The 258,523-nt window shown below is 36.7% G+C and overlaps 6 protein-coding genes across 11 annotated transcripts; 5 read left to right on the top strand and 1 right to left on the bottom strand.

Annotated features, from left to right (window-relative positions):
• Positions 1 to 20,750: 20,750 nt before the first annotated feature.
• Positions 20,751 to 60,777, top strand: plekhh1 (pleckstrin homology domain containing, family H (with MyTH4 domain) member 1). The gene is made up of 30 exons (XM_042742675.1): positions 20,751 to 21,024; positions 30,044 to 30,213; positions 37,690 to 37,752; positions 38,189 to 38,338; positions 38,419 to 38,502; positions 38,610 to 38,691; positions 38,765 to 38,908; positions 39,819 to 40,615; positions 41,192 to 41,270; positions 42,722 to 42,813; positions 42,955 to 43,102; positions 43,299 to 43,435; positions 43,963 to 44,073; positions 44,180 to 44,266; positions 45,172 to 45,330; positions 45,884 to 45,964; positions 46,134 to 46,313; positions 48,257 to 48,368; positions 48,583 to 48,695; positions 52,350 to 52,526; positions 52,623 to 52,720; positions 54,018 to 54,195; positions 55,280 to 55,435; positions 55,549 to 55,646; positions 55,758 to 55,899; positions 55,974 to 56,113; positions 57,126 to 57,255; positions 57,430 to 57,513; positions 58,859 to 59,005; positions 59,436 to 60,777. The coding sequence occupies exons 2-30, from the start codon at positions 30,070 to 30,072 to the stop codon at positions 59,616 to 59,618; spliced, it is 4,296 nt and encodes a 1,431-aa protein (XP_042598609.1). The 5' UTR covers positions 20,751 to 21,024; positions 30,044 to 30,069; the 3' UTR covers positions 59,619 to 60,777.
• Positions 60,778 to 62,821: 2,044 nt separating this feature from the next.
• On the top strand, positions 62,822 to 168,585 carry slc25a21 (solute carrier family 25 member 21). Of its 2 annotated transcripts, none has more exons than XM_042742673.1 (11): positions 62,822 to 62,970; positions 63,182 to 63,263; positions 133,240 to 133,288; positions 146,981 to 147,064; positions 155,418 to 155,484; positions 159,029 to 159,088; positions 161,238 to 161,345; positions 161,468 to 161,632; positions 164,718 to 164,899; positions 167,473 to 167,525; positions 167,741 to 168,584. In XM_042742673.1, exons 2-11 carry the CDS (start codon positions 63,197 to 63,199, stop codon positions 167,800 to 167,802), a joined length of 897 nt encoding a protein of 298 aa, XP_042598607.1. In that variant the 5' UTR covers positions 62,822 to 62,970; positions 63,182 to 63,196; the 3' UTR covers positions 167,803 to 168,584. The 2 variants fall into 2 exon arrangements, with proteins under 2 accessions (XP_042598607.1, XP_042598608.1); XM_042742674.1 differs by having other exon boundaries at positions 62,955 to 63,090; positions 167,741 to 168,585.
• A 3,047-nt stretch (positions 168,586 to 171,632) lies between these two features.
• pax9 (paired box 9) lies at positions 171,633 to 179,484 on the bottom strand. Its single transcript, XM_042742676.1, has 4 exons — positions 179,257 to 179,484; positions 178,110 to 178,742; positions 176,050 to 176,189; positions 171,633 to 172,741 (listed from the first exon to the last, which is right to left on the bottom strand). The coding sequence occupies exons 1-4, from the start codon at positions 179,258 to 179,260 to the stop codon at positions 172,487 to 172,489; spliced, it is 1,032 nt and encodes a 343-aa protein (XP_042598610.1). The 5' UTR covers positions 179,261 to 179,484; the 3' UTR covers positions 171,633 to 172,486.
• A 10,613-nt stretch (positions 179,485 to 190,097) lies between these two features.
• Positions 190,098 to 192,568, top strand: nkx2.9 (NK2 transcription factor related, locus 9 (Drosophila)). Its single transcript, XM_042743080.1, has 2 exons — positions 190,098 to 191,457; positions 191,678 to 192,568. The coding sequence occupies exons 1-2, from the start codon at positions 191,202 to 191,204 to the stop codon at positions 192,199 to 192,201; spliced, it is 780 nt and encodes a 259-aa protein (XP_042599014.1). The 5' UTR covers positions 190,098 to 191,201; the 3' UTR covers positions 192,202 to 192,568.
• A 4,316-nt stretch (positions 192,569 to 196,884) lies between these two features.
• Positions 196,885 to 200,785, top strand: LOC109108631 (thyroid transcription factor 1-like). The gene is made up of 2 exons (XM_042742677.1): positions 196,885 to 197,786; positions 198,258 to 200,785. Exons 1-2 carry the CDS (start codon positions 197,420 to 197,422, stop codon positions 198,929 to 198,931), a joined length of 1,041 nt encoding a protein of 346 aa, XP_042598611.1. The 5' UTR covers positions 196,885 to 197,419; the 3' UTR covers positions 198,932 to 200,785.
• An 11,748-nt stretch (positions 200,786 to 212,533) lies between these two features.
• On the top strand, positions 212,534 to 220,593 carry LOC109108200 (MAP3K12-binding inhibitory protein 1-like). 5 transcript variants are annotated; one of them, XM_042742679.1, is made up of 9 exons: positions 212,535 to 212,721; positions 213,222 to 213,338; positions 214,726 to 214,929; positions 215,825 to 215,921; positions 216,221 to 216,286; positions 217,281 to 217,430; positions 217,557 to 217,651; positions 220,130 to 220,168; positions 220,276 to 220,593. In XM_042742679.1, exons 1-9 carry the CDS (start codon positions 212,569 to 212,571, stop codon positions 220,381 to 220,383), a joined length of 1,029 nt encoding a protein of 342 aa, XP_042598613.1. In that variant the 5' UTR covers positions 212,535 to 212,568; the 3' UTR covers positions 220,384 to 220,593. The 5 variants fall into 5 exon arrangements, with proteins under 5 accessions (XP_042598615.1, XP_042598613.1, XP_018976918.1 ...); XM_019121372.2 differs by having other exon boundaries at positions 212,537 to 212,721; positions 217,554 to 217,651; XM_042742681.1 differs by lacking the exons at positions 220,130 to 220,168; positions 220,276 to 220,593 and adding an exon at positions 219,931 to 220,118 and having other exon boundaries at positions 212,534 to 212,721.
• Positions 220,594 to 258,523: the final 37,930 nt, after the last annotated feature.

Raw genomic sequence — 258,523 nt, forward strand, 5'->3', positions numbered from 1 at the left:
TGAAGATTTGTATATTTTGCGCAGTTGCAATGTAGAAACCTTCACTGATTATACTATAAACAACAATCATTTTTCAATTAGCATATTGTTCATCCTAAATAGTATGCAAGATTAGAACTAACTTATCTCCTACATACCATTTCAATGGATTTTTTTTAAAGTCTTCTTTGCTAATGTTGCATACAATCTAATTTATTAATGTGCAAGATTGGAATTAATGCATCCTAAGCTATATTATGTTGAAAAATTTTGCAAAGTTGTCCAGATATTCACTATATCCAGTGGATTTTCTAAGTGTGAATCCAAGTATGCTTTTAAAGCTAATGCTACCCACAAAATCTTACACAAAAGAAGAGTTTGTGAGTATTATCTTTTCAACTTCTTCAAGTGAGAGGCTGAAGTTGATACAGCAGGGGTTTTTTTATGACTAAATGGGTAAAATTAAATAATAATGCATTTTAACTGTACTGAAAAAATAACAACAAAAAACAATAGAAACCATCACAGAAGTCAACTATCAACCATTAAAACCATTAAAAAATAGTTTCCTGTAGAGTGTTTTGGGACATTTACGATTTAGTGGTTTTAACACACCACCAACAGAAGGTGATAAACTACCAGTAGAAACCCACTAGGACCGGTTTCCATTAAAACCATTACAATTCCCATTATAATCAGTAAAATCTTTACAAATTCTGTGATGGTGCCTATTGTTTTTTTTGTTTGTTTGTTTGTTTTTTTGTTTGTTTGTTTGTTTTTTCAGCAGGTAAGAAATTACTTTGGCTAAAAGCTAACACTAATGATAACATAAACAATACCTGAGGTGTTTGATGTGTCAAGACACTTACTGTATATTAGTGTGTGTCAAAAGTGTGTACATTCATCTGTGAAGTAAATATTTAATATCCAATGTACAATGTGAATTGGGATACAGCAACTATTTCAATCATCAGTCTTGAGGCTGGCTGTGAATGAAAATGAATATATGGCCATGTTCACTACACAAAAAGTCCAACACACTTGAAATTACTTCAACACACTGAAGTTATTCTGCACAGACACACTCAAGCACACCTATACACCCAGGGGAAGTGAAGCACATAAAAGGGCCAATGGTTGAATAGAAGAACATAGTGCAACACCCATTTGAACATAAACAGGGGGATCTCCTTACAGAACAGACCACATCCAGCAGCGCTGGGAAAGGTGGATGAGGTCAGGGCACTTTTCATTGGTGGAAAGGAAGGGGGAAAAAATCATTAATTACTGTAATTACAACCAAAAGCCTTTTCACTCTCTCATTCAAACAGTGAAAGAGAAAGGTGGGGTTGCTTGTCTCTAATTGAATGGAGCACACACATGCTCATGGCACACTTACACATATGCCAAAAAATACACACGCGGCATACACACATGCACAGGCATGCAGATTCATGGACAGGCATTGGCTTGTTGACACACACGACGGCAGTCTCAGATATACACATGTATACCCTAACATACACAAATACACACACCACACGCAGCGGAGAGCAGCAGAATCTCATTTTTCATCTTTTTCTCTTTCTTGAAGCCTCAGTTCCTTCATCATTATGAGCGATGTGGTTAGTGTCAGGGAGCGAGTCTGATCTATGAAGTCTGTGACTCCATGTCCTCTACTTGCTGTTTGTTTTTCTGTCTTGCTGTGTCCCCTCATGGGCTTCAACACAGCTCAGTACACATTTTTTATCAAGCCTTGATAAAGAGTCTTGTTGAGTGAATGCCGAATTCCCAAGTATGTCATTTTAAGAGAAAGTCAGATTGAAAATGTTTAATGCATTAATATACAGTAATTTCTGTGATAATATATAGGACAGTAGACTGCAAATACTCCAGCTAATGTGCTTTTAATCTTGTTTTAATTGTAATCTAAATAAAAAATTTATAAAATATGTATTTCTTAGTAGGCTATTTGTTATATTTTTATTTGTTAGTTTTTATTAAATATATTATTATAGTGTAAGTATGTTTACAGTTAAGATCATTTAAAGTTCATTGAAAGGGTACCATCACACACAAATGTTTTAAACACTGGTAATTTCATTTTATCTCTTCAGCTACAGAGTATCCCAATATCAGTAATATTATCACTTCAGGCTATACACATCAGTCAATTGCTGGCTTAATAAGATCAGCCTGACTATCAAAAAAAAAAAAAATTGATTTTATATTGAAATTTATATGATTGAAATAATTTATTTAGAATTTTATAACTTAGTATTTATAATGAATATTAAGAATTTGTTTTTTATATATATATTTATAATCTATAATTATTAACTATATTTGCATTTGTGTGCTGGGGCTTACCTGGTTTACATTTTGTAAATCTAAACGTTAAACTGTAGGGTCTGGTGCAGGTAAAATTATGGAGAACCACATGGCTTTGTCAAAGGACCTTTGATGTTCTCCTTCAGCATGCTCCCAGTAGCTGATATCATTAGGAAACCTGGCACACAAGAACACGCTTTGCATACATGATGCGGATAACTTAATTAGGTGTTTATAGCTTTAAGATTATGATGGATTGTTTGCTGGGTTATCCAAAGTAATTTTAAACAAAGCGGTTTAAAAATGCAGCAGCACTCTTACCAGACCTAGAGAGTTTGAGCACATTAGCACATGTAGTCTCAACTTCTTCTTTTTTTTTTTTAAATGATCACGTTGCTAAAATGACAAAATAGATCTTTCTAATAAGTGCTGACCAACAGAAGAAGGGTTCCCGTACTAAATCTTGGTTCCTCCAAAGTTTTCTTCCTCATTCTATCCTTATCATGTGAGGGGCTTTATTCACCATCGTCGTCCTTTCCTGGCTTGCTCGGTTGGAGCACTGTTCCTTGTAAAGCTATTTTGTGACAATTATTGTGAAAAGCGCTATAGAAAAAAAACTGAATTGGAAATCAACAAACAGAAATGCTGTCTCTGCTTTTTTCTGAAATTGTATCATAAACCTCACCAGCTTATTTAACTGTTCAATCACTCTGACAAGCCTTTATCTACTTCTTTTCATAGAAAATCACTGACAGTTAGCACCTTTTATATGTATGTTTATTTTTTATATTTGTCATACATCCTCGTTCCAAAAAAGATATGCATCAAGTTGCCTCTTCACAGTGAAGTACACATAGTGTTCTAGTTAACCTACAGAGCAGCATTCCAGTTTTTCTCTACCTGTCACTTACAACCATGGAGAACCACACAAGTTCAGAGTGCTCCACAATTATTGAAAATCCCTGTAGGCAAACATTTCATATTCTCAGCACAATGCTGCTTGTGCATGAATACATAGCCTGCATGTGAGACATGCAGCCTAACATAGATTGCAAAGCACAGCACCCTGCCACATTGTTTGCATTGGGCGGCATACACTTGAGCCTATATTTCACTCTAAGCCGACCATGAAACTCTAAAGATGCTAATTTTGCCCTTTGCTAATGGAACACCTAATCCTGAGTGCACATGGTTATGTGCTTTCTAAACGGATTCCCCTGGGCCTGGGTTTGTTTCACAAGATACCTGGTGGTTAGATAGGAAGACTGTGTATCACTGTCAAATCATTCAGTCTGTTGTTGAGTTGTGGTTAGACTTACAAGAGTGTTGAAAGTAAGCTCATTACAAGCTGGATGTTGGTGGGCTAATCAACTGTCATGGAGCGCAGATGTCACCTGCTGGACATAACAAGAACTGCAGGCTTAAATTCCACATTTACTTTCTCCTTTTCACCATTTTATTGATGGGGTTAAAGAGGACACAGGAAACAATAGGAAGATAAAGATGGGACACACTTCATCAACATTGTTACCCTGCATTTGCATAATAAAGGATTCATTGTTCATAACATGTTTTGACTTTAAAATGTTCCCTGATTTGGATTTGGCATTGAAACCTGAGTATATGGGTCAGGTCACTGTTGTTATTTAAAGGTCTTTGTATTATAAGCTGTGTGAATACATTAGTAATGTATTTTTACTATTTATGTTCACAGTTGTTGGCTTTTACTTTTTACAAAGACAAATAATGTCTCGCACCCATACGGTTTGCCTTTATGCTCTTTTTATGTAGTTCAAGAGTATAGAACTCATTTACATTCTGTGTTACCCACTCAGCCCATTTTCCACTCTATTTCTTCTCCCTGTTCTTCTTCGTCTCTCGCACCCCTGGCCAGCACAGCAGCTGTGGGGCAGATGTGAAAACGGTTGCTTATGAGAACAGGTTTGGCATTTATTCCCCCCACCAAAACCACAGTACAGTGCTTCAACAACCCAGAAACCTTTAGTTTCCCCAATCATGTTGGTTTTGGGTTTACTTACGGACGATTCTGGATCGCTGAGACTTCTGTTGGTGGAATTATTTGGGCTGAAGGAAGCTGACAGCCATCCATGTGTTGTTTGGGCTTGGCTGGGCGATCAACAACATGTATGTTTATAAACAGGGCATTTTGGAGAGTTAGATTTCCATGAGAAACAGAAATGAGGCCGCAAAATCTGGTGTTTATATGGGGTGGCCATGTTTCAGCCGTCTACTGCAGACATCTAGTTAAGTAACGCCTGCTGCTAATGCGTGTGAATGCAGTTTTGAGCATGCTGAATTCATGAGCAGATTTCATTAGACTTCTACATTATTAAATTATATAAAATCCTTGAAACATGATACACTTAGCCTGCATAATATATTAACAATGTATCTTTAATACAAAAACAAAAGTAAGAGTATGTTGTCTTTCTGCTTTAAAGCACATTTTTTACACTTAAGTTTCTACATCTATATTGAAAAATCTGCAACTGCAATAAGACACTATACATTTTCTTATGCAGTAAATATTTCTTGTTTTATATATATTTTAACTGAAAAAGCAAAAAAGAGGTATCAATGTGTTGTGCATGTACATGTGAACAGTCCAAAACAAGCACATGCCTTATTGTCAGTGAAAATGAACAGGGTATAGCATCGGACACACAAGTTTCTCCATCGTTATAAAGACAACAACATGCTGATGTGTCCTCTACACTCAGTGAAATCAATGGACAATGCAGTGCCAGGCAGGAAACTGTAATTAGTCTTTGATCAAAGTGTCCGTTACCCAATATGAAGTGACACTGGAAGGGGGCAGCATGTCTGGAGAAAGAGAGTGCTCTTTTTCTCTTCCCATTCTTTGACACAGTTGAGAATGAATGGGGCCAGTTGATTCTGGGGTCACGGCCCTGGCCCCGCTGTGCAACATGTAGGCTCTGTATAAAGAAAAAAAAAAATCCATCTGTTTGAATCCATTCTCATGAACTGTATTTCCTGGAATAAAGACTAGTGTATTTGTTTCTTTTCATGTTTAGAGCTGGGGGAGGAGGGCTGTGGGATGACGAGGGTCCTTTTATTTTGTTTGAGTCAAAGTAGGAAGTAGCATTCAAGAGTAAATACTGTTGACTACAAAAGAGAAAGAGAATAAAAAACAAAAAAGACTGAGGGCAAGTGCTTTTTTTAAGGCTGACCACAACTGACAAAAGAAAGGACACAAGAGACAGGACAGAGAGACTGTTTTTGATTCTCAGTAAACATGTCAGTCTGTTCATACTTCTTTTCCTTTCCATGTCAAACATCCTCGTTATATAAATAGACTACAGGGTACATACTTGAATTTGTGCTTAGTTAAAACATTTAATATACTTTTGTTATCCTTTTTAGGAGAAAAATACAATTGATTTCTGTACCAACGGCACGCACGCATAAAAGACAACAAAGGAGGTTTTGATGGTACATTGAGAGTGTACTACCCTAAAATAGACAAAAAGCAGAGCCACAAACATAGACACAACTATCATGTTTTTCCGTATGGGTATCGTTGCTCCCCGTGGTAAATAACAGACTTGGTGATAAATAATAGAATGAAGCACAGCTGGTTTGGTCTAAGTCATTCATGCAAGATAGACAGCAGAGGGAAGGAAGATATTTAAACAGATTTATTTGGTAATGAAAATATGATCAGGTTTCAATAACAATATAGAACCTTTTTCCTGAAAAAAAAAAATCATTTTAAATTGAAGCTGGCAGAATCTGACACAAATGTGTTCTCAATTTTGCTTGCTCGTTATTTTTTTATCCATGAATGGTGGTACTGAACACACAAACAACACACAGTCATTTTTAATCAATAACTAATATAAAATACTTTAAGTTATTTGTGATAGCCTGCCCTGACACCTCTTATGATCTCTGCTGAGGCAGGCCTCAAGCATCTGTGCATGACTTCCTCTAATAACAATGAAACAGGCACAGGCATAGACAGTGGACAACAAGGTTAAATAGAACAGATGACTATGAGCATGCAAACATATGTCAAAATAATAAATGATTATAAGATAAATAAATAAGTGACAAAATGTCAAGTGTGAATATGAGGATAATTATATTAATAATATTAAGGATAAATTTGTAATATAATGAAAAAAGAATTCAAAAAGATGCAATTTCTATGTATTTATTTATTAATGAGATTTAAGTAATCAGCATCACATTACACTAGGCAAATAAATGAATCTCTCTCTCACACATCATAAAGGAAATCATAAAGGATTAAATTCACTATGAAATCAAATTTGAAAATTCCTATTTTTTTTAACAATTCCTATTTTGTAAATGAATTATTTATAATATATGTTATACATTTTTAGATACATTTTTTATATTTATGTATGTATGGATATATATATATATATATATATATATATATATATATATATATATCTATATATATTATATTATATAATATATATATATATAAAAGTATGCAAAATTTGTACATTTATGCACCACTACAATTTTTTATTAAACCCATACAGGAAAAAAAAAAAAATTATATATATTTTGGAAATATATTTTAAAAATATAAATACTTATAAAACATTGAAAAATATAGTTTGTGCTATAAATTTTAATCCAAGAGAATAAAATCACGCATGTCATATTTGAAGAAAAAAAAATATTTTTGTCTATGACACGCATTTACTTACAGTATAACACATTTGAAGATAAATCAATTATAAAATAAGCTTATCAAATAATATAATAATATAAATAATAACAATATAATCTTATAAAATAAGCATTATTAAATCATTAATAATGTAGTTTAGAATCTCTTGTTTATTCCATCCACATTTGCCTTCAGCCTAAATGTAGGCTACTGTAAAATTGGAATGCATTTTCTTGCCCCTGAAATACATTTTGAAATTTATTTTGGTATATGAGGATTGAAATTAAATATATATTTTTAATTGAGCTTCACTGTTTACAACATATATTTGGCATATATATATATATATATATATATATATATATATATATATATATATATAATATATACATTGGTAACTCATAGAATATGGGAAATACCTCTCTTCCCTTCTCTGATGATGTGTTTACTAGCGAAAGAGCAGGACAACCTGTCATTTACAAGAGATGATGGACAAAATCAAGTCTCGCCCTACATTTTGTGTTGTTTGAGAAGCTGCTTCACTCTGACACATCACAATATAGGGAATACAAGATATAGGTAATAATAGGGAATAAAATCACATGTCTGTTTCATGTCAACTACAATACACATGGGTAATTTAGGGTGACCACTTGGTTATTGCTCTGTTGCAGAACAGATTTTGCAGGACAATTCAGGACATGTGGGAAAGAATTACCACTAACAGACTATGTAAATATTGATTTACATTAGTTGGAAAGCCTGTCTGGAGGGATGTTGGATGATAACTTGCTTAAATCGCCAATAAGCTTTGTAAATTGTGACCAGCTCTGTCACTAGCACTAATTTACCAAAGGTTCAAGTGATACAATGTAATTTATACAGGACCAGTTCTCACTGTAATGAACCAAAGATAACAAACTAGTATACTAAATGATATTTAAATATTTACTTTAAGTATCAAAATCAGAGAGCTCTCTGAATTCATCAAAAATATCTTAATTTGTGTTCTGAAGATGATCGAAGGTCTTATAGGTTTGGAATGAGATGACAGGAACAGAGTAAATCTACAAACTAAAAGTCCACAAAATCAAGCAAAAGCCTAAAGATACTGAATACATTACTTTTAGTTTTGTATCAAAGACCAAAAACAGGAAGGCAAGGTTGTTACTAAGTATATTTTATTTCTATTATAAGTACAGTTTCATTATATATCCTATCCTGCTGTTTATGTTTTGTGCCTTGTTTTTTTTTTTTTTTTTTTCTTACCTCACAAGTTCACTTTAAGTGTATTTTGCGAAAGATTGGGTTCTTATTCTTTTAGGTAGGCCTATTTGTTTCCACACAGGACATGCATCACAGGACAATCCTACTGTTTTTGTCTCCCTCTTTGTCTCTCTCTCTCTTTTATCCAAGTAATGAACATGTCAACCAAGTCATTTCCACACCATTTTAAATTATGTATTGTGTTTGATAATCTTGTTTGGTGAAAATGACATAATATTTTTGCATAATTCGACTAAATTACAGCACAACACACCATTGACAGACATCTCCTTGACAGCATTAGCTCCACATTGTGGATGTTTTTGGAAATACACTAGTATTTAGATTAAGAGAAAATGGCACAAATCAAAAGATTTGTATGTATCAGTCTTTGCTGTCATCTTTCTCTGCTCAAGTACTGCCAAATATTCATATTTTCACAACAAGATCAACAGCGCTACAGACACACGCAACCTCTTCAAAACATTCTATTCTCTGCTCTGTCCCCCTCCCACCACTTCTATGGCTGATGATTTCCCCACATTCTTCACAGACAAAACCAGAACAATCAGTGGTCAGTTCTCAGCTCCACACACACACAAACTAAAACCAACCTCATCCACGCCTAAAACTCCACTTCTCCTTCTGTCCCCTCACTGAGGCAGAAGTATCCAAACTTCTCCTCTCCAGCCATCCTACAACATGCCCACTAGACCCAATCCCCTCACAACTTCTCCAAGCAATCTCCGCTACACTTTACCAGCACTTACACACATCATCAACACATCTCTTCTCACAGGCACTTTTCCCACTGCATTCAAGCAAGCTCGTGTAACCCCACTGCTCAAAAAACCTACATTAAACACTTCACTTACAGATAGCTACAGACCTGTCTCTCTCCTTCCTTTCATAGCAAAAACACTCTAACAAGCTGTTTTTAACCAGGTATCATTATTTCTTACAGAGAACAACCAACTGGATCCTAACCAGTCAGGCTTCAGCAATGGCCATTAACTCAGACTGCGCTACTGTCAGTCACGGAGACCTGCGGGTTGCCAAAACTGATTCCAAATAATCAGTTCTTATTCTGCTGGATCTATCTGCTGCTTTTGACACTGTCAATCATCAGATCCTCCTGTCTGCCCTTTCATCACTGGGCATCACAGGGATTCCACTTCACTGGTTTGAATCCTATCTCACTGGTAGGTCTCTAGTAGAAGTATCCAAATCACATCAACTGGTCACTGGGGTTCCTCAGGGATCAGCTCTTCTCCACATACACTACATCGCTGGGTCCCATCATACAAGCACATGGCTTCTCCTACCATTGCTATGCTGATGACACACAACTCTATCTCTCATTTCAACTGGATGACCCAACGGTAGCTGCACGGATCTTAGGCTGCCTGGCGGACATCTCGGCATGGATGAAAGAATATCACCTACAGCTCAACCTGGCAAAGACTGATCTTCTTGTCTTTCTGGCCACTCCAAATCTACAGCATGACTTCACCGTCCAGTTAGGTTCATTAACAATTACCCCATCAAGTTCAGTCAGAAATCTTGGTGTAAGCTTTGATGACCAGCTGACCTTCAAAGACCACATTGCAAAAACTGCTAGATCTTGCAGGTTTGCATCGTACAACATCAGAAAAATCAGGCCCTTTCTAACGGAGCATGCTGCACAACTTCTTGTCCAGCCACTTGTCACAGCACACTTTAATATATGTGCTTAAAACTTGGTATGACCAGCACTTCCTGTGTCTATCTGCCTCAGATGAATCGCATTATGTATTCCCCAATTGTAAGTGGCTTTGGATAAAAGCCTCTGCTGAATGAATAAATATAAATGTAGATTAACCAGATTAACCACATTTTTAAATTTAACAGCAGAGGGCACCATATGTTGAAATTTTTGCTTTACAGTGATTGAACCTCTGGTGTCCCTCTAGTGATACACACAAGTGCTCTAAATCAAAATCATGTTTTCTTTGGTGGTTTCACAGTGTGTTTGGTCTTATCCTGGATGCAAAATTACATCAGTCAGGCCAAGCAATAGTCACAAAAAGCTACACACACAACAAAACCTCCTTAACACAATTCTTTCCTTTTTTCTTTAAGGTATGTTTGTTTTTAATTATTTAATTAAAATTACAATTTGAAACATAAATATAAAGTAAAAATCCACACTTAAATAAGAACAATAAAAAACAACAAAGCTACTCAGAAGTGACTAATAAAAAACAGCCACCAGAAGAATCCACTCTGAGAAATTGCTTAAGGGCCACGTTTCTCATGCTAGTCTCTCAACAAGCAAAGTGTTCCTGCCACATTCAGACATTTATGAGGTCGACTGAACTGTTACACACGCACACAGGCCAGACTTGTTTTTAGCCCTTCTGCACTGTAAAATGCGCTGATTTTTGTCTCCTCCCCCAGAGCTTATTCCATCTGTGTATGTCTGCTAAAGCCATCACTGCTACCCCCATCCATCCGAAAACACCAGTGCTGTCTCTCTCACTCAATGATTGTGCCTTCAGTACCTCTTACTGCCTCTGTGGGGGATCATCCCTTAATTTTTTTTTTTTTTTTTTTTTTTTGCGAAAAATTGTAGGTCTTATAACTCTATAATTAAAAAGTCAATGATAGATGCAATGATACAGAGACTATAAGGAAAGAAAGAAAGAAAGAAAGAAAGATAGAAAGTATGCTTGTGCTATATTTGTGGTTTTTTTGCCAATTGGTAAGATATTTTGTGATGCAATGCCAAAGTTTGGGGTAAGTAAGTTGAAGAAAAACAATAAAGTTTTTGTTTGTTTGTTTAGAAATTAAGAGTTTTATTTGGCAAGTGCACATTAAATTAATCAACAGTAACATTCACATTGATACAAAAGATTTTTACAGTGTTTTACTGTACTTTTGACTAATTAAATGTAGCTTTTGTAAGCATAGTAAGCATTCTTTTTATATATAAAATAAAATATAATAAAACAATAAATCACTTTCATCAATTCCACATTGTTATTGTCATCTTTTTTTTTGCAGATATCTGCCATTAAATGTATTCACAGGTATTTTTCTGTAATTTGACATAATTACTTCAAGGTCAGCGTGAAAAAGTAAAAAAAAATAAAAAAAATAAATAAATAAATAAATAAATAAATAAATAAATAAATAAATAAATAAATAAATAAATAAATAAACCATATGTAGCTACTCTCTGGTATCTTAGAGCAAAATATTTGGAAATCATTCATCCTAAAAGATTATACACCCAGGGCTACTCGATAACTAAATATCCCCCATTAGATTTTTATCCCTGATTACTGTTAATGCTGAAACAGAAAAGGCAGGAAACATGGAGGAGTAATACACTGCACAAATGTTTAAAGTTTGGGCCATTTAGCTTAAAGAAGATGGTCATGTTGTTGACTTAAACTGTATGTAACTAGCATATATCACCAAGTCTGCTAAACAGACACAAAGAGATGAACCATCAAGTAAAATGAAAGGAACAACAACTCAAGTGACTTATAAAGGCTATAAGATTGAAAAATAAACATTCAGCTCATTCTATATCATTTTGGAGATTACTTTAGTTTTAGTTTGTTGATGAAATCTGACACTCATATGTAACGGCCCCCAAATGATGACATTTCCATTTGATGTCTTACTTTCAAAGACTCAAGCTCAAAATACTTTTGAACCAATAAAACTTCAAATAAGGATAAAATAAAAATAAAATAAGTCAAATAACTGAAGTAAAAATAATAATAAGATAAACAACATGTAATATATTTCTACCTACCTTTTATGTTTTAGAAAGAGGATCCAACAAAAGGGAATCATTATATTTGGGTCTCTGTGCATTCAAAAAGTTTGAAAACCTGGCCATCCCAGTCATGACTAGCTTACAGTAACACTGAATCAATAAACTCCCCACTATGCAAACTGCCCACACAACTAATGAAGCATTATTTTAAGAGGCATAAGCCAAGGCTGAATCAAACTATCACAAAGTGAAAGGAGTGATTTCTAGAATAGTTTGAATCATCTGTCAAAGTCAGATGCAGCGGATTCAAACACAGTCAGATTTTCAGATATCACAGATATTACATATGAATCGCATAATACACATAATACAAACCGACCATCCAAAAATGTATACTGTAAAATAAATATTTTATTTGCAAAAACAGATAACTCCATTTTTATTCATTTTCAAAAATCATGTTTTTTATTGTGTTTTATTACGTTAGTTATAGCTGTATTTTTTTTTTTTTTTTTAGCTATTATCTTTTAATCAAAACAACCCAGCTGCCGTTTGATTGATATTAATTGGAATGCATGGAATGCAAAAAAATAAATAAATAAATAAATTCTACAGTATTCAAAAATGAGATCATACAAACTGAATTGCATGAGATTGTGTTGAGAACCTCTCAGAAACATCTTTTTTTATTTTTCTCTGTTTTCCATGTCTGAAAGCCAAATGTTGAGTTGTTGAGTGTGAGGTCCTGTAGGACTTTACAGTATTGCAACAAATCTGTGATTTCTCTCTGTCTCTCTCTGCAGTCTTGAAAACAGGTGGAGGACTGGATGAGGGAGACTGTGAACAATCTGTGTGGACTTGACACCTCCTTGCATAGACACACAAACACAGCATTTCCTCTTTTCCATTACCAGACTTAAAACCTATTCACACAAGACTTTTTTAGCCAATGTACTATTTTAAAATAATAATAGTGCAATTTTAAGATAGCCTTATAGCAGAAAAGCAGCCCCGAACATTGTGTGTGTGTTTGTCAGGCACACACACACACACACACACACACACACACACACACACACACACACACACACACACACACACACACACACACACACACACACATAAGTAAAAACAGCAATATTGTGAAATATTATTATAATTTAAAATAAGTTTTCTATTGTAATATGCTACAAATATTATTTATTCCTGTGATGGCAAAGCTAAATTTTCAGTATTCCAGTGTCACATGATCCTTTAGAAATCATTCTAATACAGTATGCAGATAATGTGCTTCATAATATGCTGAACTCTTCAATATGTAATATTTTATCAAATAAATACAGCTTTGATGAGTAAGACTTCATTAAAAATCTTACTAATCCCAAACTTTTGAACAGTATTACACACACACACTATATGGTGGTGTCAGGCAATTTGGTGCCTGAATATTCTTTGATTCACAACCATACATTTCATTAACTGATATACTGTTAATATACTGTATACCAAGCACCAAGTGGGGGGGGGGGGGGGGGGTCACATGATTAAAGTTCATACCTGCAACCAGCATAACTGTAATAATATTTGACTATGAACATACATAAAATGTCATACATAAACTTATGGTAATTCATACTATTTTCTTCCAAAAAATTACAGTAAACGTTTACAATAAAATTAAATGTCCTGTTAATGCAAAATATATCAATTAAAGATCATTTAAGATAACTTATGGTTAAATAACACATTTGTTTTACTCTAGCATTTTCCATTCTATTTCTGTTAAAATTATAAACTTTTCTTTACAGCATGTTTGGGGGTTGCTTTGGCTTAGACACCTTCAGTCAGTCAGAGAGACACTAATCCACAAGATTTAGGAGAGCATTCGAGCTGAGCTCTCTTTTAATATCACATAAATTACAATACACTCAAAAAATACACACACACACACACACACACACACAAGACACACTCACACACACACACACACACACACACACACACACACACACACACAGAGAGAGAGGCCTACAGAGACATGTATACAATCAGAGCTCAGTAAAATACAGTGGAAGGTTCAGAAATAAGGTGCTTGTGAGAATGTGATAAACAGCCATCAGTTCTGCAGTCTGTGATTTGAGGACAAGTGTCTGGCCACATTTCCATGGACTCTATCCAGATAATATGGACCTGTACTGATCCTTTTATTATCCAGCATCAATCCCAGCAGGCAAGGCATACACATTGTTTTAAGACAATACATCTCAAACAAATGTTAAGTTAAGCCAATGTGCTGTTATCAGATTTTATACTGTAAATTGTGAGTCTATAATTCAGTTCTAAACAACATCTTGCATCTGAAAGAATTTTGCCAGACTTTTCCTTGCAGTTTGACATACAGTCTTACAATGTTTGTTTTTCCTGCACTATTTATGCTTTGAACATGAATGAAACAGAATGTGCCTTGTTGATGATTGGCTTTATTGATGATCATACCAATGCTAAAGTCGTTAATGAAAACAAAAATAAAAACGATCAAAACCTGAAAAATATGAATAGAAATACTAATTTAATAATTAGAATAGAATAATGTTGTAATTAAATTAAACACATATTCATTGCTAAAAATGTATTAGCTTTAAAAAGTTTTATTTTATACATTCAATATTTTAAAACTTAAATCGTTTACAACCTTCCTGCATTAAACATGCGAAACACCACTAGACAGTGATAACATAAAACAAATTCAATTTGTGGTTTATCTTTAGAACTCCTAAAAATACAGAATAAAACCTCAATAAACTCATACTAGAAAACTGAAATCTGAAAACTAAATTACTTAACTAACTAAAAATACAAGTTAAAATAAGAATAATAAAATAAATAGGAATAAAACCTAATTAAAATTCAAAACTATTATAATAGCAGATCAGACTCGATAAATCATATGTGTAGGAATATAACAGAATATAGGTTATTTTGATTTAAATCTGTAAGAAACCACCCAGCAATACCATAGCATTAATATATTGTTATTGTTTTTTAAAATTAAAATTGACTATTGGAACTTAACACATCCCATTACATGTAAAATCCATTTTGGTTCTGAGTGAAACATTTTATTCTTAAGAATGTAGAAATGTGACTTGGCAACTGCAGCTGACCTTCACCTGCTGTACTCAGTTATCTGTTGAACACAAAGCTCACGCTCAGAGAAAGTCAATCAGAGCTAGTCAAGAAGAGGAGAAAATTGATAACAAGGAATAAATATTGTGATTTAGCCAATAAAAATGGAATTACAAATGAATGTATCACCTTTGTTGCTAATGGAAATCCTCAGATTCTTTGGGCCTAGGCTGCTGCTACATGCTGTTGTTGTTAAACATGGTTTACACAAGTTTCTCCATTTTTAAAAAAAGGAGTTTCCATCATGATCCACTCCCACTGAGGTTCCAGAGAGGCTGGCCAAATGGCAATAAAATCCTCGCCGGACAGCAGAGAGGGAGTGAAAGACACAGAAACGAGTGATGGAAAGAGAATGAGTGAGTTCCAAATGGCATTTTTGCTCCTTTGAAGGTCACAGCAAGAAGGAAATTCTATCCAAAGTGCCACTGCAATTAGAAGTGAGGCCTTTAGCCACTGTTGTAGTCAGGACCAGTTTATTTGTTCGAGACTGAGACCAGAAGAGGGTCCAGTTCAAATTAAGACATTTTGGTCAGGTCCTCGGATCTAAATTTCAAGTCAGAGTCCAAGATATTTTCATGTTCTTGGTCTTGTTCTGAGTCTGAGTCTAAGTCCAAGATCATATTTTTATGGTATTGGTTTTGTCCTCAAGTTCAAATCCATGACCATATTTTCATTGTCTTAGCATTACAACAACAATAAATACTCTAAAACCACAATAACACTCTCTTGTTCTTTCTTACCAAAAACAATAAAAAGACAATACACCCATGGTGTTAAATTTTATGTCCTTAAAGCGATAGTTCACCCAAAAATGAAAATTTGATGTTTATCTGCTTACCCCCAGGGCATCCAAGATGTAGGTGACTTTGTTTCTTCAGTAGAAATGAATGAGAAATGAGAAATGCACAAATTATGATTTTTAGCTCCAGTCGTAACAGAATCCATGAAAGTAAAAAAAACATGCACAGACAAATCCATATTAAACCCTGCGGCTCGTGACGATACATTGATGTGTAAAGACACAAAACGACCGGTCTGTGCAAGAAACTGAACAGTATTTATATCAGGTTTTTTACCTCTGATTCACGCAATGTCCGAACTGTTAGAACTCTTGTGAACGCGCTTCGAACGTCCTCAAGACAGAGTCTAAGACCATATTTTCTATGGTCTTGGTCCTCGAGACAGAGTCCAAGATCGTATTTTCATGGTCTTGGTCCTCAAGACAGAGTCTAAGGTCATATTTTCTATGGTCTTGGTCCTCGACACAGAGTCCAAGATCGTATTTTCATGGTCTTGGTCCTCAAGACAGAGTCTAAGGTCATATTTTCTATGGTCTTGGTCCTCGACACAGAGTCCAAGATCGTATTTTCATGGTCTTGGTCCTCAAGACAGAGTCTAAGACCATATTTTCTATGGTCTTGGTCCTCGACACAGAGTCCAAGATCGTATTTTCATGGTCTTGGTTCTAAAGACAGAGTCTAAGGTCATATTTTCTATGGTCTTGGTTCTAAAGACAGAGTCTAAGATTGTATTTTCATGGTCTTGGTCCTCAAGACAGAGTCTAAGACCATATTTTCTATGGTCTTGGTCCTCGACACAGAGTCCAAGATCGTATTTTCATGGTCTTGGTTCTAAAGACAGAGTCTAAGGTCATATTTTCTATGGTCTTGGTCCTCGACACAGAGTCCAAGATTGTATTTTCATGGTCTTGGTCCTTGAGTTCAAGTCTAAGACCATATTTTCATGGTTCTGGTCTTGGTCCTTGAGACAGAGTCTAAGATCATACAGTACTTTCATGGTTATGGTCTTGGTTCTCAAGACTGAGTCCAAGAACTTAATTTTCATGGTGCTGTTCTTTGATTTCAAGTCAGTGACCATATTTTCTATGGTCTCAGTCTTTGAGTCTGAGTCCAAGACCATATTTTCAATGATCGTGGTCATAGTCCTGGGGTTCTATTCCAAGACTGTATTTTGATGATCTTGGTCTTATCATGGATTCGGTTTTGACATAGACTCAACCGTATTGTTTTTTCTAATTCATTATGAAAAAGAAGGTAATTTATTTGAAATATGCACTCAAGAACTCTGTGGAAGATATTCCTTACATACAATATTTACATATTCATAATTGTTTGATCGCACCAAGAAAAGTACATTTCAGTTTGATTATTAGATGAAAACGTTTTACTTGCAACAATTTTTAACTTAACAGCTATAAGCATGCATGAATGTTACTGCTGGGTATTCAGATGATTACATTTGAGACAGTAATGCCCTGCATCACTTCAAGAGCTTTTCAGAGTAAGTAGGGCCTAGTCATGCTCACTTTCGAATGGAATTCGCACTATGTGGTTTTTAAAGTTACTGTGCTAGGTGATGACAGTGGCATGTGAGGGGATCAGCTGCATCAGCTTGTGTTTAACTGAATTACTTTAACTTAAAAATGCAGAATTCACATACATAACCTGCACGTGGACAGACTGACATTTGTGCTCACACAAACATTTTTACTCCGGAAAACTTTAGTTTATTTTTTTTCTCTTTTTCCAGGTAGTCCGCAGTCAAGTGAATCATTACATGCTGAGTTGTCATGGTTTGTTTTGACTGAGGGCAGTGGAGCTCTCTCTCTCTCTCTCCCTCTCTCTCTCTCTCTCTCTGTCTCTCTCTCTTTTTTTCTTTTCTCTTCCACGTTTGTTTGAAGGAATGTTCCAGGTTTAAAGTATATGAGAAAAGTCCATAAAAATATGTTCCAATGTACTGTGCTAATATGAAGGAATTTTCTTTATTGATTTTGATTCTGATTGTGGACTGATTTCATCAGTAAATTTAATAAAAAATGTACTGGTAATTTTCTGCCAGGACATCGTCAGTTTATATATATATATATATATATATATATATATATATATATATATATATATGCTATAATTTAATATTTAGGTTTTTATATGTGTGCATGGTGTTACAAAATTTACACTGTATAAGCTACACAATGAAAGAGTAATACATTTATTTGAAATACACACACACACTTACATTCCATAAGCTTATTTCAAGTTAGGCAATATCTTTATGATGGTTCATGAGGCTGTGTACATTTCCTTTTGGAAGTCACTAAAGTTATAATTTATGCATTTGTTTTTGTGTATGTTTATACATTTCTGTGCATCAAATGCATGCAGATGCAGTAACATACATTGTTATTTACACTCATTGTGAAATGTTGCAATAATTTACAGAGACAAAAAAATATTAAATGAAACAATGTTTGTAACTGTGCAAGCATGACTTCAGTTCTCTATCAGCTGCAGCAGTTCATGACAGAGCAGTCACGTTTTTGTACTGTACACAACGGGGTGCGGTTAACAATTACCTCAACATTACATGCTTTACACTGGAGGCATGTAGAAAGAGATTGGGACAGAGAGAGAGAGAGAGAGAAAGATGTGGCATGCCTGTCCTCTTATTTTAATCCAAACATCTGCAGCAGGCCCAAAGTTAAATTTTGGACTTTATACACTGTGTTGCTCTGAAAAACCACAGAAAATAACCCACAGAAAATAACCCATAATGCTGGAAATGTAAAACAGCTGATAATGGCATTACATAGCTGCACTTTAGGTGACCATTTGATTTCTTATGAGGAAACAAACCCAGTGTTCAGAATAACGTCTTTTGACAGGCAAATGAAAGATGAAATCCTGAATCCAGAGTTCCTGTATAGCATAATATTAGAGTTTTATAAGTTTGATTGAGCACACTGATTGCACATTGACTGGACTGCATGTTGCTAAAAGTTTCTGCTACGGGGTCTGAGTCCAAGACCATATTTTCAATGATCGTGGTCATAGTCCTGGGGTCCTATTCCAAGACTGTATTTTGATGGTCTTGGTCTTATCATGGATTCGGTTTTGACCCAGACTCAACCGTATTGTTTTTTTCTAATTCATTATGAAAAAGAAGGTAATTTATTTGAAAGAACTCTGTGGAAGATATTCCTTACATACAATATTTACATATTCATAATTGTTTGATCGCACCAAGAAAAGAACATTTCAGTTTGATTATTAGATGAAAACGTTTTACTTGCAACAATTTTAACAGCTATAAGCATGCATGAATGTTACTGCTGGGTATTCAGATGATTACATTTGAGACAGTAATGCCCTGCATCACTTCAAGAGCTTTTCAGAGTAAGTAGGGCCTAGTCATGCTCACTTTCGAATGGAATTCTATTGTGAATAGAATTTCTAATGTGTTTCGGGAGCTAAAGCTCAAGAGGTAGATTTTATTTTCTTTCATTCTTTTTTCTTTTCTTTTTTTTTTTTTTAAGGAAGCCAATTAAAACATGCAGACTCTCCTCACAAACTTTCTAATTGCACTCCTACAAACATTTTATTGGCCTGTAATGATTCGTTATAACTGCAAACTTTCACACTATACTTAAGCAGCATGAACATTCCGGCTGGCACTACATGGCAAGGATTTTCAATTATTTTAAAAATAGTATATCAGGACTTTCACACAGATATTATGCTGAAGTCTCTGTAATCTCTGTTCCTTAACCATCACTTTTGAGAACTGATGTCTTTTTTTGTAATTATTGTAATAAATATTGGGAAGTAAAATGATAATTTTAATTATTTGGAAGTGAAGTAGTTGCCTATAAATTACAAGCCTATTCAATGTCAAACTTCACTTTAAATTGATAGAAAAAAATAAAATTCTATTTTGCATGAGAATAGGATGTTTTTGCATTACAGTATTGATAGTTGGCAACACAGTGTAATGGTACTACAAATAGGTTTCATTTTAATTTCTTAATTTTTATTTTGATTTCGGGATTATGATTTCTTTGAGTGATTCATCCTGAAAGTTCCATCCAAAATCTTTTCAACCAAATTACACAGGAGTGAGTCAGAAAACTATGAACACTTCAGAGTGGGACAGTAGTGGCCCCTGATGCAATTTCCTGTGTGGTAAGGGCATACACACAGACACGAAGAGAGTAGTGATTCGGTTAATCGAATCGGTTCTTTTGAACTTTTTTTTTTCAAATGAACCAGAACAAAAATGATTCAGTGGTTCTTTTATGTCATCACGTTGTCCCTAACATCCCGGCCTGGCACATTACAGGCATATTCAGTAGCCTACATGTATAAGACACAATGCTTTTTACTTATTTATTTTACTGATTTAATTTTAATTTTAATTTTAATTTTAATACTTGCCATGTGTCCCAGTTCAGTTTGTTGAACTGAACTGAGACATGATTCATAAAAACATCAAGTAGCCAGACTACGTAGGCTATGTCCTGTTACATTCCTGTTATTAGTACAACGTAGCTTACTTTAAGCTCAATCAGTCATATATTAGGTTATTTCCTAATGTACTCACTGACTGTCCGCTTGGGTTTTCGTCTCATTGCGAATCGTTCTGGGTGCAAACGATTCATTTGAAAGATTCGATTCAATAGATCGATTCATTCGCGAATCGGACCTGTCTAACAGACAGGGGGTTTGGCTCCCGGCGTAATCTGACCCCAGCACTCGGCTCTTTAAAGGAATAAAGGATGAATTTACTGAATGGAGATCCGCTGCAACGTCTGCTGAGTTTAGAACAGGACTGGGAGCTCTAAAAGACGGCGCGCCGAAGAATTAAAGTTTTGGAGGAGCCACTTTTGAGAGCGTTTGTGAAGTTTGGAGGCGTAGCGCAGCGATGTGATGTGATGTGATCTACCGGCTCTGAAAACATTAAAGTGAAAATCTCGGGCGGTCAAGAGAAGGGCAGTCACAAGGTAGGATCATGGGTAGGCTGCGTAGGACACGAGGATACTATAGTCTGACTCCGGTTTGGTTCATGGCATGTGTCATCATGTTTAATGTCTTCATGCTTCACATATCTCAAACTGCAGTGTTAGTTGGGATGTTCAGGGGGTCCATATAAGTTAATGTTGACATTTTCCAGTCTGACACACCTGTGCGTTGTGCCCATTTTTGGACAAAAGCAATGCCAGCAGTGCCTACATGTCATATCTCTGTTTTAGTAGGTTAATCAGTGCATGAAAAAGTTTTGTGCTTCTGTACTCGTGCTGTTAACAGTTAATAAAACAGACTATGAAGTGTTTCTTGAGAGTGTTTATGTCTGTTTCATTCCCAGTGCCTGTGCATTTGTGCTCACGTGGAGTTTTTGATTATAATGAATGAGTTTGATCACAGTTTGACCTCATATACACAGGACTGCACAATAAACAGTCATGAGTAAATGCTTATAGTAGTATAATAAACTCTTCTCTCTCTTAGACATTTACGCATTATTACAGTGCTTGCAAAACAGCACTGTTGATATTATTCAAACATGCTTCTTCTTCATTTAACATGACTCTATCTAGTATATTCAATCACTTGAATGCACCTCTTTTATTGTGTACATGTTTTCAGTTTTTAAATTAAAATTCTTTTTCTGTGTGGCCTAAAGTTAAAAAGATGTCTAGCTGGTTTACCTATTGACAAGGAAAAAAAAAACAATTTATTATAAAGCCAAAGTGCTTATTATTTCTTGAAAAATAAGAAACAGAAATTTAAAACTGTTATATTTGTAAAAACGGTTTATTACCTTTAAATGCATATGAAATCATTCTATTATTACTTTTATTATTATTATTTATTAACTGTTAAATGACTTAAAATTGTTATTACTTTTTACTTGATAGTTATACTACATGCCATTGAATCAAAATTTGTTTAAAAAATGGTGTATATAAAAATTTTTTTTTTCCAAAAATGTGTGAAACTGCATTTTCTTCTAGATTTTGAAACGTCTTCTGTTTTACGGTCTCAGACTTCTTTATCTGTCATTGACCCTTTTATCTATCAAATTCTAGGCTTCGCACTCACGCACAAGAAGTCGCGTGCTGAGTGACACGACAACAAATGCCATTTAATTTGTGTAAAACCAAAGCATAAAACCTAAGCTTACCTAAAACTTCTATTGCTGTCTTGCAAGCAGTTATTTTCTTCACTAAATAAAGTTTTCTCTTAATCCTGCATCAGTCAACGCTTTCTGAGTGTGCTTTCTGTGGTGTGTAGGTGATGTTTACACCTCAGCATGGAGGAATGTCATAGGCTATATATTTACTGCTTCAGCTGATAATGAGTGTGGCCAGTTTACAGAAGCCTGTTATTAGGTTGAATACAAAGCTTCCTGTAGACCAGAGAAGAAGAGTATTGGAGAGATGAGCTGCAGGAGATCTACAGCTGTTAGGAACTCTCTGTGATTCATGTAATCCAGTCTATTTATACCACGAAATGAGTGTTGTATTCGACAGCAGATGTTCTCACCCCAAATATGACATATCTGGAGGCTCAGGCTGTGGTGAAGTGCTATATTCAGTAGCAGCTTTTGCTGTCATTGATGACTGTAGAGTTACTTACATCTTATGTAGTTGTTTTATGGTTCAGTGGCATGGTTTACTAGCATAAGCTGGTTTAAACTGGTTTATCTGGTTGTCTAGCTCTGCCAGATTGGTTATAAAATGGTGCTGGTCTCCTGGCCTGCCCGGCTGATTTAATAGTAAACCAAAACCTCTCTAAAACCACCAAAACAGGCTTTGAGACCAGACGATAGCATTATGTATTTATTTATTTATTTTCCCTTCCAGAAACCTTGAGAGGAACCAACCTTTTGTGACCTTCTCATGAGTTATAGTAATTAAAGCTTTACAGTACAACAGAGCTAGAAAGCATCAGTATGGTTTAAGGCTGGTTTATCTGGTCTTCAAGCCTGGCTAAGCTTGTCTTAAGCTGATGTAACTGCCAGTTAATCAACCAGCTGATTTAAAAGTACCCTAAACCTCTCTAGAACTATCAAAACTGGCTAGGAGACTATAACATTTAAAAGAAAAATTTTCAACCAGAAACCTTGGGAGGAACCAACCTTCTCAGACCTTCTCATGAGTTGTACAATTTAAAGTTTTACAGACAAGTACAGTCGAGTATGCACAGTCTGCATGGTTTAAGCTGGTTTTTATAGACTCCCAGCCTGGCCAATCTGGTCTTAAGTTGGTCTGTCTGGTACCCAAAACCTCTAAAACCATCAAAACAAGTTTGGAGACCAGACGACAGTGTTTAAATTATTATTTTTTTTTTTATTAAAACCTCGGGAGGAACTATGCTTCTCAGGTCTTCTCATGAGTTGTTCTGATTAAAGCTTGGTTTAGGTAGTCTTCCAGTCTGGCCAAGCTAGTCTTAAGCTGGTGTAACTGGTCTCTGCCTGACCAGCTGATTTAAAGGTACTCAGAACCTTTCTAAAACCATTAAAAAATGGTTTGGAGCGCATAAAGTGGCATTTAAATTCGGTTTTTCACCAGAAACATTAGGAAGAATCAATCTTCTTAGAACTTCTTAAGAATTGTACCAAATCTATACAGAAAAGTACAACAGAGCAGGCTGGCCTTAAGCTAGTCTAACAGGTCTCTTTGCTTGACCAGTTGATTGAAAAGTTCCTTGACCTCATCAAAACAGGGCTGTTTTTTGTTTTTTCCCCCACCAGAAACCTTGGAGGAACCAAACTTCTCAGACCTTCTCAAAAGGTTAAAACTGTACAGAAAAGTACAATGGAGTCAGAAAGCATCTGCTTGGAAGAATGAATCCTATTTTGCTGTTTTCTGTTGAACAGCTACTTTGAGTTAGTCAAACAGACATTCAGACCTCCAAAGCTGATGTTATGGGTGGCCATAAATTGTTGCACAGACACCAAATGGAAACTTTGTTGCAGGCTGGAACAAAAGATGTCAGGCTTGCTTGAGTTGCATGTGGTGGCCTTTCTTTTGAGATATATAGTCGGTGCAAGAGCAAAGAGTTGGAAAGCTCACTGACTGCTCGCTCCAACCTGTAATAGCTACTTTAACTATTCATTCCGACGATCACACACGCAGACATGATATCATATAGCACCGCACATCATTTTTTATTTGAAGATAAATGCAGCAGTAATAGGACACAAAGTCATTTATTGGCTTCAAATTGAGTTGATTGTAATGGCAGAAACACACTTGCGCACACACACACACATACCACAAGCTGACCCAGACATGTTTTTTTTCCTGCTGATTTGAGTAATTCGGATGGGATGCCAAAGTCTTGGAAAACCAGTTTGGTCTTGACAGAGACAATCCAGAAAAACAACAAGGGGATTTCACACGACTGTTGCGATGATATCATTTAATCGCCTAATCGCTTACATCACCGCAGCTGCACGCTCAGCAGAGATCTAGGGTGTGTGCGCGTGTGGGTACATAAAAAAGTGTTTCAAAAATGATATTCATTTTACTGGAATAACAGAGGAGGTTCTGTTTTATTGAATGATGCACCAGAGACTTGTCCTGCATGGTTTCCCACTGGCCTTTCATGACCTACACACACATTGCTGTTTTTTCATTTCACATTGCCTTTTTCATTGGTTTATAAGATTTACTCTTTCCACTACTACACTGTTTAACAGAGATCATATTCTCCATGTGTCAGTTATAAGAATATAGGCTGAGTATAGCAAATAACAGACTTTTTCGCCATTAAAAGCTATAGTTTGGTGTGCAACTCTGGCTTTTTTATTTGATGTCATGTGTGCGCTGATATCTATAGACCTGGTTTTGAGATATTCTGTTTTGTTTGAGATTTATGGGAGCTTTCATGGTGGCTTGATCTTTTGAGTAGGCGATAAGTCTGTGCAAAATTAAATTAATAAATTAAATATAATGATTAAAAATGTATTTTATATTTATTTGTTGTGAAATGGCCTAAATTTGACCAAACTTCCATAATAAAACAAACAAACAAACAAACAAAAAAAAAACAATCAAAAACAAAATCAAATGTTAAATAGAACCGAAACATTAAATTAACACAAAACATATTAAAACATTGAATTTTTAAAAAAAAAAGGCATTTATTCACTAAATAAAAAAAGGAATAAGAGTGATATTTAGTATTAGTAATTAATATAAAATTAATGCATGTGTTTATTATGTAATTCACATATTGTAATTATACCTAAATATATGTAGGTAGTTTTTATTACGTTTTTTTGCTTTGTTTTATTACTGTGTATTACTGAAGAGACTTGTGTAAATACGTAAATCAGACTTAAGATTTGTTTAAAAAAGTTTAAACTGATTCATGGAAATTAATTTACCAACTAGCCTGTAAGCTGTTAATTATCTTGATCTATCACACTTTCATACATTCCAGATGTTACAATGATGGTGAAACTTTTGTGATAATTATTGTTATATTAACTGAATTTTAATTTTATATTATTGTGACTATGTTAGGAGTATTTGATAAATCTTATCTATAAAATTGTGCATTTTGAATATGTCCAAGTCAAGGCATATGGGGAAAGAGTGTAGTGACTCTTTAACCTCTCTTCCTCCCTTCCCCCCCGTCAAACAAGGCAAGGGTGCAAAATGCCTTGTTTCTCACAACATTAGCACAGAGGCTTCATGGGCAAATGGATTATTTGCATGTTGCTGTCATATTTGGCAGTACAAGTCAACGTGGGCTGAGCTAGCAGAAACATTGGCTTAATTTGACCTCTCTTTCTGACGGCCATTCCTGCCTCTTCTAGTTTCCCAAACCTCAGGTTTTGACTTCAGTCAAGTCCGTACATAACTGGACAGAGAGTTATAGCATTTTGGTCAGCTAGTGGAATCTCTCTGTGCGCCACTTCTGTAATTTGTCAGTAGGGCTGTAGTTACGACCATGCTAATTGTAGAGTGCAACATGGCGCAGTTGTGCCGCTCTGCAGTTTGAATCTCTGCCGCACCGGAGACTTCTGGTGTCAGTCCGTCTCATTTACCATTTCACTTCCAACACCACAGCTAGCATTCCTTTGTTGTCTGTTACAAGGGTCGTTATATTGTCCAGACGTTAACTGTTATGGCTTTGTAGTCTGTCAAAAACTTATTTTTGTTGGGACATGAAATTTTGAAATGTTCTCTTTTACGTTGTTGTCCACCATTTTTCCCACCATCTGAATAGAGATGTTATATTTAGCTATTTTCTGACTTTGGGGTTAGTGCGTATTTATGACAGGCTACATTTAAACTCTACTAACAAGATGATCTACAGCTCATACAACCCGGCGCTTTGATTAGATACACCACAGGACTCTGAGAGCCTTTGTCACAGCAGTTGTGCAAATCGTGCTAGGATCAGTGACATAAAAAGAGTCTTTGGTAAAAAATACACACACATGGCAAGTTCTCAGAAATGTACTCTTTATATTCTTGGTTAAATAAAAAACTTCAAGGTTGTCATGCGGTGTAACCATGAAATAAAATGTTATAACAAAATTTAGGTTATTCATTATCTTATAATAATTAATATTTTTTTTATTAAAAAAAAATTATATTATATTTAATTAATTAATTAATTATTTTTAATTATTTATTTTTTAAATAAACATAATGAACAGTTTTTTTTTAATTCGTATCACTACATTTTTGGGCAGTTGCACCACATGACATTTTGCAACCTGAGTTAATCTTGCCTAGTCATAAAAAGGTCAGATAATAATAAGACTTATTGATACACTGTCATCACCCTCTATATCATATAATTTTAACATAAAGTTTTTTCTGCATGTTTTTGCATTTTGGGTGCTCCATGTGACAGTGATTTGGCAGATATTTATGAGCAGCTATGGAATTTTGTTAAAATATTCTCTCCAGTGCATTCCCCCAAGAAATATAAGATTATGCCAAACAGGGTTGAAGAATTTAATTATTTAAATTGTCTTTTTTCTTAAATATAAAATCAGTTGTAGCATCAGACTGTTATAAAGTCAACGTTTTTGACTTTATGCCCCTCAAACAACAATAAAAGGGATTTTAATTCACATATATTTAAAAGTTGATCATCATAGAAGAGGTGTATTTTAAGAAATTGTATTTATGAGTTGCATTTCCAATGTGTTTTTGTATAAATTAATAGATAGGACAAAATATAACTAGCTTCACCAACTAGCTTCACAGATGTTTTTTTTCTACAAATGGTCGCCTGTCGGCTTTGTACAGGTAAAAATAATGAGTGCTTTCCACTATTCAAGAGCTTGTCTCCTTTGAGCCTCCACATTCTTTATCCCTTTTTCAGGGGAAGAGAGAAAGACCCCCTCCCTCATATTGGTAATGGGACTGTCATGCAGAAAGACTCCATTGTGTGGGCCAGGATCCTGTTTCTCCATGGGCCTGTAATTAAGAAGGGATTGCTTGAGCAGGGATATTTAGGTGGCTGAATATAGGGTAGGGATTGCTTAGGCTGCTGGGTAAACTGTCTGCACATGCATAGCTGGACTTACCCCATCCCTACGGCCTTCACACGATATATGCATGTGTATATTAGTGTCTATAGTGCGTATGTAGAGAGAGGGTGAGAAGGTATAGCCTTTGTTAAACTGTGTCATTTCTATGAGCTCACAGCTCAAGTTTGCTTTTCAGTGGTTACCTAGGTGATCACTAAAAAGTGTGCTCATTTAAAGGGAGGGCAACAATGAGAGAGAGGTGAAAAGAAACCCCTGGCCCAGAGCGTTTACCGCCAGACCTGTGATGTCAACAGTGTGTTCTCATCTTATGCTAAATGTCAGTCTTAGATCACCAAGATTTTGGCCTCTTTTTCATTAGACTGTCTAATGGAATTAAACTCCAGTCCTTGAAACACTATAAACACCAAAGCAAAGTTCCTGTCAGTTGCACTATTAAGTAATGGTCCACCGGTATGGGGTTTTTAATGGCCATTACGCATTTATTAGAGAGTAGAGTAGCCAGTGGCTGATATAATGCAGAATGGTGATGAATAGAAGCCTATTTGTGTCTTGGAGTAAAAAAAAAAAAAAAAAGGATATTTTGTAATTGCAACTTAAATTCTTTTAAATATGACTTTGTATCACACTGTGACCTTACATCTCAAAATAGCTGTGAATTTGAAATTTTGTAGCCTATCTCACAATATGACAGTACATCTCAATTGTGACTAGGCCTATTTCTCATAATTGCTAACAATTGTGACTTAATTTCTCATAAATACAACTGATTATAAACTTTTATCCCCCAGTCACTCTTTTTATTTTTTACTATGAGGCAGAAACATACAGAGGCCCAATAGTGCACAACACAATGAAATCTCCACAACAGAACGCATAGGACTAATATAATTGTGTTGTGCTAATTTCCGTTTTGGCTCGTTTCCTTTGTGTTGTTATGATTTTGTTGTGTTGTGGCTTGTTTCCATTGTGTTGTGCTAATTTCGTTGTGTTCCGGCTTGCTTCTGTTGTGTTGTGCTAATTTTGTTGTATTGCGGCTTGTTTTCATTGTGTTGTGCTAATTTTGTTGTGTTGTGTCTTGATTGTTTCCGTTGCGTTGTGACTTGTTTCTGTTGTATTGTGCTAATTTTGTTATGGCTTGTTTCCGTTGTGTTTTGCTAATTTCGTTGTGTTGCGGCTTGTTTTTGTTGTGTCGTGGCCTAATTGTTTCCTTTGTGTTGTGACTTGTCTCTGTTGTGTTGTGGCTTGTTTCCGTTGTATTGTTATGATTTTGTTGTGTTGTGGGTTTTTTTCGTTGTGTTGTGCTAATTTTGTTGTTTTGTGGCTTAATTGTTTCCTTTGTGTTGTGACTTGTCTCTATTGTGTTGTGGCTTGTTTCCGTTGTATTGTTATGATTTTGTTGTGTTGTGGGTTTTTTTCGTTGTGTTGTGCTAATTTTGTTGTTTTGTGGCTTAATTGTTTCCTTTGTGTTGTGACTTGTTTCTGTTGTGTTGTGCTAATTTTGTTGTGTTGTGGCTTTTTTCCGTTGTGTTGTGCTAATTTCGTTGTGTTGTGGCTTGTTTCCATTGTGTTGTGATGATTTTGTTGTTGTGGCTTAATTCCATTGTGTTTTGGAGATTTTATGTTGCGCTTGTGCAGTACTGGTCCACTGCAGAAATATGCAGATAATATCTACACAGCTGTGCTAAAACCCAGATCAAGGAAAATATGAAAATCAGGGAATTTAAAAATGAATATGTCAGTCCTGGAAATTATGCTAATTATGCTAGTCATGTTTCTTTGGCTATAAATTGCTATCCTTCAGTGCAAACTCTATAAAATGTGTTTTCAATTATCCAGGCTATCCAATAATCAGGACAGACTTTAGAAGTCATATAAAGACTGGCAATTCTTTGGTCAAAAGGTGTGGGAACTCTGTAAATGAAGCATTGGAAACAGAAAATATTAATTGTCTGTGGACAAGACTGTCAAAATTTCATGTCCCAACAAAAATAAGTTTTTGACAGACTACAAAGACATAACAGTTAACGTCTGGACAATATAACGACTCTTGTAACAGACAGTAAAGGAAAGCTAGCTGTGGTGTTGGAAGTGAAATGGTAAATGAGACGGACTGACACCAGAAGTCTCCGGCGCAGAAGACATTCAAACTGCAGAGGCTGTCAGTGGAACTGATACAAGGACAATTATAAGCTAGTGTCAGTATTTTAAAAAATTGGTCTGGGTCGTACAATGGTCACTACTATTAATGTCTGGCTTTGGTTTTTGATGGTCTTTCAGTCTTTTTCTAGTTGCACTGTCCAATGGACAATCTAATTTCAGTAAACGGTTTATTTAATTTTTTTTTTCTCTAAACCAGCCCGGGTCCAAGGTCTCACCCCTCCTCTGCAGGCTTTAAGGCAAACCTGTTAACCCTGTCCTCTATTTGCCTTGCATACATGTAAAAGTTAATTGCGTTCTCACTCCATCTGACAAATTTCCATCGCTGTTACCTGCAGGTTGGCAGACTGGCACACAGGCACAGATGGCAGAGGTGATGGAGGGTGTATCCACGGCAGCAGTGCCAAATGGCAGTGTGGACTGGCAGAAGAGATGCATCGCTCTGGAGACGCAGCTCATGAGGTTTCGTCTACAAGCGGGAAACATCCGCCACCTACTTGCTGAGAGGGTAAATGAGGGGTGTTATGGGTAACACAGGGTCTACAATTCGCCCACTGCATTCAAGTTACGCATATGATTAGTTTATTTTATGTACATTTTGCACAGCTTATGTATGCATAAGTTCATCTAGCCAAAACAAATATCAGTCCCCTTGAGTTAGACTGTAACAAAACCATTTTATTTGACAGTGAACACTGCATGCTGCAGGGTTGCATCTTATGACTTGCACATGAAGTCTTCAGCCTGTCCCATCATCCTAACTCACTAATGAGAAAGTTTCAGAAAGTAATACTGGCTTTTATTTTTTGGACTTGGTACTTTGTATTTTTTTAACTGGACATTTACCATGGTATTTTGAAGAATCCAGGTTGCAAATATCATAATATGTATGTAAATATCATAACACTGTAATCATTCAGTACCATGATATATACAGTATATCGAAGTATTGTGGTTTTACAATCTGATATATCACTGTTCTATGGTATTTTTTCCTTAGTCACAGTGGAACAAGTTACTTAGTTTCTCCTCTGCTCTTTCTCTCCCTACTCCTCTATGGTTTGGTCATGCTGCATTGACCTCAGTGTTTCGTCTTGCAAGAAAAGGTTAACTGTCAAACTTGGCAGGCGGCCTTGCAAGGAAAGTCAGGGGAAACCACTGACTCGTGTAAATGCTTGAGTGGATATACAGGTGTGTGCATTTCATAGACGAGGGAAGGAATTGTTTATTAATTACCAGATTACCAGAAGTAACTGTCTTTTGACATTTTCTGAAGAAACTGGTGTTGTTTGTTTGTGGCCGCTTTGTTAGGGTGTTGTGGGTGGTTGCAGAACATTGCTACATGGCTGCTAAGGTGTTCTAAGTGGTTGCTATGCGTGATGTTGCTTAAGCGTACTCCATTAGTCTGGAGGTAACAAACCTAACTACTCTAGGGGGCGAAAGAGCTTTTAAACATAATGTATAGGCATAGATGCTATTTACATTAAGTGCATTTTATGCTATTTACACTTATGCACTTATTTAAACTTGCAAATACTTATAGATTCTATTTACACTATGTAAAAATAGGAATATTTTCTTTGCAATAATAGGTACATGCTGTTTATACTACTTAGTGCAAATAGTGGCACATATCTGCACCTCACTATTGTAGAACATAATATGCAATAACGTATTGAGTGTAAATTATAATTGTTATTAAAATTATTAAATGGATGCTGCTTTGGGACAATAAAGCCATCACTACACGTAACTCTAACCTTAACCAATAAACACCCGCGAGGTACCTTTTTTTTCCGTTTTTGATTATTTCCTACATTTTTATTGAAAATAAATGCCTTTCTGATTTGATGTGTGATATGAAAAAGGAGAAGAACGAGTTCGGCAAAAGGCGGATTCAAACTTGGATCAGTTGTATCAAAAATATACTTGCTGCATGCTTTACTATCTACCTAAGCTGCTGTTTAATGGGCGTCTTCTGCAATGTTGTCTAACCATACCACACACTTGTCGGCAGAGTTAGTGTAAATAGACACTCCGTAATGTCCAATTATTCAGGTCACTATAAACATTTTGACTTTAAGAACTTGCTTAGCAATGTTCTTTCTAAGATGTAGTTTCACTGTTATTGTAGTTGACCGTTGCGTAAAGTATGTTTCAGGCCTTAGGGGTTTTGAGGTTTTGCGCTAGTCAATCCCAAACCTTTTCAGCCATAAAAAGCATTTAGTGAAGAATCAGAACACCTTCTAACCATTTTTAATGCATAGCTTTGTCTCAATAAACACACTGTGTCATACGCATCTCCTCACGGAGGAACATATAAACAATATCAGATCGGTCTGTAAACCATGTGTGTATATGCTCTTTTTGATGTTAATAAGTCAGTCCAAAAGCAACAACATCAGTTTTGTTTTTCTTTTTGGTCCAAGAGGTAGGTCTGTTGTTGTGTTTTTTTTCTATCTGTGATGGTGCAATTAGGGTGTTTACTGTCCAAACACGCAGACCACAGGGACATTAAGACTTGGACGACTCCCAAGCGTCCTCCATCAGGTTTCTCCCCTCTCTGGTCATCGCTCTAACAGCCTTTCACTCACCCTGACCTCCACACTCTCCTGCTCTCCCATTCTTTTTCAGCCTCTCTCTCTCGCTTGATATCGGGGCTCAGTGTCTCATGGGTTTCTGCTTGTTTTGTTGAAGAGGACAAAAGAACGTGCTGAGGGTTTGCTGCTGGTGCCTGTTTAGAAAGATTCTTACGCTTCTCATCTGCTTCTCTGGGCGGCGTTAGGAGTGTTTTACACATTGACCCACTTTACAGAGGAAAGGCTTGACAGAATTGTGCGAGGGGTGTGATCGCTCATTCTGGCGTGAGGGAATACTTTTTCCATTTGTTCACATACACATGTCCTTTAGTTGAAAAGTGTGTCCTGTGTGTACTGTTTCTGTACAATATAGTATATGAAAAGTACTGTGCAATATGTTGCACATTTTATATATTATTAGAATACCCATGTGATTTAGAGTACTTTTTTTTTTTTTACTAAACCTTAAAGTATGAATACAGTAATATCCTTACAGTGTGGCTACAGTAATATCAGATAGAATTACAAAATAGGGCTGCCTAAAGGCAGCTGTGATATGCTTAAACTCGTGAAAGGGAAAGTTCACCCAAAAATGAAAATTACCCCATGATTTACTCGCCTTCTAGCCATCTTAGGTGTAAATGACTTTCTTCTTTCAGATGAATACAATCAAAGTTATATTAATAAAATATCCTGGCTCTTCCAAGCTTTATAATGGCAGTAAATGGGGGGTCAAGATTTTTAAACCCAAAAAAGTGCATCCATCCATCATAAAAAGTGGTCCACAAGGATCTGGGGGGTTAATAAAGACCTTTTGAAACAAAGTGATGTGTTTGTGTAAGAAAAATATTCATATTTAAAACTTTATCTACCATAATCTGTAGCTTCTGCTAACTGGTACACGCATTCCCAAGAGAGTGGCTTTCCAGTAGATGATGTAGGATGTAGGCGTAGCATAAGTGTTGTTGATGCACTGAGCCACCATATTGGATTCTGAAGTCAGGGTTGTTGCAGTTCCTCTGAGTTTCCTAGGTGGAACTCTGACTTGAGGAGGCTTATAGTTGGAACTCCAAGTACAAGTGGAATTATTATTAGCATTGTCATGCTGGAGCTGCAGGAAATTATGTCATGGCGACACTGATTAGCTGATGGCACCACAAGAACTTAAAGAATCTCAAACCCTTAATAAGCAACTATCCTCATGCAACAGCATGCAGCTGTTTGAGATGTATTGTTGCGTAACGTATACTGTCTCACATACATTGACAGTATTTAAGTGTAAAATATTAGTTTTTAATATTATAAATATAAAATATTATCTGAACGTAATTACTAATGTCTTTTTATTTACTTAAGTTGAAAGTGTCAGATGTAGTTGCACTTCAGTTCTGATCGTGTTGATGTGACTTCACTCAGTCTTTATGTGTCACATGTGTTTGTATTTAAAATGGGAAAGTAGATGTAGAAGATTCAGTAAGTTGGTCCTCATGTTGAATTTGGCCTAGTTCTTCATGCTCTCTGTAGAACTGTCTCGTTTCTAATGAGCTGCCAGACAGGAGGATTAGCCTGCAATAGCAATCATAATTTCTTGCTATCGCTTGCTTTCTCAAACTCACCCAATTTCCATCCTAGTATCATCTTGCTCCATTTTAAAATAATAATTAATTAATATTTGAAAAATTAATATATATATATATTGATGTATATATATTGACAAATTAATGAATAAATAATTAATTCATTATTGAGCCATTGGTTGTTTCAGGCTTTTGGTGTCTGCACCTTATATGGTTAATCATTACATTTTCTGGCAGTAGTCTGATGTTTCTTCAACAGTGGGCACTTATTTTAAAAAATAAACTCTCCTGCACACTTTTCACACTCTCATTAGTTTATAAAGATGTTGAAGCTCAGCTTTACCGATAGCAGATGGATTCTATGTTGGTGATTTCCACAGTCATTAATGCATAGTTCACATTCTCTGCTTCCATACTCTGAGGCAGTTAAGGACGTTCTGGAGTTCAACCAAGAAGGAAACCTTCTTTGCATTTTCTAATAGCAACTGTGGAAGAACAGTTGTTAAATGTTTCACATACCTTGCTGTTCGATGCCTGAGCAGCTGCCCTGCCCCCACCTGTTTAACCTGTGGCCTGTCATCCCAGTTGACCATCAGTCCATCCGCAGCTTTCTGTTGAATCAGGACGGTGCGTTGTGTCTTAGCATTGGTCTTAAACTTAGGATCGATGTTAAGCCATTTCGTTGAGCTTTTTGCGTGATAATTTTTTTTAAAAATGTCACAAAATTGATGCTAATGCAGTGTTGCAAGTCAGAATGAGTCCATGTTTAATTTGACATGAACAAAAACAAGCTATTAGGACCAAAAGTGTTGTCCATTCCAGTTGTGAAGTTACCATTTACTTATTGCTAAAGAAATTTACTGTGACTGGTTTATTTTAGCACCTAAGAACTTCAACTACCTGGAAAACATACCATGTTAAGTTACCCAGTTACACAAATTGAATTACCCAAACTATTTTTGCTTTTGTTTTTAGTTTTCAGCTAAATTAAAACTTTCATTTCAGTTTCGGTAAATTGACTATTAGACTAATTCCCAGTAGACAAGGAAAACGGGGGTTGTGAAGATTATATGCAGCAGAACCCTGAACTGACAGAATAATTGACAGCAGAATTTATCTCTGTGTTGCAAAATTAAATCAGTATTTTCCTGTTTATCCCTGTAAAGCTGCTTTGAAACAATCTGTATTGTATAAAGTGCTATAGAAATAAAGGTAACAGAAGATTTCTGAATACATTGTAAAATGAATAATTAATTTTTTCCTTCAGTTTTGTGTGAAATTAAATATGTCATCTAATCTGACTAAAGGCTATACTACTATCTTAAAATTCACTGCATCTGTCTGTGTCATTTAAATGTTATTCTGTTGAGGCCAGTAGCTCAACTCTCTTCACTCACCACCAGTAAACTTTACGACATAGTTGTTGAATAGCTCTTAATGCTCAGTGAATCATTGCTGAGTGGGTAAGGCTAACCTGAGGTCAGTGCTGAGCTTGGGTGAGTGGACACTATTCCCATAGTAATGCGGATTGATGGAGTGTCAGCGAAAGCATGTCCTTGTTCATATTTGTCACCGTGTCGTCTATTCATTTCTGTACATTTGCTGACCCTTGGGTGAAGAGTCACACCTCCATACAATGACCTCACAGGCTCCTTTTTGGCCCCGACACTCAGGGAATGCTCACATGGAGTGGGTGCCTCCTGGGAATCCCTGTACTTTTGGCTTGAGGAATGAGAAAGGGAGGAAAGAAAAAGGGAAAGACAAAGAATTTTAAACAAAAGAAGTGCTCTGTCATACAGTGGGAATCCATTAGTATGCTTGTCCTCCTTTTTACTGGGTCAATGAGCTCATGAAACATTAAGCGCAAGGCATGTCATGGCCAGGAACTCTGTTTGTGTGAGTTCTAATAATCTTATGTTAATCTATATATTTGCAAAAGCGATTCTGTGTGAAAAGATATAATCCATGCATAGATGAGAACATCATTGCAACCGCCTTTTCCTCCTTTACCTCTTCTTTATCTTTTACTGAGTTTCATTCATTTGCAGTTAAATGTTGCATACTTGCATGAGAAGATTCTTTTACCAAGTTACCATCTTCACAACAGGAGCAAATATACAATATTTTTTTTCCTTTTCATTTTAATGTAGATGAATGAATTTTTCTAAATGCAGAAGTGTGCGCCTGCAGTTAGTAATTTGCATAAAGCACCCCCAAATAATCTCCATATAAGAGATTTGCACGCAGCCACTTCTATAAGTCATTTGTCACTTTCTGCAAACGAATCAGTTCACAAAACTAAACATCAAGCTGTAACATAATTTTTGTTACTTTGAAATACATAAAACTCATTAGAGTCAATTATTTATTCAGTTTATTTAATAATATGTATGAAAACATTTAGATTCATTTCCATTTCTAAGGCCACTGGGAGTATGTGAATGTTGCATATATGTGGTTTAAATTTTATTCTAAATTTAAAATAGAGAAAAGTGCTAACTAACTGAAGAATCATGATTTCTGCATCACATTAAGTCTTAAGTCTCATTAAGATTGACCTGGCCAAGCTTAAAATAATGAAAACATACATATAATACAGTATACAAAATTGGATACAATCCAATAAAACTGGAACTTAAAAATGCAACAAAAAAGAGAGAATAAACAAAACAAAATGAAAAACTAAATGAGAAAGAAAACAGAGCAGGTTAAATGAAAAACAAAACAAGAAACATAAACATAAACAAAATGGAATCAAACTAAAAACAACAAAAAAGATTAAATGAAAACTAAATTAAAAAAGCAACAAAACTGGAACTTAAACATGCAATGAAAAAAGAGAAAATAAACAAAACAAAATGATAAACTAAATGAGAAAGAAAACAGAAAAGATTAAATGAAAAACAAAACAAAACTAGAAACATAAAAAAACAAAAAAGAATCAAAATAAAAATGACAAAAAAGAATAAATGAAAACTAAAAAAAAAAACAACTGGAAATTAAACATGCAACGGAAAAAGAGAAAATAAACAAAACTAAATGAGAAAGAAACAGAAAGATTTAATAAAAAACAAAACAAAACTAGAAACATAAAAAAACTAAAAATAATAAAAAAAATAAAAACAACAAAAAAGATTCAATGAAAAAAAAAAAAAAAAAAGCAACATAACTGGAACTTAAACATGCAACGAAAAAAGAGAAAATAAACAAAATGAAAAACTAAATGGGAAAGAAAACAGAAAATATTTAATGAAAACCAAAACAAAATCAAAACCAAACTAGAAACATAAACAAAAACAAAATATAAACAAAATTAAAACAACAAAAAATAAAAAAAACAATTACAAATTACAAAACAGTACCCCATGTCCTAACTAGGCGTGATTCTATAAATTGACAAGTAATAAATCACTTTTTTTTTTTTTTGCCATGACAAGCAACAAGACATTTCACAGTACGTACAGAAACATTACTTGCTGGAAACTTGTCCAAACTCCCAACTTGTTTACTAGGCTTGTTTACTAGGATGTGCCCTAACCTTTTCCCTGAGAGGCTGTCAGGCCATCATGGTGGTCTTGTTGATAACCGCAGTGGATTGTGGCATGAGCGTGCCCAAACCCGCACCAGTACAACATGCCCTCAGTATTTAGTGCCAGATTATGATCAAAATCATTTAAGCATGACAGATAACGCCACTCTAAATCAGATATACAGTAGATTATTCTTATAGTTTATCATACATTCATAGTTTATATAACCATCTCACACACACACATCCTAGCCTAAAAAGAATAATCCATGAATATCTCTGTTTTTTTATTTGTATAGATGCAGGAGTTGGAACAGAGAGTGATTGAGGCCGACCAGCGGGCAGAGAACGCTGAAAAACAGGTATGGCTGTTGTACCACTATCCCTCCTTTTGTTTATTTTCCATAATTTACTGTATTTGGATAATTCTCTGGAAGTAGTAGCTATCCTATTTTCCAGAATTTTCATTGATAATTTATTAACAACATATAACTCATTCAGCTGCAGTGTGTCTTGTAATAAATCCCACATTGGCTATTTTTTTAACACTGTTACTTTCATAATTTGTTCCTGTTGAAGTTACAGTGTTAAATGTATAATAATAGCCTTAGCTAGCAAATATTACCACACCATTTTATTTAAGGTCAATATTTTTCTATTTTTGCTTCAAATTGTAGAATGCATTTAAAAAATTATAAAATAGTAAGTCATGGGAGCATAAATGGCAACTCTTCCCTGAAAATTACAATCATAAAAACCACATTTATCTTGAGGATTTAACCAAGATTGCCATTGTAGGTCCACATTATGGAGGAGAAACTGAAGTCTGCAAATGTGCAGCCCAGTGAATCGGAAAACTCGTTGTTCAGGCGTTATCAAGAATTGAACAGTCAAATTCAGGAGAAAGACATGATCATAAAGAGACTCGAAGGACAGCTGGAGAAGCAGGTAAAGAAAAGACCTCACAGAGAGGAAGAGATGGCCATGTGTGTTCATTAAACTCTCAAAACTGCCCCCTTTATCTGCAGAATTTAGTTCGAGCACAAGAGGCAAAGATAATTGAAGAAAAAGCTGCCAAAATCAAAGACTGGGTCACATTTAAGTTACGAGAGGTGAGTTGAAACATGGAAGTCCTGTGGATAAAAAAAAAAAAAAAAAAAAAAGCATTTGATGAAACAGAGCATGCCATTTATCTTTCTCTTCTTTTTGTGTCTTGTAGATGGAAACAGAGAACCAGCAGTTGAAGAAGGCAAACCTGAAGCAGGCCGAGCAGATCCTCATACTGCAAGACAAGCTTCAGAGTAACCATAGTTTCTTTCCTGTTTTCTTTCCTTTTACCATTTGTTTGTATATATCTTACTGTGTTTTTGTCAGCTCTTCTCGAGAGGCCCATGTCTCCAGCGGTGGATGCCCATCTGGTCCCCTCCAGCCCACTCCACCCTCCCAGCTGCCCCGGGACACCGCCTGCCCAGGAGGAGGGTTGGAGATTGACAGGATCTCGCATAGCCAACTCTACAGGTACATCGTCATTTTTTTCAGGTTTACTCATGGAACATACATAAAAATTAAAAAATTAAAAAATGTTACAAATTTTACACTTTATTGATTTTAAAAACTACTTAAGATTTATTTGTAAAAACAACCCCTGTTTCTGTTTTGATTTATATTTATTGTACTCAGGTTTAGCAACAATGCCATGGCATTATGGCATAAATTCCATAAAATTATCAGCTGTGTTGTTAGAGTATTCACATGGTACATCAAGATTTTATCAAAATAATTCTTAAATATAATTAGAATTAACAAAACATATAAATGATACATCACAAGATCAAAGATATTTTTGCTGAACAGATTTGACACATTTCTACTGTAGTATCATTTTTGGTTATTGTGAAGTGCGTCCACACTGCTGACATGTTTACCTGTTGTAGTTTATTGTATGCTTATTAAACACCACTTTTCAATTAAGCATATTATTAATTATAAGTGTCAATGGTTTTGGCCTGTCAAAATTATTTTATCCAAAACCAAAAATGCCTTTTCTATTTCGGCCTAATATTTTCAGTTGCCTTAATTTCAGGGGGTCACTAAAACATATAATCATAAAATATTAAATATATATATATATATTTTTAAATAATTAATATAATTATTTTGAGCTTTTAAATGGTCCATGTTGCACTTTTTGGGAAATTTCGGGGATCACTAAAACATAATAATAAAAATATTAAATAATTAAAAAAAAAAAAAATAATAATAATAAAATATTACATAATTTAAAAATGTAAAAAAAACTGTAAATTATTAATCAAAATTATTTCTATTATTTTAAGTTTTTAAATGGTCCACGTTGCACTTTTTGAATGTTTCAGCTTTCATATAAATTTTTAACTGAATATGTGTTTATGTCTGTTGCAAATTGCAGATAGCAAAAGGAAAATCACGGAGGGTTGCGATTCCGCTTTTCATAGTGCATCTTTACTTCCCGCATTACAAGACAAAGGAGACTCTCATAAGTCTAGTCAAGATGGTGTTGACAACACAATCTCAATAAAAGAGAGTGCAGAGGGGGCGGAGCCTTCTTTTGGAGTGGCACGTGAGAGAGCATTGGGAGGAGCCTCAGACAGAGATCACTCTTCTGACGAACTCAACAGCAAATTTCGTTCCCAGCGTCTTCGCTCATCTTCCTCATCCTCTTCCTCATCCTCCTCAGCGTATGAGACTCCTGGTCGGGGTGGCTTCGACACACCTTCCCCCACTCCTAAAAGCCCTCCTCCTGTGTCCCTCTCACCCCCATTAGTATGCCTGCCTCTGTTATGCCCCTTCCCTCTGGCTTTACCCTTGGGCACCAGCATGACTCTGCCCAAAGTTCGCACCCCTCTAACCCCCCGTGACAGCATCCAGCTTGTGAAGAAACACCACAGTCAGCCGCAACCCGGCATGGAGCGACTCCATCAGGTCAACGTCAGTATTGATATCGGAAACTGCACCTCTCCCTCCTGCCACAGTCTGGTCCCCGGGACAGTTTCCACACATGGGCTAGAGGAGACAGACATTGATGAAGGGCCTCCAGAAAGCATGGAGGGTGTGGTGGAAGGGTCAGAGATGGAAGTCCAGCCCACTGATGGAGCCTTATTTGAGGGCTTGGCCAAGGAGTTTGAAATGATGGACCCAGAAGCTCTTAAACCACCTACACCACCTCTGCACCGATTTCCTTCTTGGGTAAGACAGGAAAGAATACTATGGCTTGGAGCTCAAATTGTGTGGCTTGTTGAGGACAGATCTGCTATTACAAGTTAGCAAGTTGGTACAAGCACTGCTTGTAATGTAAATGAGCACCTGGTGCATTTCTACATTTTTAAAGTGATTAAACTTAGTTAAAATATAACAACAAAATAATGCACCAAAAAAAAAATATATATATTTTTTTTTTAATTACCGATCCCAAACTTTTGAGGGGAATTTCTTATACAACTATAATAGGTGTGATGAATATAATTAATATAATAGATAACTATTTCCTGATTAGTTTATGAATTAATGGTGCAATTAAGTCAAATTAACTACCATTAAGTAAGTGTTAGTTCTAAACTAATTTGTAGATACTAAGCAGGTAGTGCAAGTTTTCAGAAGGCTTGAGGTGAATTTACCATACTGTAAAAAAAAAAAAAAAAAAAAAAAATTAGTGACCACATCGCAACACCCTGGCAACCACCCACATCACCCTAGCACTATAGCAGCCAATTTTATATGATAAATCTATATCACTGTTTTCATGTTACTTGGTGTGTTTTTCAGGAGAGCCGGATCTATGCGGTAGCTAAATCAGGAATGAGAGTCTCAGAGGCCTGTCTTGGAGCTAAGACTATTGGGAGAGGTCAGTCAACCAAACAGTAACAATCACAGATCACTCAGTTTATGTCTGTCAAGAGCAACTTGCTGTTATAATGCCATATGAACAGATGCTCTTGGATCTGTCAATTAGAAGTCAGGACTTGTTTGATGTCACTTCCTCTCACCTAAGGGGAACACACCTGTGCAGGTGTGATCTCCATTCATTCAAGCTTCTAAGAGGCTTTTAGAGGACGACTGGGTCTGTGAGTAGAGGGTGAGAATGGAAACCCTGCTTTTCAATCAGCTGTGATGAAAGGATAAAAGCGCTATGTAATTATCTCAGCGAGTATTTTACCTCTCTCCACCTCATCTTACAAAAACTGTGCTCTGTGCTGCAGTGAGACACAAGTCTGATCATATATTTACTTTGATACAAACTTACTACAACGTTTTGGAAGTGACGGCCACATTTAACTCTTGCACGCTGTTACCACTGAACATCGAGCGGTCTGCTGAAAAGTTGATTTTAGGTTGCAGATCCTGTGTAGAAGTCTAAACCGGGTCACTTCAACCACAGATGCTGTTTCGGAGCAAAGTAATATTAGCGACCGGAAATTTTTACCTAACCATCATTGACAGGCACTGTGTTTTGTTTAAACTGCTGCTTTTAAAACTGCATGCCCTCTCTGGACCATAATGCATGGGTTGCACGTAAACAGAGAAGGGCTGATGGGAGCAACTATGGTGGAGAGAGACAGCTGTCACCATTTGCCAGTGAATTAATAAAGAAACTGAATAAAAGTGACACACATTTAGCTACAGTATGTACATGGCCATATAGAGTTATTTAAATGTCCAGATTTTTTGGTTCTTAACTTGTTAGAATTATAAAGGGTTGCTATAGTCATGGAAAACCTGGAAATATTAGGGAATTATAAAATTGGAATTTTCAGGCTTAAAAAAATTATAAATTTTCTAGTCTTGCTCGGCTTATAAAAAAAACATGCTTTTGTGAGTTTAATCTTTACTGAATGATCCTTCAGTAATTATAAACAAGAAAATTACATGATTGAGATGAATACAACCAGGATGCATTAATGTAATCAAAAGTGATATTAAATAAATACATTTTATCATGTAACAAAATATTTCTGTTTCAAATTAATGCTGTTCAGCCTTGTTTTCAACATTGTTAATAAGACATTTCTTGAGCACTAAATCAGCACATCAGAATGATTTCTGATTTTCTGTATTTTTGATCAAGTAAATGTTGTTAATGTAGCAGTTTCCCTGATATAAAAAACTAAATTTAATTGAATAAAATAAAAAAAAAGCTAATTAAATGTACGAATGCCATATTTGGCTATTTCGCTGATGTCTATAAATGGAAAGGCCTTATGAAATTATATTGAAGTGCCCACCCAGGCCCTATGAATTTTTACAACTCTGCAGACTTTATGCAAGTGCCCATGTGTTGTTCGGTTGTTTCTCCAGTATCCACCCAACCTCAGCACTCAACAACTGGCCCCTTCACCCACCTCATTTATAAGAACATCAGTGTGCCTGTGTACTCCACACTTAAAGGGGTAAGACTACATCATTAGTACGAGACTTAACTAATTCTAAGCTTACAAATGTGACATAACAAGGACTGTGGGAAATCTTTAAAATTATTCTAAATGTAGTGTATTTCTCATCCTTCCCACAATGTGCCTCTGCTCTTTCAGAAAGCAACTCAGATCAGCAGCGTCCCTCTCCCTGATGATGACTCAGGTTCAGAAGACGACAGCAGCTCATTGGCCAGCCTGCACACATCCACACTGGTGCCAGATAAGAAGGGCAGTACCCCAGGCAGCCCACGCGCTGTCAAAAGAGGTGAGGAAATCTGTCAAATAATACACTCTTGGGCTTTCAAAATCTTTATATGTAATAAACTAGTTTATTTAACTGTTTTGTAATAATAAAAGTGTGTAAATTTTGTTAAAAAAAAAAACTTACTCGAGATACTCAAGGATCCAGCTTCATCTCTTGGACATGTTTGAACATCTTGGACATGTCTTTTGTCCCACAGGTGTGTCTATATCCTCCATCAGTTCAGAGAGTGACTATGCCATTCCTCCGGATGCGTACTCACTGGACAGTGACTGCTCAGAGCCTGAGCACAAGGTGCAACGTACCTCGTCCTACTCATGCGAGAGTGTCGGACCGGTACGTTTCTGAGCTCCACATTTGAGCCGCCTCAATATCTGTCTTCTAATCTACATTACCATCCAAAAATCTAGAGCCTGTAAGATGTTTCAGCTATTACTCCAGTCTTCAGTGTCACATGACATGATCATGATTCTCACATTAGCATGCCTTTTATTAACATATTGGCTGTTTATTTGTACTTATAAATCACATATTCTACATCCCTAATCCTACCCAATACCTCACCTTAAATACCTTCCTAACTATTAATAACCAGCAAATTAGGAGTTTATAGAGGCAAAAGTCATTGTTAATGGTTTGTTATTAGCGAGAATGCATATTTTTTTATTTGTACAGAGGTTCTTCAGATGATATTTGTAACTATTATTCAGCCTATCCTTACATTTTAGTATTGTTCCAAGGAGGTCTGTAATACTGGAGAAAGCTATCAGTTAGCAGTCCCATTCACCTTAATCCTATCCATAGAGTTAGACGTAAGACAGATTGTCCATGTTTAACAGCTTTGTATGTGCTTTTCAATATAGGAGTCTCTAGAGAAGACAGGATACTTGCTGAAAATGGGCAGTAAGGTGAAAGCTTGGAAGAGGCGCTGGTTCATTCTGAGGAACGGGGAGATCTTGTACTATAAGTCGCCGGTGAGTAGGCTTTTCCAAAACTCTGCGGCGTTATTTGAGAGACGGTGTGAGGGAAGGAAGTTTAGAGTTACACTACTGATGATATCTGCCTTTGTTCTGCTCTCAGAGTGACGTGATCCGGAAACCTCAGGGCCAAATGGAGCTGAACTCTTCGTGTCATATAGCCCGCGGAGAGGGAGCTCAGACATTCCAGGTGAGAGAAACACACTGATACACCTAAACAGCCTTTAACACATCTGTCAGCCTGAGGCTTTCAGAAACAGCCTGATATGGGTGTCGCATGAGGGGATGTGCAGCTGGTGTTATTATTGGGTTTTCAAAGGAGTAATAATAATAATAACAACGGAGAATTATGTATAATTTCCACTTGAATCAGTGTAATCACAATTTGGGAGGAACTGAATATCATAATCATAAAATATCTTGCAGTATTTATTGTAGATCATCTGGACGTGTTTTACTGTTACCACATGACTTGGAAGTAATCCTGCAATACATTCCATCATGGTCGAGATGATTTAAAATCTTCACTCATAAAGCCAAATTTTCAGGCTCATAACTCGTAAGACATGGGAAATACAGTTCCAAATGGCTTTTTCATTTGAAATTTGGCAATCACTGTGCATTTGCGAAAGCGAAAATGCAAACGGTAATGCAAGATTTGCAATTGCATTTGGATTATGTCACAATTTATGGGTACACATATTAAAAACGCAACTGAAAATACAATTTGCAATTAGTCCAGAAAATCCTTCCATTAATTCTACTGGATAGTGCATAATGGTAGAAATTATTTTGAATTTTAGTCTATTAAGAGTCCTATTTATGTGCATGTAGTACAATATATCAGTTACTTATTTATTTAATTGATTTTTTTGTTTTATTTTTTATTCATGTAGACCAAATATTTATCTTAACATTTAAATTTTAATATCTGCATTTGTCGGTTATCATCAGCAATTAAATTAAAATATTTACCTGCTTATCGGAATCAGACAGAATTTGTAATACCAGTGCCATTATAGTCATTGAATGATTACCCAGTTTTGTTGACTTAAATCTCTGTCCATGTTTTTCTCATTTGCATGTTGTTTCTAGTTAATTACAGAGAAGAAGACCTTTTACTTGGCTGCAGACTCACCAAATATCCTGGAGGACTGGATCAGAGTTCTCCAAAATGTTCTCAAGGTCCAAGCCAGTGGACCAATTTCCATGGATAAAGAAGCTAAGCCCACGGTGCGAGGCTGGCTAACTAAGGTAAGAGCCCACAGGAGTGTTATTAAAGCAATAGTTTACCCAAAAATGAAAAGTTTGACATCATTTACTCATCCTCACGTCATTCCAAACCTGTATCAGTTTCTTTCATATGCTGAACACAAAAGAAGATATTTTGAAGAACCAAACAGTTGTTGGTCCCCATTGACTTCCAGTGTAGGGAAAGAAATACTATGGAAGTCAATGGGGACCAACAACTGTTTGATTACCAGCATTCTTCAAAATATCTTCTATGTTCAACATAAGAAAGAAACTCATACAGGTTTGGAACGACATGAGGGTGACTAAATAGCTAATACTCTTGAATAGGTATTAGCTTGTGACGTTAGCCGGTGTCAAATGGGTATGTTTATAATGGCATGATTTGTCTGTTTGAATGCATTTGATTTGACTATACATTTCAGTTTGACGAATAAACTGCAAGCAATATAAACCACATATTTAATATATTGAGCCTGTTTACATCTGGTATTAAGATCCTGTTTTGCATCATATTTCTCTCCATATTTTTGACGATGTCTTTATTTTTCTACAGGTGAAACATGGTCATTCAAAGCTTGTGTGGTGTGCTTTGATTGGGAAAGTCTTCTACTACTACCGAAACCAGGATGACAAGGTGGATATATTTAGCTTCATTCAATTCAAAGTGATTTTAGTTTCCATGAAAGTTCATGTGTGTATTTTAAATGTTAAAAATTAAAAGTAGGCTATATATTTAGGTACTTTGTAAATTAATTTTTGCTTAAGATGCTATTGTGCTGAGATCAAATATGTGTTTGTGGCAGTTCCCACTGGGTCAGCTACGTGTTAGGGAAGCACGGGTGGAAGAAGTGGACAGGTCATGTGACTCTGATGAGGATTATGAAGCAGGTGGGCGGGGCTTCCTCTCCTCTCACTTCACTTTAGTGGTTCATCCCAAAGAGCAAAGCCCCACCTACCTGCTTGTCGGCACTAAACAAGAAAAGGTACCACTTACACCACAAACACAATCTGAATTTTGCCTAGCATGTACTTAAATGCTGCTTTTTGTTTATTATAATACAATATGTAAAATACTTTATTCATATGCAAATCCATTCTCCATGAAGGTATGTGATTATTAGTGTTGTTAAGCACAACACTTTGCTATGATGACAGCATTAATATTAAAACAAGTCAGCTTGTCAACAAAATTACATCAATAAAACCAGAAATATACAGTTATATAGCTTTCAAAAGTTTGGGGTTGGTAGGATTTTGCAATGTTTTTGAAAGAAGTCTCTTATGCTTACCAGGGCAATTTTTATGTGATCAAAGATACATTAAAAACAATAATATTGTGAAATTTTATTACTGTTTAAATGACCTTTCAGGATTATTTGATGAACAGAAACAGCATTTAGCTTAGTTTGCACAGTAGTCTGTGACTCAAAGGAAACATCTAAATGAACTGATTGACTACATTTCTAAATTCTAATACTACTCTGCTACTCTTTGGGGAAAAAATGCATGTTTCTGAAATTGGTACATCAGTTCTTTTACTGGTATTTTTATACTATTTTTTAGTATAGTATACTATTTTATAATTTTTAATACTAATGTTATACTATAGTATTTATTTTATATTTTGAGTTAGCTTTTTTTATATAATTTTAGTTTTAGTAATTTTATGGGCTTTTTGACATTTGTTTTAAATAATTTTTATTTAGCTTTCCTTTTTAATTTTTTAATTTAAGTTTCAGTCATTTTAGTAGTACTTTTTATACTTAATATCAATTAGTTGCCAAACAGGATTTCTGATTTTTCATCTAATATCATATAACATATAATATATTATTTCAAATTTATTTCAATTAACAAAAATGACTTTAATAGTTTAACAATAACACAGGGTTCCCACGCTTCAGACACATGGATCCAAGGCCTGAAAAGTACTTGAAAGCAAATATAGGTCCTTGAAAGTGCTTGAAATAAATTTTGAAATAAATTTAGTTTAGTAGAGTGGTTCCTATATGCGCTGTCAAAGGCAAAACAAAACAGCGCTAATGATTGGGGTGGAGATGGGGTAGCGCAAGATAAAATCGCAGCCCTCATGAACCTATGAAGAAGCAGTGCATTTGCGACTAAAAACTACTGTGTGCGACTATAAAAAAATGTTTAGGAGCACCAGTGCAAATGACCCAATTGGCATATTTGTGTTTGCGCTGAGGGAAGCTTCAAAGGTTTCTAACATACTTACAACGTGTTTTTGCAGCGGTGAGTAATGTTTCACAGACATATCTGTTGATTCATTGAACACAACGTTAATCAGAATCCACTCACTGCTCAAAATGCTGTTCCCTTTCTAGCTTTCAGGAGACTCTATGATAATAACCGGAGACGTTCCCTTTCGAACATTCACAAGACATCGTGGAGGTGATTCCCTGTAAATCAAGCGTAGAGCCATTTAACCACTTTTTATTAATTTAAAAAAATTGAGAAATTCTTCCCAATTTTAATCTTTTACAAGAATTACAGCAAAAACGAGTTTGATACAAGAATATGTATTTTTTATCAGTATTTGAGAAATTCAAAATTCCTTTGAATACGACTGCTCAAAATGGTCTAAATTTATGATAAATTTATAAATTTTTAATGTAAATGTTAAGTGTAAGTAAAATGTTAAGTACTGTAAGAGGTCTTTCATGACGCTACATATGCTAGGGTGTGAATTTGATAGGTGCTTGATATAAAATAAATGGTGCTTTATAAAGTCCTTGAATCTGGTGTTCATGAAAGAGTGGGAACCCTGATAACATGACTGAGCCACATTACTTATGTTTTTCAGCATCACTTCAGCTGTTCAATAGTGTTACTCCTTTTGGTAAATGAAATTAATCTCAGTTATACATCCGCATTCAAACCTAGTCTTTTGCTGTCTTTCTCATAGGACACCTGGCTGTACCACCTGACCGTCGCGGTGGGCAGTTGTGCCAGCTTGAGAGTGGGCACAGAGTACGAGCAGCTGATTGGCAAGCTGCTGGATGTGGATGGAGACCCAGGTCAGTTACTTTTTAATATCCACCAACCACACACTTCTACAACATGTACAACTGCTTCTCAAGTCACTTGATGGATGGTTTTAAATGGAGACAGACAGATTGAATGACTCTATTTAGACCCCAGACAGTGTTTACGACCAGTACTTATGGCCTGATAACAGCTGTTGTGCCATTTTAATTTGTTTTTCAATCTGTTGTATGTTCATGCATGCAGACTCTGCTCTGTGGAAACGTGAAGTGTTGTGTTTCAGTAAAGAGGGTCTGCGGTACCCTCTCACCACGCTGCCCTCCGAGGCTCTTCAAACAGAGGCTCTCAAGCTCTTTAAGGTGAACGCTCTCGTCTGTGACTTCTTTTACTCTCACATTCACAAACGCTCTAGTCTTTATGTCCTCTTGTTGTCTTTATCTTCCTTGAAGAGTCACTCCATCTCTCAAAACACTTCTAAGTTGTCCTTGTCCTCCTCTCCTGAGGGTTGATGGTGCCGTCCTGTCCCTGTGTGTAAGAGAGCTACTGTGTCTCCCACAGCAGGATCAAAGGCTGTGATGGGAGGCCTGGTGCTCATTATAGCGCAGGAGATAATGAGCCGGATTTGGCTCTGATTGATGTAAAAAACCTCTCTGCAGTGTAGTCATGTTGGGGAAGCTGCTTTGAAACTGTCAAGATACATGCTACTCATAATTTATAGTAGTTCAGACTACACTTTCGAAACAGTAGTGCTTGGATACGGTACTCGTAATAAAATCAGAGAAGGTTTTTTTGCACATAACATTTAGGATCTCTATTACGGTGTCAAATGGGAACACATAAACTAAATCATGGCTAGCAATTTAGAAAAACAACAACTCTAAACTGAAGCAGAAACAGCTGCTGGTAACAAAATAGCAGGCTGGTTGATGAGCAGTATAATTTGAATGCACATGATGAAATTAAATGAGCACGGCATAAACTACCGTTTAAAAGTTCGGGGTCAATAGTAAATGTGGGCAGTATATTAATAAAAATATTAATATGCACAACTGCTTTCAAAATGGATCATAAGAAATCAAATCAGCATATTAGAATGATTTCTAAAAAATCATTTGACACTGAAACTTGAGTTATGGCTGTAAAATTCAGCTTTGCCACAGAAATAAAAGTTATTTTAAATTATAAAACTATTTTACAATATTACTTTTTGCACTGTATTTTGGATCAAATATATGCAGCCTTGTTTACCAACCTTAAACCAAATTATTTAAACAATTAATTAGCCTGGATGATATATTAATATATTAACGTAGTGTCTCCTTACCTGAACATGAGATGGCTTGTTCATTCTGAGTGTTGTTCAGATTTAAAATCATCTCATTTTTAGTCTAAACAAGAATCCAAAATAACTAACAAGCCAACTAATTTGAAAATGAAGTGAGCAAATCAGGTATTTTATTCATGAATGTACAATTATTAATGAATAGTAAGACAGTGTAAGAATTAAGCATGCATAAAAACGGCCAATGATACAAATAAAATGACTTAATACAATCTGTTATGTTTGTATTGTTTATTATATTTAAAGTATTTATTAATATCTTGAATTAGGCAAGGTTTAATTTATATATTTTTATTTTATTAAGTTTTTCATTTCATTTTAAGTTTTAGTAATTTTGTTATGTACTTATGTCATTTTTTGGGGGGGTGTTAATATTTCTGTTCAGCTTTTATTTATTTATTTTTCAAGTTAAAGGGATACTCCACCCCAAAATGAAAATTTTGTCATTAATCACTTGCCCCCATGTCGTTCCAAACCCGTAAAAGCTTTGTTCATTTTCGGAGCACAATTAAAGATATTTTGGATGAAAACCGGGAGTCTTGTGACTGTCCCATAGACTGCCAAATAAAATACACTGTCAAGGTCCAGAAAAGTATGAAAGACATCGTCAGAATAGTCCATCTGCCATCAGTGGTTCAATCTGAATTTAATGAAGTGACGAGAACACTTTTTCTGTGCAAAGAAAACAAAAATGACTTTATTCAACAATTTGTCTCCTCTGTGTCTCTCCACATCACTGTAGCACCATTTTGGAGAATATCCCATATGTGTTTTCTTCACATACAAAAATTATTCTCGTCGCTTCATAACGTTACGGTTGAATCACTGATGGCAGATGGACTATTCTGACGATGCTTTTCATACTTTTCTGGACCTTGACAGTGTATTTTACAAACCTCCCAGTTTTCATCCAAAATATCTTAAATTGTGTTCCGAAGATGAACAAAGCTTTTACGGATTTGGAACAACATGAGGGTAAGTGATTAATGACAAAATTGTCATTTTAGGGTGGAGTATTCCTTTAACTTAAACTTACTTTATTTTTTTCATCTAATATTTGTTTTATATTTCATTTCAACTTTATTTTAATTAACAAAAACATTCTGTAATTTTTTAGTGTTACTTAACAATACCAACACTGCTTATAATGTATTTAGATAAATATCTAAATATTATAAAAGTCATGCTCAGCAGTTCACAAAACAGAGGAAAAATAATAGATCTGCTTTGTCATTTTTGGGCGAAACACTTATGATGCTGAAATCTCATAGTAGATTTATAAATCAGGATGATACATTTCTTCAGTTGTGAATAACTAGGTTGTTTTGGTTGAGTGAATTATTTAATGACTTAATGACATAACAAAAATATAGTTGCTTGATGCCACCTACTGACTTAACCATGTAAACTGCAAAAAAAGTAGCTAAACAAATCAGGGAATGAATCAGAATGAAGCTTTTTGGTATATGGATTCAAACGATTCACAAGAATGAATCACAATCCTAACTTCAACACAGACTTTCTAGGAGAATGCGCTTATGTTCACTTAATTGTGCCCCATTTGTAAATATGTAAATAATGTGAAAATAAAGTTAATTAGGGTTTGTTACAGTTATCCATTCGGCAAGAAATGCAGTTAGTAGCATCACTACTTCTAGTACTGACTTCTCAACAAGTGGCTCTCAGCACTTTGTGTGGGAAATGGCACTAGCCCTGTAATGTCTCTTTTTGAGGACAGGCCTAAACATTTCATTCTGAGTTCAAAGAGGATCGCTGACAGCGTTTGGAGAGATAGTCTCATTCCAGTTACCCGTAGTTTCTCCTCAGGCTCCCGTTTTCTATTGAGAGCCCTGTTCTCCAGAGGTTTGCAGACATTATGCCCTATTGACAGTTCAATGGCGTATCTTCGAGGGCTAGCATCGTGCGCAGCCCTCAGTGCTCTTTGAAGATCAGAGGGGCTTTTTAGGTAGTCATTTGATACTGAAAGAAAAAGCCTCCCACTCTGAAGTAATGAATGGGGGGTTGACAGCTACATCCTGACTTGATTTAATTTGCATTGTCAGAATTTCTGTACGAACAGAAACGGAATGTTAATAAGAAATAAAGCGTGTTGTTGCAAGCACTGTCTCTATGGCTACAGAACCAGCTGTGTGCGCTAACATACTGTGTAAGGAGTTCGCCATCTGCTGGTTGTACTGTTCACATCACAGATAGTAGTGCCATATATTTCTATTTCTATTTTCTCTCTCCGCTCATATGGTTTTAAAAAGCTTTTATTCCAATTTCAAGATAAAAATCTATTTAACGGCTCTTTAAATGTCATGTGGTGTCTATCAAGTAAAAAATAATATATTTTTCTTGCATCTTGCATATCAAAATTTATAAAATTTAACTAAATTATAAATTAAATGTATAATTAATTAAATGAATTATAAATCAAAATTAAATTTTATTTCTCCATATATATACTATATTTGGGGTGGCCGTTACACCTAATTACATTTCACAACCTGAACTAACTTTGTGTGATCATAAAAAGGTCCAGTTATCTGGCATTGTCATGAACAGCATTTTTTTTATGTATTTTTGTATAAACTAATGAATGAGGGAAAAATGTAGTGTCATTGACCCACACACATACAAATAAGTTATCATTTTGCCCCCCTGGTAGTCATGTCAGCTGTTCATCAATGTGCTGGTGGAGTCTCCCTCCATCGACTACCACACCTCGCTGGCCCAGAATGCACTGCAGGTGTGCCTAACACATCCAGAGCTGCAGAATGAGATGTACTGTCAGCTGATCAAACAGACCAACTGCCGCACTCCTCACAACTATGCCCTCACGCAGGTCAGTGTCATATTTGTATACACACATTTCACACTGTATCATCATATGAAGTGTTTAATGTTTCTATATCTCGCTGCTCTTCTTTTTCTTTCTCAGTGCTGGCAACTGTTATCATTGTGTGTAGCTCTCTTCCTGCCTCAGCACCATTTCCTGTGGTACCTCAGACAGTACCTGCAGCGGAATGCTGATCCCAGGTCACTGGCCACACACACACTCACACACACACACACACACACACACACACACACTCACTCACTCCATGAAGTACAATGTCTAATACATTTCCGTCTCAGACTAATTCTCAAATATATATTTAAATTTATAATATATACAAATAAATCTGAATATATAGTTTGTGAATAGTTGTAGTATTATATACAGATATTTGAAATTACAACTATATATTCAGGATTATAACTGTATATTTTTATTTATTATAAATACATAAATTGTGACCCTGTGACCCCATAAAGGCCAATTTCTTGAAATTGAGATTTATACTTCATCTGAAAGCTGCTTGTTAGGATATGACAATATTTGGCTGAGAACTATTTGAAAATCTGGAATCTGAGTGTGCAAAAGAAAATCAAAATATTGAGAAAATCGCCTTTAAAACTGTCCAAATGACATTCTTAGCAATGCATGTTACTAATCAAGTTTTGAAATATTTACGGTAGGAAATTTACAAAATATCTTAATAGAACATGATATTTACTTAATATCCTAATGATTTTTGGCATAAAATAAAAATCCATAATTTTGACCCATACAATGTATTATTAGCTATTGCTATATACAAAATATACCCATGCGACTTATGACTGGTTTTGTGGTCCAGGGTCACATTTATAATATTGTTCTGGTTTATTCATTATTTATAAATACTGTATATTTTAAGAATTTACCTTTTATACATTCAGATTCATAACTATATGTTCAGATTTATACACCACTATACACCACTGTTTACAATTCCATTTACATTACACATGTTTTACATTTAAATGTATTTGAAAGAAGTCTTTTCTGCTCACTGAGGCTGCATTCCTTTCAGCAAAAACACAGTAAAAACAGTAATACTGTGAAATATTTTTTTAAACTTAAAAGATATTTTAAAATGGTTCTTTAGAAATCATTCTAATTTAAAAAGCATTTATTTGAAATCTTTTGTAACAAAGTTGTTACTGTCATATTTTAATCAATTTCATTAATTTCTTGCAAAAAAAGGTTTTTATTTTATTTTATTTTTATTTTATTTTTTACAATATCTGGTGTTTGGCCTCTCATAATTTAAGAATGTCATATACAGTATATCTTACTTAATGAATTAAATTAAAAAAAGGCTGCTACAAAAATAATAAGAAAAAAATAGGGAGTTTTGATGTGCTTTCTGCAAAACAAGACTTAAATACCGATATGAATAAGGGTTTTTGCAGTGATGCCTCATGTAATTGAATTTGAAAGCCTCCGTTTATGTGTGTACACCCACAGGACTGAAGTGGGGAAGTATGCTGTGTACTGCCAGCGCTCGGTAGAGAGAACATTACAGAATGGAGAGAGAGATGCAAAGCCTTCACGAATGGAAATTCTGTCTATTCTGCTGAGAAACCCCTACCATCACTCGCTCCCCTTCAGCATACCTGTTCACTTCATGAACAACACTTATGAGGTATACACAAACACGTTCGGTTCCCATTGATCTGGCACTCTATAAAGCCCACTGTATCATGCTTGAGACACAAATTTCTAAGCCCTGTAAATTATCAACATAAATAACTAATAATCCTGTTGTACACAATCTACTGCATCCCTTCTGCCCTCTGAATCACAGTCTCTATATTTTTTAGTCTTTTTTTTTTCTTGTCTTTGTGTTGTGAAATCTTTACTACTTTTCATGAAGTAAAGTTAAGAATAATTTTATTGTTAGTAATATTTCATGATGAATATTTACTGGACTAAAGCAACTTTTAGAAAAAAAAATGTTAATGTTAATTATCAAATATGATCAGGCTTTTGTTTATTTGTGCATCTGTCAGTCATCATTATATTGCATTGCAATATATGTTTTGCCCCCTCAATTAAACTGCAGATATTTTATCATATAAATAAGCATTTAATATCATCTTGCTAAGACATAGGCATATTATTGGGAGATATTGAGTGATATTTATATGCATTTTAAAGTAGTATTAAAGTAGTCTGCTGTACTGTTATAAAAACCACATTGATTCACATTACAAGTTATCAGAATTACATCTAACTTTTTAGCCATATAAATAACAACTGCGCCATAATTAAAATGTTTTTTTTTTTTTTGCACACTTTGGCCCTCTGAATAAAACTTAATATTCTTATATATCACACACAATATGAACCATAAAAGCCTGATGCATGAAATATGACACTCAACAAAAACACAATTGCATTTTTAAAAAGAATATTATGTGTGAAGTTTCAATAGACCGTTCCATTAAAAAAAAAAAATCAATCAATAAATACTTTTTTTCCTGTTAACACTTGGTATTAAGATGCATTCAGGATTTTAGACCCCATTTACACCTGTATATGATGCTGGAATGGCGTTAAGAAGAAAACAAACAAACAAACACCTGAATTCAGCATTGACTACTCATGATATGGCCACAAAGATGGATGCTAATGTCAGGTGTAAACAGTGTCTTTGATATGTTTTACTATAGCAGGACAGGCTTTCAGAATGCTGCTGCCTCTTACCTTCCTCCATCTCTCTCTAGGTTGTAGGTTTTGATGGTTCCACCACAGTGGAGGAGTTCCTGAACACAGTCAACCAGAGAGCAGGCATGAGGAAGCCACAGATTTCAGGCTTTGCGCTCTTCACTGACGACCCCTCTGGAAAAGATCTGGAGCATTGCCTGCAGCCTAGCAATAAAGTATAATATGAACATTAAATATCAGAGCTTTTACAAGTACAAAAACATTTTAGTCTATATATATTCTATGCTGCAAGAAAATTAAAAGGATGCTTTTTTATCCTCTGCTGCAGATTTGTGATGTGATCTCAAAGTGGGAACAGGCACTGAAAGAACTTCATCCTGGAAAATATGAGGGAACACGCATTGTCCGTCTCACGTATAAAAGCAGGTTTGTTTGAGAAACTGTGGTTTTGTATCTATCCAAATTAAGTATTAAGAATGTTTTTTGTTAATAGATTAATAATGTTAGGGTTTTAAAAGTATTCAATCTTCCTTGTAGACTGTGTTTCCGAGCTCAGGCTAAGGGGGAGACTGAGCGAGAGCGCCTCCTGCTGGCATATCAAGTAAATGAAGAGGTACAACAAGGGCACTTCCCTGTCAGTAAGGAACTGGGCCTGGAGGTGGCTGCGCTGATGGCACAGGTGTGTGTTAAAGTGGATCAAGTGTATTTGAAGTGGTGGATCACAAATACACCTCACTCACATTTATCTTTTAGGTCGAGCATGGTGACCTTGACCGCCCAGCAATGTCTCCCACTGGTTCTTCTCAGTCAAAGACCCAACAGGTCCTTCTGCAGGTACTGGAGCGGTTTTACCCTAAACGCTACAAGCAGGAATGCAGCATCGAGCAGCTTAGGTAAATTCACATTTACTTGATTTTGTGTTCATTATAATCACTTCATGATTATATTATATTACATTAGTGGTAATTAATCTTTAGCAGTTTATTATATATTTATTTTGAATATGCATGATATATGATATAACTTTATTTTGTTTCAGTATGTTCATTCACAATTATTATGTATCACCAGATCTCATCATATAATCTCATATAACAAAATAAAAATTTTCACAATTTCACAATAATTTTCAATTTTCAAAAAAAGGATGACATGATTGATTGAAAAATCATTGATCGATTTTTGTGTGCCTTATTCAATTTTAGGACAACTTTATGCAATTAGTATTATGTATACTACTATTAATAATGCAAAGTAGGAAAATTTTATTTATAGAGCACATTTAAATTCAGCTTACACTGACCAAAGTGCTGTACAAAACAATCATAAAGTACAGTAAAATATAAAATAAAACAAAGATAACAATTACTAATCCATAAATTAAAAATCAGGAAATATGTATAATTTTTATACAATAGTATGTATTTTAGAATAATTATATAATAAATTGTAATGAATTAATAATTAGAATAATTTATCTTTAATTTATTATGTATAATTTTCAATTTATATAAATACAGCTTTTTGAAATAATTTATTCATGTTTGACCAAATAATGCCCCATTTACAAATTAAAATATAATAACACTGTACATTATGTATACATTTGTAATATATCTTTAGCATTTAATTATATAAAATTTAATTTAGTAAAAATATATTTTAATATATAAATGCAGCTTTGTGGAATAATTTTTAACATATAATAATTTAGTTTTATACTAATATTTGACCATAGAATGCCCTATTTTACCATATTATACTTACCATATCATTAACTGTAATATGATATGCTCACTGTTGTTTTTCTTTATTTAAAAAGAACATGTAATCTAAAATGATCACTGGATTGAACTTTATACAAACACTTTACTTTGTTAATTCAATCACAACTTTGTCCCACAGGGAACTCTCTGAGCGTTTGGCCACTAAGTGGTCTGTCCTTCATGGGTGCACAGCCTCCGAATGTGTAAGAATCTACCTGACCGTGGCCCGCAAGTGGCCTCTGTTTGGGGCCAAGCTGTTCAGTGCCAAGGTAAGATCAGATGTACAGTAGATAAGGTGACCGTTTCCTTAGCCACTGACAAAACTGACTGCTATTTTCTACACAACCTTGACCACCTAAAAAGATTTTCAGATGTATGTTCACAAGAGGGCTGTTAAAACATGACAGAATTTCTCCTTTTACTCCCACTCTGTTGGTGCACAGCCATTGCCTCCCTCTTCACTGGAGCAAACCCGAGTGTGGCTGGCTGTTAATGAGGATGGGCTGAGTGTTCTGGACTACACAATGGTGAGTGAATGCAGATACTTGCTTTAGATATAATTTCAGAAAGTAAGACTGCATTAAAGGAATATTACGGGTCATTTACATCTTAAGCTCTTAAGTGCACTGTTGATTACCACAGAAAATAATTTAGGCTCCCACAGGTTGTAAAAACAAAGAAAAAACATGCTTTTTTAATGAAAGCCTAGAAGTTAAGTGTGCAGCACCACAAATATTAAACTATAATACAGTTTTGAAAATGTAACAGGAACAAGGAATAGGATGTAACTGTAAAGTACCTCTGTAAATATGTATAAACCTGTACAATACATAGAGCTAATTCCAAGAAAATGTAAGGTTATAGCATACTGTTTTGACAATAAAAATAAGCAAATACTCTGCTACTGATCTCAACCAATACATCATATAGACCAAATTATTTTATCAGAATCTTAAGTAATATTCAAAAGCCTTCACGGTTCCATGACATCCCCACCATTTTTTAAAACATTGATCGCACATTACCAATCGTTACCAGATAAACTACATGTTTATCCATGTAGAAAAGTAGTTCTACCTCAAGTGAAAAATTTAGTAGTTTAACAAAAACATGAGCTTCATATTTCTGCTTTAAACTCTCCTGTTCAATTTTAGTTTAGTTTAGTTCTTCCATTTTCTAGGTTTCAAGAACTATATTATATTTATCTGGCACTTAGAGGGCTATATTGGCAGGTGTGCTTGTTTGAATAGCTGTAGTCCTGATATCTTGCCAAGTTGGCTGTATTCTGACTTGGAGAGGTCTGATTGTTTTGAAAATGAATAAACAGGGTCAGGCAGACTCTGTAATTTTCTGTTTTCTATTTTTATATCTCTTTTGCTTTAACTTCTTCATCCACTCACTATTCTCACCAGCTCACAGAAATAAGAAGATACAGAAAAAGATAGAAATATTGTTATATATTATTACAATTTATTTGTATTATTATGACTTATTGTTATTAGTATCAACTGTATTGTATTTTGATAGATTTTAAAATGTAGCCTTCTTATTGTGTAATTAATGTGATTGTCATTTCTCCAGGTAATGATGTTGGAAACAGTTGAGATACTTAATATTTTTGTGGAAACCATAATACATTTTTCAGGATTTGTTAATGAACAGAAAGTTCAAAAGAACAACATTTATTTGAAAAAAAAAAAAAAAAAAAAAAAAATTATATATATATATATATATATATATATATATATATATATATATACACACATCTTTGGCGAATAAAAGTATTAATTATTTAAAAAACAAGCAAAAAAACAGAAGTGTTTATATTTGTTTTTGTAAATATCTCAATTTGTGTGCTCTGCTTTTCTTCAGCACCCGTTAGTCACATATCCATACCATTCAGTGATCACCTTCGGAGGCTGCAAGGAAGATTTCATGCTAGTGGTCAGCCAGATTAAAGACCAGGCTTTGGCCAAGAAGACTGTGGATAAACTTTTATTTGCAATGGCTAGACCAAAGGTAAGACCTGCTAAGTCACAAAAGGTAAAACACATTTGAACCGCATTTCTAAATGAAGCCAGTAAAGACAGAATTCTGATGTGGTGCTTTTAGCATTACATTTTATGACCCATCTTAAAAATCTGATCTGAAGTGTGTGGGGGTGAAATCAGAACCTTAAAACAGCTTAAAACCTGAGTTGAACTCCTACATCCCCCTTTGAAACCACCATCTGAAAGACATCCAATGATAAAAACAGGTTTTTCAATCAGAGTTTCACAGCATTACGTGATACAAGAAGTGCTTATGAGCTCGTATATCTGCGGTTTGTTGTCTTTTTGGCCTGATACAGTAAGAGCAGGTTAAATGTTGAAATATTAATCTACTAAAGACCTCCTGGTTCCCTCTCTCTCTCTCTCTCGCTCTCTCTCTCTCTCTTTCAATGCTGTAGATCCTGGAACTGACGCTTCTCATGGCTAGTTATATTAACTACTGGACCTCCAACTTACCAGGAGCTGGAAACCAGACTCAAGGCTCAGTGCTGGGGCCTCAAGGAGACAGGAAGCTCTGGGACATTGACAGCCGTCACTTCCCCTCAATGACATACACCACCAAAGGCCCCACTCTCCTTTAAAACCTCAGTCTCCAGGTGTCTGGATACATCACATGGTCTGCAAACAAATAATAACACATTTTAGGAAATGTTTAAATCATTTACTTTGGGAAACAATTCAAAGATTTTGTGTTTGAAGTTATTTATTGTGCAAAACAGACACTACCTGCACACTGTTCGTAGTCCAAATACAAAAAAAAATCACACATTTTTTTTTTTTAATGGAGACTCATAGAAACCCACCCTGAGAAGATCACCCACAAAGTCAGAGCAGATCCAAGAGTATTTCATTCTTGAATGCTAAAAGGTTTGGCGTTCATTTTTAAGGAATTAGAGCTTTTAAACTGGACGTCCAGTTAAAGGCACGGTTTGACTTTTTCATTTGTGCGTAACATGATTTTATTTCTGTCTTTGTTTGAATTTTTAAATGTTTAGTTATTTGTTGTTGTTGTTTATATTGGTTCAGGACATTTCCACTGTTTAACAGTACATTAATTAATGATACCATCAGTAATTTGAAGTTTATACAGTGAATATGAGAATGTGTAGAAACATTACACAGATCATCTCTAACACATTAGCACATTTAGCAGAAACTAGCTAACCGGTATATAAAGGACAGTCTTTTGTGCCAAGCAGGAAATGACTTGAAAATGACATCAGCACTATGTGAAGTTATAGAGTTTGGGTTAAAATTTGTTTTCTCATTTCTTTTGTGCCATTTTCCATAGTACTACCAAGCATGCTTAATCTGAGCCAAACTGTTCATGTAGTGACAAGTTTTATGTCATACAGTAGTTGCAGAAAGGCACACATTTAGGCTACTTCATATTTACTCGCTAGCCATAGTCTTGCCTCTTGTATAAAGAAAAAAGAAAACAGCCACACATTTCTCAACATGACGTTAATATGTGCAGGATCATGTATTTTCGTGAAGTCTGTTGCTTGAAAATGTCCATAGTCATACTGATATTATGATGACATCATTTTTTTATTAGATTTCTTTTTTAAAATCATTAGGTCTTAGCATATTTACCATAAAGTGCATGCTTTCAACCATAGAGGAAAAAAAAAGGTTTTTCCATAATTCATAAAACTTAATAAATACAAGTACAGTCTACTTTGTTCAATAAATAAAAAATAGTAATAATCATCAAGAGTGTTTCAGAAACTGATAATTGAAAAAAGTAGGTAAAGACACACTGTACCAATAATGTGGCAGATTTTGAAAGACTGGAGGATGTACGGATGAGTTTTGAAAGAGAGCTGTAATAATGACTTGAATTATTCTATGAATCAAACCACTGTCTCTGTATTTTAAATATTTATTTTGTCAGTTTTTAAACTTTGCTTTTTTCAGTCTAACCAACTTGTTTTTATTCAGTTCTTTTCTAGAAACCTTGAAGCATTTGAAGTGGCTTAGAATTAGTGTCACTTTTGTTATTGTTAAAATCCAAGCCCAAAGATGTGGTTTAACAGACATTCAGAGGTGATGCTATGAGAGCTTCACATTTTATGTGCACGTAGAGGTTGTTGCAAATAAAAATAAATAAATAAATAAATAATTGTTCTGGTGTTTCCTTTTTGATCATTTAAATTTTGCATTTCATTTCAAGGATAGTAATGTCTCACAAATTTACAGAACAGTTTGTTTAGAATTACTTGTTTTTATATTGCAAAAAAAAAAAAAAAAAAAAAAAAAATAAGATGAAAAAGTTCACAGATTTGCTGGCCACCGTGTAGGTTTATAGACGGGGTGGGGTTTTGTCTGCTCTCTCACTCCAGGCAGGTCAAAGTGCTAATGACATTTCCCTGCCAATAGCCTGCTATAAATTCACGATTTGAAAATTAAACAGGGAAAAAATGTGTATGTTCTAAGCTAATACAGTAATACACTCATTACTCAGCCAAGACTCTCTCTAAGCAAGTTATAACACTGAATTAGGGAAAGCCTGCTTTTCATTGTTGCCTTCTGCAAAGGAAGAAAAAAAGCTGTGGCTCACTATATAATTTAAAGGAATCCCAGACACATTTTAAATGACAGCATTTAGTTTATGAGACATCAAGAAAATTATTTTAATCTCCGTGTTCTGTTTTAAAACTCTTAAGAATTTGAGTATCAGAAACAAAATACAATGACATATCTGCATGTCATCTACAGATTTCTTATTCATTACATTTTCTTTAACTAAGTCAATGCTTGAAAAATTAAGGCATACATTTTAGATATAGATCTATGTGTGTGTGTGTGTGTATGTATGTATATATATATTGGTTTTTCATGTTTTTCATATATATATATATATATATATATATATATATATATATATATATATATATATATATATATATATGGATTTAAAAAAAAAAAAAAAAAACATGCACTCCATGAAGTTGGAGCCCAGAGCATTTTGATGAAAATTTGGAAATTGACTGGTAATGTACAGCTGGTGCTCAAAAAGTTGTGGGTCTATTTAGCATACATTGTATTAGATTGTAGAAAAAGCCAATCTCAGTGCTTGGACATCAACAACTCATAGTACATCAGCTACATTACAACTATTTTGCTCTTAAATGTATAACTTATTCTGGCTTTCATTTGTGAAATGATGGAACATTTGCTTGAAGATTAAGACTAACTTAAAACAATTTATAATGACTTTATTTATCTAAAATGCAAATGTTTTAAATAAGAATTTAAGTAAAAGTATTTAGACACTTAAGTCCCAGTTAACTTATAAAATATAATGCATGAATGATTACATAAAATATCCAACAAGTTAGAACTTATGTTTAAGTGTATAAACATCATAAGCCTAAAATTTTACTAAATAAAAAAACAGGTTTTAATGTAAAAGACAAAACATGAAATAAACTGTTAACTTATAACTTATCTGGAAACGAACTTGAACCTAACTAAGACTTCAAAACAAGTAGCCTATAGTCTTAAGGAAATGTTTGGTAAATTATTAAAATAACTGAAAAATGGCTCAGGAAAAAGGATTATTTTGAGAGGAGCTTTAGCATAATGTGTTTGCAGATGCAGCTAGTTTCGTATTTTGTTATCCATGACGTTTCAGTGTGAAATACACACATCTAGGGCCACTGTAAATAAGCAATGCATTTTTTCATTAGCGTATTATTTCTATTATATCACATAATTCGTTCGCATTCGACCTCTTACAATGTCCTCAATGAACTCTGACTGAATCAGAGTTACAGTTAAAATTAACCCGCATTGCCCAAGAGCGCGCTCACACACCGAATCCGCAACATTTCAGCTCGCGCCAGGACGCCGCGTGTCAGACCAGCGTCGGACTTCCGCAAAGCGAGGAGCTACAATAAACAAACTGTACTGAAACCCCAAACTGAAGTAAGGTCTAAACGCACCTGCAGTCTTCAACACTATTTAATGCAGCTTATGACCACCTTAAAATAATAACAGACTACTCCAGGCCTATTCATTGTCGACACATTTTATTTCCTCGAGACTGTAAATAATGATGCATTAAAATACGTTTGAAATAACAAAGAGGTTTAAAACATGGCAACGCTGCGATAACTGTTTGTTTTGCTCAACACAGGCTCAGAATCAGAAAATGCCACATAAAAAGCAGAGTTTGCTGAAAGAAGCGTCTCATCAGATCATAGCGGGCGGATCTGCAGGTAAGTGAAGACGCGCTTCTAGTATCTATTTCACACAATCCACAAACTTTCTTTACCAACTCGTAAAGTGTCGCATTCAACAGCAGTTAGCAGACACTCAAACCCGCCCTTAAGTCTGTTAAGTAACTTTTGTCAGTTATTTGTAGTACATGCTGTTTACATGAAATAAATATGTTTAGTAAGTAATCGTTTTAAAGTCCATAGATGCCAGAGACACAAACCGGATGTCTGTGTTGAGAGGTACGCGGGATACACGCGCACTTCACTTAGTTCCGTTTACAAATCGTTCCCTCAAGAGTTCAAGACGCTTCTCTTTAGGGCTATGTGTAATATATCCCTGACAAAATGAAAACGTTTACTTAGCTCATCCGTGTTATGCTTACATGATATGTTTACTTTGAAATACCATCTACGTGCCTATAAGAACTATAAGAGTGATTATGAGTCATGTGTGAACTCACCGACAAGACGTCTTTAAAACGCAACGCTAGAAAGACGCGAAGCAACAGCCGAGACGCCCATGTGATGCATCTATACAGAGACCAACAATTTTTTTATTAAGCGTTTTATGTAACACATACAGCAGACGGAACGGAAGTCTGCACTCTGCACATTTGTAAAAAAGCATGATGCCAACTGCTTTCCAAAAGGTTTTATTATGCATCATGAGCTCGTCAAAATGTACTGGCATAGAAATAGGAAAATCAGCTCATGAAGAGTTCTTTAACGAGAAAGAACGGTGTAGTGCCACTTTACTGTATTTTTGTGTGTGTGTGTCATTACAGACAGTCAGTCTGTGTTGGATCAAAATATTTTTGCTTCTATCATGTCTACCTATCATACAAGGCTATTTTAAGAGGGACAATGAATGATTTTAAACTTAAGGTTCCACATTAAGAAATAAATTAAAGCATGCTATTTTCACTTGGTGTTAAATTTTAACACCATTTGCATCATATTTAGAAGTAGTTTGTTTCTTTCTTTCTTTCTTTCTTTCTTTCTTTCTTTCTTTCTTTCTTTCTTTCTTTCTTTCTTTCTTTCTTAATAACCCAGAGTTATTAGCTTGCACCCCCTGCACTTGTCATATTCCCTCCAGCAGCCTGTTAACGAGGCTGGGTAGAGTGAAATGTTAATTTATGTATGACCTGGTCACAGGGATTGGATCAGGTCTGTGCTTGGCTTCTCTCAGGTTTTGGACTGACTCTCCAAAACTGCTTTTTTCTCCCTCTGAAGGACACAAGAGTTAATGTCACTGCAGTGCATTTTATATATCCCACCAGGACTCGTTTCACAGCCTTTCCAATCAGGGATAAACAAAGAAAATGGGGCATGTGTTAAAGGCTGAAACCAGGGAGAGTTTAATGCTGTACCTGATAATAACCGAGTAAATCATATTGGGTTGAGTTTTTTAATCTTCCACAAGGGGGAAGCATTATACTTGGCATTGGTTGTAGTAATATTTTAAATATATATATTTTTTAATATAATGTTAAGCATCATTGGCTATCTTTTGCAAGAGAAACTTAATGCGCCAAAATTTATTGACAAATACATAATGTAATTAATTTGACTCCAAACTTTAAAAAAAAATCCATTCTATCCTAAAAGCACTACCTCTTTCAGGAGTAAATTAAGTAATTTTTAAGCTTTATAAGCACACTAATATTCATTGACTTGCTTTTTATTTAGGAAATTTTCCATCTATATGGAACTTTGAGGTGATTCAGATGTACGATGATGTACAGTGCACAGTGCAATCCAGCATTAATTGTGAAAAATGGGCCTGTATTAGTTCAGCCGGATATTGCAAACTTTACATTTGCCCAATTATGTAAAAAATTCTCCTTCATAAGTGTTCTTAATGGGAACTTATTTTCTTTTCATCATTTATCCTAGTTTTATCCAGAAGGTCCGGAAGAACGGTCAGATGTTACCTTAAGTGTTTTTGGTATTGATTTCCTTTCCCTGCCCCTGTTATACAGAGTAATTTGGTAAGATTTAAACAAAAATGTTTTAGTTATGATTAGTTTCTGTGTAAACGTATCCGCTGACCGCAAATGGAGTGTGACGGGAAAAGACAGACAGCCTAAGTATAATTGAACTCAGTCCACCCCTCCACAGCAGACCCTCACTTAAAACACACTCAGACCTCTCCTGTTTTAACTGGTGCATATGTGTGAAATGAAGTTTCGGAGCATCAAACAAATAAATTTGCAAAACCTAAACTGAGAAGAAGAAAAGAGTAAAACGAGATCAAATAAATACAAGCAAGTAAAAGAGGGAAAGAGGGACCTTGGGAAAAAAAAATGTACATTAGTTTTCAGCCACAAAGACCGTTTCCTCTCCGGGCCACAACTGGCTGCTACAATCAGAGGCGAATTAGGCCTAATATTTATTTCCAGAAACAATTGTACATGCCTCAGCAGGGCAATGATTGGACATGTTGTGGACAGATGTTTAGATGAGCTCATGTTTGAAGTAATGTTGATTTTGGAGGGTTCTTCTCTCAGCCTCCAAATCGCCTTCTTATACACCCACTTCTGTGTCGTTTTTAGACTTTTGTCTTTTTGTCCCGGGACGCATTAAGTGATTCTATATATGAACACATGATATAATCAGAGTTCTAATGATATTTATGTAATAATGCAATCATTTGGTATCAGATGAGAAAACTCGAGTGCGTTTGTAGTGCGACGTGTAGAAAACCATTCTCGAAATTGGGCAAAAACGCAATTAAACCATAATAAACATTACAAAAACAAACAGAGGAGATTTATTGACTGCTACGACTAATTACCGCTGGAGGAAATGTGCAGGATCATAATGTCACAAGAAATCAGTTGACTGCAACCAGGCATGAAGTATAATGGTAACATATGCAGCAAGGAGCTTAGACTCTCCAAACAGATCATATACCTCCCACAGGTACCTGCAGTAGATGGAAGCAACTCTTAAAAGAGCAAACACCTCTCAAATGGACGCAATATGCATTTGTTTACACCACGAATGGATTATTTTCTTCTGGTGATAAAACAAATCTCCTCTGAGTCCCGTACGCCTTCAAGAGCTACTGTTGAACGACTGTTTGCATGAGCCGGACATGGATTGTCGCTGTTGTGTCAGCTGTTTGTCAAAATGGGGCCTTGAACGGATGGAGTTTAGTCTGCCTGGGTAATGTACGAGCCAGCCAGGGGCCACTGACGTTATCTTAATGGTATGATTTATGGAGGTCGCACGCTGAACTGAGCAGAGGAGCTGCGACAGATGGGGACTTGCGTGGGAGACGTTTCTACTGTAGACGGTTCGCTCAAACACACATAAGCACGCACACACTCATCCATCACGCATGCTGTGTTGCTGTAAGCAATGAGGATAATTGCGGTGTTATGGTAAGAGTAGCGTGATTATGATTGTTCGACATGGGAGGCTATGTCTGGGCTAGTGCTCGTGCTTATTTTCCGGGGAAAATTATTAAAATGAGGGCCTTTGGAGTGGACTGAAAGGAACTGGCTACAATAAATACAATATGCTCTATCGCCTGATCACGATGGTGATCTAATCAATGATGTTAATGTTAACCACATTCATTTTTGATAAAACATACTTTCAAGTGTTTGAATGACGTTTATGCCATTGGCAAAAATTCACGTCAAGCAAATTAGCTCATTTTGAAATGCATTTTCTCTGAAGAAATCTTGGCGTATCTAACGCGAGGGTAAACTCGGCTTTAAAATCCTAATGAAATCAAAATTGACCCTGTTTACTTGTGTTGTGAAGAAAAATGATTTTTTTTCATAGTTTTTCATTAATTTTGGCAACTTGTTGATTATGAAACGACTTTCCTTTTCGATGAAGTCACATAGGAACTATGATTAATTAATGCGGCCTTTCTAAAATCTTGCCATTAGTTAATGAAGTAACTGAATGCCTGTAAATCTAATAAAGTTTACAGTTTAATTGCAGATAATGATAAGAATTAAAATAAGTGTTTCCATTGAGATACATCAAGATCCTCTCAAGGGTGAACTTGACCTTCAGCCTTCATGTCTTTGATCAAATAAATTCCTCAAAGTGTTTGAGGAGGGGGGAATGGTTCTCCACAGTCTAGTGCAAACTTGTGTCCAGATTCATTTTGGTATGTAATACCCATGTTTCACAATGAATAAAATCCAAGTTCAGCATTTGCTGCTGTGTCATTTGGATATGTCACATTCTTTACTTTGTTCAGTTCTTCACACCTTTAACACAGTCTCTCATATAAAGAAAAAATCAGGTGGACATAACATGAAAACAAAATTTGAGTGAAGGAAAAAAAGAGTCACTATGTCAGAGATTTCAGAGATCTGCCATCATACTGGCCAAACACACTGTATTACATACAGTATCGTAATACAGCACATGGCAGCAATAACATAGCTGGAAAGGAAACCGGCTAACAAGCTATGCTTAATTGAGCACTTAGTCTAAGTAGTCAAGGGCCATAGTTTGAATGACCCTGTAGGAAAATGAAACTGTACGGTAGATGCTACACTGTGTGTGCATGAATTTGCGTGTAAGCGTTCCCATTTTCTTGGACTGCTGTCCGGTTGGCAGTTGTCCGACCTTGTAATTAGCGCAGAATGCTGATATGTCTTTTGGCTGGAGAAGAGCTTTTGATGGAGTGATCACAACATTGCATTGATCAACAAGTCTTGTATGAACGTATTCCCATAAAGCTCGGTCTAAAAATAACCTTCCAAGGAGCTCTTTAAATGCACTTTAAATTTGTAATTGTTTCTCAGTCCGCCATGCTGTAATTTGCAATGACTTAACTGTGGTGGAAGACTTGTGTTTTGCTCTGTTTGAGAGACAAATCATTGTCCCGTTTTGGCATTATATTGTCTGGAAACTTTGGGTGAATCTCTGCCCAGAGTTACAGTTCTGCTGTCGGCCTGGTTTCTCATGTGAAGAAGCAAACATCTCCGAGGACCTTTGGTCAAACACTAACGTCATAGATGAATCCAAGTCAAAAAGTAATGTATATATCTTTTAACTGAATCTAATTTGAGACGCTAAATTGTAGAGAATTACAAACCTAGTCATTTTTTCAGTAGAAAAGCTTGAATTATAAATAAACATAATAAGTACTGTCAAAAACAACAACAGTCAAAAATGATGTAGGGAGAGATTTCTTGATTGAGCATGTCGATGTTTATGTGACTTTTTAGGTTTATATGCATGCATGTGTAGATACTTGTGCTAAATATTATTGTCAATACATTCTTTAAAGAAATGAATACTTTTCTTCAACAGAAGAAAAGAAATGTATAAATGCTGTTCTATTTAAGAATTCTGTTCATTAAATGTAGCCTTGGTGATCATGTCACATCTTTCAAAAACATTTTAAAAAATACCTAACAGACAATGTTCAAAGCAATTGCAGAAATTACTAAGCAAAGCGAAGATAGTTCTGACTAAATGTCTGACATAATTTGTTTGCAGATGCCATTTAGGTTAATATATATATATATTTTTTTTAATGTAATGTAATGCAATGACATGAAATTTCAATTGTAACAATTGTCCAAAAATGTTTATTAAGGGCCATCGTTGACTTTACATATGTGTTTTCCCCTCAGAATGTTTAGAGAACCAGGCGACTGCAGGCTTTCTTAAGGTAGTCAGAGCACAGGTCTGCAGCAGCGAGACGGCCTCTTCAGCTGGGTTAACTGACTCAAGATGAGCGGTGCGTGGGCAAGAGCTGAAATCATAATGTGATTTGTTGTGGTTGGGAGCCAATTTGAGTCTTTTTGGGAAGGTTCCCTGCCCGGTCGCCCGCTTGTGCGCTTTGTGAGGAGACCTTAATTAGAGAAGCTCAAATTTATAGACACATTTGATTATAGCTGATCTTGAGTTGTAAAAGGATGACATTGCCTAGGAGGGGGACATTGGCAAGAGCAGCTGCACAATTTGATAATGAGAACCAAAGCTTCGGAGAAAGGCTTGTTTTGAATTTGTTTACACGTTTATTATCCTTTCAAAAGGAGCGCTTCATCCAATAAAATCAAGACAGACACAGATGTCACAATCAAGAGGCAATAAGAATGGATGGGGGGAGAAATGAAGTGGTTTCCATTATGTTTGAAATAAGGGCAATTATACAATGGAATAAAGATATAAAAAATGATGTTGGGTCATGGAAAAGTGCCCTAGTTCCTGTTCACTCATTTTACCGAGTGGCACAGGATGGGCACAGGCAGGAAAGTGGGAGGGGATTATTGCACAATTTAATGCTGACTGGTTTATAAATTAGTTTTGAATGATTGACAGGATCTTAATTTAACACAAGTTGTGGCCAGAGAGGCTTTTTAGGACTGAATCATAAAAAATTAAAAATAAAAATGGTGCCGCAAGAGTTGTTTCAGATTGATCTGATCCATGATTATATCCTCACTTTGTTTGGGGACTTTTTTTCCAGCCTGGGAAAAAGGCTGCATCCTAACCGGATAACATGTCCACTAAAATTTTTGGTCAGCCTCTAAATCTTAAGCTGTCATAATGTTATAATAATCACTTCACTCTTCTGACTCGACTCCCCCTGTTTTCTCTCATAATGTTGTTGTTTTAGTAGACTGCCTTGCTTGCAGTTGCCACACTCTTTGATAGGTGGCAGTAGAGAGCTATTTTGAAGTTTCACTTCCTCTCTTTCCTTCTCTCCAGCCTTTATAAATCTTTCACCAAGCGATGACGTTCCATGTGGAGGTTGAGGCTGAAAATTGAAAGCTTTTTATAGTAATAGAGAAGATTTATTTAGTTATAATTATGTAGGAGAATCGTGTGGAACGGGTGATGGTATAACTTTTGATCTAGAAGCTATTTGCATCACATAGGTCATTTTTCCATCCAAACCAATGGACTGATTTCTGTTATGAATTTTCCGTCACCTCACAAAAATGAAATACAACTTCATGTTCTTCTTCTGAAGGTTTTAGCCTAATCCAAAATAGGTCTCAGGACTTCAAATCGTTTTGGACTTAATATGCCGTGATCAAATAGCACTGATTTCATTTCCCACAAGAGCAATGGCTACTGGCCAGTGGCTTTGCTAACATTCCAAAAACACTCCAATCTCTCATTTGCCCATCAATGTCTAATGCTCGGGCAACACCAAGGCAGGTGGTACTGCTCATCCTGACCACAGTCCGACATAGCTGGCCAGCACATTCTATTCCAGGCACTGAAGTCCTGAGAACATGTTCATACCAATGTCAAGATCTCTAGATGTTTGGTAGAGGAATAAGTAAGATCAGAAGCAAAGGGAAAAGGCATCTTTATCCTCGAGCAGTGTCTCGTACAGAATGAGACATGCATGCAGAAATCAGTGGTGCAGAGAGAAGACCACACATTCTGAGGGATCCTAGGGGCTCTCTGCTCGTTTTGAAGTGCAGTATGGTGGAAAGGTTAAGCTATCAGTCTGCTGACTGTGGTAGCGTTGCGGCGGCAGAAGCCTCTGATGAGAGATGACAGATGCTTTCCCCAGATAAAACTTCCCGGAAGGACACAACGACTGCTTTGTCGTCTCTGCAGATGAGACTCAGAAGGTTGATGATTTTAATCATATATGCATATATAAAAAAGGAAGAGAAATGTAGTGTTTTCCTTGTCATTGTGTTCTGTATGTTGATGGTCATTTATTTGTAGATACAGTGGCCTCTAAGTGTTTGCACCTGTCACACTTAAATTTGACATTCGTTTGACAAAATATCAAACCACACCATACACACTTTTTTAAAATATACAAATATCATGAGTTAATTAATTCATAATTATCATTTATGGTTTTGAGTAGTCATTATTAGGTTTTGATTAGTCACACCGCATTACATTTTAAAATATTATACAAAATTTTATTTTCTAAGAAATGTTGTTATAATAACAATAAAAAGTACTCCGGTTTTTCTTTAATAAAATATTATATTATTATAATAAAATTTTTGGTTGCACTTTATTTTGCAGTGTGTCCCTGGGAAAATACTGGTCATATAAGGTAGGGTAGGGTTAAGTTTAGGGGTAGGTTCAGGGTTCATACCTATTTATTACCTAATTATTAATTACTATAACAAGTACATAGTATGTTCATGAGGAACAGGACTATAAAATAAAATGCTACCAATTTATTTATGTCATCATGTAAAATGTTATAAACCTCACAGCAGCCCCCCCTCCCCCACACACACAAAAAAGCAAAATTAATTTAGAAATTAAAATCATTATTATTATTATTATCATCATCATCATCATCATCATTATATAAAGACAAATAAGTGTCTGGTCATTGGTGTAAAAAAGAAAAGAAAAAGGAAATGTTCTGAGTTAAAGTTTAGGTTTACAAAAACTAATTGATATTTTGTTATCCAGTGCAAAACAAAACAAAACTATATATATATATTATACATTAAGTGTTGCTTAAATGTCCAAGTACATCATGCAGCTGTTGTATAATTAGATTAAAAGGATAATTTTTAAGCTTATAGTTTCAATTTTATGCTTCAGTCTACTTAATCGCATGAGCAGCTTATTATAGAGATGCTCTCATCATAGTTTTGTGCCGTGTAATACTCACAATCTGATGGCTCAGCAGGTGTTTGTTAGTATGAGGGTAGAAGCAGAGCTGATGAGATGGGAGATACTGTATATCTCCTCTGTGAGCACTTGTTTCTTCCCAGGAGCCCATTGCCGCCCATGTAGAAAGGAATCTAGTATGGCTCTGGTGTCAGGCTCTGTCATGCATAGCCAGGCTCTGGGGTGCTTTTGAAAACGGCCCTTTCCGCCTCAGTCGGCTGAATAGATGGAGCCCAAGGGGCACTTTTTCCACAGCAACCAATTTATCAGCTCATATCCAGACCGATACGGCCTGTCGTTGCCTGCGCTTTCCCTGTTTGTCCCTCTCAATGTTTATAAATGGCAGTGAGTGAATGGCAATGCCTGGCTTAGAGGAAATGTCTCACTGTGATTATGTGCAGGTCGCCGCCGTTTTTGTGGGTCTGTTTGTGTTTTGATTGCTTAGGGAAATGTTTTGTTTGGTAATTTTTTTTCCAAACCACCCACTCTCAGATTTAATTACATTTATGATATGTACTTTAAGTGTCCTTTAAAAAAAACACGACTAACACTACTCTTTAAAAAATATGAAAAATGTGTTACGTAATCCACACTAACATTACTTTATTTTATTTTTTTTCCAAAATGGCTGGACAGAGGGCTACAATGATTGCCCCGGGGGCAATTAGGTAGAATGGCTGCGGGAGCGGCAAAGTCATTTTGTAAGCCAAACATCCTGGTGCTAGGCTGCAGAATTCGGCCAGCTTGCGGGAAGCTGTTTGTAGGGAAGTGGATCAGGGTTTGTTTTCTTTTTCTGAGAACTCTGCCAGATGAGCAGCACCTGAATTTCAGCGCCCTTCTTTCCTTCTTTTCTCTTGCATCTTCATGTGACCAAAACAATAATAAAAATGGGAAAACTGTGCCTAATTTTAATCTCAATCCCCCAAATTATTCTATGGTAAAATAAAATAACATTATAAAACACAGTTCTGGTACTAAAATCTGAGTAAGCCATATTTAAGCCATTATTTGGTGCAACAGTCAGGTTCTGGAAATAAATTCACACAAAGCACTGCGCGAAGTGATGGAGTCAGTCTCCCTATGGTCTCAAAATGCTATATTTCTATATACCGGAATATTTTACAATAAACCTAAAATACGTCTGTTTTCACAGAAACTACAGTTTTCTGCCAAAATTATAGGTCAAAGGATAAACTTTTGCAAGTGAGGAAATTAAGACGGCATTATTATTTAGTGTAATGTAATTATTATACTTATGAAATATTCATTTTTCATTTACATTTATTTTATGGTGCAGTTGTATGACAATAGTAATTACTGGAAGATGATAATAATATCAATAATAATATAAAATATTATTATTATTAGATTGAAATGGCTTTCTAAAACACCAGTGAATGAGATGTGGACTGAGAACTTTAAAATGTACAATATTTTCTTCCAGTGTTACTTAGCAACAGTAAAACAAATTAATTTAATTTGATTAATTATTAATAATTAAATTTTTAAGATACATTTTTTTAAGTCAGAAAATAGTCATTTTTTGCCTACCAGCACTGTAAAATCACTGTAATCCACAGCCTGAAGTGCAGGCTTATTGCTTTATAATAATGACACTGAGTAAATGTAAGAGTGGAAAATTTGATAAATGAATGAAATTAGTGATGCTGAAGATCTCATGAAAAGAATGCATGTGCAGTAACCGTAAGCACAATTCATCGTGGTGGAATCTCTCTCAAGAGTTGGAAAACGTGACTGTTCAGACAGAAAGCAGGCAAAAATGTAATTTGTTGTATCCCAACCCCCTGTTAGGTCACACACCTGATATAAAACGGACCAGCTTTAGCAGTCTGAATATGTCTACGCTTTATAAACCAGAAGCTGAGCAGCTCATAAGTGATATCCATCATCACAGGGGCTGAGCTGAAAGACCTGCCTTTGAAAATGGAAAAAATAGAGTGGTGTGGGAAAAATGAGAGTGTAATGAGCATTTTACATGTGGGTAAATCAAACGTCATGCTGTCCGAGGCACTGAGCTGCCTCGATGGAAGACGCAGTTCATTTATTAATCTTGCTAGAGGACCATATTATTTTCCTTAACTTCGCTATTTCAGGTTGCACTAATCTAAGCATACTTAAAAAAAAAAACGAGAAGATCAAGTAAAAGAAAAAGGCTCATAATTGACCTCACAGATGAATGAAAATTATTTTTGGCTCTGACCCTGGACTCACTAATGAGCGAAACAGCAAATGACATCATTCTGATGTTGTGAGAGAATTAACTTGTTTAGAATAAACCTTCACTGACACCTTGGCAAGGAATCGCACTTTTGCATAAAACTGCCATTTTTTTTACCTACTTAGTATGGTATGTTTAATGTGAAATAATGGTACTTTAAGAAGGGCATGAAAAATGAACAGCACTCTGTCATTTTGTTAGGTTCTCTTGCATTTGTTTTCTTTGTTTGGGGGAGGAGCAATGGTGTATTTGTCACTCTTGAGTTAGCGCAGTCTCTTTTGGCCTAGATGACTGAGGTTTGCCATCGCTCCCCTAAAAACAACAAGACACTCCTGCCAAGCTTCCTAGTTAATTAGCAAAGCATTTCACACGCTGCATAACATCAGAAAGGAAATGGAAAAGTGACAAATTTGGAGAGTTTTCCAAGCTGTCCTGTTACCTTTAACTTAACAGATTCTACAATTTTTGTACTCAGAACATTTCAGAACAACAACAATTTCCATCAGAATTTTATTTCATTTATGAGGCCTTCCCAAAATTGACTGTGAAAGCTGAGACAAGAACAAAAGAAACGTCAAATTGAAGTTTAATGTACCCATGGAATGAAGTCTGCACAAGTTGATTTTTTTTCTAAGCAATTCTTAGGTTGGATTGCATTTGTTTTATCCTAAATTTAAATTGTTCTGGCTAAAAAGAAGTTTCTGACTCCTTAAGTGGTGATTAGTTTATTCATTTGCACTGCTTTTTTAATTGGGTGATAACTAGTACATTCATATTGTGCTACTGTCTGTATTGCAACGATACTTGTTTTTAATTTGCTTCCAACCAAAAAGTGCCTAAGCTCTTCGCTTCTTTCTGAAAAAATAACAAGAACTGTCCTATAAAACAGAATGTTAAAAAATAACTACTGATCCCTTTATTTCATGCCTGACTTTTATAGGTTGGTAGGCATCCATATCCATGTAATGATGACTGCCAAATGTTACAAGAAAAAAAATAGCAATTCTTTATTTCTAAGCTCTTTCAGCATTTTCAAAAATGTCAAGCAGAGAATTCTACAATTTGAAATGGCAGCTCATACCTCCATAAAGCATGATTGACATCCATCACACCTGTTCTTAACCTGATCATATCGTCATCCAAATCCTTCCCTCCTGCAAAAGACTGCTCCATCGTCACCCAGCTCCCTCATAAGCCTGGGCAAACTGTCACCGCATCAGCCGCAACAGTCTGGGGAGTTGAACTTGACTGGAACATATGTCTTCAATTTTAATAGCCCTTCATTCCCCCAGATGGCCTGGAGGGGGAAGGTTGCCTGAGAAGCTGCGTTTCATGTAAGAATAATTTGTGTTAAGTAGCTGGGCGATCTGTTTGTTACGCTAGAGCTGACAGTTTGTTTATGTTTCTTGAGGAGTATGATGGATGGGGCAGGAGTTGATGCTAATTAGGCTAAATTGTTGCTAAGAATGCAGTGGGCCTGCATCACACTGCATAGGCCAGCTCCCATTGTTCCTGTCTCTTCGCACTCAAGGCGTAATTGAATGGAGCTTGCAGCCATTCATCATAGTAGTGAGAGGCAAGAACAGGAAGTCAGAGTCTGAGGGACTAAGGACAGGGAGGGCTGGGGGACAGACTGGCTGGGCATGAGTGACGGTGATGGGGCATGTCACAGCGACTTCTCTTGAAGCAATCTCTTTTCTCTATTGAGAAACGCACTCAAAGGGTGTGTTCCCAGAACCTGGTGAGCTGCCTACATAGCCAGCTACTTTGTATGGCAGCATCCTAAAGGCCGGGACACACCAAGCCGACTTCAAAGAACTAGCGGCGACGAAAGCCGACGGTGTTGTTGCCTCACGTCAGCAGCGTCGGACCAAAAAGCTGTGCACCGCACAGACTACAGCCGACAGCAAACTAACATGTGCGTTCTGTGCATGTGTGAGAGGAATGAACTGTCTATATCAGCAGCTATCAATAGTAGTACATATTTTTACTCAAAAGGAGAAACCGAAACAGATATACGAGATAAATGCAGATATACGAAACGTAAACACAGCAGTGCTTGCTTACCATTTTGAATGTCAGTAATGTTGATAACTTTAATCATCTTAAGCGGCTCATGTTGTTATGAAAACATTTGCGTATTAGAATGTTGAAAGATCACGTAACATTTAAACAGCCTTTAATTGCTTTAACTTTTTTTTCCATTAATAGTTGTTGGTAATGAATGAGTTATAAGTACATTTCTTTCTGGTTCATCCTCTATTTCTTTTTCACTGAGCTTGTCACAATGCATTCTAAGATTGCATTTTCTTGGAAGGATACATTGAATTTTGCAATAGAACTTGGTGAAGGCAAGGCAGCATCTTTTTGCCAATTCTTTGGAAAAGCCTTTGCATTGGGAGTGTTCCTGTGATGCCTTAAATTTCTCACGTAATGATTTTGAAAGGGAGCTAATAGACTATAAATTGTAATAGACTATAAATTGGATGTATACAAATAGAGTGAGGAGTCAGAAGAGGAATATTTGCATTAATAATGCTAATACACAATGCTGGGGCTCTAGAAATTAGATTTACTGAAGCCATAATCATATTGCTTTACAAAGAATGGTTCTTTACAAAGAACTTCAAAGGCACCTGATTTTTTTTTTGGCCTTCTTGCATGATATAATGTCAGACACTGTACTACTTCCTCTGTACCACTTCCCTCTGTACCTATCCTTCCATATGTCCTGTTCCTTAATTTCACTCATACATTGCCAGTGGCACCTTCTCAATGTTCACCTTAATTTGTTTTCTCCCCTTTCCCCCTGCATTTATTTTCTTTGGTCTGCCCTTTTTCCTGAAGCAGGAAAGTGAGGAAATGACTTTTTAAAATCTGTAGACCTGTGGACCACAACCCAGCAGGCCAAGACCCCCAATCACCAACCCCATCCACACGTGCCCCTGACAGCCATGCTAATGACCTCCATTCAGATTGGCGTTCCTCTCACTGTAAGGGTGTTATAGGGTCACTTCCGCCTTACTGTAACGTTATGCTAAACGAAGACATGTGAGGACCACACTCAGAACCCCCCAATACCCCCCCTCCCCAGCCTCATGTCAGTTCTGTGTTATGTTGCAAATGGACAGGACCTGGGACCAGTCAACACCCTTGACCTTCTAAGCCCAATCGCCCTAGAGAAAGATGGAGAAAGCTTTGTTTACAGTGCCCCCACAAATGTTTGTGTAGAAACGCATGTGTTTTCAATTAACCTCAAACATGTACATTCACCATACGACAATGTCATCTGCAAACAACAGCATTATGACAGGGTGGAGGCGATGGGTTGGCTCATGACAGAGAGCAGACCATGTTTAAGATGGGTTAGGCTTCAGAGAGGTACACTTAAATTGTTCTGGATGACTGTTACTTAACTAGCCCCTAGCTAGCATGGAATGGTTTAACATTGTCTCTAGTCATGAGCTTAACAAATAATGTCCTTTCAACAGTGCTCCAATAGACTGATTATGTTTGAGAATGTAAAACAACTTCTTGACATATGAGAGATCGCTCAAATCTACAAAAAACCTAATGAAAAATGTTCTTGCATCTAGCAAATATGCTCTGACACGTTGATGTCTTCTTGTGTACAATGCCAGTTTGACTGGACTAGGGTTGCCAGCTTCCGCAAAAGAAATCAAGGGACACTCTCAGTTTCTTTTAGGAAATTGGGTACTCTTTGCGATTTAAATCTGATGAATACTACAAGCAAAAGTACATAAAGTAAACAAATAGAAGTTAGCTAGCAGTTAGCAACCTCCTTTGTCTGTCCTTAATCCTTACCGATGTTAGCGCTCTCACACCACTCATAGAGTGCTTGTGTTTCATGTCCATCTCCATGATTTGTTTTCCGTTCTTGCATGATTAAATCAAATTAAATATCACCCTCACTCTCGTGTTGATAAAGAATTGCTAGTCCTACTAATTTAATTTAATGTGCTGCTACTAATGCTACAGCAATGTCCTGAGCTCTACAACAAATACTGTTAAAATAATGACCATGACCAAGCTTTTTCGGCAAGCACAAATGCTTTCAGCCTGAGCAGTTTTTCGTGACCTTGCTAGCAACTTTGGTTAATGACTGAATGTCACATTATCATATAATCCATCCATCCATCAAGTTATGCATAAAATATTTTCTATGGCATATTTCTGTGGGCTTTAAAGCTGCTTATACATGTTAGGTTGTAGGTTATGGTCTGGATGGGGGAGGTCAGAAGAAGGAAGTGAGTGTGTTCGGATGGGCGAGAGTGAAACCTGAGCATGATTGAGTTAAGGAAAGGAGAAGAAGCCCTCCGGCTCAGAGTCGGATGTTGTGTGTATACATAGGAGTCTTGTCATGCTACCCTTTAAGCAAGGGAGACTGACTTACAAATTGCAATGGGCCTTTTTGCATGCCAGATGTAGTTTTGTGTCCCTTGCAGTGCATATAAGGAGGTCATATGAGTGTATGTGTGTGGCAGCAGGCAGACGTACCTGTACATCCTCATTTTGTATGAACACTGACAATGCAAATGCACACAGATGTTTGCATCTGCTTTTTAAAGCTGTTCTTGATCCAAGACCACATAAACAGATTATGATCCTTCATTTTTTTCCAATTATCAGCACTTTCTTGTGAATGATGCAGAGCATAAATAATGAAGAATCAATTCTCAGCCTCTGCAAAAAGGCCTTCCTTTTCTTGTTTTCCCTGTGCTTTTTTTAAACTAGGAATTTGTTCTTGCTGCTTTCTCCACCATTCTTTGTCTTTGATTTGGTACAGCGTGTGAGGTGCTTTTTAAACTGTGGGAAAAAATGTCCAGAGCGAAGAGCGGAGTGGAGGCGCCGCTCAGCGCTGCAGCAATGCTAAGCAAAAGCAGATGTTATAAAGTTTACAGAAATCAGAACATTATTTTCCTGTTTCCATCGCATTCTTCTAAACACTTAGTGAACAAGCTTTGAAGTCACCCAAGAAATCTAGTCTGCGGGAGGAATGACAACATCTCATAGGGAAACAGCGTGAGGGAGGGGCAGAGGCGTCTCTCCTCCAGCACTGCTCTGTCAGAACCAGTTTTGCATTGATGCGGACAGAGCCATTCAAGGCCATGGCAGACACCACCCACTGCACACGCCAGCACCACTGTGGTCCTCAACTTGGACTGCTGTGTGTGTGGGTCCATGTATCCAAGAAAGATCAGATAAATACTGAATCTCTCAAAGGCACACCACAGGAAGTGAGTGCAAGGGTTCAATCTTTAATCCCAGTGTTGAATAGTTTGTAAGGTCAAACCCTTGACTCCTTGACCAACAGAACAGGGAACTCTTAGCATGTATTTCAGTGAAGCAAGGCACTTAAAGTGTCTTGAAGTGTCTCTAACCTGAAGCGGCCTGTAGGCCTCTGCCCTATTGTTTTAAAGTCAAAATTCATTTCATGTGCACTTGTTTTTGATTTAGCAAAGCAAATCACTCTTATTACCTTGAATTAGGAGGAAAGGAGAAAAACAAGTGTTTTCCTGTTTCGACTCTGCGGTTTGAGATCTGGGTCAGCTCAGCGCTTGTAACTTGGTGATTTGTTGTGGCATGGGAGTGGGACAGATGGCCATGTATCTCTGACGGCTAAAAAAGAGATCTCAGTGTCACTATTGCTTCCTTCAGTCAGGATTCCTTCAAACCTCATCATAACATATACATAGATGTTGTTTGTGATCTTAATTCAGCCCTCCCAACCCTACATGAATTGCATTCAGTCTTTTTCCCTTTCTTTTCCCTTTTATGTTTATTGTGAGCCTCTGTTTGTGTTTGGATAAGGGGCTGGTACAGGCCCAAAGCAAGGTGAGCTGTTTCTCTGTCGTCTTTGTGTATCTTTTGTGGTCAATGTTAACGTTTAGGTGAATTCTTTCTTTTGAGGGATGGCATCTGTGCCCAAGGATGTTTTGCTCATGTTTCCTTAAATTTTCTCTTCTCAAAAAGTCAGAGTCTTTTTCAACAAAACAAGACCTACTGTAGTATAAAACCCCACAAGAGATGTCATGGAAGCTTTCGTTACAATTAGAAATTAAATTTTTTAAAGTAAACGTGAGTAGTAATTCTGGGCATTTTGGGTGGTTTTCATGGTGTTGCCAAATTGTTTCTAGGCTATTCTGGCTGTGTGCAAGGTTACTTACCTCTTGAAATCCACATAGCTCACTCCTGTGCCTCTATGACAGCCATTCCTGTTCCTGCACTTGAGCTCCAACCCTGCTCCAGTGCACCTTGCTATTCCTGAAGACCTTGATGAGCTGGTTCAGGTGTGTTTGATTAGGGTTGGAACTAAACTCTGCAGGATGGTAAATCTCCAGGAGCTACCCCTCCTCTGTGATGTTCCAGTCTCATATATGGCTCAGGGCTGCGTTTCATTTACATTACATTTATTCATTTACCAGACGCTTTTATCCAAAGCAACTTACCACTGAGGAATACAACAAGCGATTCATCATAAAGGTCTTCACCAACATTTTCAACCTCTCTTTGGCCCAAGCCATTGTTACCAACTGCTTCAAAAAACACCCACCATTGTACCCGTACCAAAACATGCTGGTGCAGTGGCCATCAATGACTTCCACCTAGTTGCTCTTACTCCCATTATTGTAAAGTGTTTTGTGAGGCTGGTCCTCTCCCACCTGAAAACATGCTTGCCCCCAATACTGAACCCATACCAGTTACGCCTACAAATCCAACAGGTCAAATGAGGATGCCATCACCTCAGCTCTCCACTCTTCCTTGATGCACCTGGACAGAACCAACACATATGTCAGGATTCTATTCATTGATTTCAGTTCCGCCTTCAATTATGTGACCCCATCCAAGCTGATCTCCAAGTTCTGTGATCCCTCTGTAACTGGACCCTGGACTTTCTCACCAACAGACCACAGTCTCTTAGGATCAGTAACCACAGCTCCTCCTTCCTCACTTTAAACACTGGGTTACCACAGGGCTGTGTGCTGAGCCCAATTCTCTACTCCCTTTTTAACCACGACTGCATACCTGTGCATGGCTCTAACTCCATAATCAAGTTTGCAGATGACACCACAGTGGTAGGCCTGATCACCCAAAAGACCAAAGAACAGATTGTAGACCACCGGTGGACTAAGAAGGACCACACTCCCATCTACACTGATGGGGCTGAAGTGGAGCGCGTGGCGAGCTTCAAGTTCCTTAGTGTCCATCTTTCTGAGGATCTTTCCTGGACCCTCAATACCTCCATACTGATCAAAAAGGCACAACAGTGCCTTTACTTCTTTAGGAAACTAAGGGAAGTTCACCTGTCCCCCAACATCCTGCTGAACTTTTACCGCTGCAGTATTGAAAGCATTCTCACAAACTGCATCACAGAAAGCCCTCCAGCGGGTGGTGAAAAATGTCCAATACACCACTGGTGTCGGGCTACCCTCCATCAAAGACGTTTACCACAAACGCTGCCTAAGTAGAGTGAGAAGTCTCATCAAAGACTCCTCTCACACCAATCACAGACTGTTCACTCCTCTCCCATCAGGGAGACGTTATAGGAGTCTTCGCTGTCACACCAACAGACTCAGGAACAGCTTCTTTCCCTCATCGGTCAGCCTACTGAACTCCAATCTCAGGCACTGAACTTCACCCTGGATGGACCACCAAATGCTTAACAAAAAAAAGAAAAAAAAAAAAAAAGTGAACTGAACAATAACCTGTCTGCACTCCTCACTCACAATGTTCTTATTATTCCCTCTGTTATTCTGCACATTTCTGATTTTATTGGACATTCCCTTGCACATTTCTACCTCCGTTATGGTCATTGGCCATATATAAACTTATGCTATTTACGTACCTCACTGTACAATGCACCTTCTTTTTATACTCACTGTATAATGCAGCTTCTGTTTATACTTTCTTTGAATCCTGTGTTGTATGTACAGTCATTTGCATTGAGCTGGTCTCTGCCCTCCTACCTCATAACTTGCACTATATGTCATAAAGCTTAATGTATATATACACATCCTCTATTTATTTTATATACTCTGTTATTTGCACTTCTGGTTAGATGCTAACTGCATTTTATTGGCTCTGTACTTACAATAAAGTTGAATCCAATCTAATCTAATCTAATAAAGAGGCAAATAAAGGAAGTGCTCATAATAAAAGGTCTCAGACATTGTTCAGATGAGTACAAGCTAGACTGACAGGTATGTAAGGAAAGAGAAAGCAAAGTTGTTGTTTTTTTTAAATATTAGGATGCAGTCAAATATTGATGAAAGAGATCATTTTTCAGGTGTCACTGAATTGTATTAATAATAAGGGATTCATAATTCTAGATGGGGTGGGAAGATCATTCCACCAGCCAGGAACGGTGAACAAAAATGTTCTGGAAAGTGATTTTGTGCCTTTCTGTGATGGTACCACAAGGCTTCGCTCACTGTAGATCTCAGACTTCTGGAGAGGATGTAGATTTGTGAGAGTGCATGGAAGTAGGAGGGTGCTGAGGCAGTGGCTGTTCTATATGCAAGCATCAATGTCTTGAACTTGATGCAAGCCGCAACCGGTACCAGTGCAGGGAGATAAAAAAAGGTGTAACATGGGCCCTTTTGGGCTTGCTGAAGACCATCATTTGTAGAGGTTTTATTGCGCATGATGGATGTCCAGCCGGAAAAGCATTGCAGTAGGGCTGAACAATTAATTGCATTTGCGATAATAATGCACATTGGCTGTGATTACACTCGGTCATGTGAGACGTGAGAGTAAAGAGGTGTGTTCGACTGGACTTGAAGATCGATCAGTGTATGACAACAAAGTACGGCGAGAGAAAGCATAAGGAGATGTCTGCTCTCTTATAGCTCTCACAGTACTTTGATGACACGCACCTATTGGCCTAATCAGCGCAGCTTCAAGTTGAACACATCTAAGCAGTCTTCAAAGGAAACATTAAGTTGGCACGCTACAGTGTTGCCAAGTCCGCAGATTGGGGAACCCCTCTATAAAATGTGTATTTTACCCCCTGGAATACCAGTGGACCCCCCTCAAAACACGATTGGGCTAGTTTTGAGTAGCAATTGGGTGTGTTTTGTTGTGAAAACATGGCAACCTTGGCACGATGTACACAGAAATGTTTGAAAGCATGTATAATATGAACGTACTTCAAAACAGCACATTGAAATTACTCAAGCAGTAACACTGTTATGGTGCATTTCATTACTGAAGACTTTGACCGTAAAATAATATACATAATAAGGTTTTTATATATATATATATATATTCTTATTTATTTACTTGAAGTCTTTCTAAAGCAGTGGTTCTCAAAGTGTGGGGCGCACAATTATTGCAGGGGGCACGCTGGCCATCAGCAGAAAAAGAAAATAAATAAAACCATAAACAGCCAGGGACGTAACTTAGAATGGGAGATGGATCAGCTTGTGAAAGGGAAGAGAAAAGCCATAGATGATGTTGCACAGACCCAGGCAGATGCTGGTCATTCAAGAGCTAAATGCAGAAAATATAACGAGGCATATCTTTCTCTTGGCTTCACTCACTGTGTCTATACCGGATGCTACAGTTGTCGCGTTGCGCAACAACAGCTCTACTGGACGCGACAAAGTGACCATTGCAAATCATTTTAACTTTGTGTCAGTACGTCATAAATAGAACAAGGCATCAGTTTAATGTTGGCCCCACGCCGCATCCAGTGTAGACAGCGTCACTGATTATAATGGGTTCTGCTGTATTTTGCCGCTCGCATCCGATGTACTGTAGACACGGAGTTCAATGTCGTTGGTGAGGATGAAAGCCTGTCCTATGCATTAGCGGACAGCATTGAACCCACAATAAATAAATAAATAACAGAGAGGATAGTAACAGTTATTCTCTCTATGCCAGGGGTCTGCAAGTAAGTGTGGCATTGGGCCAAAAATAAATTTCTCCACTAAGTTGACAAGAACACAGTCAAAGGATAATTTAAGACATTAATTAATGAAAAATTAAACTAGAATTGGCTGTGACAGACTGTTACAGTGTCTTTTGTAACTGTTAGTGAGCTGTTACTCTGTGTTAAATCCTGTAGTAGGACAGTCATTAACAAAAAGCCATATTTGTGTGGCAGTGTCCCGGTTTTACACAGGATAAATTAATAAAGCTGAGTATTGACACGTAACCTGGCAAGTATCTTCATTCACCAACTTGCAACACTGCCTTGCTAAAACACTCATATGTGGGAGATATGGTGACAAAAATAACTAAAACAATAAAAGAGGACTTGAATAAGCCCATTAATGTTTGAGTCATGCTATTAACAAACTGTTTTATTTCCTCTTTCCATATTGTGAATAATAAATGTGTATAATTTTAATTAGCTTGTTACATAATGGAGCCTAACTTATTGTAATAATTCTTTGACGTAGCCAACTTTTACACTCTTATTATTCCTTGGAATCCTTTTACACTTATTATTCCTTGGCATCCTCACGTACTAAACTGCATTTATTTTTTTATTGTTTGCGTGCTGGAGGTACGCCATTACGTCATGTGCAGAGGGATGTTAACATTTAAGCTAGCTGGTGAGAGAAAATGGCACTATCAAAGAGTTTAAAGAGGAACATTAACAGCGATAACAGGGCATACAAAGAAGAACAAAAACACAGCTATGCGTTCATCCTACCTAGTTTTGTGAATGCAAACCCGGTGTGTTTTATCTGCAACAAAGTAGTCGCTGTTTGCAAAGAATATAATATTAGTACCACGAGTTAAAAGCTTTTCAAATTAAAAGCTCTCAATTAATCTCAAAATAAAACATTGCTGCAAAAAAAGTTCTCTGATTTTATTTTGAAATCACTAAAGACGAAGTGATTGTGAGTAACTGTTGCTGTCATGACAGATCTATTTCAGAACCAGCCGCTGTAAAAATAATCTGGCTGTGGGCGCAGGCCAGATATTATTGCTGGCGGGCCAGTTTTGGCCTGCGGGCTGCCTGTTGTTGACCACTGCTGTATGCTATTTTTCAATGTTTCAAGTGATGCAGGTGTTTTTTCTTTTATTTGGCGCGACCAAAAAAGTTTGAGAACCACTGGTCTAAATTTAACAGACAGTGTTTAAAGGGGTCATATGATGTTGCTAAAAGATCATTATTTTGTGTGTTTGATGTAATGAAATGTGTTATGCATTTATGCTGTTTAAGGTTCAAAAAACACATTATTTTCCACATACTGTACATCATTGTTTCTCTTCTATGCCCTGCCTTTCTGAAATGTAGTTTTTTTACAAAGCTCATCGGTCTGAAAAGCAAGGTGTGCTCTGATTGGCCTGCTATCCATGGCTTTGTGATTGGCCGAATGCCTCAAGCGTGTGATGGAAATATTACGCTCCTTGCCATACAACAGATGTGTGTCCTGGTCAGAACACTGGCAAAACAAGACAAAAACAATAAAACTCATTACAAACGAGCCATTTGTTGCATCCAGTGGGGACATAATTACGGATTATAATGACTTGTACTGTTTTTTTACGCATTGCATTGTGCCGTGTAAACATAAAACCATCCATGCATTTGTGATCGGAGAAACGTCAAACAAGCGCTACTCTACACTGCTTAAAACTCGTGTTTGAATCATCAGTGACAAATCCTTTACATATGTAAACGTACTTACAGACTGTGAGTCAGAACAGCTGGCATTGTAGTCTTCTCACAGGATCAGGAAACAGTCCTCAATAAAATGTGCTGCACACATCTGAATATTTGGGTTGAATTGTTCTGGAACAGTGTTGTAAATACAACTTAACCATTGATTTCTAGTTGTGTCCTCTTTTGGAATGCCAAACAAAGTATTTTCGCTTTCACAAAAAAACAGCGTCTCCACAACATGATGCCTGCAGCAACTGCGAGAATCAAAGTTACACCTTCTTTCTTTGCATGAACATTTGGGCAGCGTTATGCAGATCTTCCCACATCGTGACGTAGGCTGCATTTACACTTGACATTAACATGCAATCACCGTGATCCGATCAAGCAGTCCAGGGGACAATCAGAACATGGTGCGTTTACACTTGGCAACATCAACTTACTTTTCTATCTGGATAAGTCTGCAGAGAATGGCCTGGTGCAAAGGCAACCTGAAGTGGTGGGTTTTCTTTTGAAAAGCATTTTCAGCCACGGGACATTTTACAAATCAAAGATAATTATATTAGTCTCCACACGAGTGTTCTCCGTCTTTTTTTCTGACAGTTCGCAAGAGAGGGGGCGGTGTTTTGCATGATTGTCGACCTGCGAAAGCAGACACGATGGCTGGATTGCTTTTACACTGAGATCCGATCACAATGCGTCCTCGACTACCTCTGGACCAGGACACGCTGATCGGATAACATTCCGATCAGAAGTGCGTTTACACTTGTCTTTTCAATGTGTATGTGGACAACATCCGGATACAGGTCGCATGTTAATGCCAAGTGTAAACGCAGCTGTAGACATGTAGGGGCGTGTTTAAACGAGGCGTTTAAGGACGGCGTGGACGAGTCTTGACTTTTATAAAGAATATCTCTTTGGATTTGAGACTTTTGTTTTTGCAACTTTAGGGAACTTATCTATTCACTTATGAATATTGAATATGAATATGAATATGAATATGAATACAAGTATGAATACTAAGAAATGTAATGGCACACCCTTTAGTAAAAGCACACCGATTCTTGTCTATAGCACCAACATTGCAAGACTAGTTCCGTAAGTTTAGGTTTAAGTTTTTTACTTGAGGTTTAAGTATGTGAAATACTAATTGCGATGGTTGCCTTAGGAAACACCACGAATTAGTGCTGTAAGCAGAGAGCTCAGGGGTTCCTTGAGTGTGAGTTAATGTCCAAGTCTCGGAAGGCCCCAGGAAAGAAATGACGTTGAGGAAAGAGGCCTGCAGGCATTTCTGCAGCAGAGAGCTTCTCCTCATGTGTTTAGATTGCTTCTCAACGCACATTGGCCTGTTATCATTGGTTGGGTGGCTGGTGATGCTGCTCCACTGGAAAGGCTCTGGTGTGAATTTTACTGTAGGACAGGGAACACAGATCATAAAAGCTGCCTGAGTTTGAGTCGTGAGCCCAGACAGGCCTGTGTAGCTCTTACCTTCACTTCCCACCATGTGCTCAAGAGCCCACACACTGGAATGGAATCAGAGTGTGTGAATTGAAGACCAGAAAGAGCCAAAGCGAGAGAACCTGGGTGAGAGAAGGAGAATCTTACCTCACACGTGTAGGCACAGGGCTGTATTTTGACAGTAAGTGCCATAAAAAACAAAAGCAAAAAGAAAAAAAAGAAAATGCTTTTCCCTACCGGTGGCTCATGACATCATCAGCCAAATATGTTTTGAGCAAAATCCATTTATTGCCCAGTGTAAACAGCCAGTGGGAGAATCACGGGGGAAGTTAAAACAACAGCCTGTCTTTACTTTTTAATGGCAGTACTGCTCATTGCCTCCCCTCGCGCCATGGCATTAGGGCTCCAGATGCATTGGCCACCCTGCAAGCTCATCCATCTCTCAATTTTTTCCATAGCTCCATTCTTTCCCATCCCATCTTTTTTCCAGCATGCAGACCTGCAGCAATGCTACCAGGTTGAACAACAGAGGGCCAAAGCAGATGGACTTTCCTATCCACTGTCCCAACATCTTCCCTCCCCTGGACTGCGAGAGCATCCATGGTGCTGGTCAAGCCCAGGAGGGGTCAGGACCCTGATGTGACCGGGGGTCTGGGGTCAGCCTGAGCATAGGGGGTCAGCTGGAGGAAGAGGCTTCTGCTGCCCGCTGACTTTGGGTGTGAAGGAACAAAAAAAAAAGGAGTGAAAGATGGCCCAGGAGAGCCTGAGCCAAGTCATGAAAGTTTAAACAAATACAAAGAGGAGAGAAAATTACCTTGGTGGTCTTGCTCACTTCCCCCAGCTGATGTTTTGTTTTTTGACAGGCCTTATTTTGAGAATAAGAGGTGAGCCAGAGTCAGTACTTTTCACTGCCAGTGTGGGGCGTAATTAGTTACGCTGGTTCTGCTCAGAGACAACATAAGTAACAACAACAACAACAACAGTAATAATAATAATGATAAAAAACAGGTTTTTAAATAAAGACTTTTACTATTAAATTGCATGTGGGAATGTGGTGGGAAAGCATGTTGCAAGGGTTTTTTCTTCGTTTGTGAGAGTGTGTATATTGGGCACATCCTATTTATCTAAGGGAGAATGTTTATATGTATGTTTAACCACAGAGGATGATACAAATGTAGCTCTGATATTTTGTGTTTAATGTTGATGTATATGCATGCATGTATATGCATACACAGCATATGGTTTGTGTAATGTTATTAATTTGCACAACAGTTTTAGAAACACCGATAAAATGCGCTTGTGATATTCACATACTGTATGGCCTGTATGCTCCCATGGAGTCTCTAAAATAAAAATATGAAATATTTTATTAAAAATTGATGGTTTGCATTTTATATATTTTATTTCTAGTTTATTCGGTGGTTAAATATTTCAATAATGACTTGTGAATAATGTGGGTCAATTCCAAGATTTCTATTTTTGCACATAGTTGTACTTTTAAGTATCTCCATGGCTTCTTCGAGAAGGCTTATAAAAAAAAATAACTCAAATTAATATTTCATTTTCAAGTATTTATTTGCATGAGCAGTGTCATACACCAGCTAAGTCTGGTATTATCACAACCTAAACGTCCATGATCAGTCTGTCAAAGTTTATAACTGTAAATTATTCACTGTTATTTTTCCACCTCTAAATTTGCCTTCAGCAATTTACAGTTGTTGTTTTTTTTTTATACAAGAAAAATAAAATCAGTCATGAATGAGGAACAGAAATCAGTCTAATCTGTCATTAGCAAAATAATATATATATATATATATATATATATATATATATATATATATAAACCTATAGCAAAAAATAGCACCTAGATTAATCTCACTGTAATCTTGGAATTATCTAGATTAATCTAGATTAAAATAGCTCATTTGAATTCTGCCGAAGGCATTCAAATTATGTTCAATAAGATGTACTTGTCAGTACTGATAGAGCTGTGCTGCACTCAAACATAGTACTTTGACGACGACTCTTCCCCTGCGCTACATTGCTTGGCCCGGCATCTTCCGCATTAGCTAAGGGATGCTTTGCGTTTAGGTGGTACTTGAGACTGGAAGAACTCCTACAGTAAACTAATTCCGCATTGCACAAGTTGCAAACAACCTTACGCCTGTTTCACACATACTCCGTCTGCAGTGCGTGTGCGTTGCATTATTTTTTTTTTTACGCACCCATGTTAACGATTCCAGCGTTCACGCGGTTGTGGTCCATCAGTGCGTTCCAGGAGCAGTGCGTCTGCAGCAGTGCAGCGATCGTTTAGGTACCGAGTCTATTTTTGCTGTGCTGCATGCGCTGAATTAAAATGACAACCTAATGACTTTTGTGCAAAACCTATATAAAACCTTATACTGACCCTCATTCACAAAGCAAAAATGATTTGTGCAGACGTAAACAAATTTCTGTAGAGTTGAGGGAGCATTTTCTTGAAAAACAAAATTAATTCACCTCGTCTTCAGTGGCTCAGATTTCGGGAGTAAATGGAGAGTGCAGCAATGGCGGACTGTGTACAACTCACTGTGAATTCGTTTAGGGCAGTTCTAGGTTAAAACCGCAGTGTCTGTTAACTTTTGTGGGTGGGGCCTGTGGCTAATGTGATATCACATTAGCAGCAATGCTGAAAACAGGTCGTTGGGAGACACTGCTTATTAATTATGGGGATTTAAAAAAAGGAGTGGTTGGATTTTTATCATTATAGGGTGGTTGTGTACACACACACTGCCAGCACATATTTTTGTCCAAACAACATGTGAAAGTGAATTTTGCATAATACAGTAGGTCCCCTTTAAGTTCACACAATCTCACTGATTCGATCCATGTTCAGTGAGTCAATATAATTTGATGTGCAAGCTTATTCTTAAGCAGCCCTTAAGTTCGATCATGGATCAAATCGACTATGGCAAACAGTGAATATTTGTGCCGTTTAATGCATTTGAGACATTGTGATGTCCTCAGTGCATAACTGACACATCACAGGTATACTTTTTCACATGTAAATGTTAGAAAGTCATGCAAATATATCCATTTTACTGTCAGGAGTGGGCATGGCTAGAAACTGCCATGTTGTTAACCTAGCAAAATTGGATTTCGGACATGCCCTGAGTGCACCTGCGCCGTGCACTTTAGACCATGCTCTTAGATCGTTAAAATAGGGCCCAACGGCTGCATGGCTAGAAACTGATGATCAACTGAATGTTCAAGTAGCAACCATGTTAAAATGCTTTTATATATCTTAAAAAAGGCCATTACATTTTGGGCACAATACATTAAATACAGTTGGTTATAGCCTATATTGTTTTATATATATATTTTAAATATATACAGTACAGGTCAAAAGTTTGGAAACATTACTATTTTTAATGTTTTTGAAAGAAGTCTCTTCTGCTCTTCAAGCCTGCATTTATTTGATCAAAAATACAGAAAAAACAGTAATATTGTGAAATATTATTACAACTTAAAATAATAGTTTTCTATTTGAATATACTTAAAAAAAATAATTTATTCCTGTGATGCAAAGCTGAATTTTCAGCATCATTACTCCAGCCTTCAGTGTCACATGTAACATCCAGTCTATCACATGATCATTTAGAAATCATTCTAATATTCTGATTTATTATGAGTGTTGGAAACAGTTCTGCTGTCGAATATATTTGATAAATAAAAGGTTAAAAAGAACTGCATTAATTCAAAATAAATAAAAAAAATTCTAATAATATATATTCTAATAATATATTTTCTTTACCATCACTTTTTATCAATTTAACACATCCTTGCTGAATAAAAGTATTGATTTTATTTAAAAAAAAAAAGAAAGAAAAAAAATTACTGACCCCAAATTACTGACCAGTAGTGTATATTGTTATTACAAAATATTTATATTTTAAAAACATAGCTTCTTTTTTTTTTTTTTTTTTTTTTTTTTTTACTTTTTATTAATCAAAGAATCCTAAAAAAAAGTATCACATGTTCTGAAAAAATATTAAGCAGCAGAACTGTTTCCAACTTTGATAATGAATCATCATATTAGAATGATTTCTAAAGGATCATGTGATAATGATCCTAAAAATTCAGCTTTGCTTCACAGAAATAAATGATAATTTAAAGTGTAATAAATTTAAAAACAATTATTTTAAATTGTAATAATATATCACAATATTACATTTTTTTTTTCTGTATTTTAGATCAAATAAATGCAGGCTTGATGAGCAGAAGAAACTTCTTTCAAAAACATTAAAAATAGTAATGTTTCCAAACTTTTGACCTGTACTGTATACATTTTATATATTTGATTATTTAAGTTGCATTTTCTGTATACTTTTATTTTTGGACTAATAATAAAGTCAACTAATTGTATGTGAGAAAGTCATTGCAGTAGGGATATCAATGCGTTCCTATTGGTCAGTGTTTGAGAAACTCAGCTTAGCCTGAAAGTTAGCCTGCTCCGGACCAGGTTAGTTTCCCAGTATAAGTTACCACAGGGATTGAGCTTGAGCTATGGTAATTCTGCTTTCAAAAGTGCACGGCCATTGGTTCGTGCAGTATGTTTTTAAAAACGAACCAATGGCTCAGCAGCGGTGCTGCCATACCTATGGCCGCAACACCTGCCAGAATGGGCGGAGTCATCTGGCTATATAAGCGGCCGCTTTGCCATAGGATTCAGGTTACTTCGACTGAAGCGACAACTGAGTCGTGCAGCTGCATGGCATGGCTAGCAATGCAGTATTCGTTCCCGTATCCCAGGGAACCGAGGTTACATTTGTAACCAAGTACGTTCCCTATGGAAACTTCACTTGTATCTTGCTGGACGCTATGGGAACAGTACAATCACGCTGTGCCGTGGCAGAGGAACGACAATGGTAACCTTGTCCTAGGCACCTCAGGGCCAAGAACAATAAATCCTTCCAGGCTACAGGCTAAGCCTCAAGGACCCTTCAGGGCCCTCAGAACAGTGGGCCGGGCCAACGTAGGGACCGTGAGAGGTCGGGGGGGATTAAGCCTCCTGGCTCCTCTCAGAAAAAGAACAACAAGGTTGTTCCTGCCCACCAATTAGCCTACTATAGGGGCATGAAAAGCCCCTATCGCTGCCACATAGACCTTGAGCTTAGATGGGGAGCGTCCCTTATCCAACAGCTCCTGCAGGAAGGACAGTATCAGCGATATGTCACAAGTGAGCGGGTCCTCACCTCAGTTTGAGCACCAGGCAGAGAACACTGACCATTTAAGGGCGTAGAGTCATCTTGTATTCAGGGCTCTAACCCCTGCTAATGAGTAGGCGTGTCCAATGAGGGCTGACATCATCCTACATGGCTTGGACCGAAGGGCAGCCTTAGCCTTTCAGACGACCGCAGTGGGCGGGCAGAGATGCGCAGCCACTGCCTCGTCAGCAGAGGCAGATTCTCATACCCTTTGTCTTCAGCGACGTTGACCGAGGTGAGGGCAGATGAAGCAGAAGTATGGAGGCAGGCAGAGTTTGGGGCGCACCATGATCTGGTGAGCTTGTCGTGGACCTATGGAAAAAAAGGAGAGGATCATTGACGAGGGGTTTGACGGGGTCCCGGCAAGAACCACTCGTCCAGATGGCTGCGGAAGGGTTCTTCTGGTGGAGACCACTTCAAACCCAGCTCCTCAACGGCTTTCGAGAGGACACAGAGTAATTCAGCGTCCATCCCGGGCTTAACGTCGCTGGGCTTGGAGGGGGCGGGGTCAGCGATCAAGCCCGACAGCTCCTCCACGTCCGAAGTTGCCAATGACATGCTGTCATCCAGCAGCTCACCGAACGAGACCAGATCACTCGCGCTGGTAGAGGGACACTGGTCTGGCTGGGTGAAGAGAACAGGGGAAGCCTCTCTGTGTGGAGAGAGCGAGATTCACGGGACCTGAGCTGATGTAAGTTCGCTCACATGCAAACACAGAGATCCTCTGACCCGCTGTTTTTTCCTCACAGGTTCCTGGGAGGAAGAAAACGGGAGGGCTTGAGGGCCGGAGGTGCTTTCAGAAAAGGCGAGACTCATGCTCTCACAGTAGGAGCAATTTATCTCGGTGAGCGCGGATTCTGCGTGGGATTTCCCCAAGCAGGAAATACACTCACGATAGCCGTCATCAGCGTGCAGGGGAGCCATTTGAGCATTTGAAACAACGCCGCGAAATTTGCTCTTTAGAAATTGCTCTTAGTAGCTCGCCGGATAGCGGCAGGCAAACCAGATCACAGCTGCACATTTCTGAAGGTGGCAAATCAGCTGAGCAGAACCGTTCCACTGCGAGGCGTGTCAATGGCGAGCAGGCTCTTCAGTCAGCAAAGATCGCAAAGAACATCGTCGCTGAAGGAGAAGAAAACTGAATCCTATGGCAAAGCAGCTGCTTATTTAGCCAGATGACTCCGCCCATTCTGGCGGGCTTTGGCAGGCTTCATGGCCATAGGTTTGTGCAGCACCGCTGCCAAGCCATTGGTTCATTTTTAAAAACATACTGCACAAACTAATGGCCATGCAGTTTCACTGCGTGATTGAAAAAGTCTTCAGTTCAGGAGAAAAGAGGACTTTTTCCCCATAGAGTCTAGCAAGATGCAGTATGAGTGAAGTATCAATAGGGAACTGTTTTATTCTGGGCACACTGAGTTTTCAGTCTTGTTTATGCAGGCAAAATAACTATTGTCCGCTTTAACTTTTTTATTTTATTTTATTTTCCCCCTGCATTTTTATATGTGACATATGACATGAGTCATTTATCTTTTGCAAACAAAAAGAAAAAGCTTGACACAATTATTTATATTACCTGTATCAAACTCAGGCCAATTATGGTAACTAAATTATTAATATATAAATGTATTTAATTATGTGAGGTATGCAAATTAATATGGTTTTACTGTATTACTGTATGCTATATGTTTGCAGTTTAGATAGAAGATAGACTTAAGGCAATGTGATACTGTCAGTAGTCTTTCTTTACATATAATGTATTTATTTTTGTCACTTATCCATAAATAACACTGTAAATGATTTGAGAAATTGTTTGTGTGACCTTAACCACCGGATAAACTCCCTCTGGGTTCAGGCAAGTTAATTTATGTCTTTATCAAACCGAGGTGAGTCACGTGAAGAAATCAGCTGTCATCTTAGACTAAGAAATTTAGTTTATTAGGTTCCAGTGTCTTGTGTTGTATGTTTTTGGGAACACTGCTGAGCTGAAGTCGAGGTGTTTCTTACACGAGTCACTGTGGAAGCGATGATATGTATGCTTTAAATCTGCTCCGTTTATCTATGGAGTGGAGGATGGAAGAATAACACATCATGCACTTTGTTCACCCCAGCCTGCAGTAAAAAATTAAGAATTACAGACAGTTTAACTTATGGTCGTAAATAACTGTTTTACAGAAGATGCAAAGACACTGCTTGGAGCAGTATAAAGCCATCAAAAAAGCACTCTCTCAGGCTTAACATGTCTGCAGACATGACTAAAGATACACACCCACAGATGATCTGTGCAGATAGGGTCAGAGGTTTGCTAATGCTTAACCACACATACAGTAAATTAAAGAAAAAACACAAGCATCTGCATGCAATCTTTTTTTTTTTCATTTTTTTATTGAAGTGAACTAATATTTAATAATCAGCAGGTCTTCTGCTTTGTTTATTCATCTGTATTTTAATAGTGTTGCAAAAATTTTCTTCCACTTTCCAGTATGTTTAATTAGGCCTACTTTGGCGAAGACTGCTTCCAATATTAAGAGTTCATTAATGACCGTACAACTAAAAACTTGCCTAAAGCTCAATATATAAAATTAAATTAAATGCAACCAGTTACCTTTAAAAAATTCATTTAGTAAATTCAATATGACTCACATGTATTGAGTTAGGTGTGTACAAATTTTATAGTGTTCTTATTTATATTAATAATAGTAATCAAAACTCAACATATTTAGATCAAATTATTTTTGGTATCATGAGTCACATGTATTGAGTTAGGTGTGTACAAATTTTATTTCCCTAAAGTTTTAATGTGTAACATTTTGTGTAACAGTGCTAAATGACACTTATTCCACCACTGAAAAAAGCTAATATGTCTCAGGCCAAACATAGTAACAGGTTCAATGCTGTATTAGCCCAGAAATTCAGATGGTTGTGGTATTCTTTTCAGTCTTTTGAAGCAGAGAAAGAAGGTTTGTTTCCAGCCTGTGGCAGCGTCCCCTCCCATACCACAGGGGGGTAATAATCACTTAACCCAAATCAGAGGCAATCAGACCATGGGCCGCAGCTGGGAGAAACACACATCCCCGGTTTGGGAGGCGAGCCACAGGAAGGAGAAATGAGAGGGGGATGAAGATGAAGATGGGGGTCGGAAAAGAAAATAGCCTTTAAAGACTGGTGGGTCCGCTTCACGTGAAATAGTTTGGGCCTACATATGTATGTCCGACTCGTGAATTGTTGCATTACGTTAAACTTTACATTCTCAGTCCTTTTTTATAGATCTGTTTTAAGAACTGAATAGGCTGGAATGTACAGTACAGAATTAGTAATTTTAAACTGTAAATTGCAGGGGTGTAGCAGGCTTATCTCAAATTTTAGAAATTTCTACATTTGTTATAATCGTAATCACAACATGATTGGTGTTTAAGTAATTTTAGTCGGGGAAGAAAATAATGTTTTTATATTATTTTTTTATATTTATATTTTTATCCACTTCCCAATTATGACAAGAAATGGGTTTTATCTTATTTTAGCATTCTCATTCTGCCATAGAAAATGGGGAATGTTACTGCATAGACTAATTCAAACAAACTCAAAGTAATATAAATAAATAAATAATAAAAATGCATAGTTTTAAAAATCACTTTGGGTTTCTCAAAGAACATTTCAATTAACATTGCTTAAAATAACTTTTTTTAATTGTTACTCTAAATTATTATTTTTCCCCACTATAAAAAATCATTTTGTAATAATGGAAAGGGTCCGTGAATGTTAAAGTTTCATCATGAGGCCAATAAAGTGTAGGTACAGGAAGTTCAGGTGCACTCATCTTGCAAATATTGTTCCTATAACCCTAGTGCACTACAAGGATGATGTTTCAGCTTTCCATGCCCTCAGTTCTTTCGTCAATCCTGGCTGAGCCCCCAACAACCTCTAGTATCTGTAGTGACGTGCAGTGGTCTTGTCTGTACTGTGATGTTCTTTAGTGATAATGTCGAGGCAGAGATTCTCTTTGTGGCCAGAGTTAACATGGCCCCTGTGGCAGCATTTCTACACTGGGCCTCACCACAGCCAAGACCTCCAGCATTTCAGCTCGACTCAGGAGTCTGAGTCCTTCCGCTCTGCACGGCTTATCTCGGCATACTCGCCCCTTAGCAGCCTGGTCTGCTCTTAATCAACTGGAGATTGCAGCAATAAGATATCAGGAACATAAATCTGTGTGTGTGTGAGTGTGTATGCGTGTGTTCTCTCTACTGCCTTCATCTCAGGGCCATTCAGAAAAGCTTTGCTGTTGCTCACAGCTTCTCACAGCATATCCAAGGGGAGATAAAAATACCACCAAAAGATTATGAATACCTGGCTCATCCAAGGGGAGAGATTTTGACTTCCAGAATATTATGAAAGTAAATTTTTCTTTAATACCACTTTTTTGTTTCCTGCTTCATTTATGCGTATATATCAGGTCCTGGCCATTTTTACAACAAACAAAGGCATAGATCAGGGATAGGCAACTTCAGTCCTGGAGGGCCACTGTCCTGCAGAGTTTAGCTCCAACCCTAATTAAACACACATGAACAAGGCAAGCAGTGTTTTCGGGATTACTAGATAGATACAGGCAGGTGAGTTTTTATGAGGGCTGAAGCTAAACTCTGCAGGATAGTGGCCCTCCAGGACCGGAGTTCCCTATCCCTGGCATAGATTGATGACGCCATGACTAAGTGTGGAATCATGGGAGTTGTTGTCTTCATCAAAACAGCCCAACAAACCTCTCAAAAACAAAAAAACCATTATCATGCAAAAGCTAACGATTCATCTACATACTATAATAAATAAGTGTGAAAAAAAAAGCCATCGAAGCGAAACGAGGCTGCTGAACAAGTGCGACACAAGGCTCGAAAGCAGCAGAGCTTTTATTATGCCACAGTCAACCACTTCCGCTCCTTCCGGTCGTGCGTATGTGAAAAAAAAAAAAAAAAAAATCTGCGCAGTTTTATCAGACTAGATACATTTGAAAAATCTGTTATAATGCTACTCTGTGCGGTCGTCACCGGTCTATTAAAACGCATAACATATTAAAGTGTCTTTGGTGTTTCCATGTTTTCTACAAAACAAATCGAGGGGTTATGATGTCATTGGTGGGCGACACAATGACACTATGGACACGGTCCGTGTCACTAGTTAAAGCTGCTTATTTCTCTGGATTTAAACATTCTTCGAAACATTTGGGATATTGTAAGTGCACAAGTCAGCAAAATATATAACACTGTTCTAGTGTTTTTTGGATATTTTAATAAAATTGCAAAAAGGGGGGTCATCGAATGCCCATTTTTCACAAGTTGATATGATTCTTTAGGGTCTTAATGAAAGTCTGTAACATAGTTTGTTTCAAATTTCTCAATGGTAGTGTAAAAATCACCTTTTTAACCTTGTCAAAAACAGCTCTTTTCAGAGCATGCAGTTTTGTAGCATTTTCCTTTAAATGTTAATGAGCTCTGCTGACCCCACCCCTTTCTTCAGAGGCGCTCTCAGAGAGACCGTTTACTTTAGCCGCATTCATTGTGAAACTTGCTAATTAGCACAAAACTAGAAAAGGCGATTTGCAAAGATTCTTTAAAAAACACTTTACAGTCACTTTTTCTGTTGGTGAAGCTGGATCACGAATGATTTGCGCGAAGATAGACACATTTAGGTAGATCGGGGGTGCATTCCCTTCAGAAGCAAATGTAAACCACTGCGTCTTCAGCGGTTCAGATGTCAGGAGTAAATGAAGACTAGGGCTGTGCAATTAATCGCATGCGATTTGATCTGCGATAATGAACGTGATATTTCGTAGCAACAACAAAACACCTCAATCGCTTAGGAGACATTCTTGTCTACATCTGGTCCAGTGTTGAAACAATAGAGGACTGATGACAGCTCATTCAGGGCGGGTCTAAGGTAAGATACCAGTCCAGTCTGTGCTGAAACACTACTGTCAATCAAACTATCATGACGTCACACAGACAGGCATCTGAGATCGGGTCGGTTTGAGAGGGGTAAAGATTTTAGTAGATTAAAAAAAAAAAACACTGAGTGGATTTTTATCATTATAGGGTGGTTGTGTACACACACGGCCAACACACATTTCAGTTCAAACAACTTGTTAAAATGCATGTAGCATCCGATCACCCCTCTAAGGAAGTAAAATGGGTTGTGGATGCCATTTCATGTTGACTTTAACCTCATAAATGCTAGCACACATACATGGACAAACACACACACACACACACTAGTGACTACCGATATTCTTTCAGTTAAATGAATGTGGTATTCCTTCCTGAACCTCCCAGTGTTGTTATTTAAGTGCTTGTAATAGCTATTCATGTTTGTTAGGATTTTCGAAAAAACAAAGAGCTACAGCAGGATCTTCGAGGCGGAACTTAAAACATAAGTTGAGTTGGGGGAAGGTGCATGTGTAGGCATGTCTGTTTAATGATGAGGTGTTGAAGTGGAACTGCGCATAGATCAGGGAGGGACACCTGCTTCCCACTCTCAGTGACCCAGAACCCCCTAAATCGTCTCTCATACACGTTAATGCCCGGCTAATGGGGGAGTGCCTCCCCACCCACACCCCATATACACATATTCAATATATTTGTCTAATTCTCTTTTACTCATCTGACAGCCATGTGTTCTTGCACACCATCTAGACTGGTAGCAAGTGACACAACAAAACTAAAATGCACCCAAAATTAATTAAGGTTTATAAAATTATAATTTCTATAACTGTAGTATTCAATAAATACAGTACATTTATAGTAATATTTTTTTTTATGTAATTATTATCTTTGGTAACACTTTAGTTTAGGGACCACTTCTCACTATTAACTAGCTGCTAATTAGCATGTTTATATGAACATATTGGCTGTTTATTAGTACTAATAAAGCCCATCTTCTGCATCACCATATTCTTCGTCCCTAAATGTAACAACTAACTACCCTACTAACTATTAATAAGCAGCAAATTAGAAGTTTATTCATGCAAAAGTCATAGTTAATGGTAAAGAATTGGACCTTAAAATCGAGTGTAACTAGTGCAGTCAAACGATTAATCGCATCCAAAATAAAAGTTTTTTTTTACATAATAAATGTGTGTATACTGTGTATATTTATTGTGTATATAAAAACAAACACGTGCATGTATTTGTTTAAGAAAACATACATATAAATACATAAAATATACAAAAAAATAACATAAAATATAAGAATATGAATTTATAAATGTATAAACTTGTAAATATTTTCAAAATATAAACTGTATGTGTGTGTATTTATATATACTTAATAAATATACACAGTACATATACATATATAATGTAAACAAAAACTTTTATTTTGGATGCAGTTAATCGTTTGACAACACTAAGTGTAACCTTATCTTTTATACATAATTATTATCTTTTTATCCAAACTTTTTGTTGTTGTTGATAATAACAACAACAACAATAATAATAAATACTAATGTTATTTTTATTTATTAACTTTGAAGTGTCTTCTCTTTTTATTCTATTTTTGTTCAGCCAAAAAAAAATAATAATACAAAAGTTACTTTTTAATATTTGATTGGGATGGTTGGGACTTTTTTGAAGCAACATAAACATATAAAATATTTTATTATGTCATAGTAGTTGTTTTAGGTCTGTGTGCTTCTTGGGTGTCCTGTGCCAGCCAAAGTAACTGCGATTGAGATAAATGAGAATGCTAACATGTAACTTGCATGTCCTCACGTGATCCACCTTATGATACAGTTGGGATACTGCAGTCACATAGGAACGCCTTCTAGCGACCAACATTAGAGTGGCTGGACAGCCTTCTGTCTTTTTAGTCACGTCACATTGTGTCGTTCACTTGTAGTACAGAGTTTCTCCAGCACACAGCACTGCTGCGAGGTGTTTTTGATAAGATAATGGTGAGGGCTGTCATTCCTCTGAGACTGCTGACCTCTAAATGGGTGCTGAGTGGAGTCTCGGTGTGGTTTTGTTCGCTCAGGACAGCCTGGACGTGCTCATGCACTGTTGACTTAAGCGTTCCGCCTGAGCCATCAATCATCGGCCGGGTGACAGGCGGCTTCTGAACCCTGCAGAACTTCTGCCAGCAAATATTCCCCTCTCTCCCCATTCCCTGCATGTAGCAACCAGCTCTTTGAAACAACAATGAAAACAGCCCTATTTCTCTCACACGCACACTACAGCACACACACCGTATTTAACCTTACGGACCCCCACTACCACACACACACTAGCTCACCCCACTCTTTCAAAGACGAAGAATTGCTTCAAAATCCTTCCTTCCCATTTTTTCAAAACCACAAAGGCATTTGGAAGAGGTTTTTTTGCAATTATATTTAATCATACGCGGCCGCCCCAATCAGTGGAAGCTGGAGTGATCACATTTGCATGGGTTTCAGGTTCTACCCCTCACGTCAGATCACTGCCCAGTGGCCACAGAACACAGGACCACCTGGGCGATCCTTCACTGTCTGTCTCACTCTCCTTTCTATCTCTCTCTCTCTCCTACACTCACTCTTTCCATCCTATTCCGTCGCTCTCTCACTGTTTCCTGACTTTAAATGTTTAGTGAGTGGGTAATGTTAATGCACACACACACACACACACACACAATGTGCTGTGGTGTGAACTGTGGTTATCTGACTGGAAAAGCTGCATAAAGAGTACATGCGTTAAATCTGTCAGAATCTACATTATAAGGGTAGCTCACTCAAAAATTATAACTTTGTCATTATTTACTTTCAAGTCAAATATGGCCCTGACAATTTTGGGATTTAATAAAATAAAGCAATCTACTCAATAAAAAAAACCAAGGAAAAACAAAACACCCATAATCAAACAATCATGACCAGGCAATCTTTAAGTGGGGATGGACAAATTCATAAGTACAATCTGTAGATATACAGTAACAGTAGCCCTGGAGCTGTCAAAAGTCTGCCAGATGATGCATTTTACATCATGTGGTAGACTTTTATGCAATAAATTGAGATATCTTGGTACCAGTAACACGAAAAATAATACACATTGTAATTTACTCAAGCCAACAACAATTTAAAGCTGGTTAAAAATCTGTGAACTTGCCATGTAAGTTTGATATCATTGATATTTTATCATTAAAAATAAATAATAAATATAAATAAATCAATAATTTATAATAATAATTTCCAGTAATTATTCTAAAATCAATAAATGCTACAAGTGCATTTATAATAAAATGTGCAGTATGAAAAATTTATATTTTGAGATTTGCTAAAAATTACATAACAGTGTTGTAAATTCTTAATGTTTTTAAAGATTAAGTCCGCATTCAATAACTAAAAGAATAAAAAAGTAATAAAAATAAATAATAATAGTAATAAAAAAAATAAGTATAAAAGAAAAAAAAAACATTTTATCAATTTATACATTTATGTTCTATAAGCTCTTTATTTACACATTTGATCATAACAATTTAATGTTTCAAAATAAATTAATATCTAAACTCAGAGGTTTCAAATACTGCAACATAATAATGTACACTGAAAAGTAGATAATCATTTTGAGATTGGCTAAGATTAACTGTAAGTGTTATACTCAATATTGATACAAAAAATGGTACTGCTATGTTGCGCATCCCTAGTACTTTTATAGTGATTTTTGGAAATTGATAGTCAAGATCACTTGGAACCATTTTTGTATGGAAAAGAGATTTGTGAAGGTTCTTGAAATAATCTGTTTTTGTGTTCCACCAAAAAATGTGGATTTGTAAGAGTCAGTAAATAATGACAGTTTTCATTTTTGGGTCAACTATCCTTTTAAATGCAGACAGTTCAAGTCATGAATATGCTTGCCAGGTGATTATGAGTCTTTTTGAGACTATGTCTGTGTGTGGTTGTCAGATTTTTCTGTAGGATTAATTTGTTAACTCCCTGAATCTCATCCCAGGGTACGACAGTCAAGCGGCCCACCCAGTCTGTGTGAGAGCATTCCATCATTCCTGCAAGTGTGCGTGTGTTTGTGTGTGTATGGATATGCTGACCATTGTATGCATGAGTGTGCTTTTGTACGTGTGTGTGTGTGTGTATGCGAGGAAAACAGTCCTCTCATTTTTCCAAGTGAAAGGCTGCATTATAACCCATTTCCATGACCTCAAGCCAAGCCCCTTCCAGTCTTCTCCGTGGCCTATATTAGTGTGTATTTGTGTATCTGCTGCGCATGTGCACGTGGACGTCCTCTAACTGCTTTCCATGTCCTGCAGCCAGGACTCTCCTCTGCAGCCTGCCTTACAGCGCTTGTTTAGACAACAGTGGTGCACATGTTGGCTGAAATACGGCCGCTGAGCTCCTTCGCTCGGGTGAATTAAGCTACGGCATGTGTGCTTAAACCCAGACAGCTCGCTGATTTAGCCATAGATTTAAATGATTGATTTAAAAGCTCAACAGCCCACACTTGTTGAAGCGATGACCTTTCAGAGCTTAGGTGGGTCTCTGCGATGGGAAAGGAGGGGGGCCAAGGTTGAATTTACAGCTGAAAACATACAGCTTCCTTAAAGGCCAATATGTTTACATTGTCTGTACACGGCTCTGGAAGATTATTTGAAAATTTCATAATATTAAAAAGAAATGATGTCTTGATAATGTGTGTGTATCTATCTCTATATATATATATATATTTATATATTTATATATTTATTTCTATATATTTATATATATATATATATATATATATATATATAAAATGATAATGTGTTATGTAAAGTTATTTAATTATAAATATGATTTATAAAAGTACAATTACAAATCTCACAAGTAAAGTATGTAACTATATATATATATATATATAAATACACACGTGCATGCATATATTTAAGGAAAAATTTACATATGTATATATGTATTTTTTTATATTTTTATGAATAAATATAATACATGTAAATACTTTACGTCTTTATATATACACAATAAATATACACAGTACACACACACATTATGTAAAAAAAAAAAACTTTTTGTTTAAAAAAGATTGTGATTAATCATTTGACAGCACTAATATATATATATATATATATATATATATATATATATATATATATATATATATATATATATATATATATATATATTTCATTATTTTTCACATTTATTTTAGTATTTTTTTTCTTGAATAGCATGACGCCCAAGGGGAAGTGAGAAAATCTCTTTATCCACAATACATTTATGTTTTATGAGCTGTCTAATTATTAAATGTTGTGGACGAAGGTTCAGGCGGGACAAAACATTCCAGATCTGTTAATGCCTCCCGGTCATATTTCCTCTCTCTCTCTCCCTCTTTGATAATACTTTTCCTTATGAGCCCATAAAACGCCTTCTTTCAGCTTTATACAGCCTCCCATCTTACTATATAATTTTTAACACATCATTTTTATGTTTAAATAAAATACAGGCTTTCTGCATGCTGAATAGTGTGAAATGGCATAATTTGCATGTGAAATGCTGGCTTAAGCCCTTACAAATATGTGAAATCTGTAACATGTTATTACCTAGCGATTCTGTCATTGATGGAAGAAATGAGTAAAAGAGGGAAAAACAAGTAATGAATTCAGTGAAAACAGCAGTCTAGTAAATACACCCTTTCTTTCCATCTCTCTCTTTGTCTCTTTCTGTCAGCGTACAGGACTAAGTTAGGCATAAGCGAATAATTAGGTAATTGCCCTCCTGATTGAGCCCAATAGGAAACGTTTCAATTAGGCTAAAACTGCTCGAAGAGGAAGTAGGCTCTTACAAAGGGAAACATTTCTTGTCATGCAACTGTCGGCCCCCCAAACCCACACCACAAGCGAGGATTTACCGGATACAAGAAGGAGGAAACATTCAGAATGAGGCGAGCTCACTTTTTAAAAAGCAAGGAAGAGAAAGGGGAAAAAAGCGTGCCAGTGAGGGCTAGAGGAAAGGAGAAAAAAAGAGACAGCAACAAATGATTGCCGTAATTAGGGCTATATTTAAACAGGCCTCTTCTGTGATATGATTTGCTAGTGATCCCTTGTTCAGATAAGAGGAGGGCTTCTCAGCCCGCCGAGTCGCCTGTTACAAATTACAACCTTCCAGCCATGGAAGAGACATAGTTCCTGGAAAGAGAAGAAAGAGTAGGGGGAGCGAGAGGGCTTCTGCTATAGCCTGAGAGAGAGAGAAAGAGAGAGAGAGCGATATCAGAGTCACGGTGGCAAGAGAACACAGATGGAGGGCATCCTGCTGGACATTAGCAGATGTTAGCCGAATCATTTGTTATCTTGCCTCAGCTCGTCTCATTAGCATCATCTTTGCATCTACTTTTTGTGGTTTTGTTTTATCCATTTTTATGTTATTTTTATTAACTGCTTTATTGTACTGTTTTAATGATTCCTTAAAGATGCAGCAAGTCATTTCTGCACAACTAGTGGCACTAAATGGAAATGATTTTCTCTAAACAAGTTTAGAAAGTTCTCTGAACAAGCCAAACTTTTCCTTTCTGCTGTTATTCAATAAAACAAGTAGTTCCAGTTACAGTTTACTTTTAAGGGGCCTTTAAAAACAAACAAAAAATGTTTATTTTAAAAATATATTATATTGTTATATTATGTTATTATTTCTTAATTAAATATTTATTATAATAAGTACTATATGAGTTTTTCAATAATGTCTTTACCTGAAATATGATCACTATCATTCAAAAGTTTGGGGTCAGTAAGATTGTTTTAACTGATTAAAATAAGAGTTTTCTATTTTATTATATTTTAAAGTTTCTATTATTGCAAAGCTAAATTTTTAGCACCATTGCTTCAGTCTTCACTTTCACATGATCCTTCAGAAATTTTAATATGCTGATTTGCTGCAGAAATGTCTTATTATTATCTTTAAAATGTTGAAAACAATTTGATAACCTTAATATTTTGTTTCCAGAATTCTTTGATGGATAGAACAAAATATCAATATTCATTTGAAATCGAAATCTTTTATCTTTTGTAACATTTTAAATGTCTTTACCATCACATTGTATCAGTTTAATGTGTCCTTGCTGAATAAAAGTGTTTTTTTTTTCTTACTGATGAAGTTTTGTACAGTATAGTGTATATGTGTATGAAATTACTATGCATTATAATTATTATTATTTTTAAAATCCTATTTAAATACAAAACTATTGATGGAAAAACTATTCAGATTGAATTTTTTAAATAAAATTACTTGAAATAACAGTCAGATTGATCAAATAATGTGACTAAATTTAGTTTCCAATTAATTATATCAATAGTATGGATCGCATAGTGACACATAACACACAAATGGCACTGTTTTTTGTTGACTCCTGTCATAAAGTTATTGATGGTGAGAACTACCTGTCCTGATGTGTAAATAAACTAGACCTCATACAGTGGCTCAGACTGTACCCTCCACAGAGGAATGTGCCTGTGCTCAATAATGTTTGCATAGGCTTGAATCCTTCAGGGGGAAGCCAGTCGGACTGTGTGCTCACTGCAGTCTCTCTCTGAAATATTAACTCACACAGAGCATATATTTGACAGCCATGTTCCACAAATAATTGTTTACGACATGCCATAGGCATACCAGCGGTTTATCGGGGTGTTAATTGATCTTGTATGGATGTTTATATGAATAAAAACTGACGGTAATAAATGTATGATAAGTTGGGCATCGTCCTGAGGTGTGTGCGCCCTTGTGTTTTTTGTATATGTAAACAGACGCTGCCCTGCAGGCATGTCCCACAGGGCCGCAGTGTGGTTAACAGAGTAAACTGTGGTCAATGTTAATACATTTCCTGTGTCTGACGGACTTACCTGAACGGTTCACACATGCCGATTAAAGAGAGTTTCAGTCTGGATTTCTCATTCTGTTAGTCACTCATTCTGTCTGCTTCTCGTTCTCTCTCGAAATCACTTTTTCATACTCTCCAAATTTGAACGTGTGCAGCGGTCTGTCAATTGAGGCTGACCGTGGTGTTCGTGTGGTCGGACCTGGCACTTCTCTGCTCATTGCTTGGTTCCCAAAGCGGGCCGACTTGGGCACACATATCCGCCTCTCTCGCATTAATTCGTTTGTTTTGTGCTTCATGTGACAGCTGTGATAAATGAGAGCCCTGCAGTCACATGCAAACCTGAATTGTCCTGCTGCCTCTTGCTCAGGTAGATTCTGTGGATTTATAGCCAGCTTATACTTGCTTTATCATATAAACCTATGAATTTAAAGGGTTAGTTTAGTCAAAATTTTTAGTGGGACACAGAAGGGGATGTTAATCAGCGTGTGTACTCTACTTTTTAAAAGTGAATGGGGACAGAGGGCACTGAGCTCAGAAAACTTTGCCAAAGTACCACAGAAGCGGCATAAATGTACCTTATGACAGCTTTGTGTGAGGAATAAACTGAAATTTAAAGGAATAGCATTCTCAAAATGTAAAATTCTGTGAGTATTTACTTCCTCATACTGCTTTCTTTTAATCAAACACTAAAGATTATTATTATTTTTTTTTTTTTTTTTTGGAAACATTTATTGGCTGCCCTTTGCAATGAAAGTAAACGAGAACTGAGGTTGTCAAAGACCATAAATATCTCACAAATGCACTCCATACGACTATCCAATATATTTTTTTAAAGTGTTCTTAATCCATTTGATAGCATTTGATAGAGGAAACAGTCCAAAATATATTAGCATTACCTGCCCTCATTCACTTATATTGCATGCAATATAGAGCACAGGTTCACATACTGTACTTTTATAGGTCTTACTTTGGGTAAGTATTTTTGTTGGTTTGTTTTTAAGTTTTTTTTTTTTTTTTTTTTTTAAGAATTTAATATTTTAATTTAGCAAGGTTGCATGAAATTGATCAAACATGATGGTAAAGATATTGTCTTTCTCTTTCAAATAAGTACTGTCTAATACAAACAATTACTGAACTTTGTATCACAGTTTTCACAAAAATGTTTAGTAGCACAATGGTTTCCAACACTAATAATAATAGGAATTTTCTTCTAAAGCAGCAGATCAGCATATTAGAATGATTTCTGAAGGATCTTGTGACACAGAAGACTGGATTAATGATGCTAAAAATTCAGCTTTGCAATCACAGGAATAAAATACATTTTAAAATGTATTATAATAAAAAAAAAACAGTTATTTTTAATTTATTAGAATCAGTAACACTTTAGTATAGGGACCAATTCTGACTATTAATTAGTTGCTTATTAGCATGCCTGTTATTAACATATTGGCTGTTTATTAGTACATATAAAGCACATATTCTGCATGACCATATTCTGCATCCCTAATCCTGCACAATACCTAAACTTAACTACCTTACTAACTATTAATAAACAGCAAATTAGGAGGTTATTAAGGCAAAAGTCATAGTTAATATTTTGTTAATAAAGTGTGACAAATATTCACTTCTTTTTTTATACTGTTTTGATGATTTGGTTTTTCATTAATAATTGCATCCTTGGTGAGCACAAAAGACTTTTTTATATATTTTTAAAATATCACCAAACCCAAACCTTTATCCCTATTTACTTTCATTATATAGTAAAGGGTTGAACATGAACGTGAACAAAAGCCTGAAATCCCCTATGTGTTTCATGGAAGGCAGAAAATCTGGTTTTGGAATGACATACAGTAAGTTAGTAAATAAGGACATGCCTACTGTATATGGCAAATGGTGTTTTCCCTGCTGTCAAGGCAAAGGTAGAGCCATGACACTGATATACTGGAGTCCACACACGTATACACTGCCACAACTTCTGCATTTTCCAACCCCAACATTTACATGCTCCTGGGCATTTGTCATGCCAAGCGTATTCTGTCGTCAGGGTGGGGGAGGAAGTGAAGGGCAGCGTGCTCATTACCGGGACGGGAGAAGAGCAGCGCTGGTAATGTTTTAACCCCAAAATGAGTTCCATTCCTGAGGGGTCCCGTGTGGAGTCAGGGATGTAATGCTCATATGGAGCAGTTTATGAGGATTAAGAGCTTTTATTTAGTCTACAGGGGCAGGCCTGCTCTCAGCGTCTCCCTCTTCTCCCTCTGTTTCTCTGACTGTAAGCTCGGCTCTGGGTATTGGGTGGCTGAGCTTGGGGGCAGAGACTCTAATTCTAGTCATTCATGCGCAAAACGCTCCCTCTTGATGTAACACGTCACACTAGTAATGGACACAAATCTATCTGACATTTAAAAATAGGTTTAACAAATTATAACAACCATCAGCACACTAAAACCGATCATACAGAACAATGTCCTATACACACACACACACACACAAGCACAACCATTCAATGTCTGATATAACATATTAAATATTAAAATGATTTCTGTGATCATGTGACACTGAAGACTGGAGCAATGATGCTGAAAATAAATTATAATTTGTAATAATTTATTATTTAAATTATATTACAATGTTACATTACATGGTTATATTACAATAGAAAATTTTAGGTATTTTAATTTACAGTAATATTTCACAACGTTGTATTTGTATGTTATTTTTGAATGCAATTTATAGACTTTTGAACAGTATTAAATATGATCTCTGTGTATTATCACTGTACTATCATATTTAAAAACCTAGATTATTTGCATTTTTAAATTTATAATAAAACATTAAATGCAAATATATTACAATTTTAAAAGCATTATGTAGTTTTAATATGTAGTAACTTGTTTTAATGACCAAAACTTAATAATAACTTCACTGTATTTGTACTGTAAAACATTTTTTATATATTATTAATATAATTATATTGTTTTAATGTAATAATATTATTATTAATATGTTATTATAGAGGCTAATATATATATTTTTCTTGACTTCTGGAAGTTATCCAAAAAATCTAATGAATAAATGTAAAATCTTTAGAGAAATGTAATGGTTGCTGATAGAGTTTCATTTGTATATTTTGTATATTTTTATACTATACTGTATATAGTCGGAATATTCCTGTTCAGTTTTACTAAATTTAAGTGATTCAGCTAATTCAAATAACCTTTCATTGCCTGCTAGTGTTTCAAATGTTCTGTAGTGTTAAATGTCTGACAGGATTACGTGTTTACTGCAGGTTACTGCGATTTCACTACATCCAGTGTCGTTTACTGCGTGTGGATTTTATGTTCTCTCCTGGTAGTGGACTCTCTGGTGTAATGGCACACAGGCAAAACAGCCTACTTGGGATGTTGACAACTTCTAATGATTTTCCCTGTGCATTTATACTGTATTGGAATGCGCAATCATTTTTCATTTGCAAACAAAGTCCATGTTTATTCAAATGATCTGCATTCCTGTATACTGAGTAGCAATTCTGGTATTTCAATGTTTCCATTTCTTCTCAGTTATTTTATTTAGTTACTTTTTTGTGTGTGTGCGTGTGTGTGTGTGTTTGTACGTTTTTGTTTGTGGGGGTCTGTTTCCTCATTTGCATGTGTGCTTGCGTGTCTGAGCTTGCAGTATGTGTGTGGCTTTCCCCTCCTTCTCTCTCCCAAAAGGAAAAGTTTCATGTTCGCTCACTAACTCGTCCCTGTAGAGGGTCAATTGCAACCAGTTGGCCACCAGTCTGGTCCAAAATAAACATTTGGAGAGAGGAGACTATATAGGCAGGGACCCTGGGCCCCTCTCTCTCTCTCTCTCTCTCTCTCTCTCTCTCTCTCTCTCTCTCTCTCTCTCTCTCTCTCTCTCTCTCTCTCTGTCTCTCTCTCTCTGGCTTTTTCAGCTGTGTTTTCTTGGGAAACTCTCTCTCTATGTATGTGTATTATGTATAAGTGTGTGTGTGTCCGTAGACACTGTGCTATGCTAGATGGCATTATATAGCACTCTGCAACCTTTGATATGTCTATCATTTCATTTGCACAAAGAAAACAAAAGCTCTCCTCCTTTAATCATCTTGTGAAATGTGCTTTTTATTTCTCGGGTTCTCCCATGTCTGACGCATTCATTATGGACGTAAAGCTGTAGGCTGTCACATGGGTCCACGTCATGTATGTGCTGCTTGATGTGGGCAGGTGTGTGTGATTCATGGGTACAGTGTGGTGGTTTGAGGCTGATGGCCAGCGACTGGTTTAACTAGGACGGGGGCGCGACGAACGCGGCTCAATTTAGGCCACATTAATCACACTGCCATTTCCTCACATCAGCCCGTGTGTCTGTTTGGCCGGCGAGCACTTTCAGCATAATGAGCTCAGGTGACTGAGCAGAGAGGGCCGCTCTGTTCTGCCTTTCTCTAGGGGACCGGCCAGCTGCCCACTGCCACTTCACTGAGACTTTTCACAACACAGAATTAATTTTTTGTGAACATACAGCAGCAAAACATGGATGTTGTATAGTTTTGCAGGCTATAAGAACAGTATATCTTTTTTTTTTTTTTTTTTGGTTTATTTCATTTTATATTTAATTTTATATTTGTGGCAACCTCTTTTTTATAATTTTCTTTATTATGATTCTAAATGAAATCCTGAGGCTCTCATATGGTGCAATGAATCATAATTATCAATATGATAATATAATTGGAATCATAATCATAGAATTTAAGTTGATTAATATAGAAGATGAAGTTTATTAATATACTTTAATTTAATTATTTATTGAAGAATTTATATAGGAGTCAGGGGGATGACTGTAATCAGTTTTTTATTATTTATTGAAATTTTTTATCAATTTTATTTACTGTATAATTTGTGTTTTCTGTGTATAGTTAATTGCATTAAATTATTGTTTTAAAGTGGCAGCCCTAGTTGCAACCTAGTTTTGTCATGTTCTTTAGACTAAACCCTGTAAAGTTCCACATTCTTGTTCAAAATCTTATTAAAATAGATTATATTAATAATAATCTGTTAATTATGTTAGCAATACTGCACACCATAAACATTATCTGTATTATATTTATTACTATGTTAATACTTTGAGTCAAACTAGACCATAATTACAACATTAGCATTTCGTACTGTCAAAAACAGACATTGTAAAATGGAATAAAAATAATAACAAACAGAAATAAATTTAAGCCGGATATTGTCAATAACCTGATAACAAAGAAGCACAGTGATCAAAATATATTGCATATACAAACAGACAACATAAGTTTACTAAAAAGTCAGTCATGTTTTTATGGTTCTGATTTATTTACTTTCACTTTCCTTCCCTGAGGATATTTCCTGGTTGCTTGGTTGCAGCAATAATTCTTTGCTTGTACTTTCTTGCTCTGAACTTTGTATCTTTGTTTTTATCTGCCGAAAGAGCAATTTAGTTGAGAATTGCAATTATATTGGCTAAAGGGGTAAAAAATGTGAAATAGCTCATAAATTAAATTAGATTAGTTTGAAAATGTGGATTTAAAGGAATATTTAAAAGGTTGGCCAATTCTGTGGCCTAATTGAAATCAGCTAGGAATAGTAGGAGCTATGTTTAGTTTTACACAAATGAGGCTGTGAGGTATAGACATACAACATGTTTCTCATTTAAATTAGTGTAAAATGAAATAAATATTGATATTGATCAAGAAATAATAATGCTACAGTAATCACATAAAAACAAACAACAAAAAAGCTATTTAATAAATAATGTGGTTTAAAAGTAAAACTCACATCATGACCTTCAGATGTCATCTGGTTTTTGTAGCTGAGTAACAACCGTTTCATAACAAAAATGTTAAAACACACAATATAGTGTCACTTGTTGTTTTAAAACATCAAAAAGATCATGGTCTGACGTTTTCTCTTCAAATTAGAATGAAAGAAAAATACATTTAACTAAATATATTTAAAAATGCATAATTAAAAAAATAAAAGTAGTACACAATTTAAACTATTTAAACTTAATATAATACAAACTAAATATAAACTAAATATATTTAAAAATGCCTAATTAAACTATTTAAACTTAATATAATACAAACTAAATATAAACTAAATATATTTAAAAATGCATAATTAAAAAAATAAAAGTAGTACACAATTTAAACTATTTAAACTTAATATAATACAATTTAGAGATAAATTAAATGTCTGTTTTCTTTAGTTTAATAGGAAAAACATGTCAGAACATAATTGTTTAACATTATTATAGCCTATGCTTTGGTACTGAATGGAATTTAAGTGTATTAACAGTATTTTTATTTAACAATATATCGATTGTTAAATATGGAGAGTATTAGATGTCTGTGTGTAAGTTGTTATATCTATGTGTGTGTGTTTAAGAGGCCCTGTCATCAGGAGAAAGAGAGACACAGTGTATTGTCTGTGTCTGTGTCTGTGTCTGTGTGTGTGTGTGTGTGTGTGTGTGTGTGTGTGTGTGTGTGTGTGTGTGTGTGGAAGGCGATCTATAGTTTGTTGTACAGGTGCTTATAATTTGCAGTGATTAATCATTGTTGTGTTTGGGGGTGACATGTTGTTTAATGCATCTGTCTGTCTTGCTCTCTCCATCTTGGACCAGCAGGCCACGGCATGCTGGGTGTCACTGAAGGGTTACTGTGCAGTAACACACCAACACACTCTGATTTACACATCACGCGTTCTGCATTGTAATAGACACGCCACTCACTGTAAGGTATTAGAAGAGTGGGCAGGATTCCAGTTTAATGTATGCTTTCTCAAAGCCTTTATACAAATAATGTATGTGTGTGTGTGTGTGTGTGTGTGTGTGTGTGTGTGTGTGTGTGTGTGTGTGTGTGTGTGTGTGTTTGCTTTGGGTACAGGGCAGGCAGCCTGGTCAATGCAGGCTGTAAATCAGCTGCTCTCTGATGGAATTCTGACAGACAGGAAGCTAATCTGTCCCTCGTGTGTCATTACGGCCAACCTCCCAGATTGCCACATATCCTGCTGCTACGCTCATCTTCTGCACACACACACACACACACACACACACACATTCGGCCCGGCTGCCAGAGACAGTAACTAACACACATGTTGAACATAAAGTGGCTTTGGCTGTGTCAAGAGTTCATTGTCCACATCTGCCAGAGGCAGAGAAAGAGCTCAAACAAACGTTCACTCTCTCTCTCTCTCTGGCTGTGTCCACATCTCCAAATTCACTTTCCCTCATTTATTGTCCGTGGTGATAACTATCCATTCACTATAGATATGTTATGTTTAACATATTGCTTTTTTTCCTACATAAAAGGGAGGTTTACCCAAAAATGTTTATGTTCTCAACCCCATGCTCTTTCAAACCTGTATAACTGACTGACTTCTGTTGAAGCTGAGATGTTTTGAAGAGTGTTCAGGCTGCTGTTTTATATATGATAAAATCAGACTATAGCGTCCTTTTGACTTGAGTGTGCTTTATGTCAAACCTCTGAAGCCATATAGCTTTGTTTGAAGAACAGGTTCAAAATCCTTTAAAATCTTGGTGTATGAATGCAAGGTGTATGTATAAATACATACAGTAAATGTATTTTAATGTGGACTTAAATTTAAGTTTGTTCCTCACACATTACTGTCATTTGGCTTCAGAAGACATAGGGGAACAACACAAAATTGAAATAGACCATTTCTTTGGTGCTTCTTAGTCCTCAGTGGAGCTTGACAGTATCTAAAATATTTAATATTTTATAGTATTGTATAAATGATATACTCCTGTTCAGATGTTTGGGGTTAGTACAGGCGTGTTCACACTTGGCGTCTTTTTTGACAAGAAAAAGTTGACGAGCACTTTTTTAGTAAAACAAAAGCTGGCAGCATTTTGGTTACAAATAGCAGCCGAGGGTGTCTTTTGTTGCTATAACAACAGCTGCAACAGTAGCCTAGTGCTGTGTGGTGCAGAAATGTCGAGAAAGAGTAAAACGTTGGCTCTTGCGTTGGCTTTTAAAGTTAACTGGGAGGATAATGTCGGTTCACAACGATGTTTGAGGGTGTGCGACATTATATGAGGAAGGTAAAAATATGGTGTTCATTTTGAACAAATCTTTAATGTGACTCTGGAAGAACGAGTAATCTCGGGGAGTGATTCATTCAGTTGCACATGCGCAACATCCTATAGGTTCTGCACTGAATTAGTTCACCTGTTTCTAGACTTAGGGTTTTTGGAGTCGTTCGTTCATCACGTGACAGCCCCATGCGCGTTACATGCAATCTGAGCTGGAAAGAAAACTGATTAGTTCATCTCTCGAGTCTACGGGTTTGAGTCGTTCGTTCATCACGTGACAGCCTCATAAGCTAAACCTATGCAGTCTTAATAATAATAATAATAATAATAATAATAATAATAACAAACTCTTTAGTTTATTACCTTTGTTACCACATTCAGTGTTATGGAAAAGAACCATCATGACAGAAATTCACACATTTATAAACTGTAAGACAAAAAGCTACAATTAGGGACCAGAAATGCATCACTTAACTGTAAGAGTAAATAATAATAACTATGCACCCGTTTGTGAAGGCTGTAAATTAACTTATTTCTCTATTCAGTGCTGTCACGTCATGACTAAAGAACGAACGACTCGAAAGACTCAAATTAACTAATCAATTCTCTTTCTGGCTCTGACTGCATAGGTTTAGCTTATGAGGCTGTCACGTGATGAAAGAACGACTCAAACCTGAAGACTCGAGAGATGAACTAATCAATGCTCTTTCTGGCTCTGACTGCATTGGTTAAGTTTATGGGGTTGTAACGTGATGAACGAACGACTCAAACCCGAAGACTTGAAGTAAGGTGAGCTATACACTAAAGACCCAAGGTAAACAATGAATAAATTTTTTTCTGTTTCTTATACCATTATGTTTTGTATTGTTTGTAGTGTGATCAACGTTTGCATAAGTAGTAGATGTGTTAGGGAAGTAGCACGTAACATTTTAATTATATTTTGCTAAAATTAATGAAATGGCTCGAAAAAAGATTTGTTCATTTTGCTGAACGAGACTCAAAGGTCCGAGTCAGTAAAATGATCTAAACTTCTCGAACTTGCTACTCGCTTGTCATTGGTCAGCTGTCAGAAAGGCGCTTGACGTAAGGCATTTTTTCAGAAAAAGTTCAACTTTTTCAAAGACACTCTGAGCTGCAGACAAAGACGCCGGCGGTGGCGTTTTAAAAAGCGCTCAGGTCTTTTTTGAAAACACTGTTTACTCCATAGGGTTATACGCTGGCAGCTTCAAAAAAGATGCCAAGTATGAATATAGCCTAAGGACAGTACATTTGTTTTGTTTTGTTTGTTTTTTTGTTTTGTTTTGTTTTGAATACTTTCATTTAGCAAGGACAGTACATTGATTGAAAGTGACTTACTTTTTACATTGTTACAAAATTTCAAATAAATGCTTTGAACTTTCTATTTATCAAAAAAGTTTTTTTTTTTTTAATTATCACGGTTTTCACAAAAAAAAAAAAATACCAAGCAACAGAACTTTTTTCAACAATGATAATAATTAGAAATTTTTATTGGGTATGAAATCAGCATATTAAAATCATTTCTGAAGGATCATGGCTGCTGAAAATTGAGATTTGCTATTGCAGTTGCTATTCAAATATAAAACAGTTATTTAAAATAATACTTGTATATTTGTTATAATGATATTTATTTGAATAATATTTCAGAATATTATTGTTTTTACTGTGAAAACATTTTGAGCAAATAAATGCAGCCATGTGAGCATAAGAGACTTTTAAAAAAACATTAAAAAAAAAAATCTTTTGAAGGGTATTGTGTATTTATAAAATGACATAAGTTTGAGTATATGATATTTTTTTTTTCATGTGAACTATTTCTTTATTCAGCATTATCAGAGCTGAACTCTGCTTTTATGAGAAAACTGTAGATGTGCTATAGGCCCCTCACTCATTTTGAGCCCCTTGTACCATCTCTCTAAACTCACAGGAGTTTAATTACGAGCATTCTTATGTATGTTTGTGTAAGCAACCATGTTTTCAGTTGTACGCCCTTCACAGTGTTTCATGTCCCAACCCACTGCTTTCTTTACAGCTCTGCTGTAATACCACAATCTTATGAACAATTTCTGTCTGACAGTTTGAATTTTTTTTTTTTTTTTTTTTTTTTGAATCCTTTGACAAATTGCTGTATGAAAAAAAGCCCAAGGCATAATCAGCTGGTTTGGAGAGTGTCCAGTATTAAGATCCTGACCCTTCAATTACAGACTTATGGTGCTTGTTTTCATGCATGGTGCTGAATTTCATTAGTGGTTATAGTGCTTCTTGGTAGCATGACTGCTGCTGCTCAGCAATAATGGTGATATGGGAAAGCAATCTCTGTTTTAGTCAAGCTCATGAAATAATATTTTGGCTCAAGGAGAAAATAAAATTTTGTTTCTGTTCCTTGTCATGATAATTGTGTCAATAATGTGACACTTGTTATTTTTAAGTTTGTTGACTTATTCAACAACAAGGTATGTTCATACATACAATAACTTAAACACATCTCTTCTGTGAGTATTTTTTTAATTTATGGAATTTAATTTATGTATATATATATATATATATATATATATTTATATATATATATATATATAAATGTCATTGCTTGATATTAATTTAAAAAAAATTGTATGCAAAATCAAAGTCATTCTTTTGTATATCATGTGGTGCAACTCACAACAATAATTCACAATGTTGATTAAAAACTTTTTTATAAAAAATGTATTTACAAACTTACAAAAATAATAAAAATGAATATGTGTACACTCACAAATATTCAAGGTGTAATGAAAATAATACTCTTTACTTGATGGTTACACCGCATGACATTTTTCTTTAGTCACGGAGTCGTTAAATTTAAACTACTTGAAAATGGTATAAAAGTTTTTCAAAACCATATGAAACCAACATGAATACAAAGAGTACATTTCTAAGAACTTGGCATGTGTTTTATTGAAACAAAAATATTAAAAAAATATTCATTACCCTAATGCATTTTCTGTGTATGTGTACCTGTGTGCACATGTGTGATTGTATGCCTCTGTATGCCAACCACAGATTATGATGACAAGTTAGATCTTTCCCAGTGCCCATGGAATCACTCCATGCGTCGTTCTTGCCAAGTTACCTGGTGCCAGCGACTGTCGGGGCTGCCATGTCATCAGATCGGGCAGTGTATTTGCTCCACGACTTAGGATAATTCATTACACCGCCTCCAATAATGACAATACATTACACACACTCTTTCAGTTGCTCGAATGCACAAAAAAGACCAGGCCGCACGGCTGATTTCATAATTACCGCATCAAACCGCTGCCGTATGTAACACAATCACAAGCTCTCATCAGACCCAAACCGCCACCATGGCTGGCCAGCACCGCTTATGTAACGTTTGGAAAGAAAGAGTCTGTGTGAGATTGTATGAACTTTATAAAACCGAGACTTGTGTAGATCCCGACAGTTCAGAGATGCTTAATGTGTTTGTACTTGTGTGTGTGTGTGTGTGTGTGTGTGTGTGTGTGTGTGTGTGTGTGTGTGTGTGTGTGTGTGTGTGTGTGTGTTACTCTTGTTCGTTCTCTCTGAGGACGGGTGGTGAAACATGTTTCTCTTGTGTTTGACCAGTGCTGGCTGAGTGCGTTTACACTTCAGTAATGGCTTCCTGCTTCAGTCTCTCACGCTAAACTCGAGGAGGGGACACACTGGGGCCCTTCAACAATGTTACCATAATAGCACTCACACACACACTTAACCCTCCTGTTGTGTTAAAAAAAACAAAACAAAAAAACTGGGTATAATTTTTGTTGCAGGTCAAATAGACCGGCAGTGGTTTCCATGCAATTTGCCAAAAATGACACACAAAATATAAAATATATGAGAGATTTAATAATTCCCATCTATTTCAATTGTGTTAAGAGTCAGTTTGACCCACTTATCTTATGTAAAATTTACTGATATAAAAAGAGAATTCATGGCTACTTGTAGTGATTATTTGCGCACTAAATTGCAAATAACTACAAGTAATAATTGTTATTTGTATTTAGTTTAAGTAGTATTTATTGCACAGACACACCATTTAAAAAAATTGTGGCTATTTGACTATTTGCACACTAAAATACAAATAACTACAAGTAAAAAGTGTTATTTTTTATTTAGTTTAAGTAGTATTTATTGCATACAACATTTAAAAAAATGCTTTTTTTGTCATGGCATTTTATAGTGACTTTGCACACTAAGGTGTAAATAACTAAAATTAAAAAATGTTATTTGTACTTAGTTTGTGTAGCATTTATTGCACAGACATAAAATGTATTTATTTTTTGTTTGTTGGTTTGTTTTTTGTTATGGCTTCTTGTATTGACTATTTGCACACTAAGGTGCAAATAACTACAAGTAGGTAAAAATAGTTATTTGTACTTGGTAAAAATAATATATATCACACACACACAAAATAAAAAACATTTTTTATGACTTCTTCTAGTAATCACTCTTCACACAAAAAAGTAAAAAAAACTCTCTCTTAAAAAAAAAAATATTAGTAGTTTTTTTTTGTACTTAATGTACAGTAAGTAGTATTTATTGCTATTTGTACTAATAGTGTAAACAGCCTCTGCCCTATGTCTGGTTTTCAAACTCTTGTGAGGGTAAAATGAGTTTCTCATTTCACTTTTCAGTGCTGCAACTGTCTAGTAATTAAGATTCGAGATTTATTACGTGCAACTCAACTACATAAACATTTCCTTGGATGATTCAGAAGATGAGTCTTCAATTTTGAGTAAGCTCTGAGTCTTAAAGTTCTCATGTATTTTATAAAAAGAAATGTTAAAGTTAATTAGTTGATTCTTTGCATTTTTCAGTGTTGACTTTTGGCAAATTGCATGTTGACCCCAACACAAAAGTTGCACAGCCTTACCAAAATGCATCTACTGTATGTGTTGAAACTTTGCATGCCTATACATGACCAAAAAACAGAAATAGACACTAAATTTCAAGAAGAAAATTGTTTAACCAGTGTTCCAAGCAGTTTCAAAACCTTATGAGAGACAAACTGACCACAACACAACAGGAGGTTAATCATTACAGGGCAGACACACACATCTGGGCTACTCAAGCTTGTACTATCATCAGATATATTTAGTATGCAAGCACACAATTGTGTTTGTTACAGATCTTTATTTCCTCCTGAATATTTTCATTGTTTCCTTAAAAAAAAAGGACCCCTGGGGAAAGGAAAGATCATATCACTCCCTAAGAATGTCCGTTGTTCTTTCCCATCATTCTCTGAACTGCTCCTGCACCTTGCAGGCAGAGGGCTGTTTTTCGACCAGTCTTGCACCTCCATACAAGAGATGCCGGGTTCATCTGTTCATTTAGTGAGGAATGCCAAGCTTGCTATTGAATGATGGGAAAGCAGGGATGAGTCTTCGCTCACATAAGCTCTCCCCAGTGGTGCCTCTGGTCGACGCAGATCCAGGGCCCCCATTCCTGCACTTGTCCAAAGAGACACAGGGTGTTAACAGGTAATTAAAGAATTTACTGCCCCACTAAAACTCTATTATTGCTGTTCCTGGCCCATAATTGGGTTCATTATCAGCTTTTATGGACTATAGGTGAGCGTTTCCGAAGCAGTGGACAAAGCGTTCCACAGCCGTTGTCCAGGTCATACACAGTGTGTGAGTTTGAAGAGGTCACATGTTGTCTCCAGCTTTTTTGCTTTCACAACCAAACACAATCTTATTAATACTAAAATGATAAAACAGACTTTTCATTAAGATTTGTTAAACTTTTCAATTATATATTAAAAAAATAACTAATATGTAAGGTAAAAATAGATCCCTAGTGAAAAATTTATGTATTTGAAATCCATTTATTTCATGCTAATGATACTACAAATACATTTACATATTTATGTACTTAACAAAAATACCCTGCAGTTGTACTTTTAGTATACTATAAACTGGTATACTTAAGGTTTTTACTTAATGCACTTTAATTGTGCAGAAGTAGTGCTGAAGTCCATCTAAAGATATTCTGAAGCATATTTGATTGTGCTAAAGTGGAACTATTGCAAGTATACTTCATGTACACTTTAAATATCTTGAGTTTGAAGACCGATATTATTCAAAGATCATACAATCCTCATCAGTAGTAACATTAAAACGGATTTTAGGTCTAATAATAAGAATGCGCATTGTGCATAAGTAGTACTCCAAATAAAGTGTAATTATAATTTTTATATTACTAAGTCACAAGCAATATGTCAGTAAATATTTTAATAGATTTGAACTACACTTAAATTTTATTTTAAATGTATTACATTTTAATTAGGAGATGCATAAGGAGCAGCAGTTTTTATAAGAATCACTGGTAACACTTTAGAACAGTGGGCCATCATATTATTATGTATTATTATGCAGAAAAATAAGTAGTATACTACTTTAACATTTCAGCACCTATTATTAACTAATATGGAAACTAAATGTAACTAATCATTAAGTAAGTAGGGGAAGTCGTGGCCTAATGGTTAGAGAGTTTGACTCCTAACCCTAAGGTTGTGGGTTCGAGTCTCGGGCCAGCAACACCACGACTGAGGTGTCCTTGAGCAAGGCACCGAACCCCCAACTGCTCCCCGGGCGCCGCAGCATAAATGGCTGCCCACTGCTCCGAGTGTGTGTTCACAGTGTGTGTGTGTTCACTGCTGTTTGTGTGCACTTTGGATGGGTTAAATGCAGAGCACGAATTCTGAGTATGGGTCACCATACTTGGCTGTATGTCACTTCACAAGTAATAGTGAATTTAGGGATAGAGATAATTACAGAATCAGATTATTCTCATTTACAATTATCAAGTATATTAAATAACAACTAAAGTGTTACTCAGTCACTCTTCAGTGTCTAGTAGTGAAACATTTTTCACTTTAAAATAAAGTGACATTAATTTACATTATGAACAGTGGCCACTTGTGGGTGTGTCCAATGACAAAACTGAGAAAATCTTAACTTTATGCAAATTAGCATCTAAATGATGCAATTTATAAAATCAGTGGCGCTCACATTGGTTGTCTCTTTTTAGTTGCTACAGTCAAGTATCAGAAAGGCAGAGGATAAGTTATGCTATTGTAACCACAGAGATTAATAATAAAAATTTAATTTGAAGAATCACGCATTAAAAAACATCAGAAACTGTTGGAATTCCAAGTGAGTTTGATTGAGTTGATAATCATTCATTATATGATATATTTATGCCTGTTCCAGACATGCCTTTTCCAGAAAAATTATTTTTAGTAACTGTTTTATTGTCAGAAATCAAATGACGCCAAATTTATAATTGCAGTACATCTAATTTAAAATCAGATTTTCAGCTATTGTCAGTTATGCAGCACACCATTACTTTGGCATAATCTCCTGTTAGTGACTAAGAGTACAAGCAAGTTAAACTTGAAGCTAGATGTTGTTGTTGTTTTGCTTGATTTGAGATGATCATGACATTATTTAAAATGTCACTACCATGTAATCTTAAAAACTCACTTTTGAAGTGTTGTTTTTCCTCATTCATTGCGCTCTACTTAAATGCGTATTTACCCGCATGGAAAATAGCTTCATGGGGACGTTATCAAGATGGCCACCGAGTGCATTCACTTTCTTTTTAAGGGACCTTGGTGAACGCCCATTAGAAGTGCAGAACAAATATAGCGAGAAGCACGTCGTCATCTCTCTCATTCTTCAAACTCTCATTTGGTTGTCTCCATGCCTCTGTTCCTTCACAAAACACTGTCACTTCTCTTTACTTTTCATGGTAGGTGAAGATGGCCGAGGTTGTTCTGCAATATATAGAGACTCCTGGGTGTGTATATTTATTTGTACACTGTCACAAATGGTGTGTGTCCATCTCTCCCCTTCCTTTCACTCTCTCATGACTGTCCACTAGGTGACAGTAATGACACAGCTCATCCTCTAGGGTGATTGACATGAGAAATATCATCTGTATTACACATAAGCCAGGGCACAGCATATGACAATATGGCATGGCAGTAGCCAGTTAATGTTCTTTATTTTATGGATGTTATTCACTGATAGATACTAGTGTTCTTTTATGTATATATCAAATGTTAAACATTGCATTTAAAATATCACAAAAAATGTTTAAGTACATTTTCTAAGTATTTGACTTTGAATTAAGAGTCGAACATATTAAATGAGTGTCTTCTCTGAGGTGGGTCTCCAACTGCATGCCCAACTTAACTAGCTTAAATAAACAAAAACACAGACAAACCGTTTAAACGCATAAAGAGCCATGAAACTGACACCCACACATACTGGGCCCTGTAGCCGGCGGCCCCAACCACCCCTATTTAATGGTGACTGTCTTATCAGATTGCACCGAGATTGTGCGTGGCTAGGCTAGTTTGAGGAAACGGTGCATTAACTTCAATAGCTCCTTCCGTGTATATTCTGTGGAAATGTTAATGTAAATGTGTTCAGAGTTTTTGCATATGTTGGTTTTTTGTTTTGTTAACTTATTCAGGTGTTGGTGTTCTCTGAATTGAGTGCTGAAACATGCTAGCTGTACGTCTGTTGGGCTTTAGGGATCTAAGAAGGAAATTGTTTATTTAGCTATGAATTTTTTGTTTGGAATTGGGGGGGGGGAATTGGGGTAGCTGGCCTAGCTAGCTTAACAAGTTGAAGCTGAAAGAAATAGCTTGTCCTCAGCAGCAAGGACCTGGATTACACACGGAAAAGATGCTTTAATCTGAAAATCTGAAAGTTTAATTTGGGTTACTGCTCAGTAGAGCGATGCAGTGATAACGTACTTTTGTAGACTTACTGGAAGTTAGCATCACCCTGGTTACTTCAAAAAAAAAAAAAAAAAATAAAAAATAAGAATTTATGAATAAAACAAACAATAAGACAAAAAAAAAAAAAATACATGTTTTGCTCATCATGATAAACACAACTTTTATGAATTTTGAAGTTTAAATATAATTGCCTAAAGTAACAGACTATAAACAAACTATATTTAAACAAAAACTCATTCAAAAAACCTTTTGACTTTACCAAGTTTTAGTCTACAAAAATAGCCTATGTCATCCCTGCAGCACTATACAGTATATAGCTAGCTCATTCTTCTGAAACGAACTGTTGTGCTAGTTTTTAAAAGTTTCACAAAATTAGCCATATTCAGTTTTAGTAAGACTTTGGTGGTTCCATCATTTGCTTAAAACTTTTCCAGAGAATGGGCTACGTCTCCAAATATATCTCTAGTATCCTGGTTAGCATCAGTTAACACAAGATTTGCATCTAATGTTCACTTTTTTCTGTGTCTCTTGTATGTTTATATGTACTGTAGTCATCATGGGATTTGCATTGTGTTACAAATGTTATCATCTGTGTTTTTGTGAAATTTGATCTCTGGTATTTTCCAACTGCAGGAACCAGTGATGAGAGAATTACATGAATGCATGATCGTGTAAGGTCATGCCAGGTCTTGTTTAATAAATATGTACAGTATAAAAAAAAATAACTGTTAAATTTTACCCGTGGTTACATATTTGCATCAATGACAAATAGGAATGTGATGATATAAAAATATAGGTCAGAAAACAAATGCAAGTTCATGTGGGTTTAATACATTTTTTAAAAAGTGGTGTAACCAAGTGCAAAGTTATCAATACATTTTTTACACATTGAATACCGCATTGAATTTCACACTATTGAGTTTATATAGAAAATCTTAATAGTTATTTACCAAAACATGCTCTACTTTTATGTTTGTCATTGAAAATATGCATTGAAGTTATTGTCTTTATAAATAAAATAAAAAAATATTTTGTGAATGATAGATATAAAAAAAAACTGCCTAGAGAAAAGGCAGTGTCATGACACAGTGATGGTATCAGATGATAAAACAATAGTTCTTTGACGTTTACTGTGGTACAGAAAGATTTCCATATACATGTTCCATGGACCAGAACCAGAACACCTTTGATGCGTATCAGTATTTTTTCGGACAAACTTACGTAAATCCTCTTACTAACCATAGTTTGAATATAGCGCAGTGTAATTTCTGTATGAAGAGATGTTTTAGACATGCAAAAATGTCTAGACCAATGCAGTAGACGGATAAAAGCTGTCCATTGAAGTGAATATCAACCATGTTTGACAAATGACTCGAAGCATATTTGTTTTTTTCATTCCCTCTAGTCTATTCTTCATCATTCTTTCTCCTACTAAGCAGAAACACTTCAAGTTAACATATTTGAATATGTAAAGTCCTGTGTAAGCTGTAAATTGATGCTATCATTTCTCCATTTCAGGCATGTATTTACAGTACAATTTTCTTTAAAAACACTATTTAAGTTACAAGGAACTTAAAACTTCTATATTGTGAATATATTCACAACTACTGGCCATTCACATAAAAATACACAAATTTAATTAAAACATTTTGTTAGGCAAATTCATTAAGTTGTGCTAAAACATATAGCCCATGGCATGCAAACTAAGTTGAAATGCACAGTGCCAAAGTGTTTTGTGTCATTAACCAATAAGAAACCAGGACTAAAACAATCCATTTTATTAACTTATTTACAGTAATCCCTATGCATACATGACAATTCTAATGAAAAACCATTAGAATCATTTATCAGGTTAATAAGTATGACTAAATCTAAATGTGTGCATACTTATAGATCTAACCACAGTCAGGTACTAGTAAACTCCTTATCAGCATAGCTCACACTTCACCTACTTCTTGTATTTTCACCGCGGTGGAATCTGATGCCGGTGTGAGGTTTCGAACCTCTGATGGCTAATCAGATGTTCATTGTTAGTCAGGATGACAAATGGTTCAGTGCGGCCGTGCTGCCTGTATGTTTAGCATTCCTGTGTCTGTGTGTTTTGAGAAGCTGTATTCACAAGGTTTAGTGTGGAGGTGTCAATGATGATGAGGGTGTGCTCGATTAGCTACCGGTGGAAGCGGGAACGTGGCCAAACCTCGTCGCTCTGGACTGACGTGAAAAGGAATGCCTGACACGCAACTCCTAGATTGCCAACCTGTAAGATGTGTGCTCATGCCATCTCAGGAGAGAGTTCAGAGGTGTCCTAATATTGTTTTCAACAAGATTTACGGCTGGCAAAGAAACATTTTGTGAATTATCTGGTAAAAGAATTTTTGAGGAGTGTCATGAACAGCAATCTGTCGAAACCATCACTGCTGTTTCACACATGGTTGCACAACTTGACTTTTCCAGCATGTCATGCCAGGTCATTCTCTCTGATTGATGTGTCAAAGAGAACGATTAGCACCAGCCAAATGATTTAGATATGCAAATGAACTATAATCCAACTAATTGTTGGTCTTTTATGTCAGTTTCTCTTAACAGTCAGAGCCAAGAGCATTTTCTCCCTGGTTTGAAGTAACTCAAGTGTGACTGTAACCCGTGCAGCTGATGAGCCAAAGCCAACAGCTGTGTTAGTCGAGTAACACTGATAGTTATGATAGTTAGGTTACAGCCGCAACTGGAGACCTTCGCGACACTGTACTTCACGTGATCGCCCCTTCCCTCGCCCGCTAACCTTTTCTTAGAGGCTTTTAGGGGAAATCTGCTCACTCAGTCACTGTCTGTGGATGATTGATGACACCTGTACATGTTGAGCAATCATTTACTGTCACTGCGCTATTTTGCTTTCTCACTTTTGCGTGGGAGCAAGAGTCGGGTACGTGCCTGAGCCAAGACCAACAGCAAGATAGGGATCTCAACTGTGGTGATGTATGGTCTTCTATCAGGGAAGATATCAGACTATTATGAGTGCACACTTAAGAACTGTTACCTGAAGTACATGTGGTGTTGCCTCTGTGGACTGTTCTTACATTATATTAAAGGAACATTACATTAATGCTTGAGGTAACTCATAATACAGCAATGCTGATGTATTAGAACTTGTGTGCTGGAGTCACACTGGACGTCTAGTCATCCTGTAGACAGACTGATAATATCATATATCAAAATATCTGGTCTTGCTCATCCTCAGTATGTGCCAAGTCAACATTTAATTTTTTTCCCCATTTAATTATTTATATTTTACTTTACTTTAGCTTTATTTCAGTTACCAAAGTATTAGTTTAAGTTAACAATAGCGACACTGCTATACATTTCCTGAATTATTTTGATTCTGATTGGATTTTACTGAATTTCAGGTCATTTATATATATATTCCAAATGTATGACATATCAAAATTTACACTTTTGTACTTCCTGAGTGTGTGTCATGCCCCTCATGCCTGATGGCGGATGTTACTCACCTGGCTTGAATGCCTTCCTATAGTGTGGTCTTCCCACGCCTCATTTGGGAAAACCTTACGTCAGAATTTCCACGTAGGCTATGATAAATCATTTACATGATTAAGAGTTTGTCATTAAAACAGATAATGTCACTAATGTTAAACTCACAAACATGTGTTGATTTCTTTGTTGCAGAGTGAAGTTTGTGACAGCGTCTTGAGGGCAATCGCCTCTCCTTGCCAATCTGTTCTCTAGCATGTATCTGCGGGTGTAGATGCCGCAGATGACAGAAACTGTCAGTGCTATTGTGGCTCAGAGAGAAAAGACACGCCAAATAATGGAACTCAATGATATGTCACTCACTGAGGCGGAACTAAGCCTAAAACACCAACCAGATGGCAGGTCAATTTCCGCCTGCACTTTGAATAAATGGCATTATTACAGAGGAGTTCAGAAAGAGACTTTCTACTTCTCCACTTTCTCCACTCTCTGCTCCACTTAAGGCACATGATCAAACAGTAGCATGTGCTGACAGCCTCAGAAATCCCATAGTGCAACTGAACTTTTGGATGGGGAAGCCTGCAGAGAGTTTTGGATCAGAAGGGCGCAGGCACTTGATCATGTTTGATTACGCTCTTCTTGATATAGTATCTGTGACAGTTAATCAGTTGTAAAATAAAGTTGTCGTGGAACAGCAAACTTAGATGTTGTTGGCAGCTGCTGCTCATATTGATTCTGTGGCTGTCATTTGCATTACTAATTTAGGTAGATACTGGAGCTGATAAGTGGAACCAATGCGATGATCCAACACGGAAGTACTGTGAAAAAACAAGGCTTGTGTTTTCCATCCAATTAAATTCAGTAAATATTACTCAATCATGATGCTATGCCTGACTTAATATCTGATAAGGTGTCCAATCGTGTCCTTTGCATCTGCATAATGTCTTTAATCTTGACACGCTCATCATAAGAGTTTGTTCGTTTGTACTCAGCTGTCAAGGAAAACATGCAAATAGTGCAAGCATGCCATATTTCTCCACCTCCACACATGGCAGAGCTGTCTGATTCTGTTCTATACCCCAGTGACAACTATTTTGTTGGGTAAACAACATTACTGAACCTTGCAATGCGGTAGGAACACAGAAGAAAGTAGAAACTGCTGAGTTGAACTTTGTTGTCCAAGGACTGGGTATTGATACACCAGTGTGTATTACTTACTGTACATACTATTATAGTATTAGGTAGTTTTTATTTTTATAGGCTATTTTTAGTTTTCATTTTCATTTTAGCTTACGTTTTAGTAATTTTTTTGGGCTTCTAACATTTTTGTTCTTTTTGCTAATCTTAGTTAATTGCCAATGCAATGTTTATAATCTTTGTTAAGGTTTTTTTTTCCCATCTAATTCCTTTTTTATTTTATATTAGCTATATTTAAATTATATATTTTTTTAAATAGTTTTTGTTTTAGATAACAATAACAACACTGTGATGCATATTAGTTGATTCATTTTGATTCTTATTGGATTTGATTAAATTTCAGTTTATTAGTGTATATTTTATATTGTACACTGTAAAAATCAAAATTGGAACAGGAAATTAATGGAAAAAAAATTATATGGTAAAAACCTGTTAAATGGTCAACGAAAAGTTACTTCAGCTTGTGGAAAATCTATACATGAATCATCATGTGACTTTTCTGTCACATGTCTAACGTTCACCTGTGTTTTTGGTGGTTGTCAGTATATTAAAATATTATTATAGGTTTAAAGTAGATTATAGTAGTTAGTAGTTAGGAAAAGAAAAAGGAAGGAAAGGACGTAATGTGTAACATTAGTGTGGTAACATTACACTAGTTAAGTATTTTTACTGTGAATTTAAGTTCAATCCATGAAACCTAAGATGTTGCGACATACATATTATATATGTACATTTCTGATGAGGTTCTGGCAACCACAGCTGGCTTTTTTTTTTTTTTGCAGTGAGTTTATCTTGCTTATATTTTGCAGTGTTCATTTTGCTTACATGTAATTCTCTCTAAATTGTACTAGGAATCTAGCATATGTGTGTTATATACACTGTGAATATATTATACACACACACACACACACACACACACATAAGTGTGTCAAAACATGTCAGTGTGTGTGTGTGACCCTGGACCACAAAACCAGTCATAAGTGTCAATTTTTCAACAGATGAAAGATACAACTATTTGAAAATTTTGGAATCTGTGGGTGTAAAAAAAAATCTAAATATTGAGAACATCACCTTTAAAGATGTCCAAATGAAGTTCTGAGCAATGCATATTACTAATCAAAAATTATGTTTAATATTTTTACAGTGGCAAATTTACAAAATATCTTCATTGAACATGATCTTTACTTAATATCCTAATGATTTTTGGCATAAAAGTAAAATCAATCATTTTGACCCATACAATGTAATTTTGGCTATTGTTACAAATATACCCCAGCGACTTAAGACTGCCAGCCAACTGTTTTTTATTTGAATATAATTTTTTTATATAAATTTATTCCTGTGATGTCAAAGTCAAATTTTCAGCAGCCGTTACTCCGGTCTTCAGTGTATTATTATTATTGTCATTATTATTATTATCCTTATCATCATCATCATCATCATCAATGATGAACAGTTTGTTTAAAAAAAAATAAAAAATCAATATTTTTACCCAGCCCTATTGCCCCGTATACCAACATGATCTTGTTCCCATCCAGGGCTAAACTTTACAGAGTTCGGGACAAATGTTTAATGGGTGGATCATCTCTCCCCTGGGTACAATGAGTAGACTGTACCAAACTGGGCCCCTTAACGACATCCCTGTTCCCATTGTAGTTCTACCAATAATTTCTTGGCCAACAACATCAACAATTCTTCATATATTGTGGCTGAAGCTCAGAGGCTTTCTTATTTCAAGAGCACAGCTTGCATCCACTTAAGCCGTTTTAATTACTTGCTAGTGTTGTGTAGGGAAAGTCTTGCTTTCCCTTTCAGTCCCTCCATCTCTTGCCCCCCTCTTCGTCTTTTTCCTGCTCACTTAAATCCACACATATGGAACATGCCAACGATGGCTGTGGTTTATTCTTTGGCCCTCTCACCTTGTTTGTGCATGTTCCCCTCTTTGGAAGCTCTTTGACGATAACTCTCGAGTGTTGTTGCTTAACTAGGGTGTTCTTTTCTTTTCCGCCAAACATGGAGTTCATTAGACTCAAACGAGTGACAGGCTTTCTCAACTACTCACTGCTTTCTACCTTTGATCCTCTACGAGCCCCTCTTGTACAGTTCAGAGCAGCAATGGGGTTCACACAGATTCAGGCTTCCTCCACATTTACCTCAACAGTGATCAGGATTTTGCCAACTAGCATGTGTTTTGGGATCAAAAACCTTTTGTTGGTCCTCAAACAACTTTCCTGTCAACACAAACATAGGGGGTTGGTGAATATTCTGAGTTCAATATAAGTTTGAATCTGAAGCACTTTTGGCATAATGTTGATTGCCACAAAAAATAATTTTGACTGGTCCCTCGATATCATTTAAAATAAACGGTGACGTACTTATAATGAATGTAAATGGGGACTATTTTTGAAGAATTTAAAAGCAGAAATGTGGTGCTTATTTTATATGTACCTACATTAATTTTTATTTCAGTGTTCTCATTTTTGTTCATTTTGTGGTTTAAGGCATTTAAGAGAACAAAAATAAAAGTAGAAGTAAAGAAGCAAAGTTTTCAACAACAGAAAATATGTTGCTTTTTTATTTATTTATTTATTTATTAGTGTAAATTAACATTGGCCACATATTGGCCACATTCACTGTTAAGAGATTTTATTTTATTTTATTTTATTTTGTTTTGTTTTGAACATTTTATATTAAAAAAATTATTTTATTTTATTTTATTTTATTTTATTTTATTTTATTTTATTTTATTTTATTTTATTTTATTTTGAACCTGGGATATTTAAAAAATGGCTTCCTATTTCATTCATTAGCTGGAAATTGTATTTAATTGACAACACCCACTGGACTAGTAAGTGGGGGAAGTATGGGGGAATTCATTCCCAAACCATTAGGGATTGTATGTGGGGGGACAAAATTCGCAAGTTCGATTCTCGGGCCGGCAGGAATTGTAGGTGGGGGGAGTGAATGTATAGCGCTCTCTCCCACCCTCAATACCACGACTTAGGTGCCCTTGAGCAAGGCACGGAACCCCCAACTGCTCCCCGGGTGAAAATGGCTGCCCACTCCTCCGGGTGTGTGTTCACGGTGTGTGTGTGTTCACTGCTGTGTGTGTGCACTTTGGATGGGTTAAATGCAGAGCACGAATTCTGAGTATGGGTCACCATACTTGGCTGTATGTCACGTCACTGTCATATATATTTATACCTAAATTTATAGGCTGCATTTCAAACAGATTATCTGTTTGTCTGTAATGCCTTAAACCTAAATTCTCTTCTTTTAAATTTCAAACATGGTTTTGTAAAGAATTCAGAGTTTGTCTATACAGACCTTCCTATTTTAGTTAAGAAATGTGACTTTCTTACTGCATTTATACAGTATGTATTTCTTTACATTTCAGTTTATTTGAATTGCAATTTTGCATCCTTTGCATCCATTAATTTCAAATTCATGAAGTGAATCAAAAATAAAAAAATAAATAATAATAATTAATTCAGTTCTAAACAATAAACTGCACCTAAAATCTCAGGTAAATAATAGGTTGATAAGAATGTTGTTCCAGGAGCATGTCCTACTTGACAAAATTAATTAACTGCAATAATTAATTTTGGCATTTTAAAAAGACATAACCCTTAATATGACTTTACAGCTCCACCTCAGCGTCAAGTATGGATGGGTCTATTCCTCCAGCTCTCTCGCTGCTGAGATGACTCTCCCAGGCCTCCTTCTCTTTTATTTCCTCAGAATGGATAGAGTGCTAAAATGGAAAACATGTGTCTCCTGAGTGCATTACATTATTTTCCCCTGTGATGCCCTGGCAGCCGTGATTAATTAATGATAAACGTTACAACGTTATATCACCTTGAGCGAGGAGGAGACTATGACACACCTAATGTGCCTGCTCTCTCCTCATTTTGGTCTCACTGATGCATCTTCCACAAGCTCATGTCAGCCTTGAAATGAATCACATCACCTCGGCCTGTCCCACTGCTGGGATTTGTTTATGAATATGCCACATCCTCTGTTCAAAAGGCGCACATTACATGCAAAACGACAGCACTGTATCACCTTAGTGTGTATCTATTGCAATTCCTATTTGGAATTTCTCTTGATTATTGCTTTCCTGGAAAATCCCCAAGGAGGCAATGTCTTGTTTATGGACAATACATTTAATGGAAGAAATTAGAAGAGGAGCATATTTCTCAGCAGCTGTGTACACATAGAGGAATCTGTGAAGGAAGCCATTAAAGTAAATGCCTGAACGGAGTTGAGAATTGCGATGCAGATGCATAATTGCGCCTCTGCGATCTCATTGCAATGCATTGCACCCATCGAACACCCCCTCAATCTGTTTGTTTACAGCTACCTTGAACAAAAAAAAAAGTGTTCTGTGAACTGTTTAGTGCAAAACAGAGCTGTTAACTACTTACATAACTTGTAGCCCAATACATATACGGTTTCATCTGTTATTCACCGTCTCAGTGGAACCCGATCTGTGTGGTAACAACATCTGAAGTATTTGCCGTGTTTTGCAGTGTGAAATCACCATTATTCAGCATGTTAAACAGCCCTCACTCCCTCTGTGGCTGGAGTGTATATGAACTGGAATCCTGGCATTAGGAAGGCCATTACGGCAGCCTCTCTGTGAGCCGGTCCAGATAAAATAGGATTTGAAAATACTTTGGGGTTTTACGTCCATCAGCACATTGGAACTGAATAAAATGGATGATGGTAATGACTTGCAGACCAGGCGAGCACAGCGTCCCACGTCTCTGCATGGAGGCCATTTTGTTGCCAGATCCCTTCCCGCACGCTTGTCAGTTGCAGTGGAGTGGCAAGGAGGCAAAAACAGGATCAGAGTGACGAAGGTGGCTGCTGGCCAAGCAGCTCCTGTCGGATGCGAGTTCACGGGACTGTTACAGGGATTTTTGAGGGGAAAACCCTCCGTCTACTGAATGTAGACACACACAAATCACACACATGGCGAATGGAACCACACACAACACATCTGTGACTTTTTATTTGTATTTACAAATATATGGATCGTAGTGTATAATACATCACCATTTTAACGCGGTGAAATATTTGTGGATTAGGTCGAACATTTCAGTCTCTAGAGACTTTATAAGTGTTTGTATGAAATGATGCTGTGTTTGCGATGACTGTGCAGTTAAAAAAAAAATTCACTGGCTTTGGAATGAAATTGGATTATACTGAAATATTACTTAAAAAGCTCTGTGAAATATAACAAGAGTGAGTGAAAGAGACAGAAAGAAAGCTTGGCATTTGGTAATGACAGCTTAATGACCTGTGAGCGAATAATAACATGTTCAGTTGTGCTCATGTCCCGTTTTAATGACTGATTTATGTCGGTTTTAACAGGGCAGATACATAATTACTTATGATTTTTGTCCTCTATAGGTCTTGTGGAGATTTGCTTGATGCACCCATTGGATGTTGTGAAGACCAGGTAAAATATCATTCCTTTATGTTCTTAATCCAGGGCTAGGCATTTTCTTCTTCTTGTGGCAGTAGTGGAATATTTCTGTGGAAAATGAAATGCATCATTTACTCATTCTCCTTCAATGTTTAAGTAATACTTGTTAATGTTCTCAAATTGCTCACATACTTACCTCATTATTTCACTTAATTATATCCCTTGTTTAATGCCTGTGCTTCTTTGTAAATTGTGATCCAAGGCTGTATTAACAAAACGGCACCCAATTGTTTTTTGTTTTTCCATTAACGGCTCTTGCACGTGTTCTTCCACCAATGCTGATGAAGCACCAACTGAAATACTGACACTTCCTTAACCCTAGTGTGCCTTCTGTATCATATTTAATACAGCACTCTGAATTATCAACATGGTCAAAAAACCTAAACCTGTTTTACACAATCTACTATATGCCTTTGCTCTCTGATTAATAGTTCATACATTTTTAGTAAGTAAGAGGCCTTTTGTTATAATTCTTAAAAATGTGATACATGTGTCTTTTTGCTCTGAAAACTATTTCAAGATTTTTTTCAAGACATTTACTGGACTGATGCAATTTTACTTTATTATCCATACGCCTTTTTGAAAAATAAAACATGAAGAAAAGTTGAAAAATCATGTTGAGTTATATTTAGCAAGAATGATACAACAGGAACATTTATTCATAATTTAAAACACTACAAAAAACATGCAAATTTTAAAAGTTTTTTTTTTTATATATATATACTGTATATGTATACTTTATCTAAAATTTCAATAAACTGTTCCATTAAAAAAAATAGACTAATATTTCAAAAGCTCTCCTCTTCTAAATTTATATAGTGTGACCAGTGTAGTCTAATTCCCAAACAAATTTGTTTGTTTTGTTTCGTTTTTCGTTAAGAGTCAGCTAACAGTGAAACTTAAATTAATGGTTACTCACTAGTTGTTAAAAAAGCACATCATGCATTTAATCAGGAGAATTTCATGTAAATAATTTTTTGTATATTTAGTGCTGTTTATTTTTTAGTTACAGTCAGCCAAGAGACAGTATTAATGCTGCCTAAAATTAATAATAATAATTATAAACCATCTACCATCTATTCCAATTTTTATATATTATTATATATTTTTATATATTATTATATATTTAGTATATATTATTTAAATTACATCTCATTATTTGGCAATTGAATTGCCTTTTTCGTCCAAATAAATATTCTTTATTTTGTATAAGAATCATTAATGAAAATGGAATCATTACCAGGACCTAGAATCGTTAAATTATTTAGAATTCTCATTAGTAATACCAACCAATTCTGAATCTTTTGGGCAACAATACCTCTTTCCCTCAGTCATGCAGGAAAGAAGGAATGTTGAAGAGAGGGAAAGAGAAAATGAATCAAGGCCCTCACACTGGAGTCGCTCAGTATGGCGCAAACAGGTTGTGGGCCGGTACTAAACCTTTACGGCTTCTGGGTGCCCTGCCAAGACCTCTGGCTCTGTGACTAACACCCCTCACACATACGCTATGATGTTTCACATTTTCCGCCACCGTTTTCTGATAAATAAACTTTTTAAGATGATAATTAGATATTTGTACTTTGGAGAGGACGTGTGGTAGTCAAGGTGGCTTGTTTGTGTTTCTTTGTGTCTATTTGCATGAGTTTGTTTGCGGCAGTGTGTCTGTGTGTACACTTGTATGCAGCGACATTCGATACTCTAGAGTCCTGTAGAGTGATTTAGGATCTGGTGCTGCTGGTTGAGGGTTTATTACAGGTAAGGCCACAGTTAGGCCACTCTCTCCTCACACAGGGTCAGGGTTAAAAGTGCACTCTCTATTTTCTTTGTAATGCTCTTCCTCAAGAAGTGATAAAAGCCCTGTGCAAAGAGCGGCAGTTTTATTTATTTGTTTTCTGTGGGTTTCTCTGTTATTGTGAGTGCATCCAGTCAACTGCGTAACGCATGTGAGTGTGGCTCGCATATGTGCCCTGATTATTCATAGACTCAGATTGAGAGCATCTATCTATTGTTTGTTCATTCATTCTGTTGTTTTATTGTTCTATCATTCTATTGTTCTATCGTTCTACTGTTCTATCTGTCATTCTGTTGTTGTCTATCATTCAAACTGTCATTCTATCTATCTAGCTAGCTAGCTACCGTTCTATCATTCGATTCTGTTGTTCTGTCTGTCATTCTACTGTTCTGTCATTCGATTGTTCTGTCTGTTCTGACTGTCTTTCTCTCTCGTACTGTGCATCATTCTGTCTGTCCATCTGCCTGGCAGATAAAATAAAAACTTCAGTGCTTAAATGGTTTTTAAACTTTTAAACAAGGCTTTGTAGTGGTGATGAGAGCAGATGACAGCTACTCAAATATCTGACAAAAATGTAAAAATCTTGTTGCTCTATTACTTGTGTACCGCTTTCTTTCTCCCTCTTGGGGTTTCAGTCACACTAAAGCAGGCTAATTGGCAGAATGAAGGGTTAGTAGAGCTGAAATCTATTAGCATAGGTCTCAGAGAGCTGCTGAAGCACGAATGCCCAGCACACCTCCTCTCCGACGCTAGCTGCAGGAATGGCTCCTATTAGTGACTGGCTGCTGCTTTAATGTCCGCTGCTCCAAATTAGATGCCAACTGGAGTGAACAGTTTTTTTTCACCCCCTCGCTTTCTTCAACTCGAAATATATAAAAGGCTTTTTTTCTGAGGGGAACCTGACAAAATGTATACTTGAGAATACATATTTACCCTGTGCAAATGAGGGTGCTGGAGCCATATTGAGGCAAAGACAGGAATTAGATGACTGAGGGGGCCGTCGATCTCAGACACACGCACAAACTCGCAAACAAACATCTGGAAGCAGATTAGGAGAACATTAAGGGGATATATTTCAAGGCCATGATTGTTTGTAAGGTTAAATCAATGTTTACTTTAAAGTCTTTCTACCATTCTTCATACTTGTTTATATTCAGGATCAAGCACTTCCAGCTGAATGTAAAATTATGGGTCTTTCCTCCTCTGACCGTCATAAGTTGCCTCCATATATTCAGATCAGAGCAGTCCTTCACAAATAAACGTCTCTTAGAAGAGGACAGGTCTATAAGCCACTTATATTCATTTGCGTTCAACGGTGCTCATTTCTGGTTTGGAATGTTGCCTTTTTTCAAAGGGGGCTTGCTAGGGTGAGAGTTGGGGGTTTCGGGGGTTAGTTAGACTTCTAAGGAGACAGTGAGACTGGAGTTACAGCTTTTCATTAACCTGGAAACCACCTAGTTACATGGTTCATGGGCTGGTCTCAGCTCACTTGGAGGTAACAAAGGGTGTCAGGCGGCACTTTCGGCAGGGGGCGGCTGCTCGGGGCAACCCATCTGACTCTGATCATCATGCCGGCCGCCCTGCCGCACTCATTAGAGACCAGGAATGAGCTTGCATTGCTCTTGTTGAAGGGCTCCGGTTACGTCGCGTCACCCCACCCCATACACGCCCTAAGCCCCTCCTACAGTCTCCGTTGTTGTTCTTTTTTTAAATGGGGCGGAAGGTATAGAAAAATAAAATTATAATTCATGTTTGTTTTATTGATTTATGACCATAATATATTCTGCTGAACTGGTTTGTTCACCCACATAGTAATATAAATGGCTCTATTAAAAAAATTTAATAATATATGCATAACACATTTCATGTAAGTAAGTATATATATATATATATATATATATATATATATATACATATATATATATATATATATATACATACATATATATATATATATATATATATATATATATATATATATATATATATATATATATATATATATATATATATGTATATATATGTATGTATGTATGTATATGTATGTGTGTGTATGTGTATATATATATGTGTGTGTGTGTGTGTGTGTGCGTGTATATGTATGTGTGTGTGTATATATATATATATATATATATAATTGTTCATGCAAATAACTATATTTGAATAGAGCCATTTGAATTATTAATTAATTGACAATAATTGAGTATATTATTTACCAGTGTATACATAAATCAGTAATCAAACAAAAATGTATTACATTTTATCATTTTATTTTTGAACATTTTCAAAGACTTTTCAGACTTTTCATCTTTTAATTTTCCATGCAATGGTAACATTATGAATTCAATGTGTTAAAAAGTTTAATATAAAATATATTGTCATGTCATATCATATATAGTGCTGGGTAATGATTAATCGTGATTAATCACATCCAGAATAAAAGTTTTTGTTTATATAATATTATGTTTATATAATATATGAACTGTATATATTTATTATGTATATATAAAAGTACACACACATACAGTATATATTTAGAAAATATTTACATGTATTTACATGTATATATTTATATTCATATAATTTATATTATATAAATATATTTAATATATAAACAACATATTTTTCTTAAATATACATCTATGTATGTATATTTATATATACCTAATAAATATACACAGTACACACATATATCTCAGTTGTTTGATTCAACAAAAAGTAGTTGGTAACTATTCACTGCGTTCCCAGTCTTATTATAATCTTCATGTACCTTCAGCACAAACTAATCTAGGTAAAACTGCTTTTGAATATGCTGCACCGTCAGACTGGAACTCTCTTCAAATGAAACTGCGGCTAAATCAGTTGGTGTCTTTTAGTCATTTTAAAACACTTTTGCGTGCAATAGAAAATGATTTAATGATTTGCAAATGCTTCTAATGTTGTATTTTATCAATATTTTATTGTTGTGGTGTATTGTTGTTTGTCATGTGTATTTATAAAACTGGGCCGCCTATCTTGGCCAGGACACTCCTGTAAAAGAGATTTTTAATCTCAGTTAGGTTCTCTCCTGGTTAAATAAAGGTTTAATAATAATAATAATAATATATTATGCACACAAAAACTTTATTTTGGATGTGATTAATCGCGATTAATCATTGCCCAGCTCTACTAATATATGAAATGAAATAATACACACTTTCATATGAAGAGTTTGGTTCCAAAATGCCATAAACGCCATTTTTAGAAAAATTTTGTGTTGTATCTGGTCGGTACTGAAAAATCCATTTTAAATTTTATGCAAAATGCGATATACACCGAGTAATTAGGTCATGTTTTCTCCCTTTTTTTCCAAAACAACAAAAACTAGTCTCACTTTTTGCTGAGCGTGATATATCCATTCAACCAATCACAGTGCACCATTCCACGCACTCTAGACAGTAATGGTAGCGCTTTGAATACACATCCGGCATCCTAGTTTACCATCTACATTGTACACTAAATTGTGGAATGACCTTCCTCAATCTATTCGATCTGCCAAATCCTTACACATGTTCAAAGCTGTGTTAAAACAACATCTTTTAAATTCAAATGGAGAGCATTTTTAAATGGGTTAATGTTTATGTATGTCTGTCTCTGTCATTTTCTTGTTGTTTTTTTTTTGTTTAGTTTGTTACTGTAAAGCACTTTGGGCAAAGTGAGTTGTATTAAACTGTGCTATATAAATAAATAAAAAAACAAACAAACAAACAAACTTTGTGATCAACAAACAAGGACTGCATGATAAATCGCATGTGATAGTCACACGCATCTCGTCAGTAAAGCCGGTTCTGTGATTAATAGAACCGGTAAATCTCTATCACGTGCTTTCAAATGGAAATTATTCAGATGCATTTAATACACAGAGCCGTAGATCACTGACAAGCTACACTAGATCGCGTTCATTAGATGAATTGCATTCGATTATGAACGCGATATTGCGTAGCTTGTCATTGTTAGTGTTTTTAATAATGCCATTTATGTTTTTGTTAATACAGCATATAGCACTAGTCAACTAAATGAATGTAACATGGCAAAGATAAAAGCACTTTTGGAAGTTGAATAAAGATGCTAAACCTAAAGATGCTATGTGACAGTTTGGAACAGAAAATAGTGGTTTTAATCTTTCCACATTCTTGGTAAAGAAAACACATTTTTACTCAAATTAATCAAAATGGATTTATTGCATTTTGGAACCAAACTCTACATATATTATATAAAAATGTAAATAGATTTTGAGGGGAGGACGCCTTTTGAAACATTTCAAACAATTTAAAATAAAGTTTATTTTATTATTTATTTATAAATATTAACATTTATAAATTCATTATAAAATTTGAGGGGGGGGTTATGTCTGTATGTTTGTATATACTGATAAATAGATTACAGTTTAAATAGTTATAATATATAAAGAATATGCTGTTAATGTTACATTACAATTAAATATAACAATTGTAATACTACATATAAATCAAACTTATATCTCCATGAAATAAAGCTCCGGCACTAATCCTGTCATTGCGTCTATCCATGTGATCCAACATTTATCTTATTTGCCATCAGTCTACATGCTTATCTATTTCCTCCACCACTAATGATTAAAACCACCTGGAGATACCTTCTCATGAGAGTCACTGTGATGACACAGCCTTCATCAGATCCCCGCACTTTTGAAAGTGAGCTTCAGTGGGGTGGGATAGTAATGTTTGACGAGGGCAGTGACAGATGACGTCCTGTCCCCAGGAACGGTGACGCTGAGAGAGGGGCCCACAATCTTCCACCCCCGACTGGTGGCTGAACCTTGGTGCACTCTTGATGGAATCCCTCAACCGGCCCTTAAACAGCAGGGCTCAAAGCTCAGAGGACTAAGAGCCGATCCGGCCCAGTAAAGCAGCACGTTGCTCAGCTGTGCTCCAGTGATCTCTTAATCCTACCCTGCCCTGACTGACGGCTCTGACGGTGTAAACTGCAAACAGGTATCCGACTGTGGCTATCTATGCTTAGGAAGCTGAGACTCCAATCACATCAGTGGTCGGACAGTATACTAACAATTCCAGTGAAAGAAGTCAGCAGAACATTGGTTGTGGCATGTTTCATTATAAAGGGGAAATCTAAAGCCAGTCCAAAATAACTGAAGGCACTGCTATTTGTGGTTTAGAAAGGGAATTAAAAAGCTTTTATATTAGTGGCTTACCACTGACATTTTTTGGCCAAAGTCTTCACCAGGGTGTACGGAGTATAATATTGACTGCTAAGCTTAATGCAGATCATGGAAAATCAGGTGTACGTAATAATAGTAGTAACAGTAATAATTAGTTTGAGGTAATTACTTAAGACTGAAATTATATCAAAAGTTCTGGCGTTATATAATACAAACCACTAAAGTCCATTCCTACACCGTGTTCTCAAGTTCACTGAGACTAAATTACATTAAATGTGTGTTTATGTAAAAAGAATGAAACTTGGCACCAAAACTATGCTCACACTGAGCATAAAACAAATTTTCATCAGAGAAAAGTTTACATACTTTAACAAATTCGCTAGCTATTCATTTGTGGGCTTAAATATGTAAGAGATGTTTTCACTTTCCTGGAATGGAACAATGGAAGAATAGGATTGTGATGGTGTGACATATGAATATTACTGTATGTTGGTAATATTGGTGTTCTACTGTTAGTAATAATAATAATCGTGAGAGTAGAACTGTTGTAACACATCTGGTGCTTAGATATAGTATGTCTATATTAAACACATTTCCATTTTGTTTGCATATCACGTTTCAACCAAAGAAAAACACCTTTATGGCTTTCTTTCTCCTGTGAAACACAAATTATATTTTGAAAAAAGAAACCTCTTTGATTAAATTGAAACATTCTTCAAAATATCTTATTTTGTGTTCTGCAGAAGACAGAAATTAACATATGTTTGAGACAACATGAGGGTGAGTAAATGATGACAGAGCTTTCATTTTAGAGTGAACTGTCCCTTTAAAGGAGGGACCAGATTCATATTGAGCCCATAATATCATGTAATTTCTTTGCACATGTAAGCACCCCTCACGTTTTCTTCAGAAAATGTTTGACTCCAGATTCTAGAAAAGAACAGCTACTGTGACCAGGTACCAGCAGTGTGACCTCCTGCTGATGTGACTGCCATCGCACATTATGACCTGGTATTAAACAGGTCTGCTTGAAGGAGTTGTCACAAACACCTAAATGCATTATGTTACAAACATACTAAATAAAGCAAAAATGTCCCAGTGTGCTGAAATGACCCGTTTTAGAGAAGCAGTAAAGTGCCTGATGAAAACTCATTTGTCTCCTGTGTCTGTCAGACGCCTCACAGCATCTGTGACCCACTCCTTCAGAGTTTGGTTTTGCAGCGACCGTGTTCCTGCCAGGCAGGGGGTGAGAGGTGCAAATGTAGAGTTGTAATTCAGAGAGTCCGCTTTCTGTTGCTGAAGAAGCAGAGTGCAGTATTGATGACCGCGCTCTGCACTGTCCTGACCATCTGTGTAATAGCTACCAGTCTCCTGCTGTCTAAGGAGTCTCCACCATTCTCAGCCAGCCATTTCCTTACTTCAAAGCAGCCATGACTAAGATGGACTGAGACATATTATCTCTCAGTCAGATATTTCTAGTTCTGAAAAGTTTGTTTGGGTGATCAGAAAGAGTAAACCAACAATAAAATTTATTTATTTGTTTATTGGCAACATTTTACAAAAGTTTATATGCATTAATATAACTTTGACAATAGTTTATCTGTAATTGTATATTCTTTCTTTCATTACTTTATCATGTTATCTAAACCTTTATTACTTTCTTTCATCTTTGGAACACAAAAGAAAGCTTTAAGAAAAAATCGGTAGAAAAGGGAAGATACTGGTCATTTTCTGCCATGTTTACTTCAGCCCTAAAACACTACACGATTCTTTCATATTAACACAGTACATTATGCAGTATATATAAATATTTTTTTAACAATGTCTTCGATTGTATGGAAAAGGGGAAAAAAAACTATGAGACTTTGATAGGAATCTTGATTAATAAATGGTAGATAATAGTAATAATAATTAATAAATTGATTAATAAATGGTAATTTTTTATGCCAATATATTTACTAATATTAATGAATTCAAGTGTTTAAAAAGTGTTCATATTTTAAGCAGTTGTGTTTTAATTAGCATGCTTAGCAACTATTTGTATAGTTGTACTTTATATTTTATTATCTGTATTTAATGTTCTACTGTTAGTGTTATCTGTATGCACCAAGGGTCTGAGAGTAACACAACTTCAATTCTCTGTATGTATGTACTGTACATGTGGAAGAATTGACAATAAAGCAGACTTGACTTGACTTTAAGTTTGAAATTTAACCACTTTAAATCACCGCCTAAAAATCACCGCTGTTTTGTCTTTTTTTACAGTTATTTCAGCATATTGTCACATGCTTTGCATTTTTAAGAGATGTGTCAAGTTAGAAATAGTCCAGTTTTATAAACTCATTCTGCTCCATTCTGTTAAACTCATCTACCTGATTTAGAATGCAATAAAGGTAAGAAAGGTGTCTAAACCTGCATATTTATAAAAAGCTTCCATAAGAACAATAGGCCAAGTAGTGTGCAAATAACCCTGTGATTAGTCATTTTTGTTGCTTATAAGTGTTTTGAATGACTTAGCAAAGTGAGACAACGTTTTCACAAGAAGTCAGCCAGAGTTTGGAAACCTGAGTCACAAATCAGAAGGATTTTTCTGGGGGGGGGGTTTCAAACTGGTCATATTGAGGACGTCATTCCTTGTCCCACTCCCCCTCTTGGGCAGCTTCATTACCCAAGTCACAGTGGGTCAAGCTGGCCTGTGGTGCCACTGAAACCCAAGCTTTCCTAACCCAGACCGAGACCTAGAAGCATGCGGTGTCACAAGCGCCATGACTTTATGGGGCCCTTTGCCCCATCTTCATCTTCTCTTCTGCTTTATCTCCTTCCCTCCAAAGGCTCAGCTTTATAGGCCACCTCCAGCCACGGGCTCAGCAGTATTAGCCTGAAAAGCCAAAAGAACAGAGAAAAGCAGCTTTGTATGTCTGCAGTGAATCAAGACAGTTTTAAGAGAGAACTTTCCCTGTGGTTTTCCAAAAGCATTGCATTTCATTGGTTTTACATTTATATTCACCCCATTACTCAAGTATCAATCGTGTTTTGCTTGTGTACAGTCCGATTAATGTAGTTGCACAGAAATAATTGATATTCATGAGTAGCGTGGTCGCAGAGGGTCAATCGGTCCTCTTCCATATTGGAGCATTTAGGTTAGAGAGGTTTAACCTCATGTACCATTGCAATGGACGTCTGCCATCTTTATGATCCTGCTCATTAAAATTAACTGTCTGGCTGTAAAAAATAGATTTCCCTTTAATGCTGCCTTCTGGATTCTCTTACACACCGCTGATTGTGTGTAAGAGAAACCTTGCTCACGTCCGTGTTTCGCTTTTTTCCAATTTTACTTTCATTTCTGCTCTTGATGAAAGTGTTGTTGGTTCAGAGGCAGCAAATGGAAAACATATTAACATGACTAAGAATTAAAGACTGAATAATTGAAATTAAACAAATGCCATGACCAAAAACATTGGTGAATAATTCAGTTCATAAAGAGATCAGCCATAGTGATATTTATATTACTACCATTCTTACAGCTGAAAAAAAAAAAAAAATCCCAGCTCATTGTTTGTGGACTGAATGATTGAAGCCAATACATTGCCAAATTTACAATTAAATTTATAATAATTTTTACTTACTTTACTTGCCTTACTTATATCACACAATATTTGGTAATCATTGTACCAGACTGGAAACATAGATAGCCAATATCAAATGCCAACCGTTTATAAAATTTCCTGTCACAACTACAGTCAAACAGTTTCAGTTATAAAAAGGAAAAAGGAAGTCATACAAAAGTTTTAAATGCCGCATTTGCAGGATGGTTTTTCGCTCATGGGACCTTGTTTATCATGGGGTTGATATTATAGTCATAAATGAAATAATGCAGTTCCCACTCCACGCTTCATTCTTTGGGGGAATACCCTTTATTTAACAAGGCAAATTTAAGAGACCTTTTTAAAAGTTTGGCCTGCCCCTTAAAAGGCAAACCCATCAAACTCAAGCCTTTTGATCAACCCAGTAACCTCCCGCCCTTCCCACAGGGCTTTTTTTAACACCATCATTATTAGGCCTCAACCCATCAAGCCTGTCTTCCAGCGGGGCATAGCCCCCCCTGTCGGACCCAGTGCTGCCCCATTGCATACAGGGTCTGAAAGGGGACGAGGCCCTAGCACTCGGCCTGGACCTGAAACACTTCTCTTCTGTCTATAAAAATACAAAGAGGAGGTATTCTCCTGCTCCTTATTCACATTTTCTTTCCTGTCAGAGTGCTCAGAGTTCGCCATTTTACAGGGAGTTTGGGGTCAGGTGGAGATGGTAGGGTTATTTACCCCTGGTGCTCATTTCACCCGTAGAATCTCTACATTGGCCTTACCTTCACCTTCACCTGGCTATCCAGGATGGTGCTCTGGTCCTATAAAAACAGAGTACAAAAGGTCGTTGGAGGATTTTGATGAACTCACAGATATCGTCACCTGTAAGTATATCTTTTCTTTCTGGGTTTACTTTGAGGGGGATTCTGAGAGCTGGATCTTTTAACAAAGCCTTTGGGCTTTTCGCAGTTCCTCTGTTTGTTGACTTTACAACCGGGAGCTTGGCTGCAAGGCCAACTGAATCAGCCCTCAACTCTTCTCAAGAGTAAATATCTATCTCTAAATCTGTCTAAAGGTTGCACTCCTGATCTTCTGACTAGAGGACTCATGTAAAAACAAAAGGTTCACATTATCCTAAGCTTCTTTTCTATTCTGAACTTCTTTCAGTTAGCCTGGTGACGCTTTTTGAAAGTCCTGAAGCATCTTCTGCTGCCAAATCTTCCCCATTATCTTCCACTTCCCAAGCTGTGACGTTTGGTCCTAGGCTTTTATGAAAGGGTAGGCAAGGGACATGAGGAAATGAGGTGACCCCAAGGTCAGCAGTGGAGTCAGGCAGCTGAAAGCGGACTGTGGCCCTGCCACCTCTGGGCTACAGCGAGTTGGGCCATCCCAGTGTACTACAGAAATGGAAACTCTGGCATTGGTGGGACAAGACCATCTTCGATCCTTGACCTTGCTCTCATGTGCCTTTAATTAGGATGGATTTAAATTTGTTTACAAGCTCCACTGGTCTTAAATCTTTTGGTTCAGTGCCCCATCCTTTTGCGTGCCCCTATTCCTACATCCCCCCTCACTTGACTGCCTGCTGTTTCAGAGTCCCTCTTTTCTTCTTTCTCTTTAATATGGTGTTGGACGTTCATTTATGATGCTTTTTTAACTGGTTCTTAGGCACGAGTTACAAGCTATTTGGGAATCTACAAAATTGGATGCTGGGGACACCTCTCTAAGATGTTAATCTGTTGCCGATATGAAAGGCTGCTCACCTCGGTAAACCCCCTCATCCGATGGAACCAGGCCACTTTTACGGCCCCATCAGGCACCCGCCTGGATGACTTACTGCTGACCTCTTGACATGGCAGTCAAAGCCATATGAGGAGAATCTTTCTCATTCTGTGTCTTCCATCCTGAGTTCATCTATTCACGCTTGGAGGCCAAAGGTTGGTTTATTTATTGTCTCTGTGTGCCCAAAAAGATACCCAGCCTGAACTCCTGTAAATTGTCCTGGCATGTTGGCCAATAAACAAAACATAGTGTGTCGTGTCAAAGTACCAAAGATCTTACAGTTGCTTTGTCCATTTCTTCATGCTAAAACAGCTATATAGCATGAACAGTTGGTGGGGGGTTGGGGGTTTGGGGGTTTGAAGCAGTAAATCCCTTTCCCCAAACTCACACTCTGCGCAGGTACCATGTTAAACATTTACACAGTTCAGTTTGCATTTTATTAGGGAGTTACTAGCATGCTTGTTGCTACGAAAACATCTCTTGACCATTTGTATCGTATTAAAAATTTACACGGAACTGCAGAACTGTTACCTGCAGGTTACTAGCATGTTAGCGACAAAGTTAGCAGCTACAAGGTCTGTGGCTATAAGAGAAGCGAAGCTAATTGGAAAGGATGGGTTAAGTAAATGTTTGACTTCTCCGCTGTGCTAAAGGGGCAGAGAAAGCCAGCACTGCCTCGGAATGAACAGAAGGCAGGAGAGAAGAGCGGTTTGGGTTTTGACAGAGGTCTAAAACTCGTGTCGACACTTTGCACATATTAGCCAGTGTCCCACATTTCTTGCACACAGATAATTGATAGCATATGGTGGCCATGCTCTATGATCTCTCACTCATCTAAGTGAAAGAATGTTGAATGTAATGTATGTACAGCAGTGATGGTTTCCCAGAAGTTATGAATTCTCAATCAATGTTTTTCTTTTTTCCCAAATGTGAAATGTAGCCATTACATGCATGAAATACATTTCTTTAGAAGGAGAATATTGTAAAAAAAAAAAAAAAAAAAAGTTATGAGTTAAAATGTCTGTAAGATCATGTCTTTATTTTTTGTTAAAAAATTTTTAAATGCTCTTTACATAATGTGTGTATATTAGGCACCATTAATATGGTAAATATTAATTCATTAGTTTATTATTATAGTACAGCAGTATTTTGATTAGTATGTTAGCGTGGTAAATGTTTTGTAAGTGATTATAATCCATGGAATAGAGCTCACTGATTGGAAAAGTTTAATATTTCTGCATCATGGTTTGTAAATTCATATTTTGTGTAAATCAAGTCTTGTGGTGACCAGTTGGCATCATTTCATTTTTCAGGTTTCAAATCCAGAGAGGGAAGGCTGACCCAAATAGCTATAAAGGCCTTGGAGACTGTTTCAGAACTATATTTCGCACTGAGGGGTAAGTTATAAATGTCTGTCTGTCCATTGTCCATCCATCCATAATACTGTATTGTATTGCAATGCCATCAAAATTTCTCAATAATTTCATTTATAATTTAATATATGTAATCTACCAAGACGTATCAGACACTAAAATAAAACATAAAGAATAAACAGTTTTAGGATCTTTGTAGTTTATATAATATAATATGGAATTGTCTGGTGGTACAGTTTTTGCTTAGGTTTCCAATCTTGACCCTGTCCTTCATCACCATTCATTTTCATTTGGAAATACATCTTTACTTTAATTTGTTACTTAATTTTTAAATTTTCAGTTATTACTACTTTTTTGGTTGGAAGTGTGAATGACACTTCTGATTTGTAATATATTCTTTCAGCACTTCTCATCTGCTGTTTTCGTGTATTCAGTGTAAACTAGGCACACATGTCTGCTGTATGCATGGTAACAACATACACCTGGTGACAGGGAATGTTTTGAGCTTGGAAAAGTAGTAAACCTGGTGTACAAAAATCACAAACTTTAAGCCCACCTGCTCTGGAATATGCAGTGTGTCAATCTCAGACAAGCAAGTGAAGTCATAGGTTTATATTAAGCACTGGCAGTGGCATGCTCAACATGTGTCATGTTAACTGCCTCTGCTTATAGGAAATCACACATATGACGTAGTGTGCTTGGGGCAGAGATTTATCTGTTTCTGTCTCGCTCCTCCTTTTTTATTTTCCCTTCAAATGATTTGCTTTCCTTTCAGTTTTTTCTCCCCTCACTCCGCCACACAACATGAGGCACGTGTCAGATCCCAGACAGTGTGCAGACTTGAAAGAAAGCTCTGTTTATGGCAAGATGACAGCTTTACAGTGGATCTAAAGCTGATCTGCAGCAAGGTGTGAGAATATATGTGCACGTGTGGCCCCAGGTGACGCTGACACAGCGGCTCTGGCTGGCCGTTGTGAGATCCATCGTACTCTTCCTCTCCACGGAGCTGTCATCGGCTGCATCCCGCAGGCCTCCCCTGCAGATTATACCTCTTCTTTCTTCTAAACCAATTATCACCCTCCAACTGTTTGTGCTGTGGCTGGAATCACCACACAGTAGCTGGTAGCATGATCAGCCCCAGGCTGAACCACTTAGTTTTAATTTATACAAATGGTTACTGTTGTGAAATTATTATTGAAAATAAACATGCTTTTGCTTTATGGGCCAGCATTGCACTTTTGCTCTCGGTCCATATTTTGCTTTGGTCCTCCCCTCTGTGTGGTAGAAACCCGAGCCCTTATGCTTCCACACACCAATTAGTTCAGAGCTGGAGATCCATCTGTGAATTGGCTCCAAGTCTGTGAAATGTTATGAACATTCACTTGCGTCATGATGTAGCATGTGTGAATCATCATAGAAAGAAAGCACTAATAGTTTTAGATCACATATATAAATAGCTTGATTGTGCATAATTATTTAACAGTATGTGTCTTAGCCGGTGATTTATAGAACTTTTTGTTGGTACTTTAAACAGCAGGTAAGTTGCTAAGACAATTTGAAATTCTTTCAAAATTTTTAAATGTATTATCCGCGCCAAGCTGAATTTTTTAAATGTATATTTTATCTATCTATTTATCGTCTATCTATCTATCTATCTATCTATCTATCTATCTATCTATCTATCTATCTATCTATCTGTCTGTCTATCTGTCTGTCTATCTATCTATCTATCTATCTATCTAAAAAAAAATATATATTCCTGTGATGGCAAAGCTGAATTTTCAGCAACCATTACTCCAGTCTTCAGTGTCACATGATCCTTCAGAAATTATTCTAACATGCTGATTTGGTGGTAAATAAATATTTATTTTTATTGAAAAAAGCTATTGAAAACATTTTTTTCAGGATTCTTTGATGAATAGACAATATATGAGTCCTGGACATGATCTTTAATTTATTTATTTTATTTATTTATTTTTTGCATGCATGCATGCATTCATTAATTTATTTGTGATTTAAAAATCAGCATGATTTTAATTTCTGTTTTTCTATAAAATAATAAAAGTTATGTTTACATGAAATTCATAAGAACATATATTTGAAGTTTCTGACTGTGTTTAGATGACTGATTTCCAAACAGGAATGTTGTATGAATGTATGTTTCCTGTAAACGCGAAAAAGGAAGGCTTAGTTCTGAAGATAGCTACAGAGAGGAGCAAGGAACGCAGAGTCAAGGAAAATGCAAATCACAGTCTTTAATATCCAAGGAAAGGGGTAATACAAAGCAGGCAGGAGACACACATAACACATCAAGGTAGACGTATAACACCGGACAAGGGAACATAGGGGCAGATAAAACTTTAAATACAGAACTAAACTAGGTAATTAATGAGACACATCTGAACCAAATGAGACAATCACACATGGGAGAAACTGGGTCACAGGGAGCACATGGGGAGAAAACACACACAGACAGTCCATGGGTGTGACATATGTTGCTTTACGTTATATGTTGCTTTGCATACATTTTTCTTATAGTAAATATATATGTATATGTAATTAATACCATATTTATCTATTACAGTTTTAAGTTGCATACCATGAAATGAGTAGGTATAAGGTAAGGCAGTTAGTAAGACAGTTGTTAAGTTTAGGTATGGGGTAGAATTAAGGGGTCTAAAATATGATGCTTTATAAGGGCTAATGAACAGCTAATAGGCATGCTAATAAGCAACTAGGCAATTAGCTGATGAATTGGTGTTGTTTTACTTTGCCTGTCAAGTTTGATTTCAAGCCAAATCTCAAGAAACGTCCCTGCTTCCCATCTCCTCACTCCTTGATTAATGAGCCTGGAGCCGTTGTGCCGCCCCGAACCAATGTCAAGGTTAAAGGCTTGAGAGGCAAATGACAATATTTGCAGATCAAGCATTCAGGTTGTTGACAAGGGATACGACAGGAAGAGCTCAAAGTCACCCAGTCCACCACGTAAGATCACAACTGTACGCTTGCTTACAGCAGACAAAGCCCGAAATGTAAATATTCCATATACGTTTCCCCGTCAGCCCAGTGATTCATTGACGGCCGGCCCCGTAACAGGGATCAAACATTTTCCCTCATTATCCAATTTTGTTAATGTATCATTTCCTTCCTCTGCTTTTGTTATGTTGAAGGATGTGGCTATGAGTTGAATGGGAGAAATGGGGTTTGATGCAAATCAAAGACAAATCACACCTATACAAACTCCAGCAGCTGGACCCACACGTACCTAAATGTGTGAGCATTTGCTTATGAGGGCCAACTGCGTGCTTACATTTAGAGTCAAATTGGCATTCAGGCATAGTCAAACCAGGCGTAGTCAAATGGGGTCCTAAGTGCGTGTGTAACAAATTGGAGCTTTATCTCACCACCTGATGTTTCTTAGACTGACCACACCCGGAAAACACGTGGCCGCCGTTTGCATGCGCCACAAGGGGGGCATCAGGAGGGGGGCTTCCGTTTCGCCAGACAAAAGCCCTGCATGTCGGTCCCACTCAGCCAGACACTTTCGTTCGACACAATGCCTCTCTGTTGCCGTTTCACCTGACAAGTGAGGCTTGTGACATCTCTGACACATCGTGATGCTGGTGAAATCGAGATTGTTTGTCATCCGATGAGATGTGTGGTAGTAATTAGCCATGGGTCAGAGGTTTTGGAGTGGCGGTCACGGCGTGGGCAAATTTGCTCGCTAATCGCCTCATCTCTGTTCGCAGAAACGATAATATTTACACCCCAGCTAAATCAGCCGAGGACATCTCTGTTGACTGCTCGGGCATGTTTTCACAATACAACGACAGAAGTTCACATGCAGTTGTCACGCTACTCTGTCCACCCTGTCCACACACGTGTGTTCAATATCAATACATGCTAGAACTGATAGTGAGAAATCTGTTTCATTCTTACCCGTCTCCTCCCGGGATGTATCAACCATCTTATACGCATACACAGATGTTACCTGATCTGAAGCTTTGGTTATTAGTAAGGCTGTTCATGTTAAAGGGATAGTTCAACCAAAAATGAAAATCCTGTCATTAACTTTCCCTAATGACTTTTTGTGTGTGTGTGTGTGTGTGTGTGTGTGTATGTGTGTGTGGAACATACAAGAACCTTCCTCACTAAGCTTTCCAAGAACAGACAAAACAATGTTCTTAAATTCAAAAACAATAAACTGACTTATGAAACTTTTTGTAATGGCAATTTAATACCTTTTTATTATCAGAAAATAATTTAAAAACTTTCAAATATTTAAAAAATATTTTGCATTTAAGTTTTTATAATTAATCCATTAGGTATCATAACACTAGACAACAATTTTTAGAGCATTTATTAATCCACACTACCGTTCAACGTTTGGAGTCAGTGAGATATTTGTAATTTTTTTATAATTGAAAAAAATCTCTCATGCTCACCAAAGCTGTATTTATTTAAGCAGCGGAGCAATTATTACAATTTAAAATAACTGTTTTCTGTTTTAATATAGTTTATGTATTTAGAGAACTATTTACTATTTATTACTATTTAAATCTATCTTATTTGAAATATAAAATGTTTTGTTGTATTGTAAATGTCTTTACTATCACATTTGATCAATTTAATGTATCCTTACTAAATAAAAGTATGTATTTCTTTCAAACAAATCAGCAACAACAACAAAAATCTTACTGACCCCAAACTTTTGACAAAGTAGTGTAGATTAATATTAACTGATAAATTAACAGTGTCTGCTCACATTATAGTAATTGGTTTATACGTTTATGTATATTATACTTTAATTTCCTTTGAAAGGTTAAAAAAAACTATATATGTAGAAATTAACAATAACATATTAATTATTGCTGTGAAAGTATTGTTTATTGTTAGTCTATGATATATGTTATTAATGTTAACCAACTGAGTTGTATTGTATTGCCAAAATATTGCTATTGATAGCAGTTTAATTTTGATCAATTTGATTAATAATCATATTATGTTATTCTTTTTCTTTTTCTTTCTATACATTGTATACCTTTGACATAGAACGTTTTAGAAGCATGATTAAATTTGTTGGTAAAAATACTAATGACTGCATCTATTTATTCATTGTGTTTTTTTTGTTTGTTTGTTTGTTTGTTGTTGTTGTTGTTTTTTTTTTTACATTTCTTGATAAACTACTTTCAGTCCTAAACGAAATGGTATTATCCTCATTCTTAAGTTTAATTCTTTAAAATGGACATTATGTGGACTTCAAAGAATGAAATCGTCTTTTGATTTCTTTGATTGCAAGTCTTAAGCTAATACAGCTTTAAAAAAGAGGCCAAATGACCTGATGATTTTAAGCATCAATATTTATTGTCATCCCTACTAACCAATTGTATCACACCACAATAAATCCAATGACAGACCTTTTCTTTTTGACATATTACTACAATAGCAAAACTACACACACAATTCTAGGTAAATGTTAGCTCTTTACCATACTACTGAGTTTTTGTATGAGAGAATGAGGAGCGAGAAGAAAAGCTCAGGTGTTTCCCTTGCTCAGGCTTGTCCTGACTTTCAGATTGACAGAAAGCATAACAGAGTCAGGTTTCAGCTTCAGTAAAAGTACATGTGCTCTCCAAACAATGTCTGCTTCTCAAAGTGCACATGTCTGAGTTTAGGGGTGGCAAGAACGTGCTCAAGCATTGATCAGACTGGAATCTCAAAATGAGGACACTTATTTTGGTTGCCGTTTGCTTAAGCAGGCTGTGAATGTTCATGAGATCCTGTATGATATTTAAATAAAAAATAAATAAAAAAAATTGGACTGTCACCAAAAAACAAAAAATCTGTTAAGATACAGCATGGTAGGCCAACACATTTGGATCATTTACAGTCTGAGATACAATTTGTGCCGTTACAACGTTAAACTCGTATCATGACAGTTATGCAAGTAGCCTTGATATAAGAGTTATGGTGATATCAAGATTAATTCAAACACATTTCAGCTTTCTACGTATATTCAAATGAGAAAGGATATTAGTGATAATGCTGTTGAAAAAACAAAGACTGTTTGTGTTCATTTGCTTATCATACAGATACCTGTCAAGGGTTACCGTCTATGTCTATTTGCACTTCTAACTCTATTATTTGATCTCTTAAAGCTGTTTTCTTTGATGCAATACTGTGACAGTTCTTAAGAACTCTTTATTAATTATATAGCAGAAGCTGAAGAATCTCACCCGTTTTGACACTAATGCCAAGAGATGATTTGGCTGTCTTGATCTTTTAAGACATTGAAAACCAAAAAAGGTAGTTCCTTTGGTTGAGGGCTTTTGTTTTTCATTTATAAGTGCTTGTTTGTGTGTTTAGACCAGTTTAACCTGTTCTGGTTTGGAAACAGTACCCTGGAAACAGTAGTGCATTACAACCGAAGCTGAGCTTAATGCATGGTAATGGGGGTGGATTTCCATAGTAGTCGCACATCAAAGAAGGATTCAGCATTCAGCTTATGTGTATCACCATGAGTGAAGATGTGAAATAGTTGCAAATATTAGTCATGTCTTCTGTGTATTAGACTTAAGACGCTCGGTCAATAAAGGATTGATCAAAACCAGCTGTTTATTAGTGACGATTATATCCTGTCAATCAAAACGTGGTGGAAAAATATGTCAGGCTGCGATTCTGAAGATACTTCCTTGTGTTGAATTTGGCACTGTCAAAATTAATGTGATAATCATGCATTAACAGTTAGTGGTGACATTTAAGCCTTTAACCCTATGAACCACCCATAGTTCAATCCAGGGTTGCCAGATCCATACCTCTATTCTCTATACCAAACATTATTTGTAACATGCCTCCCATCCAGTAATCACAAAGAGCTTTGTAATTTCTTACTTCTGATAAGAAACGGTCTCATTTTTTAAATTCTGTCCATTTGATCATGAAATTCAAACAATGAGTGCTGTTTTGACGCTCATTAATGTTACGAGACAGATCGCTGCAGCGTGAAGCGCAAGTCTTTTCCACTTTAATGCAAGTTATAGTGCTAAATGAACATCTGAATATCTGTTGAAAGATATAGTACAGCTCATCAAAATGTATTATGTCTCTTGTAATCACTCAGTGTTTCAACTGCGGAAAGATGCCAATAAAACAGCTTGTGAATAATATTTCACTTAATGTTGCAATTCTCTTGGGAAAGTTATCCAATGTTCACAGTTCATTAGTTAGCAAACACTAAAAAAGAGCTTGCTTACTTAAAATCATATACTGTATGTATGTTTGAATAAATCTGGCATGAAGACAGGTATTTATGTATGTGTAACTGAGTTAGCCATTTCAGTTTTTATTTGAGTGCAAATATGATATCTGCAAATAAACAGAAGTTGAATATAATAGCTCTGTTGTCAATTTTAACCTTTAATATTATAGTAATGTGGTCCCCTTTATTGTTTACAGCACTGGTTAGGAGATATTTTTCCGATATATATATACACACACACAAACAAATGAATGAATAAATAAAAGTAAGCTAGTTAATTACCTTTAATCCTGTTACTAATTTAAACTCAGATTTAAAGGTTTTAGATTCATATTTTAAGATAGATTTTCTAAAATGATAGCACTTATTCAATGGACTTGGGAAAATTAAATAGGTTTTATGATTATTCATTCATTCATTTTAAATATTTGGGGGAAAAAATGTTGCATTATCTGTCCCTTTGTCTTACATTGTGCTTCCATATTGCTCCATTAATTGATGCAGTAAATATTTTTCCGTTCCATATTCAAGCTGCATATGCACTACTCCAACATTTTTACAGGCTGCTTGATCAGCTTTTTGCCAACAGTGTTAGTTAAAGTAGGTGCTTAATCTTAAGAAAATTATTTTTATATAAGGTGATACATTTTTCCAACCTGTTACCAAAATGTCTAAATGTATTTTAACCCTTATTTATTTTTTTATGTATCAATGTTTATTTACTTACTTCAGTAACCATGTTATTAAGCTTGATTAATGCAGTGAATACAACAATCTTTGTAAAAATAAAAAAAAAGGGAATGAGATTATTTACTTGAGTTTTCTTGGGTGTCACAGTTTCAAGGAATTTTTGCAATGATGCTAAAATCAAGTGTTAAGAAGGTTAGCACATTAATAGCTACAGTACATATTGGTGCAAATCCCCCGTAGGGCCTAGCTTGATGTTTAGCATGTTCAACTGTTATTCTGTTTTGAATCAAATATCCTTTGAGATGCAAACAAATCTTTTGTTTCTGTACACGTTTACTGTACACATAATTGGCCAAATAGACATTTAAATGTTGTTTGTCCATTTATCATGTGTCTCAAACCAAATGAGGGATGTTTTTTCCTCAACAGAGTGTACGGGTTCTACAAGGGAATCCTTCCCCCCATTTTGGCCGAGACCCCAAAGAGAGCAGTGAAGGTAACAGGAACCACATTTGACTCTGAGCTTAAACTCATCACTTAAACCATACACAGTCTGATCTTTTGCAACCTGCCCTTCCGAGTGTAAATATACACACAGACCACATACGTATGTCCTCAACATACCGGCTCTAGCCAGGAGGATCAAAAACACTCATCCCCTCTCTATGTTTGTCGTCATGCCACATGTGTTTGCTGTTGAGAACTCCCAATATTGACCTACATGGCCATAGATTGCTACCGGCCTTACTTTAGTATCATGTATAAACAGTACATATATACACTCTTGAGTTAAGATGAGCACTCGCTGTGGCTTTAGGCTTTGGGTATGGGCACCTCCAAATGGGTGTCTGAAAGGAGAGCAAGCAGATTAATGTCTCATCTGGAAACATCTGGAAGGGTTTTCGTTCCATTATTGGAAAGCTTTGGGTTGGTAGACTTGACATAGCTTTAACAGTTTGTCATAATTCAGATTTGATCACCTGAATTCACATGAAAATTCTGTTATCGTGCATTCATTTTAAATGTCATTCAACTCATATGACTTTCTTTCCTGCTTGAAACATAAAAGGAGAATTTTGAATAATATACTGGGCACTTTCTTCCAGTGAATGGAGCCTGGAGATTATAGCCGTTTCTCAATAACAAGTACACAAAGTTCGGACTTGCGTCCTTGGTAGTTCGGAGTTCGCAAATGGAACGGCAGTGGACTTGATAACGTCAGTTAGCTCGCCTTGGCTACTCTGGTTATCTACAATACAACGAAATATGATATCAAACACCACTGCCTCTTTTTGTTTTCATTTAAACATATAAATAGCCGCAAAAATGTAGTTCAGCGAACGTATATACATAACAGTGAAACAAAATATTATATCAAGCAGGATTGCCTCTTTTCTGTTTCATTTAAAATATTAATAGCCACAAAAATGTGCCACAAAAACATTTTTCATTTTCTTCAAAATATAAAACACATCCCTCTTTTTGTTTTCAATTTCAGATTTAATGAACAATAATAGCCATTTTAAAAGTATAAGAGACTTATGTAACAGGAAATAAAGACAAAAGCAAACAATTCAGTCAAATGTATGCTACAAAGTCAGCGCTGTATTACGATTAATAAATAAATAATTTATGAAATGTAACTTTGTGCTCAGCCAAAACGATATGACCTGGAAGAAATAGTAGATTCATGAGACCTAAGATTGCCTGTTATAGATATATACCCAAAACGAATTTTACCTCATGTTTAACCACTACTGAGACATCAGAGCCAGCGGCAAATGTCAGAGGGTCTAGCCAAGTTGAGGCTGCTCTCGTCGGGAAACATGAGCACTGAGTGCCCGCTGATCACCTGGAGCTCTCGTCTCTGAATTCGGCAAAGCACATTTTCAAATAGGCTCTATCTTTATAAATAAACCACAGATTTGAGTTTTAAACAACTCCATTCTTGCCTGAAATACTCTTAGAACTGCATTTCATGACACAACAACGGTAATATTTTGAAAATTATGCGGGTTTTCTCCTCCACCATTAACGCTCACTGGTTGGTGCAAAATGCATTCTGGGATACCTGGCTGCCTAAAGCCCTGCGTTCATTCGGAAGGGCTTATCTCTGTGCCCTAATCCCTTCAAAGGGTTTATCCTCCAGAGTGAGCGCTTCGGAGGGTTGAAGGGTGTAGGGGACCAAACAACAGTTACTTGAAGTGGCCTTCTGCGTCATCATCCCGTGCCCACACTTCGGTTAGGAATGACCTTTCAATATGGCGGCCATGATTGTTTTTACTCCGAAGTGCCCTTCGGAGGGCGATATATCCCGTTTGGAGCGCACTGAAGTTCGCGCAAGTCACCTCTGGATGCATCCTTGATAAAAGGGGTGGAACAAGAACACATCCGGGGATTTGAACTGTACTTGGCTAGATGTGAAATTTGTATTGGAACAGCACTTGTGATTAACTGCTGAAAATAAAGAGTAACTGCCACAACTGGATCACTGAATCTGTGAACAAATCATGCAAAGTGAACTAGATTAACCTGTTCAGGGGTAAAATAAACCTGACTCAAAAGCACTATTCTTTCAGAAATCATCATTGCTTCTCTGTTTAACTCAAATAAACTTGCCAATACTGTCAGAGAAAAAAAATGTATGGGGATATTTTTGTATCTTTTTAACCCTAAAAAGTGCACATTAGTTCCTTAGAGTATAACAAATCTTTACCTTTTTTATTTTTTTTTTGAAAGTAAAGAAAAAGAGCTACGGAGTATGATAGATTTTTTGTTTATAACAATTAAAATTCTGGTCTGTTCATCACACAAAACTATTGTATAATTTAGGAAGACTTGGAATATAGTGCACAAGTTGTATGGCATATTTTGGATTATGGTGTATTATGAAGTATTTTGGAGCTTGATACCCCTGGTCCTCACTCACTTTATATTGAAAAGAGTAGCTAGGATATTTTTCAGAATTCCTTTTGTTTACCACAGAATAAATCCTATGGATTTGTAACAACTAGTGCTGTCAAACGATTAATCTCAATTAATCGCATCCAAAATAAAAGTTTTTATGTAATATATATGTGTGTACTGTGTATATTTATTATGTATATATAAATACACACATGCAGAATATATTTTGAAAATATTTACATGTATCTACACGTATATATTTAATTTTATATAATTTATATTATATATAAATATATTTAATATAGAAATATAACACTTTTAATGTTGTGTCAGCTTTTCTAAAATCTTTGTAAAAAATTATTTTATTGCTATTTACTTATCTATAAATAATTCATTTATTTTTATTATTACTATTTATTTATTTTTATATACATAATTTTTTCTATTTTATTTTATTTATTATTTTTTTAATTTTTTTTAGTCTACCAGGGTTGGGATGGGTTCTAAATTTGCACAGTTGCTTTTTGTTGTATATTACTAATCCTAGAAGAAAATTTAATAAACAGTTGTTAACAAAAAAAAAAAAAAAGATTTATAAAATTTTTCTTAAATATATACATGCATTTGTGTGTCTATTTATATATACATAATAAATATACACAGTACACACACATATATTATGTAAACAAAAACTTTTATTTTGGATGCGATTAATCATTTGACAGCACTATTAACGACATGAGGTTGAGTAAACGATGACAGAATTTTCAGTTCATTTAATATTGATCCATGAATCCATGATGCTCCAAGTCTGTTGATTTAAACCTACTAAACAGGCTTGGTTTATTCTACAGGCCCTGGCCTCCATCAGTCTTACTGGATGTTTTATTATCTAATATCTGTGAAGCTGAGCAAATCTTTCCTGATATATAGAATTATACATCATCCTACTAGTCGCCTATGTGTTTTTGTATTTGCTCAGTGTCATGTTGACAACTTGAGTGTTCTCATTCACTACAGTTGAGCTGTGTTTGCTTAGGGTGTTGAGCATTCATCTTGTCTGCATGCATGTATGTGAATGCATGTTGCATCTGAAAACACTTCGTGACAGGTTGTCCTGATCTTCTTTGCAGTTTTTTACTTTTGAGCAGTACAAGAAGCTGTTGAGCTTTACTCCTATATCACCCGGCATGGTAAGTCATCTGATATCTCAAGCGAGATATATGCACACACACACACGGTCATTGATACTATACACACAATCACGTTCACAGTCAAGCGAAGCACTCTCCTCATTACATGGCGTGCTGGCAGCGGGAACCAAGTGTAATTGAGATGAATGCTGCTCAGCGAGGCATGTGAAAGATAGCCCATTACTTTGACAGCAGTCTATCATTGTGGCAGCAGGCTTGACGGCTGAGCCCGGCGGCGGATCTCGCATCCATGGCTTTGTCGAACAGCCAAAAAGAGGCAAAACATTCACCTGCCTTATCAATCACACCTGTCTCCGCCCACTCTAGCTAGAGATGTCAATCCACACAGAGCCCACGGGCGCTGGGAAGATTGATGTATGGAGTGTGTGAGTGAGATCGTCTGCAAGGCAGTTAGTTAATTCAACATAGCGATTGAACTGTGGCTCCGCCCCTCAGCTGAAACCTCTCTGAATGATTGATGAAGACATGCAGTAATATGACAAATAAAAAAATGAAAGAGCGGATGGCTGGTTCTGTAAACACGGTCAAGGAAATGTCCGGTTTTCAGACAGAAAATGAGTAATGAGGCTCTCACACTGTCTTGCAGTGTATGCACAAGCTTGTATACATGGCTACGCATACACACACACAAAAAGACAAAATGTGTGAGTGTAATCATCACACACACAATTTTGTATTAATCGAGGGTGTGGGTGTGGACTATCCCAAGCTCAACTTATGCAAACACACTCAAAGATCTCCTTTGTCACTCTTCAAGTAGGCCTGTAGCCTGCAGACATACAGGTCAAGCGCTTGAATGGAGAGCCACTAATCATAAGAATAAAACCCTACCACATATTTTATTAGTATGTTTAGCGGGGTTAATATTCCTCAAAATTACTGACGGAAATGTTTGGTGATTAATGTCTTTTTATTGTTGATAACGAGATAAAGATGCACTGTGATGATGATTAAGTGATTGCACTAAACATGCTGAAATGTAGGACAAGAAAATTATAACAGAGCAATATATTACTAATTCGCTGACAATTAGAAGAAAAAATAATTTAGTTGTATTTATAAAATAATGTAAAATATATAATATATCAAATAGTGTGTGGGGGGGTCAGCAATAATAACTATTCAAGTATATTTTTTTCATTTCTAACAAATGCTCTTCTTTTGAGCTTTCTATTCATCAAAGAATCCTGAAAAACATTTATTAACGTTTCCATAAAAATATTAAGCAGTAAATGTTTTTATAATAATAAGGTATGATATTCATAATAAGATTATCATCACATGAATAAATTACATTTTAAAATGTATTTAAAAATCTGTTTAAATTTGTAATAATATTCACAATATTACAGTTTTATTGTTAGTTGTTTTTTTTTTCTCAATAAAACATTCTTGGTGAGCATAAGTGGCTTTACATAATTTTTTTTTTTTTAAACTTATTGTTATATTTTACCTCTAAAGCACTGAAAATGTTTGAAACATATTTAAACTGAACATTATACGTAATTTGTGCCTGATACAGTCAGACATTGTAGTCAGTGTAAAATACATAACAAATTAATATAGCATGGCAAAGCATTAACTAAACTGAAATGACCTTTTTCATCAAAAAACAAAAACTATGACTAAAAAAGCTATGCTAACATGAACACTGCTGAACTGTAGGCTCAGTGCTTCTCTGTTCAGCTAGTATGAAATATGAAAGCTTTTTCTCTGTCATACAGTTGAGTTGAGTTGTTATTGCAACATATATATATTGCAAGTAATTTATCTTTGACCCAGTCATTTTGTCTGAGCCAGTTCATTCATCTTTGATTCCCGTCTGCGTTTCCTTTCTAACCCCTGAGAATGATTGACGGTGGCAGTTTCATTCATTCATTTGTGGGTTAAAGTCAAGCTCTGAGTCTGGACAAACACGTTTCTAAAAGGCTAAGTGTCACAGTAGCATTGTTCCTTTGAGTTATGGGATTTGTGTGACATACCTTAAGTGTTGACTGGTCATTTAAAAAATACAGTCTGTTTTGAATTAAACACAAAGCGACTTTCTTTATAGTCTCTGTGTCTTTCTCGTTTGTCATGTGGCGTCATGTTCTCTTGTAATGTAATTCTGCCTGCTTCAATATGCTAGGCTCTTTCTGTGGCTGGCCTGGGGTCAGGGTTAACCGAGGCTCTGGTTGTAAATCCATTTGAAGTAGTGAAAGTGAGACTACAGGCCAACAGGGATTCATTCAAAGTGGTAAGAGACTACAGCTGTTAATTGGCGTCTTGGTATTGTTTTTGCCTTTGTCTTGTCACAAACATCTTTGTCATTCGTTTTGAGGGCCCTAATGTTATTGCTCTCTGTTTTTCTCTATGCAGCAACCATCTACATTTGCACAGGCCAGAACGATTATAAACACAGACGGCTTCGGTCTCCGTGGGCTTAATAAGGGCCTGACCTCCACCCTAGGACGGCATGGCGTTTTCAACATGATCTACTTTGGTTTCTACTTCAACGTTAAAGATGCCATACCTGCCAGTCAGGTAAAAAAAAAAGACTTTGATAATGATAGTTCGTCAATTTACTTTGTATGGCATTTTTTGTTCAGTGCATCTCAAAAGATCTTTTAAAGAATGGTTTTATCCATACACTGACAGTCAATGGGGTCCAAAACAGCTGTCTGGACAACTGAAAAAATGAGATATATATTTTTTTAAAGTACCTTCAAAAGAAAATGCCATCTGCAAACAAATGACACTATAGAGCTTTTTTTTTTTTTATTTTGTCTTTGATGCGATTGACATTTGCATACTTTGTTTAATACTATGAAAATACCTTTTTACATGTAAAAGATAAATGCAGGTCTGTATAAATCATATCTTACTATTTGAAGAAATATGGATGGAAATAAGGGAAATTAGGCTTTCTGTAAATATTTACTGGAAACATGTTGTACACACATTTATAAAACATTCAAAAGGCCTGTTTGGATACAGGTTGTCCTGTACATATAACTACAACATATTATTGGATGGTCACACTATACTTTCGTTTGATGACTTCCATTCATTCGCATATGAATGCTGATGTCTGACAATTCGCTGTATTCCAAAGTTCAAAAGGCATGTGACCAATAGAAGATCAATACATCATGGCATGACGTCTTAGGTGAATTAACCCTCCTGTTATATTCTTGAAAATTTGGTTAAACTACTTATTTCTTAGTTTGAGATGTTTTCTCATTTACAGTCACCTCTGAAATTTTTTTTAATTTTAACATAGGGTGACATGATCCGAAAAGATATGAGACCGTCTAAACAGAAATGTTGAATTTTTTTTATGAATTATAAATGTATAAGAAAAACATTTTCCTTTATATTACATGCACATTTCATATAGTTAGTTATGATACAAAAAGGTCCACATTTGCCTTTCACATATATTCTTTCAAACCTTTCATAGGTCGAAAACTACAGTAATTGTATGTTGTTCATCTCAGAATGTTTTAATTTGAGATGCAAGACTAAAAGTAAAACGAAAGCCAGAGTTTTTTAAATACGTATTTTATTATTATTATTATTATTATTATTATTATTATTATTATTATTAATATTGTTATTATTATTAACCTTTATTTAACCAGGTAAGTCAGTTTAGAACCATTTCTCATTTACAATGACGACCTGGCCAAGAGGCAGCATAAAAAGCAGGCTGATGACTGAACATGTCACCTAGCAAATTAAAGGAGGGATCAGTCATGCACATCAGCAGAGACCAAGAGAAAGAAAAGGAGAGGGAGGAGGAGGAGGGGAGCTGCTAAGATAAACCTCACTAATACCTTCCCTGTTTGCTCTCCATCACATCCTCAAAGGTTCAGATTACACATCCGGCAGGGCTCAACTCCCAAACAAAAGTTAATTTTGTTTAATGGAAACGTTACCATACGCCTGCCCCACATGTATAAACTGGAGCATTAGATTTACTCAAATGAACTAATTGGAAGCAGACTGAGGTATTTGTTGAGGTGGGGGGGGTTACAGTTGAAGTCCTACTGAAGATTAGTATTCCCCCTTCATCTGGTGCTAAGATCGTCATTGCCTGAGAAGCCAGAAACCTCCAGCAGAGCTCACCATCCCTGATTTGACTCTCTATTGCAAAGAAAATCTCTCTGCTTTTTAGATGGAGCATCTACTTCCTTCAGTATTTTCAAAGAAACCAGTCATTCACTTGGGATTAGGATCCAAATCGGTGATCCTTCTCCAGGGGTATCAAATCCTGCACACTTTGAGATTTAAGGAGCGTTCGCTATGAAACCAATTACTCTTTTCTGAGAACATCTGTAAAGTGTGCTGCAAATGTAATGGTGTTGAAGGGAGTGTTTCGTGTGGAAACTATACATAAGGCGGAGCGCTGTTGTTGCACATTGACGCTCCTCCCCTGCAATGCGATGTTCAGGTTTAGCTGTCGATGTTGCATGTCGCTGCTGGGCTTCTGTCATTTGTAAAAAATATCCAGGCCAATTAGATGTCAGAGCTGCACTGGTTCAGGCTTCTTTTTGTACAGTAATACACCAGTGTCGAGTCACAGCCCAATTACCCAAATTGTCCCCATATGCCTCCCAGTCTGCCTGCATGAACTCTGTTTATAAATCCTCTCCCAAAGTTTGCCCTTGGTCATGTGACCCACTTCAGCCAATAGTAAAGCCTCGCTCTTCTCATGAAACTAATCTGTGCCCCGCTACCATAAAATGATCTGAGGTTTTATTCCAGCTTTGCCATTACATCCTTGACTCCATGCCCACTTTCTTTCACTTCTTTCTTTAGTCCTCTTTTAATTAATCACTCGCTTACATTTTTTCCATTCACATTTTCATATCTCTCCTCCTTATTAGCTCCTTTATCTGCTTACGTTGTCTTTTATGCATTAATTTGCATTTTCGTATCAACTAGAGTGTTATCTTAGAGTTTTGAATAATATGGCTCTGACTATAACTGTCATTAAACAGCTATTGTTTTATCATTAAAGGAATAGTCCAGTTAAGTGTAATCTACAGCACTTATTTCAGTACTTTATTTAGATATGTCCCTCTTTTTGAATAAAAAAAAGACAAACTGAGGTACAGTGAGGCACTTACGATGAAAGTGAATGGGGCCATATTGTGAAGCTAACTCGTTTCAATTATGTAGCGACAAGAAATAATTATTCTAACAAAATTATTTTAGTGTGAATAAAATCACTTATTATCCTTTTCTGTTTAAAGTTATAACCAATTGTATTTCTACTTTTAAATGCTCGAAAAATGTATGTATATATATATATATATATATATATATATATATATATATATATATATATATATAACTTTACATTTAAAAGTGAACTTTTAGACTTGCGGACCACTTTATTTTACAAATTTTATTTCACAATTTTATTTTAGCTTTACAGAATATTCCTTTAACATCTTCAGCAAACATTAAAGTAAAGCATTGTTTGTGCCCTTCAAATACAGGAAATGTGTGTTGAATATCACTAATCATCTTATAAGCAAACTCCAAATAGTTCCCATGCTATAGCAAAGCTCTCGCTCTCTTTAACATGAATGTATCTCTATGTCTATATGTATGCCAGGACCCTCGACTGGAATTCATGAGGAAGTTTGCTATCGGTTTGGTGTCAGGAACGGTCTCATCCTGCGTGAACATTCCTTTCGATGTCGCTAAAAGCCGTATCCAAGGTCCTCAGCCTGTTCCAGGGGAGATCAAGTACCGCAGCTGTTTTCAGACCATGGCTCTTGTGTACCGTGAGGAGGGGTAAGGCCATCACCCAACAACTCAAGGTGTCAAAATTACACCCGGCAAGAGGCATTAAACTGCCACGAGGTTCACCTACAAGAAAAATGATCCAACATTTTATGTTTATCCTCTGCCCACAGGGGACAGGAGGGCAGGTTTTGACAACCAGCAAATTTAAGCACCCTCTAAATCTCAGTGTAATTATGTTTTCCTTTTGTTCTGAGCTGTATGCTGGAATTATAAAAATTAGTTTTTTTGTGTCACTTCTTTTATAGATCTATTTGAATTACATAACGTTTACCTAACATTTTTAGTGGATACTTGATCTGGATCCATATACTGGATGGTTATGTTTTACCATGTGCATATCGCATCCTAAAACTTAGGACACTAATAATGGGTGAATGATATAAGGCAGAATTTTTTTTCTATTAATAAAGTCTAATAATAAAGTATACAAAAATGAATTCATACACATTGACTTAAATACACATCTTCTGTGATGAGCATGTTTTTAATTTTTAATATAAAATTTATTTACTTACTTACTTACTTATTTACTTATTTTGTTTATTTATTTTTTACCATAATGTAAAAATATGAGGGGACTACAATAAAGTCTATTAATAAAGTATACAAAAATAAAATAAAATCAAACAAAACACATAATTAAAAACATTAATATATATATAAACATATATATAAAAACAAATATAAAACTAATTTTAATATATATATATATATATATATATATATATATATATATATATATATATATATATATATATATATATATATTTTTATATATATATATATATATATATATATATATATATATAATTTTTTTTTTTTTTTTTTTTTTTTTTTGCCATAAAGCAAACTGTGTAAGAGGGCTACAATTATGTCAGTTTTTTTGCCATGATCTTTTGTTATTGTATAACAAATTTGCTTCACTGCTTGTAAATATGTGAAAAGTACTGACATTGGTTTATAATATATAAATACGTTGGCATATTATGACAAATAAGAATAAGACATAATGCTCAAAAATTGCATTTAAAGGAAGACCTTCTGCAACAAGCGTGAGATCAGCTGACATGTTAATATCACTTGTGTACATTCATTGTGTAAACACTATGTCAATTTTGACGTGGGCTGTTGTTTTTTAGTGGAGACTCTAATAGTGCCCATAGCGTCTTTCTGTCTCTCTCTTTCTCCATCTGAATTGACAGCCCTCATGGGAAGCTGTGAGAGAATCAGTAGTTTTATGGCCCTTCAGGGCCTTGATTGGCCCCGTTCACTCTGTACAAAGGGAACGGCAACTCGTTTGTTATTAGAGGCGAAGAATTGAGGCCTGATCTTGGGCAAGGCAGTGTGTGTGTGTGTGTGTGAGTTAAAGAGAGAGACATTGAAGCTGTTTTAGTTTTAGGGGTGCTGAGAGGGTACCCCATCCTGTCCAGCCCTCTAACACGACACAGTCCTGGCTAATTAGTGGTCCCTATGGGAGACGTCGTTAAGCAGGTCCTAACGAGGCGCGCGGCGCTCAGCAGGTCAGTCTAATCAGACAGCAGGGCAGAGAGGAAGTGGCTTAAGCCTTATTAACACCAGCACAAGCAGAGGACAGAGGCTGGGACAGGGAGACTGCAAGGCCCAATGCCAGAAATCAGCTTGAACACATTAGGGCAGGTACTTAACAAAATCAGCTATTAGTGCCCTATACCTTTTCCAGCATCACAGACAGATTGAGCCACAGAGAGAGATGAATTACCTTAAAGGGATAGATCAGTCAAAAAAAGAAGAGAAAGAAAATTGTCGTTTACTCACCCTTGTTTTGTTCAGAACAGAAGAAGTTTAAAACATGTTAGTGCTGCTCTTTTCCATACAAAGAAGGGAACTTTCAAGCTCCAAAAAGGACCTAAATGCATCAGAAAGGTATCAATAAGTCATCCATATGACTACTTTACATTCCAAGGCTTCTGAAGCCACATGATAGACCCTTATAACCCTTATATTGTTCCAAACCCATCATCTTCAAAGCAGAAATTTAGATAGTTTTAATGAAACCTGAGATTTCTGTCCTTCTACTGAAGTCCATTTCTCCAAAACTTTGAAACTTCAAAAAGTTTATAAAAAACTAATCCATAAGCACATCAAATATGGTAAAAAGTAGCTCAAATTAGCTTGCTTGAGGCCTCTCAGACCAGTGAAGTTCAAGCAAGTACAGTTGACCTTCTTTTTGCCGTATTTGGTGAGATTTATGTATGTGTGTTGGTCGTGTGAATAAAAACCTAAATTTAAGTTTATTCAAACATGCCTTGAGAAAATTTGGTGTTGTTGACATTTGAATAGCAATTTACATGTTAGTCCATTACTCATACAAATCAAATGGCTTCAGAAGACCTTGAATATAGTGCACACGTAGAATAGACTACTTTTATAATACTCTAATGTGCATTCTTTATGGAATAGAGGAGCATTAACATTTTTTAGGGTTCCTCTTTTTGTATTCCACAGGAGAAAGAAAATCAAATCATTAAATTATAATAAATGTAACCGTGTGTGTGCGTGTGCGTGTGTGTGTTTTTCTGCAGATATCTTGCCTTATACAAAGGACTGATTCCCAAGATAATGAGACTTGGACCAGGTAACATAAATAAAGTACACCTAAAAGTGAAAACTCTATCAGCATTTACTTACTTTCTTTTCTTCTGTGGAACAACAAAGAAGATATTTTGAGAAATGTCTCAGTGTTTTTTGGATGAATAAATGATGACAGAATAAAAAATTTTAGGTGCACTGTCCTTTTAACATATAACAATAATCCATGCCCTTTAACTGTTGTTTACTTTCTGAATATAGGAGGCGCAGTCATGCTGTTGGTTTATGAATATGTATCTGGCTGGCTGCAGAAGAAGTGGTGATCATCTGCACATCACCATCAGTCTGTACTCCATCCCTTCCAGGTCCATCAAACACAGTGTCATGATTGTTCTTCAACAATCAACACTACTAACCACATTCAAAATCACAGCACCTCAGACATGTGACATGTAGACTCTCCACCACAGATGCTTTGCAACACCACAGTCACTCCCTGGATCTTGACATTCCAAGTCTTGTTTATATAAAACAGAACACAACTACTGAGAGTCACCTGTCCACATGCCTGCATATATAATAGCAACCACAGCAGCTCTGCACACCCTAACTGAAAATACCAAACAGAAACAGCAACTAATTTTTAACCTAAATTCAGAATTTTCGACTGAGCAAGACTGAATTACAGTAAGCCTGAGGGATGTGTCTGCTGTCTTCTGGAAGGCTTCCATAGGACTGACTTGATTAGATCTGGTTGTAAATCCATCAAACTGTATGTAATTTTCCATGTTGAAGATATTCAAAGCTCTCAAGGTTCCACTTCTCAATAGCCGTGTCAACAGTTTTTCAGATTCAAAGCACCCTTGATATGCTTAACGCTTGAAAATGTGTTAAGCATAATCATATTGGTAGATTTAGACATAAGCACAAATTGATTTCAAACTCATTTTTGATATGCAATAATTATAAAACAGTAATTATAACAACTTGTAGCCCAAAGTGGTTACAAGTATTCATGTAATAGTTGTATTTTACTAATAAATGCTCCTGAACTACAATAAATCTGTGAAATTGGTTGTTGGTGCCTTGAAATAAAAAATATTTTATAAAACGTTTTCGAGCTGAATACATGTTTTGTTTTGTTTTTTTCTTAAAACATTTTTATTTACTTCTAGAAATTTCTATAGCATTTCTTAAATTGATTTTAGGCCTGAGCATCACAATTTAAAAATTTGCTGAAATTTAAAAGTTTTCAATGTCGGCCTGCTTCTTTTGAAACATTGCTGTTGTTTAACCTTTAAAGCATTTGAATTTTTAGGCTTAAGTTAATTTACTGTAATTTACTGGTTTGTTACTTATAATTCCTCGTTATTAGTAATAACAGATTACAGTGGGAAAGGAATCTCTGTGGTTTTACTCTGTGGTGACAATCACTAGCGATGATGTATCACCTGATTTTTTTATTTTTTTTTTCTCCTTTCATACTGCAATCCAGTATGTCATCATAGCCTCATGAGCCAAGACGCTTGCTCTTACTCATCTCTCCTGGCCTGCAGGCTGATTCATCATAGCTCAGCACAACTTGAAATAACAAAACTGAAAAATGCAAATAAAATCTAAACAATCAGGACGGCCTCTCAATGCTGTCATAATAAAAGTATGAAGCGCTGTGGCCTACAGTAGTTGGGGAAGACAGTTTCATATTATTCACATAGTCTACCTCTGTGTTGCTTAAAGATAACTAGTTGGATGAGTTGATACAATACGTCATCCTTTGAATTCCACCCTGACTACATTTCCCTTCTTCGCTTTAAAGGTCATGTTTTATGTCACTTTGTTGACTTGAAGACAGTGAAGGCAATTGTTATTCTCTTCTTATGAATAGAAGTCAGTCTGAGTTGCACCTCAGGCTCTCATCCTCCACTTCAACTCTTGATTGGTTGTATGCTGTCAGTCCTTTCAACGGTCTTTTAAAGCTTCTCTGAGTTACAACACTGAAGGCTAACGACACCAGACACATTTTCAGACTGTGCTCATAGTTTTCCGCTAAATGCTTAAAAGATCTTCTTCCAAGTCATTTGAAGCATTATATCAGATAATTTAGTCTTTTGTTATATAATCCCTTAACCTTTTTTCTCCCATTTTAACTCTTTCGTTTGAAGTTTTTCCCCGCCGTTTCTTCAGATTGCGAGGTTTCGCTGTGGCAGCTAGATATACACCGTACCAGAAGAACGAGCAAAAACTGACGCTTACCTCTGAGCGTTTAAGACATACTGTTCTAGTACACGAGGGAAAACATTCTGCTTATGGTCAGCCGGCCTTTAAAATCATGCTAGCACCTCGGCCCGGTCCACCCACAGCCCCCTGTGCAGTGTTACGGTGCTCCGTGCTCCTGTCTTCAGCCTGATTGCACACAGTCAGCTAAAGATAACCATGTGACATTTGACTTGACTTTCCATAGGAATTAATTCTAAACAGATGTGGGCGCGTGAGCAAGTGTGTTTTCACTTTGCTCCGTTTCAATGGTGGCTTTAAGATTAAGGTGTTTGTCATGTTTCCTCCTGTCATGAGTGTACGTGTGCTGCGCCGTCTTAAAAAAATAAACTTTTTCTGTGTTATTTCATAAACTAAATTAGAATAATCACCACGTTTTACGACTTTTTTGACTGTACGTTATTATGCGTGTCAAACTCCCAGTTGTAATGAACCAAAGTGTCATGGTTTTTCTCAAATAGGCCGGTCTTGCTGTGTTCTCTGTACATTCCCCTTTGTTTTGAGAGAGTTTTTTTTTTTTTACGTCTGTTGACCTGTATTAAAAGAAAGACTTTTATATGTGAGTCCAGTCGATGCATTTGTATTGTCAGCAAAGCCAACGTCCGTATCAATGCTGTCAGAGTAGGAAAATGGCATTCAAAGCTGTTAATTTGAATAGAATAGGGTCTGGGGAGTGCATTGTGACATATGATGCCCTCTATGTGTGGTGGTTTCGTGTCTGCCTTTTTGGTGGTTTATATGTGTTCAAAACAGCACCTCGATCCCGAAGCAACGGTCCGTGACCACGGGGTTGGGGTGAAAATGTTTTCCAAGTCAAATCAGCAGCAGTGCCTGCCAGAAGGACTGTTTGCGCTGCAACATGTGGGGATCTGCGTATATCGTAACGCTAGGGACAGAGAGCATGTGTTTGTGAATTTTTGGCATGGAGGTGGTGTGTTTCTGGAGGTTGGGATTTCTGAATTTTAATGTATTTTGTTGTGTTTGTCATGTTTTAAACATTACATGGAGCTCAATGCTATATCTTTCATTTTTATGCGTTTTTGGACCACCAAAAAAGGAGGCAGTGGGTGTTTAAACAGTGGGGAAGCTTTACCCCATTATGACATGAAGCCCACAGTGATATAAGCATTTCCTTTCTCTCATAACTTTATTGTTTCACATCAAAAAGATTAGATAAAGCTCAGAGGCAGGAGCGCTCAGGAATGTGTGGCCATTCATTTAACACCTGAGATGAAAGGCCTTGCAATGGTGTTTGTGCATTCATGTTGCTGCATGTGTGTGTATACGTGTTTTTTTTCTCTTGCTGGGTATATAGAACTCCAAATAAATTCTATGTGAACTGCATAAATTCTAAGTTAATTAAAAAACAAATAATTGACAATAAATTAAGGCATTTGTGTCTAACCATTCATCATGCACGGTATTTATTTTTGGTATATATTTTGGCTGCTCTCCATCACCATTCAAGTGTTAGAAAAACTAATGCTGCTAAAATATTGTCTTTGTATAAATGACATTCATCTACTAAATTCATAGCAATTGTTTAACGCATTGTTTTTTAATGGGATGAGAATGTAATCTTTGATTTCATTGTTTAATAGCAGATATTATTTTAAGGATATATGAATAAACTACTAATAAATGAAAATAAACCATTATTATTTACAGCTGTTATAATTAGTACACTTAATTTTTTTTACACTTACACTAAATGCAATACACTATTTTTTTAAGTAGTATTAATAATAGAAATTATTAGTATTTATAGCATCAGTATTAGTAGTAGTAGTAGTGGTATAGTATATAGTTGACATGTTATTAATCATTTTTCTTTAGAATGAAAGTAAGCAACAAAATAAATAATGAAATGAAATTAAACTGGTTTTTACACATGTCTCTTTTAATAAGATACATTCAATTTCATTGTGCAATGTTTGGAGGTGTGCAGCTTCACTGATCATTAATGTTGCATGAATGAATGCTCCTGTTGTCAGAACGTGCGTCAATGTCCCACATAATGCCTCTTCTCCCCGGTGCCGTGTCAGTTGCACTTCATTCAGCGTACCTTACAATCTAATAAATAAATGCAATAACTTTTTCCCAAGAGCTCTGGCATACAGTATTAGTGAAGTGAAACTGGTATCCAAAAAGACAAAAATGTGATTTTTATGAAAAACATTTAAAAAAAGAAACAAAGCAGAACATCTAAACATCAGCGATTTTTAACACCCTGAAAAAAAAAACATTTAAATGCAAACTGGTCCATTTTTTTACATGAGATTTGCTTATTTAATCATTTTCTTGGAAACATACAACAACAACATATTCACAGAGAAGCACCAAAATTTAACTCGGGCTAGTGATGATGCAGTTTCATGAGGAATGCCCAACACTATCAGACCAAGTGCACTGCACACCATTGCTGATGTTCTTAACTGATAAATCCTCTGCTCTGATCAGATCGGATTGGACGGCCTTTGCATATCCTCACTCTTGCTCTTTTGTCCTGTGCAAGTAAGAGATGCTGATATGGAGCAAGAGAATGTGGGCATGCAGAACGGTAGATGGCTCATCTGACAAGTCTTTTATAAATATTGTAAAGCGATAAAGATCGGTCCATCTAGAGAGAGCCAGGATGAAAAAGTCAGAGTTGATGTGTTTTACCCCATCTCTCTCTTTCTCTGTTGTTGCCTTTCGGTTCTGTTCTCCGAACCCCCCGTGCTCCTAGTACAGTCACAGGGCCGAGGCGGCGACCGAATGGACGGAGTCTCGCATGGCAGCCGAGCTCTTGAAGGCCAGCGGGGTGGTGGTGTCACAGCTGTGGGGAGAGAGAGCACTGCCACTGGGCGGCTGCCATGTGGGGCCGGTCACATAGGCCGACGTGGTGCCGCTGTACCCCATGTAGGGTGACACTTGGGTGGGAGGGTGGTAAGGATGGATGCTGGGAGCTGTGACATAACTGTTCACTGTGGGCAATCCATTCGGCATCTGAAAAGAGATAGTAGTGAGCGTAAGACTTGTGGCCGCAGACCACACGCGGCCGTTGAGATGAGCATAAAGATATCACAACAGCGAGGATAAGATAGTGACGGGTGAATGTTAAAAACAGAAAGGGAGATTTTCTTGCAGAGTCTGTGAATGGAGATAAAGGACAAGATATTAAAAGAATTGACAGAAATGGAAAAGCTATATGGAAGGAGATGCAAGAGCAGGAATGTCTGTAACCCTTTGGCAGAATGTCAATATCAGTTCAGGATGAGAGGAATTCACCAAGGCTTTTCTACATAAAGGAAGAAATTCTGAGGCAGGGTGGTCTCTGACTACTGGAAATGTTTTTTCGCAGATTGTTGCAGAGTTAGGATTTGCCTATGATTTACTCATCATGACACTCTTGACCCCTAGCACAAGCACACCCGTGTACATGCATACATGTAGATGGTATTCATTCAATTTTTATTTCATTACTTAAACAGCGTAGAAAATAACCAATCTGCATTCTGCCACAATTTATCTTGAATGATTCAAGTCATGCAGGAACTAATAGTTAAGGTGATAGCAGATATTACGGTCAAACTTGACAGAAAAAAAGAAAAAAACTTTGTAAATGTTACACTCCTTAAGAATATTAAGAGTTTATGTTTCCTCACGTAAAGGTGTATGTGTATGTAGCCTAACAGCGTAAAGTATCTTACATACAGGCCTATATGAACATTTTCAGGCGGCTGAAAATGTATTGCTTGTTTCAGTATGATTTTTACACAAATTATCTGATACTTTTTACACATCGTTAACAAAGTGTTATGATTTACCAAGCTCAAAATCCAATCGTCGGAATTCATCAGCCCTAAACCACTGCGCGAACAGAAAAAAAAAGTTAGATAATTAAGTATTTGTGCTAAGGCTATATTTTGCACCAGCATTTGTGAGTTGTTGTGTGTTTCAATGTATAGCCTATGCGTGGTAATATATTTCCAAACAAATATTTGTGCTTAAGCAAAATATTGTGACTCAAGTAAGCAGTTACAACTTATTTTAAAATCATTTATTTCAATCGTTATCTGTATTTTAGGTATGTTGCTATCCTGAACAGATAATCAGTTTCTCAATTATCGTTTTTTTCCGACATCATAGATAATAGACAATATTATAACTTTAAATAAAGTAAGCTTAATGTAAGTCATCTTTTATCCTCTAAATTATGTTTCTATCTATTATGTTTGTTAATGAAGCATGTCATCACGCTGTCAATTCAAATAAAAGACATATACTCATATCGAGTTATGCTTTAATATTTAGATGGTTAATATATAATATTTGATATTTGAATAAAAGTTTTCGAAATAAGGCTAATAATGCTTAGTAAACTGAATATTTATTATCAGCCTACACCTTAATTCACTGCACAGTATTTGTAAATGAAATGTATAGGTTTAGTTCGGTTATGAGAAACGCATAACATAGCCTAAATTAAAATCGTGTGAATGACGATACATTTTCAAAGACCCTTCTTTATTTTTATTAATATATTTTTTGGTTTCAAGCTATCGGGCTTTCTGGCAGATAAAAATAAGTTTTTTAAGCCACAGTTGTTTATCTATTTACTGTCTTCATTTATTGCGTAATCCAGCCTGGCTCGTGATATCTGATCATTTATCTAAGATGACAGACTCAAACATTCGGTAGTCAGTGCTATTCATCATCTATCCGAAGGTTACAATCTTCCTAAGCAAGCTACACTCTTAATTTTTAGGTTTCAATCAGTACACGCATAATTTACGCCAAAACAATGTTTCAGCATCAGTAACAAAGATTTATTCCATCGTATTCCACGACACATAAATCTCTAAGACCCACAACAAACGATTAGTCAATCTGTTTGTTGCTGCCTAGCAGTGCGCGAATAAATAATTCAAGCGTCTGCACCGGATGGCACGCGCTTTATCCGCGCGCACTCTCCCCTCTTATCCAAGCGCACGAGCAGCCAGACACCGGTGCAGGAGTTTCTTGACAAATATAAAAACATTTATCTTTTAATGTCGCTACGGCGCAAGTGTGCAACACCAGTGTGCAGAACAACCAGCCACGAGCCAAAGGAGTTTCCATAATAGCATATTTATAATAACAATCGTGATAATGATGGCAATATCTATCCGAGTATAGCTCTAATGGAAAACAGGTAAGAGGTTTAACAATCCAAAGGTTTCTGGTGAATATAAGAATGGGCGAATAGAAAAGAAATATATATATAAGTAACCTATACACGTGTTTATTAAAGAATAATAGAATGCATATTTATTGAGTAAGGAGAGTTGGCTTCAAGTGTAAATGTGCATTAAAAACAGATAGACACGTTTAATATTTATTTATTGTTTATTATATTTTACATTAATGTAGGCTATGTAAAGCAAATGTTTAAGGCTTTAATGAAAGATAATAACTGATAAGACTTCGATAAGCCGTACACAAAATATTTACTGTTTTAAATCTGAAGTATATAATAATTCATCATAAACTGATTGATCAAAAAATAACTCATATTTATCCTTATTGTTGTTCTATTTTTATTCGGCTGATTTTGGGTAAACACGGGTTACACAGAAATCGTAAATCATTTATCTCGACAACATTTTTTTTTTTTTTTTTTGAGAGAGAGAAAATTCGTTAAATCACAGAAACATATAATATTTTGACTATGTAGTAAAATAAACGTTTATGACAAGTAAACGCATAATTCAAGTCTCTTAATCAGAAAAGAACATGATAAATAATATTGGTTAAATGTTTAAAAACTATGCAACATATTGTATTAAAACGTTTATTACACATGTATTTGTCATACACTCAGTATTATGCTCTCAAAAAAAAAAAAAAAAAAACTGATGAATATGAATACATTTAGATTCCGAGGTATTGTACGTATAAACCTTGCACCGTACAAAAGTTTCGTGCCTACACAACAACTGTGCGAAAACAGACACACGTAGGCTAAATAGTGTCGTTCATTTTATTAAAATTAAAATGTGAGATACTACATTTAATTTGTAAATACTTCTAAGAAAATGAAACCCAGTAGCCCAAACTTTGCACAAGGCCTTATATGCCCGCCCACGCCAAAGAAATACACTGGTATATTCTGTTACACACACACACACACACACACACACACACGGAATTGAAAGAGAGAAAAAAGTTATGGAATTTTGACTATTAATTTGCTGAACCATGTTTTCTTTTTCCCCTGCTCCTTCCAGATTTGATTTGATTGGTTTTACTGTTAGCATAGGAGGCTTCTTTACCTGTGTGTATTTTGCTTCAGGTTCTAAGTGAGGCTTATCCACACCATTGACTATTGGAGAATTCGCTGGTGAAAAATTACTCCTGTTAATAGCTCTCCATTCTTCTAGTTTGGCGCTGGGAAAGGACGGACTGTCACTAACTGGGGGGCAAAACAGAGAGATGGAAGACTGGAGTCAGACAGGACAAGTGTGGGGTGTAGAACTGCCACAAGAAGAACTTATTCAGTACAGTCTGCTGCACTGCCAACCATCTCAAACTCACCGTTCTCACTAAACGCAATATAAAATAAATTTAAAAAAAAAAATGATGTCACGTGTAGGCATACATATTAACAGCGTGTGCAGTCTACCCGAAAAAAAAGCTCAAACACGTTTTTCATAAGCAAGTTATGATCATAATGACGTAATGATTGCATGTTTTAAATTAAATAAAGAATATGTATGATGTCCTTATGCGATCTTTCTTTCTGCATCGAAGATGCGGAAGAGATATCAAAATTTGGATTTATGTAGTTAATTCATCAGATGAAGCTTACAGTGTCATGGAGTCCTTCGGAACATTTACCCAGAGTCTTCCTGGGAGGATAAATTAGATTTACTTTAACCGTTTCCCCTTTGTGCCTGATGGATATTATATTATACACGGTTCCTAAAGTTTGAAATTGGAAAAGCAAGCCCACCAGTGTTGTAACCTGAGAGGGCCACAAAGTAGATTTTTCCCCCTGCCTTCACGGAATCTGTGTGTGTCTTTGTATTGTTTCACAAAGTATAAACAGGAATACACAACGATGCCATATTTTGATGGAGTTTAGTGCAAATCGATTGTTCAAGATCAATTCAGTTTTAAAAGGTCGATTAGGGTAAACAAATCTACAGTTACATAGACCTAATTTAATTAAAATGCATACTTAGCATGAAGACTAGATGATGTCTGAGCATGACCAACCATTACTCAGTGTCTGTGTGTATGAGAGAGAGAGAGTAGGCCTAGCTTTTGGTTGTAACCGAACTCTAAATGATGACAAACTGTCCAAAAGTTCGCGGTACGCATTCTTCCTGTCAACCCTCCTTTGAAATTATGTGTTTGTGGATGTTTTTCGGTGTTTGCTTCACTAATGTTGTGGTGAAATGGCTGCACGCTACACCTTATTGAGTGTAACCAACATCATACTTTATTTAGGTTTTCGAAAGCTTCCCTAAACATCTGCTAATAATTTGGAAATGCATTAATGGTTTATAAAGGCCGCCTATACGCACAATCCTCCTCTGCGTTTGAAACATTATTGTCAACATTGCCCTTGAAAATAGGAAGAACTACAGTTAAACAGGACAGGCTGCGGCCTTCACACTCTACACCACATAGAACAGACAAACCGATTTTAAAGACTGATTTAATTTCCATGAAATCGACATTTCTTAGATTCCTTTAATATTGCTTAAAAGAAATCGTGACATTAAGTGTAAAATGCTTTCGGCGTGAATGTCGCTTAAGATTGTTACTGAAAAAGCAAAACATTGCTCTGTAAACATTTGCAAGTAAACCTAAATTGTTTTGTGAGGAGTTGAGACGTAATTGTTGGCCTTGTCTTGTGAAACACTGCTAACTACGAACACCTAATTTAATTTTTTTTGCTCTGCTGCGCCGAGTCTTCGTTGTCCGAAATATTCCACATCCGCTGCCTAATTATTAAAAAAAAAACTTAAACCATCTGTTTCAATGCAACATTGGAGCTTCTGCACAAATCCCAGCACGCTGTTTGTATCACACCTCGTTATAAAAAAAAGTTTGATTTTTTACATTTTCTTGAGGACCCTCTGATACTTGATAAATAAAATAATTCAGTTAAATAAAAATGATTTTGGATAGCTTCATAATATTATATTTTGGCCCTTACATCACTACCAAAACGTCTCTTGTAATTTTTTTCTCTGTTGCACACACACACACACACACACACACACATTTTTGACAGGCCTGAGAACATTGACTTTTCGCAGGCCCCCACACGCACTCATATGGACAAGGACTTTCTTTTACCAAAAACTAAGAGGATGCTTACTTTGCTGCTCCGTTATTGATCGAATGCCCAGAATATCTGTAACAGAATGAGAGGAAGGCCATATCCTATGCATTGCCATGTGTCCAGGAAGAGTGGGCATGCCAGGCGGCGTTGGTACTTTAGTCCCAGTGGCTGCGATCGGAGTTGGATAGGAGTACAGGTGGTTGTACGGTAGGGTGGGTTGAGGCTGGGGATGAGGGCCCTGTTTGCTCGACTCGTACTGGTTCTGTTGAGACAGATTTCCGATCTTGTTGCGGAGAATCCTACTAATCGAGCTGACAGAGGGCAGATTGAATTTATCACACACACCGTCCGCAAGCAGTCTGTCTCGAATCTCCCAAGCGAAAATACCGGGGTCCCGTTGCTTGTAAGTCCTAATGTGCTTGACCACGGTTGGGGTCGTGACCCTGGGTTTACTGCCGCCAATTGCGCCGGGAAGGATTGAGCCGGTTTCGTTGTACCGAGCCAGAATCTTGCTCACACAGCCGTGAGAGACGCGGAGCTGCCTGCTGATGTCGCAAGGCCTGATGCCCAGCTGGGCCAGCTCTACTATCCTGAGCCGGATGGCATTGGGTAGGGGTCTTCCGTTCACAAAAACACCGCCTAGCTGGTTCACCTCCCCAAAGGCTGGCTCTAGTGATGCAGATATATGAAGAAAAAAGGATTGTATAAAACATCAGATATTTACCAGGCCCTCAAACGCGTCTGGAAAAAAAAAACTTTTGGATAAATGTTTCGGTAAGATTAGTCTACTCTTTATCGACTATGTTTATATTTGCATTGAATCAAACATTGCACTTTTTGTTCAGTTTTATGTTTCTTATTGCATTGAGGGGAACAAGCTCACAAGTCACTCTGCAAATTCTTTAAACAGAAAAAAACGCTTTTACTACATTCTTTAACACGTAGGTCATAATAAACGAAATTGCACATTCACTAAGCTAGTTTTGGACGCGAATAAGCTCATTCGCGGCAAAGTGCCATTCTGTTTCCCGAAATGACCGTCAAAGCATTCGTCGATTTAAAAGTTAGAGTCGAGACCTCGATCATACGTTACTAAATTGTCCAACCCATTTTTAAATTGTCTAACCCAGAAGTGTTTATGCATGCCGTTACCATGTGGGAAAACATGAAATATGGATCTTACCCATCGCGTTTAGCCTCCCAAAGAAAAAAGAAACTTCACTGTGCTGTCCTTTTCGGACCTGTTCCGAGTCCAGTTTAGCTGGTTTTTATTGCACCGAAGCCGATCTGGATGAAAATAAAGCGTCCGAGACGGATGCGATACCGATTAGTTGCAAGAGAGGAAAATTCTCCTTCTGTTTCCTGATGGCAGGGAGCACAGGCTTACATTTCAATCCCAGAAAATGATGGGCTGGTCCTTTACACATGTCTCCAAAGCGAGGTGCTGCCAGCCAATCAAAACGCGCTTTTCTTCCTTGTTCTTGTTCTATTGGCTAACAAGTTTGACATGACAGGCGCTTGCACTGGCGTAAGATTCCCCTCTCGCTTTTGAACTGGTGGACAGGGTTACCCGAGTGTTGGTTTTCTTTTAGACAGATCTAAGGATGGTAAGTATCTGAAACATTGCACTGTAATTTTGTTTCATAAGCATAAATTCAAATTATTTTGTCGACTAAAACAAGGGAGAATTTTGCAGGGCAGTATTTTTTAAACAGGGGCCCTGTGATTTATCCTGATGTCATTTAAATTGCTCTTAATACGCGTCCGATTTATTAAGTGGTTTGAGTAACAATGAGTACAAACGACATCTTTATAAATGCATTTTCATTTTGTCGTATAGCCTAGTTCCAGAACCAACATGTAGACGTGCTGTTTTCGATCTGAAGAAGAAAAAAGAAGAGCTAAACAAGTGGCCATGAAACTGTCAAAAAATAAATCGTTAATCTTTATTTAACATTTACCTGTAAAGTGCTGATGTTTTACATAAAAAAAACAATATTTTGTATAAACTCTTCATAACACAATGCATTTTCTGCCACAATGTAGTCACTCTGCGAAAATATGACTATTTGAAAAATACGAAGGCCATAAACGAGATTCTTTTATGCTATTATTTTTATTGGATTGTGTTGCCATGGCAAATTTGACTTATTTGTTAAGAAGGATAAATTTGACTTACTTGTGAAAAAGGATAAATGACTTATTTGTTAAAAAGGATAAATATATTCCGGTGTATGTTTGATGCGGAGGATACCAATAGGCTAAATGTGAGTTATCATTAATAACATTAATAACAAACTTGACCTAATATTAAAGAAGCATATATTTAAAAATAAATAAATCATTTTACAGTTTTAATTATCATGTGTTCTCGGTAATTGATTGGTACACATAGGCTATATGAAACATGAAAAAAATAAATATTTTTTATTAAAATCTATTATTTTTATCTTAATAGGTGTGGGCATATATACATGTGTATTTAATATAAATTTTAGTATATAATACGTTTTATGTTGAGGCCTACAGGATTTGAAACCCCTTTTAAAGTTGTCAGGTGTAGAAAGGTAAGGTTTGTTTAGCTGCGTTCGGGCCTGTTTGAACACTGTGACAGTCACGGCAAAGATAGTGAGATGTTATTTGTGTTATTGTTGCTTCCTGTTTACTCAAGAAACGAGCCCTTTCATGGTTTCCTCTATCAGCGTTTGGGTTTCTCTTACTGTTTAGAGTATTTCTATCTCAAATCTCACTAAGGGCTTTACTCTTAATTCGAATCTCGAAGCTAACTAGTTGTTTTTTGTATCCGTTTCACAAACTTCGTGTGGATAAAAAACGAATTGGCGTTCATTTATGTGCATTTTAGCATAGTCCCAAAAAGTAATTAAATTACGATGCTCCTTCACGTTCTCTAAGCATTTCCTACACCATAGAAATATATTTTCATCTGGGCTGGTTTTTAAGGCCCATCTCCTGTGTGTCGCTACTCACTAAAACGATTCCTATTTGTTAAGATGTCTTAAATCCCTCAAATAACTAAGTTTCCAGTCGATCTGTGAGGGAGATTCAAAACATTTGCATTATTCAAATCAGACTCCAACTTAAAAAACAACAACCACACAAAAAAAAAAAGAAGGTTTGGCTTGTTTGTGGCTTCGTCGAGTGAGAGGACAAAACAAATGTGGAGTAGGAAACTCAAACAGAAAGTGGATTAAACCTGATCGCAAGCTGTGTTTAGGTTAAGTGTCTCTGGAGACGCGTATATGGAAAGAAAAAATAGAATGACTATTGGGATTACGGTTGGGATATCTTAAAGCATTTTAATCTAGGTTTAGTTTACTCGCTGTTTTTAATGTTTTCTTGCGTCTTTTGCTATGATTGCAGAAAGAGAGCATAAATCCCGCGCTCTGCTGACCTCTGAAAGATAGAGAAAGGGGTGCGTTAATGAGGTGTGAAGACTGATGTGAAAGGAAGCCTGCTTCTGCCACACTTTCAGACTTTGCGTGGGAGAGACCCACATGATATTAGACTACAGTGTCTTTCCAAGACACCGTGAACTTCTTGGAAATAGTCCACGAATTAATTATGAAAACAAAGCATAATCATAAACGTAGTATTCCGCTATAGTAGCAATGACAGAATATCCAAAATTTTATGCACATTTTAAAAGGAATAGTATTGATACAAGTAGGGATAGAGTAGTTAAAAAAGGATATTCCTTTATGATTTTATGCAGGTTTTTATATATAATGGGAGATTTAGGTGGAATATTTTCATAGGATAGCCTACCTGATAAGACCCAAATTAGAAACGTTATTAATCAATTAAAAATAATTTTCACATTATTCGTTTATTAATCATTTCTATATAGGCTATGGCTAATACGAAAGCGCACATTTCTATTTCATGTTAGGAAGCCGAGTTATAATTATATAAATGCATAATTTCTGACTTCGGTTCTTATTTGTAATTTGTCTGTTGGTTATCATTTATTAGACATTAATATGGTGAATTTGTTCTGCGTCGTAGGGGTGCGCGATTGCTTGATTATCGCCGGTTGCTATGTTGGAGTGGAGCTGATGAAGTGGGTGCCACAGCCATGCAGTTTACTTTCAGCTTGAGCTGCACAGACTGGTCAGAATCATAATATTTATTTCTATGACCTTCTGCGTCTTTCTTTTGAAGATTTAAAGGGATCGTTCACTCCAAAAAAAAAAAAAAAAAAAAAAAGATTCTGAAAAATCCTGTCATCAATTAAGTCGGTCCAAACTTGTTTGAATTTTTTTTTTCTTGTTCTGCGCAACACAAAAGAAGATATTTTAAAGAATGTTGGTAACCAAAGAGTTTTGGTAACATTGACATTTATTTTTATGGACAAGCAAAAACACTGAGACATTCCTCAGAATATCTTATTTTGGTTACCACCTAAGAAATAAAGTCTTGCAGGTTTGCAACGACATGAGGATGAGTAAATGATGACAGAAATTCATTTTGGGTTAACTATCTCTTTAGGTTAACAAACGCCAGATAGTTCACAACACGTCAGTTCAAGTCAAAAGATTTCATCTCTCTGCGCAACGCATCTCACCAGAACGCTTCATTAATAAATACAATAATCTGCATGATTCTATGTGGTTCTCAGCATTTATAGGACGAAGAATGTTTTATAGGTTAGATTAAACGATCTGGAATATTTTTTATACAAATAAATGATGGGTTATATTTCTCTATGACGCACACCAAATTTATGAAGAATCGTTTGTGCTAATCTCAGACCACAGCTCGAACTCTTTTTCGTTCGGTAATGTGCGCGAGAATCACAAGTGCTCCTCACAGCTCAAAATTTGTCTTATTCGTCGCAAGAGCATTCCATCATTCTGTCATACTTGGGAAAAAACATCTGCATTTATAAAATTAATATTCTTATTAAATATTATTATACATGATAATAAAAAACCGCGTGTGTGGTCAACGGAAGAAAAAAAAACGCTTTCAATTTAATAATAACAATAATCATAATAAAAAGAATCATTTTATTATTATTATTTAACAAAAATAGTGAATTTAATGAATCTGTATAATAAAAAGGAGCCAAGTTCACATGATACGCTTCATCTTAAAGACTGGTCGCACACATGACACATGGTCCGAGAAGGTGGAAGTCAGAAGTTTATTTTGACTCATTACACACATCTCAGCTGCCATGAGCTCATTACTCTTGAAAGCAGTAATGACCCCCTGATAGTAATGACTTTATGATAGTAAAGCAGGCTTCAAGAATTTCAGGATCAGAAATGAAGAGAACTCTGAATGCGGCAATGATTTCAATAATCTCCTCTTCTCATGTGTTCTTTAGTGTAAAGCCGATGCCATCAGTCAATATGTTTCTGACTCTGGGGGCCATGATGAGAAGACGTTCCTAAAACGTGACGGATGAACGCAAAAGAAAATAGGCGATTCTGCGACAAGCATGCAGAGTAGGCTACTATTTACGTTATAGCTTATAAAATAATCGAAAAGATCCATTGTTTTGAGCTTTGCTACTTGAGGGGCTACAGTGTTTTGATGCAGTCTAGGACATTCATCTTCTGGCATGGGCTGCTCATTCATAAAAACGGAACGAAAAGTGCATGGTTCGAGTCAGTGTCATCCACTTTTTAGACCAATGTAATTGTTATGTGTGACATTAGATACCAGTGGAGACACCAAGTGTTTACCCACCTCTAAAAAACCTTCTCAGCGGTTACTAACATATCTTTATTTATACTCTCGTCTCGGTTGTTTTTGCCTGGAACATTAGTTCGGGTGTGTGGTGAAAATAGCTTTCAAAGAGAGCCCAGAAATAGGCTATTTATATAGCCTACTATTTCACCGAGGGAAAAATGGCCATGGTTTTGCATGGTCATTTAACAAGCAATTACCATAGAGCCATTACAATTACTTGGCCTTCTGACGATTGTCATTGGATATAGATAGATCATCTATTTAACAGTTAAATGTGATAATGCACAAAACAACCAAACATTGCTAAAACAATCAATGCGTTGCATGCTACAAAGCAGTCAACAAAAAAAAAAAAAAAAAAAAAAAAAAAAAAAAAACCCTGACTGGAATATTTTAGAATCAGCATATCACTAATTAAAGATTAGATTTATAAAACTAGATTGTAGACTATGTTTATTATCAACTCATACATTTAAGCCATTCCCAGAATGATGTATTTTGACCAGAATGTATTTTGTTGCATTGATAAAATATAGCATGATATTTGGGGCATATGGGCCAACAGACGAGTTTGTTCGGTTGATTGAAGTGAACAGTCGAGTGTGAATTCCGCTAAGAATGTCAAAAATATCTTAGTATTTTATAGTTATGGAAGTGTGTATTGTATAAAGAAGCTTTTCTTTGCTAAGAGCAAAATGTTCACTTATTTCAGGATGATTTGATTAATTGATATAGCCTATAATTGGCACAGACTAACTATTATAATTTAGGAGGAAATGCAGTTTTAAAACTGCATTTGACTTGACATTGCTTGTAATGTATAAAGCATAATTTCTCACGGAAGTTCTCTGGAAAAACATAGATAATTGACTGGTTTAATGTTTCTTTCGGTTTTGACTGGTTCAGAGTTTCTTTAAAAAAAGTGACCAATCCAGTTTATGATGCTTAGCCTATGCAATAATATTCTATTTCACGAAAATACAAATCGACTGCTGCTAATTATGGCGTCTCTTCACAAAAGTTCTTATTTATCATTATTGCAGCATCATTCAAATTCGTGTCATTCATAACACATCTCGTCCTAATAATTACATGGTTAATTTAGGTTTTGTTAATTTGTAATTTTAATTTGGGTGTCAATCAAATGTCATTGCCTAAATCAAAACAATAGGCTTCTGGGTCCACCCACCCACGAAAAAAAAAAAAAAAAAAGATGTGGAAAACAGTTATCTGTTTAGCCAACCGTAGGCTGATGATGAGATGAGTCACAAGAACGCTGAGAAAAGTGGGCCCAGTTTTTTTCTATATGATCACTTTCAAGACAGCATGTCCCAAGCATCGATAACATTATGGTTTTAAAAAGTTATTTAAAAAGTTTTAAAATAAAACTGGTCGCTGTGAGTAAATAGAAAACAACAAGAATAATAATAACAACAACAACAATAATAGGCTAGTAATAATAACGATAATAATAATATTAATTTAAATGTTACATTAAACCAATCAAATATCTAGTTGTTACGGAGTAAAAATCTAGTTTAAATTACATTTTAAAAGTTTAAAACGTATTTTTAAACATGTCTGGATTAAATTACTCAACAGTTATTATTTACAATTTAAAATGATCAACTGATAACCATAACTTTTCTAATCTACCAAATGGAATTGACCATTAAGCTGCTTTACCAGTTAACACCTCCAAAAGGTTGACTGCTCCTGTAACTTAAATCCCGACCACCTCGTAATCGACGACTTTTTGCAGATTAACGATGGGGTCTAGTTTACTGGGTGAGGTCAGAGCGGGATTTAGAGGGACCAAAAGGTTGACCAACTTAAATCCGGCGCCGTAATGAGGGATATTTACGATAGGTTTAAGCATCGATCAAATCGACAGCTTTTAGTTTCTCCACCTGTGTTTGATTAGCATTAAAGATTACATTCCATCCTAGTTAAAACTATTAAAAAAAAAAAATCATTCTATATTTCATATTTATTTTAATTACGACAGATGGACACAGATTGACAACTGCATAATTCAGTTGAAATGCTGAAAATGCTGTATAGGCCTATCCCAGAGGCTTTAAAATATTGTACGCCCTTAAATTTTAGAATTTTTCAAATTAATTTATTTTTTTATTTTAATTTCCATCTTGTCTTTACGTTTGTACCACTATAGAGATCATCAAGAATATATCAGTTATAATTTTGAATTTGTTTTTCAGAGGCATGATAGTGTAATTTTGCATTCTTCAAACGAAACAAAAAAAAAATTCAGATAGCATGCCTCAGTTTCTACTTCATTGAACCTCTTTATTGTCGCACAGGAAAACTATTGCTATCTTAGCATTTAATGCGGTTTCAGTTAACGTCTCCAAGGTGAGACAATGATGGGGAAGTAGCTCCCTCTGCTGTTCCTTTTTCGTTATTACGAGGATGAGAAAAAGAGTATTGGTCCTCCTGGCACAGGACAACAGGCCTACATTTTCACCTTAACTGTATGTTGTTTATCATTGCATACAAAAAAGGTTTATCGTGCATAGACAGATTCATCAACTTCACCTAAAAAGGGAGCCAGTGAAACTAAAACTGTGTCAAACAGACCACTTAGAGATTTCAGGTCTGTTGTTGCTATACTTATTTGAGGACAGTAATGGGCCACTTAGTTAACTAGTAGCCCATTGTACCCGAATTTTCCCTCCTGACATGTACATATAAATGTACGTAAACTGCGGGAAAAAATACAAGCATGAACTTGCGGTAGGTTTTATACAAGCAAGCAAACGCGTAAAACTAAAAACTGAACTCATCATACCTTACCACTGAAAAACATTTTGTTAAATTTTGTTGTTACTGTAGGCTACAATATTCATATTGTCGTGTTTGATGTACAGTTGAAGACCACAGAAGATCCAACGTCTTTCAGCAACAGTGTTCCCAATCCTGGTCCTGGAGCATCCCCAAAAAGTGATTACAATAAACCGTAAAAGTGCATGCATTGTCTGGTTGAATTTTTAAGCAAATTTACGGGCAACTAATTAACAAGTATAGGCTCTAGCATTATGAAGTCTTATTCTCAAACTACTTGGCTACTTTTTTATTTTATTTTCTTTTTGTTAATTTTTATTTATTTATTTTGCAGTTCAGTCTAGTAAATTACATTTTTCTATAAAAGTGAAGAAATGTAAAAAGTTGTAATGTGAAGAAATTGGCATTTTTGTCACACCATGAACAGACAGTGACTGTTAGTAGACTGGGCTAGTGCATGGAGAAATGAACAAAAGTTCTTAATCTCGCACGAAGAGATCATAAAGGTTGTGACATAGGCCCATTTGAAAATCGTTGTAAATGCTGTGCATTGAATAGCTGGGTCATGGTTTTCTAAGTTGCACCTAAATTGTTATTTAAAAAAAAACTATTTATTTTCTAAAATAATAATGTTACTTCTTATTAAAACAGGAAGTTTGGACAAGGCGTATCAGGTTTCGCCTCTTTTTTGTTAAATAACCCGTCACAGCCATAATCTATGATTTGCTATGCTTGCCAGTTAGTGTCAGTCCCAGACGACACGCCCACGGACCGCCCACTGTCTGTTAACTGTGTGTCCTCCTTTTCTTTCCAGGCGAATAATATTTTCAGTTTAACGCGTTAAAAACATTTAACGCAATTAACGCAGGGGCGGGGCCAGGGTTGGTCACCCCACTTACAACTGCACTTTCCTTGACAAGAAGTGCTTTTATTTAGTAGCAGAAGTCTTTACGACCACATCAAACGGGAGACGTTTCAGACGCGCGCTCCAACTTCACTTCAGCGCCAGGCGCGAATCAGCAGCGCTTGCTCTTCAGTCGCATGCACAAAGGCACCAGCGCGCGCTGTAGCTTTTATCATTTCATAATCTCAAAGTGCGAATGAAACTACGTGCATGCTGTGTCGTGGTCAGTTAAGTCATGAAGTTACCAAAAAGGCGATTAAAGTTGCCTTAAATCTGTGCATGTAATATGTTATATATGAGTCATATTTAATAACATGTCTCTAATGGATTTCAAAACTGTTCTGGAGCAGACAACACTGCCTCCGATTCCATTAGTAGAGACTTTTAAGACCTGAAGGTCAGAAAAGGTAAAGAGATGCATGTCAGTTCCGCGTCAAGTTTAGCAGCAGCAGCTCTAAAAGAAATAGCAGCCATATAACCTGATAACCCAGTGCCTGTGATGTCTGTTAATTAAACTAAAAAGAAAAAAAGAGGAAATCAATCACTTTTATAGCTTTAAGGATTCGTCTTTATTTAATTTAGAATGTTGTGTTTGCTGGGTTCATGTGAAGATTGTTTTAAGTTCACTTAAATTAGAAGTTATTTTTTAAAGTCCAATAAATGTTAAAAATCGATAACTCTGAATTATACTGTAATATTGAATGGCTACATTTCATAGAGACAGTAGTTTACTCATAAAAAAAAAAAGATGCCATTAAGCAAATATTAACAAATATACTGTCTTTATGTTGTTTGTACATTAATTTGAATATTGAATGTGAAATTATTGAAATTTAAAAGTATATTTAAAAACTTTAATGTTACGTGGGATTAATCATGATTAATTTCAGAAAAAAAGTGATTAATTAGTTAATTTATATTGATTGACAGCATTTATATATATATATATCTGCAGCATGCATGTGTATCTTAAATCTAGCATTAATATATATATATATATATATATATATATATATATATATATATATATATATATATATATATATCTGCAGCATGCATGTGTATCTTAAACCTTTTGGACATATTGGAGAAAGATTTGGTTTTAGTTAAACACCATTTGCATCTGACAGCTCCAGTAGCTATGCGCTTGTCTTGCAGAAGACCATACCTTCAAGATCACAGGTGGCTTTTTGTCTTAATGTAACTATGCTCAAATAGGGTATCTGAATGTGGCTTAAATTGAAAGTTTACTTAAAATTGCAAAAATTCTGTCGTTATTTACTCAGCATTATCATTTACATGTTGTTGCATATCTGAGTTTCTTTTTTTCTGTGGCACACATTTTTGGAAGTATGTTGGTTTTGCTTAGCTAATATTGACATTCATTGTATGGGTAAAACAGTGTCATTTCTGAAAATATCTTCTTTTGTGTTCTACAGAGGAAGTAAGTCATACAGGTTTGGAATAACATGAGAATGAGTAAATAAATAATTTGTATTTTGGGGTGAACTATACTATTAACATGGCAAACTATTTTGGAGGCCATTGTATCATGATGTTAGTTTAAGGGTCTATTTCTGCCCTGACCCTTAAAATTACACCTGTTTAACTAATAATATTTATATTACATAATATTTAAATATTATTTTTAACTTAGTAAAAACAGATAGCTTAATTCAGTAAAAACATTGTTAAAAACAACTGCGGCAGGCCTATGCATGTTTTTATAAAGCATCCTGAGCAACAAAACAAGGATGTTAAAACTCAGAGCACTATTTTATTTTCTTAAAAATCAGTGAAAATGCTCAAAGTGTTACAGATGTAGATTGTTACAGTTAGAATACAGAAGTGTTAGTTTAAACATACATCTTAATTATATGATTTGTTGAATTTATTTATTGCAATTTGCCGTTAGCCCCCAGCCATATATAAATCTCATAAAATATAGATTTTTGTTGGTTGCTTTTCACGCGGAAATGTTTATTTCTGTAGATTATTCTCTAATACCTGTTGTCTGACTCCTTGGGTTTGAAAAGTCAAACAACAAGGGTAAATATTTGACAGTGAAGAGCTCTTGGGTATTTGAGAGTGTAGCATACTTCTATCTGTGGGTGTCTTATAGATTAAGGAGATACAAGAGGTCATTAGAAACTAAACTGTGTGCCTACACGGGGCTTTATTTATTCTTTGAGAGCGTGCGCCTAAATTCCAAGAGCTTGGCAAACATTTTACTCACTTTATACAGGTTAACATCAATACGTGAATGCAGCATGTCGCAGATACTAACCGGCGAACGCTATTTAGAACCAAACCTCATATAACAAAAATAACTATTAGCCTAATAAAATCTATTTAAAAATCTGTCATTCCAATGCTTTATATTGACCATCGGAAGATTTAAGAAAATTATAAACAGAGAATTTTTACAATTAAAGAAATGTTGTATTTTAATACGTTAAAAGTTATTTTAAAAGACTTTGATTAAACGGGAGACAGCTTTAAGTTTTATGGAAACAAAAAGTCTTTTAATTCCGTTTGAAAACGCATAACTAATAATTCAGTATAGATGTAAGCAGTTCGGCCCTATTCAAAACCATGACAACAAGTAACCAGCACGGATTTATTTGAGAAAGTTAAAGGACATTGTGCGGGGGCGTCAATCAAGCATTATTTCAGGACTGAACAAATGCAAAATCTTGACTGGAACAAATGCTTCCAACGGGTCTCGGACGCGGGGCTACATTTCCCTCTTTTGTTCCCGGTCGCTGGTTGGCATGTATTTGTGTTCCTTTTTTCGCCCGACCACCCAGGACGACTAGACGAGAACGGATACCCACTCTGTTTGGGAGGGTCTATGCGGTCATCCAAAGCGCGCTAAGGCGAGGCAGTCTCGGGAATCATCAGAACCCAATGATATGCCTAGTGCACGCACTTACTGGTGAGGTGCAGGGGTAAGCAATAGTCCATGATGAAAAATTACTGTCTCCTTGATGTCTGGATCTTTTCCCTAAATAGAAGTTATTTCAGATTTCTCACTCTTTAGGAAGAAATGACCTTCTAAGTTAAACAGAACTGATGTAAAAACTTAAACAGCAAAGTAGCCTATAGTTTAATGTCGGATATAGGCTAGCTATATCCTTTCAATTTCAAAAAATTCTAGCAATAAGGATTTTTGTGCTTTTACTGTATGCAAGGACAAGCCACTTTTCCATTAGCCACGAATATAAATGTCATTAATCACCCCACTGTACTGAGAGAGTGCACATTTAATCCGTGTTAGTGCAATAACACCTGCAATAAACGACAATACCCCAATAAACGAATTAGGAAAACCAACTCTGGGACGCTAATGGATCACTTTGTATGCAAATATCCGATATGTTATTTGAGCGGGGGGGAAAGAAGGGAGGGCTCTTGTTGTCACTTGCCACCCAAGACGTGATTCAGCCTCAACAATTACCATTATCTGTTTCCCACTTTTCACGAATTCGGACGAATCAGTAATGATGAAGAGTGTTACCCTCCATCATTGTGAAAGTAACGGGCTATTCTTTGCCGAGTTCACACCTACCATTACAGGGATTTAAGTACACGAGTCATTGAGGTACTTAGAACCCATAAGGAGGAGAGGCCTCAAAGCAACCACCAAGTGCTGTTTATATAAACACCGCGACATCAGTGCACACATTGTCACTTGGATGCGCGTCTTGAGAACGCACAGATCACTTCAGCACTGCGCGACTGAGGATAGCTTTTCAAGATCGAGAACCAGTCTTGGAACTAACAGCAATCCAGCGCTTCAGATGGCTATTTCTAACAAGTTCAGTTTCACTGTGAGAAGTCTTTTGGATTTGCCAGAAAATGACACCGAGAGCATCGCGCACCATTCTCCAGTGGAGGCCTTCTCCGTCTCACCTTACTCGTCTTGGACTGAAAACGGAAGAGGACATATATGTAAGTTCATTTTTCCAGTCAATTTTAAGAATAAGTTTTTAAATGTCCACATAATGAGGGGTTATAATTTATTTTAGTTTGATTCGCCATTGAAGGTCTATATGTTGCATTTGGTAACTGTAAAGCACATACATACATAGACCTACACATATAGTTTTTTCCCCCTCAGAGGATAGATAAATAAAGGCTAATCAAGGTTTTTTTTGTTTTGTTTTTTTAGCATCAGACGAGAGCAATCTTGAGGCTTCACCAGACTCCACCGGACCAGATGTGCTTTTAGTGGATACAGAGCATGAAAAGCGGAAGAAGCGTCGCGTGTTATTCTCCAAGGCTCAGACGTATGAACTGGAGAGACGCTTTCGTCAGCAGCGGTACCTGTCCGCTCCAGAACGAGAGCAGCTCGCGCACCTGCTACGCCTCACGCCCACGCAGGTGAAGATCTGGTTCCAAAACCACAGATACAAGATGAAGAGAGCGCGGATAGAGTGCGCTCAGGACCTCAGTCAGCCTCCAGTGCTGCGCAGAGTCGTGGTGCCCATTTTGGTCCGAGATGGCAAGCCGTATCAGAACTGCACTATAGATGCAGAAAAAGGAAGCTACATCGTCCCACCAACAGTACCTTCTTCACACTTCAGCGTTCGGGGTTTCCCGTCTTTACAGCAACAAACGCCCTTTGCGCTTTTCCCCACATACCAGCACTTTACCAACACAGCGGCCTCCCGTCACCACTTCTGTGTTTGGTGAGATTCGCTTAGGACCATACGAACTATTTTCGGGACTTACCCCACAGGACAGCGCATGGATTCCTCTTGATTCAAGTTGTTTTTAATTACATAAAGTGTTAGGTCCATTAAAATAGAAACTCTCGGCGTTGATAAGATTAAAAAAATAAATAAATGCTGTTTGCACATATTATATGTTCTGTTTAGTTGCTTTTTGTAAGAGTTTTGTATTAATTGATGTTGCAAAAAATGTTTTATGTTTTATACTGTGAATAATGTAGTGTCATAATTTGGTGAAATTGCCTCATCTTAAAGTGTTACACGTTTTCGTTCGTTATTCTATGTATTACAAAAAAAAAAAGAGAGAGAGAATTAAAAAAATAAATTTTTAGCAATTTACAGGTGTTTGGATTGTTCAAATTATTGTTGGTTTATACACATTATACTAAATATTCCGTAAGTTTAAAATCACTCTTTTTAATTATTAATGCTTTAAAATATTTAATTTCTCCTTAGGCTTTAGTATTATTTATTTTTACATATGTCTTTTTTGTTAACCCCTTCGATTGTCACATACTGTTTGTACAAAAGATCTCAGACTGAACTGAAAAAGAGTACGAGAATTAGCGCACAGCAAGAGATTGAGTGGCTTTTGTAATGTTAAGACGTCCACTTTCACCCAACAGAGAAGACCAAATAACCAGCTTAAAGAAAGAACCCTTATTTAAGACTCAACAAAGTAGGTTAACACTGAACAAGAAATGTAGGATGTACAATGGTTATTGATTCTTGTGTGATAGTGACATTTTTACATTCTGGCTTTTTTACGTTACGCAATATTAATATACCGCATTAAAAGCATTTTTGTTTGTTTTTAAGCATATTTGAGTTTTGGATGAAGCGTTGGTGACCAAATAAGAAAACAGAAGTTGTTAAATGTTGTTACCCCAACACACCTAAAAATAAATTAAGCAGCGGTTTGTCTCAAATGGCCCTTTGACTTCAGAAAGTGCAGGAGATTCACTGTCTGCTCCGTGTTTTAAAAGAGGGCGATCATTGTCGTAACATTTATGACAGAGGCGTGATTTCTCTTGCTTTCTCAATCCCGAGCTTGTCCCAATTAATTCAGTGACCCAGTTAGTATCATCCTTGTCACCTGGTCTTTTGTCCCCCTCTCTCAGGCCACCTTGTACTACATATGGAGGGGACTGACCGCAGCGCTCTCTTCTCTACATCTTCCCTAAAACACTTTTTTGTGTCGTCCTCTGAAAGGACCATTGTTTGGTTCCCTAAGGGACCTAGACAAAATCCGTGATGCGTCTCAATTCTCGTGATGTTTAATCAGTCCCGGGTGACAAATTTATGGGCCTTAACAAGACAATGGAGTTTTAAAAGTCGTTGGGTTTTGGAAGTGACAAAGATAGGCTTTTAGAGGTCTCCGCTGGTTTATGGCGAGACTTGGCCAAAACAACTTGGAAACATAAACCGCATCAACTGCACTTATGAAGTTATGTTTTTCTCTAAAGTAGGTCTACCTATTTATCTCTTGATTTAACATTAAAATCATGTGCTTCGATTAATCATTTACCTTTCAAATACACTGAAAGAAGATGCAATCAAAAGTTAATATATAGCTACCTGTGACAAAAAAAAAAAAAAAAAAAAAAAGATAATTTGACCAAACCAGATAAATCTGAATAATATGCTTTGCTATATAATCTGGCAGGTTTCAAGGCATGATTAATAATGCGAACCTTGAAACGAATTATGAACTATTATCATTTTGCTTAAAAAAAAAAAAAACTCTTCATAGAGACAACTCTGTGTCGTATTAAATAATAGGTTAAATACACTTTAGGCTACATGTCTTTGCAAATGCGTTTTCATGCCCCCAGTTGGTCTTTCAGATTTCACAGTTAACCGGGAAAGAGGCGTGACGTCACCAGTATTTGATGTCCACCGTTTCGGTTGCCCGGCTGTAAACGGAGCCACTCTGCCACCTTGAGGTTAACAGCTTCCTGTGGTGGGCTTGATCTGATTGCGCTCAGAGGGAACCGAATATTCCCATGCACCTCTCTGCCATAAACTCTTCCTGTACAAACGGCATGGTTGCCACTCTCCACTAGATGTCACAATAGCACCGTGGAGTCTCAAGTTTGAGCATTCTGCTGTTAATATTTACTGCACCTGATGAGCGTCAACATCACTCCCGTTCCACCGTAAACAAACGTTCAACACATAAGTAAAAATAAACCTCCAATAATATAATATAATATAATATAATATAATATAATATAATATAATATAATATAATATATAAAGCCTAACGCCTTTGGTTAATTTATGGCATTATTTCTTAAATTAAGGCAAATTATAAGCGTAGGCCTATATGCATATTGAAAACATTGGCCACCCAGATAGCGCTGAACATAACTGTCTGGACTGTCAATAGAAAAGGATATTAAAAACAATACAAAGCATACTACTAATTGCCGTTAATTGGCCATGATAGCCGTACTCCAGTAGAGAGGAGTGAGCTTGATTAAGATAATTAAGAGAGCCTTTTGTAAACTGGATCAAGTAGGCCGAACACCTTGAAAGCGACGTTGGACGCCCCATAGTTTTGACACTAATTGTTATAATTGCACTCGCGATTATCATCATGGTGCACAACTACACCCACCTGTGCTAACTTCAAACTAAAGAAATGCGTAGTTTTCTTATAGTGTAAGGATGATAACATTATAGTTTGCTTTAAAAGTTGATAAGCGTTCTGTAAAGTTGTAGTAGGCTACTGGCCAAAGATGTGAACGCAGTAGCCTATATTAGCTATAAATATTCGTAATGTTACGAATGAAAATGATTAATTTTTCAATTAATTTTTCTTTTTTTTCCCGAAACTGTAAAAAGGTGCTAATGCGTTGTGGCATTTGAGAAAACTAAAATGGTCAGTCTTCGCACACTTGAATAGAAAGCTTTTTGGTCTTGTCAAATATTCAGTGACCACCAGAAGACGCTGTATTCCCTGTTAAACGTTTGTTGGCTCATCCTTATCACATGTTATGTTATTCTGCGTCATGCATATCCTTTGGTCTTCTTTCTTATTATTGTGCCTTATACGGTTTGTATTTTATTAGATTTATTAGGCATAGGATAAATTAAATATATACATAAGTTAACTTCTTTGTGTGTGTTCCTGGCACTTCAAAGCAGCTGCTTATTTCGTATTAACACGTTAAGTGTTCCACAAGATCGCAAAGAAATACATAACGTAAAGAAAGTTGCCGTTTTCTGAAGGTGACATTTGAATTCCGGCAGCAAACATTAAAAAGAGCAGTAAAATAATAATAAAAATGCGTCAGAATTTGTGTTCCCTGATTTTATATTCACAACAATCTCATAATCAGTCACCGACTAATTTTCGTGGCATTTTTGGGTGTTTAGATGAGCTACTGTAGTCACTCGGAAAATAAATAGCATTGTATCTTTGTAAAGAGAAAAAAAAAATGTTTTTATTATTATTATTATTATTATTATTATTATTATTATTATTATTATTATTATTATTATTATTATTATTATTATTATTTTAGCCTTAACTCTAATAAAAAATGAAATAATAAATTAGTCTTAAACCATACACAGAGTCTTTGTAATCCCTGGCCGCTATAAAGACCAAATGAACAGTGGGTCCCGTCAAAATTTGCTTAAGATTTTTTTTTTTTTTAACTTGCTGTTACATTTTGTTTAGCCGTCTAGAAGGTTGCGGCGTTCAGAATAGTCTCTGAATGAACGCAAAAGAACTAAAGTTTACACCAAATATTTCAGTCTACCACTGGTGGATCTTACCACCAAGAAAGCTGAATGCATTTCAAGTCATTGTTTTATCCAAAAGACATGAATACTTGGTGTCCCAAAATGTCTTAAATGTTTTAAATTTGATTCGATAAATTATGTTAGCGCCACACATTAATTTATCCAAGCCGGACGAAGGAAAAATTTAATTGTGTTTTATCATTATTGGTAAAATTATTAGATTGAGAGTAGCATAGGAAAACGCGTAGTTTTGCAAATAGCTACAAAGTCATTTTTATATTTGTTAAAATGATATAATAATAATAATAATTATTATTATTATTATTATTATCATTATTGGCGTTGTTGTTGTCGTCATTTTTATTTATAATAATAAAGAAGAGTATGAAATGTCTGTTTTGTACAACAAATCTCTCAAAAGCGATTTCGTTAACTGATATCCAGATTCGATTCTTCTGTCCAGTTATACTGAAGAAGACCTAGGGCGTCGTGATGATGCGCACTGGTAAGCAATGCATCATTGAGCTCACACGGAGTTACTTCAGGACGTACTCAGGTTATTTCAGCGTCGTTAACTTTACCTTGAGAGCCTCTCGTCCTCCCGAGTTCATTTTCCTCAGTACCGCGCGTCTCAGCCGAGTGGATGGGAATTTGGACGAGACGCTGCCTATGTCCAATAATATCAAACGGAAAGGGGCTTAATCATTTACTTGGCCTCTTAACACGCGCATATGTATTTATTTATTTGTCAGTCAGTGTTCCTGAGTCGTCGCAAGGGCCCTTTGCATGTTTGAGTACGATGGAGCATAATACAAACACGCCTGCAATCACCAGAAGCCTCTTGTGGCCATTAAAAGTCAGTAGTTCAACTCAGGCTTTTTTTCAGAAACTGAGTGGTTCTCAAAGTCTGAAGTCCGCATATGCACTCACATCAAGGGGCCCTTATAAACATCACTCCACCTGTCAATATTTCATCCTTTTCTGTGTTCCTTGCCGTTCTCGCAAGCCTCGCCACCTCGAAATAAACAGCCTCGCGCTGAAAAAGAACTATGGACGAATTACATTTACGCACAGGTGTTGTTGCATGCTTGTGAATGTTTTCAGGGTTTGGGGAAGGCATGGGTAGTTGAAGACCGCGTAATAGAAATTGTGCGTGGGTGCACAGATGATAGCGCTGCTTTGTATTGTTGCCCTGGCTGCTGATGCCCCGCCTCTGATGGAAGCCTTAAACCTGGCACCAAGCTAAAACAAACGAAAGTCAGCTTCGAGCTCCCACTCAAACCAATTAAGGCGGACTCCAGTGCGCACTCATACGTTTCCATCCTGCTGCAGCGACGGTGAAACAACAGGAACAGAGGAGCTGGCCAAAAAAAAGAAGGAGAGATTGCCTTGCCTTCTAATTTCTCCCTTTCCAACACAGAACAATGTCGATGAGCCCTAAGCATACGACTCCTTTTTCTGTATCCGATATCTTAAGTCCTCTTGAAGAGAGCTACAAAAAAGTGAGTATGGAGGGGAACAACTTGGGGGCTCCTCTTGCCTCGTACAGACAACCCCAAGTCACGCAAGCGGCGATGCAGCAGCACCACATGGGCCACAATGGAACAGTACCCGCTGCCTACCACATGACTGCAGCTGGAGTTTCCCAGCTGTCACATACAGCCATGGGGGGCTACTGTAACGGGAATTTGGGCAACATGAGCGACCTGCCGGCCTATCAAGACGGCATGAGAGGCAGCACGACGGCCGCCAGCTGGTACGGAACGAATCCCGACCCACGCTTCTCTACAAGTACGTGAGATTGACACTTTATGTCGTATTTGCAAGAACTGTTTGTGGATTTTGAAAGATTGCTATTTTAAATTATATGAAACATCTCAGCAACTATCTGTTTTGTGTTATGCTGTTCTGTAAAACTCCAAGTGTCCAAGTGAACGTAGGGCTTTTGGCAGTATTGAGGGGAATTATGTTTAAGCCAGCCGCACGTTAAACGTGCCAGGTGTTTTATCTAAACCCAAACAAACTGCAACAATTAATCAGACTCTTAACCGCAGTTCCAGTGTTTCTCCAAAACTAGGAATTTAAACCAGAGACGATTGCGTAATTGTGCACAATCGCTATATTCGCTCATCTTGTTGTAACTCACTGAGCTAAGGAGCGTTTGTATTTTCTGTAGTCATCATATTTGACACTGAACCTGCGCTGTTTGTGTCTGTTGTTGTCGTCAAATTGCAAAGCTAAATAGGACTGTTCTTCTTGCAGTCTCTCGTTTCATGGGCTCCTCGTCTGGTATGAATATGGGCAGTATGAGCACGCTGAGTTCACTGGCGGATGTTGGCAAAGGCATGGGTCCGCTGACCAGCACGCCTCGCAGGAAGAGACGAGTACTCTTCTCCCAGGCCCAGGTGTACGAGCTTGAGCGACGCTTCAAGCAGCAGAAGTACCTCTCCGCGCCGGAAAGGGAACATCTGGCCAGCATGATTCACTTGACTCCGACTCAAGTTAAAATTTGGTTTCAAAACCACCGATATAAAATGAAAAGGCAGGCCAAGGACAAGGTGTCCCAGCAGCAAATGCAACAAGATAATGGCTCCTGTCAGCAGCAGCAACAGTCTCCACGGCGGGTGGCCGTGCCAGTGTTGGTGAAAGACGGAAAGCCATGCCAGGGCAGCAGCCATACACCCAACACTGGTGTACAAAACCACCATCACCAGGGGGGAAACGTCATGATTATGTCCAATAATAGTTCTTCAATGGGCCAGCTTCAAAGCCAGCAGGTAGGCAGCGCCGGCCAGTCCCCAGATCTGGGTCAACACGCTGCAAGCCCCCCATCTCTCCAAACCCAGGTATCTGGCCTGTCGCACCTGAACTCTTCCGGGTCCGAGTATGGAGCCGCCTTGCCCTGCTCCGCTCTGCTCTATGGCAGGACGTGGTGACATCGGAACAGACAATAACAAAATGACAGGTGGATGCAGGTAATCTGTATACCCTGCTCAAAAAGACCATGAGAACAGTGGTTGCGCTCTGAAATCATTGTCTCCTTTCTGGAGGGAGACATGACAAGGCTACAAGCAACACGAGGATTGCCAAATGTCAAAGGTATCAAATCTTTTATTTTGAGGATGAGCGCCAAAACACCATTAAGAAGATGGAATTATTTATATACGCTAGATTTTAAATGGAGACTGATTTAAACACTAAAATCAAATATTCTGTCATCCTGTTGGATTTAAAAAAAATGCCCCGACAACGAAGACATCTCCCCTCACAGTTAGACTGCTAAATACCTTTCATGATTTCTTATAGATTTCACTGTAATCGTAGCTTGTATATTTCTGTAAAAGTTTTGGACTGATTACATAGTTTTTAGCTATATGTAGCCTATATTGTATACATTTTTATCGATATTAAGGGTCACATGTTTTTCAGTTTCATTGTTATTTGTACGTTTCATTTTCTTGTAACTTATATAGATATTTGACTTAAACGCAGTCATGCAATCATATTAATAAATTATGACAATAATAACAATAGCCTAACAATACGTTTGTTTTAAATTTGGGTGTAAGAATAAATCACTCGGCGGTGCTAAAAGTGGGACCTGACCAATTTAACTTTTTTTTCTTCAAGATAACTAGTTTAAAAGTCATCAAGCTTCCACACAATAAACCATTAAATTTGTACAAGCTTTCCGAATAGGCATTAGAAGGATTTTTGCTGCAGTCGCTCATTGTTTGAAATCGAAATTTCTACTGTTTGTATTGGGTCTCCCCTTCAGTGTGACAGGTTTGTGGAGCTGGATTTCTGCATCGCAGGCCTTATAGTAAAGTGTTCATTCAGTTATGTAGTTTTCTGTGTCGCAACACCCCTGGAGTCAAACGCCAAATATTAGTAGGATACAGCAAACAAAGACAAAAAAAGTCAATTTTGCGTCGTGTAAAAACGTTTATACAACTGACAAAACCCGGGATCAATTTAGGCACAAAATGAAACACGTTTTCTGCATTTTTGCACGAAACATTTATGAAATATTTTACAAATGCTTAGCCTATATAAAACATACAAATGTTTCATACAAACTTGACTGTAAAATCTAATTCCAGCGATCTGCTAATTGTATTTAACTTATTTAATACGTCATAGTCTATGACTTTTTCTAAGAAAAAAAGGTTTTGGTACAGGTTTCTTTTCGGAGCGTGTTCTTTGTCGTAAGAGAATGAGTCAGTGCAGGTGAGGTCTCCACTCCTGGAGAGAAACTCACATCAAACAAACGCTCCTAAAAGCTAACTTATCAATCACATCGCTGGACAAACAGCATTCTCTTAAATAACTTTGCAAGACGAAATAAACACACTTATCACAGCGCCGTCCATCAATACCGTGTTTGTGAAGATCAGAGGTACAATCATGCCACCGTGGTTACATTGATAAAGAGCGTAAACATCTGAGGGGCGCGGTAAGATGCCTGAGAGCTGCCTGCTAGAACGTTTGAAAGCGCGTGTGTGTGGGACTTGCTAGTGCCAAGTAAGAAAAAACAGATGTTGTCCGCAGACAGAAATATTTAAATTAAATATGATAGAGACATTTCCATTAAACTTTATGACCAGTTCAGAATCAAATAAAAATAATTTTAAATAAAAAGCTCACACAAAAGCTACAACCTATTTGCTACACACAAGAATCGGTTGTGAACTGATAAGGCCGTGTGTCTTTGACTTTCTTTCTTTTTCTTTCTTTCTTTCTTTCTTTCTTTCTTTCTTTCTTTCTTTCTTTCTTTCTTTCCTACACTCACCCAAAATCATTCTTTCTTTCTTTCTTTCTTTCTTTCTTTCTTACAGCATCCAAAATCATTTATCCCTTATTTTATTTATTTTTTTGGACATGACTCTCTTTTTGAAAACCATTTTGGACTTCTTTGAATTATAAACTAGTATATAGTGGGGGTTTTTTCCTTCTTTTTTTCTTTCTTGCCTGCGTGATCACAGGGAATGGTAGTCTACGGCATCCAAATTTGGGAAACATAATTGTCGTTTATGTGGTGACAAAATATTTATCTAAATTTTACATTTTATTGAAATTATAATATTCAAGTTTCGGCTTTGTTTTGTTATTTAAACTATTTTAATAACTTTTTTTGATATTGATATTGTTGCTTTTATGATATAATTACACCGTTCTCTTGCCCTCATAATTCCAAAAAAATACGTAGGCCTATTTGCTAAATTGACCAAAATAGTATTTCTAGAAAGACTATCTTTAGGGCCTGAGACTAACCCCAGCGTTGTGATGGATGATAACTTTGTTCAGTCATTTCATTGCCCAAGGTTTTTTTTTTATTTTTTTGCTTGACAAACCAGAGTTGCAGTAGCCTACATTGATTGATCTTAATGTGTACAACTCTCGCTTATTTGTGGGGGGAAAAACTATAGTAGGCCTACACCGTGTACTATTTAGCCTGATATTTTATGGGCTACACTCCAACAGCTATAGTAGCTCTAATTTAACTATATTGATGCACAGCAAAACTTGTACAACTTGGCCATTAGGCCAAATGCTCGGTATAACCCTTGTTGCTGTTCTCCTTTCTTTTCTTTTTTTTTTACCTTTTAATCGCACACAAAACCCTCTGCATGTAGTAAACCTTCAACTGATGAAGGTATTTATGTGAAGCTCTCGCGCCAATAAGCGGGCAGTGGGGCACGCGTTTTAATGACTCGCTGATTGTAATGGCGCTCTTCTTTTCTGTGAAGGGTCGTTAAATCAACAGATCATTTTGTCGATTATGTCCGAAATTATACTTTCGAAGGCCTACAGATGCTTCTTTAAGTTGCACTGATACTCAATTATATGTAACCTCTACCTAAAACTCTAAGCAATATCTGTACAATGTCTAAAAATACAAGATCAATGGGAGAATACTGGGATATTATAATATGATATTTTTCACCCAAACTAAAAAAGGTTTTACATTTTAAATATTCATTCCTTAAAATGTTAGTCAGTTTATCGTGACGAGATATAATATTTATAAAGTTTACTTCATAAGAGTAGCCTAATGACCTTTAGTATTTAGACAAATGTTTTTCATCCTACTTTGCAAGGCTGGATAAATTGATTAACCACATACATGAAATAAATGTTCATTTTATGGGCAAGTAAGATTTTCTCTTTTATCCGTTGTGCAAATTCAGTCATTTCCCACAGCAATCTACCGGCCCCGAAAGAGTCTATTAGGATTTCGGGGATTCGTTTTGTTAGAGCTCCTCTGAAAGACTGCAGATTACATTAACATGTCTGAGGCTCGGTGTGTGGTCTTTGTGTGGAGCTTGTAGCTGTTGAAAATGACTTGTTGGAAGCGTGTATGCTCTCATCACTCTCACTCAACACACGTTGCACAACTGCGGACTGTCCTCGAAGCTTTGGGTGCAAAGGTCCCAGTCACCTCCCTGCAATTAGACCCCAATCTCAACGCAATCATATTAGAGTTAGGGTTTCTGAGGTTCGCTCCCTGCTTATTCTACAGTGTATAGGTCGGAGAAAGGGGTTGATATACATTGCATTTATAGCGTATTTTGTATTAAATCTTATAGATAAAACACAAAGTTTGGACTCTGTGGTATCAACAAAAAATAACCATGCATTTTTGGCATTATTCATATATTTCATATAATAATGTTATCAATACATTTTTAATAATTAGATGGATTTAAGAGCAATGTACTAATAATTTTAAAGTGTAGAAAGAAACATCGTGTTCAAGCAGATGTAAACATCAGAAAGGCCTAAGTGTCAGATAGAACAAATAATCTATGCTACACTAATAACCAATAATCATGTCAATTGATTTTATTCAAGCGACCTCTTTTATTTTCACAGCTCGCTGACTTGAAACATGTCCAAACAAAACAAACCTGTTTCAGCCACACCCTCGAAAAGTAAAGTTATGCAATGATTTGCCCACATTATGTAGTATTTTTAGGTCGCATTATGTCATTTGATCTGGAGCTGTCCGGGGTGCTGAAGTTTTTTTCCGCCAGCATTGCCATGAAAACTATACTTAATAATAATAACAATAATAAACTTTATTTCCAATCACAACAGTTTCAAAGTGAAATTGCAAAAATATAACTTAAAACTACATAAGTAATTTTAAATGAAATGCTTAACTGGACAATTTAGCTACAGTCCGCAGGAAAATCAGGAGAGAACGATCCAAAATCTGTTCAAATGAAGGAACATGATTCTTTTATTTAAATATCCAACACCACGTTTCAGCATGATGCAAACTGTTTTACTGACACAACAGCACAAGATTTAAGGGGAATGAAAAGGCAATTACTGCAAAAGTAGGAAAAACACTGCAAGGCGCTTAATATTACAAAAATTATAAAGTCTTATAAAGACAGACAGTTATACAGCCAAATAAAGCAAATATGTCTTTGTCGGTATTGTTGCACTGAAAACTTGAGTCTTTAAAACTAAAGAATAGTACAAGCCTCTACTTAAAATGGACAAAGAAATGCTCTTCGTGTACAAAACTCCAGCATTCGAATGCATACCCACCTTCCTTGTTTAATCTAAATACATCTTAAATGGGATTTGTAAAAGCAAAGTAACAAAAAGCAATTAAGATGAGCAAGACTGGTTTTCGTCTACGACTTCCAACACCTCATTCTTAGACCAGCTTCATCTGAGTATGTGCATGACAAATGGCACAATTACACATTAACTGCAATCACCTCCTTTAGTAAATCTTATTGTCAGCTAGTAGCAAAAATATATTTAATTGTCCAGCATTTATCTGCTTCTTGAGGCCATTGTGCTGCGCACGCAGACGAGGGTCATTTGCAAGGAGAAATACTTAGCATGCAGCACGGAACACAAGATGCAGAAATACTTGACCTTTCAGTGTAATTGTGGCACCAGTGAAATGCAGCGCATTCAGCTTATGTGAATGGAACCTTTCCCACCCAATGAATAAAAACTGCATTTTCATACCTTTCTATTTCTTTACTGTTTTTAATTTTGTTTCTTCTCAAAGAAAATTACTTTTGTAATGGCAGTGTCTTTTAGAATCCTACAATTTAAACTCTCAAATTTACACCGAGGCAAATTATCATGAACTGCAGAAATGTTCCGAAAAGAAAATACATCATTTCTTGTTAGCTGTATAAAGAAAGATATTAAATTGACGAATCACCTGGATAATGAAAGTTTGATCAATTGTTTTATTTTGCTTTTATAGCAGAATCTCGAGGACAGCCAACATTCGGTAACACTGTGGAGTCATAAATTCTGCTAAATGGCATTCAATTAAAAACAGAACTGCTTACAATTCCGAAACAATGTTTTATGGCCTTTTTTCCTGTGTCAGGTAATATAAACGCTCTTCTTGCTTAAGACTTCAAACATTATGCTTAATGATTAAATGCACCGAGTATGCTCTACACCAGCCCTGCATGTTGTGCCCATTTCTATCTGTGAGAGTTCGGGGTGTGCAAAGAGAGAAAACAGAGTCTATAACACGTCTTCCGAAATAACAAGCTTCTGTGAATAATGTTTAATATTTTGATGTTCTGCAATGTCGGAGTGGCTCGTGCTGCAGCACGCGGGTCATGACTCAATAATGAAATTCTGCGCAGACAAGAGGCGCTCGAACAGTCTTGTACTGTACCAGCGGGAGTCCTTTGGTGATCAACGAACCATCACTAACCGTGTTAACACTTCCTCCCCCGCTAAATAACGTGTAATCACCTCACCCCACTGCTATTTTGATCAACTTTTTGTCACTTAAACAGTATCTGATTGCTTAAGCGTGGTACAACAAAAACTAAAACAGCATCAATATTTAACATAGCAGATATAAACCATTAGCCTGCAGTCACCGCCAGCCATCATTTTTAGGACTCAACAGTCGAAAATGTAAACAAAATGAAATAATAGCAGCAAGAGAATAGAGAAATTCAATATTTTTTATATCTTAACATCAACATAAAAAGCTAATGCAGTTGAATTGCATGCAATGATGTTTAGTAAAAATGTCATGTTTTATGTTTTGTCAGTTACATCTAAATGAACTGGTTTTATTCACTTGAAAGTATATAGTATACATCTGAATCAATCTGACTACATGTAAACAAACAAAACTCACTTTTAAGGGAGACAGTTTTCATTTATGGGTGAATTAACCCTTGAGAGATCAAGGTTTTCACTACAGTATTTGTGGTGCAATCTAACGTCATATGAATAAAAAAAAAATCTAAAAATGTTTCTGCATTAAACTCTATTTTCTAAAAGTAAGCAATAAAAGCCAGTGCCACTCAATGTACATTTGTACTGCTGACTCAAAAATGACTCAAAAAATGTCCCTTAGATGTTTCTATAAGACTTTTAAGCGACTTTACAGTAAAAAAAAAAAAAAAAAAAAAAAAAGTCATTTCAGGCCTAATACAGCCGAGCTTGGAGTCTGAGGAACACAATGAGTATACCGCACAACTGTGAAGAATCGGCCTATACGAGAGTGCAGTGGCTTAAACATTAAGACCTGTTGAGATTATGGTTTTTTTCTGTAGAACCGGAAGGAGAGATGCTATTTGCCCCTTTATAAAATATGTCATTAGGAAGAATTCATGTCACACAAAGGGACTGCAGTCAAAAATTGCCCCACCACTGTTCAGTAATTATATAGTTTGCCCAGGCTGCGGGCTGTCATGCATCGAGGCAGGTGGCAAGTCCATCATGCAAATGGCTTGGCGGTGCCGCCATAATTAGCCAGCGCGAGTCGCCCAAATTAACAATTAGCTAACATGCAATTCTCTCTGTGAGCGCAGCGGCTCGCCGTTGTGTGACCATTGTATTACGCAGCCAATTGCACGTATGGCGTATCATTTATCATTTCTATGCTCAATTTACAATTCTATGGCAAAGAAAATCAGGGTAAACGTCTGTGACGATTATAATTTCTGTGACTGGTTGTTCGGTTTCCGGCGAAAGTTATGCATAATACAAATCACATACATTCAGGCCTATTTTAGCAGTCTAAAAGACGCACCAACACTCCCCCAAGTCAACTTGCCTTTGTAATTTCAGGGAATTTTTCCTTGCCGCAGTTAGCTCATTTTATTAGGCCTATATTCTTTCTAAAGCTTTGTAACGATTTCAAAATAATGCAAATAGTTTGCATATATGCAATGAATTATTTAGGGTACTATTGATTTTTTATTTGGACTATTGTTATTAGGGACTGGTAAATTATATTGTCACCACTAATGTTGCATTTTTTTTTTCTTCAGACAAATGCTGAATCAACAAATCCTCAGATATAGATTGCATACCGCCTAAATGCAGCCAATGTTTTCTTTTTGTTTTTTGGTGTGCTGCAACCTAAACTTCTGACTTTGCCCACCCCATAAAACATAACGCAGGTGTCGCTGAATTTGGATTTGTTTCAATTTTAGTTTGAACTTTGTATCCGTAGTATCCCCAACCGAGTCCAAGCGAACGCTTCAGGTTGTTGGTTAAAATGGAGGACGGGCCCATGCTGTGCAGCAGTTAAAAGTAATCCAGACCTAAGAGGTGCTGCTTTTTTAACCCCTCCAGTGATCTCCTTGCACCCGGCAGACTAAACGCCTCCCCAGCAGATAGCCCCAAACACAGCCCACCCACTTACTCATTATTCCGGGCTGCCCTCCGACATGACACGGGAACAAAGTAGGCGTTAAGCCACATTAGAGCCGGGATGGGAGTCATCAGTAACCCGTTATCAGTTAATGAAGGGAAACACATGCGGGGCGATACACTGCAGCCGATCAATAGCGCGCTTGGACAATGAGCGACTGCTCACAAAAAAGAGAAATGCAAATCAATTAGAAACCTTGTTTGCTTCGGGTCCGCTCAGTCTATTCCCAGCAATTACATGTTCATTAAAGCTAATTTAACCGGGATGCTGCCTCAGGGACAACAACAGTTGTTTGTTGCTCCATCATTTTCAAAGGCGGAGAATGACAGCATAATGCGTTATAGCTTAATGGCGACCGTCTACAGGGAGATTTCCAATTATGTGGCTTATTAATTTTAGGAGATTTTAGGCCAACCACAAAAAGCGACCTTCAAAACCTTCACCTTTTTTTTCTTTTTCTTTTAAGGACATCAAATGCATGCCAAAGATAGGTCAAGAATGGTCTTGGTCATTTTATAATTTGAATTTTTCACATATTCACTTTAAATGCAAAAAAAAAAAAAGAACACTAGCTTACAGTGGTTATCATTCACTGAGTGCAAATTTTGCAAGTCTCCCTTATTAAACACACCTGATTTATATCACCAGCCTGTAAGTAGAGGCTCGGACACCTGAAATAAGTGTGTCAGATTAAGGAAGGCATTCAAAATGTACAACAGTTTAGATCTTCTGCTCTATATCATCAACCTTGATTGAGGATGACATTGCTTTTTCATTTCTGCATCACACTGCTGGCATGGTACCCATGGCACCAAACCACAACTTAAATATGTATCCAAAACAAGGAATGGAAAGGGCTCCCTGACTCGGCTAATGAAGTTCCTCTGCCCGCTAAGACAACAAACACTTCAGACACCTTCAGATACACCAGTTTGGCAGTTAACACGTGTAAGTTTGAATCAGCTCTTTCATATTATAAGAAGATCTTTGCCAAATCGGCTGCCGATTGAGAGCCATTTTGAGTAAGCATACTTGACATGAGCTATGTATAGTGACACGCTGAAGTTTATCTGATGAATGGTAAATGAAAGGGGTTAAAGCTAAAATCATCCACATGATTGCACGGCTGTTCTTTCCAGGAAAAAAAAGTCTGCATGGGGTGGATTCATGGTGGCAACAAAATGCATTTATGAATTAGAATGACTTCAATCAGACTGGAATAGAAAGCAGCATAGATATCATAGATCTGAAGGCTTTTGTTCATAAGTATGTTGAGTATTTGAGATAGATCCATTTATTTCAGACTATACAGTTCTAGGATAATCAGTCACAAAACTGTCAGATAAGATGGACGTTTGCAACAACTTTTCATTAATTTAGTGGTTTTATAGTATTTCACAAGTCTGATTTAAATAGATCTGACATCATTTAATCACCTTCGAGCTGTTCAAAACCTGTATAACATTATTTCTTCAGAACAAAAAGGAATAGATTTTGGAGATATATTGTTTTGGGCATACAAAGTCACTGGAGTCCAAAACAACAGTTTTGACTTTCATTATATATAAAAAAAGACTTATAGTTTTAGAACAACATGAGAATGAGTGAATGAAGATTATTCTGATGATCCCTTTAACTGAAAGTCTAATTACACTAATATGCACATGACCTTCTGAAGACTACAGCTTTTATGCAATAATGTAATAGAAGAACTTGTAGTAGTTGCAATTTCATACATGCTTGTGGGGTCTTTCTAAATTTTCTGATAAAATATTTATTTCATGCAAACAAAATCAAGTGTCCACACTTTACAATGCTGTGAATAGCTTTGTAATGTTGTACAGTGTGTCTAATAAAGCACATTATGATAATATCTAATAAAGCCCAACATGCTCCACTTGATTTTGCTACTTCAGTTATGTTGTTTCAGTGTGATTTAAGAGCGAAACACAGTAACACTCGCTTGCTGGTAATGTTGATGTTGCTCATTTTGTGCACAATGAACGGTCACCTGGGGCAACATGTAACTTCAGATTTTTAAGCTTCTCATTAACATCTCATTCACAGCCTCGTGTTTGCCATCTTGCAATTTCATATACAGTATTACGGCAGTGGTGTGCAAAGACTTTTTTGCCACGTGATCACGCAGACCCCTGCCCCCGTTTTCAAGCTTTTGCCCCCCCACTCCCAATTCCAGTTAGCTTCCTAGTGCAGGACCGTGGCATGCTGTGTTTTGGCAGAAAATCAATAAAGGGGAAAATCTGCTCTAATCATCCGCACATTTACCATCACAATCAACAATCAAAGCCAAGACCTGAGTCTTTATTTGTAGGCCTGAGCTGCCCAATTTTCCCACTGTGAAAGGCAGGCTAAATTAGAACCCTTGGTTCCTGTTAGCAGCTCTTAATGGCTCTGATTTGTGAACTGCTAAATGAGGTTATGTAAATTGATCCTGAGTGCAGGCAGGGGCCCCCAGGTGACAGGTGCAGCTTCCTGTGAGCGCAGGCAGAGGGGGAGTTATGAGACAAGGAGAGAGAAAACTTAGCAAGGCTGCAGGAGCAAATCCCCATCAATAAAAGACACAACAGTATTAGACGGATTTTCAATTAAACTCTTAAAAAGTACAGTTGACTTTCATTAGCGAAGAAATAATTGTAATGTTTGCTAATTGTCTGTGTGTTGACTTCAAGACAGTGTAGCTAAGATGCTTCTACAAAATCAACTCATTACACAAGAGAGAAAAATGCCATTAAATCGATTGTTTTTCTTTCATCCTTCATTTTTTTTGTTTGTTTTGTTTTAATCAATTGGTGTTTCTCTTCACCACATGAAGAATGTCTAGTGTTGTTAATATTTTTAAAGATGTTTCTGTCACACTTTATTTTAATAAACTTCTAATTTGCTGTCTATTAATAGTTAGTAAGGTAGTTGTTAAGTTTAGATATTGGGTAGGATTAGAGATGTAGAATATGGTCATGCAGAATATGTGTTTTATAAGTACTAAACAGCCAATATGTTAATAATAGGCATGCTAATACTGTAAGCAACTAGTTAATAGTGAGAATTGGTCCCAATACCAAAGTGTCACTGATGTTTCTTATAATGTAAAAGTAGATGTTTGAACTTGACTAGAAAATGTCTGATAGGTAGTGGCCCAAAAATGGCACACAGGTCTGTTATGATAAAGTTGGCTAAATAAATGCTAATGCAATGATGCTTATTAAGCTTATTAAACAAGCAAACATATTTATTTGATTTTTAGGGTGGAAACAATTCCCATATCTTTTTTGATGTCAAATGTGTCCAGACCAACCCATTAATATTTTGCAAATGCATCTGTTACTTGTGAGATTAAGCAGTTTTTTAGTATAGCTGTTAGTTTTATGCTTGGCATGAGTCACCTTTCAGAAAACTGGACAGTACATCATTTACATTTTTATTTCTATTAGCCTTCCTGCAGCTCCAAAACTAGAGCATGATGCAACACCAAGGTCATGCATTCGATTCCCAGATAAAGCAAGATCTGTTAAATACATAACCTGAATTCAATGTCAAGTCAGTTTGTATAAAAAGCCCGTTCATTTGATGGGATGGTGTTCCACTAAATACTTTAAAACATGAATATATTGATAAGAGAATCACTAAGCTGTTCTGTAAACAAGAAATTATGAAATAATGAAGCAAACCAACAAGTTATAAGATGGTATACTGTGACTTTTTTCATCATTACAATAAATGCAATAAATTCACAATGGAAATGTTCTGTTACTCCTCTATCGTTTCATTTCTGTTAAATGTTTTTCTTCTGTTTAAACTTCACAGCATTTCACAGTGTTGTGTTCTTGTATCACCTCAGTAATATCTCTGTGATTTCAAGAGAAAACATCCATACAACATGCAGAAATTATGCACAAAACAGACTGCTTAATAGAAACATCAGCTATGTATGTCAGAAATATGTTGTGAATGCATACATTCTCACAGATTCGGATGTGGTGTTCCCAATATACCTTAAAGTTGCTTTGAAGAAATGAAACATGGCTGACAGGGCTACTTCCTTTCTATAAAATCTGATCACTATTTGTAAGCAGCTATAGATGAAAGCACCTGAGGTCACTATTACATATTAGGTATGTCTTAGATATTCTAAATTGAATGGTCCTCCTCCTCTCTCTTTCAGGTTCTTTCAGACTCCCCATTGAACCCCCCCCCCCCCATATGCTCCTTTATGCTGTACTGTAAAACAGAGAGAAAGAAAGGACGAGATACAAAGGCTAAATCATTTTTACTAAGAGATGCAGCTGATACGGATATAGGTGAATCAATTATGTAAGATCTGCTCACAGTTGCTGGGTAAAACAGAACTGTTCACAAATTATCCTATATTTTTGATGAAATAACTAGCTTTGGTAACTCATTTCAAAACCACAATTACAAAATTACAAACTTGACCACTTGTTAAAGCAGCTTGTTTGAATTTCCAGTCGAAGTATTAGCAAGTTATTTCTAAAATATAGTAAACTAAAAACCTGCTTTATCCAAGTAGCCAACCCAAGGCACCTCTCTTCATGTGTCCTGCTGCGTGGGAATATGCCCAAACAGCCCAGAGTGTAAGAGGATGTCAAGTGTTACAGTTCTCTTCCAACTGGAGGAATTAAAGAGCGCCACAGAAAGGACTGGAGCTGAAAGGTTTGTCTCCAAAACCCTTCCTAAAATGATTAACCCTTCCAGAAGACATTACAGGGTTCAGCACCGAGCACTTGTGCTTTGTCATTGATGGTAATTGTTCTTTTTCTCAGTTGTTGCGTTCATCAGTCTCCTCATTATATGGGAAAAAAGAAGAAAAAATGTATGAATAGACGAGGGAGATTTTCCCACACTTCTCGGGACAGAAAAGAGCACCATTGTGAGCAGCTTCCCATCCCTATTGCCCTTACACTATTGTTTGACAGTCGGTATTGCTATAAACGGGCAGCCTGCCTTTCAAAACGCTCCCTGGAAGAAAAACTTTGAGTGGTGAGCACAATCTGACAAATATCCCCTAAAGAGTGAAACGTCTGACATTGAATATGATGGATACTGAACCAATGTCAAAACCCTTCAATTTGTCTTAAAGGTCACATTTTTTGGACCACAGTATACAAGCTCAACTGAGTTGACACTGCTTTGATTGACAGGAGAAGTGATTAACAAGAAGAGTGACGTTCTTAAGACTCAAAACAAACCAGACCAAACTACACTGACCACTATAGAAAAGGTAGGTAGGCCTATACCATGAACGGTAACCAGAAAACTGCTGTATAAACAAATGCATTAACACTGGTAATTTTACCTTTAAACACGTTACAGAATATGTTATATAACATTTTTTTTCTTCTTTATTTTAAAGTAAAATAAACATGCACTTATAAAGTTAGGACTTGTCTTAGCCTTAGGGTAGTTGCTTAATCAGGCATAAATTAGTGTTATCACTGTAAGAACATTAAATCTAACAAGGTCATAGTAAAATAAAGTGTCATATCATGTATGAAACATGATAAAAGGGTACTAAGTGTAGACATTTATACAGTAGGCTACTTAAAGGTTTTTCAAAAAAAATACCATGGGACTGTCATAATACATGCCAAAAAAACATGGTATTACCTTGGTACCATGTCCAAAAAACAAGGTAGGCTACATGTTATTTTTTTGTGGCACAACAGAACGAAACACAAGATAGATGGTTAACATTATAATAAATTTTAAACAAATTAAATATGCATTTATGAATATGAAAATTGCCTTTGTTTTGATTTCGCAAATTTTGGAACCAAGATCCTAAAGGAAGTGAGGTCATGTTATACAGGAGCGCGTTAATCCAATCAGCGCTGCCGTGCCGTCAGGAGCGGAAGTGTGATGGCGGCGGACGAAGACAGACGCGATGCGTGCGCTGCTGCAAGGCAACAGGAGCAGCGCAGCAGCCAGATTTCACTTCACGGAAGACACCGGGATGTATTCAGAGACTGCATTGGCTCTATTATCCAGTCCCTCGCAGAGTTTGGCGCAAAGGTTTGTGTAAATAAGATGCACGCGCTTTAAAACAGGGTTGGGAAAGCTGGAATAGTATCACAGTCTGTAGAGCACATAACGTTACCACTTCTTTTAGTGAGTCTTATAAACCCTGTAGGTTTTCAAAGTAACAAGAAAGACCATGTGTCAGTCTTTTATGATTTAATTTATCTAAAGTTGCAAACAGCGTGCAATAAAAGCGAATGCATATTTTTATTCTAATATTGCTGCTGAAATAAAGATCACCAGCCTGAGCTTGTTTGCTGGTCTCAGATGGTCTCAGCTGGTCTGGCTTGTTTATGCTGGTCTTAATTCCTGTCTGAACAACTGACAGCTGCCCAAAAATCCCTCTCATAAACTGTAAATAAACAGACGACCACAAGTCTCCTAGGCTGGTTTAGTCATTTATCTTTTCAGTAGAGATGCTCATCAAAAGCATTTAGAAGCTACAACAATAATAAAATAATAATAATAATTTTAGAAATTCTTTTGTTTTACAGTTAAAAGTGGGTGATAAAGTGTTGAGCATCAATGCCAGTGTCAACAATGTAAACATCTCTGACCTTCAGCCATCTCATGTTAATGCCTGTTTACAACAGCACATCTCCAAACTGCAGGTAAAAATTGTTTTGTCATGTGCGGTTTATAATTTAATTAACACACCTCTATGGAATACTTGATTCTGGGTGCTCAATTACAGCATCCTATTAGTGTATAATGACAACTGAACTGTATAACAAACCATGTAGATTTTTTTATCACTCTTTTGTTGTCATTTATTTATTTGTTTACTTAATGTATTTACATTATTATAATTATTTGTAATTTTTCTATTTAATTTTATTATTGGTTTATTTATTTATGTATTTATTTATTTTTGTGGCTGCTGCTTAGATGTGTAATGGACCTTTCCCAGAATAGACACCTTAACTATCTATTAGAGATGTAACTCAAGATCCGATTCGATTCACTATTTTGATATATATAATGTAAATGTAAATAACAAAACTAAATTGAAAGTTTAAAACAAGCCCCAAATCAAATAAATTAGTAACACAAAAGAAATCTCTTCATATAAACAAAATAAGGCTTTGTCTGTGCTCTTTCCATTTAATATTAGAGGCAGGCAACCACTGCATTTTAATCAATTGAAAACCAATATATATCGTTTTAATTCTAATTAATATTTAAGAAATTTGAAATAGTGTAAAATAAACATACTTCTACTTTAGATAACAACTACTTGATTCTGTAATCCTATTAAAGTATTTTTCACAAATAAAGAAACATTTAAAAATATATAAAAATAAAAAATAAGTAAACACTTTTCTATCAGGGCTATCAGTAATCTGGGAAGTTTGTGTGTACTGGGAATTTAAAAAAAAAATTCAAAGGTAACACTCATTTTACTTACAGCACACAGTGAAAATGATATGAACATGACAGTGGGCAAATGGATAAAGCATGGCATGGTTTGAAATCATGAGTTTATAGTTTGTCGATCACACCTCTCCAGTGAAGCTGAACTTCTTCTGTCACACAGAACGACTGTCACACAGAGAACACTCGATCCTGCAGGATACAAATGCCCACTTTATAAGATACCAATCGTTATAATACTTTTTATATACCTTTGTTTAACATTCTATCTGATTATCAGACAGACTTCTATCCCTATTACAAAGAACTCTTAAACTGTGACCGCAGATCTAGAATCTGGCAATATATCGGTCGACCACTATCCTGAATAAGTCCTATAAGAAGGAATATGTGAATTAATTATTGCAAAATAAACCCTGACACAGCAAAACAAAATCGTTCTCTTTCAATACGGAGTTCTGATCACCCTGTCAGGGTTTATTTTGAAATGATGGTCAGCTGACTGTACATTATTCCATATTTGTTTACCTAATCCATAATTTGTCATTATAGATACACATTGAAACTGAACTATCTGTGGAACTATCTGTTATCACTTTATAATTCATTTTTTGATTCTCCCAGTTAGTCTCTGAAAGTTTGAAGCAAATGGTGGAGTCTGAAGCCCACTTCAACCCAGGCAGCAGTGACAGGAAAGAAACAGCAGACACATCTGAGCAGATGGTGGTTGGTGCAGAGCATTCTACATCTGACCACAGCATTGTTCATGAGGATCATAACAAGACTCAAATCGATGATGATGTGCAGATAAAGGCTTCTAAATCTGAGGTAAAACATCTCAAGCATACCACGTCACAAAATATAAGAATATTTTATATGTATTTATAAAATAAAAAATATAATTTATTGATTTTTTATTTTTTATTTTTTACTACTGGTCTATTTTTTTTTTTTACCTTTAACCTTGTATGAGAAGTGAGCATAATGATAAAACTAAAAATCTTTTTTTAAGCATGTCATGTTTTTATGCTGCCAATGACAAAGGCGTTATATATTTATATATTATATGTTTTGTCTTATTTAGTTGAACAGTTAGGCTATTATTGGATTTATTTGTATGTACCAATGATTATTGTTAGACCAAATATTCCCTTTTTGCAAGTATTCAAGCAATCTCTTTTCCCAAATGCAATTAAAGTTGAATGTTTGACAGTGGCTATTTATTATTTGCATGTAATCTGCCCCAGTTGGTCAGTCATGGGGAGTGTGAATTGTTATCTATGCACAGATAGTTGAGAATGAATGGAAGGCTCCTTCACCGCCTGCTTTTCTTCAGAGAGAAATAAACAGCCACCCACTTTGAGAGTCCTGAGAGAGGTCCTGGTCCTTGCAACGTTATGAAGTGGATGTTCATTACACGCTGAAATTGCATGTGGGCGAAGGACAAGGAGGCCCTCATTTTTATTGCTTATTTATTTACAGTCACTGTAATAAAAGGCCCAAGCAAATCACAACTATCTGAAATGGTTGCGTGTGAAAAATATTTTGATTTTTGGAATAATTGTGTCCAGTGCGGTCACTTGTTAGTCATGCAGCCCATACGGCCTAGTGTTCCTCATTATAACTAAACAGCAAAAAAGAAGACAGTGGATTGATTTTTCTTTTCTTCAATAGCTCATCAGTCTGACTCTCATTGCTCTCTCTCTCTTGCTCATTTTCTCAGATTGAACGTAGGATATCTGCATTTATAGAGCGCAAACAGCTGGAGATCAATGAAAACAATGTGAGGGAGTTTTGCAATGTGATCGACTGCAATCAGGGTGAGAATGGGAGGGCACTGGCGGCATGGGGGGTGGTCAGATGGGTTACTGCACAATTGCCAATGTTTGTAAGCGTGCTGATTTCCACAGGTGTGAGGTCAAAAGACACCCGTCATTCGCAGACTAAATCCTTCGAATACAACCAGGCGTTAAAAGCGCTTTATTTCTACCAAATCAGGTCATTTGCTTCGGACATTTGCAGGGTGTTTACTATTGCATATGTGTAAGGCAGTCATTAATTGATTATTAATCAATTAATCTGCAAATTAACAATAACTTTTGTCCTGTGTGGTGTATAGAGGACAGCTGTGCAAGAACTGATGCAGTATTTACAGCATATCCTGGTTTCAAGAGTCATGTCAAAGGTTAGGCTCTTGTTCATTCTTGCTCTTGTTGTATGGAACCTCAAATCTGATATGATGAGTATATTAAAGTAGGAAACCAGTATTATATATTGCAGTAATATTTCACAATATTACTGTTTTTCTGTATTATTGATCAAATTAATACGGCCTTCATGAGCATAAGAGACTCCATTAAAAACATTTAATGGCAACTTTTGAACAGCAGTGTATTTATTTATTTATTTTTTGAATACTATTAAAACATATTAATACTTTTATTCAGCAAGGATGCATGAAATTGATTTAAAAACAGTTAAGAGATTTATAAGGTTTCTGTTTCCAATAAATGCTGTTCTTTTGAACTTTCTATTCATCAAAGAATCCTGAAAAAATGTATCATCATATTAGAATGATTTCTGACAGATCATGTGACACTAAAGACTGGAATAATGACTGCTAAAAATTCAGCTTTGCAATTACAGGAATAAATTAGATTTTTAAATATATTAAAATAGAAAACTGTTATTTGAAATTGTAATAATAATATTGTTTTAATTTTACTGTATTAAACATATGTAGCCAGTATGAGCAGACTTCTTTCAAAAACATAAAAAAAAAATCATACCAACCCCTATCTGTTGCGTACTTGTACATGTATTGGCATTGTTAACAGAAATTTTGTAATATAAAATGATAGTAAATACAGAAATATAACTATATTTTTTAATATGTATACACTGTGTGAGTAGTGATTAAAGGGTTTACATTAGTTCACCCAAAAATGTAAATTAGGCTGCGTTTTACTCACTTACGAAGCATCCTATGTGTATATGACTCATCTTTCAGATGAATCCAGTCAGAGTTATATTAAAAATGTTCTTTGATCTTTCAAGCTCTGTCATTGCAGTCAGCGGGTGTTGCATTGATTCAGTCCAAAAGAAGTGAAATAAAAAGCACCCATCCATAAAAAAAAGTGTCTCACACGGCTCCGGGGGATGTTTGTTTGCTATTGCAGTGATGCATGTTATAAATACGTATGGACCTCAAACCAGAGGGACACGCACTGAACTGGCAGACCAGCAGGGATCCATGAACAGAGACTGTGGAAACCCTGCCGTGGAGGAGAGGCTCCAAAACATGGAATCTCATCTTAAACTTCCACCAGGTATGTGAGATCAATAGAAGAGTAATACAGTGTTAAATGTCCTAATGTTTCGCATGTTCAGAAGCGTGTTTATTTTTTTGTGTATGCTGACAGATGAACATTTTACTGTTACTGTATCTGTAGCAGGTCCAGTTCCTCAAAGCGTTTATCAGCGGCTAAAGAAACTTGAAGATCGAATTCTGGAGCTTGAGGGTCTTTCCCCAGAGTACTTCCACTCCACGGTAAGTGGTAGGAAAAGAGCTGGAGAAAATGTGTGTGTGTCCTTGTTTGTTGGAGGAGTGGATGATCAGATATTGAATTAGTTTGTTCATCTTAGGAGTGTCATTCCACAAGTTCCACACTCTTTGAACATCCACAGTATCTTATGAACACTGAGAACCACACATTGAGTGATTTTGATAGGGAGTTGTTGTTTTTCTTTTTCTTTTTTTAATGAATCAACAATAATAAATGTATTCAAAATTCCTAATACACAGTGTGTATGTGTTCTAAAAATGAAATAGTAGAGAAAAGTGGTTAAAAAGAATCTTGACATGCCACTAGAGCTCTTTTTGAGGCCGTTGCTATTCTGCTTAAAATTACAGTTTGTACTTTTTAGTCTTAATCTGAAGAATAAAACAGTGTCCTACAAAGTGATATTCACTCAAATTTATATTGGTGTTTTGAGATATTAGTAAAAATGAATTAAATTCAATGAAACTTCATTGCACAGCTTGACAGTTGCACCTGACTGGCATTAAGAAAAGAGCTTAAAAAATGTGTCTGAAGATGTAAACGCAAAGATAAATGTCTTTTAAAAAATGTCAGGATATATAAAGAACTGGAAAAGTAGATGCCAGTATTGATATATCCTGTTTTCTGGGCCATATGTAATTGTTGCTAATTTTCTAAGGAGAATCTCCCCTCATTTATTTTGAAACAAATATACAGTACCATTCAAAAGGCTTTTTCCATATTTTTTTTTTCTTTTCACTTCTATTTAGCGAGGACATATTAGGTTGATCAAAAGTGACAGTAAAGAATTCTATTCTTTGAACTTTCTGAATATCAAAGTATCATAATATAAACAGCACAACTGTTTTCTGCGTTAATGATGAGATGTTTCTGAGCAGAAAATCTGCATATCAGAATGATTTCTGAAGGATCACATGACACTGAAGACTGGAGTAATGATGCTGAAAATCCAGCTTTGCATCACAGGATTAAATTACATTTTCATACATATTAAAAATTGCAATAATATTTCACAAAATTTGATTTTTTTTCTGTATTTTTATCAAATGAATACAGCCTTGATGAGCATAAGAAACTTTGAAAATTGAAAATCCTACTGATCCCAAACTTTTGAACAGCACTGTTTATATATTTATATGTACAGTGCGTTCAGACCGCCTTCACTTGCATCCTGATACCACAATAGTTTAAATTCTTTAAAAAAAAAAAAAAACTATTTAATCTACACTCCGTACCTCATAAGTGAAAACAGAATTTTAGAAATGTCTGTAAATTTATTAAAAAGAAAAAACAGAAATTTTGCATTTACATAAGTATTCAGACCTTTACTCAGTACTTAGTTGATGCACCTTTGGTTGCAGTGCTTATTTCACATTTGTAAAAACATTGTTTTTGCTATATTATTAATCAATTAAAAGCCACCTAAATTAAATCAGCATAAGCGACTTTAAGACATTTGAACTTTTGAAAGGTAATCCAAGTCTACACCAAGGGAAAAAATTAAATGCTCAGAATGACAACCTCTTTATGGTGTTAGACTGAGTTTGTACCACTGACTTCTCTGTTTGTTTTTACACTGTACCTCACACGTCCTTGTCATGCTGAAGACTTCTCACTTATGCGTTTCCTCCTGCGCTCACGACAGTCGGCCGGAGAGTTCTCCAAAACCATTAAAAACTGATATGAGTGATATTTTTTTATCCCTCACTTTAGAATTTGTTATCCCTGTCAGATTGTAGCCCATCAAAGTTAGCTGAGTAAGTGCTCTTGAACCGTTTCTACGCCTCCTCACACCAGCTTCACTTAGTTCAGTGCTGGGCTGAAAGCTAGCTGATTTCCATGTCCTTTACAATGTGTGTGTGTGTGTGTGTGTGTGTGTGTGTGTGTGTTGCCCGTAAAGTGGGACATTGAGTGCCGTCAAATATGCTGATCTTCTTAGTTTGCGGCGCAGCTTTCAGCAAGTCGAATGAATTAATTGAACTCTGCTGACCAGAGTGAACAGATATCATTCATCTGCCAAGTGGGCCATATGCACACTGAAAAGTGATTAAAATGAAGGCAAATTATGGGTAATAGATAAAAAGAGATGGACAGAATAAATGAAAGGGCCGCTGGGTGACAAAGAATCCCGATGGCCCCACTTAATACTGTTAATCAGTGTAAGTCTATGGCGGCTCGGCTCTGATGGCAGTGATTGAGTGATGCTGAAGGACATCTCTGTCTCTGTTTCATACCCTAATCATGTGCTGTTTCTGTCCACTTACAGTTGTCCTTGGTTCAATTTATTGTTTTTGGCTGCTATTTGCCCCCCCCCCCTTTTTCCCCTCTGAAAAACAGCCATGTAAGAGATTTTTGTTTAGTCTGATATTGAGATGAATGCTTTGCCATTTCATTGAATGACGACTGATGTGCATTGTTCATATAAATTGGCATTCATTTCATGCTTTTATTTCTTTTAACCTCAGAATTACTCGCACAAACGACCTAAAGCTTCAGTGTTGCAGGTAAGTTCCATTACTGATGCATTTGCGTATTCATGAAGGGAAAAATATGAAGGTCCTGCTGTTCAATGAGAACGTATTAGCTGATGAAAACGTCCTTGTTTTCACAGAGCTACAGTCTCGCTGAGCTGGATGGGAAGATCGGTGCTGTCAAAGCTGCCTTGATGAAGAAATCCAGAGAGTTCCAACCCACAGACGCAGAGGAGTTTTCATTCTGATACGTGGACTCTTGGATTCAACCGTTTTTTTTTTTATTCTTCTCATTATGCGTTAGATCTTCTGTTTTGGTCATGTACAGAATTGTGATGAACAGTAGATTTGGATTTTGTGTGCCGTTGATTTTTTTTATATCTGTAAAATGTATGTTTTCCTTTGTAATATATGTTTACTATGTACATCACTTATGTAAATAAATTCATGCATCCGAATTCATAAGCTGTTTTTTTATTTGAAGATTCCTTTTCCCAGCTTATACAATGTGTAATGTGTTTGGTTGTGTACAATGAATTTGGAGGCTCAAAATACTCAAAAGTTTTTTAATTGAAGAGAAAATATCATGTAGACCTTATTATCAGACTTAAATTGGACTATAAATGGTCTGCAAGGTAGTGCCTAGAGGAGTTGTGAGGGATTAGCTCCCATGTTATATAGTTGCTGTTAAAGAAAGGGTAGGAATTACTAACAGTTTAGAAGATTTTTATCAAAGGATTGATGGCATGCATATATGGTAACAATTTTGTAACCATATTATTGTTCTTGATTTTTGTAGAAATAATGCCAATCTTCATCATTTAAAAAAAAAAAAATTATAATGAAAAAAATGAAGAGTTTTTGTACTTAAAATATCCCAATTGCAGTTTGATTGAGATTAACTGGAATGCACAAAGAAAAAACATGTTTTTTTTTTTAAATGGAAAAAAAAATGGGAAAATGACAGAAATTCAGGCTATTTTGCTGTCTCTATTTTAAATGTGCAAGAAATATTTCAAGAATAATTCTTAAGCAGCCATGTCAGCAAGGGGCCCATGAATATGTTAACATGTTAAAAGCGATCTATGATTATTACATGTGATTGAAGGTAGAGGTGACTGCTTAAAGAATATGTGAATGTGATTGCAAACGGCAGGCAGTGTGAGCAGACAGAAGTCGCTGCTGTGAATCACAGCATTTAACTCTAAATGCAAGATCATCGTATAAATGAGTTCTATATAAGAATTTAATAGTGTCAATTATATTTTTATAAAGTTGGAAATTGAAATAACCAAATTTATGTTTAAAATCAATGCAGTGTTATGTACATTTATTTATTTATTTATGTTTTCTTTCTTTCTTGAAGCTTTTAATAATAGAAAATTAATAGAATTGTTCAAGCCAAAATGAATTTACTAACCCTCATGTTGCTCCAAATCTTATGACAGACTTATGAGAAACAATGGAAGTCAATAGTCAACCTTTTGAAAGAAAGTCATGCAGGTTAGGAACAACATGAGGGTGAGTATAATAAATGGTGATTGAATTTTAATTTTTGGGTGAACTATCTTTTTAGGACTTTAGACTGGACAGATCTTTACTTGAAGAACACATTTAAACTACGCATCGAAAAATCGTATATATGGAAAAGTCCAACAGAGGACATTCTCACATACAAAAGGCAAGTTTGGATCTTGCTGTACTTTTATTGCACAAGCTGTACCTTGGGTTCCTGTTCCTCTCAGCTCAGACCCACATCCAACTCCACCATGACAGGTAATTAAAACTGCCTGAGTGAAGGCTTGTCAAAACACGGGACTTGTTGGAATTCTCAGTGTGAGGGCTGCGATCTGTTGTAACAGTGAAGTGGGAAGCAAAAGCTGACTCCTCCAGGTGTTCTACCAGACCTCTTTAATTTTTGCTCCAGCTTTCTGAGCCCGAAAAAGGCCCGCAATGCACCCTGGGAGGTGTGTACTTGAACAGTAACAAAGCAAACGGGGGAGATGGCCATTGTTACCCCTCAGCTTTTGTCTCAGGCTTGGACCCTTATGTAGCTTAAGAGAACAAATTGGCCTGACAATAACAAATGGATTATAAAAGTGAATTAAGGCTTTTGTTCTGAAGTATAGCTCAGCAGTGTCCGTTTGTCCCTGTGGTCATTAAGCTGAGAACGCAAGCAGGTGAAGAATAGTCTACATCAGTGACTGTCAGTCTCTGTCCTTTGTTGACTTATTCTACAAATTGGTTCCTCATTTCTTTTCTGTTTTCCTAAATATATGAGACTTGCGTAATCTTTTACATTTTAGTGGTAGAGAATTAATGCATTGCTCCTCGACCACCATAAATGGCTAACAAAATCGTTTTTTTTTTTTTTTTTTACAAGTAGAAGCATACCAATAACACAGCGTATTTCACCACCCAAAGAAGCCTGTGGAGCAGTCAATGGCTATATTCTCATGATTTTATAAGGGTAGAGGGGGACGTTTTGAGGCCCCTGGAGGATTAACTCCGTCCCCCACCCCCATCCAACTCCACTTCACCCAGCCATTCTGTCTGTAGCAAAAGGTACTTCCGTCCCGATTCGTTTACTGGTTTCTCTCTGTCACACGCTTTCTCGCTCTTTCGCTACCTTTTACTATCTCTTCTGTTCTGCCTGTATGTGATTAAGACTTTTTGCAAGTCTCAAGAAAAGCCAGTTAGGTTTTTCTCTTTTTCTTTGGCTCTCCTACATTGTGCATTGAGGGAGAGACACGGACTCATAACCATTCATAACTCCCAAACTCTTAATGGGCTTCAACCTCCAAAAAGAAGGAAAGAAAGCTTTTTTTCCCCCTCTCTCCTGTGACTAGTCAGCTTCAGTCTTTCTTCCCCCCATGGCTCTGTGTCAAAAAAGACTGTTGCTCGTTTGTGCGGGGAACAATGGCGAACAAGGCTGAATCTCTAGCACTGAACAAAAGGAAGAAAACAGCTTTTTCATTCTGCGGAACATTAGATTCTGACACATTTTAGCATGGCAGCTTTTTTTCTGTCCTGAGTGCAGTGGCTAGGCTCTTTAAAAAGGACCACCTGTTGGCTAGCAGGCTGCTCTTCATTAGGCGAGCAACTATTATCACAGAGAGAGGAGCTCCGCAGGGGAGTTCTGAAGTTAACCCTGCCGGTCTGAACCTGCACACTTCCTGCCATGCAGCAGGAAGTCACACGTTCATGCTGGTACAATGCATCTACTTCAAGAGGTGTCTGGACGTACTTTTGGATTTTCCAAGTTTTAATGGAATGTAGGTAAATCAGCAAGGCATTGGCAATGACCATTTGTCTGACTTGTACATCAGGAAAGTACAACAGGCAAGATGTTTTTTGAATAGTTAACAGACAGGACTTTATTACTGCATCTCAGTGACAAGATGTACAACCACACAGTACATTACAGACCCCAGACCTTTCAAACAATAATGTAGTATTTTGAAAAATATTGTAACAAATCCAATTAAAAGAAATCAATCAAGATAATCACCATCAAAACACATATTCACAATGAAGAGTTTTCCCTCAATAAACTCCAAATTAGCTGTTTATTAATAGTTAATAAGGTACTTGTTAAGTTTAGGTATTGGGTTGGGTTAAAGGATCTAGAATATTGTCATACAGAATAAGGCATTATTATGTGCTCAATAAGTACTAAACAGCCAATTAAGCATGATATTAATCTACTAGTTATTGTTCCTTAAAATGAAGTGTTACCCAAATAGTTATAAAATCAATAAGTTAGACAGATAGATAGATCTAAAGAGGGAAATAGAATAGAATAGAATAGAATAGAATAGAGGCAACTATAAACAAATATAAAATACATAATATGGCAGTCACTGAGCATATTCCAGAAAATCCCACAAAGACCATGTGCAGCAAAAAAAAAAAATCAGGGTTTGGCTAATTATTTACAGCCAGACTTACACACATTTTACCAGAAATATATCAAAATTACACTTGTCACAATCCAGATCCAAATCAAATTTGAAAGTCTTAATTTTTAAATGACTAAAATGCTCCAAAATTTACCCAAATTTTCATCCATGATGATTTAGTAAATCAGAATATGTTTATCCTGGAATTCAAACCCATGACCTTTGCTAGCGCCGTGCTCTACCAGCTCCTGGAACAGAATTAAAGATAAATATTTAAACTAAAATGATTGAGAGGGATATAAAAGCTAATTTGTCCCAATTCTCAAGCGCAATTCAAATTGAAATGAAAGGCAATATATTTAGAAACCTTTGACCATATATGTACAGATGCTGCCCAAGTGGAGTCAAATATAGCATCCTTCCAAACAGCCAAAGGGCTGTGTGGCAGTATCTAGGCTTGCTGGGGTTAAAATGTGGCAGTTATATTGCCAGGATGGAGCAGCGGGAGCCGAATTCAGGCAATTACAATCAAGTCAGGGCGCAGTTAGAGCGTGGGCCTGGAACATGAGTAGGATGCTGATGAGACACTTAGCCACACAGCCTCAGCCATTGGCCCTCTCCGCTGACTGCCAACCCCCCCTGCTGGACGGCCTTAGATCCCTGCATCCCACACTTGCACATACTCTCTCACGTTCAGCCAGGAGAGCATCTGTGTCACTGAAAATCATAAATATGCGACTTAAGGGCTGGTCTGGTCGACTATGTGGAGGTGGACATTTGTATATTATCCTCTCAAGCAGTTGAATTGTGTTTTCTTGTCAAACATGAAACACTTGACGACTTATGTCATGATTTAGTCATTATTTACAATTTTTCCCATTAAGGAAATGTATTAGTCATGCCGGAAACTATATAATTGGCTTTCATGTTATCGGCGAGCGTCGTGCAACTCATATTGTGACCTTGCAAAAACATGCTGCAAGGAGTCTTTCCACCTTACAAAAAGCGAGCTTTTCAAAGAAAATGTACACCTACACTCACACTCCAACACAAATATGCTCTTGAACATTGATGCATTAGGTTGCACACCTGAGGCCTGCGCCTGCCCTGTGTGAGCTCTAATCTAGGGTCCATTCATCAGAGTGGGCCCGTCTGACACACATAGGCGAGAGGTGGGGGTGTGTTCCCCATCCTGATTACTCCAACCCATCCCAGCTTCACTCCGGCCTCCTGCAACGCCAGCGTCTACACAAATCACTTTTGCCCTCCTTCTGGTGGCAGAGTCACTGTGCATTGAGAGGAAGACACCTGAAAGCAATTAGGAGCTCAACCAGCTTGGAACTGGTGACTTTTCAAGAGCTTTTCAAACTTTTTTCCCCCCACTGGTTGATGTTTTTGCCATGTGAAGACACAAACCTGATTCCGAAGCACTTGAGATGCTTTGGAGCCCAGCTGCTTTGAAACAAAATGGGATATTTTTAGTAATCGCACAAGGAGAAGCGTAACTTCAACATGACATTCTCCTGGATTCCTGAAGCTAGTAGTTGCTAAAATGCAAAACAGTGCATTGCAAGTTTCTCTCGTGGCATGGAAACCTCATCTTGCTGCGTCTAAGCTGTAATCCACATAAAATATGTTTCCGCATGTCTCATGTCTCGGCAGAGCTCTGTTTTGGGCTAGATTGCTAGTTAGACACCTCAATTTACCCGTGGCTTTCTCTCACTTGATGTGTTGGAAGCCACTTCCCATCTGTATTGTCGACTTGGGGGTTCTGTTGTCCTGAAACACCTCTCGTCCAATTCCTCTTGTAATGGCTGTTTTTTAACAGCGCTTTATCTTCCCCCTGGATCCCAGGCGCTGATCTTGGCGACTCCATTCTTTCAAATTATTCCATTTTTGCACAGAGAGAAATTGGATTGTGTTGATCCCGTTTTTGCAGCAGGGAAGGTGGCCGTAGCATTATCCTCGGTTTACACTGGTGACGGAGAGGCAATCACACAGAGGCCTCACTCTGACACAAACACTCCAGCCACTGGACGAGGAAATTACACCACAATAAGCTTGGACTCTGTGTTTCGAGGTCAGAAACTGCCTCACAAACACACACGTGCACACACAAGAGTCATAGTGTGATGTGATCACCTGCTGAAAGTCATTATCCATATCACTAGATGTCTCATTTAATTTCTCATTTTGTTCCGTCAAGTGTATTTTCTGTGAAGAGCCAATAAAGTGAATAACTTTAGTCAAGGGAAACTGAACATTTGTATGAAACAGCTTCACCTTGATCAAGGTCTTCTAGTTTAAAAACACGTTTACATACCCCCCCCCCCCCCCCCCCCCCCCAAAAAAAACAAAAAAAATGGTTTAAAACTGAGGGTTGTGGGTAGCTGCCAGGGTGTTGATATGTGGTTATTTACTGGCGCAAGACAAAAAAAGCTTAGTCTAGTCCAGTGGTCGGCATCCTTTTCGGCATGACGTGCTATTTTTAATTTTTCTGGTTAACCACTGTGCCTTTAATGCATTCTGTATTTACACAGTACATACACATTTTTAAATGATAGGATAAAAACTATAGGCCTATTTGATTTTCATACAAATAGTTTGAGGATTTTTTCATAAATTGATTTTTAAACTTTTCAAAAGTTTCTTGAATAACATATATACAGTGTGACCGTACTAAACATCACTGTGTCTGTGACAAGGCCAATGCATTAAAACGGTTCAGTTTAATCACCCCTGTATATTAATAAGCTGCTTTAAAGGAAAACTCCACCATATTCCACATTCCATATTCCACTATGTTCTTCCCTCAACTTAGAGTCGATACGTACCTCTCCCATCTCAGTGGATGCACTCAATCGCTGTAGTGCGCAGTGACACTATGCTAGCATTAAGCTTAGCACCATTCATTCCTTAGGATCCAAACAGGGATGAATTTAGAAGCCACCAAACACTTCCATGTTTTCCCTATTTAAAGACGGTTACATGAGTATTTACACGAGTAAGTATGGTGACAACATAAAACGTGGTGATTTTCTAAGCGGATAAAGAATGATAACTATAACGTATGGCGGAAGAGCACTTTGCAGCACTTCGACCTTGGCGCAGTAATATCATCACTCCTGAAAAATCCCACTCTCAGGAGTGATGATATTACTGTGCCTCCATTATAGTTATCATTTTGGAAGTGTTTGGTAGCTTCTAAATTCATCCCTGTTTGGATCCTAAGGAATGAATGGTGCTAAGCTAAATGCTAGCATAGTGGCGCCGCGCGCTACAATGATTGACAGGGAGAGGTATGTATCAACTCATCTAAGTTGAGGGAAGAACATAGTGAAATATGGAAAAACCTTGCTCTCTTTCCCTTTAATGTAAAAACTGATGCCTCGCACTCTGCTTCTATCAATAGTAAACCCCGATTTGATTTGATTGGTCAACTGTTAGACCACTGAAGCTTTGATCAGAAGCACTAGTATGTGCAGCGGTCGCGCGCACATCCATAGAATAGCACAAGTTAATTCTCACACTTTTTATAGCTCCTAACAGGTTGTGTGACTATGAGAAGTCATTACCTCAGATTAGAATGTAGGTCAGTATGCAGTTTTCCCTATTGCTCACGTGCCAGCGATTATCCCTCTGGGTGCCAATGTTGGCGACCCTTGGTCTAGTCCCTACAAAAATAAGTCTATGGGATTGTTTCACCTGTTAGTAGCAAAAAAATGTTCCAATCGCTTTCAAAAGTAACAGCTCAACAAGCCACACAATTTTAGTTATCATTCAAGGGTGGGATGTGTTACGCACCAAAGTTTAAGGTTTTGTTTGTTAACCCTAAAAGCCTGTTCACATTAAAGAATGTTGACTATAACGATAACTATGGCCCACACCAATGGTCTACAGGCAGATGGCTTCTGATTAGTTGTCAGGTTTAAAAAATGGCTACACTTTATTTTAAGGTGTCCTAGTTACAAGTTACATGTACTTACTTTTATAATAACAAATTATGCATAATTACATGCAAGTAACCCTAAGACAAACCCTAATCCTAACCCTAATCATGTAGCTAATTAATGTTACGCAGTGCTTAAATGTATAATTACACTGTAACAAGGACACCTTAAAATAAAGTGTAACCTAAAAAATCAATCTTAAAGTTATTCCATAGATTCTTTCTTCACCATTTTCCACTTGTTAAGTCATGATGTAAAGAGTACCATTTCCGGTTCCAAGCCTCTAGTAAGAATCCTGTCTTTAACAGCTGTTTATGATCCTGTGGTAGTACTATACTACACTCTGAGTGTTTATTATCACAGTTTACTGTTTGCTTTTGGGATCTGAATGAGCATTTGGACCTGGAAACAGTAGCATGCATCAAACTTAACCAGTTATGGTTGTGGTGTGGACTTTGCTTTTCTCTTAGAGTTAGACCAATTTTGAAAGCTATATGAGTTGTAGTTATCATACTTGTTGTGAACTGACCTTAAGTATGAACAACAGTGATGTTGGTCTAAATGATGTTGGTGGTGTAGTACTCAAGTCCAGACAAGACTGGATTTCAACTCAAGTCCAACTTAAGTTTGAGTCCAAGACCATATTTCCAGCCTTGGCCTGGGACTTAAATGGGCTAGTGTTCACTAGTCATAGAAATTATGGTCTTGGATTGAGACTTGAGTTCCACAACACTTATAATTTGCAGATATCCTGCATGACCATGTAAAGGTATCTCAGACGACAGACATTTTGAAATATTCTGTAGAACTAGACAGCTTTGTCTTATATATGTTATATATTCAGTGCAACCCTTGCACACCGAAAACAGTATCGCTGGAGCTATTACACAAATGAAGACAAGCAGATGAACATGTCCCGCGCATAAAAAAACAATCCATTAACATTCATTGTGTCAACCACCCAGTTGAATCTGGGGATCAGGCGAAGCTCTTTGTGCAAGAGCCCTGACCCCCTACTATTTACACACAGAGACACGGCCCAGCTGATACCACCCCAACAGCACTACCTTACACATACAGACCTGTCATTACCAACCCGCCTTCTCTCTCCACACCGCACAGCTGCCCATTTTCACAAGAGACCTTAATCTCTCCTCCAATAGGCAACTCCTGTTAAACTCCTTGACATGCCGAGCGGCGCAGGAGACGCACAGGACCCATGAATAATCAATAGCACGCTATTTACGCCGAGGCCGTGACAAGCATGTGCCACAACAGGTCATTTCTGCTCGCGATTGCTTACAGATTAGAGTTGAGATTAGAATTTCAGAGGCGGAGGGGGTCTCTGCGCAAGATGGAGGGAAAACCAAGTGCTGCAGAGGAGAAGAAATTAGAATAGAGACACTGAGACACATGTGGGCTTCTAGATAGTTAATTAGCTGGCTTTCATTTTCCTCGCTAAAGAAATGCTCCTGAGTACAGGAAAAAAACACACCACGTACTCTTTTGTACGGCGAGAGCGCACGCATCTCACACACACACACACACATGCGAGCGCACACCTACGGATGCGAGGACCGAACCCAATTTCATCTGCAAGGGGCAGAAATCAATCTTATATCTCTCTAGTTAATCCGCAATGGCTCTCCACAGATCCTGACACTAATAAGGTATTGAGCAGGTGAGGCCAAGGGATGCAGGGAAACAGCAGCCCGGAGGAAGAGGGGGGCCGAGTCTGGCTCTATTCCAGTTCAATTATGTGACTTGTGTACAGGAGAGTGGAGTGCAGGAGACTGAGAGAGAGAGAGAGAGAGAGAGAAAGAGAAAGAGAGAGAAAGAGGGAGAGGGGAGCATAGAGAAGAAGGGCCACGAGATGAGAGGCAGAGGAGAGCTAGGTGAAAGACTTTAGAGAAGGGGGTTGAGAAAGGCATGTAAGGTTGGTGGAGAAAGAGAGAAAGAATGAGTGCGACCCAAAGAGAGTGGGGGGTGGGGGTTAAAATCGATCCCATCTGTGGTATGATGGTTAATTAAAGCAGCTCTCGAGTAGACTAAGGATGAGAGGTTTGGCTGGGATCCTGCAGGCAGGGCTCTGATTGCTCCGAGAATGGCTGCTTTTTCGGCATTGAGAGCGGGAGGGCCGCTGGCATCCACAGACTCGGCCGCGCTCTCCAACGGAAATGCACAAATGCATGTTTGAACAAACACGGGCATACAGACGGCCGCAGACTGAAGTTCACCTAAAAGGATGTCGTTTGAAAGATTTCAATATGCATTCTCAAGCAAATCGCCTGACCTCTGCCATGGCCGTGACGATTTGTTTTGTTGGATTCGCCTTTCATGCCTCAACATTTTTATGGAGATGCACTGTAAAAAGCTTTTCTCCTTTTTATTTATGAAATATACTAAGCGAAAGCATGTAGATAACACATTACAGGTCTCAAGGATAGTAATAAAAAGACAGGGTTGTTTGGTCACATTGACATCTATGGTTTTTGAAACAGGATTTTTAGGATGTCAACATTTCCTGCTGTTTGATGTGCTATACTTTAAACAGCGTTTTGATCATTATTTCATCATTTTAATTATATTAAGAAAGTACTGGAATTCAGAAATGATAAATCATATTTTCCGTACTAACACACAAAATAAATGTATCCAAAATATTGACGTTGATAAAAAAAAAAAGTCAGTGGACTTTTTTGTGTATGGATGGAATACAAAATGCTTATGATATCAATGTTTACCTGAACCTAATTAATAGCAAATAGCGTAAATATAGTCTTTTTTGGATTTGCACATTTAAGTATTTACATTTTTTCTCTAAAAAGAACTTCCTTTATGTGTGTTTCAGAGTATATTTTGGTTTGAGAACAATTTCCTTTACAAATCGATGAGTTTTGTAAGCTAGCCTTTCAGCATTGTTAATGTTGTTTGAATGCACAAAAGCCTGACTGTCCGTCAGGTGCCTCCTAGTACGACAAAAGACAAGATTAGCATTATCGTGTCAAGATTAGACAACCAATATACATCCAATCCACACCAGAACAGACAATGGCAAGATTTAGAGGTTTAAGTTAGAGCATGTCTACAGCTTAATCTACTTATTCATTAACTTTCTACTGTTGAAGTGACAAGAAAGCTGGTGACCACCCGCCAGTAACAAGTTACTGTTGAGTAAGTCCCAAGAAACTATAAAAGAAGAGGACTATTTTCTTATGAAGTGACGGCAAACCACGCAGATTAATCTGTAATCATACTCTTCATGTTGTAGAAGTGTGGAGCACATCCCTTCGCAGGTGTATGAATTATGTATATAGAGATGATTTGATGGGTGTGAAAGAGAGCGTGTCTGATTGAAATCCCGTATGTCGCGCATTACGCCGTCTCCTCGCTCCCTCCGTGTGCGACGTCGGGGTCAGAGACCCGCGCTAATTTGCGAAGGGCCAACTGCTTGTGAGGGAAATGAGAAAATTATACATTCCAGCAGGAATCAGCTGTGGTTCTTCAGGATCCGTGCACTATGCCGTCTGCAGCCGGCTTTATGTGGCACACACCTGCCAGCTTCTCAATGGCGTGAATCTACATGCCTGAAACTCATATACAAACACGCCCACACCTAGAAGTACATCAAGAGAAATTACCACATCAAAAGCCTGAGCTGAGAAATTTGATGTATCTCAACACTTCATGCAGCAGCACACAACACAGAAGCTGGGGAATATGTTTTAAATGGTATGTTTCTGGGAAAATTTGGAATACATGAGCTAAATGGTCTGGTTGAATACTTGAATCTTATTTCATAGATGCTAGTTTAGTTTCATGTCTCATGTTTCATGTATCACTCTATGGTCCCTTTAAAATAAATAGCCTCTTTTCAAGTGAATAGTTTATGTGCATTTTATATTTATTTTGTACAGGGATGTGCCAAACAACATTTTCATCACACCATCAGCATTTTGGGGCCTAAAATGCACACTTTTGGAAATAGTTCTCAAAGTTCAAGTTTCTGAAAACAATACTGTTATCATCTTTGTTTTATTGGTAACTGTGATGTTGTGTGAAAGCGAATTCAGTACAGCAATTTGTATGGGCACAGGAACATTGTGTTTCTTTACTGGCCTAGCATGCATAATACTGTGTTTTTAGTTGTTTTTGTGGACCCATGTGTACGGGGATGGTTTTGACCACTTTGTCGTCTGTACTGAAAACTTTTCAAAAACACAAAGGGAAAAACTTTTCTTTTTTTTGTGCATCGTTGTCATATAAACATACAAGAGTTTCTCTCCAATACTAATTAAACACACCTGAACCAGCTAATCAAGGTCTTTTAATTACTAGAAATTTTCAGGGAAGTGTGTAGAAGCAGGTTGGAGCTACAATCTGCAGGATATTGTCTCTCCATGAGCAGGATTGGACACTTTAATAGCTAAAGCACAACATGCTAATTGAAGCACAGCTACTAAAATATATGTACAGAATTAGAAAAAATCTGCACAATCTAGTCACTAATTGACTAGTCAAGACAAGCCAAACATTGTTAAGTAGTTGTGGGGGATGGTATACAGACAGGTGGTCATGCTGTTAGCATGCTAACTAAACCATGTTGCTAAAAATACCAATACAAGAAAAGTACATGCAAAATGTACACAAACCACCCAAGTTTGTTAATTGTGAATGATTTATGCCTATGTATTTCTGCATAAGTCTCAGTAAACATAATAGTTTAGTTTATTTTTTATATGAGTCATGAACTGCCTTACTATTTTGTACTATTCTCTGAGGTCCACTTATAATGTTATAAAGATTTTTACATCAAAAAAAATCATAATACAGAAGTAAGAGGCTATTTTCTGTCATGTTGTGACCCCCCTCATCAGAACGCTCTGTTTGAATAGGCCCGGCAGATTGTAGACTAGGAAGTAAATGCCCACTGCTTTGATTGGCTAAAAAGTTGTGTATGTTTGACAGCCTACATCCTTCACAGATGGACGCTACAGTGATTTAGGTTAAAAACGCATTAATACTCTACATATCAACTGATCTGTAATAACAGGCAAAGCAAAAGTGAACACGTAATGAAAAGAGTTACTCACATTTGTGTTGCGACATTACCGTCGGATCCAATATAGTTAGCACAGCATCATTTTTAGATTCAATCTTTTGAAAAAAGGACCAAGTTCTTACTGATGCAGCCTGGCACTTCATTAGAAATAAAGTTAATCAAATGAAGTTTATCATTCTGCGTAGACCTGCGTTTGCCACTCTTGTCACTTACCTACTATGTGCGCAAATCGGTGGGCGGGGCTAAACAGGCAGAGATGTAGAAGCAGGCATTGATCTTCTTCTGCAGAGGTGGTGTTTAGTCACTCTATTACATCATAAAGTGGCAAATTCCAAAACCTGTCGTTTTGGCAGACTGGCTTCAATATAAGCTGTTTTTAGAATAACAAGAAAGTTTTGAGTTCTAAAAACGTACGGAATGGTTTTTATATCACTATGACCGCTTATATGTCAAAAGATTAACAGAATTTAGATTTCTCAGTTCATGACCCCTTTAAAATATAACATTTTAGTAATGAGCTCCAGAAGCTTTAAGTACTGTAAAAGTGGATTGTATTAGTGTTGCTTTGGCTTATTGTGTAACACTTTCTCAAGATTTACGTTTGTGCTTAATTTTCCAACAAATTAGTCTCCGGATTTGTCAACCAGTCAACCATTGTGACCCATCCTAGTAACTAGCATTAGAGCATCGCAAAATAATCCTCTACATAAATGTGAATCCTCTCAGAGTTTGTGTCATAGTAATAATCAGCTGACTACGCATTACGCCTTCGGTAGGGTACCAGACATGGAAAGCTTTACCTTCAGTAAAATGCTGACAGTAGAAACGTGTTTGCCCCAAATCAAGGTTTATGTTAGAGATCATCACAAGCTTTAACTCTGACAACGATTAACTCTTTGAGATAAGTTCCCACTTGACTTGCTGCTCCTGAGCACCAGCCATGTCTATCTACAGTATGCAAGCGGAGAAAAGAACATGCAGCACCATTTCACCAAGTGGAAGAGTGGAGAGGTCTTCAGGGAGGATTTTAAGAGGAGAAAAGCGCTAAGTCGAGAATGGGGTGAGCGTTGAGCATTCTCGAAAGGGCATAGCACTCTATTTGCACACTCACAATATTAATTGTCACTTCCATTGGTTTTAATTGCTGAGTTTTTCACCCTTGCGTGCCATTCAACCCAGTGCACTGATCCCTCCTTTAGATACTTATGGGTTGCTAAGACAACGAAGGATCGGAGCAACACGCCATTCTGGCTTTCCTTTAGCGCTCGCCCAGAAACAAATAAACACTCATGTAAAATTTAACCCTCAATTTGTGTTTCACACAGTTCACTGTGTGATATTTCTCATGGGGTTTCTTCTTAATTAATAGCACTTTACAAATATAAAAACATGTTGTTTAAAAACATATTTAATCTTCAATCACCTTCTAGCATTCCCTCTTGGTCAACTAAACTACCACGAAAAAAAAAACTGCCTAATAATTCAACCTAAAGGTGACATTCCTCCTGGCCACAGTCACACCCTATAAACATCTATACAACAAAGCATTGCCCCGTCTTTCTTTTGCTCTCTCTCGTTGGTTTACTGGAGGGAGGCTGATAATCTTGAGCAAATATCATTAACTGTTTGCTCCTGTCGGCCGCAGAGAGTGTGGCAGTGACTCTTTTGTGCTGCTATCAGGAGTTTAAAGAGGTTTCATGCCATAAAGCAGTGCCAGTCCTTTCAAGTGGTGATTCACCTGCTGAACTCTCCTGCACATGGAGCAGAAATTAGACTTATATAAAGTCTGAGCCTCTAAACACTGTTGAGATTAGAAAGTATATCCGCGGACCACAGGAAGTGTCCGAGTTCAGTATCCTGCCCAGCACCAGCATAACAGGAATGAGGGTTGATTTGTGGAGAGAAAATGTACTCGGCTCTGTTTGGCCTGAGCTAACACAGGTCAGAGGAGCCCATGGCCGAGATTAAAGGAGGTGATTTAAGAGAGAGTCGACCTCTCTCGCTTCCTGCACTATGCTTGATGGGGTTGACATCAACGCACACACATGCACACACACACACACACACACACACACACCTACTCAACACAAAAGGAAAGAAGCAGCACTGCTTTAAAAACCCATTTAACAAATATTTTGTAAGTATTTCCTTACATTTGGCACATATAGCAGCTTCGTTTCAAATAATAATGAGATGTCTTGATGTCTATGGCCAATATAGGCAAGCTGCCTGCTAAGTGTAAAGGAACCCTTATAACTGACTGATTGGAACACACTATTTAGCATTCTTTACATGCAGTTTACAGGAAGTTCGATTCTCAGTTGAGTCTGATGTTATCATCTAACATTAATGATAAACTAAATTATGAAAAGCATCCGCTGAAGTCTGTTGCAGATAGATAGAGATATTCAAGTTCATTTGAAAGATAAGGAGCTGACTCCTGATTGAAGGAGCTGAGAGAACTGCACGTTTATGGTAGCATTACCATATTAGCCAAAATACGTAATAAACAAACAATGTTATATAGATCCAGCATACCTTTTGGAACAGCCTTTGTGGTGTGATCAGTAGTTCCTCAAAATGCTTTCTCAATTAATTTTGGAACAGAACCAGCATTCTGTGGTAAAGTGCACATGCTCATATCTCATTATGTTCACAACACAATTGATCTGCCTCTGATCTGACCTCCATCACAAAGGTCAAGGAGAAGTATACATCTGATTGTCCATCACAGACACCACAGCAAAGAGAAAAAGACCCAGTGACAGACGGAGAGGGAGGGTTAGAGGAAGTGTAGGTCTGATCACAACCCCTACAGTGGTGAGTAAATACAGTCTAATGGCCACTGATTAATTCTTCATTGCTCTCATCGGCCCAGTAAAGAGAGATGTAATGACCTGCCTGTGTCTGTCATTCTCTTCTTCTCCCTCTCCCGCTCAATTTTTGATTATAAATTAAAAGGGATTGTAAATGGTGTAATGCTGGTTTGAGGTTCCTGATTGCTGTATTTGATTAGAGAATGTCAGTGCACGCATTTTCCCCTCTCTCTTGCACTTCAATAGCTGCAACACTCAGCAATGCACAAAGAACACAATGGACCAACTGCTTAACAGTACCAACTAAACCATAACTAGCACTAGCTGCAATCAAACTCATTCTTTTAGTCTCCCTTTTCTCTTTCTGCTCGTTTTCTCTCAGCGTGGCTCTTTGGTGACTTTTCGGAGTTTGTTTCAGGTGTGCAAAACACCAACAAGTGAAAATCACCAGCAATTAAAAAGCATTCACTCCTGCAGGTATGAGGAACGTACAACCCTTTGTCTCTCTCCATTATGGTGATGTGTTGTTTCTCCCAGCATACAATGTCAGGTGTTTCATGATAATAGGTTTTCAGGTTTTCAGAAGGATTTAAATAGGATTCATAGAGGAGGGTGATGATGACAGATGTAGTGTCAGCCTAAATTATCATTTAAAAAGTAAATGTTAGTACTTTTTAGTCTGAACTATTATAACTCCATTCAAAGGCAAGTGAGATAAAATGCTTTTACACAACTTATGATGATAGGATATATTTAAATATATATACATTCAAAAGTTCAGGGTCAGCAAGATTTTTTCAGCAAGGATGCTTTAATGTAACAAAAGATTTCTATCTCAAATAAATGCTGTTATGACTATATATTTTCTTTTATCAAAGAAGAAAGCACCACAACTTTTTTCAACATTGACAAAAATAAATGTTTCTCGAGTTTCTAAAGTTTCTGTCACGGTGTCTGTTCTGTGTCTCCCCCTCCGTTCCTCCATGGTGGCTGGGGAACAGATTCGAAATCCCACACCGCTGGATCTAGGCATGACGGAGTCCTTCTGTCCCTCTAATCTATCGCCAAATAAATCGACTAAAAGAGGTAATTTTCCTGTTTGCAGCGACACCGTTACCTGGCTAGATTTTAACCCCCGATGTTGTTCCAGAGACCGAGGCGGTGCCCGAGTTGGTTCCAGAGACCGAGGCGGTGCCCGATGCGCAGGCCGAGGTCGTTCCCGAGGCGGTGCCCGATGCGCAGGGCAAGGCCGTTCCCGAGGCGGTGCCCGATGCCGATCCGCAGGTCGAGGCGGTGCCCGATCTTCCAGAGACCGAGGCGGCGCCCGAGTTGGTTCCGGAGGCCGGGGCGGTGCCCGAGGCGGTGCTCGATGCGCAGGCCGAGGTCGTTCCCGAGGCGGTGCCCGATGCGCAGGCCGAGGTTGTTCCTGAAGCGGTGCCCGATACCGTTCCACAGGTCAAGGCGGTGCCCGATGCCGTTCCGCAGGTCGAGGCGGTGCCCGATGTTGTTCCAGAGACCGAGGCGGTGCCCGAGTTGGTTCCGGAGGCCGAGGCCGTGCCCGAGGCGGTGCCCGATGCGCAGGCCGAGGTCGTTCCTGAGGTGGTGCCCGATGCAGAGGCCGTTCCCGAGGCGGTGCCCGAGGCCGAGGCCGTTCCCGAGGCGGTGCCCGATGCCAAGGCCGTTCCCGAGGCGGTGCCCGAAGTCGAGGCCGAGCCCGAGGCCGTTCCTGAGGCCGTTCCTGAGGCCATTCCCGAGGCGGTGCCCGAGGCGGTGCCCGAGGCTGTTCCGGAGGCCGATGCGGGGCCCGAGATGGTTCCGGAGGCGATACCCGTGTCCAAGGCCGTTCCCGAGGCGGTGCCCTTGTCTGAGGCCGTTCCCGATGCCGTTCCCAATGCCGTGACCTGGCCATCGCCACAGCCCTGCTCCTTACTGGCTCCCCGATTGGCAGGTTCCGTTCGGGCCACTTAAATGGCGAATTCCTCCCTGGCCATCGGCACAACGAGAATGGACTGATCCACCGTGGCCACCTGAACTGCCTGGCCCCTCGTGGTCCCCTGAACTTTCGGGGTCCACCGTGGCCACCTGAACTGCCTGGTCCCTCGTGGTCCCCTGAACTTTCGGGTCCACCGTGGCCACCTGAACTGCCTGGTCCCTCGTGGTCCCCTGAACTTTCGGGTCCACCATGGCCCCCTGATCTGACCAAGCCACCTGGGCTACCAGGGGAGCCATCGCTGCCGGTCCTAGTTCCCCTACACGGGCCTGGCCCGCCATCCCTCCCCCTGTTCTGCCTCCACCAGTCCACCTCCCTCCTGGTCTCTTTGTTTTGTGTTTATTGTGTTCTGAGGAGCATCTGGAAGCTGCTCCTTAGAGGGGGGTAGTGTCACGGTGTCTGTTCTGTGTCTCCCTGGGTGGCCACTAGAGGTCTAACTTCCCCTGATTGTCACCTTCTTCAGAACTACATTTCCCACTAGCCTTATCTGTTCATCACTGTTCATTGTGTTCAGCTGTCACGACTCACCTTGTTTGCACCTGTCTATAAATACCCTGGTTGTTTCTGTCATTGTTACGGAGTCCTTGTTTTATGTCACCCTGCTATTTCGTGTTCCTTGCTTTGTTCATGTTTCTTGTTTTGGACTGATTACCTGGATTTTGACCGTTGTCTGGATGGATTTATGATTTCTGGATTACCCATTAAACACTGCATTTGGATCTACCTCTTTGTGTGCGTGTCGTGACAGTTTCTTGTACCAACATAATAGGATGATTTATGAAGGATCGTGTGACATTGAAGACTGAAGTAATGGCTGCTGAAAATTCAGCTTTGCCATCACAGGATCCTTTTAAAATTATATACAAATAGAAAACAGTTATTTTTAATTGTCGCAATATTTGCTGATTTTTTTGATCAAGTAAATGCAGTCCCAGTGAATGCTAGAGACTTCTTTCAAAATCTTTTACCAACCCCAAACTTTTGTGGTATGTATAACATCTAATTACATGTAAATGTGTTTCAGGGGAAAAAGTTACATCAATTTAGGAAATTGGAGATGTAAGTGGGTAAATGATGACAGAATTTACATTAAAATCAAAACTCTTTTAGATTGACCAAATTTATATGAATGTGATTTCGATAACACTTTCTTTTAAGATGTATGTGTCTTTATATATAAATAATAAATATAGACAGTACACACACATATATTAAGCCAAGCCCTAATTCTAACCTAACTGTATAGTAAGTACATGTAGTTAATTAATAGTACTTAAATGTATAATTACACTGTAACAAGGACACCTTAAAATAAAATGTAACCACATTAATATTGACCAACATTAATCATACTAACTTAATTACCAAAGATACAAATAATTTTTTGGAAGTTGCATTCAAAATCCATTTGGCTCCCAAATCCGAGGGAAGCATGATTGAATGAGCCTGATGCTTCTGATTTCTATTTTTTGGGGCTCAGTCCCAAAAACACTGCCTGTGAATGTCCCCTCAGCCATGTTAATACGCTCAACACCCCTCTTTCTCTCTGTCTCTCTCTCCCCTCTGCCCTCAGTCTCATTCGTCCATTGGAGGGTGGAAAAAGAATTTCTGTTCCTTTCTTTCCATTGCATTTATTCATGGCCGGGGTCATTCCACAGTGCTGTATAGTGAGCAGAACACACTGGTAATGGGACCATCAGCAGCAACCGAGACACACACACACACACACACACACATATGCTCACTGCCTGCCACAGGGTCAGATCAAGTGTGTACAAACGTAAATCAATTTTCCCGTCCAGCCTGAAGAAAAAAGATACCCAAGGACATTTTTCCCATTTGCAAGTAGGCACAAAGAACAGGAAAAGAAAGCGGCAGGACAGGAACTAGAAAGGTCTAATATTAACCCATTGGGGTCATCAAGGTGGCTCGATCAGAAGAGCTGATGATTTTGAGAAGGAAAGGAAGGAGCACAAGGTGCTTTCTCCCACCAGTGAGACTCACAAAACCTCTACAGCTTCACAGGATGGAAAAAAAGCTCTCGACGGAGCACAAGGTTACACGAGGATGGGTCTGAAGAGGACGGGAAAAGGGAAGTTCAAGGTGTGGATGTAGAAGAAGGAGTGAGGGAGGGTGTTAATGAGAAAAAAGGGGGTCCTGTTGTTGGGAGATGCTTTGTGTCAGGCCTCTTGCATTATGTTGTTGACTCTCTCCCTCGGACGGGCTGGATAATGGGCCTCAGGGTGCAGGCCAGGAAAAATGCCCAGCTGAAGAAAGTCAGGAGGGGGTGGAAGGTAACAGCTCATTCTCTCAAGACTCCTGATATCCATGGCTGCATTTTCCTACCGGTGTCTTCCTCAAGCCCCTTACTCTTTCTTCTCTGCCTGTCCCCTTAACCCTGGGCCTCATCAAGCCTCTTATATGCGTCAGTCATTGTGAGAGATGCCCAAGCTCTTTAGCTGAAAAGCAGGAACAGATGAGCGGCCCAAAAGATACTCTACGCAGTTCATGAATACAACACTAGTACTGCAAACTCAAATTAATGCTATTGAGCAAGTATGCATTCAGTTGATCCTAAGTGACATTAAAGACATTTATAAAGTTTCTTTAGCACCACATCAGCATATTAAAATTATTTCTGAAGGAAAGATATAATGTAGGGAGTAATGTAACGTAATCTAAGGAGTTATGTATGCCGCTAGCATCGTTGCTTTCTGAAACATATCAGATCACAATTCTTCAGCCACTTTTCTCTTTAAGGTATCCTACGCCTATGTCCTACGCCATCCAGCTGGAACTCCACTCTCTCGTGAATGCACATACCAGTTAGTGGAAGCTAGAGATTATCGTTTACACATTTTAAATATGGATGTTTTTCCACCTCTAGCACTTTCCTGGATTGGCGCAGTTAATAGAACTTCTATTCTATTGAACATCACCTATTCATTGCCATTATAAAGCTTGCAAGAGCCAGAACATTTTGTAATTAAACTCCAATTGTATTTGTCTGAAAGAATAAAGTCTACACCTAGGATGGCCTGAGAGTGAATAAATTATAGGGTCATTTAGATTTTTTGGGTGAACTATCACTATAAGGCTGGAATACGCTACATGACTTTTAAAACACTTGACGACTTTGTAAATCATTACAGAGAAACACTGGATATCAAATAGTAAACGGCTGAGGGTTATACGCTACCAGATTTTTTAAGTCATTGAGAAAACAGCAAACTCACATAATACCACACAGAAGCATGCATCTCATTGCTAGGTGACACATGACAAAAAGAAAACAATAAATCTTCTAAAATTGGCTCAGAGTTTCAAACATGTTTGAAATCCTCAAACTGTGTAAAATTGATGAAATGAACAACCAGGTCCACTGGTCATATAGGTTTGCTAGCCTGCAAAGCTGGATAGTAACTGATTAAATGTAACCTGGATTAAGTAATCAGATTCCAAAAATCAAGTACTTGTAATCAGAGTACATTACATCACATAATGCTCATAATAAGATTACATTTACTTTTTGAATTACACAATATTATTCACACAAGGGCAGTAAATCATTCATATTGATTCTCCCTAATTCTTCAAATTCTTCCTAATTCTAATTACTTTCTAAAATTCTGACCATTTAGCTTTGAAGATATTCACAATATGTAATGGCCATGTAAAAATTTTGCAATCCATGCTTTTAAATTTGGGGGGGAAGCAACTCTCAAGCAATTAGACCATGTATGAAACAAAGGGATAATTTTCAATTATTTAACAACACATTTGCTTGTGTTACATTCGATGTCACTTAATGGTCACATTGACATGCAAGTAAACAAATTACGTTTCTATTTTTAGTGTTCAAGTTTTTACATTATTTTGCATTATGATTTAATTCATTATAATCAACTCACAAGCCTACTGCAGTTCTTAAGCACAGTTTGGGAAAACCTGGTTTAATGCGTTTTATCATATTGATATCATTTTCTTTCTCTTTGCTTTTTGTTTAATGGTAAGTTTAAAACAAGTAAGACAAGAAAGTAATCTAAAAGTGATCTAAAAAGTAGTCAGAATACATTACCTAAAATTAGTAACCTTGATTACTTTACTAACTACAGTTTCCATAATGTAATCTAGAATCAGTAATGGACTACAATTTGTAATCTTCACTTATGCATACATGCACATATTTAACCTTATTTTATGTGCATTTATTAAAATTGTTTTGCCAAATGATCAATGGTAATATGATATTTAATAAGCTAGAAGACTAATAGGCTAACAGTATCCTAAACTAATATGGCAAATAAAGAACGAGAAATATATAATTTCACAATATGTAACATACTTTAAAAGACACTGATATGGATGATTAAGACACATATACACATTTCTAATCACAGAGTACATATTAAAAGGCCTTTCTGCCAATGGGAGACTCATGACACTGGTTTTAGTTAACTGGACGCACAATGTTGCTAGTTGTCAATGAATATAAGAAAATATCTGATCCCACAAATACAAGACTGACCTGTCAGAAGGGAGTATTGAGAGAGCCATGTAAAACAATAAAATATGCAACTGTTGATCTTGTTCCCTACACCAAGCATACAGAATTAATAAGAGCATTCAACGCACATTTTCAGGGCTTCACAAGGAAGCATAAGGATAACGCTCGCACCTTCCCGCACGCAAACGCATCCCTTCCCAACCCCGCTGCACCCCATCCCTAAAAGTATAACCATAAACAAAATCAGAGGATACAGTAAGGTCTCTAATCAAGGCAATCAGTGCTGTTTTTCAAACGTGCACGGTGCACGAACAGCGAGCTGGGCTCATCTTTGTCTGCGGTTTAATTACTTGTTTTTGCATTCTGATGGAGGGGGGTGATTGTGCCTTGTCACCTATTTCCGAAGATAAAGGACTAGCCAATTACTTTGTTTGGATGCTAATGATTGGGTTTCATTAGTGGCCGCTCTTAGCCCCCCTCACCCGGTAAATGAATGAATATGCTATGATTTCAATTATTGGAATTATGAAAATTGCTTTTAAAAAGACGACACGGGTATCATCAACTCTCCGCTGTGACATAATGTCATTTTAATTTCCATAATAGTTTTAATTGTCGGTGGCCCTGTTGCGCGTTAATCATTTAATTGTATTGTCTTTTTCCGTCGGCGACACCCACATCCATCCGCCCCTCAGCCACACCAAATCACAATCAGAATTAGCTGAGGAGTTGACAAAGGCCAGTTGAAGGTGCAATTTTAAAGTTTCAGAGATGGTTTTGACACCATCCGTGGCCCGAGTCAATGACGCCGTGAACTGAATTACCAAAGGAGAAGGTCAAGTGTCAGCTCTAAACTCCAAGACTGATCGTGAAGCAACTTTTGCATTATACAGCAAGACATCTGGCCTCCAGCAAGTGTTGTGCATTCCATCTAGTGTGATGGCAATAAAAATGTAGATTCAGGTTGATTCAGAGGGTTAATTGGTACTTGAATCCTTAAGCTCAGATGAAACTGTACATCCACGTACATTCAATGAAGACTTGTTTTTGCCGACTCTTATGGGGACTTGTTTTCTCCAGGCTCCTGAAGGAATGCAGCCTTTTCTTTCTCTAAGCATTCATGAAAAATCACATGATGATGAACCCGAGGTGTGAAAAGTAGACAAATTACCAGCCTACACGGACCAGCACAATGGAAAAAGAAACAGAGACATGTAAACCATTCAATTCCTGAACCGAGTGGCTGGAGCACAATCAACTGTAAATTACCTCTGAATCCAGGTCTGTTATCATCAGTGCGATGGAGACTGGTGGAAAAATAAAAGCCTTTGCTCAAACAAAGGACAAGCATCCCTAATGGTGATGTGGGTCAAGGCCCAGCGAGGCCGTTGACAAGTGACAGAAAAGAATCCTTAAGCATTGCTCTCCAAGGCCAGTGATTGTATAGATTTAAATAAAAGATTTCGTTTTTTTTTTTTTGTGCTATGAAGGTTACCGGGCCACAGCAGACAGAGAATGGACAGATTTACAGCATAATGTACACAAAACATAGGATCCATTAGTGCAGAAGTATATTTGCATGGTGCATAGAATCAATTCAAGGAGAGGTTTCAGGCAAGGCCAGGTAGTTTTATTTTTGTGCTCAGAAACCGAGTTTTTCCTTCATCTCCATGGAGATGGAGTCTGCCAGAACAAACGGCCACGATCAAAGGGCACCGCAAGAGGACGAGACCTCATTCACAGCCGAGCCAAGAACAACGAGAACGGATTTCAGGAAAAAGACAAAACATCTGTCTAAATCTAAAAGCGCAAAGCAATGAAAATGGATATGTGTCTAAATTACATTTTTGTTTTGAATCAAACTGCATTGTGTGTTTGTATTTTCTGAAATACCGAAACAAAAGAAAGAGAAGTGCTATTTTACATTGGATCAGTGAGAAGTGGATGCTTCACACAGACTGTGATGGTACATTTCACAGTTATCGAGAAGTTATCATAATTCTATATATATTAATTAACAGTTATCAGATATCTGGTTTTTATATTTTCAGTTTAAAATAATGTACATTTATAACACTATACATTGTGTCATATTAGCAGGCGTTTAATTAAAGAAAATAATTTTTATAAGTATTTCTAATAAAAGGAAGTGACAGCAAATTTGACATCTTTCTGTATTCTGACCACTGTAACAATCAATTTTGAATTTTTTTTTTTTTTTTTTTTTTTTTTACAAATTGGGACAAATGTGCACTAAAATTATATTTTTTGTTGTAGTTTCAGCTCACCACTATAGCAGTTTATCTAACTATGACAACTTCCACTTCTGAGAACCACAGAAATGTAAAAAAGGGGGTCCACTGGTTAGAGTACAAAAGTAAAGAAAAATGCCTTTAAAAATGCAAATGTATTGTTATTATTATCATCAATAATTGTTATTATTGATATACATTATTATATTATTATAATTATAATAATTAGTGGATAAACAGATTGTGTCCCTATGTATTATTTCAGTAAATTATTAATATAATAAAAATAGTATTAATAATTGTACTATTATTCATTTTAATTATATTAAATATTATATTAAATTATACAATATTAAAACAAGTATACAAATATTATTATTATTATTATTATTATTATTATTATTATTATTATTATTATTATTATTATTATTATTATTATTATTATATTAATAGCTGACTGTGGGAAAACACCTTGGGGCACAACTATGTTTGTTCTCATGGCAAGTGAACCTGTTTATTGTTTTCTTAACTTGCATTTTTATGTTATGGCTTAAATGGAGCTTGATTTGAAGCATGGCCTTTAACATCAACAACATGAGATACAGAATGGAAATGTTGGAATATGTTGGATTTCCTGCTTACTTTCCCATCCTTAACTATGCACCAATACACCACCAATATGTCAGACGCATTTCATTATTTGCCTTTAGCACTGGTAATCCATGGCAATATCCAAACAGGTTCATTCACTTATGTCACTTATTTTAGGTTGCAACCCACCACTGTTTTATAATGCGTTGAACACTTCAGGAAGTAGTTCGGTTGACTCCCATTAGGCCCCAGTGGAGTCAGTGAGCGTGTGACTGACAGCTTTAAGCATCTCTCTAACCTCTCTCCTACATCTCTTAGTGTGCCAGAAAGGGGCGGTCAAGTGAGCCCCTCAAAACTGGAAAAAAGGGACATTCAGATGCAACCATGCAGAACACCTCACTGACTGCCATTCCTCCTCAAGCAGAGACGTTTCTCTTGAGTGCAGGTCAGAATATGAGAGGATGTGAATATGGGTTAGGGGTGGGGGGGCATAGTAAAATCAGGCTCTTTTCCCTGAAGTCTTCAAACCATCTTCAAGTCTCCTCAGGGAAATGAGAAACATCTAGGCAGCACAAACACACCCGCCAATGTTCACATTTACAACTGGCGTTGACAGCGCAGTGCTGGAAATGACATTCAGCGTGTAAAATCCTGTTTCTTCAATAGTTTAGAAACAGGTGTGCTTCTCTTAAAGCCTTTGAACGCCACTTCATGCTTTGGAGTAGAAAGATGGAAAGACTGCAAGAGAGCGATGCCCATCAGGACTTAAGGTAACTGTACGACTTCTGAAGAGTAGACAGCTTGGAGATGAGGATACTTGTGGTGCCCATTGGACTCAAAAAGTGTGGTAGAAAGGACACAGAAGGTGGGGGAAGGGAGCTTGGGCCTCTGTGCTTGTGCAAGTATGCCACCTTCTGGATAGTAAGAGAACAACAGCTCGGGCAACCGCCTAGAAACACACTTCTGCATGGTATCTTGAAATAAAACAGTAGACATGGAATCATATGTTTCATCTGTCTCTCTCTCTCTCTCTCACACACACACACACACACACACATACAGTCACCTTGCATTTGGTTTGCCTCAGGGAGACGGCCTCTATCAGGCTCCATTGTGTTTTGAGCGCTGAGAGGCCCTTCTGGCAGGCTAAGGTAGAGAGAGAGGGTTAGAGGCCATACCAGAAAAGAGGGATGAGAGCGATTCAATCGCTCAACAAATGGACCAGGCTAATAGAGGCAGCCTCTGATCCTATCCGACACACAGCTGGGGGCCTTCTAATAAGAAAGGGTTGAAGAGGAGAGACGAGAGAAAGCAAAAGAGAAATGGAAGAGCAAAGGGTAAACAGGGACTGCTCTATTGGCCTAATTATGAAGCAGATATAATATTAAGGGTATAAGTTGATGTGCTATTTATACACTGAAGCGTAAGACGGTCTTGTGCAGAGAAGCCCATTTCGATCCTGTAGGAGCTAATCAATGACTAAAGAGACTAAATTGCCATGGTAACTCTTTAGTTTCATTCATTGGACCATTGATATTAATGTTTTTGATGCTTTAATAGGCTGCAATAACTTGGTAACATAATAAAAAGTAAAAAGTGTGTTTTTACAGTAAAAAATACTACAGTAACCTGCGAGATATGATTTAACATGACTATATATTTTACAAAAAAATACTGTGAGATAAGTGGCTTTTGGAAGTAAAATCCACGAATTATCAAATATGATTGTTTTATTTAAATATAGTTTTTTTTGTTGTTGTTTTTCTATTTTTGTTTTAGTAATGTACATTAGATTGTTTTGTGTTACATTTTCTAATAATTAGTTAAGGTTTCTTCCATTACTTGTGTGTCATGTGTTACCTTAATGGTGTTTTGTGTGTGTGACCTGTATATCAATATAGAGTAAGAGTCTTGGCCATGTTTTATAGACTGACCACGATGAATTCTGATTCATCATGTGATTTTATATTATCCCTTCAGCATTATAATGGTTATCAGTATAATGGTTATTATATTTCATACATGGTTGTAAGTGGTCAAATATACAGGCACTATCTCATTCTATTGAAACATTGTTACCATATTTGTAATAGTGAATTTCACAGCTGTTGGTTTTCTGCTGTACATTTAATGGGATATATTTACAGTGTAATATGATACTACTGCTATTTATGTATGCAGAATGTATACTGTGCTCAGTATGCAGATTTTATCTATGCAATACTGTGAACACTGCCTAGTATACTGTATCCCATAATGCAGTGAGCTCAGCTTAACTATCAATTTCTCCTGACAAATTACACTAAGTAATATTCAGTCTTTAAAATATTTTGTGGTGTGGGGGGTGTTTTTTGTTGTTTTCCTTCTTTATTTTTAAAATCTCATTCTTTAACACTGAATGAAACTACTAAGAGTTAAATCAAGACTTTTTTTATATAAAACTGTATAATAATAATAAACAGTAGATAATTAATGATACATAGACACCACTTGCATGAAATATTCAATGTCATATCATGTATAAAAATATAAAACTTATTGTTGCATATTTATGGAACCCCATACTTTATATTAGATTTCATTAAAACGAGGGAACAAATTAATACAAGGTGGCCACAAATTAGTAAGTCGGAGAAACTTTTTAAAAAAATTATTATTATTTTTATGCACGTCATGTGCAGGGATTGGTACATACAGCATACTTTTTTCACACAAAAAATATAAATCGTATACAAAGAGCAGTATGCCATATTAAACAATAACAGAAAGACTTAACTATTTAAAGAAGACCCCTTGTATATTATTATTAACATATGTATAGTAATGCTTAACTGCAGTACTATGATTTTTATAGCACACAAAATAAAGCTTACAATGATACATTTTTGTAAGAGGTGAAAGAGAATCATAATTTTAGTGCTTAGATTCGCTGAATGGTTTGTTTTAAAGTAAACAAATGCATACATATAAAACAAAATATGGACATTACCATACTTTTAACACCCAGACTGATAAAAAAAAATTAATAAGAAAATCCATGGACAAAAGCACAGAGTGTCATTCTACCTTCTAATCTATTAATACAACCATCCCAAAATCATCTCTGTGTCACTTTCTCTTCTACAGTGGTGGTTTTAGTGTGCAGTATGTAGTGCAGGAGTCATGGATGGACGTGGGATATCCCTACTCTTAACACACACAAAGAGCTACTTAACATCCACACAGCAGGAAAGCTACAGGAAAAGAGAGGAGGAGCTTATAACCCATGCACTGGCTTCATCATGATGTCACTGTAAATTTGTTTTATATATATATATATGTATATATATATATATATATATATATTTATATATATATATATGTGTTCATAATGCCAACAATTAATCTCCAAGAGGTGAGTTATGATCAAAAACATGAGCAGAACATTAAATAATTCCTCCGAGACACACACACACAGAAAGTCCGTCCCTCCCACTGTGTTTCCTTTGTGTTGGCCATTGTAACAGTTTTGTCCGGACATATGGAGTGGTTGGCCGCTGGGACCCCCAACGGCTCTGGCTTTGTGCCGGGGTCACAAAGGTTGCTGGGATTGTGTTCCAAGCTAATTCCCCCTTTCACTGACTCCAGATCAGAGTCTATAATGATCTGGGCGGTGCTGTACGGGGGTTAGATTATGGCTGTGACACCCACAGGGTGGGAAGGGAGAGAACGAGAGAGAAACGGACCCCCATGAGGGCAGCAAGTCTTTAAATGAAACATTCTTGTGTTTTGCGCTTGGCATCCCCAGACTCTCTCTTTAACTTGTGGTATCAATGGCTGGGACACACACACTCACTCCCACTGTTATAGCCACACACACACACATCGTTTTCCACCTCATTTCCCAATTGCAGGCGGAGCAAACATTATAAAGAGGGAAGAGTGCGGGCACTGAAGAGAGCTAGTGTAATTGTAACAATAATGAAAGAGTTGTGAAGAGAGGCTCTTACTTCCTATGGCCCCTGCATACATCCACACACTCACACAGCGCAGTAGCCATCGTTATGAGTGTGGATGGATGTGTCCTTTCAGTATTTGAAAATTTCTACAGTTTCATCCCAGAAATTCAATATGGTACCTATATGAAACATTAAATCAGAACTGACCATGTTTATTTATTTTTTTTCTACAAATGATACATCAGTATGCAGTGTCAAAAGAATGCAGAATAAAAAATTATTGGTAAACTTTCAGCAAGAAGTAATAACTTTTCTGCCTCTGAAACGACTTCACCATGCCCACCAAAAATCCCACCATAGTTTATTTTTGAATGAAGCATTGAATGTTCTGTTTTGTTCAATTTTTATTACATTACAGAAGGAAAATAGGTTGCAAATATGTTTGTCTTTAAAAGTGCAAATTTTTCACATTAAAAATGTTGTACCTACTGAAATTATTAGTACTAATTGACAGATATGTTGACATTGTGATGAAGTTCAACACGCCTTAGGTGCCAGTATAAACTCCAAGAACCATATCAGCTGGTGAAACAATGGAGAAAAAAAAACATACGGCCGTGTCCAAAATCGCATACTCTCTGAATTAGCATTCTTGTGAATATGTCCTTTCTTATCAACCATTTAAAAAGTATGTCATGTTGTGGATTTTTTTTTTTTTAATTATTATGGGACAAACATACCTGTGAAAGGAATATTAGTGAATGAATTAGTCTGTAATGTTGCATCCACACCAATAAGTGCCAGTATAAACTTCAAGAAGCATATCAACCACAAGAACCATAAAAGTATGTCATGTTTGTGAATTTATTGTTAAATAATCATGTGACAAACATACCTGTGAAAAGAGTATTAGTGTAATATTTGTGTAATGCTGCATCCACTCCAATAGGTGTCAATATAAATTCCAAGCACCATATCAGCTGATGAAACAATGAAAAAAAAAAAAAAACACTAAGACTACATCCAAAATGTCATATTCTCTGAATTAGTATTCTTTTGAATATGAACTTTCTTCTCGACAGTTAAGAAAGTATGTCGTGTTGTCAATATCAACTGACTTTTGGCGTTAGTTGCATCACTTCACTGCCATTCTCGGGTTCTCTGCTGAAGGACTTATGCATGGCATACTAAAATGACTCGGGATATTAAAGTGTCCATTGGATTCTCAATACGGTCATCTTGCAACTGTTTATCTACAGTTTTATAAAAATTGTGAATTTGGACATACTACTTTTTTTCACTGTTTTACTATAAAGTAGGAAAGTAGGCATCTTAAGATGCAGCCTAATTGAATGTGTTTCCTTTACAACCACATATCTACATAAATATCTGAAATTATATTCAGTGTATTTTACAAAACAGTTACTTCATATTCAAGTTGTGATGATAACACAAATTCATAGCCAGTATCAGGGACAACACAGAGGTAACAAATCACTATTTTGTTGATTGCAAGAGGTTATGTACCATTCACTTTATGACTGGACATCCTTTAAAACCAAAGAAAAAGAGTTTATCAAAAGCAGCACGAGGCGCATTGAGCCATTAACCTTCAGCTGGAGTATCGTAGCTGTATCTAATTCTGATGAGCAGAAGCAAATGGAGATATTTCCACCGCTGATATCACAAAGCCATTCTGACAGATATGCACATATGCGTCAAATTCGCTACAATATCCACGAGTGTTCTCCACTCGGCGAGAGCTCGCGCAATCACTCACAGAGACACTTATAGTCTGCATGGGAGCGGAACTGAGTGACTGAGAGAATGAGGGCTAAATTAAGAGCTCTCTCTATTTGCTATTGTTAAAACAGCATTCTGCTGATGAGCTCGGCTCGCACGTTTTTACAAATCATACTTTTCGGTGTTTTGTTTTTCGATATTATAGATTCATATAGACATCTTTCCTTTTTTACTGCGCAAGTCTCTGTCTCTTTTGCTGACTGTCATTTAAATTCATGTTCTCAAGGACCCAGTGCACACAAGGCCTGGGGAATAATGGCCAAACCCATTAATCGGCTGCCTTTGTTTTTTTTATTCCTCTTTCCCCCCTTTGGGAAATTCTGAGAGGCCATGTTTCATGTAAGATGGCAGCTGTCTCCTGACCATTAGCATTGCAAATGAGGTCAGAAGAGAGAGACCCTCAGCCCAGCATTTAGGGGCCAGAGACTGGGTCTCAACAAGCCCCACAGAAAGGCGTTGAGCGCCGTCCAGTTTTGTCAAAGTGAAGGGTGACTGTTCAAGAGAGTAATTGGTCATTTGCAAAAAGTGCGCGCCATTTATTACGTGACGCAAAAGGGATCTGAAGAGAAACGAATGGTGAACGGAACTTCAGCGGCATGTTGTTTTATTTTTTAAGTGATTGTGAACAAAATTAATTGTGCTGTGCAAATACAAAAATGTCAGTTCACGATGTGTTATTTGATTGGTTCCTGTCTGTAAAAAAAACATAATGTACAACAATTCCATGCATTTTATGTTTCTGTGGTCGTTCATTTGAAAAATAAGCTTTTTGTGCGAGGCTTGTTCGCTTTGAAAAAATATATATAGCATAGTGGCGCAATTGTTCTCAGAGGCTGCACAGACCTCAACGGCCAGTGAAGCAACTCACAGGTGATTGTTCTCCGAACCCTCAGCGAGCACTATTGTCATGGTAACCAGAAAGTACTTCAGATCACAGAGGGCACAGACACACACACACACATCGCTGTCACACACACAGTATACAAACACAAAACTCCATACAATAAACAAACTCCAATGAAGTTTGGTGAGCCCCAAACACTCTTGCTAATCAATGTTGATTAACTTTCCCTCTAAATGACACTTAATAGCTCACCCAAAAATAAAAAGTCATTATTTATTCACCCACATATTGTTTCAAACCTGTACGCAAGACGATATTTTGAAGAATGTTGATAACATTGACTTCCATTGCATTTTTTCACCATACACTAGAAGTCAATGGGAACAGCTACCATCATTCTTCAAAGTGCCTTCTTTTGTGTTGCACAGATGAAAGAAAGCCATTCAGGTTTGGAACAGGATTTGACAGTCAAATTTGTTGCATAAATACTGTTTATACAAGACGTCATCAAAATGCACACTGTAATAATCTATAATAATATTTTTAGGTATGGCTGTCACGTTCTCCATAGGGCCAAACTCTTTAAAACGACACCAGAGTCCACACAAATGGCTTTCATTCAAATGCACAGCATGGATCGGTGAAATTGTTGACCTCAAATTACATGGCTAATATATTCCAATTGGGTAGACACTCAAATCCACACGCACAGAGACCGAAGCCGAGAGAAGCTGAAAGCACAATGGATTTACACTGCTGTACACTCTGATACTGTAGCATGCTACTTACAAAAAAACAATGGGCTAATTCTGATAAGATGCAGTGCTTCTTTGGGAATATTTATTTATAGTCAAGAAAGAGAAAGCAGCGTCAAACTCTTTAGATACTTTGCTGTGTGTCTGCATGAGTGCAGGCTTTGTGTTGAAGTCACAGGAAGCGCAGGGGGGTTGTGGTGACCAGGCCTGGGTCAGCTTTGTCTGTCTAGCTTTCCATCAACGGCATGATGGATCTGTGGACAGAGCAGACAGATCCAAACAATTTACAAACTTTCTCTTTCCTCATTTCTGGATTTTCAGCAATCTCCAGTCTTTAGTGTCACATGCTTCACATGCACATCCTTCAAAAAATCGTCAGAATATGCTGATTTGGTGAAATAGAAACGTTTCTTATTCGTTTCAGTGTTGAAAACAGTTGTGCTGCTCAAATTTTTTTTTTTTCAGGATGATTTCATGAATAGCAATTACAAAACAACAGCATTTATTTGAAACAGAAATCTTATGTAAAACTTGCTTAAGTATTAATTTATTTCAAAGGAAATCATACTGACCCCAAACCTTTGAAAGGTAATGTATTACTGTAAATATAAAACAATTTTAACTGATATTGGGGTCCTTTTAATTCATTTATTTTGAAAGTAGCCTTGTAATAAGTGGAAAAATGTACAGTCAGCAGGTCATTCGCACAAAATAAAGGATTCAGGATGATGTAAGCAAATAAGAAAATGTCCAGTTTGCATTTACTGTGAAATTTACATGGTACATTTTCAAAGAATACCATGGTATTACTAGGTCTCATAAAGTAAATTGTTATATGTACTGATTTCCAATGCAATTCACTTCAAGCAGTTTCCTACATGACTCTACTAGACTAACTAATTTCATAAACTTCATTAGTTTCAAAACGCAAACCTGTAGCTGTGAAAAAAGTGGAATTGTGTACAGTTAACTATTTTAAAAATCTCACACAGAGTTGACAATGGCATCACAAATCTTTGATATTTTCTCTTACATAAGTAAAAGGTCAGTAAATGCATAGTCCTCTATTTCTACAAACTCAAACTCTTGCCTAGCGCTGTTTCACCTCTCTCTTCACCCTGCGACCCACAGATGAGCCATTAGTGTGTGTTTGTGTGTGTGGGATTGCCATGGGGACAGCTGGGTGTGGGAAGCTAGAGCAAACATGGATGGTGACTCCGACCGACTCACAAGGAGACAATAGAGGCTCCCGTCGGAGCTAATGGGGACACATGTAACGGGATTACAGCTCTGGACACTGATGGTGAAGGCTGGGGAGGGGGAGACCACATTGGTAGCTCCTGCACTTCTACACACCTCCCCCTCGTCTGTCCCTCCTGCCGTACCCTGAGAACATCCCACTCAATCACATCCCACTGACACACTCAGCCACAGCAGGCCCATTCAGAGCCTCCAGGAGCACTCCAACCTGAACGGGCCTTTCCCACAGCCCGCTCCACGGAAACCTCTGCTGCTTCTTTTCTCTTTACTGTACACAAGGCAGGTTTATGACAGTGGTTTGACTCATTTTTTAGTGAATATAGAAAAAGGCAAGCATCATAGGGTTAGGAATTTGAATAACACACGCACAAAAAACAAAACAAAATAGTATTGTATATACAGTGTATATACATATCCGGATCTATACTTAAAAATACAATTAATATTGTAATTCATACAGATAAAGACTTGAATACACCTCTTACATTGTTTTTTGTTTTTGTTTTTTGTTTTACATTAAGTAAAAAACAACTATAACTAATAAATTTTAGGGTCTGTAAGATTTGTAAGGAGTTTTAATTGGTAACACTTTAGTATAGGGACCAGTTCTCATTATTTATTAGTTGCTTATTAGCATGCCTATTAATAACATTTTGGCTGTTTATTAGTACATAGAAAGTACATATTCTGCATGATTCTACATCCCTAATAATATCCAATACCTAAACTTAACATCTACATTACTAACTATTAATAAGAAGCAAATTAGGAGTTTATTAAAGGCAAATGTCAAGAATCGGACCTTAAAATATAGTGTGTCCCATGCCGATATACAGCGCATTTGTGCTATGGGGGTCCCGAGTTTGAACCGCAACTTTGTGATCCTGCCCCACTATCTCTCTCCCACTTCACTTCCTTTCAGCTCTGATCTGTCCTATCATAACAAAGGTGAAAATGGCACAAATAAATACTAAATAAATAAAACAATATAGTGTGAACAGTGCATTTATTTAATGGAAAATACAGTAAAAATTGTTATACTGTGAAATATTATTACAATTGACCTGTTTTCTATATTAATATATTTTAAAATTAATATAATTTATTCCTGTGATGGTAACACTAAATTTTTGGCATCATTCAGTGTCCCAGGATCCTTCAGCATTTATTCTGATATAGGCTAATTTGCTGCTCAAGAAACATTTCTTATTATTGTAGCATTGCAAACAGTTGTGCTACTTCATATTTTTGTGACAAATGTAAAACTAATACAATTTTTAAGCATTCTTTGATGAATTTTAATTTCAAAGGAATTTAAGTATTTAGTAGTATGGTAGTGTATAAACAGATATCATAATGTAGAAAAAAAAATAAAAAAAGGATGAAATTCATAAAAAGAAAAGCTTTTCTACTAGTTTGGCATAATATTTCATAATTATAAAAAACTTACAATTAATATATTTTATTGCAATTTTACAAACATTTGATCCACATGGGGTGCGACCAACATGCAGAAACATACAGGAATCATTTTAAGTTTTTGTTAAAATATTGTGCATTTGCATTATTCTGGCACTGTCACAGTATATTTGGTACATATATTCTACTGTATTTAAGATTTTCATCTGACAAAGCATTTTTGAAGTCAGAAACTTGGGCTTGGACTCGTAAGTAGCCTCTCAGAACACACCAGCAACCACTCAGAACCGCCTAACAGCTGCATAGCAACATGCTGAAATCCACTCAAAACACCTTAGCAACCAGTCAGCAACGCCCTAGCAACCATCCACAACACCATAGTATTGAGACACAGACTTTTGCACTTGCTAGCACCGCTTCCATTTTCCCCCCAGAAATGTAAATATCTAGTTGACATTTTATGATTGAGTAGGAGGTCCAGGCTAAGCTGCGAGGCAGTCCTTCCTCTCCTTTTTCTCCAGCAGCCAAATTCCTACACTCTTTCCAAGACACCCAGTCAATTAATAAGACATCGTCTCCTCCCCTTTGCAGCCCCCTGCACAAGAGGCCACCCAGGAGCGGACGGCCCCGTCTCTAAAGCAGCTTCTCTGGTGGCCCAGTGGAATGCCGGCCAGACAGGAGGGAAGGGCCCCGGGACCGAGCTGGAGAAGAAAAGAAAAAGTCCCATCATTGCTCACCAGGGCAGCCTGGTCAAAATTTGGGGGAGACAATAGATGTAGGTCCCGCGCAGAATTCCTGTATTTCCCGCCACTGACTCTTCAACACCTCCCAATGTAGACCCCAAGCCCTTTCTGCTTTCTGTCCTGTTCAGTGCATTTTGGAGCTTGTTACTCAGATACACCCATCTGTGCTCAAATCAGCACTTCAAATGATGGATCTGTGCTTCACTGGTTTGAGTCTAATCTATTTATTTTATTTTTGAAGTATATATATATATATATATATATATACATATAATAACAACCACAATATTACAACAATTTATTTTATTTTTGAAGATTTACTTGTTGAAAGAAATAATCTTAATGGCAAGTTCTGATGCTTTGACATATATTTTGATGTACATTATGAGAACAACCATAACAACCATGAGTGTCCAACCATAAAATATATACCAAATTAAGCCACTCTGGCATGGTTTATTAAAAGCTTAATATAACATGTTTTGGGGGTTGCGGGGACAAGTCCACCAAAAGTCGGATTTTCAGACAGTCAGACTTAAGAAGATTGTAAAATAGATAAATGGTGAAAACATTTCATATTTCACAATTTTCTGACAAATGTAATTAATAATAATAATAATTATAATATTAAGAACAACAACAACAGTAATTATTATTATTATTATTAGTAGTAGTAGTAGTAGTAGTAGTATAGTGTTGTCTTTTGAAAGATTCAGTACAATGGTGTGATTCTTATATATTCTTCTGATCCTTCTGTACCCAAGCTACCCAAAGACATCACCATGATATCATTATTAATTGTATTATTATTAACAGTAATAATAATAAAGATAATAATAATAATATATTGTAAAACAAATGGCAAGACATTTTATATTTCACAATTTTTGACAAATGTAATTATTATTGTTGTTATTATGGTGTTGTCTTTTGAAAGATAAAATGCAAATGGTCTCATTATGAAAATATACTTATGTACATTATTATATATATATATATATCTATCTGTGTGTGTGTGTCTGAGGAAAATACATTTCAAAAACTAATAAAATATATAAATATATATATATATATATATATATCTATCTGTGTGTGTGTGTCTGAGGAAGAGTCTGGGGATATCAATATTATATTTCAATATTGAATCTATACACTTAATATATACAACATTTTATATATAATCTATAAAAAAAGAATTACAGAACTCTTGAAATTTTTAGATGAAACAAAATTTGAATGATAGTCATTTTGTAAAAATAAACCAAACATTACAATCAAAGGCTAAATGATATTCAAGTCTGTAAGAAGTTTCTTTTTTTTTTCTGTAATAAATGAAGAATATTTGGATAAAACATTACAGTAGCCACTCAGAACATAATATGTACTGAAAATATAGAAATTAACGTCAGAATAAATGCACATAATACATGAGCATTTTTGTGAATTAAGAGGGTTTATTCCATTGGTGACAACTTAAATTATATCGCTCTTGTTCAATAAGATATGTATTCAAAACTTTAAAGCCCTTAATTTATTTATTTTTTTTTATAAACACCTCAAACATATATTGAATCACAAAACAAACAGGAAAACAACTGCTAACAAGACCGGTTAATAAAAGGAGCAAACTTTCTGACATCTCAGACAGAGTTGATTCAACTCATCTGAGACTAAAACACTAATGCAAGACACTCCAATTCGCATTTGTATTAACACAATGGACTGATATAATCACACAATCCTTAAAAATATGCACTTTCCATGTATATTGTGTTCTATTATTTCAAAAGAATATAATCTTGAAACAAAGCAATGGACACACCAACAGGGTTCAGTGTCATACTGTGTGGTGAAGTATATGGCTTAGCACTTACAAAATACATACATAGCATTAAAACTCACTATAAATATAACTTTATTTTAGTGCTTTTAAGCAGTATAGTTTAATATTAATCTAATTGCATTAAATGAATTAATATGAGGAAAAACTCTAGCCCAGCTAGATAACACAATTTTTTTTATAAGCCATTCAGGTCTCATGTTGAAATCTATTTCCATGTAATGGCTAAATATTAAACATCTAGTGCACAGTGAAGACTAATACAGAGTCTAGAGACAGAAAAGCTCTTATATACATCCCATAATCAATAACCAGCAACACAAACTTAAAACTGTGCAAACAGCGCCCCTTGGTGGCAGCGCTTGGTTGCACATCAGGAGGAAAAGAGCCTGTGAATGTTTACAAAACCCTTTAAATCCCAAATTCCCTTTGCAATTTAATGCAACTTGAGCTGGACCAACTGGACAATAAAATGCAAAAATACATATTTCAAAACTAAGCGGCTTTGCAAGACAATTTTTAGATGTTTTTAGATCATCACGATCACAAAATGTGAATTTCCTGCAACACCAGACGAATATTATTGACAGTTACATTATCAAACCCATAAGCGCACAGACAGCAAGAACGCATATGATGTACATTTTGCATTATGCTTTTTTTGGTGGCTTTGTGGAAAGTGCAATTAAGGTATACATGGTCCATTTCTACATCAG

This window comes from Cyprinus carpio, chromosome B17 (genome assembly GCF_018340385.1).
Source record: "Cyprinus carpio isolate SPL01 chromosome B17, ASM1834038v1, whole genome shotgun sequence".
In the NCBI taxonomy this organism is placed as follows: domain Eukaryota; kingdom Metazoa; phylum Chordata; class Actinopteri; order Cypriniformes; family Cyprinidae; genus Cyprinus; species Cyprinus carpio.

What these genes read in the sequence shown, in the direction of transcription:
- plekhh1 (XM_042742675.1), top strand. Translation starts at nt 30,070, where the DNA reads ATGGCAGAGGTGATGGAGGGTGTATCCACGGCAGCAGTGCCAAATGGC. An exon ending in ACCGAAACCAGGATGACAAG is followed by an intron (nt 45,965 to 46,133) that starts GTGGATATATTT and finishes TGTTTGTGGCAG; the next exon opens with TTCCCACTGGGTCAGCTACG. An exon ending in TTGCAATGGCTAGACCAAAG is followed by an intron (nt 59,006 to 59,435) that starts GTAAGACCTGCT and finishes TCAATGCTGTAG; the next exon opens with ATCCTGGAACTGACGCTTCT.
- slc25a21 (XM_042742673.1), top strand. Translation starts at nt 63,197, where the DNA reads ATGCCACATAAAAAGCAGAGTTTGCTGAAAGAAGCGTCTCATCAGATC. An exon ending in CATAGCGGGCGGATCTGCAG is followed by an intron (nt 63,264 to 133,239) that starts GTAAGTGAAGAC and finishes TGTCCTCTATAG; the next exon opens with GTCTTGTGGAGATTTGCTTG. An exon ending in ACAGGGATTCATTCAAAGTG is followed by an intron (nt 161,346 to 161,467) that starts GTAAGAGACTAC and finishes TTCTCTATGCAG; the next exon opens with CAACCATCTACATTTGCACA.
- pax9 (XM_042742676.1), bottom strand. An exon ending in ATCAATAACGGAGCAGCAAA is followed by an intron (nt 176,190 to 178,109) that starts GTAAGCATCCTC and finishes TTTGCCCCCCAG; the next exon opens with TTAGTGACAGTCCGTCCTTT. An exon ending in CTGAAGCAAAATACACACAG is followed by an intron (nt 172,742 to 176,049) that starts GTAAAGAAGCCT and finishes ATCTCTTTTCAG; the next exon opens with ATGCCGAATGGATTGCCCAC.
- nkx2.9 (XM_042743080.1), top strand. Translation starts at nt 191,202, where the DNA reads ATGCGCGTCTTGAGAACGCACAGATCACTTCAGCACTGCGCGACTGAG. An exon ending in AAACGGAAGAGGACATATAT is followed by an intron (nt 191,458 to 191,677) that starts GTAAGTTCATTT and finishes TTGTTTTTTTAG; the next exon opens with CATCAGACGAGAGCAATCTT.
- LOC109108631 (XM_042742677.1), top strand. Translation starts at nt 197,420, where the DNA reads ATGTCGATGAGCCCTAAGCATACGACTCCTTTTTCTGTATCCGATATC. An exon ending in CGACCCACGCTTCTCTACAA is followed by an intron (nt 197,787 to 198,257) that starts GTACGTGAGATT and finishes TTCTTCTTGCAG; the next exon opens with TCTCTCGTTTCATGGGCTCC.
- LOC109108200 (XM_019121372.2), top strand. Translation starts at nt 212,569, where the DNA reads ATGGCGGCGGACGAAGACAGACGCGATGCGTGCGCTGCTGCAAGGCAA. An exon ending in AGCACATCTCCAAACTGCAG is followed by an intron (nt 213,339 to 214,725) that starts GTAAAAATTGTT and finishes TGATTCTCCCAG; the next exon opens with TTAGTCTCTGAAAGTTTGAA. An exon ending in CTAAAGCTTCAGTGTTGCAG is followed by an intron (nt 220,169 to 220,275) that starts GTAAGTTCCATT and finishes TTGTTTTCACAG; the next exon opens with AGCTACAGTCTCGCTGAGCT.